Source organism: Argiope bruennichi, chromosome X1 (genome assembly GCF_947563725.1).
Source record: "Argiope bruennichi chromosome X1, qqArgBrue1.1, whole genome shotgun sequence".
Lineage (NCBI taxonomy): Eukaryota > Metazoa > Arthropoda > Arachnida > Araneae > Araneidae > Argiope > Argiope bruennichi.
The window spans coordinates 107,945,676-108,234,033 of record NC_079162.1 but is presented as its reverse complement, the minus strand read 5'-3'; the positions used below and the strand labels follow the sequence as shown (position 1 = coordinate 108,234,033).

At 29.3% G+C, this 288,358-nt stretch overlaps 4 protein-coding genes across 5 annotated transcripts in view; 1 reads left to right on the top strand and 3 right to left on the bottom strand.

Annotated features, from left to right (window-relative positions):
• LOC129958538 (heat shock protein 105 kDa-like) overlaps nt 1–12,843 on the bottom strand; it is a 24,973-nt gene extending 12,130 nt beyond the window's left edge. The window contains exons 1-8 of the mRNA XM_056071081.1: nt 12,530–12,843; nt 10,756–10,954; nt 9,723–9,845; nt 8,024–8,123; nt 7,211–7,338; nt 6,877–7,121; nt 746–822; nt 494–645 (exon numbers count right to left, since the gene is read on the bottom strand). Of these exons, the coding sequence (XP_055927056.1) occupies nt 494–645; nt 746–822; nt 6,877–7,121; nt 7,211–7,338; nt 8,024–8,123; nt 9,723–9,845; nt 10,756–10,954; nt 12,530–12,636 (1,131 nt within the window). The 5' untranslated portion in view covers nt 12,637–12,843. The remainder of the gene's footprint in view (nt 1–493; nt 646–745; nt 823–6,876; nt 7,122–7,210; nt 7,339–8,023; nt 8,124–9,722; nt 9,846–10,755; nt 10,955–12,529) is intronic.
• A 33,971-nt stretch (nt 12,844–46,814) lies between these two features.
• On the bottom strand, nt 46,815–64,341 carry LOC129959057 (neuronal membrane glycoprotein M6-a-like). The gene is made up of 7 exons (XM_056071852.1): nt 64,188–64,341; nt 61,581–61,731; nt 60,668–60,827; nt 59,565–59,721; nt 54,183–54,265; nt 50,988–51,053; nt 46,815–50,781 (listed from the first exon to the last, which is right to left on the bottom strand). Exons 1-7 carry the CDS (start codon nt 64,252–64,254, stop codon nt 50,653–50,655), a joined length of 813 nt encoding a protein of 270 aa, XP_055927827.1. The 5' UTR covers nt 64,255–64,341; the 3' UTR covers nt 46,815–50,652.
• Nucleotides 64,342–78,060: 13,719 nt separating this feature from the next.
• Nucleotides 78,061–231,940, bottom strand: LOC129958759 (monocarboxylate transporter 12-B-like). 2 transcript variants are annotated; one of them, XM_056071429.1, is made up of 5 exons: nt 219,920–220,100; nt 218,416–218,783; nt 110,596–110,739; nt 99,765–101,111; nt 78,062–81,923 (listed from the first exon to the last, which is right to left on the bottom strand). In XM_056071429.1, exons 2-5 carry the CDS (start codon nt 218,768–218,770, stop codon nt 81,751–81,753), a joined length of 2,019 nt encoding a protein of 672 aa, XP_055927404.1. In that variant the 5' UTR covers nt 218,771–218,783; nt 219,920–220,100; the 3' UTR covers nt 78,062–81,750. The 2 variants fall into 2 exon arrangements, with proteins under 2 accessions (XP_055927405.1, XP_055927404.1); XM_056071430.1 differs by lacking the exons at nt 218,416–218,783; nt 219,920–220,100 and adding an exon at nt 231,854–231,940 and having other exon boundaries at nt 78,061–81,923.
• A 19,044-nt stretch (nt 231,941–250,984) lies between these two features.
• On the top strand, nt 250,985–280,462 carry LOC129958688 (methionine adenosyltransferase 2 subunit beta-like). The gene is made up of 6 exons (XM_056071334.1): nt 250,985–251,104; nt 269,730–269,916; nt 274,050–274,164; nt 275,464–275,616; nt 279,262–279,452; nt 280,011–280,462. Exons 2-6 carry the CDS (start codon nt 269,743–269,745, stop codon nt 280,260–280,262), a joined length of 885 nt encoding a protein of 294 aa, XP_055927309.1. The 5' UTR covers nt 250,985–251,104; nt 269,730–269,742; the 3' UTR covers nt 280,263–280,462.
• The last annotated feature ends 7,896 nt before the right edge of the window (nt 280,463–288,358 follow it).

Below are 288,358 nucleotides of genomic sequence, written 5' to 3'. Positions count from 1 at the left end.
ATTTTCATTTTCACAGATAAACATGATTATAGAGATAAGCAGTAACATAACTGAAAGCAAGCAACACAAGCCATTTAAACAATTCATGAATCAACCCTATTGTAAAACGGAAAAATTAAACAGTAATAAAACATTTCTCGTGTTAAAGCAAAGTTGAAAAGTTATTCAGCAATGAGAAAGAAAAAATAATCGTTTGAAGAAAATCAACTGAACAAAACCTGCTTGCCTGGGTAAAAGTGCTGAACATTTACAGTTTTGTGCTACCAATTGTCACTCAAAAGACAATTCAAGAAAAATCTGGTGCATTTACACATTGACAATGAGTACTCCATGCGAACTATTGTGGGATGTATATCTCAAAAATGAGCATAAGTGAAAATAAATTAAACAAAAACTACATATGTATGATTAATCAAGTTATTGTTAACATTTAAAATAATAAAAAGAAAAAAAAAGTACATTTATTAGAGGTGTGTGTGGGGGGGAAACTCACTTGCAATGCACATCCTCTCGCAACAGCTTCATCTTGATTTAACGTAGTACTAGGTTCTTTACCAAATACTTTCTGTATTAAGGATTTAAATGCAGGTATTCTAGAAGACCCACCAACAACTTGAACAGAATCAATATCTTCGGTTTTAAGGCCTGAAAGTTCCGAAAATTTGTACAAAGAATACTTTAACACATCATTACATAAATAACAGAAATACACATGAAAAGATAAATATTAAAAGAGAAACTGTACCTGTATCACGAAGCAGCTTAACTAGAGTATACTCTATTAGTTGCAACAGATTAGCAGATAATTTTTCAAAAGTTTCCCTGCAAATAAATTTTAAATTCATATAAAAAGGATGAAGTGAGAAGGAAAAATAAGCCAGAATAATATGCAGAAGGTTCCATGTTCTGAAAAATTCACACTGAAAAATGCTCACATCAATTAATTCACCATTTGCGGAAGATTAAAATATTTTAGAACTATTTTTTTGAACTTCAACACAATTACATATCAACAATTGAAGTTTATAATTCTACCAAATTAAAATAAGAGGGTAAAAAAAAAAAAAGATACAAAATACTGGAAGTGTAAGGGGAGTGATACTGATCAGCAAGGCTACATGCTAACTCTGAAAGAGCAACAGAAAGTAGAATTGTTTCAAGACAATTTCTAGACATTCCACCTCGAAAATCTATTTTATTAGAAATAAGACTGCAGTTTTACAATTACATTAAATTTTTGATTATTATTTAACAGAATCCAAGATCTGAATTTTAAAAAGAGGACTGTAAGGTTTTATGCATGAAAGACAAATTATTTGCACTTTTACAACCCTTTGCAACACAGTGTTCCACTATATTGAACACCTAACTTTGTTCGCTTCTAAAATCATTAAATTCAACTATAAATAATAATAGTTTCTAATTATAGATCCATTTTTAATAACAGATGATAATTTAAGTTGATCCATAAATTTCAGCTGTAGACCATTTTACAAAAGCTTATTTTTCTCCAGGGAATTTTATTAATTTTTCTAATAAAAAAGATAATTGTTGCAAAAATAATTTCAATAGTATTTTGTTGGCTGCATCCTAAACTATTATTCTATATATTTCTAAATTTTTCATAGAGTAAGCATATATATAATCATTGGATAAAATTAGATATTCCATCAACTGGAACACTGTGCTGAGCATATTACTTAGCAGGACCCTGGAAAGAGAACAACCGTGTCTTGGTTTCCTGTTCTTCCTTTTTCATGGAAGATAAACTCAGTTCAAGGAGTATTATTTGGAGGGGTCAGAATTCTTGGAAATGACCGAGCCCAACTTTGGGTCTGAAATTTTGTGATTTTACTTTGTATTAATAGTTTTGATCATCTTTACTAAAGCTAAATAGAGTTTTCTGCTCTTTGAGTTTTGCTAATGCTCCTTTTATATAATAGTGTAAATATTTTAATTACATATATATTATAGCTTATTTTAAATAAAACTGTAAATTTTTGTACAGCAAATTGTACTGAAAATGATATGTAGTGATCAACTCTTTCCGAAACACTAAAAATGTTTCAATCATGGCCCTCCAATAACAAATCTGAGAAAGGCTCTTTGTGGTGCACGTTAGATTATGCTAAATCTGCTACACAGGAATAAAGTAGTCTTTTTTATTCAAATGCTAGAGATTTTACTCATTTTCGCAATTCACTGCAATGCTTAGTCGCACTAGCAGCACAGTGTTCTAGTTGATTGCACACACCCAAAATCAAAACAATAAATACAATCTTCACGAAATTTAATCTGTGCACTCCCATAAGCCTAAACAGGTTATTTACAAATGTTTTTCGTGTTAGACTTTAAAATTTAAAGGATAACCCAACTTCAACACTTTTCTAGATAGAACATCAATTTGACATTTCTTAATTTCAAAAAAAAAAAAAATTTAAAAATTACTCTAGAGAAAAAAATATTTAATATAGGAAGGAAAAACTATTTTTAATACCTCAAAGCAATAAAATGAATCCTTGTATTCAGTGAATACTTAAGCATCTACTTGCTTTTTCAATTAGAAAAGATTTAAGCAAATAGCAGAGTAATTTTTATTCAATACTAGCCGCCTTTGGCAACCAGCCGGTTTGCCAATCTTAATGTTCGTTAAAATTTTAATAATTAAATATTTTATGCAATTCCTATTTTAATAGCTTCTTCATCAAAATATTTTAAAACTTCAAATTTTGATAATCATATAATTCACTCATAATATTATAAACGCCCTCAGTCATAACGTAATATGTATCTCTAATTTTCTGTTAGCTCCCGTAGAATTTATATTTTAAATTAAAGTGGAAAGGATTAATCTGCAATTAATATAATAATATTTGTTACTGAAACAAAGTATTTTTTTTGTAATATGATTACTGAAAACAGTCACTGAGCGTTTAAACTTTATGGGCACTAAAGAATATCTTTCTTAATTTATGTAATATTTCAAGAATTTGCCAACAAAATTTTCTCAGGTTCATCATGACCAGATCGATTACTTAACAATGTTTAATTTTAAATGCATCAAACACTAAGAAAATAAAACGAATCGTTTAAAATAATCGGTTGAAAACAGGTTAAAAAAAACTACTTAAAAAACGATGGACTTAAAACTATAAGCATATACAAAAAATATATAACTAACATAAATACAATTTAATTACAAAAGCATGCAACTAACCTAAAAATAATTTAAATCATCCGTTGATAATGGTTGTCATGTCAACAATCAGAACACAATGCGCATGCGTGAATTTTCAACGCCAGTTAGGGTAACGCCAATGCGTGAGTTTTTCTACGCCAGTTGGAGTATAACGCTATGCAGATTAGAAATTTTTAATTTCCTTTATTCTGTTTTATTTTAATTCAAAAGTACTTCAGAATGAATCTGAAACATGGATTAATTAACAATGTTTAATTTTAAATGCATCAAACATTAAAAAAATAAACAGAATCGTTTGAAATAATCGGCCGAAAAATCTTAACCCTAGCCTCATTACTGTTGGGGGAAAAAAACTGAAGCCTTACTCATTTGGCGGTGGGAAAAATGAAAAGATTTTTTTGGCGGGAAAGTTAGTTTTTAATTAATAATTAAAATTCTAATTCAAAATTCAAAAAAAGGGACCCCAGGTGCACATTCCTGACCTCCAAGGTATACATGTACCAAATTTGGTAGCTGTAGGTCAAACGGTCTGGCCTGTAGATCGCCAACACACACACACTGAGCTTTGTTTAGAAGTATAGATAAATACAAACTACAATGCTAGATTCAAAAGAATTCTACAAATACCCAAATTAAAACGTATTTCACATTAAAATTGTTAAAGGCAGTATAAAACAATTTGTACGATACTGATATAGTGCAGTTGGTATGAGCTGAAAAATTCCATGACATTTTTTAGTCATATTTTTGGTTAAGATACAGAAAAAGAAATTCCTTCTATTTAAGTAAGTAGAAGATAAGGCCTGTAAAGATTTCTCAGAATTCCCTTTATGAATATTATTTATATTTTCCCTTAATCCAAAACAATCAGAGCAGAGAGGGATTAGTTCAACAAAAGAGAAATTCCAATTTTTTACTGATTTAGATTATCAGCCTGCAAGTTAAATAAATTCAGTCTATAAATTAAAGGAATTCTATATTCTTGTCTTCATAAGTTTTAAATAGTAGTTCATTTTAAATGCTGAAATTAAATGGTTGCAAAATGACATTTTTCAATATTTACATTTTAACTCTTCAACGCTCATATCCATTTTTTAAATATTAGCACTTGCATGGGGTCATTTTGACCCTTAATTGTCAGACACTTTATCTTATCGGTATTTGTAAAAACATAAAATGGTCAGAATACATGAAATTTCTTTTTCCCCATACAAAAATAATGCCCTTTAAAATAAAAATATAATTTTTAATTTAAAAAAAAAAAGATCAAAAGTGGATTTAATCCTTTTTTTCCCTCCAAAACTTCTGTTTCCAATTCTCCCCCCCCCTTCTCTTCATTTAAGATTGCAATATTTTGTATATAGTTTACATTTGAAATTTTTTAGAAAAAAGTTTAAACATGCAACTTTGAAAATTCAGAACATTTTCCCTTCATTTTTATATACATACTCAAAATACACTTATTCCTCATTCCAAATAAAATTAATTTTTAACAAAATTTCCAAGACAATTTAATCATATCATAAGAGAATACATATTATATAAGAATTTGCTATTTTTTCATAAATTGGAAAACACCTTTGATAGGATTTTCTAGATTTCAAAACCAGTGTTTTGTTCCGATTCTGCATCCTGATCACTTTCCAAAATTAAATAAATAAATAATTAAATTCCCAAAATTCCATCAGTATCTGATAAATCTGAGCCATCACCCTTTTCAGTATCGGTAGTGAGAAGATCTCTGAATCTCTATTGCTCACGTTCTAAGCTTTAAAATCCATAACATTAAAAAGAACCTGAAATAACAGTTCATGGGGTTAATTTTACCTCAATCCATCAGTAAAAAATGAGATACATTGTTTCATTGATTTCTGCTCTTCTAATCTTCTGGCTCCCTTACAAAGGTATAGAAAGTAAGAGGTATAAACTCTTGTAAATTCATCTTTCTAAACAAAACAGAAAGGATGGGATCAAAAAGACCCCATGTGCATGCTGATAGGTTAACCTTTCTGCAAATTCTATATATTTTAAAATATGAAAAGAAAATACAGTCAAGCACCTTGCACAACGAGTAATTTGCATAAGTAAAACAAAATGGAAGAAAAAAAAATACTAGCTTAAAGAGCGCTGTTTCTCAAAATGAGTAGCAAGGAGACAACATAATGCCACATGCTAAACTGGCTTGTATCCATCTGAAACTTGCTGGAAGAGAATCCATACATCAAGATGGAAGCAGCTTTGTTCAGATAGTGTTTTTGTACAAGATTTTGAGAGATACGAACAACTGTTCATGGAAACTTAATCTACGAGATTGTTTCATTATGGGGCTAAAAAGTAGATAACATTGATGAGCTGCAGGGAGAGGAGAAGCAAAAAGCTGCAGAGAAGATTTGGCTAGGAAAGGAAGAAATAATAGATTCAACAAAACAACAATCTTCCAGTGATATAAGGAAGATTGTAAAAACATGGGAAATTATTGAAGCATATATTAAGAAGCATTACTCTAATAAGGCAGTAACAATGCATATTATAAATTCATTTAACCCTTTCGGGACGGAAGGTCTCTATCTTAGACGCACGTACAGGATGGAGCATTCGCGAAAGGAATCATCCCACAAGACAGGGTTTTGCATCGCTAAACCTAGCTTTGGAAGAAAAAAAAATCACAAAAAATAAAGTTTTAAGTCCTAATGTTGTCATTTTTGCTACCTTTTTAAATTATTAGTTCAATCATAATATGAGCACATTCTTCCTCTGAAAAATAACATTTTCTGGCCATAATAAATCAAACCCAAAGCTTCCCGTAATAAAAAAAGAAGTGCACTAAATGTATCTGAAAGCTACACAAAATACAACAGAAGTGATGGTAAAACCTAAAAAAACTAATTACAGTTACACAGTAATAACAACAACAACAACAAAAAAAAAGAATTTGGAGGGAGACCAGAAATGCGAATTATTCTATCAATTGGAAAGTTACACAACCCAGCCCATTGCATTACTCTTACCCCCTTCCCCACAACAGCTGATGAGTAAAATATCAAAGTCAGGATAAATATGAGCAAACTGGTCAGGATACTAAAACTATATTAATTTCAAAAATAATGGACACGGTAGCCATCTAGTGGCATTTCAAAATTGTTCCAGTATAAAATGCACACATGCATCACCGTCCCATGAATTCCATTTCCAGCAATCCACTCGTAGCGAAAGGGTCAACAATAATGCTATATCTCATTTTCAACAAATTTCGAAATATAACCAAAGATAAATATCTCTATATAATTTTTTACAAAAGAAAATATGGATTATAAATAATAAATCATATTATTTTTAATTAATTAGTTGTTGTTTTTTGAAATGGCGAAGTATAGTCAGTCCTATTTTACATGGATTCCTATGGAAAAAAATTGTTTAGCCTAACTAATGTCTCTCAATATGAGTCAGATTCAGGAACAGATCATGCTTGTTAACAGTGGTTCCATTGTAGTAACTGTCCTTTTAAACTTTTTTAAGATTTAGAAACTACGAACTTATAATTTGGTTATTATATTTTATTTTAACAATTCCAGTTTCATTCAGCATGCCAAAACAATAGGGAAAACATCGTCTACAAAATGCAAAGAATTAAATATGACAAGAGAAAATAAAATGAAAAAATTTAATATTCAATTTACCTTTTCATTCTTCCACTAACATCTTTGTCTTCCATAAAACATTCAATATTTATAGGAAGTTCCAAAGAATTTGCACTCATTTGTTTCTTCAATTTTTCACATTCTTGTAACAACCGAATTACAGCTCTTCTATTACTTAGAATATCAAGCTTATATCTTTGGTTAAAATCTTCAACAAAATGCCTTACTAGAGTATTATCGAAATCTCTCCCACCTAGATTACGATTCCATGCACTGCCTAAAATCTGAAAGAGTAGGAAAAAAACTTAGAATCTGGTAATCTTTTATGACTACACGGGTTAATTAAAAATTATAAGCTAACAATGCAACATACCTTTAATTTTCCTTTGGTGAAGGCACATGCTGTTGCTTGTATTGAGGAATTCCCTAAATCAACAAATACTACATTCTTAGGTTTGTCCTCAGGCAGGTCCTGTTTATAGAAGCCATATGCCAAAGCCACTGAAAATAAGAACTTTCAATTTATAATGAACTGAAAAATCAAACAAAAAAGGAAACTCAAACAATTTTTATACTCATTTTAAACATTTCAAGCAATAAATTAATTATGACATGCAATTGCCAGTATAATAGAGGAAATGACTTGCTCGGGAATAGTAATATGAATGGAAGTAAATTGAATGAATTAAAGTAGATCAAAAACGGCATCTAAAAAAATTATTTAATAACTTTAATATAATTTTGATGTATCATAGAACAATATCCTTTTTTGCAGTTATAAAATAGTAAATATTTTTTTTTTTCATAATATCAAATTATGTTTTGCCAAAAATACTTGTTATTCCTTATTTAAAAAAGTTATTTCATTGTTCACACAATTACAATTTAAGATCCCTCCTATTCCAATAAATAATCAGTGGAACTCCTAAGGTGAAAGAAATTTAGCATAAAAAATATAAAGCTAAATGCTCATTTGAAGTAAATGCCTTTTGATCTCTAAGTAAAACAAGAATTTAAAATTGGGTTTGTTTATTTCAAAATTATAGTACTTAATTAGGAACATTACATTCGATTATTTTAAGAAAAGTTATTTTACCATGTTATTCAAAATAAAAACAATAGGATGCATAAGAGAACAAAAATACAAATATGTAACCAATTTTTTAAAAACTAAGTAACAAATTACCGGCAGTTGGTTCGTTCATAAGCCTAAGAACATTCAAACCAGCTATTTCAGCAGAATCCAAAATTGCTCGTCTCTCAACATCAGTATAATATACGGGAACCTTGAAAGATCATTTAACTTTTTAGTCAGAAATAATAATAATGAACACACATAATACAATAGTGAACTATTTACAAATGAAAAGGATAATGAATAATTCTTGTTTCTATTTATCCATTTTTCTGTCCAGTGACCATGTAGGGTTCATTTCTCCCCCCTTGATACTGTCTAAGAAAGGATAATTCTTAAGAGCAACATTCTATCAGCCAAAAGATAATAGGTAATGAAATTTAACTTCATTATTTCTTGGTAATATCATTGAAATTTCCACAATATATTAATTTTTATTTCAGACAAAAGGGAGAGTTGCTCAGTAAAATTAATTGCATTTATTTCTTCTATATATTAGTGAAACTTTTCACATTTATTAGATAACTTTATGTCAGGACTGAGCATGTAACTTCTCAAAATTATGGAAATTATGTTAAAACCATTAAATTATTACTTATAGTCTGTATTTTCTGTAGGCGGTTGAAGGTCATATTTTCTACCTCGTAACCAGTAGTCTGTCTCGCAATGCTGAGGCAGATAACAGTGTCACTTTTTTTTCCTTTCTTTTTTTTTTTACACAGCTGTTAAGGTATTCTGAAGAAAAGATATTCCCGAAACATACTGGCACGGAAAAAAAACAAGATTTGTCAAAACCATGGCAACAGAGAAGGAGAAAGAGTGAAGATAGGGAAAATTAGTGTCTTTGAAATGCCTACAGAAATTACACAGACTATAGTAAGCAACACCACTATCACAATTTACCAAGCTCTACAAAAGTAAGGAAGATCTGAATTTTTTCCAACTAATAACAAATATTTCTGATCTTTTTACATAGCTGGTATGAATATCAGATTACATGCCCATGACAGAAATGGGAGGGGGGAGGGGCAGAACTACTCATTATTACTTAGAAAAAATCAATACTTTATTTCTCTTATTAAACTTAGAAACTGAGATATGCAATGTTATTCATAAGCAATAAAATGAAACCATAAAATTTACTAAATCCAAAAATTTAAGGCTGGTTAAAAGATATCCATTTAAAATTAAGAACACATAATGTCAAACAATTTAAATACAAAGATCCATATTTCTTTAGGAGAATACAAGAAAATTCTTTTTCTGCATTTTTACAAGATATAGAATATTCCTTACCAGGAAAATACCAAACCCTTCCATAAAAGAGTGAGATATGGTTTACCATTCCCTCATTTCATAATAGCAACAGAACTTCAATAAAAATCTTTTTGATATTAAAAGAAAATTATTTTTCCTACCACTTCAAGCACAATTTCAATTAAGAAAAGTATTTTGGAAAATCTTTAACACCTATGCATTAAAATTACAAGTACTTCTCAGTTTTCTTACCATACATTTTGATGCTGTTCAAATTAATTGGAAAAATCTGATCAAGCTATAAGTTTTACAAGTATCCTTTAAATGGTCAATAGCAATTACAGGTAAAATTAAAATAATCAAATAAATAAATAAAAGCTTATAAAAAAAGAAGATGAAATAAGAAATATAAATATGAAAATTTCATATATGAATACAAGATTCCAATAAAATATAACTTTTCAACAAGAGAATTGAATGAATAAGAACTTACAGATACAACACAATCTTGAACTTTGATTTTTAAATTGCTCTCAGATATTTCTTTTAGTTTTGTAAACATCATGGCCATTACTTGAGGTACAGTGAATACATGCTGTTCTTGTAAATAATTAACCTGTAAAAAAGTTTACAAATATAAAATTCTTGAAGAGGGAAAAATGCAACATCAGAAAAACTTCACAGGAATATTTACACATCTTGTTCATTTATTATATTTTAAATAAGCTCAACTAAAATTTAAGACAAGGTTAATACAGCAATTTGTAGCAGCAATACTTTATAATAAAGATACTTCCACATAAAAAGCATTAACTTCTAATAATATCACATATTGGATGAATTTTATGACTAAAAAACCTTAATACTTTTATACAAACAAAATGTGCATTCATTAATGTAATTTTTATTTTTTTTTAATCTTAATGATTTAACTTTAAAATAATCCCATTACACAATTTTCTTAATTTCTTTATACATTCTTGAATTTTAAAAAATAAAATATTGACAGCTTTTTTTTTTCCTCCTCCTCAAGAAAAATTAAATTTTGACAACTACTTTAATTATAGTTAATTATTACAAAGGAATAATTTGCAGCAAGCCTTTTAAATAAAAAAATATTTAAGGAAAAGAAACTATGTTCTGGAGCTTACTCCAATTGCTTAATATTGCAAATGTCTTCCTCTCCTGTTCCATACACAAATCTTATGTACTGCTTAGTCAAATAAAATAAAAAAAGAGCACAATTTTTAAAAAATAAAGCATTGAAAAACACTAGTTGCCCTAAAAAACAAATCTGACCATGTGGGTATAAATAAAAAAAATCAGCAACATATAATTCATCAAAATAAAATTACAACATAAAAAAATATTTTATTGCCTTAACAGATACTGAAAAACAATAATTTAATATAATAGCCATAAATTTTATACATTGAAATATGTTAACATTCAAAAATACAGTTGTGTGTTAAAATTAATGGTAGACACAACAATAAATAAAAATTTAAAAAAAAAAATGCAAATACCTGTAATCCAACCTCGCCATTAGGCAATTCACATGTCTGAAATGGTACATATTGCAACTCTTGTTGTATAACTGGATCTTTATACTTGCGTCCAATTAACCGTTTGAAACTAAAGATTGTATTCTTTAAATTTGTAATCTGCTTATTTTTTGCTGTCACTCCTAGATCTCTGGTTTTTTCACCAAATGCAACATATGTCCTGAAAAGGAAATAAAAAGCACAAAAAATACATTAAATAAAAGACTATTTTCTTAATATTAGAAAATTTTTAAAATAATAATTGATGAGCTTAGAAAAAAAAATTTTTCATAAAATTTATTTAATTTTTTTAATTTATCCTTCAAAAATGTTTTGAGCCAAATAATTAACATTTTACATTCTAAACCAGAGTATAGCTCAATGAGCTGTTTTCAGTGAAACAATATTTAATCTGAAGTGACTCTCAGGGTTAAATTTTAACTTTATGAACTATAAAATTTCCTATTGCATATGCTTGCACTTCTTTCAAATATTGAATATATAAGATAGGCTTTTATTAGACAATCACTTATTACAGTATTTTACGATATCTCACTCATGGGTTTTCAAATGACTTTCGCATTTTATCAAATACAGATGTCATTAATTTTTGCTCATGTTTAATTATTTTTTTGTAAGACCTTTTCCTTAATTTTTTTTTCATTATTTATCCTTAAGCAGTAATTCTAAATACCATTAAATGCTTACTATATTATGAATAAAAAGTGAAGTTTATAAGATACATATGCTACAAATATTTAAAAATAAAGAAAAAAAAAATCACGAATAGCCTCAAAAACCCTCAATCCACACAAAGACAGTTAATATAGCTCAGACCAGAAAATGTTCAGTAATCAAAATGGATTTAGGAAAGATTTAAAAATTGCATCAAACAGCATTTGTCAGGTTATGTAATTTCAAAACTAGAGGCATTTTGCGAAATTAAGACATGAAAGATAGTCTGCAATTAGATTCATAAATATGCCATTTAAAACTGGCTCTTCTGACTAAATACTGAAATAAATTACCATCACTGAAAATTTTCAAAACAACTTAAAAAACAGAATATATGTTTAGAATATTTAATATCCAAGACTCAATTCAATTTCTATATGACACATCAATTAATAAAAATATACTGAATAAAATATTGCCAATTAATTTCAAAGTTAATCATAAATAAAACGCTGCTCTGCAAGATAATTCTTAAAATTTGGGGAAAAAAATGTAAAACTAATACATTTTTTTAAAAAAATATTTCATCGAAAATCTCCCTTTACAGCATATAGAGTATGTAAAATCAATATTACCATCACACAAATAAAAAAACCCGAAATCTCAATCAAGCTATCAAAAAATTTTATATAAATTTTAAACTAAAAGAATAGTAAACTTCAATTTTTTACTAAAATTTAATTTTTTCATAACGATTTAAAAAATCAGATGCTATTAAAACACTGCACACGTTTTTTTTTTTTTTTTTTTTTTCAAAATCGCGGAAACAAATTAAAAATTGCAAATCATGGGAAATAAAACACGGTGCATTAAGAATGAAGAAATTTAAATTAAACAATACTGACTTTCTATTAATATAAAAAATAAATGCAGGTCATCACAAAATGCCATTTACAAAGAAGCATAAAAGAAAGCTTTAAATACTAACCGAAACAATATCAGTAATATGTATAATCTAATTAATTATATTTACATAGTTATGATGACAAAAATTATAGAAATAGTCTTTAAAAAAACTTACGGGGTCGATCGCTGACTGTATTCATTAGCGATGGTCTCAATACCTCCAGCTCTAGCAACAGCAATGTAACAGTTTTCATTTCCAATATCAATACCAATTACAGACATCTTGGAGAATCTCGATTCAGGACTGAAACTATAAACACTATCGAACTATCACAGTTCACAAAATTCAAAGGAAAGCAAAGACACTGAAAGAAGTGATGTCACACCTACAACTTTGACCATAAAAAGAAAGTTCAGGAACATTCGCAGTGATTCGCACACTACGGATATGAAAGAGAGCACATTACCGCTTTCCTTAGCCGGTTTTACCGTGAAGAGGACGATATGCCATTTTCAAGTATTAATTTCTGAACAGAAATTTTTAAAAATTTTGAAATTTTTTATAAGAGAAAAAAATTTAATATTTCAAGATATAAGAATTTAAGGAAAGAATAGAAATTTTATGAAGCAAATTTTCATCTTCATTCGGAAAAAAAAACAGAATTGGAATACTCAGGGGATAAGTAGATAAAAATCAAAGTCACATGTCATTTTAAAGATGATTGTAATATCTTTGAATACTTTTTTCGGGTCAAACTTTTTTCGTTTTCAAACTCTCCAACTGATTAGTGGGTTAATAGCTTTGTAAAACATTAAGAGTATTTAAAAATCAAAGTCACATGTCATTTTAAAGATGATTGTAATATCTTTGAATACTTTTTTCGGGTCAAACTTTTTTCGTTTTCAAACTCTCCAACTGATTAGTGGGTTAATAGCTTTGTAAAACATTAAGAGTATTTAAATTAGGCTATAAAAATTATAATTTTTTGTCATTCTGTTTCCAGTTATTTTAAATTTAAATTTTTTTTACTGAACTCTGTGATCTGGAAAGTAAACCTTAATTCAATTTTTTGTTATTTCAGTATTTGTTTCTTAAAAATGCTTATATGAGGATTAAATAAAAAAAAATTATTAAAAGAAATTTTCTGATTTGGAAAGTTGAGGATGTAAAGAGGCCTCCCAAAAACTGCATCGTCTAAGGACCACTACTGAGCATAATCTGTCTCTGTTTGAAGCTACGACACTTTCAATGAAATAATAATTTTTAGAATTCTTTATATTATATTGAAAAACTTTTTTGCTTTTTTGAATCGATAGTAAAGTTAATTATGTGCCTTGAATTCAATGAATTACGTATTCATCTGCCCAGTTGGCAGTTAGAATATTTTGTTGAGTTTTTCCCTATATCTCCTTCACAAAAATCTGACATAAGAGAAGAAAAGAATTTGGTATGGGTTAAATTCCAGATATTTTAAATTCAGTGACACCAGAAAATCGTTTAAAACTGCCTAGTCGATTTGACGATTTAACTTTCGTTTATGATGTCGGGTAGCAAATAAAGTAAGATGGTATTCAGTTGAAGAATGAATCTTTTTCATTACTGATGAAAGGACAGACTATAATAAACAATAAGTTTTTTGGAAAGGATTAAGGAATATAAATCCACTACTATAGTGAAAAAATTTGCGTTGTTCTAGTATTATTATTTAGTGGCTTTCTGAATTTTAAGGGAACTTGGTACATTTGTTGCAACAGAAAAAACTGTTAGATTTATAGTAAAAAAAAAAAAAAAAAAAAAAAAAAAAACATTTGACATCTGAAAAAGCAGTTAAGCTCATATATGTACCATATAATTAGATATTTCTGCACTATGAGGAAACAAAAGAAATAGAATCCAGATTTACCGAACGAAGAAAATACAACACAAGAAAACAAAGAATAAGAAAATCGATAATTATTTACAAGGAGGAAAACAATCCAGAAAATTATAATTTATGCTATTCGTCTGAAGTTAAAACTCTGAGTCTGACTCTGAAATATCTGAATTTGATTCAGATTAATGCTTAAACTATAACCTAAGCTTTCAAAACGAATAGTAAACCAGTGTATCTTTCATGAAAATTGCTGTAATGTAAACCTATGTATCTTTCATTCAAATTAGTTAGAGCAACTTTAACTAATTAAAAAAAATTTAATTAGAGTTTATCTTTTTTTTAAATATCTGCAAATACATTGATAAGGATTTTCTTATTGTAATTAAAGAGGTTAATATTAAAATCAAGATTTCAATGTAAAGAGCACAATGTATCATTTTGAGTTTTTTTAAAAATTTTTTTAGTTTTAATTAAGAACACTTTCCAATTAAAAAAAATTGGTGTTTCGATTTAAAAAATTTGAAATTTTGTCTCTGTAACCGTAATTGTAGGAGCTTAACTGTTGTTTCTCATATGATTCTTGAGCACATATCTCGAAATACCTTGAAACGAAATTTTATTAGCTGTATGTGCTTATAATACTGACCTTCTAAAAATGCTGTGTGATCTTTTATTCGTCTTTCCTATGTACTAGCGACTTTTGGCGACAACTTGTTCTCCCAGGTTATTGACTTTTTGTGCTGTTAAATATTAGCGTGGAATGCATCATTTTTTATTTGATAAGACCGAATAGGTAAGCTTTCAAAAACAGAATCTTTCCGATTATTATTGATTACACATGCATAAAAATGAAATATGTTTGTTAAATTCTTTGATGTAAAATCTACACATTTGTATAGCAATCTAGAAGAAACTGTTTAACCTCCACATGATTATAAAAGATTAATTGAAGAGGAAAATGTTTCGTAAATTGAAAAAGAATATTTATGGCATCCCACAATTGGGTAGAAATTAGTACATAAATATAAAAGATGAATTAGAAAAATTTGGATTAATGTAATTGCTTCTGACAATTTCGTTTTCATTAAGAATGATGTTCAAAATTACCTTTGTTTTATGTATGTATGTACACTGCTTGACAATTGCTAAGAAACAAGTGATTTATGCAAAATTGCGTCTCAGACAACTGACCAATAAAAATAAATTCAAGTTGAGAGGGCATGGTAGACCAGGACTCGTTATCGTTATAAAAGACATACATACAAGCTCATTATTCATACGAAAATTCATGCTGTTTGATGTTTGACCCAAAGTAGTGCAGGATGTTATAAAAGTTTTTTCTCTGAAATTCTGTTTGGTTCTTGTAATAATTAAGAGCAAAATGCCAGAAAGACATCATTTGAGGGTCTACGATCGTGGACGAGCAGTTGGACAACTGGAAGTAGGTCAAAGTGTCACCACTGCAGCTGCTGCAATGGCTGTATCAAAGAGTATCATCTCGCGATTAAAGAAGGCCGTTGAAGGTGGAAATGCTTTGCAAAAGCATGCCGGTGATCGTGGTAGGAACACCACACCTTTAGAGGATCGCTATATAGCCCTCGTGGCAAAAAGGAACAGAAATTTAACTCCTGGCCAGATAGTTGCAAACCTTGCAACCGTTACTGGTACGCATGTTTCTGCAAGAACCATCTCACGACGATTAAATCAAGTTGGTTTGTATGCACGGAAGCTTGTTCGTTGCATCCCGCTTCAACCACACCATCGTCGCGAGAGATTACACTGGTGTAAGGAACGTGTTGGTTGGGATATCCAAAAATGGTCTGGAGTGATGTTTTCAGACGAATCTCGTTTCAGTGTGACAAGTGATTCTGGCCACCAATTACTGTGGAGAGAGCGTGGAACACGTTATGCAATAGTCTGTTAGTGAACGTGATCGGTACGGCCCAGGCGTGATAGTGTGGGCAGGCTTCATGCACAATGGCAGAACACCACTTCACATCTTTGAGCGAGGAAGCATTAAATCGCAACGGTATTGCAGAGAGGTTATTTTGGATCATGTTCGTCTTTTTAGGGGTGCTGTAGGTCCAGACTTTTTATTTATGGAGGATAATGCGCGGCCACACATAAGCGTTGAGGTATTGGACACACTGCAAAGTGAAAATATTGTCCGTATGAAATGGCCTGCTTACTCTCCCGACTTAAATCCAATTGAACATGCCTGGGATACTCTTGGAAGACGTGTTTCACAAAGAACCATCCCTCACCGAACAGTGCAAGAGCTCAAAATCGCCTTGAGAGAGGAGTGGGACAATATCCCCCAAGAACTCCTCGATAGTTTAGTGGAGAGCATGGAGAACAGATGCAAAATGTGCATTAGTGGGCGTGGCCATCACACATCTTACTAAGGTACTCATGTCTGCATCATTTTGACCTGAAGATCAATTTTTGTGGGGATGTTTGGAAATCACCCAAGGAGCATCTTTTCTATTTTCAAGTTTTTAATTCACCGATGTATCGATATCTGCACCATTTTGCACTATAATAAATGCACGTCCTTCTTACTAAATATTTAATTAGTTTCATTTCTTCAATCATTGTTTGTGCTTAATTATTCCGAAAAACGTAACTGTTCCTTAGCAATTGTCAAGCAGTGTAGATGATTTAGGAATTTTCTGTGACAATAACGAAATGTGTCATGAAATTGTAACCAAGATTAAAAATGTATTTGAAATGCCTGAGAATAAAACTGGTAAGTTTTTAGGCATGCAGATTGCAAAAGTGGAAGTGGCATCAGATTGTCACAATCTGAATATATTGCTTTATAAATGGTTAAATATAATCTTGAAAAGTGTAAAAGTATTAAAACTCCTATTTTAAAAGAAGAAGAGAAGAATTTTTCTACTACAAATCAACAGACTGATATTACTATGTACTATGCATTCTTGGCTTTAAACCTTTACCATTAAACTTTCTTTATTTTCCATACATATGATGCGAAACGATCACAAGTGTTTGAAAACTTCTTTGCAGTAGTTTTCTTTAAATATCATGTAAATGCAGTCGCGTCTTTGTTTTATGAAATCTCATCATTCCACATGTGTTATAAAGATAATTCGCTGGATAGAAATTAATAAATTAAATTAAATGGCCAAGAAAAACCAAAATTTGTCAATCCACCATTAATTTTAACACACAACCTAAACTATGCAAAAGTTAATATTTCTTTGTGTAAGTTTATTATAAAGAGAACATTTTACTAACAATTAGCGGATACCAACAGTCAACTATGAAAGTGACCCACCGTGGATAACTAGGTTAGTCTTTATCTTTTCTTGTAAAATTGGCCCATTTCGGAGTGCCTTTCGTTACATGTGAACATTGAATGAATTCAGTCAGGCTTTGAATCAAATTTAATGTTTATTTTTGACTCTGCAAGGTATATAAAATATACTTCAAAGCGACAAAAGCCTATTAAAATCCTCGAACAATGCAGAACGCGTTATAAGACTTTTACAGACAGTTAAGTTCAGCAACAATCTCTCAAAAGCTCTCAACAGACACACCAACAAGGTTAAGATAATAAGGAAAATTAGTTAAAATATTATTTTATGAATAAAAAATAAAATAATATGTATTTCACAGGCTAAACAAGAAAGTCCCCCTAAAAAGACTCTTTCTGTTTAAAAATGTAAAACGATATAGATATCAGCATTTAATTCTGAGATCAAAAAGTAAAAATCAAAAGGCCTATATTTATCCCCCTTGATAGAAACATTCAATTTAATGAAAATTAATGTTTATAATTTGAGAAATTTTTCGGCGTAAAAATTAAAAATTTATTCAATTTGATTGCCACCAAAATTTGATTCATTTCGAGAAGGTATGTCCAAATCAGATATTCACTTAATATGGTTGGCAAAGCTAAATACAACCAGGGAAAATGGTCTCTTCGAAACTTTCTAACACTCTCCCTAATAAAAGTGTTCTTCCCCTTCAACCGCATACAAATTTTGGACCATAAGTAAGTCCGTAAACATCACAAATGTCCAGATTTTTGTGTTCAGAGCCCCACATCTGAGTATTTTGTGCCTTGTGGTGCAATAAAGAAAACCGAGTATGCAATTTTGGCACCTTTTCGTCGACCAATTAAAACGAAAATTTATAATAGAACTATGATTTTAGTAACAAATTCACATAGCAAATTTCAATTAGTTCAGTTAGTTATTCATATAGAAAATTAAAAGGCCTATATTTACCCTCGTAATTCAGCCATCGCGATTACATATAAGCCAATAGATAGTCAACTCCTTGACGAATTTCCTTCAAAATTCGATACAGATCTATAATACCTTACCTTAAATAATAAAACTATGTGCCATTTGTTTTATTTTTTTTTTTATTTAGCTCTTTATTTTTTGTAATTATCGTGTTCACTTGCAATCGGACAGACAGACAGACAAATTTCCTATGAATGGATTTCGTTCAAAATTTGATAGAAATCTGTAAATTTGGTATGAGGATTACAAACTTTTTTTCTTGCTCAAAGCGTTAATGAATTACTGCATTCGTAAACAAACGTAATTCAAAAATGTATTTTTCGGATTAAGGGACTTACGAAAGTCAGAATATCGTCAAAATACTGACTTCGAACTTTTAGATAAGTATGTTTTATCTTTGCTTAATTCGTATACGAGAAATTATAAAGATGATTATGAAGGATCAATTGAGCAAAGAATTCCAAATCATTTGTTACATGACGAATTCTTCATCTATGCTTAATTCGTAGACGAGAAAGTATAAAGATGATTATGCAGGATCATTTGAGCAAACAATTCTACATTATTTGTTATATGAGCAATTCTTCATCCATCAGTATATCACTTACCCCTTCACTGCTTTCAGAAAACTTTTAGTTAAATGCTTTGGAACTCTTCCATGAAGTTTATCTTGGAAATGGGATATTGTAGCTGTTTAAGTCTTATATAATATTAATAAGTAATCATATTTTAAGAGCTTATAATATATTTATTCTGTGTTTTCATTTTCACCTTCCGGAAGTGGTATTTACATCAGAAATATATTAAGTAAATATTTCAAATGTTAAATATAAGAATATCCTCATCAGAATTTAGAAGAATCTATCAACTCTTGTTGTTAAATTATTTCTTTCACGTGTTAACATTTTCCAGAGTTCATTTTGTTTTATTCGACTAGTGTTGCCCTTAACGTAAGTAAAAACAATTTCTTTTTAAATAGTGAGGAATGAAAATAAACTATTACAAATCAAAAATATACAGAGAATATAAAAGATAAATTTATTATCAATGAAATATAAATTTAAACAATGCAGATTTGGATATCTCTTATTATCATTTACAATGCTGTGATTTTTGTCTCGCTACAAAAGGAAAGTGGACCACAACGCGATGTTCTCCAAAATGCTAAGTGTCCATAGTTTCAGAAGTTAATTGGGACAATTCGCGAAAATATCAGATATTATTACTGTTATAATTCCGTAAAGCGCATTCTTCTTCTGTATTTTTTATGCTTGCAACTGTAAATAAAAATACTATTTTAAAAGTAAATATATAGATTCACACTACTTTTGTATGAACAAATTTTCTGCATAATAATCTTCTATAAAAACAAATAATTATTTTATTATATTACATTTTTAAAACAGCATAAAAGGTATAATATAATTTCTCCTAGCCCTATATAGATTTCCAACCTCTTACAGATCGTCCTGAAAATTTGCGATTGTAAAATTTAAAAATTTTTAATCACAAATTTTCAGGACTATCTGTATGGGACAAAAAGAAACTATTTTATACTTTTTAGTCCGTTTTAAAAAAATAGTATATTAATTTTTTTGATTTAAATAATTATTTTCTACTTTTTTGTCGGGTGTGTACGTGAAATTTTGTAATCGATTTTAAACTAACTTCCCCACGAGCTATACCCGATGTCAAAACGTGTATTGAACAGACAAGAAAGCGAGTTAATATTGCATTCTCGTGGAATTATGAGCTATGTTAAGTTTCTAGCTCATCGGGAAGTAGTTTAAAGTCGATTGCAAAATTTGTACCTAACAGACAAACAGACGAATTAATAAAATCGTGTTAGAAAGAAAAACATCCGATCAGCAGATTTAGACGACGGCCATATTTAAGCATCGATCAGGATTTCATGATAAGATTTCAACATAGGTACATTGCGTTTTAGCGTCTAAAATTCACTGATAATTCTCAAAATATCGATATAAGAAATTATTTATCGAAGATAAAATTTAACAAAGAATATAATGTTTCAATAGAATAATATTATAAATTTTAATATTTAAATAGTTAATAATTATATACTTTAAAATGATTTTATCTCAAAACGCCCAATTATTTCGATTTAATAGTTTAAAAGTTCGAAAACTTAGCTTTTTATTGTGAATAAACCAGTTTTTTTCTTTCATTCAATTTCTAAAAGATTATGAATATTTTATATTTAAAATGTTAGGAAAATATATAGTTACAAACAAACTATTATTTAACTATATTAACAAAATTATATTTATCAAATAACTGTTTTTATATGCAAACTTGAATTATATGCTTTTCAGAAATCTTTTAATGGAAAAAGTCGATTTGATCGATTAGATATTAAATATTAAAAATTAATTTTTAATTCTACTTATTTTTAGTAAAAATGGAACAAAGAGTTTCAATAGTAATTTCTCTATCTGTATCTGCTATAAATTTTAATTTTATAATTTAAAATTTATAATGAGTTATTTTTTTAAATTAAATTTATTTATTCTGACTTTGATATATATTGCTATATTTGAGCTTGATAGGAAAACCTGACTTTTGGCTGTTTTGGATTTGACATTTTTTCCATTTCCAATATTTTAATTAAATTCGATTTTTAGAACATTTTTTATGTTAATTTTTTTTTCATTTTGTCAAACAACGTATTTAATAAAATATGTTTTTAATCAGACACAATTCTTAACCGAAGAATAAAAAAAATAAAAAAAACATTCTCCAGTTTGTGCTTCTACATCAATATAAATAGCGAAAAAATCTGCGAGTTTAAACTAATTAATTAAAACTGAACTAAATTACAAATCAATTAGAGTAAATAAATAAAATTTAAGCGAAATCATATAATAATCTTCGATATCGAGCTTTATATAACTTAAATTTGGCGAAAGAAAAACATTGCTCTGAAGTTTTAAAGAAAAAACATCGCAGCGGAATTTATAACTATATAATTTAAACTAAAACACGATAGAAATAAAACGGGAAATAAAAAACTAAATCGAAAAGATAATTAGACTCAATGTATTTGCAAAAGAATCGAAGGGAAAATCACACAGAAAAAAAAAGAAAGAAAAAAAGAAGAATGGAAAATGTGGAAGGAAAAAGAATTTGCTATAGCTACAACCATCAAACAAATGTTAATGTTTGGAAAGAATGGAGTTAGGTTGTTTTCAGAATTGGCTTTCGAATATCGAGGCTTTCAAGAAGCATTGTTAGGAGTATCAAAAAATACATTAGTTAGCCTTCGACCAGTTAGTTCATTGTAATCGATTCATGATTATTTTCGATGACAGTTAAAAAAACAACCCATAATAAAAATGAATTCATTCCGTCTTGATCGAAAATTCGGTTTCATCGAAATAGATACGTTGTAAGCAAATATATCAAGAGCAAATGTTTAAAATATTGAGCACATTAGAAAAGTAGACATTTAAGTGTAGCGTTTTTAATTTTTATTTATTTATCACTGTTTTAACATTTTTTTTTTCTTTTTTCTTTTTATTTCTTTTGTTGGTAATTTTCCTTTTTCCTCTTCCCTCATTTTTTACACAGGTCTTTATTTCCGAATATATCCTCCCCTCAATAAATATAGTAAGACTAGAAGATCTGACCGTCTAGACAGGCTGTTATCTAGTTAACAATATCGATCTGATTATCAGAGACTAACTAACGAAAGTTACAGTAGAGAACCTCCTCATGCGCAATGGCAGAGTACTTAAGGGGAAAAAAAAATATTATTCATAGTACAAAATATTCTTTTTCTCAATCTTCGTAATGTAACTATTATTTAGCTGTACTAGCTAACGAAATTACAACAACCAAAGAAAACAATTTTTATACGCAAACATGAATTATATTTTTTTCAGAACTTGAAAAACGGAAAAAGTCGATTTGGTCGCTTAGAGGTTTAACATTATAAATTAATTTTTAATTCTACTTATTTTTGATAAAAATAGAATAAAGAGTTTCAGTGGTAATTTCTCTATCTGTATAGATTTAAATTACAAATTATAAATTTTAATTTTGTAATTTAAAATTCTTAATGATTTTTCAATAAATTTATTTATTCTGACTTTGGTAAATATTGTTATATTTGAGCTTGATAGAAAAACTGTCTTTTGGCTGACATTTTCGATTTCCAGTATTTTAATTAAATTAGTTTTTAGAACATTTTTAAATTAATTTTTTTCAGTTTGTTATACAATAACACCTTTAATAAAATGCGTTAAAAACGCATGTTAAGTGTTATTAAAAATAACACTTAAGCAAAGGATTAAAAAAAACATTCTCCAGTTTGTACTTTTACATCAGTATAAGTAGCAACAGATTCTGAGATTTAAACTAATTAATTAAAGTGAACTAATTAAGTCACTAAAAATGAATTGAAACAAATAATACAAAATAGTTATCCAGTAACAGAAGAAAATGTCATGCTGAATATAAAATAAAAAAATGTCGAAAGAAAATATTAGCAATAATCTTTAATTGACTTTGAAGCGAGAATATAATGAATAATAGAAATTGCAGACATCAACTTATTGACCTTTGCAACAATCCAGCATAAAAGAATAGAAATAAAATGTGAATTTGACGATCCCTTAGCTGATTTTTTAAAATATATGCTTAGTTTTATTCGCACACCCGTAAATCAGTCGACTTAAATATTAAAAATGGCAACCGTCTGCGTTGCTTGATGCCAAAACAGAAGGTGGAATTTATGCTTCCGATAATGGCGCAGAGTAAAAGGATGGATATATTTTTAATTCCGCCCAGCATTACAGACGGCGGTGGACGATTATATATCATGATTGCTTTAAAAAGGAAAAATCCATCTAAATTTCGTTATGCAATGCTGTATTTTTCGATAAATACATCGTACATGGGATTGATGCTTTTCACATTTCTGAAATTCTGTTTTACAGTCACTTTTTGATTCTTAAAGATATCATTAAAGTTATTTTATTTTCTTTAGCCTTAGCAAGGAATAAAGTAAACTAAGAATACCCAACTTTTCAGTCGTTCATATGAATTTAAAAAAACTATCAGATACTGTATCTAAAATTTTAAAGAAAAGATTATTTTATTTCGAATAAAAAATTGAACAATTCTTTAATTCTTTTAATAAAAATCAACAAACGTGAGAATTCGTGAGAATTCAGCGTCAAATTACATTCATTTTTGCAATCATTATCTACAATTCATGCTGACTTATGATAAATTTATTAAATTTTTAATGACTGTTTCAGCTCTATATTTTTAACATGATAATGTTTTTAGGCTGGTATTCGCTCTGTAAACTGCATGATGTAAAAATCGTACGCACAAAATGTGACGCTCCATACATCAGACCAATGGACCTTGAGTCATCGAATTCGGTCCGTAGTTATTTTTTGGGTAACAGGTGTTCATTAAGAAAAGAATTTTCCAAATTTTAATTAGATTTTTGATTAATTAAAAATTAATCAAAATTTCTCAATTTCTCCCAATAACTTGAGGGCATAAAATCTTTTCACGTCATATTAAAATTAAAAAAATTAGCTTCTGTGTAACAAATTTAAATTTAGAGAAATTAAAAAAATAAATTCTCCTTTCCTAAAATTTTGGTGAAATATATTATAGCCAAATATATAATTCATCGTTCTATAATTCGATAAGTTTTTTTTAATAAATTTTGAAATACAAATGAATTTTTCTTACTGCTGTTGTTATAATCTAATATCTATCTAAGCTATATATATATATATATCATTGCTTTTACTTTTATCTATAAGTATTTATTCATATCTATTGTAATTTAGTCACGGTATTTTATTTATAATATTTATAATTTATTTATAATATATATAATTATTTATAATATATATAATTATTTATAATATATTTCATTCACCTTATTTCTCTCTACCTCTACCTTATTTCTGCACCAAAAATTAACGAATATGTAAAAGAACATATTAGTTAATTTTTATTTATTTTGACAAATGATTTTAATACTAAAAAACCCTCCTATACATAATTTTTTATGAAAATATTAAAATACTGAAAATTTAATAAAGAAAACAAAGCACATAAGCATAAACAATTATCGTAAAAAAAGTTTTTTTTTTAAAAAAACAAATATCTAAAAGGAACAAAAACATTCTGTATATTTCCTCTTCATTCATTAATAATCCTAATGATAAAGAAAAAAAGAGAGGGGGGGGGGAGTGGAATGGTATTTGAATAACTTTTGAAGAAAAATATAATTCAATTTGATATGATAATATTGCATTTCGCTATCGATTGTCTCAGTCATTTCTTATACAGAATCAGGTGGAAGGAGCAGCTGGTATTTCAACAAAGCAAATGAGTCACTTAAAACGGAAAATCGTGCAATTTTTCTGCACGTGATTTCTTTCCCATTTAATAATAATAATAATATTAATAATAAATGAATGAATAAATAAAAGCAAGCTTAAGAGTATTTTTTTGAGATCTCATTCACGGAAAAAAATGCATATATTAAGCATTTATTAGTTATAAATAAAAAACAAACACAATTTTTTCGTGCATTTAATGTAACCATTGTCTTGATTTCATGACTAGTCGGTATATTAATCTTATAGAGTATTTCAATATATGATAACGTTAAAAAATATATTTGAATAAGTAATATAGTGACAAAATTAAAAAAAACACAGCATTAATTTCAAAAAGATTATTTTGTCAAAGTAAATAAATAAAAACGGATTCAATATCCCATTTCTCGTCCGAAGAATAGAAGTCAGTGGGTCACTATTTTTAAATAAACTTTATTTTCTTAATGGAGGCGAATCACGTGATATAACTGTTCAGATGACAAACGCATGCCTTGCAACATCCAAATGAACATCATTTTACCTTGCATTCTTCTCCTCAAGATGTGCAACAAAAGTTAATTAGACAGACGCATTCGATGCGTATCACGTGAGTGCGAATAAACATTAAAAAATATTTATTAATATTGGAAATCTTGATAAGAATTTTGCAATTCACGATTTAAGAAAGCTTGATTTATTGAAAAATCAAAAACATCGTAATTTCGGTGTGACAATGGCTTGAACAAAGCATGCAGCAATTCGAGGTCATTACTTTCTATCCACAATGAAACCACAAAGAAGAGCTAAAAGTATATTTCCTCTCTCTTCATCTTCAATAAAGGAAACAAAATAAAGATAGATATCTCTATTGAGCTCAGTCGGAAAATAGATCTTACTTAGGAAAGATATCTATTGTCTCTGAATCTCCTCGAATGATCTAGCACATTCTGACCGGATTTACTAAATTTAAAAACTGAATAAGTGTTTCGTGTAAAAACGGTAAAAATAAAAATTCTGTTATTTAGAAAAGTTGAATTTCTTTGATAAAAAAATTTTCAGCAAAGATAAATGAAATTTATTTTAATTGATAATATATGTGATTACCCGTTATATTATACTTAATATAACGGGTAATAACGTATATAACTCGTATATATTATTACTTATTTTGGCAAAAAATGATGAATAAAAAGAATTATTTTTAAGGTAAAAATTTGCCAATTTAATATTTTTATTTTCTAATATATAGTATACATGTATAAAAAAAAATTGACGAATCTTTTCCTTTAAGTCCTCCACGAATCCGCATATAAATTTTTGAAATTATGTCTGTTTGTAAACAGGAACTCAATAATCTAGAAAACCGAACAAAAAAGACAACTCAAGTCTGTAATAGGGTACACAAAATTGGTACATCAAAATTATAGATTTTTATCATATTTTGAATGAAATTTGTCAACGGGAAGTATGTCTGTCCGCCCGCCTACATGTGAGTACGATATCTCATATAACAACAGAACTACTTGGATGAAATTTGGCATATGATTTTATAAACAAAATATAATGAAGAGCTGAGTCAAATTTTAGGATAAATATGTCAGCGTGACTGTCAGTCAATTCGTGGGTATGTGAGCGCAATAACTCGATTGAATTTTAATTTGTGATTTTAAAATTAAAATTATAGATATGGATCTAAATTTAAAGAAATTATTTGTCAGTGGGGAGATAGTATGCTCATTTGTATATCCAGGTGTATATGACAGCAATAATTCAAAAAAATTGTAAACTAGATAAATGTTATTTGGAAAATAGTCTTGTCATCAAAATTGTAAATTTGTATTAAATTTTGGTTTTAATCGGCAGATTGGAAGAATTCTAAAATACATATCAATTGGTTTAATTATTAGCTAATGCATAACAATATTTTTAATAATTGGCTAATGCATACCAATTAGTCAATTTTATGAAACTAAACTCAAAACGTGCTAAATAATATTAGTTAAGAAAATGGCGGAGAAACGGAGAACCCGTTCGATTTTTTTAGAAGCGACTGAAAATTTCTTTTTTAGATATCATTTTAAAGCTTTAATGAGTTTTTAAAAACTACTTCAACATTTTTAATAGATTTTTTATTAAATTATTTGCACTGCCTAGGGTTACAAAATAACAATGTTTAAAAAAACCTATTCAGAATTAAAGGAAACGACTGAAACAGAATATACCAGTTTATAAATTAGCAAAAATTGCAATTGTGTTTTCAATATTTTCTTATTTTCATAAGGTAGATTACTGCAAGTAACTAATTTTCTTCAAATTATGCAGAGACTCATTCAAGCGTTAAAATAAATTTTCTAGAAATGTTAAGCATTAGAGTAGGTGATGTATAATTTATCTAAGCAAATTATCTCCAGGACCAGAATATAAAATATGAAAAGTAGACAGTGTCTAAAAGCTATGTAAATTTATGGGTCCTATGATTCCCCCCCCCCTGCTTTATTTTCAGGATAACCACAATTTATGCTTTCATTTTATTTACACGATTCGTGCGTGTGAACTCTTTCATAAAATTAAGCATCGTTTAACTCTTTAAGGCACATGATTGTAAAGAAAGTAAAAACCCTAGTTTCTAGTTTTTTATTATAAAAAATGAAAAAAAAAAGAGCATTCAGTTCGAATATTTATATAAAACATTATTCAAAATAATAAGAAAAAAAATACTTCAATAAATTCTTTTCTACAGGGGAGGGGGGATAAATAATTCCATCATTTCACAGCTTCAAAATTAGTATTTTTTTATTACAAAAAAGTTTTTTTTATAATAAAACAATTTATTCACTCATAATAAAACAACTCACATCGTTGTGAACGACAAAAATTCATTCTATCAGACAATGCATCAACTTTCACCATGGCAGCACACACAACTTACTGATGCATTTTGATTTGTATAAATAATTTTTTCACTTATTCAAGAACGAGTTCAAGCCCACAATTCAAGAACGAGTGTCATTCAGCGTAAGTAATGAAAGTGACACTCTTCTAGAAATAAAAAAAACTCTTTTGTATTCGAATTATTCATTCAGCTGAAATATTATTTAAATGAAAATAATTCAAATATCGCTATTTAGTACAAACTTTCCATTTCCTATATACATACTTATATGCATAAAACCGACTGTTATTTAACTTATCGACAGCTGACAACTGAAGCAAGAATTTATAAATGAAATTTTAAAGATCGGGTTTAAAATTTTTTAAAGTCAAAGTCATATAAAATTTAAATCGCTTCAAAGCGCACTGACGTATTGAGGCACTATAAAAAAACATCATCAAATATAAATATCAGTCTTTGAAATTTATAGAAAAGCCTTCATTTCGACAGCAAACTGATACCGAGAATTTAAAAAAAAAAAAAAAAATCAGTAAAGAACAAATGTTTTGCGAAACTCCGACTGTTTTTCGTGACGTGCTGTCACTTATAAACGAATGACGTAATCGTTTAGCGATTCTGAGCAGAGCCTCCTCGTGCCTTATCGCGGTACGAGTGACGTAACATTTTTTGGAACGGTATACCTCCGGTTGCTTCATGATAACATTCATTAATTTAGTATTTTGATCTATTACTAATCTTGGCGAAGTGTTGGTTGCTATTTCGAAAGACTTCTTATTCCATTTCCTGTGGTGGATTTGTACCGATGTTACTAATGTACTTTTAAAATCGTTAAGATGAAATAATTTATTTTTTCTAAAAATGAATGGTTTTGTTTTCGTTTATTTCGTTCGTGAATCTCGTTTATTAGAAATGTTTATAAATGTATTCTCTCCTGGCAGATGTTTGCAAAAATAACACTTTACGATTTCTCTTTGCGATTTTTAAATATTAAAATTATAAAAAATTGAAATCTAAAGATTTTGCCTAAAATTACCTTGCATGCCTATCCGACTGGAAAAAGTGCTTTTGTAATTTTAAAAACAGTCAGTGATGTTAACTTTTTCTTGAGCTATTCGTTTAGTTTTAGCTATTCGTTTTCGTTCATTTTGTTATTTTATTCTCGTTTATTTCTTTCATTTTTTTCTTTCGTTTATTTATTTATTTCTCGTTTACACAGTAAGAGAAAATATTGTAATCATCAACAATTTGACCTTGATATTTGTCTGAATCTCCATGTTTTAGAACTGCCTAAGTACGAAATTTTTTTTCTTCAATTATGCTTGTCTCTGAATAAGATAATTAACTCATAAACGTTACAAACTAGATTAATTAAAGTTGGCTTATGATATTTTAGCTGGATATGAAATTTGATAAATGGCATATTATGAGCGGAATAATAGACCTGAATCAAAATTTGGACCAACTCCACCATCTAGTTAACTATTTCACGTTCTGTGAATTTTTGTGATCTGAAGGCAATAGTTCAAAATGAAACAAGCAACATAACTACAATTTGGTATTTAGTTTTTACAAAGATTAATAAATTTTGGACCTAATCTGTTAACGGAAAAAACTCCAAACAGCATCTCCGATTCTTTTCATTAAACGACGAAGTTAAATTCAAAGATCGCCATATTGTGGCTTCGCATGCAAAAATTGAAGGAAAAGCACTTACTCTGATTTTTACTACAGCATTTAACATTTTTTTAAATGTAAACCAGTTCATGATATGAATTCTTTTAGTTAATTAGTTTCATAACAGTAAAAGAGTAATTTTGTAATTGATTTTGCACTCATTTCCGAATATGCAAAAAATTTAGAAAATTTATACACATACATTTTTTTGATGAGAATACACTATTTTAATATTTTCTGAATTTATCTACCACTTCATTCTTAAATTTTTATGCCATACCATTGGCCTATTTTGTAATGAGTTTGCAAAATTTTTTATTGCAAGATTAGAAAATGGAAAATAATCAAAATAAAAAATATTTTTTTAGCACACTTATAAACAATGTGTTTTAAATGCTGCTTCCGATCAAAATGTATAAATTTTTGTATTTTTACAAGTATGTAACATTAAAAAAAAAAATGGCATGCATTTCCGAAAACGAAAGACGACTGTATCAGAAAAAAGAAAGTTGATATGTGTTTCATGATTGCTTTTAGTTTTTTTGGTTTAGTTATTTTCCGTCCCGTTTAAAGCAACACTAGGGCTATTTTGAGACGGACCTCGTAATTTTGAACCGCGGCCAGATGACGAGGACGACACCTGAGTTAGTAGCCCTCTCTCCACACCACACCACACCAGCGGGAGGACGTTTGGTCATGACGTATTTAACGTGCAACAGCAGACCCCCTTACACGACGGTTCTTCGGTGGAATCGGGTCGCGAACCTGAAACCCTCCGGTTCCGAAGCCGAGACCTTACCACCAGGCCACCGCGGCCGTTTCATGATTGCGTTGGCTACTGAAATGAAAAGGTTTAGCAAAAGCATTGACAGAAAAAGAAAAGCCTTTGACAATAACCTTTGTTGTTAAGCTCTCTTTGTCTCTCTCTTACGCACTCATGCACACACACACACACCAATTTTTTTATATGGAAGATTTAAAAAAAAATAGATTTAATTAAACTTCGCTATTGATTGTTATGTTTTCACTTTTCGGCTGAGAAATTAGTCATCTAATTAGAAATAAAATTTGTTTTTAATCAAATAAAAATATAAAAGCAAACTCAAAAATTAATACTGATAAAATAACTAACAAGGAATGCATTTTTAAGGAATAGTTTCCTTAAAAATTAAAAACAGAAATTTTTACTTTGTAAAAATTATATATACCGAATAACATGCTAGCAAATATGTAACCTTAATTACATTGCACTTGCTTCATATTGTGCTTTCTTTGCATGACATCAAATGTTTTCTCATATAATATTCTTTTTGACTTACCAGAAATAAAAAAATAACGTATTATAGCACGCATCAGTAATAGGTTTATCGAATACATTTTCGTTCGATAAAATTATATAGAGGCTTTATATATAAATATTAAATAAAAGATCCTTATTTAAAGAATGTAAAAAATTCCTCTCGGTAAGTTGGAAGGCAAACATATATTTCTCATCATCTAAGTTACTGTCTTCAAATTCCTTTCAATCGCAAAAAATAGGAATGGTTTCCCCTGAAACCTTCTCCCCCCCCCTTTCCCAGCAACAAAATTGTAGATCCTGGATAAGGCCGCGAATACCTTAAATATTTTTCATTCAATATTCTATCCTCAATATTAAGGAAATTATAATTAATTGAAAATAAAAAACAAAAACAACCTTTGGCTAGATGACCCATCTACGAACTCTTCCTAGGTTTTTGCATTCTTTACAATATATTCCAAAACGGTTAAAATCAAAATAAAATTACTCTAATTATCTTGTTAGCAAGATAGCATGGGAATATATATATATATATATATATATATATATATATATATATATATATATATATATATATATATATATATATATATATTGTTAAATTTAATTTAAACTTAATTAATTTCTTAATTTTTTAATGCTTAACAAGCTATGTAAAACTGCTTTAATCTGTACTTAAACACGCTCCAAGTGAAGGGATAAAAATCTGTCAAGCTATGCGAATTCTTTTAAAAGATACCTATATTTCCCTTACGTAAATTGACACGTGTAAAGAAATCCCTATCAGAATCTCACAGTATAAATTCATCGGGGAAAAATATTTTTGTCCTTTTTCACTCTTGTATCGCGCTGTGAACAGATGTAGCTTGCCGCTTCTATCTTGTACATAAATTATGCCTCCCGGGATGGAATGAAAACGAAGTTTAAAAATTCAAATTGTCTTCTCTCTCTTTGGCCACGCTCTATTTAAAAACTATGCGTTTACATTAAATATATATAATAAACTTTTGAACTGAGAGTGGTTTTCGGTTTTAGGGTCCATGATTGATGAAGAATTGCAAAATTTCCCAAAGTCTTATCATTAGAATCATAGCAATAGGTAGTCTTATTATAAGGACTCTGTCTAAAAAAGGGTTAACCATAATTAAAGGAAAAAAAAAGTGGTTAAGTTGGGAGAAATAACTTTCCCGCCAAAAAATATTTTCATTTCCCCACCGCCAAATGAGTAAGGCTTCAGTTTTTTTCCCCACTCTAACGAGGATAGGCTTAAATTATTTTCGACAGATTATTTCAAACTATTCTGTTTATTTTCTTAGTGTTTGATGCATTTAAAATAAAACATTTTTAATTAATCGATCTTTCAGATTCATTCTGAAATACTTTTGAATTAAAATAAAACAGAATAAAGGAAATTAAAAATTTGTAATCTGCGTAGCGTTACCTCAACTGGCGTAGAAAATTCACGCATTTGTGTTACCATAATTGGCATTTAAAATTCACGCATGCACATTGTGTTCTAATTGTTGACAACTCTATTTTCAACGGATACGGACTTGGTTTTGAAGGCTTAACATGTTTCCGACCGATTAATTCCAACGACTCTGTTTATTTTCTTAGAGTTTCATGCATTTAAAACTAAACATTGTTAATTAATTGATCTGCTCATGATGAATCTGAGAAAATTTTGTAGAAAACTTCTTGAGATATTACATAAATTAAGAAAGATATTCTTTGCTGACAATAAGGTTTAAATACTCAGCGACTCCGTTCTTAGTACTCATATTAAAAAAAATGCTTCGTTTCAGTAAAAAAAAATGTTCTTATATTAATTGCAATTTAACCATTTCCACTTTAGTTTAAAGCATAAATTCTACGGGAGCTAACAGAAAATTAGTGAGATACATATTACGTTATGGTTGAAGGCCTTTATAATATTATGAATGAATTATATGACTATCAAAATTTGAAGTTTTAAAATATTTTGATGAAGAAGCTATTAAAATAGGAGTTACATAAAATATTTAATTATTAAAATTTTAACGAGCATTAAGATTGACGAACTAGCTGGTCGCCACAGGCGGCTAGTTTTAATATATTTTTTTTTAGTACCCCTAAAAGTGCTTACTAAAAATTCTTGAAAATGCGTAGATTGAAGCTTCAGATTCTCAACAAGATTGATATTTGCGAGAAATATGAAAAGTTCATAAAACATTAGAGGCATACAACGATATACTTACTTTTTTTTTCTTAAAGTTTATCTATCATTAAAATTTGGCATTCGCTTTTAGGTGGTTTTTAAGATAATTCGTGATAAACTCATCCATGTGAAAGGATTTCTGTGTCAATTTTCGAGCTTGCTTTTAACCTGTCATAAATCATGTCTTTTCGATAGCATTGTTTGTTGGTAAACGAATCACAAAGTATTGCTGTAGGCACTTGTTAAAAACCAATTAAACTTGAAAAACTTATTTTTGCGTTTGGCGGAGATTCCTTTCTATTTATCTGAGAATACTATAGACCTGGGGAAAGCATACAATAGAATAAGTTGAAAATAACTGCTTGACTTCGATTTTATAATTTAATAAGAATCAAGACAAAAATTAAGTCTTTAAAATGCAACAAGAGATATCAATAGAAGCACGATGTGACGATTGCGGGCTTCTTAGTGTTTTGAAACATTAATTTTATTAATTGTTATTAATTTAGAAAACCCAATCTCTGAATTTCAACAGGCGAGAATGAATGGAAAATTGCTGGCATATCCAATGGTTGAAAATTTTGTTTGATATTAATGAATTGAAAATGGATTGAATGTTAGCTCAGTTAATAATAAAGATGAAAATTTGTATGTCTGTGTGTATGTTTGCGCTGCACAGGCCAGACCGCTTGCCCTAGATTTACCAACATAGAACATATATTTTTGGACAGTGAGAATATGCACTTCGGAGTGTTTTTTAAAAAAATGAGTTAGAACTTCAATTAATTAAAAATTAAATAAAATTTTATTTTTCTGCAATAGTTCCCAAAAATATTACAGCACAAAAATCATTTTCACATGATCTTAAAATTCGAAAAAATATTTTCAATTTTTGAAGCCTAATTTTTTTCACATCCGGGCTTTTTTTTAAAACCAGTTTTGATGATCAAGATAGGAAGATTCGGCTTATTTTTCCTTGTTAAATAAGTTTCAATATAAAGTATGCTTTAAGAAAAAAAATTTGAAATCTTGTACTTACAATCAAGGCTTAGCTTCAAAATTAGGCGATGGTGAAAATTTTTTAAAATACCCCATTTTTAAACACTTCTGCTTTTTCCTGAAATATAATTGAATATATATGGGCAGAAAAATGCACAGCGAAATGTACAGAATTGTTTAAGGCTTCGAAAATAGTATGAATTATATATCTATAAAATTCAAAAACATATTGTTGAGGAAGCCTTTAAGACCAAATTACACAAAATATTTAATTGAAATTTTTAGCAACCCAACTTGTCCCAAAGGTGGCCAGTTCTTTAATGCGTTTTTCAAAAAGATATCAACACTTAACCGCGATCTTTTCATTTCATTACAGATCCGAATCTTCGTTCGAACTGAGTCTTTCTATGTTAGGCAATGCATTATACAGTTAACTTAACAAATTTTGCCCCGGTCACGTAAAAGTACGCCTTTTCCGAAACAGATGCGGGACAAAACGTGTTAATGCACCCTTTTGATCCACCTACTTGAGTGTAATGGGAAATAATTCGCAATTTTCTTTTTCTTAGACACATAACAACGTAGGATACCAAAATTGGAAGCTACTTTCATGAAATACGATTTAATATTTTAACGGGAACAAGAAAAAGACAAGCGTTCGCTCTATTTTACTCAAGGATGTTACGCCTACTTAAAATCAGTGGGTATAAACTAATAAGAAAAATAAATGTTTAGGATTTATTCAAATAGCACTTTGAAAAGAGTTTGAACTTTGAAACTTTTTAATACTAGATAATTTTACTAAATGCTTTTTTAACGAAACTAAATATTTTTAACTATACTAGACATAATTAATCAATTTTTAAACTGTTTTAAACTTAACTAATTATTTTTAATTTAGCTAAAACTATTTAATCATACTGAATATTTTAAAACCTTTATGGAATGAGACGTACGTCATATTTTATGTATCACCCAGATATGATGAGTAATTGTCTAAAGATATACATATCGTCTACGTACAGATATACATATTTGGTGTATATTTGTACGGTAATGATAAAAAATACAGTTTTGACGCTGCAGTCTAGTTTGGGCCAATATATTCCTTTTCAATTTGCTAATTTCTAAATTCTACAGATATACACCAAATATGTACATCTGTACCAAATATGTACGTAGACGATTACTCTTCATACTGAGTGATACATAAAATAATGACGTACATATCATTCCATAAATGAAGCCGAAAGGTTTAAAAGTACTCAGTATAGTTAAATAGTTTTAGCATAGCTAAAATTAATTCTGATTAAAATTTGAGATTTTTAGAAGCTAATAAAATTGCTTTACAAAGAAAGAAATATTATAGGATACTTTTCGCGAATGCATATTATCACGAAAAGAATATTTTTATCTCCAACCTCGACAAAGAAATAGCGGATTTAACAACACGTTTGCCTACATTTATAAGAGAGAACTTCGCGATTCTTTCCTTTTCATTGCTGTTATAAATTGAAAAATGATCCCTGTTTGCGTTCTTTAAATGTATTTTGTTTCTTGGAAATGTTTAAGCTGTTCATCATCGTTTAAAAAAGATAACTCATCACTGTAGAAGTAGTAAAGGTGCGTTTTTTCTAAGCTGTTTCTTTAATTTATCACATTGGATAGAAACAAATTTAGCTCATAATTAGTATTTGATTTCTTAATTTCTTTTTAAAATCCAATTCGCAATCCAATATAATTTTTCGATTTAAGATAATATGTCATTAAATAGCTATTGCCATAGAACTGTTCTACAATAAAATGCAAAGAAACCGCTTGAAAAATAATGACTTTTCTGAATATTAAGAAAATATTTCATTCTTAAGGGGAATAGGAATGCTATTTACTTATGGGCAAGTGTGTCTTATTCGCACAAAGATATAACACGATATTCTGAATGCTATATTATAGCGTGATGACATCGTAGCTATAATATAGAGCATCTTATGCTATTTGAGTATCCTTTTTTTTTAATTTAGGGAATGATCAAATCTATCATATGTATAATTTTACATAAAATATTAATTTATATTTTCCGTTAAGTTTTTTTTTCTTTTCAAAAGGAGCACATCATATATCATCCCGTGAATAAAAAATATAAAAGCAAAATTTCAAGCCCTTTAAATATGAAACTACCGAAATTAACTATAGCTGTAGAAACGAACAGATATATCACTGGCCATATAATAATTGTTTTTTTCTTCAAATGGCATCGAAAAATTCTTCATTAAAAACAGAATTTAAAACCAGTATTCTTATATTTAGATGTCTAAATAAACCATATTATATATTAAGGGAAAAAATATAAATAATATATTATTGCAAGATATCAAAAAGTTAGTATTTTTGTACAATTCTTTCAAATTATTTACGTTATGGAAAATAAATGGATAAGCATACGTTTATTGAAGTTTCATTGTTAGAAGTTGTTTTCATTGTTAATAACTTTCGATTTCTATTTATAAAGTGAATTTTTTCAAAGCAATTACCTCAATATAATGATCAGTCATATCAACAGCCATTTTTTTAGCTCGAAAATGTTGACCTGTAGACACAAGGTTAAAACAGAGCCTAGAAATGGACATTTATCCTAATGGTAGGAGTAATCGCCCGTTCAGCTTCAATGAGACGCAGTGCTTCCATTTTCCTGAAATTGAGAGACTTAATTAAAGGAAATCACACACACACACACACACACACACACACACACACACACACACACACACACACACACACACACACACACACACACACACACACACACACACACACACACACAACCAACCCTATCACTTCCAGTGAGGCGCTTTGGGAATTTTGCCTTAACCTCCAAATAGGTCGGTTTCAGGCTCCTGCTTCCGTTTTAGAAGTGATGGGTATTAAACACAACATCAGGAATCAAACCAAAATTAGTCATCCCATTTTTAACATGAAGTGAAAACTGATATTCGCTCTTTGTTGAGATGGGAGATGCAAATGGCCATAGTTACTAAACACACAGCAAGAAGCCATTTTCTCCACAGGCATAGCCATCTGATTTTTGAACAATGTCCAAGTATGTTTTTTTTTTTATTTAGATCAGCGTATGGAAAGTATTTCATCAGTATGAAAATGGAAAATTGACAAGGAAATTATTAGAATTTTTCAGTTGTGAGTAAGAGCAAATAAACAAAATCATAAATCATTAAATTAAATTAATCAGACATTAGGAAAAGCTGATATTTTTGCCCCTCTTATTTTACTAACTATTATCGATTAGGAATTTAGTTTTCTATATAAAAAATAATTTTTAAAAAAGTTCACATTAATTTCATTGAAAACTGAAAAATCCAAGTAAACGTCAACATTAAAAAACTATCTAAAAAAATTCTAATTCTATTCTAAATAAAATCATGTTTTTTCTTACGTAAAGCCTCGAATTTTAATGCATCAGAAAAAAATGAATAAAGACTTATTTCAATAAGCATATTACCTTCAAAAATGAAAATCCTTCAGAGCGGACAACCCTTTTAGACAGTTGAAATTGCGTGAAACGAAGAGAGATTGCAGTAAAATTGTTTCACTACACATAAATTATTCCATAAATCATCTAAATTAAAAAAAAAAAAAAAAGAAAAAAAACGTGTACTTTGTTATCATTATTTACAAATTTACAACGCCGTGATGCTCTCCCTTTCTTTTTGTTTAGAGACGTACTATCTCTATATATTGATTAAAATCGATATATACTGTGCATCGACTTCCTGTATTTACTCAGTAGCGGGAGGAATAGTAATAAGTAAATAGACATTCCTTCGGAAAGCGCTATTATAAGTAAAAAGATAACTAATTTAAAAACAGTTTTATTAAAAGATTATCAAAAACATCATTAAATTAAAATACGTTGGTGTTCAGTATGAAAGTAACTTGCACATTTTGCAAAATTACTGGAAAATTTGTGGTTCATTTTAATGAAATTTGGATGGATACATACATTGTTATAAAAAAGAATTATATCATACAACAGTCACAGTACCTATCATCGTCAATAAGGCTCACTGATACAGAAATATTTTAAATATATGATTAAAATAGAACATATAATGACTCTGACATGGAGTATGGTCCCTCTCACAGTCCTAAGTTATATTGGAAATGAATTGATGATTCCTAGAGGCAGTTATTCCCACTCCTATAACAAAGCAGTTTTCAATTTTTGAAAGACGGAGAAATACAATTGCCATCCCTAGAGCATCCAAGACCTGTTCAATAAAATTTAAGTCTGGAGATCTGAACAGCTAATTCATCTGGCGACTATCCTCATTTTCAAGATATTCACAGACAAGGCGAGTCTTTCGCGTTCTTAAGAATGAATCGAATGCCAACTGTGCTCCTGAAAATTCCAATATGTGGCTGGAATACCTCATTCTTATATCTTTGAATAGTTCATAGATGTCGATCGATTTCAAATATTCAAATTCAAAGGTGGAAGGAGAGTGGGGAATGTCATGTATATCTCTTCCTAAAACCAACTTTCTAAAAGACTCGCATATCTTTGATAAACTTTCTGCGCGTTTGAGTTTAAGATGTAGTCGGTTTCAACCTACTATTCTATTGATTTACGGTTTCTTTGTAGTGTGTACTCTTGCATGGAAGTGTTACCACCGAATGACGGACAGTCACGGGTCCGGAAGTTTCGCTCATCATAAGGAAGTGTCCTGTGTCAGGAAGGAGTATCTTTTTTCTTTTTCGTTTTTTAGCTAATAGCATACCATCTAATGAAAAATTAAAATTAATTAAATTTCTACAATTATCATTACGCTATAACAGAATATGAACAATTGCAAAGTATTTACTAAATTCCTTTTTAAGTTAATCATAACTCGTTTGTTTGATTTAAAATAATAGCAATCTTAATTACATAGAAAATTGATTTAATTAACTAAATTATGATTTAACGAAGTTTGACATTTCTTTTTTGCATTGAAAAATAGCCCTCGTGTTGCTCTAAAAAAATGGGACGTTAATATAACTAAACCAAACTAAATTTTTTTACATTGAAAACATGTTTCTTAATATGAATATTTAAATCGTTTACTTTTGCAAGGGCCCCTAGCAGAAAAAAAAAATTCAGTTCTACGCTGTATCTTAGTGCTTCCAAAAAGTCTTTAATTTTACACACATCGACTTTATTCACAGGAAAATCATTTTTATCACCGTCGGAAGGCGCAGTATAGCCAGATATGGCTCTTGTGCCAATAAATCACACAAAAGCTTTTATTTCTTTTCATTTTCATTTGTTGCATTATCAGGCACCATATCGCTAGCACTTACAAGTCCAGCTTTTTAAAAACATTTTTAGGACGCTCTAAGATTCCGCCTTGTTAAGAGCTGACGTAATCCATGAAGCTGCATCCAAAATGGACACAGATTTGGCTAACTTTTCATTAAATTTACAAGAAGAAATTCGTGAAAGAACATGTCTAAGAAGAAGGACTCTATATCTTTCTTTAAAACTGCGGGTAATGTCTTGATCAAGAGACTGCCACTGAGAAGTGGCGCTGCAAAATAGCAAGTTTGAAAATGTTGCAAAAAATTAAACAACGATGTTTTTCAATATAACCCCCATTTGCAGATACAATTTGGCGCAGTTTGTGGCAGAAAATTTCCAAAACATCCGCACAAATTTGTCAGTTTGAATTGTCTCACATGCAGTACAAATGAATTGTTTTATTTCCGAAATCGTTTGTGGAATTTGGCGGTATATCAGGTCTTTAAGGTACCCCAGAGGAAAAAAAAAATCACATGGCATCAAGTCTGGTGAATATGAAGGCCATGTCATGTCACTTGCTATACATATGTTGTTATCTAAGGCAATTGCACAATCATTGAAATATTCTCTGAAGAAATCAAATACTTAGGTCTTTCGATGTGGACGAACACCGTCTTGCTTGAGCCAGGAGTATTTCGGCGGCCGATCCTTCACAGCAGTATGAATCGCGATAAATTCTTCCAGAATCCCAAGGTATCGTGCAGTATTCATAGGTTGCTCTCAAAAAAATGAATCAATTATTTCTTTGGAAGAAACCGCGGCCCAGACCATTATTTAGGGATAATACAGAGATGAAAGTTCAGCAATATGAGGATTTTCGATTTCCCAAATTCGCGAGTTCTACTACTTATTGACACAACCGTCGAGGCTGAAATATGCTTCGTCCGAGAATCATATATTTCTAACATCGAGCTCACTATCATCCACAAGCTGCAGCATAGCATCCGCGAAATTATAACCTGCATTAATGACATTTGGACTCTGGGGTTGGAAATTCTGGATCTTGTATGGGAACATTTGAAGTCTGCGGTGCATGTGACGTTACGTGGTCATTCTTCGAAATTCAGCACGAGATGCACTACATCGAACAAAAATCCAGGACCGCTGTAGGATAATCTGCACCACCGCTTCAGCATTCAACTCTGTAATTGAAACGCGCAGAGGGGCCGATATTTCCAATATGGTCATCAATGACGTTCGAAATTTTGGAATGGAATTTTTATTGCATTGTCTGAGGTCTTTACCTCAGATCAAATTCCCTTTAAAAAATGCGCCTTGTTTGAACAAAACTCTGTCCCAAGCGGTGGAACTCTAAAACAAGAAGTAAACGCTGTTCCAGTGAAAAAAAAAAAAAAAAAATCGCTTTGCCACAGTAAAATTGCAATCTGAACGGCACATGCTATCAGCTTGACGACGAAGTATGGAATGGAAATTTCTAATATTTTATTTTAACAATATCATTTGGAGATAGCCAGGAGGGTCACCTGTCGGAAGCAATGTTAACTAAATTTACAGTTTGGTGGTATAAAATTCCTTGATTCCAAAACGTAATTTCATTCCAAACGCTGTCATTTTTATCGCGTTCTGTAGTTTCTTTTAACTGATTTTTAAAATCCATCAGGGATTTTTTGGTACATCCGGCAAATATCTAACTTTGAAACATATCCATTTATCAATAAACTGTTCGTGTGTATGTAAACTTCATTACCACAACACCCATACAATTAGCACGATAAATGACCGACCGAAGACTGTTCGTTTGTGTGGTGGCTGGCGCACGTATAAATCTGTCATGGTCACAAAGTCCTCCACGTCGAGAGTAATACCACTGGGGGTACTGGATCAAGGGTGATCGTTCTCTGATTCAGGTCTAAATTACGATCTGTGGATGAGTGAATGAAATGCATGAATGAAGTCCGCTCCGTAAAAAGGGTTGTGACGTGTGTGTAGCTAAGTCGCATTCTTGGCCCTAGATGACGCTACTGAAAAAACAAGAGACGCACCCTTGGCTTAAAATCACTGACTTCTAAAATCAGTGGGCTTGTATATGACAAGTGCCATTAGAAACAACAACAACGATAAATGAATTTTGATACGTGGTCTTCACAACGAAACCGTCAATTCTGAAATGCACACTCAGTTCTCTTCATTATACAGGGTGTTCATTAATTATTGTCGCGGTTTCCGTACCTCATAACTTTCGAATAAAAAATATTAAGCAAAAACCGATTACGCATTCGTAAATTACAACTCAAATAATTTTATTAATGATATTAAAGTGTAAAGCTTGCACAATTTGCACTTTGTAGGCATTCAGCTGAAGGCGATTATGTATTCGTAAATTACACCTCAAAGAATTTTATTCATGATATTAAAAAGATTAATGAATTTGCACATGGCTGCCCTTCGTGGCTCGTAACATATCGAGACGAAATTCGATTTCCCTCCAAGTGTTCTCCAGCATTTGTGGGGTAACATTTTGGATCGCAGTAACAATTCTATGCTTCAGTTCATCAAGGGAGGGCACAGGGTTCTTGTACACAATGTTCTTGATAAACCCCCATAGAAAGAAGTCCAGCGGTGTTATATCTGGTGATCTCGGAGGCCATGGGATTGGTCCACCTCTTCGCATTGTTGCCACGTAAAATTTTTTGAGTTGTAATTTACGTATACATAATCGCCTTCAGCTGAATGCCTACAAAGTGCAAATTGTGCAAGCTTTACACTTTAATATTATTAATAAAATTATTTGAGTTGCAATTTACGAGCACGTAATCGGTTTTTGCGTAATATTTTTTATTCGAAAGTTATGAGGTACGGAAACCCCGACAATAATTAATGAACACCCTGTACTATGAAGTTAAACTGAAAATGTATCCCGCAACGAAAGCTTGTCTGTACAGAGCTATTGAAAGAATAAGTTTCGAATAATTATCTTTTATAGCACTCTTAGATTTGTAATTGACAGGCCATCATAGTTTATACTAAAAAAAAAGCCTAAAATATTTGACTTACTTCTCTAGTAAAATACTATTAATACAAGGTTTTTCTTTAAAAAAAAGTTAAGGAAGAATTTGATAAGATTATAACTAACCACTTTCTATTAAGACAAACAATAGCTCAAAAAGCAGAGCCTAAAGAGTGCAAACTTTGTTTGCCATCATATCATTGACGACTTTTCTCAATTTCATCTATCACCTCATATCAACAATGAAGCACTGAAAATGTAATAACAATAAAAGCTCCTTAAATATTGCGCATTTGAAGCATATAAAACAAATAAAAGGAATTAAGAGTTTTGACGAGTATATTACTTTTCAAATCATAATTCACTGTAAATTTATACAGGGCGAGGGAAAAGTAATTTCAAGCTCTTAAAATTCGAAACGACATCTGGTAAGCCAGGGGAGTACCGTGTACCTATAGTAAAGCGACTATGCTGAATTTATTGAGAAAAGTTACAGCACCCTTCTTGTGTACAGCCGACCACCCCGCCACCACTGAACCAAGCAGTATCGACAGGATTACAGCGCCCTTAGCGACGAAATAAGAAAGTTAAAAAATAATTCGAAAAATAAAGTAAATTGGCCCAAAAAAATCCTATTACAAAAATAAACGCTATACCATAATAAAAACACAGGAAAAAGTTTTATGCAGTTATCTATAAAACTGGAGGAGATATTTGCGATTAAAATTATGGACTTCCCACAACTTGAAAATTTATCCTCAGATTCCCAACACCCAATTGAATTTTTCAGATTTAATTTTTTTAAACTTTTTTTTTGTTGTTGTTGTTGCTTAAATTTTATTTCGCTGTAGCTTAATTCGGAAAAAACTATGATAAACCGGAGAATACATTTTTCAAATGTATTCACTTTGTGTTTTTTATTATGGTATAGCGTACATTCAACCTAATCATTTAATTATAGGTACACTTTACTTCCCTGGCTATACGAGACGAAATTTTGAATCTAAAAGACTAATCGATCGCCCTGTACACTTTTTTTTTTTTTTTTTTGAATACGAGAATTGCTGTATAGTTCGAGAAGAGTCCAATAAACTTTTATCAAATATTCCAATTCGATCTTAAGAAAATTTTTTCTGTTAAAATGCATTTAATTTTAATATTGGCAAGACAGAAAGAGGCTGATACAAGCTTTTAAACCGGTTGAAGTTATTGTAAAAAAATTTTTTATCGTCTGATTCTAGTAATTTTAAAACACAAGGGAAAGAAGTACGAAAATTCCAATAGTGAGAACGAGGCGCTTATAAATAAAAATCAATTCAAAGATATTGAGGGCAACCAGAGACAAGATAGCTGCTAATTTCTGCATAAAGAGATTTCATATAGTTTAAAACTCAATAAAAGAATTCTATAATTATAAGACAATTCCTAAAATGTTCAGTAGATAACAACTAGTCATATGGACGTATTTATGTAATTCGGAATCAAACACTAAATGTTTACTCTGAGATATAGTTATTTTCACAAGATATTACATAAAAAAATTCTAATATTACATTTTTTCAAACGAAATCGTACTTTTACGAGGTTTTCAACTGTAAAAAATACATTCATAAATTGGAAATTGGTTTCTAATTACATAACTACTTTCAATCGATTCCTTCAATATATTTTTATACCTTAATATTATTATTATTTATTTTCAAAATTGCAATCTATACACACTCTTTAACATCAAACAGACAATCAACGTTTGAATGGACCAATTTCAATTATAATCATCCTACACATTTAAAATGCACAAAAATAATTCTAGAAATGGATGCTCCATTGTAAAATAAGATTTATCAGCTTTTTAGAAATCGATAAGGAAAGGCACTTTTTGGATAATGTAGAAAGATGCACTACTGGTAGAAGTTTGTTTGAATTTAAGAACTGTGAATTAATTACAATGTATTTGAATTTTTAATTACTTTTAATACAAAGGAAAGTTTTCTAATACAATATGAACTTCAATAAGGCATCAGACACAATACATTTTCTTACATACAGTAAGAATAAATATTACAAAAAAGTAAACCGTAGGATAATGAATATTTATATCAATGATAATTATTTATAACTTATGATAGATATCCATAAAATCATTATATGCTTTAGTGATCAAAAAATAAAGTCATACATAACATTAGCAAGCATAATACACAAATTCAAAAATTGCAACTTTCTAATTAGATATATATCTAGAACTTTAAAAGCATGGACGGAATACAGGTACACCCTATATTTTATAAGAGGAGATAACACTGAGAGTAATAAAAAATGAACAAGCCAGATTTAAAATAAAATATTAATGATGAAAATGTATTTATATTTCTATTATCAAGCTTTTAGTGACATTACTTATAAAATAAAAATTACTTTATATTCAACAACAATAAGAATAATATTTAATGTGATAAACTAAAATTTTTTAAAAGATTTGAAAATCTACTAGAAAATAAGTAATGTCAGGATTCAAGTTGCATGTGAAAACTATGAACAGAGTTCGATTTTTTTTTGTTTTGTTTTGCCTTATAAGAAATTAAATTTTGTGTAAATTGTGCGCCAATCAACTGTATCCATGAAATGGTACACGGTTTTGGCATCACTAGCTAATTTCAATATTAATTTAACAGTATACAAAAATAAAACAACATAGAAAAATAATCATTATTAAAAAGCTGTTTATAAATTAGCCAAGTAAAAATAAAGTCCCACGATTACAAAAGCAAATTTTTAAAACAATTGCATTTACAAAACAATGCAGATATAAAACGGGCCAGCATGCATCAAGATAGGACGGAATTATAGACGAAGTCATTATAGAAATATTAAAAACATTAGTATGAAACACGAGAGATTTTACAGTACATTTAATGGCATTAAATATATAAAAAAATTCCTGAAATTTTGGAAATGTAATGTAAATAAACCATGTAAAGTTTCTATAATGAGTAAGATATAATAAGCTGCAAATTGAATAAAAGCAAAACTGCAATAATTAAGAAAGCAGAATTTATATATAGTGTTACAGAAAATAACAGAAAAAAAAGGCCTTCAATAACCTTAATGGACTTTACTGGGATTTGAAGATAACAGCTGCTTAATTCTACAAAAAATGATGTACAAATAATGGATGTAGAAAGGCTAATATATATATATATATATATATATATATATATATAAAAGGAAAAATGTGTGTATCTCAATACTCGAGTTACTTTCAGACTCAACATAAAATGATGCGTCATACAAATGATTTCATAACTGCACAAACCTGATCACTTTATGGCATCGTGATAATCCTAAATGTATTTTTCACTATAAAATTATTTATAGATTGAAAGCTATAATTCTCTTAGATACTTAGATAATTCTCTTAGATACTATAATTTTTTGAGCAAAAAAAAATTTTATGCAGCCTTGATAAAATAACTTAAATAAATCATATTCATATTTCTGTGAAAAATCGAGAAATTTTGATTTCTTGATGCTATAATGAAGTAACAAATATATATAATACATTAACTTAAAAGGAAATTTTAAGCATTTATATATTTAAAGAAGTCATATTACTTCGTTTGCAATAGTTCCGTTAAATGAAACAAGTGTCTTTCTGAGGAAAACACAAAGTAATTTTTGTTTAATAATTTTATAATCATCTTCAACTACAATAATAAACAAGTAAATAGAATTATTTCAATTTTCTAAAAAATAAAATGTTGTTTCAATGAAATAAATAATCATTAAAATATAATAAAAGTCAAATAAGGATTCAATATAAAATAAAAAACATATAAAGAAAACGAGTTATATAAGAATGCAACTGAAGCAGGAAGATTAGCATTTATCACAAATAAATCAATTTAAAGCACAAGATTAGCATTTATCTCATTTACAATTAATATCAAAGAAACAACAAAAAATTACTCAATTCCATAATTAAAGCCATATAATTACTGTGCATAAATATAATCAACGCTGCCATTTAGTCTATTCCTGTGCAACCTAATATCTTTTGACAAAAGAAAAGGGTAGATAAAAGTTTGGTTAATTATTTTCCAGAGGATGTGATAATGTAGTAAAACTTTATGCACATATATCTAAGACTAGAATTCAGAGGTAAATTTCGAAAAATGTGCATTTCCAAGTTCATTCCTGAAGTAAATGTATAGGTAATATTGTCAGAATACTTTCAATAAGCACTAATTAATTATATACAGATGCTAGTGCATTAATCATGAACAGTATTGCACAGTAATCAAAAACATGTAAAAAAAGCTTTTTGGTAATTTGAAATACATATCATAACTAAAAATTTTGCAGTATAAAATTATTTAAAGAGAAATTCATTAAAAATGAATTTTAAACTAATAATTTTAAAATCTGCTAGTCTCAGCAAAAAAAAAAAAAAAAAAAAAAAAAAAAATGGAATGTAAAAATAGTTATATCGAAATTGCAGAATTATAAAGAGAAGAAACTTTAGAAGATTTTACACTTTCTTTAGTTAATAATTCAACATCTTATAAATTTTTTTTTAAAGTGAGAAGATTAAAATTGACTGTCAATGGTAAAAATAATTTAAAAACAGAATAAAGTGAAGTATATCAGCATAAAAAGGATTCACAATCTTTCAAAGATCAGATCAATTGGAAAATTAAATAAAGTGGATAACATCTAATAACGTTTACAGTCTTTATATCAAAAGTGCTTTAAAACAATATTATAAAAAAAAAGATTTTTCCTTAATTAAGGATTTTGCAGGATTTGCAATTAATACTGATGTCATAACATATATTTATGTTTCTCATGAGCAACTTTGCAATGATATTAAAAGTATATTAATAATAGATTAATCAGGGATACTAATTTTTAAAAAAAATGGTTTCATAAAGCTATATATTAATACAAGATATCCTATCAAGTAGAGCAGAAAATCCTAAAGGCTCTATGATAAAAGTAACATTTTAAGCAATTGTATTAGTTATTAAATATTTAATTTAGCATGAATTTATTAAAACAACAGGTCTTTTGAAGTAATATAATGAACCATCAGGGGGCGATTTCACAAATTTACAAAGTTATTAATGACAAAAACATCTAAAACCTTGTTTCGCTTTCGAAACCCCCACACCCACAGGAGTATGGTTTTTTACACATACCAACATCAAGTTCTTCAGACAACATAATTGATAATAATATAATTCATAACTTTCTGACCATGTAGCTGAGATTCAGTTGATATGAAACAAAGTGGCAATGATAATCCAGTCAACTTCATAGAACAGTTGTTTTTTAATCAATTTAGAAAAAACTTGAAGAATTTTAGATGACTGAATATAATTCATTCTTAGTTTATCTCTAACAGAAAAAAAGTAAAAGAACCTAATGCAATGTAGTGAAACTAATAAAATCTTCATGATAATAGAAAATAAACAATAATTATAGATGGACACTGTGAAATAATAGCATTGTATAGTACTTTTTCTTCTAATATTGCATAACAAAACTTGCTTAATTGGACAATTTTCTTTTTTTTTCTGTTTAACCCTCTATATCACCAAGTTGCATTCCAGCAATAAACACAAAAAATCAATATCTCTTTCAAAGCAAGCTTTGAAAAACGATTTTATTGGCTGTAGCAATATTATAGTAACCATAAACTATCTGTATAGTCATCCACACTCGATTTTTCAAAACAAGAATTCATTCATCGTTTACATAGCTTTGCATGATTAGTTCTGTAAATCTTTGAATTTAATAAGATGGGGGAAAAAAAAACACCCACGGAAATACGAATAAAAATATTTTCCACAAACGTACATTAAAATGTTTGTGCCAAAAAAATCTACAAAATTTTATGTTTAGTTTTATTGGTGTACCAGTTAATCAAAAACATATGCTTCTGAATAAGCTTCAATGATTTCAATGTCAATTTTCAAAACCTTTCTCGATCTAATCGAGATAGAATTTTCAAAATAAGACCTATTCTGGAAAAAATAAATGGCAATATTAAAAAGTTCTGTCTGCTGAATATTTATATGTAGATGAACAAATTTGTTTAAAGAAGTTTCTAAATTTTATGAAGAAATATAATCCGAAAGAGCCATATAATGAATATGAAATTCAACTTTTGAGTGATGAACCAAGATTTACTTATAAAATCTAACCTAAGGATAAATGAAGAAAAAGATCATAGACATTTTCATGAATAATATGCAATAGTTAATGGAGTTAACATATCAATGGCATCATGGAAAGACAAAACTATTAATTTAATATCTTCCTTTTCTGTAATAAATCTGCAAAAACTCATATTGAAAAGCATACTGAACTTTTGTTCTAAGTATAACAGGCAAATGGGTATTATAGGAAGATAGTAGAGAAGTAGAAGATAGTAGATTCGAATCTTTATCATTCTTTAGATTTAATTTTGACTAATACTTCATTATACAAATATAAAGCAAGTTGAAGGGGGGAAAAAGATGCTACACTTTGCTGTTTTCTATCTTGAAGATGCTAAAACCTTAAATAATAAAATGAAAGCCCTGGTCAAGGGTAACAAAAAGACGACAAAGCAATGTAAAAGTGGAATACAAGAAGAATTGCACGAGGTCCTGCTCAGCATATTCCACCAACAGCAATGAATCAAGACGAAACTCAGCAGATAAAAAAATAAATTGCAGACATCCAAAATGCACAGAATTTGTACAAACTGTGAGAAAAGTTCTTGTTACAACAAAAACAATAGTTGATTAAAAATTAACACCTTAATTGAATTCTAACAAATGTTTAATACTCACACTATTTTGTATGATATTCCAGATATCAGCAAACCTTTAAATCAACAAATTTTTATTTCAATGTTCTAAACTTAATAATTTTTATAAACTTAAAATACTGTATACTAACTTCTGAGTCAGGATATATATATATATATTCGAATCGGAGTTGCGATATAAAGGGTTAAATCTCAATGTAAATTTATTATCCCCAATGCATTGTTCTAACTGAATGCATGACATACTATCACAATATTTTTGTGTTTTAGGATTTCCAAGCTGCAATATTATTTCAGAAACATAAATTATGAGAAAATTTTAATACAAATATATAATATCTGTCGTAACTACAATACGAAAAAACACTAAACCAATATTTGATTTAAAGTTTATTTAATTCAGATATAAAAGTAAAATTGGTTGCAAATTTCGTAATACTTAACATTGTTTTAAAAAAAACTGCTTGTCAGTACCTTTGAACACAAAATATATAAATCATGTTTTAAAGATGAATATAAAAATATTACTAATTATTAAGGTATGATATAGTCATTCTTAGAAAGATGGAATGTATAAATACTGTTCTTCTATTAAATATGCATTATTTTTTCGCACTAATGAAGCATTTTATTTCTTTTTTAATTCTGAGAAGCTTCCATATTTTTAAAGACTGAAAAAGTTTCACTGACTACTATTTAGTTTTTGCGTAGACATCTTACAGCAGCATTGTAAAATGCCTTGCAATATTTTTGGAATGTCACTATATTTCTTTTGAAATCATCCACACATTTTTGTGGATCATGGTATTTAGAACAAAATGATAAAACCAACATGATAAAAAAATTTATTAAACTAAAATGCGACGCAAATTTTATGAATAATATGCAAAATGACCATAACACAAAATGAATTGTCTGTCTATAATGTAAATTATGTATTGTCGAAGTAATTATGTTATACTTCGACAAAGCGAAAAATAAGTTATGACTTTTCAATGATTAAATGCTCTTAGAGTGCTTTATAGCTAAATATTCAAATGTCAAATAATAATAATATTACGGCAGAAAAACATACTAGCAAGACTAGTAAAGTATAAATGGTAAAAAATCATGTATTGTCATTCTAATACAAAGCTTGAATTTAAAAATTCATGTGCCAGATAATCAATACAATAAAAATCCTAAGCAAATAAAAATGGAATGCATCGAAATACAAATATTTAGAACACATAAACATTCACTTGAAATCTAAAACACATAGTCAACATTTTATAAATCTGCTGTACACTAAAAATACAGTAAACAGTAATCCCCACCAAAACTAACATTACATACAAACACCAAGAGAAACAATTATCCATGGCTAAAATTCAGATATCAAAACATCTTGTTTATATTAACAATTCATTTTCAAGTAAGCAAAGTTGTTCTGAATTCTGTAGACTCAAATTTGCCATACAAACTTTTAAGTAGTAAAATATCTTAGAGAGCTTAAAACTATTCTCTTTCTTTTAAAGAGAATTTAAATGGCTTCTGCAAATATTAAAAGTTTCAAACATAGCAACATTAAAAACGATCTTTTGACAAGGTACCCATTTCAGTATCTTGTAAATATTGTAATTCCTGTAACTCTTGAAATTTCTCATTGTCTTTTATGCGAGCATAGTTTGCTGACAAGCACATTAAGTAATGAACCTGAAAAAAATGAATTTATCATTAACAATGATTAATTTTCTTTAATTAGAAAACAAACGAAATCAACTAGACTAAATATGAACTGCTAAACATGGAAAGATCTAAATTCAACAAAATAATCAAAAGCAGAGCATTATAATTTTTAAAGATTTCTGCAAGCAACAGAGCTAAATAATCACAACATGAAAGAAAAAAAAATTACTTACCAAACTCAGCACAACTAAGAAACTAGCTACAAGGGCAACAATGAACAAGACTTCAGATGGTTCCACCTGAAATCACAAAAACAATAAAATAATTAACACTGACATGAAAATAACAAAACTTTATGAACAACACAGAAGAGAAAATAAAAAAAGAACAAAAATCCTTTTTTCATTCATATAAATTATTAACCTAGGATAAATAGGCGTAAATTTTAATTAGTACCTGAACATTCGCAAACATTCAACTCAATTAATTTACTTTGATAAAGTTGAGTTGAGTTTGTTTTTTATGGCACAAAAGCCATCTTTGGCTAAGCTGTGCCAGATTCTTGAACAAAATATTTATATCAATTGCTAATAAAATCAAAATATGGAATGCTTACACAATCCAAATGTCTAAAAGCATAAATCTGTGAGTTTTAGCGATATGTGATGCGCGAGGATAGAACCTGGGACCTTGTGGTTCGCAGTCCAGTAACATAACCATGATACCAAAACAATTGCTCTGGTAGCAGGGCTGTTAACTGGCTTATATGCTATTCACCACAGACTCTAACTCCAGTGAGTCGAATGATATGACTGTTAAGTGGTGATGTATTTTTAGCTGTTGTCTAATGGGCCTGTACCCAATTGAGTAGCGCCAAGCGTTATGGCGAGCGTTTGTGGTTGCTGATGCGTCAAGTGAGTCTGACGGCTTTGGGTTGCTGCGGCCTTTTTGTAGTGCTGCGTCACGTGAGTCTGACGACTTTGGTTTGCTGTGGGTAGATGGTGCCACAACAGCTGCACGAAGGTTGAAGGTTCATCGTCCGAGGTCACCAATTTAGCGATATGAGATGCGCGAGGATAGAACCTGGGACCTTGTAGTTCGCAATCCAGTAACATAACCATGATACCAAAACAATTGCTCTGGTAGCAGGGCAGTTAACTAGTTTATATGCTATTCACCACAGAGTCATGAAAAAGTGTAGCAATGATGTATGGGACTGTGCCAAAAAGGGCAGTTAATGTTCAGATGTGATTATAAAAACCAATAATTTTTAAAAATCTAAAAAGGTCAACATGTAGGGTTTTAGAAATCAACTCGCCCAATTCAGGTCGAGATTTCTGAAAACATGCAAGACGCTGGATAGAAAAACATGGAAATTCTACAATATGTAAAATAGACATATGACTATTATATATTGAGCAAAAGGGTGTTGGGTCCCCCATCAACAGATGTCGGTGTGTGAATCCAATTTGTTCAATCCTCAACTTAGTTAAAATTGTGTCTGTGTAAAGTGGGCCAGTGTTTTCTGCTGTGTAAAGTGGGCCAGAAATCTATTGTAGGCTTAATTGTATGATGGAGTTAATGGCGAATCTGTGCATCCCCTTCAGTTTGCCATTTGGAATGCAAAATGTGACATATTCATATATACACATCAGTGTCTCATAATCATAAAGCGGAATCTATGTTGGCAAGAAAGTAGTAGCAAATTTAGCTGCCATATCAGCATTTTCATTTCCTAGAATTCCCACATGTGCAGGGACCCAGCATAAAATAATTTGAAAGCCCTTTTAGATAAGTTTGTCATACAAGTTTAAAATGTTGAAAAGCAAAGGATGGCCGCGAGCATGTAAAGATGATAGAGATTCCAAAGCGCTCAGTAAATCAGTGTATATTATATAGTTATCTGCGGAACAATCGGAAATAACCGATAAAGCTTTTAAAATGGCAGTTACTTCTGCTGTAAAAATGGAACAAAATGAATTAATTCTGTAAGCTATTGTGGAATTTTGAAACAATACAAGCGGAAGAAGTATGATCGGAACCTCTAGAGCCATCTGTAAAAATAGGTTTAAATTGACGATATTTTTGACGATGGTCAGCAAAGATATCTGCAGTGTTTTGTTTATCAAAATGTTGAAAAGGATTCAAGTATTGGATACAATGAAATTTACCAGGATGGTAAGATAAATGATTGTTTAAAAACTATTTGCTCCTTCTCTAGACGCAGTTCTGAAGCCAAACAAGTTATTCTCTCAAATAATGAGGGTATCAATGATGGTCGAGCAGCCTGAAGACATTGTAAAAATTTGTTCTTATTAAAATTACAATAGGGACGACTAGGGTTTGATAAATTTTAAAATAATAATGATGAAACAATATCTGCTTCTGATGGTATTAACAGCGGGCTATCTTCTACTTTGATAGAAGATAGCCCGCTATTAATATTAAATTTATAAAACTACCTTTAAAACCTCCTGAGAAGTCATACTTTCCATCTAATGATCTGGTTCCAGTATGTCTATTTCACATAAGCATCAGTAAACACAAAGCATGAAGGAAATTAACACAGGACAGGATGTTTCATATTCATTTTCATTTAAATCAAAAATCACACCGTGATATGGAATGTCAGAAAAGTTCTTGGCATCTGTAAATTCCTACCCTTTACATTATTGCTAAAAATGAGGATAACACAAAATATTTTGAGGCACAGTAACTAAAGGAAAATTTTAATTATATTATATTATATCAATATTTCATTACATGAAACTCTAATTATTCAAATTAGCACAAAAATATTTATTCAATTTAAATACTGATTTTTTTTAATTTTGTTTGGCTATTAGAATAAATAACTTTCTCAAATCAAATCTATGGTATTCTATATGAGTTGTGCCTAACACAAAAGGTAATAAGAAATATTAAAAGAATTTCCACAATACTGTCAAGCATTCATATTTAGGTTTAGAGTCTAAAGATAAATTTAACAAAGTTGATATTTAGAGCGATAAAATCTTTCTTCTAAACAAATTCACAATTGTTCAATAATAAGCATAAAACCATCTTCAATAACAATGACACCCTCCTATCTCTTAATCTGAAAGTATAGAAGCAAATAGCGTTTTCCCTCAACAATGGAAATTCTGAAGAATAAGGAGCTATCACAAAAGACAATGTTGAGGTGTAAGCATGGCTTTTTATTTATCTTAGTATAGCAGTTGCATTTTTCACATATAAAGAGCAAGCACTAGTAAATTTACTGATGAAAAATTTTCGCATGACTCTACATTTTTAATTAAAATCAAATTTGAATTATTTGACAAGCCCAAGCTTGTGCTTCTGCATATAAAATAACCACACACCTTCCAAATTCTCAAAAGGCATAGTGATTCTTACATTCACTAAAGTAAAGTAAAAAAAATACTTACACAATCTTTACAGAAGTTTTTCTGTTTCCCTTCATCACATATTCTAAGCAGATTTACATCTGTATTATTAGGGAAAAGAAATCCTGCAAAATAATATAATTAAATCGGTAACAGAAAATTTTTTTTTTTGCAAAGATCAATACGGAAGAAGAAAAAGAAGGGGGAAAAAATACAGAATATAAATAATGCTTCTTTCTAAAAGGTCAATTTTCAATTAGATTTGAAGTTTTAAATATAAAATGGGAAGAGGGAGGATAGAGTTTACAGTGATTGAGACTACAATGAATGGTATAAGTACCCACATTTCTAAATAATTTATAAATAAAAAATTCTAACAATTTTTTTAGAAAAAAATTGTTTATAAACTTTTTTGCAATAGTTTTTTTAAAAAATGATAAACTATTAAGCAAGCAAATTAAAAAGAATATAATGAAAGAAAATTAATAAATCTGCAATGCAAGCGATTAACAGAAAAGTTTGATTCTATACAAATCCGACATTTATTAGAGAAATAAATAATTTAAATATAATGATGTATGTATATTCAATGTAATGTAAGGTGATGTACTAATTTAGATAATCTTTAAATCATAAATATAAAACAAAACTTTTCCGAAATTTACCCAGTTTGCATATTCATACAAAAAAAAAAAAAAAAAAATAGATGGAGACTTGAATTGTTTTGTTAAATTACAGAACATAAAACAAGAGGAACATTGCATAATATAGAGAACATTCATAATAAAAATTTCACACAAAAATCATAAATCTTCAAAATAATGATTTCAAATTTTACAAGAATACAAACACGGCAGCCTAAACTCCATACATAGCATTGTATAGTTTACCAAAATATGACATTCAAATTCAACAAGCAGCAAAGTGGTCTCTTTTAGTTTTCCCAATTTTAAAAAAATTTAAATTAAAGGCATTTCAAGAATTACATCCATATAATTTTCGGAAAATTCCAATAGCAAAATGTTTTTTGAAATCCACAATATATTTGTCTGATGCGAGTATTCCAGGAGGCACACAACGGGAGTTGAACCACTGATAAAAAGATGAAAGGAGAGTTAAGCAAATGAAAGTTACTTTTGCTGCTACTAAAAAAATTAGAATTTTTTATTGGTGGTATAAACAGTTTGCTATCTTAAAACGAAACTATATGAAAGGAACTTATATCTTTAAAATTTCCTAAGAAAAGGAGGAGTGAATTTTTTAATTTGTGAAAAGAAAATAGCTTTCTAAAATTATAAGATCCAAAAAGTTATAATAACTTACGACCATTTTTTAAATGTGAATCTGAAATCATTGAGCCAGTATATGTAGAATTATTTTTAAAAATCTGAAAAGGACATAAAAGGATATTCAGGAAAGCTATTATACAATGATTTATTTACAATTCATAACATTTTGCTGAGCTAAGAATTTTCAATTTTTGTTTGATATTTTTAGAAAGAAATTAAAATGCTGAGAAATAAGTTCAACGACTTATATACTTAGCTCAATTTTATGTGAGAAGAAATTTCTTAAAGTATTGTAAATAGAATGCAAGAAAATTACAATTCAAATGTACTTAAATTGCCAAATATTTGTAAAATGTTGAAGCCCTGATTCAAACTTGTAAAACTAAACTCAAACAATGAATTGTTGGTTGGTTTTTGGGGTTTACTGGGGCAAGAGCCAAATGCGGCTATATTGTACCAAATATATGGTTGATATACAGACACATGGTAGCGTATAAAACTGTTAAAATTCTAAAACATTTCAAGTTAATATTTACAACAAAATCTTATGAAAAAACAACAGATCACAGAAAACATAGTTATCCTCTTCAAAATATCATGAAATGTCATTCAAGATAAAAAAAAAAAAAAAAATACATGTTAAGATAGAAAAATTGTTTAAAATGCAAGAAACAAAAAATTGGAACAGAATTAAAATAGAATTAACAGAATTAAAAATTCAATTTGGTATCAAAGAATGGGAAAACCATTGTGGTCTTTTAACTTGATATCTTTTTTAGTATTTGCCATGGACACAGGTACTTAAAATTGAAGGTTGAAATGTTTTAAAATCGAAGCATTGAAATCAGCACTTATAATTTTTGTCTTAGGGCAGGTTTATCAGAGGATGCTTGCTTTGCCGAGGATTGTTCTGTAATAACAGGAGAACTTTCTTCAATAATTTCATCTGAAACACAATCTAAGGTATTTTCACCTACAAACGACATAATTTCTTTATTAGTTTTATTATTGTGGTTACCATATCTATTGAGAAATATTTAGATTATGAATTTACATGTGGCAATTTGTTTTATTATGACTTATTTTATCAGTTGTAATTTTAAATTGTTTTTTAGTAACTGTTTTAAAACCGGCCCATTCTGTGAAACTGAAGAGAAATCACAATTCACTATAAAATCATGGTTTTCAAGCTAAATAGTAAACAGAGTAGGTGAGAATACATCAGAAATTGAGTTCATTTTAGGAACTGGAAGTGTTTTTCTAAAGAAATGGGATCAATTCATACGTTAGGAGAATTTATCTGCTTACTGTGAGAGTGAACTATGAATACATAGCTATATCCTGTAGGGATTTGTGATCTGGTTAAGTTCCAGGGTTTAAGATAAATTATATTTTTAAATTTCATTTATGCACTTATTATTTCTTTTTCTTATAGCCAAAAAGAACTGCAAAAATAGGAAGTGTGTGTGTCTGAAATTCGCACATTTCTCCTTAGAATTACATTGAGTATTATCATGGCTAACTTCTGTAGAGTGGATGCAAGCCTGTGTTCCATGGCAAGAGCATGTAAAATAAATAAAACAGTGGTTTTTAAAGCAATGAAGAGGCTTGAAGCTATAAAACTAAAAGACATATATACTCTACTTTAATGCACTCTAGTAGTTTGAAGAACAGCATTTAAAAATGAAATACTTTGCGTTTAGGAGATGGCTATCCCTTCATACAGACATACATTATACATGGGCTCACTTCCTGATCTAGCAATGTTTTGAGAATTTTTTGTAATGGAACATTTAGTACTTCTAAAGCAGAGAGGAGACTGCCTGTCATCAAGGTACTTACTACTCCTAGGTCCTTCAATTTCCATTAAGGGATGGGAAAAAAAAAAAAAAAAAAAAAAAAAAGCAAAAAGCAGAAGTTCTTTGAAAGAATTCAAAGATGCATGTGAAGATGTAATGACTGGAATGTTTGAAAAGACTTCAGTTTTACTATCTATTGAGAGCGTTTTCGGGACTGGACTTCAACAAGCAATTCATCAGACCAAAGCTTTTAACCTTACCAATATAACCAAAGACGGCTTTCTCAATTAAAAAAATTACAAATACCAAGCCTAAGAGCTTGGTGTTAAGGCTCTTTGTTTCAACAATAGCAGACTAACAACTCAAGTAGCTAACTACCAGTTGAATTAATAAACTGGGGACCAGAGCGCAACGGATGTCTAATGTATTGATATGCACAGCCAACATATACAGGGTTGCCACTGAAAACTGAAAAAAAAAAAAAAAATCCTTGTATCTTCCCTGCTTTTTCCCTATACACATATTCAAGATACGAGGAAATGCACAAATGACACTCATGTGCTAGTTATAATACAATATGATTTTAAGGAGTGGAAAAGACAAGGCAAGGAAGGTAAAATTTAACATTATTCGAAATAATAGCATATCAAAAGAAGGCTTATATTTACATATAAAAAAAATAATTTCTCTTTATTTATTATCTAGAATTTAGCAAGACAAAATTTATATATTAAGGGGGATATATTATCTCTCATGTTTTTTAACTTAAGTCAAACAAAATTAAGGTTATATAAAACACAATTTTTTTTATATCAAGATGCAAATCATTCAATGATTACTTAACAAAAAAAAAAAAAAAAAAAAAAAAAAAAGCATTACAAAGTAAGATTTTTTATTTATCCATTTTTGCCAACTCATGTATTTGGGCATCAATTTCTGCAGATTTTTCAGCCATCAGTTTTATGGAGCTAATCTTTAATGAATAAGTACAACATTTTTGTATGGCCTAACGTACATTTTTCAGCTATTTCACTTTCAGTGAATATATGTGAAAATATTTTCTATATATCACTGAATGCATTAAAAGGCGATTGTAACACAAGTTTCAAAGCTCATAAGATATAAATTTAAAATTTTTGTTTTTTAACTAAAAAGTTCGAAATTGGTTTATTTTCGGACATAAAATTTGACATTTTCGCATTTGACATGTCTTTCTTTCCTGTATTCCTTTTAGATATTAAGTTCAACATCAATGATGACTCTTTTGAAATGGCAGGCAATCTTGTTATGGATTTGGCAGAACTGCTCGAACCCATTTAGCAAAATCAAGTTTGATTTTTTTTAATCCGCCCGATTCATTTTAAATACAGATTTTGAAATAAACGCTCAGTTTCTCAAATAATGAACAAACCAATTCAGATTGAATGTTCCTACCAGAGAAATGTATTCTATTCTTTCAAGAAGTTACAAAAGTCTCGCGCATGCTTGTCAGCTGCAATTCGGAAATATCATGGAGAGAGAGTGAGAGAGAGAGAGAAAAAACAGTTGTTTTGCAAGTCGAAAATGGAATAACCTATAAAGAATTTTTTATAACTGCAATCTTTAGAGATCGGAATATTTTAGATGGAAAAAATAACTAAGGAACTTAAAATTCCCTGTATTTCCTCCCTATTTATTAAAATTTTCAAAATTCCCTCCATTTTCCCGGTTTTTTACTATTGCTTTTTAAATTCCCTGTGTTTTCCCGGTGGCATGGCAAACCTGATATAGGTTTTTCGGCTGTCTATGAGAAGCAAGCAGAGCGGAAACAGCTTCCCTCTAGCTAGCTGCGGACAGATGGGGAAGGACAGCAAATATCAGAATGCTTAGGGGATGGTATCCTTTAAAATGGAGTAAAGGTCCCCAGGTATCTAGGGATTGAGGTTCATGTACTCATAAAAAAGGTGAGCCTTTAAGAGAGTTAGTCCATGGAAAAATAAAATAATTTTATACTAAAGAAATCTAGATTTTTGATTTCATAAAAATAGTCCTTAGATCTCTACAACTTTCTACTCTTATATGAAGAATAAACTCTATGTAAATCTATTTAATTCATATATGAAAAGTACTTGTTAACAATTAAAAATTATGGCTGTAAATGGGTTTAGTATGAAATTTTCTTTATAGAGAATTAAATAATATTCTTTTTTTATACAATCCAATATGCAAATAGCACAAAATCTGCAGTTATTTAATACTTGATAAAAGCATATTACATGCATCAAAACCTTTTTTTCAATATGTAAAGTGTAACTTAAATTTTTAATCAACAATAGAAAAAAAACTTGTTAACTTACCAAGAGGCTTTAGATCAATACATTTATTTTCAGGGTTTGATTCATACTTCAGGTTATTACACATCCCCCACCAAACAGTGAATACAAATGTTATAAGTACAAGAGAGACAAAGACCATTAACCAGACCAGCTCCAAAATATATGTCAATCCCATAAACTAAAAATAAATATAAAGTTTTACACATCATATACGCAAATGAAATATATATATATATATATATATATATAATCCAACAATACATATATAGATAAAATTAAAACAATGATGTTACAAATATAGCCATGACATAGTTAATTATTTTGAGAAATTCAATAAGATGTATGGCTTATGTCAAGTAAAAAAACATTAACAATTCAAAAAAATTATACGAGTAATGTACATACAATCATTTAAAAAAAATTCTTCATTACACATTTCAAACAGAGCACACAGTTTATAAGAAATTTTGTGAACTTGTAAGCATAACATAAAAATTAAACAGTAATACATTGAAAATAATAAAAGCCTAGACACGAAGGGAAATGATCTAAAGAAATCATAACCTGCTTTATAGAATTATTTAAAGAATGCTTTTCATTTTTTATTAATAATTATCCAATTTAAATTAAGAATCACCATGATAGCTGTTCACAAAAATATTTTCCTGATACTTGGAAGGAATATTAATTAAATTATTGAATGAGATCATTTACATATGTTTTTATCTCAAAACATTAAAAATCAGAATTTTATGCTAATTCCAAACTGAATAAAAAAGAATGCATTTATATAGAGATTTTTTTAAAAAAAGTTCTTGAAAAATGGCAGGAACATTTTCCATGATTGTTTATAACATTGGCTTCAAAGAAATACTAAATATTAAAATAAATCCTCTCACTTACTAATACATGAAATTGCACAGTACACATAACACATAGGCAATAAGACAGATATTGTATATCCAATTAAATATTTTTGAAAATCTTTATTCTGTACTTCAGTAGGCATCAATTGCTTAATTTATGATTACCTGATTAAAATTCATACAATCATATTTCAAACCTTAAAATAAAATTGATATATATATATTTTAAAAATAATCATCACTTTTGAAACTACTTACGAAGGCACATGATACTCTTCCACCAATTCTGGATTTGAATCCACGGTAAATTCTTTCTCTAGTTGCACCAGTTGCCAAAAAGCCAACCAATAATAAAATTAAACTGAAGGCACCCATTACGCTACCAATGATTATGAAAACAATATGCAAGTCCATAAGCCTAAAATAAAAGATTAAAAAAAATCCCAACACATCATTAATAAATGAAAAGCTAATCAATACCGATCAATATAACAGCTTTTAATAAAAGAGAATGATTCTTTTTCTTTCAAAGAATATTTTTTCTCAACTCATTTATATTCCAATATTGAAAGTCTTCATATAATTTTGAATGTTGTCAAAATAAAGCCAAAAATAAAATTTAGACTATTAAAATTAAGAAATAAGTAAATACACTTATAACTTTGATTTGATTTTTTTTTTTTTTTTTTTTTTTTTTTTTTTTTGGCAAAGTAAAGTTTAATTTTATGACTGTACTTATATAACAACATATATATACATTTCAAAGTATTATTGGTACTTAACATTCCTAATTTTCATTAAAATGTATGATTAAATTCTATCAACAATTAATGTATATTTCTTCAATTTAATATTTTTTTTTTTTTTTAAACATTTTTGAGAGTACAATATTCATCACATAGTAAACAGAAAAATATCCACAGATTTCTATAGCAATAAACTACAATACAAGAGGTAAAACTTTAGCACTACAAATTAATTATAAGATACTATTTGTATTTTTAAATATATAAATCATTGCATTAAAGAAGGAAAATAATATCATCCTATAAAAAATTAAAGAGAAAATTATCTATTAAAAATTACAATAAATAAATGCTACTTCAACAATAAGTAAACATTTCAAATTCACAAAAATAACAAATGCTAGGAAATGATAAAAATTATTTACCAATCAAATTTAAACAAGAAGACTTCTTCAAAGGTTCTCAGAGTTAGAGAAATGCCACGATAAAATGAGCCAAGGAATATGCCAACCCCAGTACAACATAGTACTGTAGCAATCAGTGTTGCATATGGTATCCTGGTTAAACAGCGACATGCTAAAAATGGGAAGAAACAGTAATCATAAGAAAAATATGAATATATTGTCAACATGCAATTAAAAATGAGCAAGTAAAAAGAAGAGGAAAGAACAGTTCCTGTAGTTTTCTCTTTCAAAATAACTAACACATATCTTGACATGCACAAATTTTTTCTGTCATAGAGATAATGGAAAGCAACAATTAAAAATTAACATCTTTTTCTAATAGCCTTGGTCACTGTCAGTTATATAACGGCAATACAAGATGCTGAATAAAAATATATAAAAATGATTATACCTTTTTTTCAATAAATTTCAGTATTAATATAATAACAATTTTAATACTAAAATGCTTATATTGCACTCACAGACTGAAAGTTACCCCCTCCCCCAAAAAAACTGAAATTTAAAAAGGATTCAAGTATATATTAATCCTGTAATTTGATATATTTGCTGCCGAAATAAAGCTTTTATAATTAAAATCGCAACTCTCTCACAAAAACCCAGAACAATAATCATGCATTTATTAATACTATTATTTTATAGAAGGAACCATAAAAAACTATAAAAAAAACTCAGTATTTTTTTATCGATAAAAGTGCAACTTTCGATCATGTAAAATAATACATGCAATATTTGCATCTGTCTACACTTCAATTACTCAATATGTAATGATGATCTATATTCTTTTACATCAATAAAGCAATGTCTTTTGATAACCAGAAGTCATTAACTAATTTCAGCTATAAAGGTGACATTTACAATTATAAAATTACATTAATGCTAAATTTTACAGACATTAACTTTTAAATAAAATTTTTTACCAAATAATAGATTTTGCCAATTATTATACAAACATTTATAGCTATGAGGATAAAAGTAATTCTAAAATTACAGAATTAACAAAGAAACTCACAAAATGATTCTGTTTTTTCTTCATACATAAAACCATCCACATATTGGAATGGAATAGGATAATGGAAAATTAAAGGCCCAACATAAGTCCCCATTGTCAACGAATGCACAATGTGAAAAGAGAGCAGAGACAGTTGAGAAGCCATGCAAGTAATGTTATTGATTGGTCTTCAAACTAACCACATATCATTACAAGGGCTTCTTTCTCAGCTTTTTAATAGCCCAGCAGAGACGAAAGAAGGGGGAAAGGGGAAGAAATGAAGGGACAGGAGATTTGGGTAAAGAAACTGCAGGAAAGATTTAAAAAACAAATCACACCTTAATAATTAATATATACAAAGCAGATCATAAGACTCAATTTAAAAATACTTTTGGAATTACAGAGAAAAAAAAATGATTTTTTAGTATTAAATTAAAAATAAGTTATTCATTATTATTTTAGCGTTTCTTTGAAATCGAATTTTTAAGATTTTAGACAAAATAAAAATCTTAACTTAATAAGAAAATATTTAGTTAATCTTTTGACTAGCATCACCAATTTAGCAGGGGCATTCCATGTTTAATTGTAGTGGATTCAAAGATTTCAAATGAGCAGAAAAATATATTTATAAATATTATATTATATTTTAGATATTACATAATATATTTTGATAAGTTATAAGTACATCAAAGTAAAAATAAAAGCTTAATATAATTCTGAACTGTAAAAATAATGATGTTAAAAATCAAATACTGTATATCTAAATAATAATTTCAAATCTGAAATTTATTAATAGATATAATTTTCTTTTTCATTTTGTTGCAAAACTTTCTTTCCAGCTCCTAACTTTCAAAATAATACATTTGTAATAAATATTAAGATACTGAATAAAGTTTACAATATAAATAATACAAAAACATCCATAAGTTTATGCATCAATCAACAAAACAAGCAATTCTTAAAAAATTATAGCTTTACAGTCTAATAACTCCATTTATAAAATTTTTCAATTTATGAAGTAAAATTAAAATAAATTTTCTTAAACATTTGCAAATTTTTAATAATTAAGATGTATGACTCTTAGCAAAAATATAACAAATGTTTAAGTAGATCTGATAAAATATTGTTAAAATAACAAAATAAGCATAATATTATGTATATTTTATAACAGAATTTCTAAACAAGCCATTACACTTAGCGAAGTTTGAAAAATCAGAAATATGAATCAAGCGTCATAAGAAAAAGAACACATAAAATTTTTTAATCAATAACTGATCTTCAATATAAATAATTAAAAATTCGAAAAAAAAAATGGTCAATTTTCAGTGAAACATTTAAAAAAAAAAGTAAAATCAAAGCCGAAGAACATTTTATGATATTAAATCTTTCAGTTCCATTCAATATAAATTGTTTCAAATACAAAAATCTTTATCTTAAATGTATAGGAATTAAATAAGTGTAAATGTAAGAAAACAAACAACTGTAACCAACCAAGACAGATCAATAATATTCAGCTTGATTTTGTAAACAGAAATGGGCTTGCTTTTAAATTAAAATATAACTTTAAATTATAGACTTACATCCTCCACAACAGCCACCAGATTGTTGCTCAGAAACACTAGAGTAAGAATAAGACTTGCGAAACATTTTTTAAAAAATGAAAACAAAACAGTGTTGCTTCAAACGATGTGACAAACCTCAGTCAACAACCCGCAGACATTTCCAATTGCAATCAAACTGAACTCCTAACCGAAAGTTAGTTGCTGTTGCCACTCAGAATTTCATTCTAACGCTTGAGACACATCCATGTCCTAGCGAGCCTTAGTTCTTACTGAACATGGATAGTTTTGAAAAGAGAGACAAGTTTAGTTCAAAGAAAATATGAATAAGAAATCTAACCATCATATCCCACAATAAAATTTTCCATTGACTTCAAAGTTCGAATATAATTTGTACGCAATGATATCTGTTGTTGTTTCTTACGGCACCTGTAATGGACGAGTCCACTGTTACGAAGACAGCGATTTAAGTCGGTGGGAGAGTGTCTCTTGCTTTTTTAGTAGCGCCAACTAGGGCCAAGAGTACGACTTTACTATTAAGGCATCACTCATTCGCTTGCACAACTCCTTTTTACAGGAGGGCACATTCACGTATCTCACAGATAGAACAACAACCATGCCAAACCGAGACTCGAACCCAGGACGCCCAGATGACGGGGAAGATGCGCTACCCCTATGCCAGGACGCCGGCTCAATGTTATCTAGATAAAACTGAACAGTGAAAGTGATGCAAGACTTTCTCAAAAGGCTTTCCAATTTCTTCATAGGAAAATTTATAATTACGTTTATAATTTTATAGAAGCGTACACTTATTAATTCACTTCCAAACATAAGCGGAATAGGATTGGATGGAGATCTCCTTTTGTTAGTGATTCAAGTGGTTATATGGTCTGCTGGCCTAGTTTTAACGATCATAAGTTCAAATCAAAAATGAATTAGTAAACACATAATAATAATAAAAAATGAATATACATTGGCATTTGACTAAATTTTTTATGCAGAATGAAACATGCTAAAAATAATAATATTAAAAGATGATTATTTTTCATTTGGTTATACATAAAACGAATTTAAATTATAATTTTATAACTTATTTAACAGAAGTTAATATTATTGTTAATACAAATAAAGATGAACTTGTTTGTGTTGTCGCTCTTTAGAAAATACCTTTAGACAATAGGTTCTCAATAGGGGCGGTAACGTTTCCCATTGAGCGTGGGAGCCTTCGGTGGCGGTAGCAGCGGGTTCAGAGGCAAAAATATTTTAATATTTGGTATAAGTAAGCTTTATAGAAGAGGAAGGCTGGGACATTGAAATGTTTTTGTTTTTTTTCATGTTAAGGGGGTAATGGTCTAGAAAAGGATGGGAACCTCTGCAATGGATCTAGATCTAATAGATTTGATCTACCAGATATACCATTGGAAAGTGAAAATGTCAACCTAGAAATATTTTTAAAAAATGTTAATTAAAAATTAAATGTAATTTGAAATTTATCTCCTAAAACTGCTGAATGTCTTACAAAACAAATAAAGAATTTTATGCCATCTTCAGCTTCAAAAAATTATCGTTTCAATGATACCAATTTTATTGCTATATAGTCCTTTATCTATTCTTAATTAATTTTTAAAAATATTTTAAAATTCATTTTCCAACAATATATTTCCCTGTTGTAAAGAAACTCGAATAGTTTTTATTGTTGCAACAAAAATTCATCCCGGATTTTTCTTTCATTATGGACGATTAAGGTGCCTAAGATAGAGAAAACCTACCAATCCAAAGTAGATATGTGGGTAGTTTACAAGCAATGGGGCGGGAGCCCGTACAGCAGAACAAATCAGACAGATATAGCAAAGGCTTTCAAATTCGCCAAATCTTATAATTTCTAACAATATCGATAAAATATAATATAAAATTTATATATAATGAGAATTTAAATATTAAGAAATCTACAGTTATAACAGAATTATGAAAAGGTAAAGTACCTAAAACTTAAAAATAATAGCAAGGTTTAAATAAAAAAAAAAATGAAAGTAATGAAGTAAGATGCAAACCAGCAAGCATGATATAAGATATAATATAACAATAACAGTATAAGGTAAAAAAAAATAAGCAAATTTAAAATGGATCATACAATGAAAGTATGAAGATTCGTTTTATCTTTTCATGATGGATAGGTTTGTGTTTTGAGTATGTTTTTGAAATTTTCTTATATTAATAATTAAGTTTAATTTTAAAATCAAACAATGTTAGAACATCTTCAAAGTGCGCTCATTTTTAAACAGTTTCTGTAAGAAATTTTTCGAATTAGTCTCAGTTTAATCATTTCGATTTTAAATTAAAGTTAAAATTTCAAGTAAAATAATAGAAAATTAGAGAAATGAATAGCATGATAAACGAAAGCTTTTAAAATAGTGCTGTAACATTCCCCGTTTCCCAGTACTGATAAGACATTGTGTTGTACTAATTCATTGTGTCGTCGCTGTTACTTACTAAACTCCTCGAGATAGCCAGATGATGGATATTTTCACCTGGGTGGTCTCGCATCTGTTCATTAGCGACTACAATGAAAGACCACATATGGAATTCCTCGTCCCAGAGGTATTGACAGTACCTTCAAAGAGAAAGGGGTGTCCGAACAACTGGATGCTAGATGTTTCTCTTTGTGAAAGGACCTTCCCACGATCCACTGGCGCCGCTGAGAGAGCATATGGCTGAACCCCGATTGGCCGAAGGAGAGCTCAAATGACAAACGTAAATTAAGAGGCGGAGATTGTCGCCAAAATAAAGCGCGAAGATTTTTTTTAGAGATAGAAAAGAAATGAATTGCAGGAACTGTTGGACTGAGAAACTACCACCGGAATGGTCGTGTTGACGAGATAAAGAACTGAGTTTCAAGAAAAACCTCCGATTTGACTGTTGTATCTCCTACTACAGGTGTAATTATCTATTTATTTAACCAAGATTATAACAAGTTGTTCTTTGTATATATAGGGCTGTAAAATAAAGAATTATCTGGAAATTCTGCTTCGTTATTTGAGCAGTCTAGATCAGGACATTACAGTACATGTTACATGTCTATCAAAATTTGAAGTTTAAAAATAATTTAGTGAGGAAATCATTAAGAGGGAGCAATATGAAATATTAAATTTAAAATTTTAGCAATCACCAATCCTGGCTAACTGACTAGTCATCAAAGGCTGCTAGTAAAAAGTAATTGGATAACATAATCAACAGAGAACATCATAGAATAAAATCACGGGAAAGATATTGCGAAGTAAGTTTACTTAATTCTTTCCTTTGATCCAAAGACATATATAAAATGTCAAATTAAAATCCCACGCATTTGAAATGGTTGAGGTGAAGATGATGAAAGTGGTGATCCGCAATCTAACATTAAATTCTGAACATTACCATATGCGTGGAGTCATTTTGATCCCAAATATCCAAGCACTTATATCTTATCTTATTGGCTATTTGTACAAAAATAAAACATGGGCAGAGTATTTGAATATTTTTCATGCAAATATGGTTTTATTTAAAGATCTTTTAGTAAGAAAGCACAAAACTGAATTTATCCCCTTTTTTCCATACCTTTTTTGTATTCATTTCGCTTTTCCCCATTCCAGTCATATAAGACTTATTATTTTTAAAGTAAGTAGTTTTTTATTCTGTATAAAAATATTGAAAAAATAAGAAACTCTGTATTTTACATGTAGTTTACATTTGAAATTTTTTGGAGAACGAAGCTTAAAAACATGCATACTTCGAAAATTCATAACTTCTGTCTTTCATTTTTGTATACATATTTAAAAAAGCACTTTTATAATTTCTCATTCAGAATAAAATGAATTTTCAACAAAAATTTCAAGACAGTTTATTCATATCGTAAGAAATGTAATTTATATAAAGATTTGCTACTTTTTTATGAGCAGCAAAAGATTATCGTTCAGATTTTCTAGACTATTCTAAATCTGCGTTTTGTTTACTTTCCAAATTTTCATCTATATCTGATCTATAATCATTTTCACTAATAAGAGGAACACTGGTGAGAATATCTACGAATTTTTACTGCTCATGTTCGTACGCTGTCATAGCCAAAATATTAACTGAATCTGTTGTTGTTGTTTCTTATTGCACTTAGACAAGCCCGCTGTTACTAAGATAGCGATTTAAGCCGATAGGGGGTGCGTCTCTTGCTTTAGAAAACCAACTAGGGCCAAGAGTACGACTTCGCCACTCACGCATCACTCATTCGCTTGCACAACCCCTTTTTATAGGAGGACACAATCACACAAGTCACATATTGAACAGAGAAATAACAATCATGCCCGAACCCAAGAAGCCCGGATCACGGGGAAGACGCTCTACCCCTATGCCAGAACGTCGTCTTAACAGAATCTGAAATGTTACCACACGCTGGATTTAATTTGACTCCAACCCTCCGGTAAAACACGAGATACAGTGTTTCAATCATTTCTGCCGTTCTAATTTTTTCCTTCTAGCTCCCCTAAGAAAGTAAAGTATAAACTTTTTTATAAATTCCTAGAATTTTTAAACAGAAGAGAGAGGATGGAGTCAAAAAATACCCCGTGCGTGCGCTGGTGGATTAAGACAATAGTTTCCAACTTTTCTTTCTTCCATTTTTCTTGATTAGTCTTTTTATTTTTGTGTACTTCTCTGCTGCCATATCTCTCTTCCAACTAACTTCATGATGTTTCTACTGAAGTTTTTTCGAAGCTGACAACTGATGAGAGCAAAAATCTAATATATCTTTTTATTTTTCAACAAATACTTATATAACTGTACATAATAGTACTTGATACACAAAAATCTTCCAATGAGCTTCGTCATTTCCCCTTTTTTAATTTATGAAGAATTTACGGAGTGGTTCTAATATTTCTGGCAACAATGTGAAGGTAGATAGGTGGGGCAGATTTTGTAATTGAATACGTGTGTAGAAATGATGCCTGTCAGCGCTAATACATAAGGGAAATAAGAAAGAAGCGGATATCTTAATATACTACAAAACAAATCTTTTATTAACTACTCGAATTTTTACAATATATGTTCGAAAATTCGCCCATAAGTAGTAATGCAAAATGTACAGAAATTCTGTACATTGGTTTATATTACCAAGTATCTCGGCTCACATTTACAGTAACAACTGAACGTTTGCTTATAATATTTACTTCGGATTAAATGTGCTCCAAGAAGAGGTAACCCATTTATTCAATTGTGGTATTTGTGGTTGTTGAAGAACTAGCTAACACCATGAGATCCATATTAAGGCATATGAAGTAACGAGATAATTTCCGATTTTATTTCTGAAGAGCTGACACTCCATCCAATTTCGCTTTTAATACATTTGCATACAAACTACTTGAATAACACCGAAAAGAGGTTTCAAATATATTCAAAAGAGGTTCAAAATATTGGGCAATATATATATAATATATATGACCATTCAATAGATTGGTTAAAAGGTACAGTCCCACTAATAAGCTTTAATATCTTCTTCTAATATCGATTAACATAACTGTAACATTAATCGGCAATCTTTCATAGTTCTCACATGCTCTAGTTCCATGTGAATTATTATTTGAGGAGACAATTAGGGTTTAAACGCACTTCTACATTTAAACGTAGCCCTATCGGAGACTACTTTTACAACCACAATATTCCATTCCTGCACGAATATGTTGTTATAAATTATTCTTATTTCGGTCTGTTCTCACTTACTTATAATTTTGACAGACGTTTTAAAATCACCCTATTCTTTATCAAAATTTCCATTAAGATATTGCTTTTTAACATAACGACGGAGATGTTCAAAAATATCATTGTCTCCTATCAAAGGAAATCTGTCCAAACTTTTGCTTTAAGCCATTCTTCGTTGTATGCTCTTACTGATTAAATACTAAGGTTTAATTAGGTTTAATTTTCAACCCACGAAACTAATCCTATCTAATAGGTTTTAATGAGGAGTTCCAAACATAAATAAAAAATAAATAAAAACTTTCAAAACCATATCATTCATGCTCGTAGTATTGGAAAAACGTTTGTCCTAAAATATAATTAAGAGAGTTTCTTTTTATTACAAATGTCCCGAAAATACATCCGAAAAGCGGGATACCACAAATGGTTTTTCAAGCCTTTTTTCAAGCTTATATTTCTTGTCATATTTTCTTGGGCGCTTCGTATTAGAAAGATGTGAATTTCTTTATCACCACTTTACACAATTTTACTAAAGAACATGATGATGAAAGAAGCTGAGTTTTCAAGCATCTGAACTATTTTGGAGGGAAAAATATCTTTAGAGGAAATTTTTATGTAGTTCTATCGAGTAAACTGTTATAACAAAGCGACATTAGTAGTATTTATAAATAATGTGAATGTTTGGAGTATTCACCGTTTTACTCTTTTCTATCTTTCCACAATATTTTGGCTTTATTTTGTAGGATTCGTGTATATTTTAGTATGGTGCATCATTCCATTCGCCGATTTTTTCGAAAATTTGTATAATCAACAATTTTGGTGAAAAGATTTCATGTCCGATTTCATTCATCTAAACATTCATGAAAATGACAGCATACAAATTTTCATACAAGTATTTCATTTAGTTTTTGATTTATCCTATTCACGTCTACACAGACGGACGAGCAGACAGAGACAGAACATTATAATTAAAAAAAATATTTTTCGAACAAAGAATGTCTTAAATCTGGAAAATCATCAAAATATCCAGCTAGATTTTTTTGAAGATTACACTTACTATACACTTGTGTATTTATTATATGATAAAATAAAGCATCATCGTGGATAATGCAACATGCTTGCCAGAAAATTCCTGAACAATCTTTTTTCAAAAATTAAAATATTAGAGAAAACAACAAAATAAAAAAATACAATATATAAAAAAATGAATTTAGGTAAACTTTTACGACTTTTCTTTCATTCTAGACTAAAATGCAACTGCCACAAATAATTCAATTAATATGTTTTATATGTTCAATTAATATATTAGCTAATAATCGTATAGAAATACTTTAATGAAGGAAATAAGAGCATATATAAGAGTCTCTTTTCGGTTAAGATTATTGTATTAGCAATCGTTCAATGCTATCAAAAGTTCAGAATAGTGCTTTTTCAAAAAGCGAATAAATCAAATCAAATGAAAAGGAAACTCTGCCTTTCTTAACAAGTTTACATATGTAAATTAAACAATAAAAAGTTCCAACAAACTATTCATCTAGACAATAGAATGATTCGTACGTTTAAACAAAAATACCTCAAACAGATGCAGACGTGCTCGAATCGAAAACTATTACGATCCAAAAACACGCAAAAATAAATAAAAAAAACCTAAACCTATTTTTCAAGAAATGGTTGTTCATGTTTTGAGTTCATATCTTGTTCAAGAAAAGAAGCAAAAAGTAATGGTTCTAACTACTTTGATAAATAAATTTCTTGCAAGGAATGGCGCTTGATGAGACCCGGCTCATATTTATTAACTTTTGAAGAACCGGATTAATTTAGCCCTTTTCGCTGCACAGTCCAGTACCACTGCACATATTTCATTGACATTCTTGTAAGCGTTATTTTTAAATTTCGTTTAAATTACACTCCAGCCTACTACTATTTTATAATCTTGAGTGAATTTTTAAACTTATTTACCAGCTCTGTAATAAAATCAATGTATCGCAAAAGATTCATGTTTCGGAACATTTAGCTCTAAATTTTTAAGTTCTTCAAAAGCATCGTGATAAAGCAAAATTGAGAACAAACTTCTGCTATTTCAGGAAGAAATACAAAAAAAAAAAAAAAAAAAAAAAAGATATATCACAAATCTGTATTTTATTATTATTATTATTGTATTGCTGGAAATCATAGACATACTGTAAGACGGGCAATAGAAATTCCATTGAAAATAAAAAACGCTGAAACATGTGCCGAAGTCGAATCACATTGAAAGGATAAATCAGATCGTTTCTTGAGATATGATTCCTCCTCCATCTCATTTTCTTTTTATCTTATAACCTAGTGGATTTCTTTGTTTCTTTTTTTTAAATAGATATTGTAAATACTTAGCAGTAAGTATTTAGATTATTTTTACTAAACGCAAACGAGTTCCCCTGTTGGAAATAAACAAATGTCTTACAAAACTGAAATTAAGAATGGATTTTTTTTCTAGTGGCTGGCATTGAATTTATTATAAAAAGCGATTGAGCTCTTTATTGAAAAAGAACTAATACCTGAAGGAACTTAGCCTGTTATTTTCCCCCTTGTTTCGCCGTTTCTTTCCGGAAGATAAAACAGCCTTTTTTTTTTTCAATGCTAGAGAGCAAGCATTTCATTCGTTTTTTCTGAGAAACGTTTTCTTCTAGCAGTTTGGGGTGTTTCTTTTCTTTTATCCACAACTGCAAACATTATTCTTAAGATCATTGTCGGGTTGTTAAAAGTTTACCAGGAAATGTGAAGCAAAAATATCTTTTATTCCTAGAAAAGAAATTTATTACAATAGGAATTTACTGTCAGCTATTGTAAGATATCCAGAGAAACAATCTAAACATTCCTTGTGAAGAAATAAAAATTCCTCTCGATTTTTTTCAGTCAGCAAATTTGATGTGAAATTCTTCATATTATATTTCATATCTGTTTTCCTTGCTTTTGTTAATTACCTATTAAATATTTATGAATAATATTTAAAATTATTATTATACTCGAGATAAATGAGGTATTTTTGCATTTCTCTCCATAAAAAAAAGATTTGGCGGAAACATGCATATGTGATATTGCATGTTTGCTCACTATGATAAATGGAAATTTTTGCAATATTTGTGAAAGAAACTCAGTATATTTTTTCTTACGAAACTCTTTCACAGTATTTAATGGCATTTTCAAAGGATAAAATCGATAGATTGACTGATAGTCCGGTTAATAATGATTTTTTTTTGAAAACTCATGTTCTGTATTGATAGCAGTGTTTTTTTTCTACCTCTAATATGTAACAGCTGAATTGTTAAAATAAATGAACTTGCAAGTTATAGATTTCAGGAAACTTTTAAGAATCAGGATTTAAAAAAAAAGAAATAAGTTTTTTTTTTTTTTTTTTTAATAATACAGAGTTTTTTTAAATTAATTTCTTGAGCACTCAGATTATTATTTATTATATGAAAGATCAACTCGAGCTTTTTGTTTATAAATAAATAGTTTAAGTAGTTTCAAGTCTTAATAGTTTTCTCTCAGTCAATTCTACCACAAAATACTTTGAAGATCGGAGTGTCACATACCTAATCTTAAAAAAAAAAAAAAAAAAAAATTCTGTAGAAAGTAAATGATATTTAAAATTTTTATTCAAAAGATTGTTTTTTAAAATTAGAATTCTAATTGTAAATTTTTTAATAAAAATCTTTTAATCTGTATTGTAAATGATATATTAATTTTTATTTTTGTGAAAAAATCGTTATAGGCCACAACAAGGAATCTGAAAAATGCGATACATTCTTATCATTACCTCAATCAACTGCTAATTATGTGATTTTAAAACAATATTACTAGATATATGCATTCACTTAGATAAATTACAATTTTTACCAAACAAAATAATTTGTAGAATTTATCTTTTTTCAGAGATTACCAGTTGAATATTTACCGCATGGAACCATATTATTTTATTTAATATTGTAAGTTACAGATTCGGTTGTTTTATATTTTCATATCGTTTTTGTGCTCTGCGTCACAATACTGCTGCCTAGTGATTCTATCTTTAGATACATTTAGCATGAAATTGCAATATTAAAAAATAATAAAATTTTAAAAAAGAGATCTGATATTTATACACAGATCTTCTAATCAGGGTAGTTTGTCAACGGAGATGTCGTTATGGAAATATCATTGTATGAAAAAGAAACACAGATATTTTATATACTTTTTTATTAACGAGTGCAGTTAGTTATAGATGTTAAGATTCATCTAAAGCAGGTATATCGCACGTATAAAAATTATCACAAAATTATACTATATATACTATATCTGTTTGATGGCATATTTTGTGAATAAGTATTTTTTTAATATAATTTATTGCTATTTATAAAAACATAGTTGAGACAGCTATGATAAAATTAAGATAGATTAGAAATAGAATTAATTTCTTTTCACATCCTAAAGTATAGAGCTATGAAACGATATTCAAACGACTACCAAACTGCTTCATTTGAAAGATAAATTTGTAAAATGGTATCTCGTGTATGATAATCTTGGTATCTTGTGTATGAGCTCTTTTATAAGTGAGCAATACTTAAAATTGCTATTGCAAAAATCCTTTCCAAGCTTTAACTATTCTTTAAATCCGGAGTCACTTTAACTTGGTATCAAAAGTTGGTTGCAGTCTTGTATATTTGCAGGAATCTATTTATTATTTGTGTAATTGAATCATTTTATATCCATAATCATCATTAATTTATATTCTTAGATATTAAAACAAAGAAAATTTTTAATTTTACTGCAGATACAAATGGGGCTTATTACTACTTAAAATGAATGTATAGGAAAGCAAACTGTCTACGATTCGGAAATAATGCAACCATATAAGATAGCAAAATTAATATAGGTATAAATCAGTTTTCCAGATATTTATTTTAATTAGTGAAATTTTAAGCAACGGAATAGTAGCAAGTTTGTATTTCTACATAAACACAGAATAAAAAAAATAAAAAAAAAAAAAATTAAGAATCTTCATTCCAAAACAAGCAAAAATTACAGTTGCTCATTAACGTCTGCTTTTTAATGCTTTATCGAAGTCAATTAATTTAAATGTTTTGTATGGAAAATTAGCCTTTTAAAAAGAAAAATGTCTAACATGCACTATGATCAAGATTTACGAAATGCAAGGTCAAATATATAAAGACTAATAAATATTTTTTAAAGTGTGTTATTGTGATATTTCTTATTCAATTAAAAATTAAAAAAAAAATGCTAAAATCTTACCTTATTCTACAGAAAGTTCATTTGCTAAAGTAAAACAAAGACTCTGCTACTGAAAACGAAAGAGTTAGGATCTCATGGGCATTATTTCCCCTTTTTCTAATCCTATTATTCTATGTAAGACTTCCGTTGGCATCGATCAATTCGTGTTTTCCTCTTTGAATTGCTTAAGTGTATTCAATTGATTTTTTTTTGGACAACATTTGATATGCACTAACTTTCATTTAACTTTTGAATAAAGCGAATACCAATTTGGGAGTAACCGAATGGTTGAATGTGGTTGTTCAAAAGAATCCTTAAATGTTTTATGAGTTTTCCAATATTTCATCATAAATTTTGTTTATTATTAATAAATCAATAAAATTATTTTTTAATGAAAATTTATTTTTGCAAAGTGTTATTTGGAAATATATCTATAGCTTTCAGGTTTCAAAAAAAAGTTCCTCTTTAATACCACTTCTGTTTTATTAAACACTTTTCGACTAAATTGTTTCTTTAACCCTTTCTAAGGCCGTGGGAAGTATGCTTTCCACCAAATTTATCAATCTTTTTATGAAATTATGTAGGTTGACATAAGTTCTGACAAATTTTTTTAGTAAGTCAGAAACTTAGATGCTTCAGTTCTTTATCTCAGACAAAATGATGTGTCTTGATTTGTTACTTAATTATGAATTAAATTAATTAATTAATTAATTAATCAAGTTAAATTTATCTAATAAGCTAAATGAATCCCTTTTCCTATTCTAATTTCAAGCCCAAAAATATTTAAACATAATATGACTAGAAAAAAATGGCCCTTTAAAGGGTTAAGATATTTTCAGATGCCTTGATAGTAGTGCCTGGTACATTCATTAAATATTTTTAAAATTTTTTGAAAGAGCCTTAGTGTATAATGATGGAATACGAAAAGAAAAAGATTCTTTTTAAACATAAGTTCAATTGAAAATTATTTTTTATGCTATAAAAATAAATAATTCTATGTCAAGATCACTTCTCGATTCAAATGCATGCTGAAAGATAATAAACGAAAATAGTTAAAATTTTGGAGAGATGGTATATAAAATACTGCTGAATCTATTCGCAAATTTATTTTGCTCAAAAATTATCGAAAAATTGAGGAACTTATGTCATAATAATTACCATGTCTCCCAATTAATATAACGTATTCGGAGAACGATGAAAAACTTAACTTTAGTAGAAACTATCAGATTTGTAACAGATTTGCAGGAATAATAATAATGACGAGTGATCTATGGCCTACGGGTCAGATGTGGCCCATTTTGAGGTTCTATCTGGCTCCCTTCGAATTTAAAATAGTAGAAAAGAAATTTTATTGGTAATTGAAACACTATATTTATAGCAAAATATAGCTTTTAGAAATGCAATTACACTTTTATTCATCTTATTAGTATTAAAAATTCTTAAAATAATTTTTGTTGATTTTCTGTTGCATTTGACAGTAAATTACATCGTCTCGGCAAAATGCTTTTTTTTTCTTGGTCAATTCCTAAAAAATTGCCCATTCTTGATGCACATTATAGTATGGGATGTTTCAAGTTTCTTTTATGTTATTTCTGAAGGTGAGTTAAAAGTGCAAAAAGACCAAGAACGTGTTCTTTTTTAATACCATACTACATTAATATTCAAGAATTTCAATATGTCCATTTCAATGAATTACGTGACGTGAATGAATTACTTCCATACGTGAAGTAATTTACTTCTCGTATAAAAGTAATTGAAATTTGATAGATAATCGCAGGTGACTTTAACTTCTGTACATAGTGCTGTTGGAATGTTTCATACAGAAATGAATTTATTAAAGATTGTCCAGAAAAAGATTATCATTCTTCAAGTATCTGTCATCATCTTCCAAGTGAATTAATTCATTAACGTCGGCATTATGGTAGCGTTAAACAGAAATAACATATATTTATATATATTTTTTCTTAATTTTGTACTTATTTTTAACACATCCTGTTTATAAATACAAATTTTTCAAAGACCTTCTAGACACCTTTCAATTTCGTATACTAACATTACAGTTTTATTGAACAGAAAATTAAAACGATGTTTAAATTTTCACATTTTTTTTTAACAAAATGTGTTCGAGTAAGTTAAAAAGTATTTCTTTTTCACATTTTTGAAGCTCAAAGAAAAATACAAAGAAAAGATGGTATAAATAACGTATTTAATTAATTTGTTAAATTACAGATTATGCAATACACTGAAGATAAATTATTATTCAGATCATTTCAAGTGAATTAACAGAATTATCTGCGCAAACAATAAAAATCAAGATTTATAATATCTCATTTCATCACAGTGAATACACATTGAGTGAAAAATGGATACATTCAGCAAAAATATGAAAACAAGATATATATACATAACACATTTCAATTAGAAAATGCAAAGCATAATACAATTGGAATTCAGTGTTAAGGTTATAATTCTTGATTAAGTTTACCAAGCTCTTTCATCATCAACTAATATTAGAAAGAAATTGAGGCGCATAAAATTCTCTGAAGTACCTTGCAAGAAAAAAGGCATATGGAATTATTTTACTAAATATTAAATATGATAGAAAGAAATTAAGGAAAAGTAAAAAAGAAAATTGTAATTTTAGAAATTCTTTTTATATCAAATTTTTATTTCATGATACAGTAAATTCTGCTTGTAAATCAAGAAAATCAAGTTTCTTTTCATACCTTAAACATCTAGATAAAAAATTTAGTATTTTATGATTTTAATCATTTTTTAATTTTTGATAGATATGCATTTAGAAATAATGAAAGAAAAAAATCATTCTCCCTTAAATTTTTTTTCTTATTTAAAGAAATTAAGGATTTAAATGCTTTACACATATAATTTTTGAAACGGAACCTTTGACATTTCAATTTGCTTAAAAAACTCATAGTAAGTTTTAGCTTTCTAAAGAAAATCGTATTGATTTTTTATTTATAATTTTGCTAAATGTTTAAAATGTTTTTTAAATAAAAAATATTCAAAAGTATTTACGGATGATTTTTTTACAAGGTGAGTTATACCTCAGTTTACGTACAAATTCAAATTTCATATTTTTATATCTTTTGATATATCTGAAATATTTTAATATAATTTCTTTGCGAAAACTTTTTTTCGACTAAAATATTTAAATATCGGCATCCTAACAATTTCCATTTCATTCAAAATTACACATTATTCATTATAAATATTTCATAATATTGGGCCATTTCAATTGCTCTGTTTTCAGGTAGATTTAATTCCTCATACACTATAACATAAAAGTATCAGCAAATGCATCGCGAATACATTCATTCATACAGATGTAGTATTTAATCGGATTTTAATGCTTCATTGATTATACTTGATATATGTTGGAATCTTTTTTCAATATAGCGGTGAATACATTATGGATAAAATACTCACATATAAAGGAATATTTAATTGTAAATAATATAAATAAAAAATTTTGAAAAAAATTGTTTTAAATTGTGAATTGTTATTTTCGGCATGATTTAATATTTCTCATATTGAAAATAAGTATGTTTATGATTTATTATAAAAATCTCAGTTATAGAATCAAAAATGATTGTAAATGTCGAATTGCATTTTATCTTCAATTGAAATTAAAGTCCCAGTGATGTCAAAGCATCTTGAAAATTTTATTTCTAGGCATATTCTGCAGGCATTAATAATCAAATTTACATTAGTTTTTTTTCCAATAATCATTTGTTCAGAAAGCAAGATAACTATATAGATTGATAAAATTACAATAATTTTATGGCTTTTATAAAAGAAACTCTTATTTACCTCGAGAATTTTATTATGATGCTTAATGACGCGGTTTTCGAAAAAATATAATTTTAATGCTTCTGGTTCCAAGAATTTATTTCACAGAAAGGCAAATGCTTTTTGGTAATATAAAGGAGACACAAAATAACCATAATATTGTATAATTTTTGCATTTTTCGACGTAAGTTTGAAACACAATAAACTCAGCACATAAATATTTGGCATTTGATAGGAAATTGGAAAATACATTATAATGTACTACAAAATAAGGATAAAATAAGTGATACAATATTAATTCAATAAAAATTAAGTCTTGAGGTTTAAAGACAGTAAAATCAAATAAATAATTTGAAAATAAAGTATTCTATTTTATTTCAGAAATTCTTTCTATCAATTTACAATATTAATTTGCCTAAGGTCCAAAATACATATGCTCTTCCTGATCAAGCTAACAAAACCTTATCTTGTATATGTAGCTTTCTTTTAGTAAAATCATGATAATAATTAAATAGCATGACAAATATTAGTTTCATTAATGATGGACATATGATTCATGATTAAATAAATGTCTGAAAGTTGCCAAATCGCAGACTTTTTAATTTGGAATAGTTATATTATTGTTATATAATAATACATGAGACAATGAGATAATATTAAAAAGAAGAAAATTAAATTACATGATGGTTAATGAACTATTTCTATTAACCATTCCATTCAATGGTTATAAGTTCCTTATAATACATTGATCTATGAAGAATAAAGAGGAAAGGACAAAGGATACAAGAGACTCACGCATTATTTTATCAAGATATATATATAAAGTTTCTCTCACAAAGATTAAAGCTTCATTAAAAAAATGTTTCAAAAATACTTATGGAACATTTTGTCTTCCAAAAGTATGAATTTTCCTCTGTTTAAAATCTAAACTAGGAAATGTCTTTTTATTCGGAAGATATTTACCTAATTTTGATTAAAAGAAAATTATTTAAGAAGTGAAATCGGAAGTTTAACTTCGCTTTGCTCCTGCAAAAGATATATTAAGCGTCTTTTTAGTTAAATAAAGGAACATAGTATTCATGAAAAATAATTCTGAAATCTTTCTTTTAGTTAATTGTTCTTTAGAACGATGTAGACATTATCCAAAGAATTTTTTGCTTGAAAATCAAGTACATTCACGAGTATGGTAATGAAATTTTCGTTTGTCTTTATAATTGTAATATTAAAGCCAGTTTGTTGCATTTATTTATATTTTCATTTTCACTTTTTTCATCATTTTAATTTTTGTTAAGTAGATCTTGAAATGCATTCTCTCTGTAATATCTTTTATTTTATTGTTTATGTCTATTTATCATTTAAAAATAAATTAAGTCTCAAAAATTCAGAATTTCTCAACAGAAAACAATAATAAATACAGAAGATATCTATAACACACACAGTTCTTAAAATATCTCACTTATTTTGCCGAATATTTTTATTCAGTGCTGTATTAAACATCTCTAACATAGACTTCTAAAGATATTAATGTTATCTTTTATGCTATTGATAATCTGAGACTCCAAAAAGTTAATTGCTGACAAATTGTTAAGGAGGCAAGAGTTATTATAACATTTTCGTGAATTGTCTACATAAATGCACAATCTTGCATTTATAGAATGATGGATTGATTGAAAGAAGTGATGAGTGCTGACTTTAATTGATCAAGTGCGTGACTAACCACTTACGAACTTTTATCACGCTTAGGGGCGTGGATAGTTTTCATCTTATCAGGCACTGGCACGTTATGGGCACTGAAAATGTTACGCCGAATGTATAAATCCTACAAATTCATAAATGTTTTTCAAAAAATTAGCCATATATTTTATCACGGATAATTTATGAATAAAAATATCAAAAGTCTTTTTTTTTTCATTTCTTTTCAAATCAATTCTGTCTCCAAAGAAAAAACAATATAAACATTTCATGTTTGAAAAAGTATTATTTCTGAAATAGAAAAAATGAAATTGTCCTTTTTCTTTGGACGGAATTTCTTTGCTAATTAAGTAAATGTTAAATATTTCTTTAAGATTCAAATGAGATAAATTTTACCATTTTATATGTTTAAAATTATAGGTTATTCATATTAAAATAAATGAAATTTCTTATAAAATTATTAACTGAGGATTGAGAGAAATTTTTCTGTAATTTAGTATTTAATAGTTCTTAAAGCACTTATTATTGAATTTATATTTTATAAGTAGCTATCTATGAAATTCAACCTTGTAGCTGTAACATATTCTGAAAATGACCTATGGCCTTAAATATACACATAAATTAATTAAAAAAAATACATATTATATTGTTTTGAACAGGCAAATTTAAAGTCACAAAAATCACAAACATAACATTTACAAGAGCAATGAGTGATATATTCAACTTTTCGAAATTAAAATTCAATCGCAATAATTCAGGATCGGTGGGATCAGAGGAAAATAATAAATTTTTAATTCAAGATTTTAGATGAAAGAGATATTTCACTTGGTAAAAGGAATCTACCAAATAAACAACTTCTGATTGAAAGAGTCTCAAGACAATCCAGATCACAATCAGAACTGTTTTCATAAGTACTAGAGAATACAGAAACAGAGAATCATCACATTCTAGATATTTCTAGAAATGTTTTGTCTTTATGAAAGTACTGGCCTAAGAGAGCACAAAAATTCGGCATGTTCTTCTCAAATCCATCAAACAACAATACACCAGCTAAGTAATTAATCTGTTCTGTATATCAATCAATCAATTATGGCAAATATATAGATTCTTCGAAGAACTAGACCAATTGTTGCTCTTCCGGGGATTTTTGGTTCTTTTTGTCTTCTAGTCTTCTTTTTTCATAACGGGTTGCCCAAGGTTCAGCAAGCCAAATAGCAGATCCAGCAAATTGGGCTGATCCCAATATAGACTGGCAGATGACGTAACTTCCAGTAGTTTCTAGTACGTAACCTGTAAGAAAAGACGCAATGTAAATACAATTTTTTTTCTTTTTATATTTATTAATTGAATTTTTCACAAAAACCTGATCTTGTTGCTCTCGTTACTAGTTTAACCCGTAACTGGAGACATGAATTTCCTCACGCGGCCAGAGACATGGAGTCAAAATGACTCCATTTTCTTTTCTTTTCTTTTTTTTCTTTTGTAAACAGCATTGGAATTTATTTTGGAAACACAATACATTCTGGAAATCCCGTAGTTACCAAAAATATTTAAAATATTAATAGTAAAAATGTGAAATGTTATAATATTAAAGGTTGGAAAGATGTTATAAGAAAAACCGAAACAATCTTTTAATGAGTGTTTACTTCGGTTAGATATTACGGAATTACACTATTTTTAATAACTGTTAGAATTTAACAAACATAAATGAAGAATACAATATTTTAAAATAATTTTTTAAAGAATATTTCTTTATTTCTTTTTTGCATTATTCAAATTAAAAGCAGTTTCAGAGACATGGAGTCAATGACTCCATAAATAATAACAAAAACTTTGAAAAAGAATAACTCGGTTATACGCACGTGTTCTCAGGCTTTTACCAACATACTGCTAAAAGAACAACTTGAAGGTACTGAGGGGATGATTGTATTCAAGGATAAAATACCACGTGATAATCAGAACTAATGAACAACGTGGAGTCATTTTGACTCCTGTCTCCAATTACGGGTTAAATTTATCTAGTAATTTCATATATCATATGTTTTCAACTTAAAAACAGTAACAAAAACCAGCAGATTTATAGGAATAATACATTCAAACATTAAATTTTTTTAAAATATATTTGTTGTTGAAAATAGATTAAAAAATTACACAAAAAATAATTATTGGAAAATGTATTTATTAAATATTACATTACAATTACTCTATTCTCACGAAATCAGCACAGTTATACATTATCGGTATTAGCGTGCGTTTTAGGAAAATGGCTTTTAATTATCAAAGTATTATCATTCTACTTTCGTTTAAACTTTTCAGCCTCAAATACAGATTAGTTTTACGGCAAGTGAAATAAAATGTGTCCGCAATGAAGTCTTTTAATAACCAACTTAAATTTAGAATTTCGATACAGCCGTAAAAGGGAGAACTATAGTCTTAGTCATATAGGCATAATAATGCAGCTATGAATTTTTCAGTAGACAATTTACAGCGTCTTTTAGTTAATAATTAGGGTAGCTTTTACTAGATAAGAAAATATAACCAGTTTCAGAGTTGCGCAATAACATCTGTTTAGAACAAAAATGCACCTTGTAATTCTGACCGCAAATAATAGAACATACAAATTAGTTGCTTAATTTTTTGATATTTCTAAAATTGTTTCGGCAAAAAATGAGAAATAACTGTCAATAGTCCCATTTAATATCCGTGCATAATTTGTTAACTGTCAGCTATACTAAGTATCTGAAATTTAGGTTGAATATTCTGTTATTTATTTTGTAGCATGTTAGGTGACATGCTAATACAAACTTCAGTTAAGCGACTGCGAAAACACTGCAACGTTGTCGGAGAAGGTCTCAGATGTCTGCTCTTTGAGGAAGCCTTATAGGAAGTTCATTGATGTAATCTCCAATGGGCATGGAGGTCATTCTGCGTCATCACAGTAACGGATGATTTACTGTTTTCGAATGTCTCAACCAGGTACCATTTTAATCGTACAGTGGAAAAAAAAGTTTTAATTATTGTTATACTTGAGGGGTGGGGAAAAATATTAAGACGTCATTACCTTCTCCCTGCCTTATTTCATGGTATAAAAATTTTGGAAATCGCAGAAAAAACTCCCAAAAAGTATAAAGCTCCGATCTTATAATGCAACTCATCTTACTACACATAGATACCAATTTTATGACTGCAGCTGTCGATGTTCAGATTTTAAGAGGATGAGATAGAACTAATGCGATGTAAATTTACAGTAAATGAAAAAGAAAGACTTTCCTAACATTTTAACATCTGAATATGCTAAAAATGAATGTGTTATATTTTTACCAACCTATTTCGTGATATAAAAACGATGGAAATCACACACATATAAAAACCAGGAAGAAGAATTAGAAAGCAATGTAAAAAATATCATTAAATAATTTAGGCTCTTTAACTATACATAGATATAACTTTTATGACTGTAATTTCTGACGTTTAAAAATGATGAGGATGAGATAAGACTTTATGGGGTAACCTGCATGATGTTTAAGTTTTGTTAAATATTAGATGTGTATGATTACTAACAAAAAATCATAATGATTATAAGCGAAAACGAATTTTATGACAATATTGTAAAGAGAAAGTAATGCTTTTATTATCTTAAGACATATTACAAAATGTTATGGATTGTTTCAACTGCTAATGAAGTCCGCATAATGCTAACTGCTATCATAAATGCATTTCCAAACTAAATTATTATTTCCAAAGTAAAGATATGTTCGAATAAAATTTATAATTTTTAACGATCTTAATTATGTGCTCTAGATTTCTTTACTATGATATTTTAAAGTTAGCTGTCAGTAATATAATTGTTAGTAAAATGTGGAATACTTAACGCAAAAGATTTATAAACTGTAATCAAGTTTATTTTTTATTTTTATCGTTAGTAATGGAATACTATCTGGATTTTTTTTCTTAAATTTATTCTGTGGGATGATTCTGATTAATTAAAAAACGAACTGAAGCAAGTTGCAGTTTGAATACTTTTTCTTTAGTGCACTATAGATGTATCTTGAATTATGAATACCTTTTCTTTAATGAAAATACAAAATTAAGATTACGAGATTCAATTGTTTCTGAAACATATTTTGAATTCGTTTGAATTGGACAATTGTTATGTGTTGTCCTTAAATATGCTAATCTTTTTAACATTATATCCAGTAAAATATATATTGTAGAAAATTATGAAAGTAAACCAATATTCAGAATCGGGGTTTCAAATAATGATATTTATAGAATGATTTATTTTATATAAATGATATAGAAGAACTTGGCATCATAATTTTTTATACAGAAAAAGAAAATGTTTTATATTAAGGAAGAAAAACGTAAAAACACATAGAGATAGATAGACTGATGGCGAAATAGACAAGGATTTTAATGAAATTTATTTTTCTAAAAAGTTAAAAGGGACCAAATTAGCAATAAATTAAAAATGGAAGCGTTAATTATTTATTAGTTTGATGAGATCGAGAAACTGCAAGTTATAGGTGAAAGATTGAATGACAGCTACATAGACGCATTGCTTCTGTATACACTACTTCAGATGAAAAATTTCGAATAAAAAATAAAAGCCTTTGAAAAGATCCATTCTGAAACCAGCTATATGAAAGCCATTAAAATTTAAAAAGGAGGAAATAAATCATCAATCAAAAATATGTTTAATTAAACAAAAAGGGAGTAACACAAGGGGTAACGTATCGCGAAGCCATTTGATAAAACATGTCCGAAAGTATTTTAATCTCCGACAGTAAATAACCTAATAAAAACCGTCTGATATTAGATTTGGGAAACTCAGAACACTTCTGGCTTAGTTTAGATTTCTTCGCAAAGATAGATTTTAACCAGTCTAGACTCCCAGATATAATTACCATTGGCGGTAATTTACTACTTAAAGTACTCAGACAAAGTTACATAAAAGTAACTAGCGGTAAAGAAATAAAATCCAAGATATTTTCTAAGAACCAATGACAGAAAGTAATTTAATATAGATTAGAAAGAAAGTGAAAAAGAGAGCACAGTTTTATTGAGAGAAAATAGAAGAGTAAGTAGGAAAGATGAAAGACATCAAAAGTTTTTTTTTTTTGATTGAAGAAATGGGAAATAGCACAGTCATCAAATAAAGTAACTTTAAATTAAATTGTGGCCAATAAAGACGGCTGAAAATATAGTAAAGGAAAAGTAAAAACTTCTGTGAAATTTGAAACGAGCGTCGAATGTCTTAGTTAGCCTATGGAATGATTTGATTCAAATTTTCATACAAATCTACAATATTAATGTCGAATTTGGTGCATTTATTTTGTTCTTTTTTAAAGCAATAACGTCCCTATGTATGCGGAAATACACAAATAATCTCGCGCAGTTCGCTGATTTGGATCAAAATTTGATATAGATATGATATTATTTATCCAGTTCGTTGTGTTTTTCATTAACTGTGTCAACATACACAGTGACATATACTTCCCTTTGATGGATTTGGATCAAAATTTGATCAATTCTACAAATGTAGTATTATTACTAGATAACAAATTTCATGATGTAGATAATGCAAACATAAAATGAGAGCATTAATGCACACGGTCTACACATAGCTTTCTACGGCAACATCTTGCCACTTCTTTCTACTATAAAGGAATCAGCTATTAAATCTACATATTACCTCTTGAGTTGCAATTACTCATTACTTGTCTTCACATCCGTCCTTCGCTTTGTTGTTTTTACATACACAGTAACAGAGAAACAGATAGTTATCCCTTTGATGGATTTGACCCAAAATTTGATACAATTATACGAATCTGGTATTATGACTACATACTAAATTTCATGATGCAGATAATGCATATATAAAATAAAGTACTAGTGAAAACGACCGTACACATAGCTTTCTACGGCAATATCTCGCCAATTCAAGTGCTTCTTCTTAACGCAAGATAATCTTAATTGAAATCTTTGGCCTTTTGATTCACAATTATTACTGTTTGTTCTGAAATTAGTAGCTTTCATCGATGAATATTTTCAATAGTAAAAACTCGAAAAAAGGTAATTTAATTCTTCTACAAAGTAAGAATTCCTAGAATATTTCTTCTTCTGGATGTTAATGACTGGAAAAAGAGTTTCTAAATAAACCTTACGATGATGTAAAGCTACATAGAGATGAAATGAGCCACATATTATCTATATTCCTTTCAATGCACCATTAGAAAGCACACACACAAACACAAAAAACAAAAACAAGGTCAACGTTAGCAAAAACTCATTATTATGACTGTTATCTTTTGGGCACTTCTTTATCTGAAAATTACTTATGTATGATGAGCAAATAATATTTCTCATCATCCGCCACATGGTTTAAATCTTGAGTGGGTCAGGGAATACACTTGAGAGCCTTTTCTCAAACAGATATTGTTTTGTGACCGAGAGCTGACTCTTAACCTACTGAGTCTCAACAAATGATGCTAATTTTGTGGAGACTCGGCGTTATGCTGTAAGTAATGAGCGTTTTATTATTCTCTTTCTTTGAAAATATTGAGTCAGTGTCTCCAGGGGGTTCTTACGCGATGTTTTCGTACAAGATGTCCTTAATAGATAACGTGACTTGGAGACATGAGAAAGGAGCAGACGAGAAATGAGTATTTCCTGAAAGAACTGATATTGTTTTTCTTTTAATTAGAGATTAATACCATCGAAATATTAAAATATGAATAATTTATTCATTCACAAATATTTGTGAAGAAATTTATTTGAATACGATGAAAGCCCTCCCCCCACATCGAGTTTTTACTTCCCTTTTTTTTTCCATAAAAGTGACAAAAATATTTTTTTTAATGTAAACTTTAAGTAATAATAATTATGCAAAACTTTGGTGAAATTTAATTCCAAAACTTTGGTGAAATTTAAAGAGTAACATAGAAAAATGCCGCCTTTGCATTATTTTATGATTATGTGCACTTTACCTTATCTAAACTTTATATAATTTTATGATAATGTAAAGTGTTTTAACATATTACTTTCAATAGAATAAAAGGATAATTTAAAGGGTGTAATATGTTTTTTACACAATAAAAAATAAATAACAATATGCGAGGTTTTTATTGCATATTTTATTTTTATCCCTTCTAATGCATTCTAAATTTTATAAATGTTTCCAAGTATTCTATGTTCTTGTCTCATTGCAATTAATGAATCGATTAAAAACTTCACTTTTTGCTTTGATGAAATGAAATAAAGAACTTAATGGATAGACGGAAATTATTTAAATATTTTGATAACTGTTTTCAGTTATCAAAATATTTAATGCGAAAAAAAGAATATTTCAAAGAACAAAAGCAAATGGGAAGTCATTTACCTTTTAAGTGGCCTTTTTTTTCGTGTAAACTATATTTTCCCAAATTAATTGAAAGAACAAAGTGGAACTAGAAGTATCGCCAATTGTAACTCTTGTATAGACAAGATCTGAATGCCTGGCATTTTAGTGAGACGGTCACAAGTATTACATGTCTAAGCAAATGAGGTGATTGTCCTATCTACAAGATGCTGTCACTTAATATGTTAAAGAGATCTAGTACTTAAATGATTGCAAATGAAAAAATAAATGAAAATTAAAACTGCGTTATTCTTTTTAATGATTAAATTACACAGTTAATACGCCTTAAGTTAGACATATACTCTTGAGGTTTAAAATAGCGAAAATATGAAAGTTCATCTGAGCGCGAATGTGACTGAATGCATGCAAAGGATAAAAATAGAATTCAATTCGTTTATTTTATCTACATCAATGTCCTGTTTTGAAGTAAAAAGAGGGCTAATCTAAGATGGTGTTTGGTATGAACTTGCCCTTCAAACTTCCACAACAGTGGGATGAATTTGACTCTCAAAGTCAGGTTAAACCAGGTTCACATACAAGGCGAATCTTCGCAGGAAATAGAAATTCGAACATTCTAGTTCCAATACTCTAGGACATCAAGCTCTTACTACTACTTATTGAATGAAGCTTTTACTATTGCCTGATGGTGTAGAATAATTAAATAGGTAAAAAAATTGCTTTTTATCTTTCAAAGACTTTCAAGGGGTTATTAAAGATGCTGAATATATCAGATATTCCATGAATTCCATGAATCTTGTGATAAATAAAGCCATAGATTGCAGCTGATTTTTTTTTTTTTTTGAAAAAACAGAATTAGTTTAAGAGCATAAAGTGCATTTTAATAAACCCCAGTGTTTTAACTATTTATGTTTATTCCTATTTTTCGGAAATTGTGATATTATGAATCCAAAAAATAAAATGATTATTTAATCATTTTTTATTTCCTAAATAAAGTAAAGAAATAAATTAAAAAGAAACCTTGCAGTATTATTTTTCGTGACTCCCTAAGTTCCCTATGTGACTTTTCTCCATCTATATTTTATTATAATAAATAACATCATTACACACAAATTCAAAGCATGTAATGATAGTATTTATTATAATAAAATGCACAGACGTAATATTTCATTTATAAAATAAAAAGCACAAAAAAGATGGAATTTTATACCCGAACGAAATATTATATTTTGGGAAAACACTGAACATTTGTTAAGCATTATTGAATGGCTATTGTACAGAAAATGAGAGTTAGAATTTATTTAACTACTTAAACGTTTTCTGCGAACATATAAATCAATAAAGGTGGATACAAAAGATTGAACCGTATAACAAAAAAGAACGATAAAATTATTACGATACTGAGGTTGTCATGTTGTAGTAGTGACAGTTTGAATTGAAGACCTTGATGAAATAGTCACGCGTAAGTAAAAATCAGTCATAAAATTTTATTGCAAGTTGGATTCAGAGGTTATTTATAACTCGTGTAGTAAACAGATGAGACATCAAAATAGAAAAGGTTACGATCAAGTGCGCAGTTATGACAAAAGTATTACTGCTTTAAACTGAAAGACAACTGATCAATGAATTGTGTACAGCATTTGAAGATACGCATTCAGTCATTTCTTTACGTTTACTTTCTGATTTTAATAAAATTTATGAGACCAGTATCGGTTAAATAGACCTATTTTTACTAGTTAATTTTTCTGTTTGCCAATATATGTATATTTAAACCTTACTAATTTGTTATTTCCTAACGTATTCTAAAAGGTGTCCCAAAATTAATGCAAGATTTGAATTTGCCACCATTCGTATGGTAAAGTGTTGGCGACTCTATTAAAAACTATTTGACAGCTGATAGTTTAGGATTAGTAAAAATGGAGCGTTACGTGATAGAACACCGTATTTTCATTGTTGAACAATATTTCAAAAATAATGAAAATCTGGCGCCACAGTTCAAAAATTTGACAATTGGTTCCTTAGATCGTGCGATTTAACACCACTGGATTTCTTTTAAAAGGTCTATGCCAACAAGCCCACAAGAATGCGTACATTGAAGGAGAAAATTCAACGCTACATCAAAGAAATCCAGCCATATTTATGCAAAATGCTCATGGAAAAGTTCATCAAAAAGAGTTCCTATGTACCAGCAAGCCGTGGAAGCCATTTGCCCTATGTGTTATTCCATACATAACCCTATCCTGTATACTTTATTCAATAAAAATTTAAAGAACAAAAAACTGTGTTTTTTATTTAATTCAAATCTTGCGTCAACACGTTGTTCTATCCTGTAACGCTCCATTTTTACTAACCCTAAACTATCAGTGGTCAAATGGTTTTTTAATAGGGTTGCCAACACTTTACTGCACGAATATTGGGAAATTCAAATCTTGCGTTATTTTTGGGACAACCTTTATTTAGAAAATTTAGTTTTATTTCATATCACATAAGAATTTAAAGGAAATTTGAGATGTTTGGATCTTATTACTACAAATAGCTTTGTTAGCTTCAAAATTGAAGAGTTTATAATCAGATTCGAAACATATCATTGTGCTAAAGACTCTCCATCCAAAGCCAAATATAACAAAGAAAGAAAATCATGCCCTGGAGGCCCTTCACATTTGTTAAGCCATGGATGTCAACTGGGGGCAAAATAATCACATAATATCCCGAACGTCACTTATCTTCGCTCCGCCACTGATCATGTACTGATTTAAGTCCGAGCAGAGTACAGAACCCATGCACTCCAGTCGCGAAACTGGGACTTTATCACTTCAGCCAGTTACCCACAAACACGACACGTCATATAGATGGTGTATTATCGAGTTAAAACCGAGCGTGGATGTGAAAACTAAACACAATTGGCATGGCACGGAGTTCCTCATCGAATTTTCAACAATTCCCATATTCAATAGAGAAGTTCTATTTTGAGTAGACACTGCCTAGTCCATGAATGCGAAATCCAGCTGGGATATATATAAAAGACAGAAGAGGAGCATTCACTTGATATTTTGTTGTTTCTTGTATAAGATTGTCGTCGAATACATCAAATCCAAATCTACTATGCCACGATTTAGGAAGAAATATAATTCAGTATTTTATAAAAATCACTTTTATAACTTATTGTTAAGTATTGTTAAGTTAATTTACAATGATAAAATATTATTATCTATAGAGATATGAAAGTTCGAAAATAATCGGCTGGGACAGCATTCTAGCTCTAAGATCATTGACGAACTATCTCTGTTTTCAACAGAACAGAATGCTTTGATACATGGAGAAGCCAGTTAATTAAGACCTCTTTTTTTTTATTCCAGAAGTGTTACACATCAAATAAAGATTTTGAACTCCCGACTTTTAACTTCTGATATTATTCACAAAAGAACAAATTTGAGTTCACCGATTAAGATAAGTTTAGCTAAAAAAATTAGTTTGAATTGTTTTCTGTCGTTATAACTTTTAAATAAATACAGCGGAAAAGTTTGTTCCATAAAAAATGCTTCACAAAATTTTTACAATAGTTAAAAGTTTTTATCTATTAAAAATTAATTTAAAATGGAGTAAAATTATGTAAGCTGAGAATTACAGTATTTAGTTAATAGCAAAAATATTGGGAAAAAAACTTTTGATAAGGCTTTGTATATTTGTAGACACATAATAAACGGCATGTAAATACTAAGAATTTAATTTTAAAAATCACATTGGATGTTCACATAGTCAAATTAAAATCTGTTTAAAATTAAAATCGTAATTAATCACAACCACATTAAAATCTAAAATATCAATTAAATTACAATTTTTCAAGTAGTAACTCATTGTCAGAAGTCTAACAGTTTTAATATTGTCTAGCGAAAAACATGGAAAAATAATTATAGCGCAAGATAGTAGATGGAAGAGCTGTTAATATCCATAATTAATTTTGTATCTAATGATTGATAAGCTCGTGCGTGTTAAGAAGATAAATGATTTATAGCTTGATGATGGAGATTTCTCACGTTACCTAATTTTTTCGCTTCTTTTCTTTCATTTTCTGTTCCTCCCACTAGATGGCAAACCTGACTAAGGGCGTTTAGCGAATTAAAAAAGAAGCGAAATCAATATAATCTAAGGCACGCGTCTTTCAGAGACAGCATTCACACCTTTACTTTTCAATTTATCAAAATGCATGTCCATTGTTTCTTTTTCTCCCCGTTTTTTTAATTTTATTTATTTTGCTGCTGGTCTCAGTATTGCAATTTGAAACATTTCGCCGTGAAGGAAAAATTAATCTATTTCAAAACAATTTATAGAATCAAAAAAGAAAGCATGCAATAAAATAAGTGAAAAATAATCACCGTTATTCATTCTATATTATTTTAAGAATAACAATTTTGAGATGAAGAATATAAAGGAATGTTGAAATTTTGAATATTATTTTGATAAGAAATTTTTCTGCAATTGTTTTTAAAGGTATTTTTTTTATTTCTCTTATATTTGTGAAAATAAATTATTAGAATATAATCGATAATGAAATAAGTGTAACATTTATTCTCTTTAAGCAAAATATCAGAAATATTCTCCTCAAGATTTCCTCGTATAATTTCATTCATTTGCACATTTGTGTATGCTTCATCTAATATCGAGGAAAAAAAACATACATCATTTGGCTCATTACCTTTTGCATTTGAACAATTTGGTCCAAAAATTCTACACAAATGCACAATTTGGGTGGAAGGACCACAAATCGAAATTTCATCTGTATCGAAGTTCTGTGTTCACATACAGATACAGAGACAAATGCAAAAGGCTTTAAAAGATAACTTTTTGATAAAAACAACAGCACTTATTTGTTATAAAAATTTTAAAAATAATCTGATTAAATCTGTCGTTCATGATACGCGATTTGGTAGACTGTCCACTTCTATTTATGATCAAGGTATTGGTAAATTTTGGAAATTGGTGCTTAATTATTCTTTACAATAGGAGACGCTATTGAACAAATTCTTTTATCTATCGGTTTCTATCAAGTAATTTTAAAAGATCTTTTAGGGTCGTAACGCATCGCGCTGTTCGAGTTGTTCCAAGACCTTTGAATTTGTTCTAAAAACAACAACGTGTTCAAGTGTTCCAAGATGTTTTCTCAAGATCAATACTTCTTTAAACACATTATTACCGCTAATGAAACTTGGATATATGCTTTTGATACAGAAATAGCTCAACAATCAAGTTAATGGCTCTTGAAACTTGAAACAATACCAAAAAGACCAAGTCAAAATCCTCAAAAATCAAGTAAATGCTGACTATTTTCTATGTTTGTTGTGTCGTTGTTGATCATTACGAACTCCTGCCAGCCACTGGGCAGACAGTAAAGATTATTATTTCAGCGTTTTCCGCCATTTGCCTGAACCAATTTATCAGAAATTATCCAAAATATGGCGAGGAAATTATTAGGTTTTAACACCACAATAATGCGCCTTCTCACAATGCGATTATTATTCGTTAGTTTTTAACCATATATTCAAAAAATAAGGCTCAACAAGCTCCGTATTCACCAGGTATGGTGCCATGCGACTTTTTCTGGTTTTGACGGTTGAAAATCCCTCTTCGTGGTCACCACTTTGAGTTACTCATTCTATAAAAGAAAATTCGCTACGAACTCTGAAGGGATTTCGCAAAAATAACTTTAAGGTATGTTTTGATTATTGAAAAAATTGCTGGCAGAAGTGCATTGCAGTCAGAGGAGATTACTTTGAAGAAGATGCAATGAATATTGTCCAATAAATAGGTACATTTTACTTTATGTCACCATTCCGATTGTCTGGTACTTTTTGATCACAGTAGTACTTCCTATTTATATAATTCGTACACCAGAAAGTAAAAAGCAAAGAGGCAAACGATATTAGATGAAAGGTACTCATTTAAAAAAGAAATAGATTACATTAAAAAACATCTCCACTTATTGATTTTAGACCATAATTTTGCAGAGATTATAAACAAATGAAAAAAATCATGTTTCAGGGTGACAATAATTCTTGCTATTTGGTGCTTTCCTCTTAACTTGTCGCCTTTTGAGACTAATTTGTTTACCCAGGATAATGACTTTTTAGGCTGTTAAAAGATTATTATGGAATTCATTGTTATAAGCAATTTTATCTTGTTGTTTGAAACGCTTGAAAAATATGGATATCATAAAATCAATTAACTACGAATTACTGCGCGTTCAAATTAAAAAATAATTAATTAAAGAAATCGAAATAAAAATGGATGTGAAAATCCTACTTCGGAAATGATGATTGGTAAAAGTGCATAATTGTATATTTTAATAGATGAATTTGAATTTCATTACAAAAAAACATTGCTACAGATTGCGTATCAAATTAAATTAAAAAATAAAAATAAAGAAAAAATGCACAGTTATGAAACTAATATCACTAAAAAGATAATTTTTTGAATTTTAAGATATTGTAAAAATTACTTAAGTGCGATAATAGTTTTGGAAGATATCAACATAGATTTCTGTAAGCAAATCATAGTGATTATCCATCCGGCGACAGTTTTTTTTATCAATTAAATTCTGTTTGACATTTCTATTTTCTTGTGCTATTACATTTCCTTTTCTCCTAATGAATGGATTTTAGGAGAAGTAGTGAACCCTCTTTTAAATACTTTTTATAATAAATACTTGAATAAGCGAAGTGTCGAATTAAATACAGTTATAAAAACGTTCAATGAATCAGTCTGAAATTCGTGCGATGACTTATTTACATTTATTCCATCCCGGGATGTACAAAGAATAAGTGGTCAGAAATACATCAGTCTACATCGGAGCACAAAAACAGAAGAACAAAAGATACCAAAATTTACTAGCACTGGTCACTGGTTTTACTATCAGATTTTGATAGGGATTTCTTTGACACGTGTCGATTTAGGATAAGGAAATTTAGGTATCTTTAGAAAAATGTGCTAAGCATTAAGGATTTTTATCCCTTCACTCGGAGGGTGAGAACCTACTGATTACAGCAACTACACAGAGTTCATGTAGAATTAATTAAATAAAAAAGGTGGAATAGGATCAGGAAATAAGAGACCCTTTTAGAATGAAATTATATATATATATATATATATATATATATATATATATATATATATATGAGCAACCAATCTAAAGTAAGAAATATTTTGAAAACGAAACGAAATAGTTTCGGAATCGCAACTAAAAATTATTTCTTATTCAAACTAAAACGAAAAAAAGAACAGGAAAAACATCATAGTATTTAGAGAGCGCAAATGCAGCTACATCTAAAACACAGATGAATTGAGACAAAAGTAATAAAAATCAAGTTAATAGGAAAATCAAATTAAACCATATATATATATATATATATATATATATATATATATATATATATATATATATATATATATATAATTAATACCTTGATCTTACAGAAAACTGGGGTCTTCTGGTTAAATGTAAAGCGATCAAAGATCTCGAATTTTTCTCTACAATCCCGAATTTTGACTGTTTGTCTCGGATAAGTAAATAATTCATTTTAAAAAAGAAGATCTACTAGATTTAAATTTAAAAAGGTTAGGGTCTGAAGAATTCTCCTTTCCAGCTTTTATTATTAGATCGATTAAAGTCATCTTAATATGAACTTAAGGTATGATCACATTATGTATTAAACCGAAGGAAAAATAGTAACAGAAAAAAAAATATTATTTATGTTACTTTATCTCTTCTTGCCTTCTCCTAATTTTTTTTAAAAAAAATAATTAATTATTTTATTGCTTCTGAGTTATTTTCATTTTTGTTTGAGTCTTCGAATTTCTTCTATTTTTCAGACAACATCACCCACTGATGTACAAAAAAATCTGGTCACTTTGAGGGGGGGGGATTCCATGACTGATTTCTGACATAGATTAATACATAATGCGGAAAGTTTTTTGGCGACAAGTAATCGAGAATTTACTGAATTGTTAAATTTCAGCTTCGTTACAGAGGTCTTATTTTCAAAGCAAGTACACGAAAAATGTTCATAAAATGGCGAATGTTCATATGTATAGCTTGAGTACCTTTTTCGTAAACATACACGTTTTTGTGATTAAAAAAAAGAGAGAAAGTTCTAACCAAACAATACTTAAGAAGAAGAGAAAGCATTTGGAGAGCAAGTAATAACGATACATGCTAGAATTTTAACAACGTGCTTTCAATGTTTGGTAAAGAAAGGTCAAAACCAGATCGAAGGTCAAAACCGTACTTCATTTTATTTTTTTAAATGCCATTACCTATACAAGCTGAATATTTGGTTTATAAACAGTGAAGAGAGGAGATGCTTCAAAACATGATCTGTCGGATTAGTTTTTATCTGTTGGATGGAGATCCATGACTTGATGAGTTGATGTGAAATGTCTGCCCTCAAGGCCACTCAGTAGAAAGCTTTAATCTGCTAATCCGATTGATAGATTGCCGAATATTTGTGATAAGTTTGATGGCAATTTACTGCAAAATTGTTGAGCTGTTGTTTGATTATTTGCCTTTTTTGTACGTTGCATGTTAATAAAACAATAAAGATGTGAATGTACGGCTTTTATAAGAAACATAAAAGTCCTTATGCTTAAAATTTTCAAATCTATCACTGCTATAATTCGTATTATTAGTAAAAGTATAGAAGGAATTAATATTAGGAGGATGACTTCTGGTACTGAATAAGTAAACCCCGTTTAGTTATCTGTTTTTATGATTTGCATGTTAATAAAACAATAAATGTATGAATATATGACATTTAAATGGAAGCATAAAAGTCCTTGTACTTAAATTTGTCAAATCAATCACTGTTAGAATCCAGTATTATTAGTAAAAAAATAGAAAGGATTAATATTGGGAAGATGATTTCTGGTACTGGATGAGTAAGCCCCAAGTTTAGTTTTAAAACTAACATTCCGATTCTGACAATAAATGTCGTAAGGGAAATTCTGTGATCCGTGAATAAAAAATGGGTGGATGCTTTGTAAAATATGTATAAAGATGAATATGAAGTGATAAATGTAAGAATGAAACTGTGAAGAAAAATATTATTTTTTTATCAATTTTTTGATTAATTCAAAGGACGGAACATTTTAGCTTATCTTCTGAAGCGTAAAATTTGTTTCCCAGAGATGCGGCAGCTTTGATACGTTTATGAATCTTCTGATATGTTTATGCTTTAATGCTTTGATACGTTCTGATACGTTTATGCTTTATTATGCAGCTTTGATACGTTTATGAACTTTAATGTTGTATGAAAATTCGAGGCTCAGATATCTTCAATCTTATATTAAAATGTCATGCGTTAAATTTGCTAAACCAATTCATTGATTCAATACATTTGCATAGGTTAACTAGACCTGCATTCAAATTTTTGTATATGATATATGATAGCTGTATGTGGTCAGGAAATGTCAAATGTTCCAGTTGTTACATCAATTTATCATATGTTTTGACATATGGCATTTTAATATAACAGTGACGAAATATGGAAGGACGATGCTCTGACACAACTGCTCAAATAGAAAAAAAATCACTTCAATCTTGAGGATCTTTAGAGGCTATACAAGTAAGAGAGCTTCCATTTACACATGATCCTTCACACTTAAGAGGCCCATTTGATCTTACTTGACCTGGTGATTCCATAAATTTCAAATGTTTAGGCTGGTCTAGTAGAAAGGTCTAGGCCTAAAAAGTATGTATAAGGAATATATAGTGGAGATCTTTTATAGAAGGCCATAAAATTACGAGGAGAAGAACGTTCAAAACACGTCCGAAAGCGAGCATGAAGTACATATTTAAAATTATGGTTACACGCATTAGGGCATTCATTTCAATAAAATTCATATTCCTATATAGTTCGGAATTTGCTTCAGAATATAGTTTATCGAAAGAAAAAAGAAAGTTCTATTAATGACTTAAATAAATCCATCATCTTTTTAAAAATTATTTCTAAGAGTATTATACTATTAAAAATGCCCCCCCCCCAAAAAAAAGAGAATTTTTTTTTAAAAAATGAGTGCAAGTTTTTAAAAGAATTTTAACTTTTAGACAAAAAATGTATTTCAAAAAGTGAGGAAAAAGTTTTTACTGAATACTTTAATTCGAAATAAAAAATATAATATCGAACCTAAACTGTGGACTAAAAATTCTTTGGACGAAGTTTTTCTGTAGTAATAATGTTCACATGATTGTTGTTTATTTTAATTTAAAATTTTGTTTTTACTTGAAAAAACATGTAGCGTGACATGAATAAAATATTAATAAAGATACGTTTTCCCCATCTTTCCTTCTTCGCTAATTTTGATTTTATAGACACAACATTAAAGAGCTAACACATATTACACATTTCATTTATACTAAATAATTCTAGGACGGCTGCTTTTTCTATATAAAAACGTTTTTTTACATTAAGTAATGCTTATGCACAATATTCTCTTCGTTGTTTTGAAAAATACGATCATTAGTTTAAAATAAAGCTTATGATATTTTCTATCCTCATTTTATTTATAAATAAATTAATCTATGAAAAATTAAGTCCAGTATTAATAAGTATTTACAAAGAAATTATATTAATTGAAATTCTAAAATTTAAGAGCAATTTTTAGAAACATAATATAGGCATCTTCAGCATAAAATAATCCACAAAGTTGGTAGTTTAACTCTTTCTAAGGCCGTGGGAAGTATGCTTCCCACCAAATTTATCAATCTTTGTATGAAATTACGTAGGTTGGCATAAGTTCTGACAATTTTTTTTAGTAAGTCAGACACTTAGATGCTTCAGTTATTTATCTCAGACAAAATGATGTGTCTTGATTTGTTACTTAATTATTAATTAACCAAATTAATTAACTAATCAAATTAAATTTATCTAATAAGCTAAATGAATCCCTTTTCTTATTCTAATTTCAAGCCTAAAAATATTTTAACATAATATGACTAGAAAAAAATGGCTCTTTAAAGGGTTAACTGAATAATTCCATCTGTCCATCTGCCAGTAGCTATAAATTATACCCATTAATTACATTTACAAAATATGTTGACTTGCCTTTTAAAAAGAATTCAAACCAGATGAATAAAATTATCCCTAGAAGGATTCCTGAAACAACACATCCCAAGAATTAAATTCCATGTGGATGAAAAGGAAAGACTACATATCAGCAACATTAGTTCTGTTCTAGACCATTTAACTGCCATTACAGTGCAACTATGACGACGAATATACATCTGTAAAAAGGCATGATCTACTTTCCAACAGATTGTCTTGAATACCTATTTAGTAACTTTCTTTTTTAATAATTACCATTTTTCTTGTTTAACTACGAAAAATGGGATAACTCTCTAGTTTTGGGTTCATACATTCAGAAGTAAGTTTAGAGTACTGATGAGTAGCATCCACTTGTATGATAGTACAATTTATGCTCAGTATGCAATGTAAATGTTCACAAGGAAAGTTCGAAATTTAATCCATTTGGATTTTATAGTTTTTAATTCTTGATAAAAAAAATTGTGCGCAGTAGAATTGTGTTTAATGGAATTGACAAGAGATTAAAATCATAACACTAAAAGTTATTAATTTGTTTCTCAGTATTAGATGCTCATACTTCTCTCATACAGTTTTAATGTTTGTACTGAAAAGTATATTTTTAACCCAATTTCTCTTAATTGTTAATTTTATATTTCCTTAACAAAATTACAGCACAATTATCTATTATATAAAATTTCTTACCCATCAAAGGAGGCCCTCCAAGTGCCATGAAGCCTCCAAATACTGTAGACAAACTGTAAGCCAGAGCTACCTTCTCAGAACTATAGGCATCAGCAAACAAAACTACAACCAGACCAATATAGGCACCACAGAAAAATCCAAAACCGGCAGTTCCAGCTAAAAGTGCCACATATGATTTGTAAAGAGGTAAGCTGAGGCCAAACACTCCGGACATGAACATCCCTCCTATAAACCAATATTTTCTTGGGCAAAAATTGCAGTCAGATATCCAAGCACAAGATATTCGACCAATTAAATCTGTGAATGCTAGAACAGATAGCAATGAAGCTGCATGAGCTTCTGAGAGACCTAAAGTAGTAGCACGATACGGCAGGAAGATCTGTGTTCCTGGGTACCCTAAAGCGGAGAAAAACAGAGTAACAGTCATTATATAAAACCGACTCTTTTCAAAAATGGACAGATCAATTGGCAAACTTTTTAGAAATGGAAACAATTTCCATTTTCGGTGATTTTTTACTTCACACGTATTTTCCGAAATAACTTTGGAATCACTCGCATCAAGTCCTGTAAAATGCTCCTTCGTCAAAATTGCACCGACAGTAGGCCCGAAACTGTAGGAGCTCAAATAAATAAATGATGAAGCTCTGGAGCTATTTTTTAATAGTCTAGGTGCAAGCTTGAACATATGAGGCAAAGATTCAGTACTCACGGATGATCCATAAGTTCTTTCATTTTTCGGCACATCAGCTAAATGAGGAGATGATCCTCCTCTAATCATTTTATTATTACTATTTGGTGCACAACTTTTGTTAGAATATAGATTTGGACCCGAAGAATACATATTACCATTTCTCCGTTCAGCATAAATCTCTGGTGCACTTGATTTTAAGATAACTGAACTTTCTAGAGATAAATCGAATCCAGACTCAAAATTGAAATTTTCAATAAGCATGCTGTCTTTGTTTGAAACTGTATGATCTTCTTGAATAGAAGTATTTCTTGATTCTTCTTGAGCATACAGAGTCTCTTTTCCAGGTGACGATTCACTCTCCTCTGGAGGATTACTTTCTAAAATAGGAATGCTCTCCACCGGTTTCTTTTTTTGATGCCATTCTACTGGTTGCCACAGCATAGCTCCAACGCATGCATGAAGCAATATACTTCCCATAATGAGGAAGCAACCGCGAACTGTGTATTCAGAAATTAGTTTATTTGCAACAAGGGGCATTACTATCCCTCCTAGGGCATTTCCGGCCATTGTCAATCCATTGGCGAGTCCTCTTCGGCGATAGAAGTATTTGGCTATCATTGTAATGCCAGGTGTGAAAGTACAAGTAAAAGCAACACCTGAAAGAAAAAAAAAATAATTATAACACACATTTTAAAAGTATATGAGAAACATTTAGATAGTTAAATCTATTTTACGATGACGGAATTTTTCAAATATTTCCCCATTTGGAAACTCAGATACTGTCCACTTTTTTTCTGATAAAAGGATTATTCGTTTTAGGAAATCTAAGAAACCATTCTTTTTGAAAAAAAATATTGGAAAGATACGGGCAATGCTTCATTTGCAATTCTAAAACCAATAATAATCCTTTATGGGCAAGAAATTATAATGTAAAAACATTATGCCTTTCGAAAGCATATGCCCAATATTAGTAGTAGATTACAGGAATTTTTCAGGGTCTACATACTTGCATTATTTGCTAACAACAATTTATAGCTCTTTTACAAAGAAATATTTATAAATTATTAGTAACTGACTATACATGCGCACTTTTTACCTTGAAAATACAATAAAAGAAATCTTTGATAAAGTAACCGTAGTAAAGCAACCGAATGAAGATTAATCTTATAAGTTTCTCGCTTATCATATGAAGGCAAGGAGAGTTGCAGTAATGAATGGAAAAAAAATAACAAATGAGAGACTCTTCTTCTGGTTATTCAAAGTGCTGAATACTAGGGTAGTCGATGACGGGACGTAGTGCTCTGAAAAGACTTTTTTAAATAAACACAGGTGGAAGCAATGTGCTGTATTATCCAATGATATAATTAGGCATAAATTAAAAAAGTAAAAAATTACAAAGGACCGAATTTCGGACAACGATTATTAGACTGATATATTCAGCGCAGAGGTCCCGCCAAGCTGCTATTCAAGAACATTCATGTAGAGCCAATAATTTCAGAAATGCATGTAACGTATTGATTATTCTTCTAACGAATACTTTACGCACAGGTTACGTCCCACGGGGAAGGGGCATTCGTAATTGAAGATGAGAAGCTTCCGGCATGGCGGTTGGTTCTTGTTGGTGTACACTTGTGGGTACATGAAAAGGTGGGAGTCTGACTCCTCCCATTGATGACGGGACGTATTTCTTTAGGGAAGGATTGTACCGTGGCCGGTGATGGCCCTTAGGACTCAACCAGTGCTGCTGTTGCGGCGGTCCGGTCATTCAGATTTTTCCGTGTGCCTTCCGGCGGGTCGGAGTAGCCAGTTTAAGGTTGTGGTTATGTATAGGTTATAATAGATTATAGAAGGCTGGCCTGCAAGTAAATTTCTGATGTGTCTACTATAAAGGAAAACATGATGTACTGAATGACAATTATCTGTTGATGAACAGGTGAAGAGCTGACAATTGCATGACAACTTGAGTATTTTTTGTCCTCTTTTTAATCATCTGAGATTGTCATACAACTCAGCAGTAAACAATTTTTTGAGGAGTGAAACGATACCACTTAATTATCCTTAAATAACACGATAAGTACATTATCTGCTTACTGAATTTTTGATAATTTCTCACGGGTCGCATTTCTGACAGTGGAGAATCTCACATACTGCATGTAAGTACTGAAGTACTTGGCCGTGTAGTAGAATCAGTGCTTTGTAAACTTTGCAGGAGATCCATGTGATTTTCAAGACAGTGCTTTAGCCATATGCTTACTTAAAGAACATTTTCTGGCCCGTATTTGGGATCTGAACGTACACTACTTGTTCATTCGAACTTTCAAAAAATCGAAGAAAATACTTTAAACTATATAGTTAGCTGATGTTCATACTTTTAATGATTTTCTATCATGCTGACTTAAGAACATGAATCAGATGAAAAAGAGAGCACTATTTTTGCTAAATATTGCTTATACAAGTGTTGAGATAGGATACCGGATACGCGCATAATAAAAATTAATAGACGGTGATTTCTATATAAAACAGATTTGTTAATACTAAAAACATTCATTCAAAACATAGTTTCATTTCAGAAGAAGTTAATTAGAAAGAGAAAGAAGCCTTCCATTTATTGGCAGTTTTACATGAAACAAAATTTTTCTTTTTTCTTCCTTTCTTTTTTTTTCTTTGGGTTAGTTCCTAAGCTGTGAAAAGGCCATGAGAAAAAGCAAAAAGAATATTTGCGAACATTGTAAGCACAGGAGAGAAAGAGAGAGAGAGAGAGAGAGAGGCCCCCCCCCCACACACACACACATAAACTGTTTTAAGAGAAGTTTGCAAAGAAAACGAAAGAAAAAAATTCTACTTTCAAAATCTAATTTGAAATTTTTAAAGATTAATATAAATAATTTCCTAATATTAGTTAATACTATTTCTTGTAAATATTCAGGAAAAAGAGAATAATATAATTTTTTAGATATAAGATTTCATTTCAAAAGAAGTTCGTTAGAAACAGAAGGAAGCCTTTCATTTATTGACAGTTTTACATGAAACAGAATTTTCTTTCTTTCTTTTTATTTTCAATTTCTTTCTTTCTCTCCCCCCCCCTCCTCGAGTTAGTTTCTAAGCTGTGAAAAGACAGTGAAAAATAGCAAAAAGAAATATGCGAAAATTGTAAGCTCAGCACACACACACACACACACACACACACACACACACACACACACACACACACACACACACACACACACACACACACACACACGCACACACACACACACACACACAAATATTTTAAGGGAAACTTGCAATAAAAACGAAGAAAAAAAAATTCTACTTTTAAAATCTAATTTGAAATTTTTAAATAATTTCCTTAGTTAATAATATTTTTTAAAAATATTTAGGAAAAAGATAATAATATAAATTTATCGATATAAAATTTCTTATAAAACGAAACTTTTTTTGTATTAAGATTCTGTATATTAGTTCTTTATATTACCATTTTCAAGGCACTCTATTATATTCTACTATTAAGGCACTCGCACTTTATAATAGAATATAATACAGTGACTTAATAATGTTTTATTTGTGATTGAGGGGTTATATTAAACGTGACATTAGTTATTTGTCATTGTAAATTATTTATTGTCAGTCAAAATGAATTTATTAAAACTGTAACTGAAAACTGCATTTAATGTGACTAAAAGTGATTTCATTTTTACAGCAGCAGGAGTCAGATTATAGAAAGGGTACAATTTATTACAAAAAAATATCGGGAACACTTCAGTCAATTTATTACAAAAAATCTGGATTGTGTTATTTACATAATTTTTTCTACTAGGTATATTTCGAGAAAGCGAGAATTGCCAGTCAGAAACAAAGTACGTGTCTTAATGAAAAAGAAAAAAAAAACTTTTTGAAGATATAATCCATGTGTTTCAGAAGTTGATTTGCATCTAAATGTCGTTAAAAATTAAGATAAAGGATAAAAAATTTATTTGTTAAAATATGATCAATTAGTTTTTTAAATGTAATTTTTTAGGTATGTTATGTAAATTTTTAATAGTAGTTTTTTTCCCTATTATTTTCAGCTTTTCACTGAAATAATTATCATAAACTATGTTAGATTCTTCTCATTGAATTAAGTTGCGGATATCACAATCGCTGTTAGATTTGAAAACCAAGAACCATTGATAATCCGAAAATAATCAAATTTAAATGTCCGAATTATTAGCGCTCAAACCAGCAACCATTTTGAAATCAATTGCAAAACCAGATTTTTTTTTCTTCTTTTTATCCTGTAAAACGGCGTCTTTTTCGATGGTGTAAAATTCATACTTCTGAAGAAAATTTATGTCCTTGAGTAAAAGATCTTGCTCAAGAAAAAAAAACAAGAGGATACCGAAATGCATGACAACTTGAAAGACAAGGTGGAAAAAAAGACGAATGCGTTTTTTACAAGTTTTTTTCTTGCAATGAGCATGTTGGAAGTTTACTTTTTTTTCCATTTTAAACATGTTTTTTACTAACTCGTTTTCTGGTCTGTTTTATTTGTCTGTTCGGTACAAACTTTGCAATCGATTTTAAACTAGCTTCCTGATGACCTAAACATTAAAATAATCCAGAACTGGATGGCAATGCAATATTAATTGGCTTTCTTGTCTGATCGGAATAAAGTTTTTCATCGGGAAGTTAGCTTGAAGTGGATTGCAAAATTTCACACACAAAAAAACTAAAAGGCAGAAAATAATTATTTAAAAAAATTCAGTATACTTGTTTTCAAAACGAACTAAAAAGTGCAAAATAAGTTCATCGAGCCCCTTACAGATTTATAATGTAATATATGTTCTGAAAACGTTTGATTGTGATTCTGAATTTTAAAAATTCACAACCACTATAAAAAAAATTATAAATTTTTAAAATTTTAAAAACAACCACTATAAAGAATTTTGTGAATTTTTAAAATTCACAATCACAATTTTTCAGAAGAATATGTAATGGGTCATAAATCTGTATGGAGCTTGGAGATATTATTTTATACTTATCAGAATGTTTCGAAAACGTGGTAATTAAAAAAATCCTATTTAATTAATCATTTCATTAGATTGAATTCAACAGGTATCTGGAGCTCAGGATAATAAGTCAAGATATTCAAATATATGATTTCCCTTACTACAGATATATCTGCATGAATTGGAAAATAAAATGTTTTCATAGGTATAGTGTAAATTTATTGGCGGCATAAAATATCATCTATGGGAAAAGGGAAATTTCTTAAATGATGTCTCTAAGCAATATTAAATGATTAACTCTATAATTTTTAACTGTAAGTGAATCAACTTAGTATTAGAAACGTTGTTTTTCATTGAGCCAGAAACTGTAAAGAATCATCTGGTTGCTTTAAAATTAATAAGTAAAATATGAGTGCATTAGATTATAATTTCAAAATATGTCACAGAAATTTCAAGTGCTTTTAGATACTTTTGGTGAATATCCATGTTGATAATCATTTTGAAACTATAACAAAAAATACAAAATTAATGCAACTGATAGATGCCTTTCATTTCTAGTGCATTAAACAAGAAAAAAAAAAGCGTATTACTATTTTCTATAATTGTCTGATAAGTTAATAATGAAACATTTTGTTTCAGTAGAATTCATCCAAAATGGCATGAATATGATAGTTTGAGAAGTGTTTATAGCTACACAAAAAGAGATTTCTCATTTATGATTTTTACTTTTTTCAGACAGCGTCAAAATCCGGGCTTTATTTATGTACGATGATGAATATTCATGCTTTTTTTTTCGGTATTCCTCCAAAGCACTATCTGATACGCATAAATCGCTCCACCTACACAATGCAGATGGAGCTTTTAAATTACTCGAGTTCAACATGCACAGCTTATAAAGAGAATTTGAACGATTTTTTTTTTTTTTTTTTGCGTACTATGGCCTTCAGAAAGGGTCTTTGTTACCTTGTAAGTATCATCGTTGTCACTTATGAGCGTCACAATTTTCGTCAGATCGCTTATAGGCGTAAAAGATTCTGTTTTCAGTGACATAAATTTGAAGGAAATCGGGGAGGGAAGGAATAATTTTTTTGAAGATATATTTGACGTATCACATGATGTTAGTAAGAGGCTTTGCTTCAGGCTTGATATCTATCACTAGTTACAATGAGAACGACACATAGCTAACATCATTTGTATAGTAATTATTAAAACAGATGGTCAAACGAAATGCAAGATAAATGAAAAATATTATTAATTAATAATTCATTAAATAAAATGATTCACATGGAAATGTAGACGTTACTGCATAAAGTGAGACTTTCCCCCTTTTTGTATATCACTTTGCTTAAACGGATAAATCTCCTACGATATTAAGCAGATCGCAGTAGCCTGGTGGGAAGGCCTCAGATTTGGGACCCGATTTTATCGAAGAATCACCGTGTATGCGGATTTCATGGGTCTAATTATATTATGGCTAAATATCCCTCCCGCTGGAATGGCGCGAAAGCGTGGAGAGGAGGCTGCCAGTCCAAGTACCATTCTCGTCATCTGGCCGTGGTTCAAAATTACAAGATTTGTCCTAAAATACCCCCAATGTTGCTTTAAAATGGAATATTAATACAGCTGAACTAAACCATATTAAGGTCAAAACACGACAAGAGAAAAAGTGCAGCATCCAATTGAGCATAGATATTTCCAGTTTTTGTCCAGAATCTGGATTCAGTGATTGAATTACCTCCAATAAAGCACACTAATCCTCAGATTTCAGAAACCCTTCGAGAAACAAAGTGTTCTCAAAAGAAAAATAATAATAATGGTAATTCCCGCGTAATTCTGTTGTACGATTATTAAAAAGGTCGTTCTCAAGCGAATCGAATATTTAGTACACAAAAGAGAATAGAATTCCAAAAATCGCGTAAGTTCAAGAAATAATACTTTTATAATTAAGAGAAATATTTCTAAAAACAATTTTTACGGAAAGTTTGGCTTTTATATCATGAAAGTGTTCTTGATCTTAATACTAAACATCAGTAAGACTAGGTTTTTTTACTTATATATGTGTAATATCTGCAACTGAATTTTCGTTGGCATAATTTTAGTTTCTACGCACTTTGCATATTTTATAAAATATCTAATATTTCAGGTTGATTATATTTAGTTCGGAGATCCTCATGAATTTCGTTATATGATTCCAAATAATTATAAAGTTTCTGTCTGGAATCCCGTGCTTCTTTCAGCGAACAAAGAATTTTTAGTTAGAAAACATAATTATCCAATTATTAAAATAACTATACATACAATTATTAAACTAACATCCAAATATTAAAATAACTATACATACAATTATTAAACTAACATCCAATTATTAAAATAACTATACATACAATTATTAAACTAACATCCAATTATTAAAATAACTATACATCCAATTATTAAACTAACATCCAATTATTAAAATAACTATACATACAATTATTAAACTAACATCCAATTATTAAACTAACATCCAATTATTAAACTAACATGCAATTATTAAAATAATTATACATACAATTATTAAACTAACATCCAATTATTAAAATAACTATACATACAATTATTAAACTAACATCCAATTATTAAAATAACTATACATACAATTATTAAACTAACATCCAATTATTAAAATAACTATACATCCAATTATTAAACTAACATCCAATTATTAAAATAACTATACATACAATTATTAAACTAACATCCAATTATTAAACTAACATCCAATTATTAAACTAACATGCAATTATTAAAATAATTATACATACAATTATTAAACTAACATCCAATTATTAAAATAACTATACATACAATTATTAAACTAACATCCAATTATTAAACTATGTCTATGTTTTTCTTCAAACTTTTTGAAGCACAGTGTTTGAAATTTATTCATACGTGTTTTCGTTCCTTCCTTTAATTATACTACAAATTTCAAACTACCTTAGATATTTAAATTACACTGGCATCATCTACTTCGTTTTTTCTAGATCTTAATAAAGTTCAATGTGTTCAGATTTTCGTAATGTTTCAGAGCGAAACATATAGTATGACGGCTTTCTCTGAATCGTGTGATAGAAATGGCAAGCTGTACAGAGCTTACCGAAATTTTTATTTGACAACTTCATGAGAGAACGTATGATATTTAATTGCTAACAAAATATGAGCTATTTCTTTCAATAAATTTATTTCATTACCAGAATTTTACATAGGTGAATTCATGCTCATAAGTACTATTATTTTTAAACATTTACTGGAATTCTGAGGCATTATATAGCTGGGTAGTTTAATTATATTAACACCTGTTTCAAAAAAACACGAAGATAATTTTGGGACAGACTTCGTAACTTCGAACATAAGTCAAATGATGAGATCGAACTCTGAGGTGGTAACCCCTCTCCAAATTTGAGTCCTTCACTAGTGGAATCATGACTTATCCTTGATTTAATCTATACCATACCATATAAGTGACGTATCTTCGAGCGCCCAGAACCCCGTTGTTCCAAAGCCAAGGCCTAAACTACTAGGCCACGGCGATCTCTCAGCAGAAATTCTCAATCTTTGAATCTTACTTCTGAATATCTCGGTCAGAATTGCAAGTTAGAGAATTCATATTACATTGAATATTGATTTCTTCGATTCACTATGAACATCCAATAATTTTGTGCTGGATTATTCTGCCTTGATAATTTATTGCTTGAGAATTAATTAGATTAAAAATATAAAAAGAAAGGGTGAGATTTAATATCAGTTTTATTTCTTATTTCTGAAAAATATACAGTTGTTAATGAATCGATAAGAAAAAGAAAATATATAACAAAAATTTTCAATTAAAATTTAACTGTGATTTTTAGATTAGGTATCTTTACGCATTAACATACCGAGAAATTAATTAATATATTTCAGAAATATAATTTAAAATTATATTTTACTTTTTCATATTTTGAATAGTTAAAATTTTGATACAAATATCATTTATAATAAAAAAAGAGCATGAAATCTTTGCTATCCTTGTTATAAAAGGCAATATCATGAAAACGTTAACATTTGGAGAAATATCACTGCAGGGACCAAAAACAAAAGTATCAATCAATCAAATTGAAGGCAGAATAGAAGTTTCCAAAAAAAAGTTAGAAACGGGGAAACACTTAATGCAAATGAGAACAATATTGAAAAGGAAATAAAAGTTAGTATCTGTCAGCATACAAATGTACCTTATTGGTTTGATGAGTCAAGAAATCACATAAATCACATTTGATGAGTCAAGAAAACAGATAAATCACATTTTTGGAACTGCTTTTATTGCCTAAACTATCCTTTTCGGTGCGGTAGGTAATACTGAAGAAAACCATATATAGTCCAATCATGCTTCGAAAGGGTAACTTCAAAGACCAAGGTCAAAAATTTATGTATTTATACCTATTCGTATTTTTTCAAACATTTTATTGGTTCCTTGTAAAACTTGAATAATGTCCGTTCTCTCTGCTTGGATTCTAAGTTAAAAACGCTGTAATGATTTATCTATCCCCCCTCCCTACCTGAATAGACTTTTTCAAGAGTTACAATGTTGATCTTATGCTTGATACAAATTATCTCAACTTTGAGTTCGTTACAACTGTTAAAAGTAATCCGTTGTTATTGTCTAATAAATATCAAATGACAGACACTTAATTAAAGACGTAAAGTTAGTTGAGCTGCATCCATTTCTGGTATACATTCAACAATGTATAATGCTGTAGAAATTTAAAGAAAGTATAATTACATAAATTTCTGACAAGAATGCTCAACGATATGTGATGCTGGAACTATTAGGTAATACCGAAAATTCTTTTGATAAAATAGAGCAGCGTACATTTCTGATATGAATGCTCAACAGTGTACAATGCTGTAGCAATTAGAAGATAACGAGAATAAAAAGATTTTTTTCTATTAAAACAGATCTACACGTATTTCTGGTATGACTGTCCAACAATGTACATTGTTGTACATTGTACATTGTTATGTACAATGTACATTGTTGTACAATTGCAACAATGTACATTGTTGTACATTGTCCAACAATGTACAATGTACATTATTATAGTGAGAATTAAAATAAATTTTTTGAATTAAGTACCTTGCACTACTCCATAGAAGACGTAGAGATATTCAAGGCTGGGTGTAAAGGAAGAAGCCGTTAACCCAGCAAATGCTAGAAGTCCTCCACCTAAAGCCACTTTTCGAGGACCAATCAGTTGAGATAAAACACTGGCCAACGGAGCTGCAAAAAATAAATAAAAAAATAAATAAAATAACTAATCAATTTATTGATTCACTAATTTTCAATTATTTGCATTACTTATTCAGTAGTTTACGGAAAAAGATAATAATAAATACTCAAAGGGAAAATTTATTTCAAATACCTGCAAATACTACTTTTCATTATTATTATCATCGATAAGGAATTTTAATACAATTGTGTAAGATATCTGTTATCTAATTGTTCTAAAATAAAGGTCTTAAATTTCTTCTTGATACCTTATTTAAATAATTAGCGTTAAAATCTTTTGTCATGGCTTCAAGAATGCATGCTTTCCTGGAAATAAAGGATATAATCATAATTATTCGCATTAAAGGATAGAATTGTAACTCTCCGCATTAAAGGATAGAATTACAATTATCCAAATTTAATGAGGAATTGTCATCGGTTCGGTTATACAGAAATTCGGATGATGAAAAAAAGATCAGAAATTAAGTTAAATGTCATATAGAAAAAAACTTTAATTCATGGAACTAACAAATATTAAGTACAGAAAACTTAATATTTGGAACACAAATTAAATTATGTGTGAAGGCTCATTACATACATATTCATTAAAGTTACAAATTATGTACAAAATTACAAATTTGGATAGTTGGATATTCGAATAAATGAGCTCCAGATAACTGAAAAAAAAGTGATGTTCTATAAAAATGAAGCATTGATTTATGGGTCATGTAATCAACTTTATCTTATTGCACTTATATGATACATTTGTTTCGGTCAATATGATTAATCGGTTATTATTAATACTAACTGGTGTTATTATAAATAATCGCCAATTTAAAAGTTCGCTTCGTATTAATAATATCCTATTATTATTAAAAATAACCAATTACTCACATTAACCGTAACATATCAAAACATATAAACATTACTCGCATTACCATAACATAATTCGAAATACTCAAAGATCAAATGGTTTGCTCATTTTTGTTGATTGATTTTGAAAAATTGATCTAAGTATATGCTATCAGATTTCCTTCCCCTACATAAGTCACCTTAGGATCCCATTGAGAAGTGGGAGGGACAGTAAGGAAGTCATCAGTGTTTTCCTATATTGACAGTTTAGACAGACATCAGTGTTTTTGGTAATACTCACATCCGCTAGAGACAATCTCAAGGTGACATGATGGCAGTGTCTCGGCAATCTATCTGATCGAAGGAAATGGGCATGAGATTCGATGAAAAGGTGCAGATTTTGATAACTATTCCGTAATAACCCCTGAGTAGTAGCTTCAAAATAGGATGCTCGTATAACTAAATTAAACCCTCTAAAAACAATAATTTATTACTGACAAAAGCTACTGAACTATAGTTATTGGCCATGATGAAATACCGGTGTCTAGCTGTTGGATTAAATCTCATAAAGCATTCGATCTTAAAAATCGGTTAAATGTCAAGAACACTGTGCCATTAATTAATCTTTTTTAATACTACCCACATCTTTCTTCTTATTTAACCTTCCCTTATTCAAAGATTGAATGAAATGTCTATTGAAACTGCGCTGAAGTTCAATAGGCTAATAGATTTTGCATGCTATTTCGATATATGTCAACTTCTTGAGATCTCTGAAGTTGGTAAGTGCCCAATAATTCAAAATGAGAAATCTCCTTTTATGTTTTTTCTTCTTTGTAAAAATCTAAAAATTCCTTTGGAAATCACGTTGAAATTCAATAGCTTGGTACATTTCACATGCTATTTCGATATACATCAAACTCTTGAGGTCTCGAAAGTTGTTAAGTGGCTAATAATTCAAAATGAGACAATTTCCTTTTTTATATTTCCCTCTACTTCTTCCCATCAATCTGAAAATCAAAAAATCTCCAACAGACATTTTAAATTACAGCAACAAAGGCAAATAGAAGCAACCTACAAACCAAAAGATTTCTTGCCTACAAGGCGCCAAAACAACGATTCAGGGGGAAAAAAAGAGGCTGGATTGTAGCTGATTCAATTCCTTCACTACTTTCAAGTGCCAGGAAAAAAGAAAAAGAAAAAGAAATCCTTTAAGATTACTCTTCTCTTTTAAGTGTTCCAGATGGCTGAAACCCCCCCTCCGCACCACGTAAGCTAATAAAGCCCGCCTGAAGTGGGAGAAACCATTGTTTCTTTGTAAAATGCATTCGATTTCCATTGATTCCCGGAGTAATATATGTTGTCACGGATAATTGTCACAGTGCTTAAAATCACAATAAGATCCATTGCCCTTATGTAACAATCATTCTTATTTTCTAAATCGAAATTATTTAATTCTAATAATTCTATGCAAACGAGCTTAAGAAATATAACAAAATTAATGTAATAAATAGATTTTAAAATCATATGCAAATATTTGAAATGCAACTATGTAATAAATGCAACTATGTACAAATATCAAAAATAAACAAAATCGAAACTTATAAATTGAGGTAATTTTTTTTTCAAAAAATTTTTATACTCCATTTCTTTTTATTCTACAGACTATTTTGTAAACAAAGCCGTACTTTTACCAACATCTTTTTTGAAAAAAAAATACATTAGAAAACATATTTAATTTAATATAAAAAATCTTTTTCTCCAAAAATGATATGAATGCTTTTTTACTAATTATTTTATTTCCTAAAAATATTACTATCAGTAATATTCAGCCATCTTCTCAACTTAAGTACTCTAGAAAATGCATACTTCAGATATGGAACTAATCATTTACGGATATGATGCCCTTATTTCCCAGTAACCATTTGTCAATATATTATATGTACGTGTATGTACACGGTAATATGTAAGCAAAAGAGAAAGTACAAGTAAAAGGTACAATAATCAAAGTACAAGATAGAAGCCGAAAATAATCCTGAAAAAAGTGCCCAAAGCATATGAAAAGATAAAACCTGAAAAAATCATTCTTTCCTTTCTTTCTTTCTTTTTCTTTTTCTTTGTTTTTCTTTTTCTTTTTTTGCTAGAATTTAAATAAGTATGTTTTTCTTCTTTATTTTTTTCCAGACATCTTTTATTTAAAAATAATATCTAGCTAGCTACTTTTCATTTAAAATGCTTTGTAACTTCTTTCCATAATACTCTTTTCCATTTCAAATTATAATTTTTTTATCATTGTCTATATTGCGCACTCTCAGAAGTTCTTAGCCCTCACCTCGCAATCCTCACAAACGTGCACCCCGAAGTCTAGTTACATGATACCCTTAAACACACGTTTCGCTCAATCAGATAAAATGTTATGCCCTCGTGATGTTCGTTTTTCTTTGTGATTCGCACTTTTTATCACCAGTACGTTTTTGATTTTAGATTTATCTTGTATATTATGCACTTTTCCTTTATATTTATATCCCAGATTTGCATCGCTTCTTTTATCTCTTCACAATGGTTTACTATAGCATTTAAGGTGAAGATAGTATATTCATTTAATTGTTCAATACTGTTTGCACAATGCTTAATTCCTTTTGTGGTCCACATTAATTTCATCCCCTGAAGAGCGATGAATGCATCGATCCGATGTTTCATACTCCGTTTTACATTTTATTTTTTCTTTTACAACATACAGCTCATATTTATATATTTTTTTTATATATATAGCTCACATTTCGGGCTCATAAATCGTGCATTAAAGAAAAAAATTATGAAATAATTCATTTTTGTATATCGGTAGATATTCTAGTTGTCCCTCAATAATAGAGCATTTTTAGAAAACAGGTCTATTCTCATGTACGCATCTTCCATTCGGAGGTCAGCGGCTAAGATTAATCGCAGCAAGGTACAAGCAATTCTAAATAAAGTTCTTCGTATTATAACAAGCGGATCCTGATACCTCAAGAATTCAGTTATCCACTTTTACTTAAGAGTAGAGAAGGCAAGAGGATACAATACAAAATTTCTCGAAATCTTTTTTCAAGCCTTTTCGATCATCCAAATTCACTCATTCATTCGCAGTTTCTATTTGCGCTTAACAAAGCTGAAGGTAGTTTTTCTTAAAAAAACCACAAATTGGTCACTTCCTCTCAAACCCGACAGTAAAATTCCTTTCTCAATGCCTGGCCGATTTCTTTCAAGGGCCATTGAAATCTTTGTAAAATCAGCATCTTTCCCAATAATTGTATTTTTTATATGGTTATTTTTTTTCTTTTGTCTAAAGTCTTTTTTTTTCTAATCGTCACATTTCCAATCTTGGTGTTTCTGATGTGTATATTTATTGTAATTTCAGATAGCTACCAAGATTGAGAAAATGAGTCTAATACTGGTACACAAACCAATTTTTTTCGTTTTGATAAATCATGTGTTTACGTATTGTAGGCGCAAAAATTCGAATGTGAAACGCAATAGGAAGAGTATTGGAACCGAGAATTTAGCGTTCTCCGAGATGAACACAGTCATAACTAAAAAATTGTTTAAGTCATGGTAAATGAAACTTGCTACCTGCAAGTTTCTCGAATAGTTTTATGGCATTGTTTACCTAGGACCATTTCAAGAATATCCGTTATGGGTTTAACACAATTGTTTGAGACATAGATTTGATTTAAAAATGTTTTTTAAGCTGCACAATGTTCATCAAATGATAAAAAATTTCTGCTGTGTTAAGATTACCTTCAGAACAAAATGAAAATATGTGAAAGGAATATGCTTAAAGTATGAAATTTTCTATTGAAGTTTCCATTAAGGAAAAACAAAAAATAATATCGATTTTCATTTTTCAATAGGTATTTGATCGATGATGATCATAAGATTTAACTCAAGAATCTGTAAAAGAATCTAACTCAAATAAAAAGTTAAATATCTAGAATATTGCCCCTTGAGTAAAAATATTTGAATATCAATAAAAAGGGACAGCAGTCTAAAAAATACTTTTGTGTTAGAAGAGTGGGGGACAAAATGACACTTTGGGCAGACGAAATTCAGTCAGCCAATATATATTGCCCTGCAGCTTCTTTTGCAAATAGAAGTAATATCAATTTGTTGCCAGAATTGCTTCTTTCCACGTACAATAAACCGGCGGTGATCACAAACAAAATTATCAGAATTCCCCACGCACCGCCAAGAAAAAGAACGGCGGATATTTCCTCCTAAAAATATATTAGCAGATGGTATCACGTACAGCAATAACCATTTTCCCCAAAATATTTATTGGGGCCAGGCTTTATACGGCGACAACAATGTAATAGGGATAGATGTTTCTGTTTATCATTTTCTTTTTTCAATCTCTGTACTTGTATTAAAAAGCTCCACTTGGGATGGTCATTCTGTAGCTTTAATTGTTTTTTTTTAACAGAAACCATTTTTCTTCGTATCCAGTGTTCCTTTCAGTACCTCAGAATGTATTGTGATAATAATTTGAAAGCCATTTACATATTTGTTAGAAAAACGAGGCTGGCCGGAAAGTTTAAATATTCTCACGTTCTCGATTATGCTTAATAGTTTCATACCGAAAAAGCAAGTAAATTTAGATTAAAAACTAAATAGCGCATTCAAAATATTCACCAGTGCCGTTTTTCAATGAATCGTATATTTATTCTGAAAACAAAAACAATAAATTCTATTACCCAGTGCGGGAAATTGGTATTCTAGTGTAAACCTGAAAAAGAGTTAAATATGCATACTTTTTGATAAAAGATTCATTTTCTGAGATTTCCGAACAATGCTAGTGCTCACAATCTGACAGATGTTATATTAATGCAACTACAAAAAGGAGATAACCTAGTTCAGAACACGTTTTAGGGAATTGCATGAAAATGTGTTCGAAACTAGACAGAATGAACCAATTATCAACGGTTGCTCATGTAAGTCCTGCAACAACACCTCAAAAATTTCTCACCCTATTAAAAAAGCCAGCTTCGACTTAAAAATAAAATTTAAAAAAACAACGGGATGTAAAAATAACAAAACTAAACTAACTCTCACTATTATCAAAAGAGTTTTTTTTTAATAAGTGAGTCAAAATATTATTAAATGAGAAAGTAATGAAAACTTTAAATATTAATGGAAACAGCAGAAAACATTACCTCTACAAATATACTCTCGAGGAGCTTAATTTAATATTTACTATTTAAAGTGAACTTAGCCATGAGATTTGATTATATTTGTTCTTGTTTTATATGTGAGTTAGTGCCTACATTGTATGGCTTGATAAATGCATATTAATTTATTTCAACTGCGAAGTTCATTTAAAATATTTTGATACTGGATTTTTTGTTTGAAAAATTTCCTTCGCACAGCTTCCAGCAGACTCAATAAAACAACGAATCGAAACCAATCAAGGGGTAAATAGAAATGCGTTTCGCTGAAAGTTAAATTTAATCAATAAATTTTAAATGTCATCTTCTTTTTAAGACAAAAAATTAGACTACCTCGGATACATTTATAGCAAAACGACGTTTTAAAACTTTATTAGCATTTGGATAGATTAAATATATTAATTTCAAATTTAACTTATTTAATAGTTTTAAAAATATTAATTTAATTGGCATTTAAGAGATTTTCGTTTGTTTGAAACTATTATTCTGAAGTTTTTTAGAATTTGTAAATGCCTTCGATAACAACTCAAAAGTAAAATAAAGGACTCTAGACGAAATATCTTTTATTTTTGCAAAACTCTCCAGGGGGTAACCTTTTAATTTAAATTATTGGATCTAACTTAACTTTGGCTCAGTAGCCAAAAGGGAGTCAACACCATGAATTCTACAATTAATCTGATAAAAAAAACAGTCTTTAGTATCATTCACTTGGCTACCTCACCAACATGTCAAACGCAACTAGAACACCAACTAATCAAACGCAAAGATAACAGAATCTACTATTTTAGAGAAGTTGTTTGAATTAGCATTGAGTTGTTTCCAGAATAGTCGGGACGTGAACTAATTATTTATTTAACTAATTCCTTGTACCTGTAAAAATTTGTTTTAAAATTCCGCATTCAACATGTTAACCTTGAAGAATTCTAAGCCACTGGGTAAGGGACGCTATCTAACAATTACCGCATTTTTTTCTAGAAACTTTTTCTGCTTAATTTATGGTGCAGTTTCGTACGTCATTTCTCTCACATGTTTCTAGAAAGTGAAGCTGCTAGTCTAGAAGTAATGAATGAGAAAAAATAATAATAAAGAAAAATAATTCATTTTAATTCAATGTTCTAAGGATTTCGCAGCAGAATCGTAATTGTTTAAAAAAGCATCAAGCTGATTTCGACAATACGAACAGAAAGAAAAGTTGCTTCTTTTGATTGCAATGAATAGAATTCATTCATTTTGCAATTGCTTCAATGATTTCTATTAAGGGTATTTCAACACTTAGATAGCGAAATAACTGAAATTAGGCGTGGTTGTTGCTGCAAAATTATATAGTTGTCACCTTTACTGACGATACAAAATCAAATCGCAGAGGTCTGGCATACGGCCATCCATTGGACACCAGATCACGTATCAACAGAGCAACTTCTTTTACCAATGAAATAGTAGGCGTCTGAGTACAACAGTTCCGCTCGCCTTATCAATGTCACTCGACTTCTCACATTAGCACAACCTCCAGATCTTCTTTGGCACGTGAGAAGCAATTTTGTAAAGGTGATTATACAATTTGCCCCTTAGCACTCATCAGAAGCAGATTCCTTGTCGAATTATACCCCGCACAAACAGAATGTGAAGAGCTCCAAGATGGTTCGTCCACTAGTTTATCCTTTTGGAAATCCATCACTCATCTTGAAGTGTGTGTAGGTCGATGAAGCAGTAACTCATCGGTATTTTGCAGAACTAAATGGCATCACAATGACATTTGCTTTCCGAAAGCAAACGCCCATCTGGAAAACATACCTTGGCGGAACCTGAGATCGGGTGTTACTTTGAGAAGGAAGAATCCTATTCGAGTAGGAGATGTTTACAAATAAATATTAAAATAATTATTTCATATTTAGAAGTAAGATATATTCGCAAAATCATCCTTCTAATCAAAATTCTTCAGAAATTAAGCTTACAATAAAATTTTAATTTGAATAAGGAAATGCACGTCTTATTTAAATTTTATTAACAAGATCAATCGAATAGTGCTCAAAGTACTGATTTCCAACAAAAAAAAATTGAATAATTATATCCTACTTTTAAACACAATAATCGGTTTCATAGATTTTATAAGTATTTCTCCTTCATAAAAACTAGAGAAAGATATTTTGACGATCTTTTCATCATAGTTCATGCACTGGTTTTTCTATAAAGAATTTATATTTCTGTGTCCTTTTGTAATTATTTTTCTAGCATCTTATGCATTATTTAAATAGCTTTATAAATAATTTAATTAATATTATTTCTTATATTTTATATTTTTCAAATAATGTTTACAAAAAAACTAACAAATAAGTCATATATTTTCTTAAAGTGAATTCTTTTTCCATTTTAAATTGATGGTACGAATTTAGTGATGCTTTCGTTCAAACGATTTCTTTAATGTTTTTATCCAATAACACTTAATCTAAAAGAAATATTTTAATTTTTACTGCTAATGAGAAATTAGATTAGAAAAGAGCAAACATTTTTAAAAAGTTTTTTTTTTTAAATTTATGATAGCCGATTGAAATATACTTACAAAGTTTCTCTTTAAGTATAATTAATTCATATATGAATAATCTCATAAAGTTTTATTTCAAAGTATTTTGCTTTTTCAATATTTTATTCGTCAATTCATTTTTTAATAATTAAAAATTCAAAAAAGCACTTATTACTTCAGCTTTGCTTCATAGCTTATGGAACAAAGGGATGTTTATTAAATATTATTGTCAAAGGTCTTATTACGAAATCGAACAAGTGCTGTAATTCAAAGGAATTTTTTCCTCAGAAATATAGCCATAAAAAAGAAATTCGAGCTTCTTCAAGGGCTCTTTGGGAAAAGAAAAAGACCCTTCACACTTCACAGTTAAAGAATATGAATGATCTTTTCATTCACAGTTCTGCATCTGTTCTGATTTTCTAGGAGCCTGTGTTTTGTGTGTTTTGGGGGGTATTTTTTAACACTTCATCAATCCAAAATCCATATTCAATATAATACATATTCAGGCAGGAATGCGTAATAATATGAAATTACAAATTCATAAATAATTTTCAAGTAATGAAGGTTATCAAGAGCATAACAGTTTTCATTAATTATTCTTGAACTAATTTTTCCAGACTATTGCATTCCAACCAATTTCGTTTAAACTGTGTGTATAAATCTTTTGTTTCTCGAGATTTAGCTGGTTGGTCAGAATAATAATGTATATTCTAACAACAACAACAAAAAAAAAAACATTCTTGTACAAAAAATCAAGGAAATGTGCTTTCAGAATCTTCAAAATTTTTTGTACAAAATATTTATTATATAAGCGGACATTTTAAGAGTAAGTCTGCTTTTTCAAAATTATGGATTTTCTGGTCATAGTATTCATTATTTTTGCTTCAGAAAATATACAGATCATCGTCGATATTTAAATGAATGAGTCTTTTTCAAATTTACCAAAATCATATAAATTTATTATAAATTGGTTTTATTTAAGCCTAGTGTATTATTCTTCATACTGTGAAAGAATCGCCTCCTTTTTTGTAACCGTAAATTGAACAGATCATTAACAAATAATGATCTTCATGCTTTAAATTGCATGAATAATGCCAGCGTATTATTCATGATAATGTGAAGGAATTGCCTCATTTTTTGAAACCATAAGTTGAACAGTTCACAAATAAGTAATAATAATCATGCTTTAAATATTTTCAATTATGAACAATTTTGCTGTATTTTACTACTACAAAAATTGAACGTGTTATACATAAGCTAATTTACGGATATCATACGCCATTCACTTTATTCTCCAGCTATTATGTATGTAGATAATTTCAAAATTTTAACAAAATTTAGTGAACTATATCATAATATCGAGCGGCGTAACAAATCCCTCTTCAAAATAAATTTTTCTTGCGTAAAATATGATATATGTTATAAAATATGATATTATATATGAAAATATGATATAAAAATTATGATATTATTGAAAAACTGCCAAAGATAAATTTTCTGCACTAATACATATTGAATATTAAACCATGTATAAATTTATTTTATTTGAAGTAAGTTGCATTGAAGAAAAGTTAACGAACTGCGAACTTTATAGGTAACAGATTTGAGGAGGAGCACCTCACCGAAGTGAAGCGTGTTCAAATCCATCAAATATGACAGGTTAGATATTGTGTGAAAAATCAATGATTGATAAAAAAGGATAGATAAAAAGTTTCTTTAACCTGAAAGAAAGCGCGGTTGATTTACTTGCTCCAATCATCACTTTTGAAAGAAGACATAAGAAAGGCCAGACCTTGTTGAACAATCGGTTCCCATGGGCGTTGGTCTGTATTTCTTCCCTCTTAATCGGCAGGGTGTTGCTGGGTTGAAAAATGATACTGACAACGGAATGTTCAGGTGAATGGATTTAATTTGGTGTAATCGACTTTCTAACGAAAGGCATCGTGGTTCTTTTTAAGGCGTCCTTTGAAATTCTCACTTTCCGATAATTGGAGAAGTCTTGTTTTTGTTTTTTTTATCTGAAGTAAACAAAATCAGGATAATTTTCAGTAAACTAGCTTCATTGGCATTCTAAATTTATTGGCCTACAATCAAAAAGCCCTGCAAAAATTTAACTGAAAGATGAAGAATAATATTTGATTTAAAACAAATGAAATACGATATCGTTATATATTTTATTTTCGCGTTATTATACAAATATTTCTTTCTGTATGTATCGTCTGATGTAATGTTTGTCTTTTTGTATAGTTTATATCACTACATTGCAAGAGATTTATAAATTGTAAAAAGATGATAAAAATTGATGGTTGCTGAGAAAATATTTATCTTTCCCAGATCGAATTGATGTTGAAGAAATTTCGGAATGAAAAGAAGATACATAGCCAGGTACCTTTCAGGTACATAAAATAATATATAAAGTAACCTCATCTGAGTAGGATTCCAGTCGTGGCGCTTATTGTGTAGACCGTTATTGTCTAATAATCCATCATGTTCCAAACGAGTGCGTTGTAAGTTATTTTTACTCGAAAATATTGACTCTGCGATGTGTAAATGCAAGCTGAAAGTAAACCAAGCAAGTGAAATTCACTAACTGACACGCATTTAATAAATATCTGCAATATCTGCATCTTTATATGAGTCAGTTCTATATTTATGTACAAATATTTATTTAATAGACATTAATTTAACCTGATGAATGTTAAACTTCAAGGATATCAGGAAATCTGAGAGGTCATTATGTTAGGGGATTTATAACATTTGAAAACAACAATGCATATCCTTCGATTATGTGCGAAAGCTGAATAAATATGACGCTTTGATAAAACTGCCTGTAAAACTAATGGTGCAGATAAATTTTACAAAATGAATTTAATACAAAAAATTAAAAGAAATATTACAGGTCGATAAAGCAGGCTGAACATTTATAACAAAATGCCAAGGTTATGTGACCTTTTGAAGAACAGAGAATCGATTTTTACATTTTTAATAAATGATGATTAATCATATTAACTTTATTGTCCGAAGGCAAAAAAATGTAAATCAAGAAATTGAGCTATAAAAATATGCGAGATTAGACTTCGAAACACATAATTTAAACTTCCTTTCGCTTATAGAATGTTAAATTTGTATTAGTTTGAAAACGTAAAGTTGATCATTTATTGATAGCATGGATTTTGGATATTTCGTGAGATGATTACAGCAAATCAAGAATGAAGTAAAAAAGAAAAATGTATAAACTAAATAATCTAATTTATTTTAAGCAAAGCTGATGCGATTATGTTTCATGTCTACAAACAACTTCATATTATCACCAGCAATAATGTAAAATTTATTTATAAGATTTATCAATACTGGATAAGACAAACTGACAAAGGATTACAATTAAAGAATTACTTTACATGTCAGTTAAATCAAACTAAGTTCAAGTATCGGAAAGGATAGATTTCGGCAAACGGTTTATAAAATTATATAATAAAAAAAACTAGTTAAATTAAACCACATTATCACACAAAATCTCTGAAATATCTCTTCATAACAAATATTAATTTTGCTAATGATAATCATTAGTAACAAAATTATTTATAGATTTTGTTCTCATTTATTTTCGAAGAGTCACGACTATCAGGAAAGACGTAATATTGGCAATCTCTAAAGACAAGAAAAGGCTATTTTTCTTGTCAGGTAAATCTTAGTTGTGAAGCTCATTGTTCTTTATTAGGTTAGACGAGAGGAAAAACCGTATATTTCGGTGAACGATTTACTGCCCTTTAACGTGAATCCGTAAATCTTACTTTACTTTCCAATATCCTCAGTCTCGTGCCGCTCCTGAAATCGTTTTTCAGAATCGACTTTCTGGAAGAACAGTTTAGGTGATGCAAATCATTCTTTCTTCTTTTGCAAAGACAGGTAAATTAGAAACGATTCCAAAAAGACTCGATTACAGAACGACTTCGAGCCATTACATGCTATAAAATAGTTTCTTGCATGGTGCAAAACAGAAGTTGTTCGTGACCTCCAACGAGATGATGCCCTGCCCTTTTCTTTGACTGTGTAATTGCAAATTGACCGGAAAATTACACTAGAAAAAAAGAAAAAGAAGAGCGTTCTGCTTAAATCAGATACTTGTAGAAAATAACACCCATGCGTGCGTTCTTTTAGTAAGAAATTTAAATGACTTAACTGATTTGGGGAAATTCATTCATCAATCTTTGGTTGACATGAATCATTAAGCTGCAATATACTTTGGAATAAAGATACTTTGTATTTTCGCCATTAAATTGCGGAGCATAATTTCCATGATACTGAACAAGAAGAAAATTGTGACGAATTTCCATATCAAAAAGAGCTTAAATTCCGAATTTCAATAGAAGTTTTATTAAATCAAAAATGAAAAGATCTAACGTTATTACAAAAAAATAATTCTTTCTAGATTAAATATCTGTATGGAAGTCATTAATTTGTAATGACAGAATAGTGTAATGTATTTAGGTTGTCTAATCAACCTATTTGAAAATCTGGTTTGCCTACCAAAATATTAATTATCTAATCAATTCAATTAAACCATCTGTCTTATCTACTCAAGTATTAACATGCACAAAAAAGTTAGAGAAGCAACAGTTTTCGTATATATTTACCGAATTATTTGTGATACCGTAATTTCTTTCGTATTATCCGCGGCGGCATATAATCCGCAGATGCTACTTTTAGTCCTGAAAAAAAGTCAACAGATAATCCGTGGCAGCAAATTATTAGTGACGATTTTCATGTTTTTTTAACAGATAATCCGCGGACTCTACGCCGGAAATTACGATAATTATCTAAACTCTGTAATGAAAGCACACGTTACGTGAAATAAATTTCTAATCAGTTTTCATTAAAGTTTGACATTTTTTTATACAAAAGAACTGGAGGCAAATATTGTGATTGCTCAGTTTATTCCTCTCTTTTTAATAAAAATAACAGTAACTGACATGGTTTTCAACTAACATTATTGAAGATTTCGATTACTTGTGGATTTAAATAAAATGAATCCATGATAGGAGAAAATGTCAAATTTCATTCCATCTCGCTTGCTGAAGTTCTACTTTAAATCAAGAAAAAATGACTGCACTAAAATAATAATTCCATATCATATATTTCCATATTCCATATTATCTATACCATATCCATATTTGTTTTTTTTAAAAACAAATATAATCCATAAATATATAAAGTTTCAATAATAATTTCTTCGTCTCTTTTTCTGGGCGGATTAGTCTTTTTTTTTTAACAAATAAAATAAATATTCAAGTATAATTTATGGGAGGAATATTGAAATTAAAACATAAATGAACTATACAATCAGTTAATTCTTAAAGATTATTAGATTAAATATAAATTAAGCTACTGCAGAAATTTTTTGAAGAGTTTTCTTCTGGTCGATTTTGTCTAGAGTTATATATATATATATATATATATAGTTAACTAGCAATTAACAGAGAGAAGGCTGAATGATTCCAAGTTAGATGCCCTCTTAACTGATATCCACCTGGTCATCAACTTTTAACGAATAAAGTGGATCACGAAGCCATTTTTTCTCTTTAAAATAAAAAAGAAAAAAAAAAAAGAAAAAAGAACACTGAAGATAAAAGAATGATGATACAGATTACGCCTTCCTTAAACTAAAATTGCTGAAACGTAACGCCGCACTTATCTTACATAAAAAGCCACTGAGGCTGAACTATTCGTTTCACATGAGTTCTTCCGAAATCAAGTTTTTTTGTTATAGCTTAATATTTTAAATCGGCCTGATATAAAAGTACATTTACTTTCTTTCACACTAAAGGCTCCCTACAATAGAAAAAGTATTTCTTCTGAAGAGAAAATCTTACATTTAATAGTCAATAATATATTAAAAATTATCCTTCAAAAATGATGCCTGTATGAAATTAATATGATAAATCATAAATCCTCACTTCATCTTAAACTTAGTTATAGCAAGCTACGTAAAAACGTAAAAAATCTGGTATTTGTTTATTGATAAATACAGCGGCAAACCTACCATAAACGGCATTTGAGATACTAAATGACTGCTTTATCAATGTCATTTTATAAACATAAAACGTGTTTTGTCTTTGTCATTTATTAATGTCATTTTATAAACATAAAACATGTTTTGTCTTTATCATTTATCAATGTCATTTTATAAACATAAAACGTGTTTTGTCTTCGTCATTTATTAATGTCATTTTATAAACATAAAACATGTTTTGTCTTTATCATTTATCAATGTCATTTTATAAACATAAGTCGTGTTTTGTCTTCATGATGTTCCCTTGCGCTCGGAACATCAGAACCGTCTTGCTGTTACGACACTGTTTTAATGCTTCCCACTTTACAGCAATTTAATACAATACCACTTAATATAAATAAAAAAAAAATAAAGATTGCAAACAGCGAACTGGCAAATTATGAAGCGAAATGTCCGAATAGAAGAAATGTAGTTCTACTTTCAATGGAGAAATATTTCTCAGGTTGGGGCAACTTTGGGTAAAACTGCTTTAAAATAAACTTGTGCAAACAAAGAAATCATTAATGCCATTTTATAAACATAAGTCGTGTTTTTTCTTCGTAATGTTCCCTAGCGCTCGGAACATCAATACTGTCCTGCTATTGCGACACTGTTTGATTATTTCCCACTTTACTGCAATTTAGTACAATACCATTTAATATCGATAAAAAAAAATTACAATCAGCAATGTGGCAAGTTGTGAAACGAAATTTCCGAATGGAAGAAATTTAGTACTTTTAGTGTGAAACATTTCTCGTGTTTCATCAACTTTGTGTAATATTGATAAAAAAAAACTTGTGCTAACATTGAAATCAATAGAAACAAAATACGAAATAAAATTTTCAATAAGATTTCGAAATTTTTGGCGGAGTTTCACATCGGAACTCAAAAAGCTCCTTAATTACCAATGCCAAAAAATATTGACTTCATTAGAGATTCAACAAAATAAAAAGAATAAAGTGTCAGCAATGAATTCGAGGTATTCTACTCAGCACAGAAAGTTGACGTCATTCAGTTCACAATTCTTAAGCAAGAAGTGGAAACTCGATATTAGTTGTCTCCTTCTTTAATGAAAGATGTCTTACATTGCACAACTGACAGAACAGTCCGAGACAGTGTCTTTTCAATGCTCACATGCTGAAGTCATTCAATCGCTTCACTAATGTTCAGATAAACCTAGAGATAGATTTTTGGTCGTTGATAGGGACCATTGTTTCTAATTGCTCAAACACTTTTTATGCTTTTTGAAAAAAATATAAAATTACATGCTTTGCAAGATCTCTTATTTCATGCAAAACTTTCATTTTAAAAAGAAATTTTATAGGGCAATTAACCCTCCAGATCAGCAACTCGTTTAAATCTAACAAGTCCGCAGTGTTTTTTTTTATTCAATATTTGAAGTTATTGAGAACAAAGTAGTCTTAACTTTTTTCTATTATGATTTCGTTAGAACTTAGCATGTTGAAATTATTACGTATTTGATTGTTAACAAAGAATAAAACAGCTTTTAATTGTTGAAAAATTTCAACTGAAATAATTTGAGAAATTTAATTTGGTATATATATGTATGTATAAGTCTTAAAAAGATGTATCGTAGAAAAAACACGTGAGATTACTGATGGTCATTTGGATGAAATTTATTCATTAATTGAAGTCAGATGTCTGACCCTTTAAAATGAAGTATAAAATTATATTACTACAAATGGTCATTCGCTTTATCATCATTAAAAGAGAATATTCATTTGAATTAATGGAAATATGAACGGTTGTTTAATAATGGAAAATAATTACGAATTCCATTATATATTATATTTGTAATGCTAAAAATATGCATTTTCAGCCGATTTCCCAGTGAAATTCGGTAAATTTTCAATTATGCGAGGTATAAGTCGTATTCTCAATGCCAAAAGAGGCAGGTGCAACAGAGGCTCTATGTTTGACGTACAGAAAGAAAATTTGGGAGCTAAATGCTATTGTTGATTATCAAAATATTGTTAGAAACCTTTCCGAAACGCATTGAAAGTAAGTTTCGGTACTGTTTACAACATCTGCTCTAGTTTGATCGATTTTTTTTTTTTGCAATAATAATTTTTTGTTTAAAATATTGATGTAAATTTTAGCGAAATTTCATTTAATAAACTTTGCCAAAAGTATCAAACAGCTTAATAGTCTATTAAATCAGTATTAGATTACTTCTAGAAGAATTCTCAAAATTGCTGCGTCTGGAATATCAAAAACAGGAATTAAGCAACAAAAATTATCTAAGGAAAATATCAGGAAATCTCAATCACTTCTATGTTAATTTTAGTTATTTTTTTTCTGTAAAATATAGAAATACTTATAATACAGATGCGAGGTCAATTCCAATTATATTTATCTAAATAAAACATCCCCTTTCGAATAAATAAATTTGAATACATACAGAAGAAATCAAAATGCCCTAAATTACATACATTTAATTATATGTTTTTGTCTAAAATTCATGTAACTATCCATTTTAGAAATAACTTGAAATTCAACTTAAAAGAGAAACATGAAGTTCTTGTTTTTATTTGAACTTGCTAGAATTTGTTATTCTATTTTTAACACTTTAAGTAGGTTAAAGAAAAATTTATTATATCTTGCAGTAAAACGTTTTAAATTCACCCAGGCCAAAAAAAAAAAAAAAAAAAAAAAAGAAAGAAAGAAAACAATGCTAATTTCCAGGAATTAGTGATTAATAATAAAACCTTGCTTTGGAAGCACAGTAAGATCTTTTTTCCGCAATAAAAACCAAAAATATATAAAAACTTATATACAACTTTTTTATCTTTTAAAATTAGATCAGTTTATATTTAGAGAATTAAAAAATGAAATTTCTTAAGTATTTTTATCTATCTTCTCAAGGACTTTACCTATCGATGCATGAGTTCTTTGATCATCAAAGATAATTGTCCCTAGTTAACCTCAAACACATGTTCTGTCATCTATGCTTTCTGAATTTCAATGACTGGCGAAAGAACATCTTCAGGTCTTTTGCATACCAAAAGCGGATGTTTTCTGACTGTTATGACCAGCATTCTAACGACACGAGAAGTTAAAATGTCAAAGCCTGTTGAAGTTACACTTTGTAGGTGGTCTAAATATGTGTCAGAATTGGTAACAGATGGAATTTGACAGCTAATACATAGTTGATTCTTTTTATGTGCCTTTTGAAAACGGGAAGTAATTGAACAGTTTAACGACGAATAGAACGATTAAAATTACGTTTAATATAACACCTATAAAACAATTAGCTTTATTTTTTTCCAATATATCCAATATATTAAAATTAACCCTTGCAATTTCAAATCGTTTATCAAAATATAAAAGCATATAATATTGAAAAATAAAAGAACCATTAAATAAGCAAATATAATAAATAAAAAAATGCATAATAAAATGAATAAATAAAATGGAATGTCTTTTAATTTCGCATTCACAATATCTTCTTACATTATCAATATGATAGCCATCTTTTTTTATAGGAATTTCTTTAAAAAAACAATTGAAACAAAATATCCTTTTTCTTTTTCTTTATTTCTTTCAATTGTTTTCTGAAAACATGTACTTTTCAATCAAAATATGAAAAAATATAATGAATATGACTCAACATTTGATTTGTAATTCGAAAATATAAATAATGTCTGAAATCTGCATATTTTCAATTAAAAACATTTAAATAAATTTAACAATAAAATGTTTCTACGTATTTTGAATTTTATTTTAAATATTGTATTTGCAATAAATTTAAAAAGTTGTTTAGGATACAAGTTTTATTCCATTTGAAAATTTTTAAAACCATTCTATTATGGCAGACCATTATATAATGGCATCTAAAACCATTCTAATTACAATGGCAGAACTCACAATAAGTCACGGTTAAACCATTTCCACTAAAAAATATTAAATGTGACAATTATCAATCTTAAATTATCCGCTTTCAATTGCTAGAGTTGATTCGTCAGCGAAATTGTAATTAGGAATTTTAATTGCTTTTGGTATTATTCAAAACTGGTACAGTTTGCTATTCTAAGTAAAAATGAACTTGGCTGCATAATTATAGAATTAAATATATAAATGACAGTTTGAAGTGTATGAGTATACTGTTTGGGACATTTGCGATCCTAAGGAAGAGAGGCGAAAAATCAATGTCTTTTTGAAAATTATCTTTTTAAATATTATAATTATATATTCTGTCAAATGATCACAAAAAATACATCTAGAAATATTAAAAGCTTTTTTTCGAAATGAAGATACGTGCAATATGGTTTTTGAAGATATCATATAAGGCGCGCGATAATCTTCGAAAAATATCTCAAAAATGGATGATCCTCAACAAAATTGAGCAGTGAAGGACGATTTCTTACAGAGTTTATAAAAAATGATGAAACAAACTACATTAATTAAAAACGACACCCAGAGTAAAATTGATGATGGTAATTATCTTCGGCAAGGGAAATTATCTGAAATTAATCTAAAGGCGGCTCTTTATAATTCGTCTGTTATTCATCGTAATGAAGGACAATGATCTAAAAATCTAATTCATCGTATCTAAGTATCTTATTCAAACCAAAACGAACATGCAAGAGGTTAAAATATCTTACGCCTAATTTGCAAATTAGAAACTATTTTATTTATGATGTCTATACTTTCAGAGTATATTGATAAAAGATACTCATACTTCTTTTTTTTTAACAAAAATTAAACTAAATTAATGGGCGAGAATCCAATTGCCAGACTTATTAAGGATTTCTTTATTTCATTCTATGAGTTTAGCAATATAATTATATTTTAAATGTATAATAAAAGTAATGTTATAGTTATATTTTTATTTAGCGCTTGAATATTATTGAAGCAATATATAAATCAAATGAAATTTGCAAAAGCTTCTGGCTAAATTTTAATCTTTTATATTAAAGTTTGGTATATCTGTAATATTTTATTACAGATATACCAAATATATCTGTAATAAACATACATATACATATTTATTTATCTTTAATAGTCTCTACATCTTCTGTTGCTTAGACCTGTTCTGAAGTTGCTCTACGCATTTAAAGATCATGAAAGCATAACAATAAGTTTCAAATCGCTTTCTATATCTTATTGCTTTCGTAAACCATTCGAAATAATAAATAATACATACCAAATCTTTTTTAAAATAAAGTATTTGTTTTAAAATATCAACTGGATTTTTTTTTAAAGCAGTAGCCTACAGCAACTTAAAGTTGGCTTATGTTGATATCCAAAACAGATGATCAGATAGATGTCATATATATAGATTTATATGATTTTTGTGGACTAATCATATTGGAAAAAGGTTCTCTTCATATTCATAGACAGATCCATATTTCTATAACCCTGGTATTCTTTTTTCATTTCAAAGACAGTTCGGAGACTCATTTAGTTTAATTTGGATATTCAGTTATTCATTGCATTTACTATTTAATTCAAGAAGTTTAATTCAATCAATGCAACGCTTAATGAATTTAAATTGTACTTAATTTCCGCTTATTCTAAGAAGGGTATTTTCATTTCTCTGAGCATTACGAAAAAGTCTCCAAAGGTCTGTTGTAAATTTTTAAAAAAAGTTTCAATATATGAAAAACTGTTCTATGAAAAATAAAGAAAGTGTTATCACATTTTTAGATGTATTATATTTCATAGGAAGAATATTTGTAAAGAGCAAATATTGGCTCTTTTTAACTTCTTTATAGCAAATAAAAGAGGCCGTAATTTTCTAAATCAAAACCCATAACCCAAATCACAAGCAAGATCTGACTTTTTTTATCAGCTGTATAATCAAGATTTCGTACATCGAAATACATTCATCGTTTATTCCAGTTAGTTTATTAATTACAGCAATTCTTATTAGAAGAATTTGTTTTTATTTCATTAATAATAATCATTGCATTAGTTTGTAAGTATACTTATATGTTACTTGCCGAAAATCAACATTAGTCCAGGAATAAATAAGATTATCTTGGTTAATATTATATAAACTCATAATAATATCACAATTTATTATTTTAAAATTTAAATAAATGTATATTAAATTAAAACTAAACGTATGCAAACTCTAAATCATCAATATTATATATATTAATTTACTGGTTTATAATGAATGCTCAGAGAAATGCAAATCTGCATTGAGCAATCTAAAATTCATTTCTTTCTATTAAATTAACAGATATCGCAATCAATGTAAATTTTGTCCTTTTACCTCAGCAAATTTAACTATTAGAAGAAAATAACATAATCACTTCATGCCCCTGTAGCTATAACCTTTATGGTTATTTAAACAGTGTTGCAGACATGAAGTGGAAAACACACCCGCAGACTCTGACCGTCTGTCCGATTATCCGTCTGCTGGTCTTCCCTTATAGGAGAGGAAGAAAAGGGAGTGGAGAGTTTTTTTCCATCGATTTTTCAAAAGTAATGTTTAACAAGCCGGATCACTTTAAAAATTAACATAGACTAACTAGATATTGGAATTAAGGTGAGCAAACATCACTTTGGTTTGAAACAGCGCATGAAAAAGCAAACTACAAAGAAAAAAAAATAAAATTAAAAAAAAGGCGGAAAATGAAACTATTTACATAACCATAACGATTACTGATCGCTCAACCTATTTGACAACATAATACTCTTTGTAGTGGCTGTGTATTGTTGACCCAGCTGACTTTTATATGTTTCGTCTAGATTTAGGGAATTTATTTAACTTGTATATAAAATTAGCAATGAGATGATTAATGTATACGGCTTTGTTTTACAAACAGTAAAAAGGTTTATTTCGGCATTGAAATCATCATATATTCTTTTTCGTTATTTATATATGGCAAAAGTAATTTGTCAGAAAATTTATGCTTTCCAAAGTAAACGTTTAAGTTTACTAATAAATGAAAATGATTAAAATTCTAAGAATGTTCTTAAGATCAATATCAGATTTGATCATGAGAGTAGTTACTAAGAATCAAAATACAACAAATTAATTACAAACTACAGTTATGCATAAAGATACCCTTGTCATTATGCGCTATGTAAACCAAATTCATTATCACATTCATTTATGCCAAACTCAAATGTTTAGAATGGAAGTCCGCAAAATTAAACCTCAAATCTGCAGACACGAAAACAAAAACACTCAGTACTCTAAGCTTGTTCATAAAGTATATTTTCTTTGTTGGTCATTTGAATAGCTAACGGGAACTAAAATAATGTAAAAGAAGAAAAAAATATTAATAAATATTTTTTTTAAAAAAAACCTTGTTCGCAAATGTATGAAAACTAAACTCTACAATCTTTACAAGGCGAACTCTTAAATAACTTCGATAATCTAACAAGTCATTGTATATATTATCCCATTCATTCTTACAAACTTAAATCATCTAAAATTATTCAAATGATTCAACACGAAGGAAAGCATCGAATCATCATTACCTTAGATCACCATCATCATTAAGTTAAATAGAATACTCCCTTTTTTTATTTCTAGGACAAGATAATTGGCAGGGAAATGCTTCAGAAAACTCTTCAAACATTATCTCCAGAAAGTTAATGAGCCTCTTTGCTCTTCAAGAGGGCCACATTTACCATGTATGTCCTTTTTATCATGTAAACCTTTGTCGTTTTAGAAAGTGACGATCAATCCGTGACGTCTCGATTCTTAAAATGAATTTTATATTTCGCCAGTCAAGTGAAAAGAGTACGTTTGATTCATAAAAGAAGAATACTCTGATTCACAAAAGACACGTAAAAGCAGGTTTTATATCGTTCCATTTATATTTAATGTCTTAGGAATGAATGTATCACGTAATTCACTATTCAGAAATCAAAGCTGAATCAACTAACTGTAAGCATATTGTTCACTGAAATATTATTGATAATAATAGATCTTGAAAACAAAGAGATTTTAAGACCAATGTACTTTGTATCAGCTTTACGAAAAAATAAATGCTTGACAGGATGAAAAATGAAATTTCAATTTTTTCATTAATAAATAAAATAAATTTAGTACAGTACTTATCGCATATGTTTAAACCTAGAAAACAGCACGGATTTAAACCAAATGGAAAATTTTCTCCTCAGTTTGTTAAGTTGAGAGCCGTTACATTGAGCCGCGTCCATGAAAGGGGACCAAGACCATTTATTTAAGATTTGAAGAGATTAAAAGGATTTGTATTTGAAGTAAAAAAAAAAAATGTTGACAAATCAAACTAAAATTCATATAATGCTTTTAATACTATAAATTAGTTAAAAATTTTATGTCGTAATGTTTAATTGAAATATATAAGGAAATAACAGTTTTTTTTAATTACAAATGTAATAATATCTCTTTTTTTAAAGAAATATCGAAACAATGTTTATTTTTAACTTGAACTTCAACTATTGTTTTGAAAAGTATTTTTTGAATAAAAAAAGTTTTATAAATATCAATATTAAATTTAAAAAATAAAAGCATATTTGTAAACAAATAACTGAATTAGATAGGAAATATTTTAGCCATATTTAAAAAAAAATTATTAATAAAAACAACGAAAAATAAATTACTTTCTCAAGATTACTAAGTAAAACAAATATAAGAACACTGAACAATGCAATATGTTTATTGGCAGTTAATATGATCAAAAAGTTGTTTCAGTTGATTATTATGGATGAAATCAAATCATTTCAATATTTTTAATAGAATATTTCAGTTAAACTACTTTTCATAAATTTATGACAATGCACTCCATTGGCTATGCAATTATCAATTTTGAGAACAGGAATTATGATTCAGTAAAACTGCTATTAACTGCTATTTTGGGAAAAAAAGAATGCACAATAGACGGAAAAGGGCTCTTATACAGGAACAATTTCTGGAATCACACAGCCTTTACAAGAGTACATGTTCTTGTTTTAAAGTCTTAATGAGAGAACCAAAAGTTGGTTCCAAATCGTGTTTGACAAAAATTAATAGTTGTAATGGCATTTAGCCAGGAAAAGGGTAATGCTGAAGACTCATTAGTAAAGAAATTCTTGTATCATTTAACACTCAGTAGAGAAGAATTCGTTACACATAATCAACTGAATGGTATTGTTCATATCTTGTTCTACAATATTATTCGGAAATTGCTTTTTTTTAAAACAAAAAATAGAGGCATAATGACCTTCAATTTTTAACAGAAAGAATTAGATTCATCGTCCAAGTCTTTTTGTTCAATTTTCTATTTATAACATAAATGGCATTTTCTAACAGTGGGGCATTAGTAGTTGAAATAAAGCAAAGAAAATGCGAAGTCAATTTGACTTTACTTTTGTTTAGATGATTTTTAACGTGTATTGTAGTGAATATAATATAAACATCAAAGCTATGAGTGTAGAAAAATAAATAGTTTTATGTTACGTCCGACAAACATCGTAAAACTTTGCCAAAAGTAATAATGCCACATAATTACTTTATTATAAACACATTTCTATAATTCGCAAATAAGTGTTAAAGTTAGAGTGATTTGCAAATAAGCGTTAAAATGTATACGAATAACATTTACACACAGAATGAGTTTTACAGTTTGTTTGATGCCACTTATAAAACGTTTTCTACATAATCAGACTTATTTATTTTTATGATGATAATTACATGCATTTTTAAATATTTTATTAATATTGACCGAATAAATTTTTCGAACTAAAGAAAATCTATATAAATGAAGATCATGCACATAGACAAATGGAGGTTAAGTATAGTATACATTATATAAAAGAATTATACTGAACATTATAGAACTAAAGAAAATCTATATAAATGAAGATCATGCACATAGACAAATGGAGGTTAAGTATAGTATACATTATACAAAAGAATTATACTGAACATTATACAGTATAGAACAACATTCAATATTGTGTTGTCATTTTAATTCATCCTATAATTGTTTACCATACTGCCTTGTTTAAGTACTTAAACTTTTAATAAATTAAGAGCAATTTGAACACTATATTTTGATAGCTAACTAATTAGTTTAATGCTGAAAGACACTCTAAGCAAAACTGCTCCTAATGCTGTCCACTAAATTACTTGTAATGGGCCATCAATTATGCTGCCGAAAGGATATTACAATTTCTTACTGAGATATTTTCTTTCTGTGTGTGAGGTTGCTGATCTAAGAAGATAAAAATATCATCTAAACTTCCTTCATTAATTCATCACGAGTTCCTAGGAATTCTTAACCTCATAAATGATAAACAGTCCGTAAAATTTTAACAAGCTACTATGATTTTTGATTCGTTAATCCGGGGTGCATCTGAGATTATGGAGTTTTCATGTCCCCTCGAAACGTTAATCAATTAATAAAAATTGATAACAATATTTCATAGCTAATTGATAAATACCTGTTTAAAACAATTGTTTATTTCACTCAGAACGTTTTTAAAATATTTTCCAATAGTAGAGTTATTTTACGGAAGTTACTTGGCCGTTGCGAAAATAAATTTAATACTAATAGATTGATTACGAAATTACTTTCTAATATAAGCGTAAGGAATTAAAATCCCTCTGTTTAATAATGAGTATAATAATACCAATAATTTAAGAAAATATTTTTGATTGAATATATAGATATATATTCCAAATTTAATTAAAGTTTTGAGAACAAGAAGTAACCAAACTGAACAGAAATAAACAAGAAAATTTCTCAGTAATTTGAAATTTACTCTGTGAGAATATAACCATCCGGAGTAATTAATCAAGAATTCATGGGTCTGGAATTCATATTGTTGCTACTCTATCAAAATATTATATGACAAAAAACAACAACAACAATTCGAATTATGACGTAACAATTGGGACCATTAACGACATATGGCATCTTGAGATAACATACAGCTATAACATATTGCATGAAACAATTTGAAGCATATGCAAGTAGCTTAAACAAATGTTTTTGCATAAATCAATAAAATTGTTTGGCAAATTTGATATACAAAGCTATTATATAATAGGGACATTATTTGCTTCTTATAATTGTAATTTGAAGAAATACGGTATGTTTTATAATGTATTATTATATAATAGGAAAAATATTTGCTTCTTATAATTGCAGTTCAAAGATATAAATAATATTTTTGGAATAAAGTATTTCAGTTTCCGTTTGAATTAAAAGTCTTTTGTATATCTGAAAGAGTATTTCTCAAATTTCCACTCAAAAAAACGCAATGAGTTTTATTTTATTACTTCCCTAAGGAAAAGCTAAATTAGCTGTATCAATAATCCCATATTCCATGAAGTTTTGAAAATTAATAAACTTTCAATTTCTTTAGCCCATTTTATATTGAAATTATTTTTAAAACAACAAATTTGATAATATTTACTAACTTTATTAATCCTACAATGCATGATTTTTTTTCTCAAATAAATATAAAAATTTGCATATAATTCAAGAAAAATATTTTTTAAATGTTTAAGTATTTTTTTGTGAAATTAAAAAAATTAAAATGCACTATTATCAATTAAACAATATCCCAGTAACATAAATCACATTATAGCAATTTTGCAATAAAAATAAAAGTCCCTTTTTACCAATATATTTTTTACGAGGCAAAAAAAAGTATTTTGATTGTATTTTTAATTGTAGAAATATTCATACAATAGCCGTCCTGGTATTTTCCCAAGTTTCCAATTTAAATCTAATTCTAGTATCGCTATTATAATCTATCAGTCTTTTTTACAAATTTTATCAAAAAAGCATTTAAAAAGGGATTTTCAAACATTCATTTTTACCATTTAAAACAGTCATGTGAAATTTATAAATGGAAATAAAAACATATAACCAAATGGCTACACGATGCACTGAAAGGTTAAACAATAAATGGGAACCAAATGGGAATTTCCTTTCAAAAATACCTTCTCAACGTGGAAATGATATTTCAATTCGCTAACTTTCAATGAGAGTCCAAGTTATCTTGTAAATCATTTATTATTATTTTTTTTGCATAAAGTTTGAAAATTTGGCAAATAACATATGATTCGATATATTTTTATCTAATAGGCTAACCTAATTTTAAGCAGATTACTTTTTCATACCAGTATTTGAAGAAGGTAGCAAATATATATATATATATATATATATATATATTATTATACTCATTTAGGTGGGAATATTTTTGAATTACGCACATTTTTAGGCTATCATAATAATCCTCAATCATCATGTATAATTTTATTTAAATAAAAATAACAGGCACGAACTAAAAAAAGTTAACCAGCGCGTAATAGGGAAGAATTGAATAACTGCTCTTCACAGCAATTCGTAAATAACTGCGCTTCATAGCAATTCGTAAATAACTGCGCTTCATAGCAATTTTTATTAATAATGCAAACGCGAAGGCAACAATGAATCTGTCGGCATTAATAATAATTTTGCAAGCAACACTAATGTGATGTCATCGTCGGATGTTAATAATCAATAGTAACTGCAAAATGTCCTTAAAAATGATAGAAAACCTTGAGATAATTTGTTGATTATAGCAATTTAGTCTAATATGAAAGTTACTTCTAGAGGCTAATTATTTTAGAAATAATGAAAAGACTGGAGCTCTTATTTAATATCCGCTACCCAAAATGAAAAGGTTTTTATCACGGCTTCCTTGAAATAGTTAAATTGCATTTGTGTTGAATTTAATAAAAATGACAACTGGAATTGGACCTAGCGTTATAAACAAAATACGTTTCTACATCAAAAAATATTTTTATTATGTACTTTCAAAAACATGATAGTTAATATTTTTCAAAATTATTTTTTAGTTTCACTCAATAAAATTAGATTTGAAGCGTATTTTTCTACATTTGATTTTTAAACTTGAAAACGAGCACTCCTGTTAGATTTCAGTGCAGGTCTTCATCTAATACTAAATAAGGGCATTTTCTAATTATTCAGTTTTTTATGATGGTTGTCCTTTAAAAATTCGTTATTTAAAAATGATATTTTTCATTAAAGAGCACTTTGATATCAATCAGAGTCATTTAAGTAACTAATGTTCAGTTTTCTGAGGTAACAATAATTTACAAGGGAATAAATTTAAGTAAGCGTAAAGGATTTCATAGAAAACCTTCGATAATAATAGTTTATATAAAGAATAAGTCTTACGTAAATATTTTTTGGTCATTCTGTATTGACTAGATATACTATATTCATATACATAGAGACAATTCTGAGTTCAAGGGAGGGGGGAGGGAATAAAAGAACTTTGAAAGTCGACATTTAAAGAAAAGAAATTATATTTAACACAAAATTTACGACTTTATCTTTTTCATTTTACCGAAGAGAGTATTTGAATTCCGCATCAGATTGAAGCTTTATTAACAAACAGTTATACCCTAATTTAAATAAGCCATTTATTACGAAACAAATTTATTGAAAACATTTCTTATTTTAAACTTTTATTTAAAATATATCTTACTCAGGCATTTTTTGTTGCATTTATCTTAAATGTTCTTAGATTTTAAAGCAATATTCTTGCAACATTCAATTATATCACCGAAACAATAAATTTTGTATTGAAGTAGTTAAATAAATTGACAAGATTCTATCTAAAAACATACGCATCAATTGTTTTTAGGATTTTTGTAATAAATTTTTTATGCAAGATATGAACTTCATGTGTTCATAGCAACTAAGTATAAATTCATTTAATGAATTAACTGGATTAGGTGCCGTAAAAAATTGGTTATCGTATTCAAAAATGCATAATTAAAGAGTGCGAGGGAGCGATTTCATTTTTCACTATACAAACCACCTTATGTTTAAAAATAATAATTTTTAAACTTATTTATAAATTTAATAATATATAAATAAATACTTATTTATAAATTTAGTAATATATAAATATATAAATAAATACTTATTTATAAATTTAGTAATATAAAAATATATAAATTAATACTTATTTATATATTTATTCTATATTTAGTAATAAAATATTGAATGCATTGAATGGAATCTGTGGGTCAGTAATGAGTAATAGGAAATAATATTATTTATTAAGCTTTTTTTACACGTTAAAAAACTATAAGACTATAAGCTTACAAAAATTAACGTGAAATGATTGAGCTTATAATTTTTGATACCATGACAGACAATTAAAAAAGTGCATAATTATTATTCTGTAGCCATTTCAAAGCCACCTTGATGTGGTGGAAAGAAATATGATGCACCTGTTTTCATTTCTCTGAGGAAATCAATCATATTTGTAAACAACAGCCCTCCAGATAGAGCAGCTATTGTCCTCATTATAACAAGAATTAGCGAGCTAGAAGGTAGTGTTGCAACTTCTTTCATCGACTTGACACATTCAAACGTAAGAAAAACTTCTTATCTCTCAACGCAAAACATTATGGAGCAGGCTTGGTAGCTGATGGATGATCGGTCATTTGAAGTTTGATTGGACCACCCGATTTTAACTTCTGCTCACTTGTAAAAAAAACAAAAAAAACTAGAATTAAGAAGGATTGTTGCAACTTTTTTTTATGCCCTTGCAAGTGTCAAATGGCAGGAAAGAATGTTAACTAAGCTTATTTCATGGGTTTTTAAAAGCCCTTCGGTTCAGTCTTTTTGCACCAGCCTTACTACTTTTTGCAACAATTTGCCGCTCGTAAATTTACATTTCTTTTGAGACGATATTGTAATGATTTATTATTGAAAAAAGATGTTATTGTCCGAAGAATTTTTTTTTCAGGTACTTCCTCTTTCGAACTATCTTATCCAGAGCTATAAAATTACAGTTTTTGTACTTTACACGTGAAATACCTCAGGACGTGACGAGCAACTTAAATTTATTAAGAGGATTAAAAAGGGTGACACTAGTTGGGATTAATTTAAAGTTCTTTTGTGATATACTGTTTTATGACTATGTGAAGGGAAAAAAAAAAGATTCGCAGTTTTAACTAATATATTTCCTCATATGCAATACATGCGGAACGCATCTGAAATTCTGATGCAGGATGGCCTTAAAATAAAGCAAGGTATTTGGAGCTTGTAAAGAATATGCTTGGCCAAATGATTATGGAATAACAATTTATGTAAAAATGTCTTTAAAAAGAGACAGTTTATTTTGCTTACATTCAGAATTGTGACTCATATATACTAACGGTCTAACTTCTCATGTCAAATGAAGCACCTTCTTGTACTGGATTATATGCTCAGTAAGTTCTATGTCAATATTTTTTAGACGGACGGATAATTAATCATACATTTTTTTGCAGATGGCTACCACGTTTCCTGAAGTTCGCTCGTCTTGGATAACGTGCTCTTTTAATTCCCCGACATTTTGTTGACGGATGGATAATTAGCCATGCATTTCCTTGCAAGTGAGTACCGCGTTTCTTGGAGGTCACTCCTAGTCATTTTTAGTTGGGGAGCCATCTGAAAAGTATAGTTATAAAAGGAATGTTGATAATCTAACTAGTTCAAAGGATCTCATAAAGTTGCAAGTCCAACAAACCAACAATTCATTGAAGCAAATAAATTAAATAAAGCAAAAATAAATTTGTAATGAGGATTGTGATTTCTGAAATTCCTTTGCCTGATTGACTCGCTCAAATGCGTAACCAGCACCGTATTGCATTTAGAGAAGGGGCAAAAATTGAAACTTTTTTTAACGCCCCATTTGGTTATACTTGGCTGAAATCCTCCCGGGAAACACCTCAGATATGGGGATGAAGGGTGAGCCTGTTTGGCACTCCCTGGTGGATACAGATATGGGGATGAAGGGTGAGCCTGTTTGGCACTCCCTGGTGGATACAGATATGGGGATGAAGGGTGAGCCTGTTTGGCACTCCCTGGTGGATACAGATATGGGGATGAAGGGTGAGCCTGTTTGGCACTCCCTGGTGGATACAGATATGGGGATGAAGGGTGAGCCTGTTTGGCACTCCCTGGTGGATACAGATATGGGGATGAAGGGTGAGCCTGTTTGGCACTCCCTGGTGGATACAGAAATGGTGAGGGTCTGTTACTCTCTATCGATGACAGGCCATACCTCCAACGAAAAGGACTGTACCGTAGCCAGTGATTCTCCTTAGGATTCACCAATAGTCGTGGAGTTTCGATCATTTAAATTATCCGTGTGCCTTCGGGCAGATCGGAGTAACTGCTTTGAGTTATACTTGATCGAACAGGGTTTTTTTTTTACAATGAAACTCCAAAAGTTCTCAATCTATTTTATGGTCACCTTATATACAAGCTACCTATATATTGCAGAGAGTGTACCGTTCTTGATTATACGTAAACTATAAAAATTAAATATAATTATAGAAATGGAGTATTAAAAATATTTGGACTTGATGCCAAAATAAGCTCTGATAAAGGTTATGGTTGTCACTTTACATTCTTTATCCAACCACCTTTTAATCCCTTATTTATTTAACGATTAAAAATCCCACTTAGTGCTCTCTTCAATTCTTATTATTTCTGTATTTATGATGTCATAGATTAAGAATCGAATTTATTATAATTTTGATAATCTATATCAGTAGATCGGGTTTTACTGTCAATAAAACTGTTACATTCGTAAAATTGCATCTTCAGAAAATTTTAAATGTGTTTCTATAAGTTATGGATACAAACTGCAGAAAATGACTCTCCCCTTTGACATAATATAAATATATGTCATATATAAACCAACTATACTTTTGCTTTCATTCTCAGTATCGAAAGAAAGATATTGTAAACTTTTTATGAATAAAAAATAGTGTAATCCAATGTATGGCTACAGAATTAAATATTCTTGTCATAATTGAATACGATGTGACAAACTTGACGCAGGTATCTATTTGGCATTAATTGACTGACAGTTGAGATGGCCTTGGAATCAATCAATAAAATGCACGCTTAAAAAATTCTTCAATGCAAAGTGAACGAAACAAACAATTTGGAACCATTTTGATCGAAAGGCTTGTAGTGAAAAGTAGCGCATTTAGGGTGAGAGATTTATTCTGATACCGTTGTCTAGGAAGGACGGAAAAAATTAATGTCTCTTAAGATAGATTCCATTTACAAAATAATACAATATTTATTTAATCCTTTCAAAAACCGATATTTTTAGGGGCTGCATTAGGCAAAACGAAAAAACAAATTTGGTAACCGGATAAATATTTTACTCTAAATTAAAATATTCGTTTTATTTCTAAAAATAGGAAGTAAAATAATTAATTAAAATGAAATCTGAACGAGAAATTATATATTTTATCTTCAAATTTCCTTAATAAATTTCAAAAGAAAGGGATTTTCCGTTTTATTCCATCAACAATAATTGTTTTTGTTTTGTTTTGTTTTTTCTTTAGGCAGCATGAACATCTGACTTCAATAAGAGTTTAAAGAATTGTCAAACTATAAATGATTTATTAGAATAAAAACATATTTAGTAGAATTCTGATGCTAGAATAAAAATTTAAAACATTTCTTTAAAACGCTAAGTAAATAACCTCTAGAGAGACTCATCACACACAGGAGTCATTTGTAAAGTTCAGTAGTTGAAAACAGCGAGCACCAGATTAAAAGTGAACTTATTCAGTCTTCCTGCATTTATTCAGACTGTTAATGGAATTTTAACAGAAACATGACATACCGGGTCAATAACTTTAACTATTCGTACGACGTGTTACTTTGGAAAGAATGGAATTCAAGTTAATTTACTGCAAATTACCTGTTCTCTAACCCAAACCTATCCGATATATCCCTTTGACATTTAGGTCAGAAAAAGAAATCGACTCGTTCGACATTTTTCTATTAGCAGAGTTGCTTTATAGATGTTCGTGTGACCTCTAGAATGTATTATCAGAAAGGAGATCAAGGACTTGACATTTTTGGCTTGAGCATGCATTTTTTAAATTCCTTTTACCTTATTATCTCACATTTTACAACAGTTATGTCTATTTTAAAAGGAATGAGTTTAGATTATTATTGAAAATGAAACACTGAAAGCAGAACTACAGACTAATTTATGCTGAGGTTTTTCTAATTTTTCAGCTACACATTTTCTTCCGAAAATAAAGCCTCTTTAACACACGCAATCAATTTACATAAACAAAGATAAAAATAAAATACTTAATCGTATTCCATATTAATTTTTGTATTCACGTGTTACTCTTATTTCTGCTGCTATTATGACATTTTGCAAGAGAAAGAAAACAACCTGGACCGAGTTCAAAGAAATATGAAAGAGCGATAAGATAAACATATGGGAATCATGCCATCATTTCTAAGAAATTATGTCTAAGTAAGATTCTAAGAATGGTAAATATAAAATACATATAATGAAAAGGAAATGGGCAATCAGACCCTTTTAAGAACATTTTATTTAACATATAAGCAGCATTTTTTATTATTTAAAATGCACTATACATAAAAGTATTCGGTTATTACTTATTCATTTTTCATATACTAAATGTTAAGCCAAGGAAAAAAAAAAGTTCTGATTTCCTGTAAAATAATTGGAAAAAGAAAACGCTTTTTGATAATCTTGCTTTCACTTAGAGAAAGTTCAATCGATATTAACTTCTCGAAATGCGCTTTTTTAAACCTCTTCGTCGTCTGTAACGCGTCTAGCGCGTTCAAGTGAAACTTCTGTAGGGCGGCCGTAACGTACTTCACGCGTTCTTTTACATTTTAAAACTTTTAAACGTTTAAAACGTTTTGTAAATGTTTACTTGTTTGAATTTTTATTTTTGTTTGTTCTAATGCGGCGAAAAACAGAAATTTTCTCGGACAGGAGAGGACGGCCAAAGTGTTAATAATGTATGCAATTAAACTTCTTGTATCTGAGGCTGCTATCACTATTTTTGAATGATTCTCTAATAATAGAATGTAAAGAATAGCACGCTTAAAGGTAATCTTTATTTTCTACTTTCCATTAATTTAGAATTGAACAATTTCGTTCTGAAACAAGTTTTATTAAATAAACGATGGTAAAAAGATATGAAGCAATGAGAATTAGGCATTTGGAACAAGCAGATCTATTGAACAATTATTTTGTTTTACATTCCAATGCGCTAGGAAGAAATTTATTTCAAAATATTAGATTCAATTTATATCGTTTCTTTGAACTTTCTACAGGATACATAAATCTTGGTATTAATTTAAGTGACACTTTTCTTTCTAGCTTCAACTCCCACGACTGGTGACCAATTCAAAAATGTTTACTGCCATCGTTCTTTTCTCCAAGCCGCTTTATTGAGTCATAACTCACTAAGTGTAATATCCCTATGGGTGATTTCATTGGTTGCATGCTTCAAGCGGAAGGTTTTGATGCTCCACAGAAAGGTTAGGATGACAACATTAATCAAAATCGGCGGTCATAACAAGGCAATAAGAGGTTACATCTCTAGATAAAATATTTTATGTACATATATTAATATCTGTTCCAAGTGAATAATAGGATCTTTTACTTAAATTCAGAATTACCAATGATTAATTGACCTGGTGCAAATAATTATATAAAAAAGTTTAACATCAGAACAATTTTCATAGTATTTTTATTTGTTAAATTATTTATTGGTCGTAAAATATCAAATTGATGTAAGATTTCTGGAATAATATATACTGAGAAACTAAACATATTCGATGTTTAATAATATGTTAATATATATATAGCTTCGCAATATATATATTAACAGATATGTATATGCTTTGTTAACGATATTCTTTGGAATTCAAACGACAGTATTATTTAATAAAATGTGATTGTTTGACTTCGTAGTTATCTGTTAGAATAAAGTGAATAGATGTGTTTAGAAATGAAAGTAACTTGAATGTAATAATACTTTTTTCATTTATTCCTCTTCTTGTCCATTGATTCAGTGTAATGTTGATCAGTAATAATAATATAAACTTTTCCATGAATTTTGTACTTTTAATTATTTTTTTGATAAAAATCATTTGAGCGGAAATATCCATCATTTTTCATTCTTAATGTAATGCTCTATGTAAAATGAAAATAGAAATTCTCAATTTGATTGCAAAATACTCAAAAATGTTAATATTGAAATTGAAAGCTTAGAATGTTTGAAAAATGATTATTGAAATAATTTTGAATTACATTGACCTGAAATACAAAAACTGCATCAAGGCTTTCCATAGTTTTACAACAGTTCTTTAAAAATATACTTTCCAATTAACATATACTTAGTATATGTTAATTGGAAATAAGAGAAATATTCAAATAAGGAATGATTTTAGAATCGAATAAAAAAGTTGGATTCAAAATGTGGTAGAGTTGCTTTTGAAAAGAATGCAGCGTCGAAGAAGGTTGTTCAAATTTACTTTTTTAAAGTAACACGTACAACTTAACAAACTTTGCTGGAGGAAGCATTTGTTGAAATCAAGGTAATACAATATAAATACACAATTTTCTCACCAAAAATTACTCTGTTTGACGGATCCAAGGACAAATTACTCATAATTCTCCAAAAATTACTCGTTCTTAAAATTTTTCACTTGACACGATAGAATGCCGTAAATCACAACAGCAATAATATATAGATATCAGTCAGCTGGAAACTGACTTCATAGAATCATTCAACATTAAACCGAAATTGCTGGAAAAATACAACATTTCTATAATACAGATAACATCTAATAGTTGAACAACTGGAGAAGTTCGGTTTATGATTCATAAAGAATCCCACTTTTTGTACAGAATGGGATTCACTGGGCGTGTCCAACAACTGTTAAACACTTTTTGTCGTTATAAAAACAGCACAAATGGTGTCTCGTGACAACCGAATTACTTTCACCCACGAAAAACAATAAAAATGAGTTTTAGTTCTGAGTGTCGTGTAAAAAAGATGCAAACACGTCTGTAAAAAAGTGTTACGTTTATTGCTTGAGCCTAGAAACGGCTATTCATAGAATGCGAGTCACTTCAGGTTGTTAAAGCGTAAAAGAACAAATTAGTTTATTCTGTTTTACCTCAATTTAGAATATGAGAAATGAATTTTAAGAATGATTAATTTTTGTAATTCTTTTTGTCTAGTAATTTTAGAGTAATTATTTACTGGTGTATCCTTTTCGGCATAAAATTTCCGAGTTAAATGTTTGAAACATTTTAAAAACAATCCTAGATAAAAAAAAAATCTAATTCATTTTAGCCAAACTATTAGAAATATTTGATAAATCAGATAATCAGACAAAGAAAATAAAAAAGAAGACAAAGGAAATAAATTATTTTGTATTGGCAGTTCGATATTGTTTCATGCAATTTCAATTTAGTAGTATTGATCATTATATGGATGTAAAGGTGTTATATATATATATATATATATATATATATATATATATATATATATATATATATATATATATATATATATATATATATATATATATATATATATATATATATATATATATATATATATGAAATTGAAAAATATTGTTAAATAGAGTATTGCTGAATCAGAATGATTTCTATTTTTTATTTAGAGACTCTGAGAATGATCAATTATTCAAGATAATTAGTTATTTGATAAAAAGCTGATAAGCCAACACATTTTGTGGCTAGTGTTTGTTGTTTAAAGTGTTAATCTATCATTTTTTCAACATGAGCCAAGTTTTTAGTATCGCATTCATAATTGCCATTGCCCGATGAGGCTTAAACGGAAAATGCCCAGATGACCACGTGATACTTAGCATACTAAACAACATATTAAATGAAGATATATAGATATAGATCTATTTTTATGTCTAGTCATCAGAACTTACATATAAATTGATAATTTTCATCCAATTGACCAATCACTGGAAAAAAATGTATATAATGATCAGCAAATCATTGAAATTCCATTAGCTCAAAATAACTAAATAATCTTTATCCATTTAATGAAAACAGTTTACCTGACAAATAACTGTGATTAAAAAAATATCCTAAGTATTTTGCTTCATCTTTGTTCTATAAAATCTCTAATGATAATTGCATTCATGAATATTGCATCAACACTTTTTCTACTAAATGTATCATAATTTGTTATTTGTTAAATCAATGGATCAATTAAGTTATTAAAAAAATGTATTTCGCGAATTTTCGTTGTGGGATAAGTTTATCGATGAAATTACTTTCGAAAATTATTGAATGATAATGATAGATGACCTCATAAACATCATCAGAATTCTATGTAAAAAGATGACGTCTCATTAGCTTCGACCATGCCCCTGAACGACTATTCAACATGTCATATAATCATCAATTATCAAGAATCCTGTAGATGTCGCCATAGAAATCTTAGCGTAATCAATTTCACATTAGTTGCATAACATGCCAGTGCTAGCATCCGTTATCAAGTAGATCTTTGACACATTGTCATAGTCGGAACTTGATTAAGTGAACATGTTAATGAACGCGTTTTTAATAGCAACAACACAGAATATGACGCATTTGATTTGTTCATATTAACTACAAGGTAAGCGTTTTGTGATAAATAATTTTTGCTACTTTTCATCTGAAATTGAGACAACAAGACATTTTGAATCTGAAAAAAAAAAAAAAAAAAAAAAAAAAAAAACGTTAATTGTGACGGCAATCAGGACAGCACATTTATTTATCTGCATATATCCGCAAAGTGACATCCTTTGGGGGAAAAAAAGGAGGAAAGAGTCGCTAGACAGATGCGGTCAATAAAGGGTGGTCCCACTTTTCTAAATTAATGCAGGAAAAATAAAAATTGCTCATATTTTATTCTTATCATCATGAACACTAATATCTCGTTGATTAGGAATTCATCAGAAAAAAACTGAACAAATCAAATACAAGATAATATATGAGGCGACAAGGTTGAAATATTAATTCTCGCAATTTGATTGGTAATACATATTTTTTGTATTAAGTAGGCCAAGAAGATAGAAAATTCATATCTCAGCTTTACTTGTTAAGCATTCATGTACACTAATTTATGAGGAAAAAAATGATTCATGCTTTCTGAAATGATCAAATTCTGAATATGCTTATAAATTTTTTGTTAAAAATATGCAATTTCCATATGAGGCAATATTTATAAAATCCAAGGGAAAATGAACTGAATTTCGATAAAATAATCACGCTTTACGATTAAAACAGATATTTTCTTTCATCTTCTTTTTCTTTACTTTATTTAATTGCCAATTTTATATTGTCCCTCATTTCTATGGTAAGCGATACGCATAAACATGTACAGCAAAAAAAAAATGAAAGTTTTTTTTTCTCAATTTATCGCGTATTAAAGGCATCAGAAGTCACTTTAAATGTTTCGCAACAAAGAAAAACAATTTGTGTCACACCATTCTTGCTGCATTTGTATATAAAAAGCTATATCCTCCTACTTTAATGCATTCTTTCTTCTTCTAAAAAGGAATGCTGTAATAGTAAAGGTAGCTTTAATCTTGAAAAGGCTTCTTGAGGTTAGCAAAACAATAAGATGATTCATAAATATAGGCGTGATAAAATAAACGATAGAATAGTCAGTAGCTAGGAACAACTTCAAGTAACCTATTAGTGTGCTTACAAACATATATATTTAGAATGTGCTTTTAGGAAGCAGTTACGATTCTAGAATTTTAGATTCATCAGAATTTTTGAGTAAAAAGTTATAGCATTCTATATATAATAAAAACATCCATTAAATCATACATAGGCATGCATTTCAAATGCGACATAAAACTGAAAATTAAAAATATATGTTTTTACCAAATCATAATTACGCAGTTATATATATTGCTATCATTTTTAGTGATATATAATATATTTACAAATAATTTTTATATACAACTATATTAATTTCTTTACGCACTGTACTGCTTACATGAAACTATTACATAAACATATGCATGCATAATAATACAAAAATCTATCTATTTATTAACATCTGTTGCTTTTGAATTAATTATTAATCAGTCACCTTTTGCTACAAATAAAAACAAGTACAATTGTCTATTCCTTGCTATATTTCAAAACGAATTTTAAATGTTCTCTTTTTATTTTTATTGGTCAACAGAACTATATAATTCGCTAGTGAAGTATTAGTCACCTTTTGCTACAGTTAAAAACAGGTACAATTCTCAGGTGCTATAAACAGGTGCTATATTTCAAAACAGGTGCTTTATTTCAAAAAGAATTTCCAATGTTCTCTTTCTCTATTTATATTGGTCTACTGAACTATATTATTCGCTCATGAAGCAGTTAACCCAGTGAGCAGGTGTATGTGAGAGACACGCTAAAAAAAGAATTTCGCTTTATATATGTTTACCACAGGGGGCCACTTGCAGTTCTTTTTGACGAACTTCTTATCAACGCAGGAACACGAGGCTTAATAAAACTCTGCAAGTTTGCTTTTTGTATTTTAGAGATGATCGCGACCATTATGTAAATTTCTGCCTTATTTTCTTTTCTTTTCTTTTTTGTTTTAAATTTTTTTTCCGTAAAATAATGCAGTTGCAATCAACAGCTACATTATTCATTCCAAAAAAAAAAAAAAAAGACACTTAAAAAGCAGTATCTCCGAAAGTTTGCAAACGCTCTTATGAAAGAATAGAGAGAACAGCGCATTGCTTTTTTACAAAGTGAATTAAAGCTAAACGTAAGTTAAAAAAAAGAAAAGTAAAACTACATTTAAAAAAAAAGTGAATGAAGTGAATCCTATTAGAAAACCCAAGTGCATCAGTTTTACCCAATTATAATCTAATTTTAATTGCTGGTCTCTCAAAAAATTATATTTTATAATAGCGCATTTAAGAAGTGCGCGCGAACTCTCATGTTAATATCGAAGACATACCGCTGAATGATAAAGAATAATGCATCATTAATCAGTAATCATTTGTACGGTATAAAATCAGTTTCATTATATACCTTAAATATGTGTTGTTTTCATAAAATATCAACTTTTTTCGGAGTAATCGGTTTTTAATAATAAATAGATGTCATCACTTGTTTTCTTATTACACTTTCATGTTCCTAGATGACAACATGAACTGAATATAAATGAATGATGAACAAAATGTATCGTCATGAGCATATATTATTCAATTAATTATCAATTAATAAATTGATATGTAATTAATTCCTTATAATCAATTATTTTAATAAATTATTAATTTATCTTTTAACAACAAATAATTATTTAGGCTTGAGAGCATTAGACATGACATATCACCCGTGCGCAATTAACTATGTATGCAGAATGTGTATGATGTTTCGATCCAAATACAGAACTATATTTTGAATATATTCCTCATTTTCTTTTTCTCGAAATTTTCTTATAAGTAAGTTTTTAACAGTTAATGGCTTTTTTCTCATTTAAATATGTTTTTCAATAAAGCCTAGCAAAAGAATATAGAAAAAGGAAAAGTTCATAAATAAGTATAGAAAACAATGGCTAAATGGATTGCTTCCCATGGCGAGCGAAGCGAAATAAGAATAAAGGGCAAAAAGAGAAAAAAACATTTTTATAAGCTTAAATCATTTAATCAGAAAACTCGTATGCGTATAAATCTTCAAAGTAAATCAATTATTGCGCCAGTGTGGATATTTAGATAAAATTTATTTTTATATGAGCAAAATTTATACGAGCACAGAAACAAAAATCTAAATGAAAAATAAGATTAAAACAATATAGCTCCTTTTGTACAATCATGGAAACTATCAATTTGCTGAATTAAATGAAAGCAAATAGTGAATTGGAATGAGAATAAAGAATAAATAGAGAAAAAATATATATATAAGGTTAAACCATTTGATCAGAAAACTCGTATGCGTATAAATCCATCGAATTAAGTTGATTATTGCGCATGTGTAGATATTTAGAAAAAATTTATTTTTACGCGAGCAAACTTTATACGAATAACGAAACAAATATCTAAATGAAAAATAAGATTACAAAATTATAGCTATAATAAGATTAAAATATTATATTTCTGATGACTGTCAATTTGCGGAGTTAAATAAAAGCAAATAATGAAGTGGAATAAGAATAGAGAGTAAACAGAGAAAAAAAAATTACAAGTTTAAATTATTTGATCAGAAAACTCATATCATGCGTATAAATCCTTCAAAGTAAATCAATTATTGCATCGGTGTAGATATTTAAATACAATTTACTTTTATACGAGCAAAATTTATACGAACATAGAAACAAAACTTTTAATGAAAAATAAGATTTAAAAAATTATGGCTCCTTTTAAAGAATTATGGAAATGGTTCATTTGTTGAGTGAAATAACGGACAAATAGCAAGCGAAAATTTAATTTAATAACAAGGAAATTGACTTTTTGAAATCAAAGTTTTTTTAAAAGTTTATTCAACGTGATTTTCTCATGATTGCCGTGGTACTCTTTTTGCAATCCCAAGAAAAATGTATATATATATTGGCGTTTATTCTGCGAAGACATTAGAAAAAAAAAATTACTTTTCGATAGGGCAATATCGGATGCAGCCGTCAAGCAGGCTAATGCGTTTCATTTCAAGTATCATCTCGTCGGAACTCACATAAATAAAAGTGAAAACTAGAGTTGTTTCCACTGCTTGCATATTGATGATAAGTCTTTTGTATTTAAACTTCTCTTTACTTATAGAACTTCTCTCTAATATACCAAAAAAAAAAAGATGGAAAAAAATTATTGAGAGGCATTAATAAAAATAAACTTTTCTAAAGAAAACTTAAGGAATGATTCAACTCATCGTGATTTTAAATAGCTCACTTTTCCTTTTTTGTCCCCTCTCTGTATTTAAAAAGTATCTAGCGTCCATCAAGGTGAATGCCCTCGAATTGCCCTTCTTTGATAGTATATTGATCGCAAACAAATACTGAGAGGTAGAAGAAAAAAAAGAAAAGAGGGGGAAAGAATGAGAGGTGAAAAAAAAGAAAGAAAGAAAAGGCCAATGCGGTGTCGTTCGATACAAATATCACAGAGATCATACATCTGTCCCTAGATTTTCTGAGATACGTATACGAATCGAAAGAGAAGCGGAAATAGCTTAGGATGGAAATCCCTGCACTACAAAAAAAATCTTTTCTAAGCACTTGTATTTTGAATGTATCTATTTGGAGGCAAAATGACGAATATAAGTGCTCACATTTAAAACTGTTTTTAAATAACGAAAAGTCAGATTTAAAATATAAAGAATGATATTTGTAATAGAAAAAAAATCAGGAGTGCTATCCTCTAGATTTTCTGGTGCATTTTCACATTCAAAAAACTCCTTTTTAGCATGTAGCCAAAATCAATAGCGTCTCTTTCAGCTGATGTGTTTGGTGCAAATTTTGTCACATATTAACGATTCAAATGTAAGGACATATGTCAAATTGCGTTCCTCTGGCTCGGTGTGTTGTGTTTTTTAAATACCATATTCGCATACACACAATCCGATAGGCACAAAGTCATTTCTTTGAGCGATTCGGCTCAAAATTTGATACAAGTCTATAATTTTGATGCAAGAACCACAAATCAGATTTGCTTCATCAAGCTTTCTTGGGCAATTGCATGTTACTGTGTTCACATACCAAGGAATAAACAAACCGACTAAAGATGGATTTTGTTCAAAATTTCATATGGATGTACAATTCTTATGTAAAGACCACATATTAAATTTCATCAATCTAGTTTATTACGGTTTTTAGTTATCGTGTTCGCAACAACCCAGGCAGAGTGGTACAATGACAAAAATTGTATTTTCGAGATAATACATGTCTAAAACGAGTAAATTCATTAAAATCTCTAAGATGAATTTTTCGACGATTACAATAATTATTTTTCTCGTATAAGAAAATAACAAAAAAATCAATATAATATATATGTATTTCAAAGCAATGTCAATTAAATAATTAAGACATATCTTGGATGCAGTAATAAACTATTAAGGTGTCAAAAAAAGTTTAAAATATAAAAAAAAATTCTACTATCTGTTTTCTTCTAACTGATTATGCGACATACGTTGTAATACATTCACTATTTCCTGTTTACTGCCATTAAAAATGAAAACATTTTGGTTATTTAAATAAAGCAGACTTTCTGTTTAGGATTTGAATTAGATCCTAAACAGATAATATTCAACAAACAATCTAAGAGATAACGGTCTTTTCGTCGTTGCTTCTTTTGTTCTAAAACGTTTCTAGCTGAAATTTTCATAATAAAAACCATTCGGCAATGAATTATGGAACAGTTTAAATGATGCAAGAAGCTAAAATTATATCAGATCTAATCCAATAATGCGTATCTCTGAGTAAAAACGACATTATTTAACTGGAACAGCTGAAAGATGTCGGTAGGACGATTCTTTGGTTTAGAAATAGGTTTTTGATTTGATTTTTTTATATAAATATTTATGATAGATCTATTTATTCTTTATAGTTGATATTCCGTTTGTGTCAGCTCAATTGGACTTGCGTGTGTAAAGAATTGTCGTGGTATAATTCAAGTTGGTTTTTTTCTTTTATAGATCTATTCAGGGATCTGGCATCACAGACTCGGAACGAAGTTTTATCTATTATCTCCGCAAACTATCGAAAGAGCACAAAATCACTATTCAAATATATATGCCAATCACGTTCGTTCAAACTTTGTTAAAAGTCAATTTCAGTTGAAGTATGAAAGATTAGACTCATTTCTAAATTCATCAGGGAAATAAAACTAATTCTAACAGAAAAAAAATGTGAAAGAAAATAACTACTTTATGTTGCTTTAAGTAATAAAGTTAGTTATCAAAAATGTTAAAAATCATCTTTATTAAAAAGATATCGAGAATATTACGCTTCAGACATATCGCAAAATATTCTTTAACTATGATACAACTAAAAAATTGATTCACACAATGATTTGCAAAGATCATTAATTTAAAACAATACACATAGAGAGATTTGTTAGATAATGTTGAAAACCTACAAGTTGAAAAAAAACATTTTCAGTGTTAAACAACAATGATAAAATCGCTTAAGTTCTTTTTGACATGATGCCAACACGTCAAAATATTAACCTCTAAAAAATACTTCCCAACAAATCCCATTAAGTCAAATAGATTAATGTGTCAGCATAAAATAAATATTTTTGTTTAAAGCGAGCTAAACATTTTTTTTAACTTTGTTTTATTTACTACTTTAATGCTCCTTCAAATGCTGTTGATTTTATTTTTTTATAATTGTGCGAACCAGTAAAAATGATAGAAAATACCTTGGAATCCCCATTATTCCTTTTAAAAAATTCGGTGCCTCAAATGTTGCAGAAAAACCAGGAAAAGACATTATTGGTAAGTGAAAGAGAAATAATGGGTCTGAGAATGTCATGATATTAGCGAGGTATAGCAGCGCTTTTAACTGTTAAAGCTATCATTTCAATTATTTTAAAATGTTCCAAGAAAATAGATGTTTCTTGCTTCGTTCGGTTAGTTTTCTTTTCTTATCAGCAAACCTGACCGACTTTAAGATAATAATTTCAAACAAGTGAAGAATTCGAAATCATCTTGCTATTTTAAAAACAAAGTTTAATCCGTGACCAAAACTAGATTTTTCTGTAAAGGCGAAAAGGGTTAATGCTAACTTTTTGTCAAATGATAGATACGAAAGAAATGCTTTCAATTTTATCCTTTGAATGAAATAGAAAGAAATGAACTTGTGTTTTTTAACTGAAAATTTATAGAATTTCCAAGGAAACAAAAGTATTGCCTTTAGAATAAATGAATATTGTAAAAATGGTATGTAATGTTTTAGAATATAAATTACCATTTTTTTCGTGCAATTTAATTTTGAAATTATGATTTGGGTTGATCTATATGATGATAATTATTGAATGTAGTTGGCTTTTACGTTAAAATTTAAACACTGAATGGAAAAATATCAATTTAATAACCAAAAAGTAATCAAAATTAATGGCGCTAAAGTAAGTGAACTTAAAAAATGCAAGTAAGTTTTAATATTAGGAGAAAACGGAGGAAAATTTGCGTCATTTTCAAATTAAATTTTTCAGTACGAAAAGTTGACGTTTATTTTAATTTTTTTAAAAAAAATCGCGTTACATTTTGGGGAAAAAAAAACTAATATTTAAAAAATTTTCTTCGTTATTTATTAAATATTTTTAACATAATGAGCTATATAGTTCTGCAGTTAAATCCTACTTAAATATTTAAAAAATTGCACTTTCTTTCAGTCGGAGGGTTTATAAAATTTTTTTAAAGATATTTGGTATTTTTATGATTTAAAAACATTTGCACGCACAGTTTCATGGTTATATTATAATTTACATGCTGCCAAAATAAAATTGTTCTATAAAGTAAAAGTTTCACAACAGAAAACTTTTTTCAATAACACAATTTATCGGATTATTGTCCAAAAGTATTTTAAAAGCACGCTTGGTTTCACCTCATTAAGGATACGAGATATATATGGGGGAAAACACTTTTCTGATGCATAATTATTAACAGAGATAAAATTATTGACATTTTTGCTTTCAAGCGTATATAAGTTAGATCGAATAGATTAGATATTACAAATTCTAAGTTAGCACATTGACTGCTGACGACGCGCCTGTGCAATACAGATAAAATATAATTGTACCAAACCATCTATCTTATTAGATGATTCTCTACAATAGTTAAGAGATAGCAAGGAAGGGGGCATCTAAGTATATAGATGGCCCGAATATCAGATGTAAGCCGTGGCAGCGAACGTTTTAAAATAAGAAAAATTCTAAGATCCCAATTCATCTGAAATATAAAAAGCAGTGCGCATTTGTAAAAGTATTTCAGTTTATTTTATAGCGCATTTAGCTAATAAACTAAACAAGAAAAAGAACATGTCTTTTCAGATACAAAACGCAATATTTTCAAAACATTAATTTTATATGATACATAAGGTAATAAAAAGATACTACAATAAAGTTAAAAATAACTGTCATGAGTAAAAATATTTACGATGGCATCACATGTAACATGATAAAATTCCATTTGTTTTCATTCATTCATGAAAACCACGAAGTTTTGTTTATACACATCACTTGATTCATTTGAATTTAAAGCGAATTTATTTAATGTTTTCCGTTAATATTATCTGATTCTTTTACTAAAAAGCATTTGTTTATTAGATGTTTTTCTCACCAACATTTAAAAAAAAATAATCAAAAAGTTTAAATTTATTGTTCTAAAATAACAAGACTAATTTTTAGGGCATGCACTGACTTTGAACTGCAGGCGTATACTTTTCAATTGAAAAGCTTGTAAATTATGGCAAATTCAAATATAAAATCTATGAATTATAATGCATTTTGTCAGATAAAGAAGGCAGTTAAGTAGTTTTTTAAGTGCTCGGTTCATCTCATTAACAATCGCTCCTTCATTTTTTACGCTTAGATGATCTCGAGTTACTTAATGATATCATCTCTTCGATTAGTTATGCATTATCTGTCCAGTGGCATACGCATAGAGTACTCAGTTCCGAATGAAACAGCAGGGTCTATTGTTGTAGCTAATCCAGTCCCCTGCCGTCAGAAATAACGAGTGACAACAGAGGAGTTACCGCAGAAAATAACCGTGTTCGAAAGTCACGTAACGTATTTGAAAGTTCGGGCGCTATGACTAACTACGAACGCCATCCAAAAATCTGTCTCAAGGTCAGGGAAGGTCACACTTCACCTGCGACAAAAGAGATAAGAGGTGAGAGGAGAGAGAGAAAGTGGACGATTCAATTCTAACGGAAGCTTCAACCCTTCACTACAGAGGGATTGTTTGGAAGGATACGAAAATAAAGTAAGGAAACAGACGTCAATCCGTCTGGAAAGGATGACTTTTAAAAAGTGGCCAGACTTTTGGCACTGCATTCAATTTTGTTTTGTTCTTTTAACTCAGTGAAAGTGTTTTGAAAAATCGTTGCACCTGAAAAAAAAATGACAGGAAAAAGGACAATGGCAATTAAAAGGGGGATTTTACTTATGTAATTCGTTTATTTAATATTATTTTGGGAAGAAATTTACTGTTTTAAAATGCATTTTAATACAAAAAAAAAACATACATGTAATAAGCCTGAACGGAACAAATAAAAGCAACAAAAATGACATTGAATAAATTCGAACTCTATTTTATTGATGAATAATACAGTTCAGAAATATTTCGGTTTGAATAGTTAGAAAACCTGCGATACAGATTCTTTCTGATTAATACCGATCTAATAATTCTGAATTGATACAGATATCTTTTCTGTCTATTAATCGGTCAAATCATCAGTTATTATATTACTTTAATCATTTTAAAAAGTAATTATAGATAAAAAAAATCATTATTCATGTAATGATTTGTTTTGATTGAATAATGAAATGTTTTCTAATTTTGGGTGAACTCTGAATGATTGATTGCGCGTTTATAATAAAAATCAAAATCAGCCATGATAATGGTTACGCAGTATGGCGAAATCGAATAATAAACAAAATTCATCAATAACAATAATAAAATGGTATACTGCTAATACCAATATATCCATCTGCATCAGCGGGTAGTACATGTTTCAATTCGTATTAATTGGCTTAATAAAGGTAAGTAATTAAGTGGTGTGGTATATTTACTTTCCTCTTTTCCTTACATCGTCACTGTTATACCAAATGTCGAAAGTTAAATTTGTTAGACTACTTTATTGATTCAAAACTCTCGTATCGATTAGTTAGATATGTTCTCAAATTCTTGTATATAAGTGATTGTTGAAGATTTTCATGTTGTAAGTAGTTTCAGCTGTTACAACAAAATTTTCTGTCTTTTACAGTATGTGGTTTTTGATTTACGGCATTTTCATACAGCAAAATTAATATTTAACTTTATGAACTGAAATAAATAAGCTAATATATCGATTCCGTGAAAGCCCTTAATACTGGAACCGAGGTAATGTTATTTGCCAGTCAAACAGTACTACATCCATTTAGTAGTACAAATAAGGGCTTATTGAAAAATAATGATAATTATTTTTTTTAAATATGAGATATAAAGCCTTAATAGTTACGGAAATTGTTTTGTTTGTGTTGAATTTAAATCTAAAACCTCAATATACTAATTCTAGTCCGGTAATTAAATTAAGAACTGCCATCGTAACCTTGTAGCAGCGTTTCCGCTTCGGGAATGGAAGGTCGTAGATTCTAGACCCGATTCCGGCGAAAACCTGATGAGTATACGAGGTTAGGGAATGTTAAATGCATCGTCAAACGTCCTTCGAAAATTGCGATGAAAATGTTTGAATAAAGAGGTGCCATCTCAGGTTTCGTTCTTGGTATCTGATGATGATGCCGTGTCCTTGTTACAACGGAAAGGGGGTGCAATAGCTTTTGAGGGTAAAGATCTCTGAGCACCCGAGCTTGAGGGCAGAAGTCTAGCTCATATGAAGATGACACACACACACTCGCTTGCGCAACCCCTTTTTACAGGGGGGCTCTTTCACACACTTCACAGATAGAACACAGGTGGAAGAACAACCATGTCCGAACCATGACTCGAACCTGGGATGCCCAGATCACGGGGTTGGTATCTGATCAAGGTTCAAAATTATTATTTCCACCAAATAGCCTGGTGAAATTTCAAAACTAAGATAAAATTAAACTAAATTTAACACGTATATTAAAAGGGAAGAAAAGCTATTAGCTTATAAATTTAAGAATGATTTATAATAATATATTGCTTATATTATTAAGGATATAATGATTTGTTTACAGTTTATGAGAAATAACAGTTTATTTATTAACCTTTTGTGAAAAAAAGAAAAATATATATCCGTAATTTTTTTTCGTTATTACTTATCCGTTATTTTATTGCGACATACAAGCATGACTGCTCATAAACACTACCGCTGGTGATTTTACGAATACGCGGGATCGGCAACTGCCTAGGCTCACTGGCTGAAGGTGGCCGCATGTAAACCGCATAAAAGAATGTTCATAAATTAGTTGTCAAATAAATAAATTTGCAAAAAATACAATTTTATAAAATAGCAGGATTACATTGCTTGTCCTCATTTAATTAATAAAATCGTTATTAATAAATTAAATTATTATAAATATATTAAATTATTATAAATATATTAAATTATAACATACTGAAAATTTATTATTCATTTTCCTGTTTATGTTATATTCCACTTCACAAGTTCTGTAAAATAATAAATTTTATTGCTGTATTTGCTTAACTAGCAAATTGTTGTATTATTTAATTATAATCTATCATAGTTAAATGTTTTATTTGCAAGTAAGGAAATCATTAAGAAATAATCATGATTAAAATTTCAAGGATTTTATTATTTTAGTGATTTTTTTCCATATTGTACACTTTGGAATAATCAATAAATAAGACATGTATTTTTTTCACAATGTTACTTAAATTAAAATAAATCATTAAAATATTGAATAAGTTAAATATGTGTTGAAATGGAAAGCTATATTGCCTATTTATTAAAGGAAGGGCCTCATAACGAGCACTGCCAAGGCTAAAAAAAGCTTACATCCAGAAGTGAATATAAAATTGTAAAATTTAATCGTGATGAAACATAAACAAAATCTATATGGCAAAGAATCTGTATTGTAAACAATCTATATGTTAAATTATAAACGATTTATTTAAAATGATTTTAGTAGAATAAAAGCTATAAACATTAACGACAAAATAAAAGACAATATTTGAAGCAATATAAAATGTATTAGCAGATATAGCGATTGATATATATACATATATACTTTTTTATCAATGGTCTAAAAGTTAATTTCTAAACTATAAGAGATGAACATATAGTTCAAATTGGAAAAACGCTTTAAGTGATTGATAGAATTATATTATATGTTGTTAAATTTATTTTTTAAAAAAGCTACGAGCATTTTATACGTCCCCTCGGTTATGTAGTTCATATTCAGGAAAAAATTGCTGAAACTCAAGAACATTCGATTAAAAAAAAAATCATGACTAACGTTGATCGATTTATAACTGTCTAACTTAAATGGAAATCGCATACAAATTTATTTTAAAGAACGATTTGAAAAAGTAACACAACAATGCATAAATATAATTAGCAAACGATCCCTTAAGATCTCTCTCTCGATCACAAATTTAACTGCAAAATTCGTCTAAAACACTGAGTTTTAATGTTTCATAAATCGGTTAGTTTTAGTTGCAGAAAAATTTATCATTTTTTCTGTTGTTGTTGTTGCTGTCTAAAGTGAAACAGTGTGAAGAATATTTTACTAAATATGATTGATAAGACCGGGAGAATGCATAAGAATTTAGATTCCGTAATTCTTCGAGAGGGATATTTATTGCTACAAACAACATAAAATATTATTCTTGCCTTGATTTAAAGTTATTTTTCCAACTAGAATTATACATTTGTTTCTAAATGTTTAGAAATTAGCTATTGGACCACTATAAGAGCAGACACAGAATATACCAGGTGTCCCATAAATTTGTAAATACTTTAAAAATTCATAAAAATTGAAGGAATGAGTATATTTTAATGCGGTTTGCGAAACTTATTCTCATGAAGGGGGATTTTTTTTCAAACAAAAAAAAGAAATAGTTCAAAAATTTGTCGATAGATGGCGCTAAACACAAGCAAAACATACAATTCTACGGGAAAAATACTTTTATTTGAATGCAAGCAATTGTTTACATGCGTATCACACCAGTACTACAGTACTTGTTCTATGTGTCGGCCATCACCACAAATAACAGTTTGGAAGCGGGAGACAACACTGGTAACTGCATCATACAGCATATCTGGATGAATGCATGAGATTTCGTGGCGAATGGCTTCCTTTAGCTGCACTAACGAAGTTGGCCTATGACGGTACACCCGAGACTTAAGGTAACCCCATAGCCAAAAATCAAGGGGTGTTAAATCTGGTGAGCGTATGGGCCATTCATGTGTAAAGTGACGGCTGATTATCCGTTCTTCAGTAAAAGTTCTTCTCAAAAATGCCTTCAGTTCGGTAACGATGTGAGGAGGTGCCCCGTCTTGCATGAATGTCACTGTGTCAAGGACATCGTGTTCGAATAAGGACGGTATCACTTCCTTCTGTAACATTTCCAAGTAACTTGTTCCATTAACTGAACACGTCTTCCATCCTGCTTTTTTACAGGGCTTTTCAAAGAAAAAAGGGCCTACAATAATGGATGCAGTGAAACCACACCAAACAGTAACCCGTAGTGAATGCAGGGGCTTCTCAGTGTAAGCATGTGGATTCTCATGTGCCCATATTCTACAGTTATGGGTATTAACTGCTCCATGCAAAGCAAAATGAGCCTCATCTGTCCACAATATTTTCAGCAGCCATCGCGGATCATCTTCAATTTTCGCCAAAGCCCAATTTGAGAATTCCAATCTCTTAGCTGTATCATTTGTAAGAGCTGATGTAGCGATTGCAATTTGTATGGGTACAATTGCAATACACCATGAAGGATACGGTACACCGAAGTCTTTGGTATACCAGTTATTCGTGCCACTTCTCGTGCGCTACTGACTGCACTTGTAGACTGTTCCCTTAGCGTGTCCATTTGCGAAGAGACATCGGGGGTACGGACTGTTGTTAAACGAGGTGCACAACTGCGTGGCCGATGACACAAACTTCCAGTTTCTTCGAAACGGCGTACTAGGGAAACAAGTCCAACAGGAGTGATCGGACCTGAACCTTTCTTCAATCTTTTCTGGATCCTAAACTTTCGTAAGGCTTCAGCCGCCGATTCGTTGCTGACATAAAACAACTTTACCAATAGTGCTTTATCCACCAGTGCCAACATCTTAATACAAACCTTATGTAAACCTTTAGAAATGATGTGTCAATCGCTCACTCTGCCTTTCATAAGACTTTAATTTGCATATTTCCACTGATTTGCTTGTGTGCAGCGCCCTCTATTGAAAAATTTTTGATTTTTTTTTCTGTATCAAAAAAAAATTCCCTTTCATCAGAATAATAGTTTCGCAAACCGCATTCAAATATACCCAGTCCTTCAATTTTTATTAATTTTTAAAGTATTTACAAATTTATGGGACACTCGGTATAATACTAAATATACAAGCATTGTACTGTAATGGAAAATATATACCAGAAATTTTCTTTTTTTTAAGAGCAAATTTTTCTGTCTTTTTTTCTGCTAATTTAAAGAAAGGCTTTTTAGAACCTCCTTTCATTGCATTCATCTCCAACATATTCATAAGACATCGTGCATCATTCATACGGAATTATTTTACTGTCAAGAGATAAGCGCTTCTAAAAAAGCATGGATTACTTCAACGAGGAAAGCATTTGCATCTTTCAAAATGATGAATTGTGAGTAATTACGGATGAATTTAACTTGCTGAAATCAGACTTTCAAGCTCGTAAACCACGACCATCACGAATCTTTGCCAGTAATTACTTTTGTTACATTAGAGTAATCTCACGCATGCAAGTGTAATTTTGGAATTTGGAAATGAGATTATTTATCTATATCATGTTTTAGAAATAAGTAACTGAAAATATCTCCAACTGACAACCTTTAAACGTTTTTCTTTTTCCTTTCTTTTTGTTTAAGTCAGTGATTCTCAGCTTCGGAGATGAGTAAACTGCAGAGGAAATTGGAGGAAATAAGTCATGAATAAGTAAGAGGAAATAAACTCCTAGAGAGGAAATAAAGCCTTCGAGAGGAAATAAAGTCATGAATTAAAAAAAAGAAAAAGAAATCGAAAATATTAATTACAGGAGACAAATGCGTTCTATTCATACAAAAGTAAATCACTATTGCAAAAACTCTGCATATGAATTTAAGTATCAAACAGTGTTTTGATTTTAGTTATCTAAAACTTGCTGACTTTGGCGATCAACTGGTTCACTGGGAATATTAGTTATATTTAATTTCAACTAAATTGCTTTGACGTAATTTCATGTCCATGATTCTGTCAAATTGTCAGACAATGAAATAAGGTTATTTTAATAGTCTTGCATATATTTTGTTTATTTTACACATAACCTTTCCTTATGAAGACCAACCCCATGTGTTATTAAACCACCAGTACTATTAATACCGCAATTGATCGATTCATTTCTCTTCTAACGTTCTGGTATTTGAAATTCGCTTTTTCTAACATTGTAAATTACACAGATATTAAACAGAATCCTTCTTCTTTAGCTTTCAGCGATGGCAGAAAATCAAGCGGTTAAATATTTAATGAAACAATGAAAACACTTTAAATTTCAGGTCCACATTGTTGTCCTATTTCAGGTCCTATTTTTAGAAATCAAGTGAAAAAAGTAAGCATTCTTTTTCTAGATATTTTATCTTTAATTTCCCACAAAAATAGAGAATATTATATAAAATAAACGAAGACAAGGAATTCCAGGTTACTATGCTCTACAATTTTTTTATTTTGCTTGCAAAAATATTAGTTTAGAAATTTTAATTCAAATTTTTTTAGAAATATGTCCGGATCGTATGATCCATTCCGTTTACATGGTAGCTGGAAGCTAAAGAGGGAGAATTAACGCTTACAAGAAAAGGTAGTGCCAATGGTCACTGTGAAGAGAATCGTACATGTTGGATTTATATTTAAACAAAAAGGATTGAAAATACTGGGTATGAATACATTAAAAATAAAAAAATTAAATAACTGAATTTATTGTTGAAAGTTTCATAATTATGTATGCCTGTGGTTCCCAAACCTTTTCGATTCATGAAGTTCTTGCACACGCCATATTTTTCCGAAGCACCCTCCAACAAGTACTTTTTGCAAAATAGTCAGTAACTTTTTAATCGGTTAAATAAAATAATTTTAATGTCACTTATTAATATAATAATTAGTGGGATGAATGAACCACCTGATGAAGGAAAAATGTTTCGTTTAAATTGAAATTTTTACGATTGGATAATGAAAAAATATTCTTCCCTACTTAATTGCTTACAGTGCAGAAGAATCACAATGGGATAGAAACTATTCTCAGGCTCCTGCGAATTGAAGACTAACTTTCAAACTCAGACGAGTGCATTGGATGACAGGGGGAAGAGTACGAAATTGAGAGCAAGTGGCGAAGTAATAAAAGGGTTTGAATAAATATGGCGAGAATGACGTCTCCTGATTTATCAAAATGGACTCGCCTGATATTACATGAAGCTTGGTACCCGCCTTCTAGTCAGAGTCAAGGAATATTCCAAGCAATTAATATTTGCTTCTCTGATCCCATAGACTGACAGTAAAATTTTTGTGGGCCGAGGAACATTGGAAATCTGAAATTTGATCCCATAGACTGACAGTAAAATTTTTGTGGGCTGAGGAACCTTGGAAATCTGAAATTTGATCCCATAGACTGGCAGTAAAATTTTTGTGGTCTGAGGAACATTGGAAATCTGAAATTTGAATAAGCCGCTTTCAGTGTAACCGACTGTTTTTCTCAGTTACGGATACAAAATATACGACAAATGAAATGAATTTAAAAAATATATAAAATCATGAAAATTGTAAGGAAGACTTGTTTCTCTAGGGCATGGAAGCGTATGCCAAAAAAGCCATCGGCTTACATTTATTTAAAATATGCTACATTTACATTTAAAATCTATTTATTACATTTATTTAAAATATATTTATTTGACTATTTACTAGATAAATACATATAGAAATACAGTTAGTATGGGCTTTAAAATGTGTTTCATGGTTTCCATAATATAATGAAAGCACCTTAAACAATAAAATAATTTTATTTCGTAATGATAAAATATAGTTTCGTGACTGGGCTAGCATTTTCCGTCTGCCTAAAAGTTTTAAGTAGAATTTATTTGTCTGTTTATACGACTTGGCTCCACGCTATTTTAGAAGTTATTTTTACGCATCGTAGAACATTTGTTGAAATTATTTACATTAGTGAACATGGAATGTTAATGGCTTAATACAACCTGTTGCACAACAATATACGTAAATCACCCGATTCTTGCATGACTAAATTTTACCATTAAGCGAAAATTAAAATAGCACATTTCAAAAATATTATTCCTGCATTGAATTATTACGTATTTTATTTGAACACATTATTTCTATAAAGGGAATTTGCTTACGATTTCATCATTTACATCAGAATAAATATGAATTTCTAAAGAATATTTTAATAAATGGATCGTAATGTGCAAGCACTTGCGCAATTCACTAATGGAAGAAAATTGGATTCATTTTCTTCTAGCATAATTTCACTTTTAGACGACTATAATTTAAGTTCGTACATAATTCAAAATCATTATAATATTTTGTTTAGGACATTCAGCAATTTTCTTACTTATAGAAATGAATTAGTAATATTTATCATGAAGGAAACTTCAAATTAACGTAATAAAAATAATGTCACATAACAGATTAATAAGCAACAAAACAGTCCTATTTAAGATATTGTCCCTTACAGTATAAGATAAGTGTGCTAAAAGCATGTACAAAATTTTGATCGGCGATATAAATAATGCAAGGTTTTTTTTCCCATTATACCCAGAAAAATTCTTTTCCCGGAATTTTCTAAACTGATGTGCACACGACTTCTTTTTCAAAACATATAATTATAATTTTCCCAGTATGTCAGGAATTGATTCCAAAATTTCACTGAATTCCATCGTGTAATTTTTTTCGCATTTTAGGGAATCGTGATTGGATAATGGAAATATTGTCCTATTTTCATGCTTTGGTAATAAATAAGTAGAATCACCTTAAAGAGACCTCTAATGAATGATTTCAGGGTATAAAAATCTATATCCTTTCATCTGTTAGTGATGACCACGTTCTTTTGTAAACGTGCTGCCAAAAATTTTTTCAAGGCTGGACCTGGCCAAGGTCTGTCCGGATACCACAATGGTCTGGGTGGGCTGAACTTTTTTAGCATCAAGAAAGCTGAAAGTGATGTAGTTTGTTTAAATCATTTTGAGTATTTTGCTTTCTGTACAACATAGTTTTCATGCACTATGAGTGTTCGGCATATTTTATGTTATTAAAGTCATAGCTATGAAGTTAATAAAAAGTTGAGCAGTTAGAAAAATAAGTTGTATAGCAATTTTTTAAACCCTGACTGCTGATTTTCTTTTGACAAGATTATTTGCTTATAATTTTTTTCTATTCTTAATCCTTTTATAGACATGAAAAGTTTTCGTTTTTTCCTGATCATTGGAAAACAGAAAAGAAATCTCAGTATAAATTAATTTGAATTAAATAAATTTGATGAATAAATTTAAATTTAATATAACACTTTTATCTAACCACTTTCAAATCGTTTGAATAAAGCTGATTTTTTAATTGAAATTTAAATACATTTTTTACTTAAAAATTTCGTAGAGTTTAATTGAAGAAGAAAGTATGAAAGTCAATTCTTTTCCAAACTTGCAATATACATCTTCCTAACTATTTAGAAAATTCTTCGCTTAAAATTCTGAAGGTTTATTAGAGAAATATATTCCAGCTTCACGAAGAGTTTTTCATCTTGCTTTCTATACAAATGAATAATATATTTTTCATTCATTTTATTCTCCTTCGTTAATGAAATAATTACATTTACAGCAAAACTTTAAATCTACAGATTTTGCAATTCAGTTAATTTTAAATACATGTAATTTTCATTTACTTACAAGAGCATCTACATGCTCTTAAAATGGAACATTTTTTTTTTCTACACTTAATTTGAGCTGTATAACCTTTAGTGGAAATGTCAATTTCCTATGAAGAAAAAAAATCAGACAGATAGCAAATTATTAAGTTCCAGATCTACGGACTGATTTTTTTTTTCAATTGTGAAGCCTAGTTCTGTTAACGATAATTCAGAAATTCACACATAAAAATCAGAATTCAATGATTTATCAGTCACAATCTGATGACAAATTATCTAGGCATGCGGCCTAATATCAGTTGAAGTTTATAGCTTGTGTTTGAATATTTTGAATAAAAGATTGCGCTTTGTTATCAAAAAGTAAAATAATAATAATAATAATAATAAATAAAAAATAATGCGTTTTCAGGTGTTGTTGAGTTTCTCAAGAGTTATTAAAAGTAAGGTATTGAATGTATGGGAATCAAATTTTCTAAGCGCGCACATGCACATAATTTCAAATTGGCTATGTTTTAAATATAATTTCCTAATCGCTCGGACTCCGTCGTCACTGTAACTTTAACACATTCACGGACAGTTTTAAGATGTGAGTAGAATTCGCAATATCCTATTTTTATGTTTTGGGTTCAAGTGACTGTTCTTTCGAAATATTTATATAATTTCCTAATCACTCGGACTCCGTCGTCACTGTAATTTTAACACATTCACGGACAGTTTTAAGATGTGAATAGAATTAGCAATATCATATTTTTTATATTTTGAGTTCAAGTGACTGTTCTTTCGAAATATTTATAGCGCAATACCCTGGTGGGTGTGGCAACTAAAAAAAAACACCACGTTTTTGAAATTTTCTTTATTAGCGTACATGACCGTCAGTTGCATTTATAAGGCAGTTCACATATATTCAAATGACTGTTATAACCGTTCTGCCAGTATGTGTTTTAACTTCAGAGATGCTTGGGCTTTTAATTTTCACATGGAATCAAAATGTTGAGATTTGAAAATTCCTTCTAAAACTATATAAGGTTGAAGTTCTTTCTCACGTGTCTTTCATTCTTTCTGTTTACCTACTCAGTTCGTCGTTTTTCTCTCGCTATGGCTTTGACAAAGAAATCTAGACAAAATCTAACGATTGGACTTTATCCATGAAATTAAAAACGTTAAAAAACTAAACAACTGTTTCTTCAATCTGAGTTTTACACATTTTTATATAAAAAAATCGACATTGTCATGATTATCTCTTTCAGAAAATAATGAATAAATATGTAATTTAGGTGTTCTTTATTACTGAATTTTGTCCATACTGATTAAATCATTTTTTCCCAATAAGTCATTGTTTTGCTCTTTCCGAAATAATTACTTTCAAATTTAACTTCGGATGAGTTCTGATAAAGAATTGTATTTATTTTTGATTAAGAGTGGATTCAAAACAACTTTATTAAAATTGAATAAAGTACTGAAATATATAAAATAAGAGAACTTCTGCGCCAAAAAAATTGAAAATGATACTGAAATATAAAAAATAATATATTCAAGAGAAAAATTCCTTGTCAGTTAAATATTTCCTCATTTTTGGATTTGATTATAAGGGAATTTTCATATTATAAACAGTCTTTTAAATAAATATAAACTAGAGAATAAAATATAAACGAAAAATGGATCTAGTTCCTTACCTTTCATCAAACAGCCTAACTAATGATATTTTAAATCTCTGAGCCACTCTTCATTGAATTGATGAAATACGTAGTAAGCTACTGAGTTAGGAATTTTATTGATATAACCCAGTCGTTTCTTTTGTTTAGTCATAAATGACCTCTAATCAGACTGCCCTAATGGGGACCACTATAAAAAATTTTCATCCCTAAAATGGTCTTTCATCTTTACCAATCATTTATTGTTTTTTGTTTGTATAATCGTACACAAGACCATCACGATTTTCCAGGAATACGAGCTGCTGTTAAAACTCTACCATCGAATTCCGCGACATCATATTGAAAATAACAAATTCGAAGAACTAGTTCTTCTGACAACAAGCTATTAATAATCCATTCCATATCACAAAGGAGCTACACAATTCACAAATAAGTCGTGATAAATTTCATTTAGCAGCTAATTTATTCAAATCTCACAGTAAAGTATGTGCACACTAATTATTAAATGAAACTTTTGGATAAAGCATCGATTAGTCTTTTCAGAGATATAATTTATGGAGAGAGATATAACAGCGTAATTACAAGTTTGAGATGTCTGCTCTCCACGTTCAATAAGAACATATATTATACCGTTGATCGAGTTGCAGGTTTGAATACAGGAATTGCCACCGGCAGACCAATTTGTGCCTGATAAGCGTGATTAAGGAGTAGGGTTATAAAGGAGATAATTCCCTTTACTCAGAGCAATTAAATAAACATTATTTATAAAGAAATAAAGAAGAAATAGATTAATTAAACTTCACATCTTGTTTAGAAAAACATTCGTTTGTTGCCCATATAATGATCATTTTTTGGATTAAATTATGTGAATCTCTAGATATCTATTTGTATCACGAAACAGTTGAAGTCGGAATAATATTAGCTTCACTGATGCTGAGAAAAAATGACTGACCCTCGAGAACGAATGATATAAAATGGATATTTGATATTCGAACCCGTGAAATATCTATATAACATCATTCGAGATTTGGAGCAAACGTAACGAACGAGGACCCATTTTCTTGTCTTTCGTTCCGTACAAGAAATTAACAGATGTTTTAATGTTTGTTCTTGTAGCTCGAAGAGTAAGAGCACCCATCCACAATTGAGAAAGACAGGTTTTTGAATCCTGAACTGTTAAAAGATTTCCGACAACTTGTTTTCCATAATGAACAGCGTTTTTTTTTTTTTTTTTTTTTTTTGTCAATCCCATAATTACCTGCAATATTTGTAGATATATGTCTGTACCTCGGAGGTATAGGATACTATACCCATTTTTTCCGAAAGAGGATAATTACATATCAATATGTTATTGTTTCCCCTTACCCAGAGGTATAGAATGTAATGCTCTACATCAATAGTTTGGGAAGTTACATGTTTTGAAAAGAACACCAAATCCGTTTTCCAAATGCAAATGAAACATGATACGACTCTTGTAAAATTTGGGTAAAAGTGGCAGACATTGTGTCCTATACCTCCGAGGCAGACATATGCTCTAGTTTTTAACTATTAATACACGTGATATGGAGCAAGGCTAAATACATTAGATAGTCAAAATGCTTAACTCATTCATTGCTGTGGCTCATAAACTCAATGATTAAAAATATTTGTTAAGTTATAACAAAGATTTACTCTATTTATAAAATTGCATTCGGACTTTCATACATCGAAAATTTTAGTCAACTGAGTTTGTTTCAGGATTCCTGCATTTTCAAGAGAAAAGCATTTTCGGCATATCGAGTAAAATTTCTGTATATAGAGCAGATTCAGATAAAAAATCACATGAAACCTGTTACAAACGAAAAGCAACCGTTCCTTTCATTAGATGGAATTTGAGTTAAATAAGAAGGAAAATAAACTGTTTCGACGATTCTTTCAGCAGTGGAAGTTCCCGGGAATATTAGACAACGTTTACGAAAGTGCAAAAATCAATTGGCAGTAAATCATATATTAAGTTTCTTTTCTAGGTTTCCTAACTTAGAGAGAAATTTTTAAGTTAAATTTGGTTTATTTTTGATTTAACTGTATGTTTCTTATAATGAGATTGGTTGCTAAACGGAAATCTATGAGCGTTGAAGTGAAAGCCAGTTTAATAAAAGACCTAGAAAACAAGGTGAAAAATAAAAACACGGCAAGCGGTATGAAATTATGATATGAGCGTTGCCAACAACTTTTAAAAGTTACTGTTATTTGTACATTTTTTAAAAACAAATTTCTTAAATTATTAAATTTTTAAAATTTTCTTTAAGGCTGTAAATGAATTGTGAATAACTGTTGTTTGTACGTAAATGATATAAAATTAGCAATATTTATTTTTGTAAATTTTTATATATCGAATTTTTTACCCCAAAAATCTACAAATTCAGCATATAAAGGTTCTACTGTTTTCATATTTATTTCATCCTTTGTTTATTCTTTTCCAAATAGCGAAGTACACAATACATATGTAATAATACATAATGTGCATATTAATAGCATAGAGGCTAGTTATCAATTCAGGTATAGCTTTGACGAATGTATTAAGCAGGTGATAAAAAGAATGCGGGGGAATTAAATAAAAGTGTGAAAATAAAATAAATCTATGGAACAAGAATCAAAGAACAAAACAAAGATATAGAAAAACACTAGACTTGCTTGAAAAACAATTTGACATCCTTTAATAATACATTTAACTTCCATATAATACTGCACTCTTGTTATTTGGTACGCTCAAACATAGTTTGAGAACATCAAAAAACACTCTCACAAACGACATTTTTATGGCACGATTGCACTCTAATATAGATTAAGGAGATGTTGAAAAATCCCCAAGAAACATGAAGCTCAAAGAGGAAATTTTAAAAACAAAAGATAGCTGATTCGAAATTAGAAAGAAATCGGAATGCCAAGTATTAAACGGGCTTAATGGATACGGTGAATGTGATATGTAAATGTTCCTCTCAATCTCTCAGCTAAAAGTAAGCAGTTTAAAAAAATAAGATTGCTTTTTTAAATCACAGAATAGAAGAAAATATAATGGCAAAAAAAGTATAACGGGTCAAGATATTCTTTCAAAAAAAAAAAAAAAAATACTTCGGCTAATGTAGCATAGAAGAGATACAGAATAAAATGCTTAGTAGAATTTATAATTGTTTTTGCCAAAATTTCTCTAATAAAAATATTCTCATTAAATATAAAATTATGGCAATATATGTTTTTAAATAATTCTTAAAACCTAAATCCAGCTTTTCTTTCTTCTAGTTCATTGCTTAGGATGATTCGACATTTTTTTAAAAAACCTAACAACCATACTGTACAAGAGTTAGCTGTAATAAATACTTATATAATTTACAAAGACTTGTGAAAATAATAAACTTAAGCACTTAAAGAAAATCCTTTTATTTAAAAAAAAACTAAATTCAAACTTAAATTTTAAGCTGTTATAAATGCAATCTTTTATAATTGCAATTATAATGCAAAATTTTGCTAATCGAATAATGTTTAAGAACAATCGATACGTTTCTGTATGAGCAGATGCAAGCTTCAGTTACTTTCATTTCATTCTCCATTAGCAATAAATTATTTAAGGGCTGAAATTCAGTAATGAAGTGTTCGTCCATTCATATTATGCAGAAAGAAGAAATTGTGTTCGGATAAAAGAAGATTTTTTTCAGCGTTAAGTGATGCCTAGTCAATAAAGAATGAACGTTAATTTTTTTCATTTCCTTCTCAACTGGGATAAACCCTTCGAATGGGTCTAACGGATGAAATGCTTCTCTACAGCTGAGTATAACAGAAAAAAGATAGACAAGAGTGTCATTCTTTTTCTTTTTTTTCTTTTTTTTTTTACTTCTTACAACAGCTTAGTCACGGTTTGCTATGCGTAGGTTCTTTCTGAAAAGAAAAAGTTGAAGGAGTTCGCAACTCATAAGTAAGTCTATAAAAAAAATTAAGAATTCGCATTCATCATATGTCAATAAATTAGCATAGTCTAACGAGATTCCAATTTTATTATTCTGTTACAGCTTCTAGCTAAAAATTTATTCAAAACTACTGCAAAAGAAAAAGCGTAATATATCTTTGAAAAAAAAAAAAACAGCACGTATTGTATTTTAGCGAATTTTTCTATAGCGAATTTTTCTAAAGAATGATGAAATCAGTACTGATCTTTATAGTTACTGATATTATTCATATAATTTTCGGAGAGCATAAATAAACGTGTGATTGTTGATTTTTAAAATTTACAATCATAAATCATCAGGACAATTCGAAAGAGGTTAGGTAAAATTCAAAATCACAAATTTTCAGGACAATCTGTATGGGTTTATAAATTTGTATGGTGCTACGAAAAATTATTTATTATCTTTAGACCGTTTTAGAAACGTGATATATTAAAAATTTCTTATTCAAATAATTATTTTTTTTTGCTTTTTAGTCTTGTAAGTTAATCGATTGCAAAATTTACAATGAACAGACAAAGAAACAGACGCACAAGAAAGAGAGTTAATATTGCAATGTCAACCATTTCAGTGCAACGTTTAAAGTTTCAAGTCTCTCGCTTACCAGGAAGTTAATTGAAATTCGATTGCAAAATTTGCACCGAACAGACAAACAAAGAAAAAAGAGAGTTAATAAAAACGGGTTAAAATCTTTGCAATTTATTTCAATTAACCAACTGATTGTTACTCCATTTGTCGATGATTCTTTCGTCTGTTTATTGGCCTACTAATATTCATTTTAATCAGTTTTCAAAATTTCTCATTAACTGTAATTATTGTACAATTAATCTCTGTTTAATACGAATACTTGTTACACGACTCAAAGAACTAGAACAAAAATACAGGTTTTCTGGCAAAAATTAATATATATACATTTATATATACTATTAAAATTCTGAAAATCAAAACGAATGTATTTATTTTACTAATAAATAATTTTCACCAAATAGATAAGCATTAAGAAATGTGTCCTTCCTTGGATTATTTGAATGTATTAATGATTATAATTTGCATTAATGGTGAAACTGAAGAGTAAATTAAAATAAACTATTTCTACTTCAAAATGCAATTTTCATGATAAAAAATGACGGTTGGATAAATCTAAAAAAATAGTGAAAATTAAATGTAGTTCACTGAAGGAATGAAGAATGGTAAATTATTAATGATGATGTAAATTTATGCGTCTCCTGCTATTCATTAAATTACCAATAAAACACGCATTTTAAAAATGAAACGATTTGGAATGCAGAAATCCATAACCATTTTATAGATATATTTAAAAATCAACAATTGTCAAATTGGATTTTAAACCTTTGCAAAAGGAAAAAAACTTTAGAATAATGTCTGTTTAAATTAAAAATGAGTAGGAACATCTGTATAATAAAAGCTTTAGAACAATTATTCACAATTTAATCTAATCTGATTAGTGTCTCCAAAGCACAAATTGATGTCAACTAATGCAATGCTTTATGCAATTAATAATAGTCAAGTGTTAAAAGTAAGAACAGTGGGCGGCATTTTTGCTGTTAAAATGAGGCTAGCCGTATTGACGCAGACTTCGCCTTTTGATTTTTTAATGAAGTTGTGGAAAGGTAGGATATAACCGAATGCGTGGTACAAAGGATTATGCCCTCGCTCTGAATTTAAATAGAGATATTCTTTATTTATGACACAGAATAGGAGCTATTTAATGTTTTTTTTCCATAATGATACACAGTCTTGTACATTTTTTATATTTTTATTCACATAAGTGGCTAAAAATAAGATTAAAAAAAAGATTGACTTTTTAAATATAAAGTATCAGAACTCTTGTAGTGTTGAAAGAATTCTTCACTAATTTAAATATGGAACTAGAAATCGATATATATTTATATTTATATAAATATTCCCTTTCTCTCTATTCTCTTCATCTTTTAATTTTCAACTGAAAAATATTCTTCTTCCAGTTGGTAATGTTCTTTATTCTTGTTGTAATCACACAAGAATAAAGAACATTACAAATTATTACAAATTTGGACAAACGGACAAGTTAATAGGAAATTTTGGATGTGATCTATTGCGTGGAACTAAAGTTTATCCTTCGCTCTGAATTTAAATAGAGATTCTTATCTTTTTTTTTATATTGCACAGAATGTTGTAAGAACTGCTTTAAAAGTTTTTGCTTCGATCAGGTTTTCAGTATCGAGAAGCAAGAATAATTCAGAAAAAGTTACACTGATTTTAAACATTTCTTTAACATTTTCAAAATGTATTGAACTAAACTCTTTCTATGTTTAAGTAATGCAGTATTAACCATTTTTTTACAGATGTTTGAATAAAGGCAGTACTAATAGAATGTTATTGCGACCTCATAAATAGGCGAAGAAATTCTTCTTCTATCAGGATGTAATACAGTTATGCAGATGCGATCATTTTACCAATGCTAATAAAAACCCCAGAATAGGAGCCAAATATTCATGCCAAAATTTGAATGTTAATTCAGGATCATTCTCGCATAAAAACGATCGTGAGCCGATCTGGATGTTCAAGTACAGGGATTGTGCACTTATAATTAAACTTTTACAATAAAAATTAATGTAAACTATTTTCCATTTATAAAATTTAAAGAATATGGGTAGTAAATTCGTATATCCAATCAATGTAACTGATAATTGAAAAAAAAAACTGTTTTATTCCCTTTTCATAATCCCACTTTCGTATGGATATTTTCATTTTTTTTTGTCTGTATTTGGTCGGAAGATTGCAAACTATAGTACAAAAGGTCTCCGTTGTATGGCACATATAAAAACAGAATACAGATTTTTATTATAACAACTATCCAATTCGTATCCTATTTCATCAGAATCATTTTATTTATTTTAAATTAAATTTCCTGGAGAATGAAAATCATTTTTCAAGCTTCTAGAACACAATGAACCAATATTTGCACAACTTTAAATTTTTAGTAGACCTTCAAGGAACGCCATACCTATTCATTCATTCATCCGTAATTAATGATAAGAATTCCATCCAAACATTTCAGTCTTGCATGAATACAAAAGATCGAAGAAAAAGTTGGAGAAAGAAGCCACAATTTTCATTAATAGTGTTCATACACGAAAGTAGAAACCCGTCTCATTATCTATTGTTTAATATCACCTGCAGATTTAACTGGTAAAAAGTATTGCACAACGTTCGTATTTGCTTCATCCAACGAATACTTCATTTATTATCTGCGTTCTGAATAACAATCAATGAATGATTTTATTATTTAAACTCCATTTTGAAAGAACAAACATTAATTTATTTTTTAAAAAAATTCAGACAAACCTTCGAAACTTAAAGAATTGTTTTCCTGATTAGACTGCTATGATGAAATTACCTAAATATAATGAATTAATAAAAAAGTATTTATTTAGACGAAATATTTTAAAATAATAATATATTTACCCTTTTATAATATTAATTTTATGCAAATGGAATTCTTTATAATGATTAAAAATAATTATATTTTAACTTACATTTTAATCAAAAGGAATGCTACTCATTTTGTCTATATTTCTGGAGGGGAATAATTAAATTTTATTCATAGGTAAACAGTAGAATATTTACTTCAAATGAATATTGATTAGAAATAAATTAACTAAGAATTATCAATTCCAATGGTGAAATTACTTATAACAAAAGTCTATTACAATAAATCTAAACATATTAGACGAAATATTTACCCATACTTGTCGAAATGATTAGGTAATTTATTTTCATTTTGATGTTACAATAAATGAAATCAACGGCTTTTTATAAACCTTTTTTTTAAGTTTTACGAATGTTTCAGCTTTAATGCATTTTTTCTGAGAAAGCAGATAATTGTACTTAGTAAAGTGTTTGGATGGAAATGAATTAAATCCGAATTTTAAAAAACATAAATGTATGAAAAGTGTTAAGTATCATATCAAATGCATATCTTATCATTTGAAATGCTTCATTGAATTTCTGTGACTTTACAATCGTATGAAAAACACAACAGAACATTTCCTATAACAGCACATTGTCTTATGCTGTGTTGTAACGTCATGGCCTTTTCTTTCCAAATAGATTCCAAAATAAAACTAACATGGCGCATTTGATTTGTAATGCATGACCATTATATTCAGATTTCGTTAATATCTTTAAAAGACGATGAAATCCTTATTATTTCCAAAAAGTTATATTAATAAAGAATTTCAAAGTATTTCAAATTCTTTTTATTCTTGAAGAATAAGAATTTATTCTTGCTAAAAAATAATATCTCGAATCAAAACGGTTCTTTTATATTTAAAGTAAAATAGAAGACTAAAGAAAACTATTTGGTAAATTTCCTAAATATTTACTCATAAAATTAGATAGTCATTGAAAAATTATATCTCAAACAGTCTGTATCATGTGATCGCAGATATTGACTAAATTAAGATCAAGTAATTAAAGGAGAGTGCTGAGTCTTAGGTCACTTAAGATAACTGGGTTAATGGTGTCGTACCGACAGGAATTTGCATAATTATGGAGAAAAAGGTTATGCTCATAAATGGATGGGGAGCGACACAAAAGCTTTGAGAGAACATAAAACAAAAAGTAAGAAATTTCATTTGAAATCTATCTGCGTTTTATTAGCAAAAGACAGACAATCTTAAGTGACTCTGAAATCACATCGAGACTTCATTGCATCGCAAGAAAAATCTTCACATTTTGAAATTCCGGTGCGATTCAGAAAGCTTTTCATTTTTAATTGTTGTCTTCAAGGTTTCAGCTTTTCTTTAAAACACTTAAATTGTCATTAAAATTTCTTTCAGATGAGAAGTCGCACATTTTATCAAAAAGTATTTCATCACTAATTTTAATGCTCAGTTGGTATTTCCACTACATTTGAAGAGCAGGGTCGGTTTTAAACTTTAGATTGTCAAATAAAGATTAAAACATGGAAAAGAACTTTCGTAAGAGCAATATTTAAAACGATTAATAATTTTAAAGATAATGTATAATCACAATATAAAATTATTGATTGAACAGCATGCCTATTAATTATTTCTAAAATAGGAAAACGATGTTTGTGCTTCAAAATATTTTCAGACAAAATGTGTGTTACAATTACTTTTGTTTACCAAAAGCTACATTTGCGTTTCCTAAATACAAATTTTTAATTTAATTCTTATATAAAAACAAAGACTTTTAAGAAGTAAAAAACGTAGGATTTTTGTCCTATCACTGATGAATTTGGTACAATTTTATTGAGCAATTTAAAGTGTTACAAAAATACCGTAACTTTACAATTTTTTATACATTTGGCTTCCTTTTATTGCAAATTTAATTACTGCATGTTCCATGCTTGATCAAGCTAATAGATAGTTATCTGCATTGAATTACAAATACAACTGAATATGCAAAGAAAATATCTTAACAGTAAGTATTATTATTAATAGAATACAGATAAAAACATTATGAAATTTATTATCGGAATAATGTCCAGGGCTGACACAAATAAGATTTTCCACTCTCTAGGCTTTTTTTAATAACCTAAAACTAAGTTACTTTATTCACGTTTTTGATCCTAGCAACCTAAACAGGAATTTCTACTTAGATAAACATCAAAGAATGAAGGAAATCTTTTTACATTGTGTAACCTAAGTACTCCAATTTTTTAGACACAAAATTCAGTAGAAAGTTACTCTTTTTTCTGTTATTTAGTTTAATCTTTGAAACCGCCACCACAGTTTAACTTAATGCCATTTATTTATTTTAATTAGTAGAGGTGAGAAATTTATGTGAAAATTATAACCACCTTAACATTTTGCTTAACCTAGCTTTAATTATATTGAAATCATTGTTTTGAAACAGCACTAAGGGTATTAAAGTAAGGTAGTAATATATATATAGAGAGAATGATACTGATATGCATGATTTTTAACAGGAATTTTGCAGAGTTTATTTTGAAGCACTTCCTAAATTATTAATGTCGTAAATTACGCAGCTTCAATTAATACGTGCATCAAATGATCACATTTTTAAATAAATAATTAAATCAGCCATAGATGTTATAATTCATCAGAAAAATTACTTTTAATTTCTAAGAATATCAAGCGGTTTATGGACTCTTAAATGAAACAATATAATGTATTTTCAAAATAAAAGATATAATTGAATTAAATAACAGAAAGAAAAAACGCCAATTAAACAATTAAAAACGGTGCACTGTATTCATTCAACAAAATTCGCTAACGTTTGTTTTGATTATAGTACAGATACTATTTTTCAAATTTTAAACCAATGTGCTATAAATATATTTATTTTTTAATTATTTGCTTTCTCATAAATGTGATTTATTAATTTGGCAATAAACTGACATTGCTTGTCTTGCATCAATAAACAGACAAATAATAATCAGGTTTGTGAGAATCAATATTAACTTCCGTATTTTCACGGTTTGGATCGATTCAAACTTATTCAATCATGAAAGTTTTCTAAAACCATGAAATTATGATTGATTGAAACAACAGGCAGATCGCTGACTGTACGATTCTAGTTGTTTCAGCTGCAAGATGCTCGAAAAGGACAACTCTCGTTTCTGCATCAGACTGCGATGGAAGTTTGCGATTCTCTAAAAATAAACAATGGCATGTTTTCTGTAAATACAAAGCCGAAACGGCAACAACAGGCCTCTTCCTTCACCGCTCATGTGCTGTCAAAATAACGCGTCAAACATGCCTGGCAATCCCCATTTCAAGTACTTAGAATGTATTTGAACGTCACTCAAAAGTAAATGAGCGTTTAACTCTTGGTGGAAACAATTTGCGTTTATTTGCTGTAGCCTGCTTCTGAGTTGTCTGAGTCTTGCTTCCGAAAACTGTCTCCACGTCCCATTTACTCGCTGTTAACACTGCTGTAATTAAAAAGAAGCAAATAGGCGAAGGAACGTCCTTGCGGGAGCAATCCGATTCCCAACACATTTCGAGTTCAAAAGACCTTTCTGCTCTTCAATGGTTTGTCTCTTAGCTGTTAATTGAAAGAAAAACGAAAGAAACATTCGCTAATGCAGTAAGAAGACAGACTTGGTATAGGGTTTCCTTGCCAAAGCAAATAGGGCGTTAGTTTTTCTTCGGGTACAGTTTTCAGTTTCCGGCTTTTAATGTGAAGAGAGGAGAAAGTACCTCATGAGATAAAAAGGTTTTTTTTTTTTTTTTTTTTTTTTTTTTTGGAGGTCGAGTAATTACTGCCTGTAAAATTGTTGAACATTTTAGAAATAACCGTGGCAGCTTTCATTAGTTTTTACTGCGATTAAATAATGTAAAGGTCAAACTGCAAAGGTCAGTGACTGTGCTAAAGTAACTATGCGATTAAAATAGGGGGAAAAACAGGTGGTTTTAGAAGTTTTTATACTACGTTATTATAACAGTTACATTGTCAGGTTATTTAATAGCTGACAATTATTTTATTAGCATTTAAAAGTAATCCGTGCTTTGGAAAAAAATCGAGTGGGAAAAAATTAATCGTATAAAACGTTTTTTGTTTCACAATGAACAGAATATTTTTTCAATACTTTTTTCTGCTCTTGCACTTGATTTCCGTTCTTGATGTTTTCTCACAAAGGGTAGGCATACATTTCAGTAAGTTCCTAAGCTTTTTTTTTAATATTATTTAGAAATTTTATTTGCATCTTATAAGGTTGAGGTTATAAAGGTTTATATTGATTAAGATAAACAGGAAAAATGGAATTCTCATCCAAATGAAGTACTGGCTTTTATTCAGTTTTCGGGATCAAACTATTGTTACATATATATTTCAAATTTAAAAAAAATCGAAGATCATTCTACAATTGCTATTAAAAAGAGTTCGCATTTTATACTTACATTAGACTTGACAAGTTTAATTTTTATAAAGATGGATTCCATTGTAATCAATTTTTCATTCATTTTCTAACCTGCTAGTTTTTTTGAATTTTGTACACTTACGTTTTCTCGATGACACTACACAGTTTTAAAAATTTCAGAACTTAATAATGAGTGAATCTATCAATTTAATTAAATTTTGGTTCCATGACAATGATGCCACTAGGTTGAGAATTTGAGAAAAAAAATTAATTTCAAAATTCCGCTTTATTTATAATAACAGATTATAAATTACAAACTAAAAAGTAAAAAATTAACCAGAAAAGTTTTTATTTTTAATATACTAATAAAACTGGTTTTTATTTAATTTATGTAACTTTAATACATAGTGAGCACATTAAAAAAAACTATATTGAAATAATTTCTGTTCGCATACATTTTAATGCAGAGACATTCATATAATTATTTATACCACAGAAATGTATTAAAGCGCATTGTAAAAGCTTAAGTACCTAATTATTAGTAATTATTCCATCAGAATAAGATTTATCAAATAAATTACGTTTATTTTTTGTTAAGAGTGCAATTTTTGGATAAGAAAATAAACTTCATGTAACCATTTTTAATCTAATTTCAATTATGCGGGTACATGCATCATCCATAACAAGCATATTTCTATACGGATACATTATTCAATAAAAATCTGCAAAGCTTGATTTGGCTACACTGTAATTCAAAAAAAAGACGGTTGATTTAGAATCCCTTTCTTTGCCAATATATCAAAATGTCTCTAAGTGTTTATGAATGCCAGATTATCCTTACAAATTAATTAATCAACCAGCATATGCAAATATATATCCACTTAAAGTACTTCAAAGAAATGTCAGCACATCTAATATTTCAAAAGAGGAAAAAGAGGGGATTTTAATCTTAGTTGGTTGAAAATCGCTCTTCTTGATATATCGTTTTGATAAATGAGCAAAAGTTCAAGTATCACCGAGTCAAATGTTTTTTTTTTTTTTTTTTTTTTTTTTTAATATTTCATTTATACATTCTTTAATTTTGAATGGTTCCTTATTCTTAAAAAAGGAGAAGAAAATATTTAAGAGAATGTTTAACTTTTTTTTTTTTTTTTGCATCAAAGTATCAGGAAGAGAAACTAGTTCTTATCATCAATTCAAAGCAGGAAAAATAGTGTTTCCTCAAATTTAGGTTACAAAGTAACAATAAATAATGCTTTTTTTAAGTGCTGTTAAGAGTAATTTTATGTATCAGGTGACAATAATTAAAACATATAATCAAATCAATTTTCTAAATCCTATAAAACTCTAAGCAACAAACATTTAATATTTAAAACATGACTATATATATATATATATATATATATATATATATATATATATATATATATATATATATATATATTCATTTCAATACTAGAAAAATATTAATCCTTTAACCAACAACTACGGACATAGACCGTAGTACGATGATCGGACCAAACATAAATAAAATTTGCCGAACCGTGAAATGGCTCGAAGTCAGCACAACCTTGTTTACGTTTTCGGCTAAAACTTTTGGAATGTAAATCGTAGGTTAAGGGGTTAATTAATTTTTTTTTATTGTGACTTAACCATTTTTAGTTCTATACTGACAAAACACATGCAATAATAATGACATAATTTCTTTTCAGATTAATTATATAAAATCATTTCACAGATTTCCAAGAAGTTATAGAATGACTGAAAGAAAAAACTTGCTACTGGATGAATTCCGGTTAAAAACTTTTTACTCGCGACGATCGGATATCACTTGTTTTAAAGCATGGCCAAAATTTGTATGTGAGATTCAATGACTCAGAGGACTTTCGTATAAATTGAACAAAACTGTCCCACAGATTTAAAGATGTGATAGAATGAATGAATGAAAAGACTCGCTTTTCGATTCCAGTAAATACTTTTTACGTAACGATTTTATTTCTCATGTTGTTGCTTGTTCGGTTACGCAAGATCAAATTCCAGAAGCCAGCTGTTTTTGACGCAGTACGCTACTTTTTAATACACTGTTCTTGTTCATCTAAGAAGATCTGAAGATTCTTTTGTATGACAGCTGTCATGCTTACGATTCCAGCACAATGTGTCCGTTGAACATGCAAAATGTCTTCTGTGAAACTTCTCGATTGGCGTGACATACTGACACATTTAAAATGATATTAACTTTCTTACACACACAGGTGATAAACACGGATTCACTATCTCTAATGAAATGTTGGTATTTCATTAATATGTATTGAAAAAAATAAATTGTTAATTGTAGGTTGGATTGCTTGGTTATGGGCTTTGGTCTATATGTAAATTTCTTTATATTCCATGCAATTTTAATTAAATGAAATTATACATGAAAAATAAAATTCGCATTTCAATATTGATATATTTTATTCATTTAAATAAAAAAACGTTATCGTAAATTATATAGTAATTTCTAATACAATAAAAAATGAAGATAAAAATATCGTAATGACAATAAAAGGAGTAGCAAATATAAGTCAATTAAATGAAGGGATTTCGAAAGTGTTCTAAAAATAGCAGGGAGCGTGAACATACCATTATGACTTAATAAACAGTATATTTTTGTACGCACAAGTTTGTAAGTTTATTTTTCTACAAAAAGAAAAAAAAATCTGTTGCGCACGTGTGCGTTAAAAATCCATTAAAAAGTATTGAAGTTTTTTCAGCAAAATTTTGGGACTAACAATCGCAAGAAATCAAGAATTTACTGCACCAATATTTCTAAATGCAGTAGAATAAAAAAAAAAGTCAACTCACTTTTTTCCGAACTTGAAATTGAAATCAAGGTTACCAAAGTGTGAAACCTAAATCTTATTTATGAAATAAAATGGTAAAAGAAAATATTTTCAGCAAACAGATGCATCATTATATATGATAGTTGTGTAGATAATGCAATGAAAAAATAGGCGCAACAGAATTTTCCATTTTCATAATACATATAACGTAGTTCCTAAAAAAAATTCTACATTTAAATGCAAATAGTTGTAATGATTTCTTTTTGTTTCTTCTTTAAATTTGTTACTGCAAACTACTCTGATAGTTACATTTTGAGATACGATTATCAACGTCTCTATTGTTCTATGGGAAATTTGGGAGAGCTGATACTTCAGTTAGCCTGAATTATTGATGTTTGCTATGTCTGGCAATTAGTATAGCTTTTTAATAACGCAATAACTAACTAGACACTGTTTGAAGCTATGTCAGCAGAAGGGCGCGGCTTTGGGTGGGAGTTTTAGGGAGAGGATATTGCGAAGAAACAATTTTTTATTTATTTTTCTTTTTGAAACCACAAATGTGACAACTGGAGAACGGAAAAAATTGTAATTCCCAAATACTATTTAGGTACAATTCCCAAGTCTATCCTCCCAACATCACTGATTTTTGGGTGAATCTAGATTTTTTCTCAGTTTAAAATATTTTATCTTTGCAGTTTTTCAGAAACTCATTTGAACAACGCTTTTTTTCCCCGCGATTTCTTAAAATGTTGAAATTATTTCGATCAGTTGCTTATTAGAATTGGATTAGATAAACAAATAAATATTTTGCAGCAATTTGTTCATGGTGCTTCAGCAGACGATGCAAAAGTTGAATGCAGTGTCATTAAGAAACTCGTGATCAAGGTCTTCAGGTCTTTCGACCTTAATTATTACTTTTGATTGGGAGAGATTCATTTCTTGAAAAAAATGACTCAGACTATATTACATCATTCCTTTTAACGCTTCCTGACATAATTCGTAGCAACTGATTACGTAATACATAATTATGATCAACAAGTTTCTAAAAAAGGTTTCATATTTAACAAAGACAGCAATAAAAAGTTTTCTTCAAAAAAATTCGGGTGTTGAAGAAGTCATAAGATTACTTTAATGGGATAAAAGTAAATTTTTTAAGTAGCCTACTGCATTCTAAAGTTTGTTGAAAACGTGAGATTGAATTTCAACTGAAGTTTATTGCGAAATGTTACAAAGCTGAATATTATGTATATAAACTTTTTCAACTTACGTTCGTAAAAGCAAAATTATATTGAAAGTTCATCACATGTCTCCAATCTTTACAGGCAGCTAAAAGAGTAAAGTCCAAAATGAAATATGGTCTCGGAAGTCCCATTTCACAGTCTGCTATAATTACTGTCTCAACAGGATAAGAGAACTCGGTTTCCTAATCGAACTCACATTCGATACCGGATTATATCAATATATATACAATGTTCTCTATAATCGTGTCCCAATAGCTAAATTATACATCATAAGAGATAAGCATATACACCTAAGAGGAAAATAGTCTAAATGATGTAAACAATAATATTGTATTTCGATGATTTTAAAACATTTCAATTGCCACCACGAGAAAGATCTGCCAATCAGCAAATAGCATTTCCTCAAGACGAATGTTGATTAGCTTAAAATATTGGAATCCAAAGCTTCATAACTCTGTGAGTTTTTGTTTAAAATGCTATCGTCTCAAAAATATTTATTAAATATGATTTACAGAACGGGGGCAGAATAAAAATTTGAACTTAATAGTTTCTTCTGCAATACGTTTAATGGATCAAATAATATTAAATACGCCATTTAGAACATTTATCCAACTAGAAATATATGCCTATATTAGCAATTAAGTCATGATTGAAAAGAACGCCTGTACATTATATAAATCTATATCACTGATTCTTAAGTAATAATTCTGCTACATCTGTTGATTATCAACATTCGGTATTGCTAATCAACAGATAAATAATATTGAATAATCAATATTTAATGGCCTTTAATTTCTTTTCTAAAAATAATTTTTCATAAAAAATACAGATATTCTTTTAAAGAAAGTTTTTAAGAAACTTTCAACGAATTACGTCACATTGTTTTCCAAAACTTACATAATAAGTTTATCGCAGAAGTAAATGAATTAAAGTTCCGTGAGAAATACTTCTTCATGGCGCAATTTTTTTGCCATTAATTAAATTTCTGAATTTAATAGAGAAGCCTAGATTTATTGTGGATTCAAAATAATTATTTCAGAGAATGCAAACTTCGAGTTAACAATATGTAACATATTGCGTTGTGATATTATAAGTAAATTTAATTCAGCTAGAATCATGTTAAACAGACAGAATTGTAGATAGTGAAAGTAAAAACCCTTTTTTAAAACTTTGTCATATTACAAAGATTTAAAAAATATCAATATCTTGTATTTAATACGCATGAGTTAATATAAAAAAAGGTTCTTCGGAAAAATGAAGAATAACTCATTTTATTTATTCATTCTCTGAAAGATTTCATTGCGTGATTATCTATTAGATGGATACCAGATGGCGTACTTCAAGTATCATCCGATGTAATATATATGATTGATAATTCGTTAATCAATCATACTTCTTCGGATTTTTTTCTACCTTAATTAAAGAAACATTGTAGCTAAACGTAAATTTGCTTGATGTTATGCTCATCAATAACATTAATATTTCTTATCCTTATTTGCCCTAAGAGAGCTAATTATGAAGTCACACAAAGGAATTTTCTCTTAACCCTTTTCTTGATTGGCAGAGCGAAATTCTACCAAATCAATCATTTTAAATCTAGCGTTGATTTATTTGAATGCGTTCTCAAATTAGGCTCAATCAAGGATCTAAGAGAGAGTATTTATTATTTTAATTCAACACATGTTTTCATATTTCAATCACGATCTCAGAGGAATCCGATTTATTCCCTACCATTAACATATGCCGTATCTTCCTGGAAGTTCTTTTAATATGAAGCAATCCATCAAAGTAATCTAATATTTATAGGAAACTGCCTGTAAAAAAATTCCTGCCACAACGACTACATTTTAAAACTCATCCAGATTTTATTTCAGCATTAATATATTAGCCAATAAGAATAAATGGTGAAACAGAAGAATAAAAAAAAGTTTAATGAAGTTGAATATAAGATTTTGATGTCTCATCGAATACCATTTATTGAAAACTTCAGTTGAATTCCAAGATACATTATCTTCTAAAACGATTTTAATGTTAAAAGATTCATGGTTTCGAAAAAAAATATGAAGAAAATAACGAAACAAATTTTGCGTGTGAAAATTAACATTTTAAATGATTTATCTCTAGCATGAAACTCGTCTTACTTTCTAAAAGAATTTCCTGTTTTTATTCTAGTTATTTCCGTTTTTATTCTCTGAGGTTTCTACTCTTTTTTTTTTCTTTTAAAAGGATGACGTAATTTTGAATAGGTTTAAAGACAGCCTCTTAGATATTTAAAAAATGAAGAAAAAAAGACTGACGTAAGATATATTTTTTGTTAATAGATCATGGTTAGAACATCAGTATTTGAGGAGTTCTTATCACAGAAGAGTAAGGATATGTAAGAGTTTCTTTCAGTTCAACATTCTCAGACTATTAGCAAATTAAACCGTTCGTAAAATGTATAGCGTTACATCGTTAAAATAGCATGTTCGTAACATGTATAGCATTTGTAAAATATGTAGGCTTTCTTTTCAGTTCAAAATTCTCTGGCCATTGGCCTCTCAAACCTTTCCTACAAGCTTACAAAGTATAAGAAAAAAGATAATTCATTATAGTTAATCCTTTGATTGCTATGGGGCATATATGCGTCCAGCAAAAACCAGCGGTGTGACCTATGGGTGCATATATATGTGTCCAGCACAAAAATGATTAATTCAGTCCCCAGCGATCGCTACTGACAGCCGTTCAACTCAGCGTTTGAACTTAGAGCAGTAAGAAATCAAAGGGTTAATTAAGTATTAATATATAAAAACGTTTAGCAGAAATTATAAAATTCTTAATAATTCAAGGATTCAACGGGATAAAAAGATTCACTCTGCAGCGATTTCGAACAGTGCAATAAGCAGATCTGGTAATCTGCTGTGATTTAAATCATTGAGCTTCAAGACTGCAACGTAACTTAGTTTAATATCCCAAATTAAATTCTTATGTGCATTTATTTATTTTCTTATTTTACATAAAGAAAAAAAGTCAATTTCCACTCTTATTTCTTTTGGAAGCAAATACAATGTAATAGTAAATGACATTTATTCACTTTTTACATTTATTTTTACAATATTTTTGTATTTTATTTCATTTACTAGCTTATAAAAATATTTTTTTGTATTTTATACATTTTCATTTCAGTATTGCATTGGTTCCTTTGATATGTTTTTTTAAAGACTGCATTGCTTTCGTTTTCCCTTTCTATACGTTTTTGAGTTGCATTTTATGATATTTAAGGCTTTCCTAAAACCGCAAACACTGAATAACATTGAAAGAAGATGTAATAAAATGTCAAAGCTTCAAATCTCAAATTAATTTATACAAATGTAGTATTTCGCTACTTATTTGAAGTGTCTAATTATTGATCCAGGCGCTGTTTATAAACTGACAGATACAAACTAACTGAAGCCAATTGGAAGTTTAGTACCTTATCTTTTAATAGAAGCTTTCATCTTATGCATCTGGTCTGAGATATAGGCATTGTTTTATGCATTCCCACAAAAATAAATCCATCGAGGTGAGATCTGGGAAATATGGGAGGAATTCAATGCTACCTCTTCTTCCAAACTATTTGTCCACCAGAATTTCGTTAAGATACGCCCTTAAGTCACGATAGTAATGTGAAGATGTTCATATTCCATGTCATTCTTTATTCTGAGACATCTCTTAAATGAACGAGATAACAAATTTCTTTTGTGAATTTAAATACAGATAACTAATAATGGTTTTCTGGCTTGTAGGATATCCAATTGATCCTGGACAGTTTACTTTAGACAAATTGATGAATATTTAGTTGTCGAAGATTATCAATCCTCAAGTATCTGTAATCATAACGACATATTGAGGAATTATTTACGAAAAAAATATGGTTTATCGGTTAAAAAAATAATTCAGAGTAAGCATGAAATTAATAAATTCAGAGTAAGCATGAAACTTCCGATTACTTAAAAGATTCTAAATTAGCATATACTTTATGAAACTTTGATGTAGGTAATTATTTTTTTATGTTTTAATTATTAAGCCTGTGCATATACATTTAGTTCACCCTATATAAACAACATATGCTGTATAGGATTCATACAAAGGAGGCAAATATTTACCAAAGTTTCATCAATAATTTAATATTACTGACATTCTATCTCTGTAGGAAATATAATCAAATAAAGGCAAAATATGAATTTTTGAGGCTAAAAATCAAAATTTAAATATTTTTATAACATTCTTATTATATATCCTGAATTATATTAGTTTTACGAATTAGTAAGGAGCTTCCTTACTGTTTAGTTGGACGCTTCTTGAAAGGAAAGTATATACAGAATAATTTATGTATGTTAGTTCATGTAAACGAGATCTATCAGAAGTTAATTTAAATGTGTGAAATCCTGTTTAAAATTAATGTATTCTTTATATAAAAATAAATTTTCTGTTGTCCATCAGAAAGGGCAATAGCTTTATTTTATTGTTTCTTTGCATTCTTATTCAGTCTAGAAATCTAATCTAGCCTGTTTCAATAAGTAAAGGAATAGTGTGGGTTGCAAAATCCTTTTTTTCTTCGTGATGGATTACCTTTGTTAAATTGAGTAATATGACGGTCTGTCTTACGGAAATGAATATTAAGATTAATGAGGACACCGCTCAATCTAAATTTTTATACCATCAGATTAAATGTTACTCAGGTAGGTGTGGTTTCCTTTCGATAAGTAAACTCTGTTTAATGTATTGTTATTTATGTATCAGAATGCATTTGTTTAACTCGTTTATTTGGATGTCGTTTTTAAAGACATGATATCTCATTTTTTTTCTTCTTCTTTTTCAGTCTTATTCGAGGCCAGAAGTTTTGCTCAGGTTTTGTAGCGTTAATATCTGTTAACAAGATTTCGTTGGAGAGATAATATAACTATGGTAGAATTACGACTCGGCAAACAGATTCAATATTCTATTTCAGTAAATGTTTTATTTGGTTTGTTAAATTAATTTCCATTTTAAGCAAAACGAATGAGAGGGCAATGGGGATGAACATTTTAATTCTGAATCATTTTCAGTCAAGAGCAGTACAAACAGTCAGTAAAAACAAATTCAAGCTTCTATTTCAATAAATGTTATATTTGGTTTTTTAAATTAGTTTTTCCATTTTAGTCAAAATGAGTGAGCTGTCAATGGGGATGAGCATTTTAATTCTGAACCATTTTCAGTCATGAGCTGAATCAGTACAAACAGTCAGTAAAAACAAATTCAAGCTTCTATTTCAATAAATGTTTTGTTTGGTTTCTAATATTAATTTTCCATTTTAGTCAGGACGAGTGAGAGTGCAATGGGGATGAATATCTTAATTCTGATTCAGTATATTCAGTACTGAGTCAGTTCTGTACAAACTCCTATACCACAGCACCAATAGCAGTGCCAAGACGCTTAAAGAAACACAGTTGTAACAAGAACAAATTCCACATGCATAAATTATCTTAGTGAGCATCCAATTTAAAAAGAGCGATCATTCGAAAATAAATTAGCCATCATGTTAATACAGCTTTCCACTACTTGTCCAGAATACATCTATTGTTGAGATGACTGAAGCATTTTTATATTATTAAATTTTAATTTATAAATGTTAAAAGTTACAGAAGAGTAGTTTAGTTTAGAAAAGTGCTAGTGCATACATCTTTCTGACTGCAAAGCTTTGATCTCAAACAAAGATAGCACTATAATTCCTTGAAAAGTTGGCGAAAATTCTGCATTTCGTCTCTTTTGACAAAAACAACATCTCTTAAAAGCTTTAGATTTTTAAGAATTTGAAACCAGAAAGAACGTTATTGAAACATCATTTACATTTTCTTTTTCCCAATATGATCAAATTAATATGACAGGAGGAGTAACGGGAAACCACGAAACAACATTTCAAATTATTTTCGAATTTTATATTTTTACAGTAGCTTTTTGGAACCGCAGGCATGTATAATGAATCTCATTCGATGACGGTTTTCATATTTCGTAGTTAAATTTCATTTAAATGAAAGAAACGGGCGAAAATATTTTTATTTTGCTTATTTAAAAGCGATATTTTTTTAAATAAATTCTGCTTGTTTAAAACGAGTTAAAAACGATATATTACATGCATTGCTATGCAATTGATTAGTTTGGGTATGTCCGCCTTATATTTCGGGTATATCCAAAACTAATTAGTATAGTCAATTAGATTGAATAAAATAATTCATTAAAAATAAAACCTTTAATAAACATAAAACTAAAATTTGATACCATTTATACAAGTGATTTCTGCAGAAATAACTCGAATATCTTTCTAAACTTTAACAACAAAATTACAAGGGAATAATTTTTCTCCATTTCTGTTTGCTTTCAAACGTCTTGTTTTTTAATTTATATTTTTTAAATATATTCATAATAAGACTAGATCATATCAAGAAAGACATGCTTTAAAAAAAAGCAGTTATTATAAGCAGTCTCTAGAAGATAACTTTCGAAGAAAAGATTGTTAATATTAAATCTAAGTGTAATAAATATATTGTATTAGAGCTACTACTTACAGCTGGCAGAATTTAATTATTTATTAAAATGTAAGTAAGCTGTTTATTATTTATTTTATGGCTTGTTTGATATCAATATAAGCATATCATAGAAACAAAATCAAATCAAATTGCAACAATTTGCAAATTTCGGAAATTCCTTGACAACTCACTTTCCCGACTTCACTATTAAGTAAAGCTATATTCCAGAACAACAAAGAATGAATCTAAAAATATGTTATTCCAAATGCATCCTGATTCAATACTATACACAGCAGAAAGGATATCAACATGAAATTCTAGAGCAAAAACTAGGATTCTAATTCTGTTTCACGGATTTTCTATGTTTACTATTTTTTCCCTGTCTGATAAAAAGTGCATATTCAGCTGTCTGTAATAAATATCACTTGTCAATACAGAAAACCTTGACGTTCACTCAGGTGAAATCAGAGGGGAGAAATGCCAATGGTTTTTATAGTAGATCATAAAACATCCAGCTTTCGGTGTTGACGCGGAACACCTTGACAGTTAAACCAACAGCCATTTATGTAGGAGGTGATGACGATCATAGAAGTAAGTGACGAACGATTTAAATAAGAATGAAACCTAGCTATAAATTCCGAAAAAAGAAACAGGTGACTTAATGTTATAGAATTAACTTATTATTTACTCTTCAAACGTTTAACCTAATTCAAAATAGTAAAATATTTACTTAATTCCAACAGTCATCGGCTATACAGGAGGTGCTGACGACCAAAGAAGTGAGTGATGAATTATTTAAATAAGAATGAAATAGAGCAACAAAATCGGCAATAGAGAGAAATCAGTTAAAATTATTTAGATAAATCATTACTCATTTTTGCAACATAAAAATTACAAATATAAGAATTTCCTAGAAAGATAGAAAAATAATTGCTTTCTTCTCATAATAGCTCAAGCAGATGGTAAGAATGACGAATCTTTTAAATAAGGAAGAAAATTTTAATGACGGACTTAGAAAATCAGAGAGATTATTTAATATCAGAGCAATAAAATTTATTTTTGTAGCACAAAAATCACGAACGAAAGTGTTCAAATACGAACTATCTTGACATTAAGTGGCTAAAGAAATACGAAATATCTTGACATTAAATGGCTGAAATATTTTGTGTACTGTTCGTTTCATTATTCTGAGACGACCACTTTTCGATGATTCTATCTTATTAAGGGAAGAGACGAGGAAGGATGAGCGCATTTCCGGAATTCCCCGTCATTCTTTGACCTTGATTTTCGCCCTGTTAAATACATTTTTTGTTCAATTTTTTTTCCACGTGTATGCGAGTCTCATGTCGTTTCTGACAGTATTATTTTAATTCAGTCCGCGAGTAATCCGAGTTTATTTTATTGTTAAATGTAAATATCTCCTCCTTTCATCTTTCATCTCACCCCTATTTTGACGAATTAAACCCATTCTAACGCATGTGCGAAAGCGCGTAGGGTTTTAGAATACATTGTCAAACAATATTTTACTTTATTCTGGTGTAAACGAAAAAGTGACATTACTCGTTAGCATAAACATTTAACAAACTGTGAACACCGAAAACTATGATTTTTCTTTTATTTCAATATATTTTCATTAGTCAAATTTTCGGAACAAAATGTCCTTCGTCATTAGTTTATATATTCCCGGTCTGGTTTAAAATGGATACAAGAAGAGAATTGATATTAATAATTGATATCAAATCAAATTTGATTATTCAAATTTTGTTATAAATTAGTGACCAGAACCAAGTTGAAGAAAGGGTGAAATCGATCAATTATAGATATATATAAGCAAATTTTATATATTGTCTGTGATTAAAAGATTGAACCGATTTACACAATTTAATAATATTTATCAATATTTTTTTAACACAAGGCTTTTATTAGTAGCAAAAATTAGTTGACTATCGGAGATATTCAAAAATTTAGGAATGCAGCAAAACCGAAGGAAACAAAAGTGAAAAAGTAGTATTCAAGTTTCCAAACGATTGTTTCATTAAAAGGATTTAGAAATTTCGCAAAACTAAAGGAGACAAAAGTGATAAAACGGTTATTTTATTAAAAGATTTGTTACATCAAGTTCATGTAATTATAGGAATTACAGGTAACTTTTCTCAATATTAAAGTCTGAATAATTAAAATTATGTATTGTAATTGGTAAAAAATTTCAATTTTTTTGAGTAATTATTAAAATTTCTATATAAGGTTATGGATCTTTTACTTCAAGGTATCTGTATATATATATATATAAGCATTATTTTATTTTAAGCAGAATGCAGGTGCGACCAGCAGTGAAGAGACTTTTTAATTTTTAAAATTCGATTTATTCTCTCCGGGAGGCAAGCATGATTATTTACAAGAAGGCGTGGACAAGGCAACGTCCGCCACAGCGCGTTGCAAAAACAGAAGTCGGGAAAAGAAGAGAGAAATAAATTATCCCTCGTCTTATATAACATGATATATGGATAGGAAAAATATTATTTTACAGTGCTAATATATTATTAAGATTCTGATAGGGATTTCTGACTCATGTCAATCACATGTAAAGGAAACACAGGGATCTTTTAAAAAGAATGTGCTTACTGGACATTTTTTACCCCTTCACGCCGAGCGTGTGAAAGTGTCGGCGTTTAGCCGATTCAGCAATTTTATAAAGCTTCTCTTGAATTAATTAAGTAGAGAAAGTGGAATTTTATCACGAAATAAGAGAATATTTTAGAATTAAGTTACTATGGGCTAAATTATGATAAAATCTTGGAAATTAATTAAATTGAAATTAAGAGTTTAAAATATCATTACATATATATATATATATCAAACTCCAAGGAGAAAAATTCCAAAGACCGCTTTGTTATTAGATTGCAAACTGTCCATATTTTAGATTTTAATTTCATACAGAAGAATGTTCACTTTTGTAAAGAATACTTATTATTTATTTTACAAGATAAATTATCAGTTATAGCGCTTTTTCCTTTCATTGCTCTTTAAACTTGAAATTATTAGATTTTAACTCGGTAGAAATATTTAGATGTTTAAGTTGTTCATAAAATTTTCGTCTGAAACTTTTAGAGACGCAAACACATATACTAAGAGCATATTAATGTGCAAAGTCATTTTAAATGAACCCCTTATTTTCTTATTCATGATACGAAAGAAACCCAGAACACCTGCAGCGTGTCAAAAAAGATCTTTCAGGGTTAGCATAGTTCGTTATTTCTTTACTGGTGATTTCAGTAAATTAATGCGCATCAAATTTATCATGATATAATAGTTACTTTAAGAAAGTTCTTCTTCCTATTGAAAGCGCTTCTTTCACGGGGTTAAAAAACAAAACATAGTAAGAAATTTCAGGAATGATAATGTAAACACCCTTAATAGTCAAACCGCAGTAAAAAGCAACATAGAAGTTCAGACAAGGGTTTCTCTATGGCAATCTGGCATCAGCCTGAAAAGCATGAATTAAGTCTTCTGTTTGATTATGTAATTCAGTGAAATCAACATATACTTCAAATTGAACTTAATTAGTTTGTACTTGCTTACTTTTGCGAATGTTAATGAACAAATCACTGTATATAAAAAAAAACAGGATTCCAAATTTTCGCAGGTGCAAAGTAGCAGAATCCGTCCAGCTGCTTTTATATGAACTCCATTGAAAAACAAACATACATATTTAAAGTAAAAATATTTTTTCATTACATTCAAATATTTTGTAATTACATACTTACTGTCGAGAATTATTTTATAAATTATGAAATTTTTTTCGCTTTAGTATTTTAGTATCGTCTGTTCATTTTTTCTGCTGTGGCGTCGAGAGCATACTGCAGTAAAATGCAACTTTAAACTCATACATAACATCCACCGATTTTTTTCTTACGTGTATTCTGTGAAATATTCGTAATTCGAATTTAAATCTTTTACGAAAGTGAAGCTGTCGATTTATTTCGATTTAGTCCGAGTTCTTCATTATCCGCTCACCAAATGCAATCACTCAATAATTGAAATACCGCAGTCAATTATTTTAATATTACTTTTCGAACCATTTTTCATAAATTTTGATGAAATCTTATAAAACATTTGAATAATAATACTATCTTTCGTTTTATTTTAATAAAAATGCTACTTGTTTGCCTCAGGTCATAGGCAATGTAATTTTTCTTACTACAAAAACTGAAAAAATATGTTCAGTTAATTAAATGTCTGTAGTTATGTATTATGGTAGAAACATACATAATTGAAGGAAATAAAATTGAATCTTTGCATTATAAGTTGAGTTAATGTTGTTGTTTCTTTATCTGAATGGTCATATGGATATCAAGATCTTTGTTTTTTAAGAAAAGATTCATTTTTAATAGAAACATACTGAAATGAAATTAAATCAACGATTAGATTGCAGAAAATATTTACTTATTTTTCTCTTTATCTGTATATTTCCTTAGAACTAAAAGGACAGTGAAGTAGTGTTTTTCATTTGATCATCAAGATCAGTTATGTCTGCTAATAAAGGATAAAAATAAACATACGTCCGAAAAAAATTTGAAAAAACCTATTACTCATGACTTAATAAATATAATAAATTTTATAAAAATTAAGCTTTAAACTCTTTAGAAAAATAATACATAGTAAACTGATATGTGCATAGCAGTCTTTTTTAAAATGGGGAAGATGTAAATTACTTAATTTCATTTGATCAAACTAAAATATAATAAAGTCATTATATTGTTCAATTTTCTTATGGCTACATACGTGTGATTATTAACATATGTTTTGAAAAAAATAATATGTTGAATGTTCTTGACATTTTCACACAGTAAAGATACAGTATAAAAAAAGATAATAGGAAAAATGAATTTCTTGGATATTCATACTATTAAAGAAAATACTATTGTAATAAAAAAAATGCACTTTCGAATTTATCGGTTACTTTCAAGTCATTCATTGTAATAAAAAAAGAAGTTGTGGAAAAGTACTCATTCCAAATTTGTTCGAAACATTGTTCATTGGCGAAAATAACAAAGGTATCTCTTCAGCTGCCCCTCAATTGAGGACCCTGTAAAATCCTAAGTATCTTCAAAGCTCTTCTGTTCATGACCGAAATATGCTAAAATTAGGGTAGGATATAGGGATTTAGAAGGAATGCTTTGGTCCTCCCTCTCTTAAACGGGAATAGAAGGCAGTTCTTAGAAAAAAAGTACTTGAATCAGCGATTAGATAGGCTATTGCTTCCAGTCTTCTATAAAAGATGCGCATCTTAAGGGAAATATAATATTTTGTCTACCAAAATTTAAAAATTCCATTAAGATATGTAAGATTACTGTGGCTATAGATTCATTTTCCCCCTACACAAATTTTTTAGGCATTTAAGTAATACTTTCCTTTGTAAATGAATTATAAAATAGATTCTTGCAGTAAAAAAAGAACTAAGGATGATTTGTACGCCATAGAAGGCGTTGGTAGAAAAAAGCATTGTACGTAAAACATGTATGGTAAAGTTATTTTTACTAAACCTATATAAATACAAATCTTTTCATGGAACTTCAAAGCTTTCTTTCTCTCTTACATTTCATATCAAATGTAAGTGGCGTAGCGTACGCATTCAACCAGTTTATCGCACACCTTGTAAAACAGTGACACAGCAACAAAAAATGTGATACTTTTGCAGTTACATCCATTAATAAATTAATCCAAAATGATATATCCACTGTGAACTGATATTAATAAAAATTTGTTCTCGATACCTGAAGTTAGAGTGGATGAAATTTTATTTTTTGTATTTGTTTTCGTTTACTTAAATTCACTCGTTCTGTTAAAAATAGATTTTATTCTTTTAAAGATTTGGGCTATGTTATTTGTTCTGCAAATATATTCTAAATAAAAGATGCATAAATATAAAGGGAGTTAAATAATAGAAAATATAATAGAATGCGGAATCATGAGGGGGGGATAGCAAAAATTATTGAAAACAAAATATGACTAGATAGATTATTTCAATATAAAGATAAAATGTCAACTTTAAAAATAGGCAGATATATATTAATAGCATAAAATGTATTTTTATATTAATTATCTAACATTTCAAAATATAGAAAAAGACAGTGCAGGTAAAATTAACTGTAAAAGAAATAGACTTAAAGGTTAAGAAGTTGAAAACAGTTTTAACAGATAATTTATATCACACAAAATGGATCAAAGCGTTATTATATTGTCATTTCACCAGCATGAGTAGAATTTAACAAAAATAAAATACAATTGATTCTATCAATAATTCACTCAGTGCCATTCTTTTAACCTTATTTCGAGAAAAAGTAATTTCACCCACCATATTAATATATTTAAAAATAAAAGATACAAGATTTCAATGTATTTTTTTTTATTCCTGTTGAGTAATTCGAGCTAATATAGATGTCAGAGGCGAGACTTTAAGGTTAGATTGGTCGTGTGAAAAGAATAATAAAGTAAAAATTCATGGTAATCAACCTTCTTTGAACACGCTCTTCCTGATATGCAGATTCACCTTTAGCAGCTGTTCGCAACCATTCATCATGGAATCATTGACTGGCAGTCTACTTTAGAAGCAACGAGTATCGGTGTCTTGTCAATTCACAAAAAGCACTTGACCTTGAAAATGCCAGACAAATCGGCAACTTCCATTGCTTTGTCTCGAATAAAACCAAAAGAAGGAAGGTTAACAAGCAAAACGTTTCAAATTACGAAATTTGCATTCAGTAAAAAAAAAAAAAAAAAAATGGTGCATGTTTCAGAACAGCGCTTAACGTTACGATGGCTGTAATGATTTCCTAACAGTTCTATTTCACACTCGATTGAATTTAAGACCATAAAGTGTTTGTTCTTCATGCAAAAATGTTCCTACGTTTTTATTTATATTTTATTATATGCATAATTAGATATGATATAACTATATCATATCTAATGATATGATATAACTATATCATATCTAATGTATATATTATTGATATATATGACATAATTGCTTTCTTAATTTTCGATCACAATAGAAATTAAATTAAGGGACTGTATTACCACTTTTAAGATAAAAAGAAGACTTTCTTTTGAAGTTAAGCAATGACAAATTTAACAATTTAAGGCTACATGCATGCAATTTTCTTGTAGTCCTTCCTCGTAGCCAATGTTGTAATTTTACCATTGGCCTAGTAAGTCTATATACTAGATTTTCAGACACCTAGCCTCGAAAAGCGAATTACTCTAGTACCTCACTGATGTTTAAGCATTAAATAAGTAAATAAATGTTATCATTTACTTACTCACTGATCACTGATGTTTAAGCATTAAATAAATAAATAAAAGTTATCATTTATTTACTCACTTATCACTGATGTTTAAGCATTAAGTAAGTAAATAAATGTTATCATTTATTTACTCACTTATCACTGATGTTTAAGCATTAAGTAAGTAAATAAATGTTATCATTTACCGAATTGTCTGCACGAATATGATCCATACATAAATTTTGCATAAAATGCGTTTCTTATTGAAGGCTTCAATAGATATACTCAAAATTTAGGAAAAGGACATTCTTTGTCGAAGAAACATATTTGCCACACAAAAAGCTATGCAGTTAAATGGTACAATTGCTCATATGATATTCGAAAAAGGAAGGAGTAACATATGAACGATTTCAGAATATAGTTATGTAGGCCAACAGTTTCATTTCTACCATTTTAAGGTACGACAATACCAAAAATGAAGAGGCGAGATGAAGATGGCAATTGAAATTAATTGATGTATTTGAAATGTAAATACAAACATATGCTTATAATAAAGTTTTCATACAAAAAATCCCACAAAATCCACAGTTAAATAAAGAAAAAAAAACTAAAAGAAGCTTTGTCAATATATTTTAAAGTACTTTTTGATATTAATTTTAGCTTTTTTCCCCTTGATAATAAAAAATTTTTGACGCTCAAGGGCGAAATAGAGTATTATGACTCAATTACAGCAGCAAACATAGACACACTCTTGAAAACTGCCACACATAGATAGCTAGTAAAAGTTTATATAGAATAATTCGCATGTTTAATTAATAAAAAGCAAATAGTCATAATATTTTTCATTTTATTAGCTTGCTATCTTCGTTACATCTGCCGGTAATACTTAAGTTCAATAAACTCTAACATGACCTGTCTCCTTAACTATACATGCTTATTTCTGAACTAAGAACATCACTGACTTACCAATAACAGGATGTAATTTTCTGTTGATTATTTTAGTTTATTTTAGGTATTTATCCACAGACAAATATTTAAGTAGCCTAATCCCTACATTAAAAAACTTTTGGTTCGAAATGTAAATACCAATGCCAAAATTCTAACACAGATATCATCTGGTCAAGCTTGCAAAATAACTATAGTTGAAGGACATTTCTGATGATGAATTGAGGATTATTAAAATGATCGATGAGGGATGATTTTTAGATTGTTTTCATATCTTCAATCAAACGAGCTGGTAGATGAAAATGTTAAGTTGGAATACAATTCGCAACGATCCGTTATCTTTTATGTCAGTGTTTTTTATATTCGAATCGTAACAATGCCTTTTACGAATAAATCTTTCTATATGCAGTTTTTATTCTTAAAGCTTGATTTTACCCTTTTTACTAATAAATGAGGAACATGACCTCATACGTATTGATTACTTAGTTTTAACGGAGCACAAAAGTTTCCGTCCTTCATTTTTATGTTTCTGCGTAAAGAAAGCTATTTTTAATGTTTCCATAAAACGTCTTTTCTGAATTTATAAAACATCGCTTTGTTGCAACTCAAAACAAGTTCTGTTATAGAAGTTGAAGAGATTTAAACTTAGGATCTATTTAATGATTCATGGAATTCTAAATAATCTGCACAGTTTTGAAAGAAAAAACAAAACTACTTGAACCAGTCGTGGTTTATTTTTATCAAAAATCAAAAATTTTAAATGATAATCACTTTAAAATGTTAGACCTTTTATTCTCAATTTAAATCCCAAAATAAAATTCTTAAGTTTCTGAGTTTATAACTAACCATACATTGTATATCGAATTTATTTTTCTTTATAACTAATCATAAATGATATATCGAATTTATTTAACTTTCTCTAAAAGAATCACTTAATTGCCCTCGTTTGATGGCTTTATAGTTTCAAGCTTTCCGTTTGGCACCCTCGCCTACTATTTTAATATAAAATATATTTTTGATTCATTTATTTTCAAATAGTCCGAATCACCTTTGATAATTTGGCTTATTTCCAAATTTTGAAGGGAAAAAAATATTCAATCCATCCTTAGTTCTCAAAATTCTAATTTCTTTTCTTTATATATTTTATTAAATATGTTAATTTATATGTATATTGACTGTCTGCGTGATATGTGTGTTTGTGTTAATTGTTCTGAAATGCGTGTGTGTAAGTCATATCACTGACTCTCCGACCCTCCAGAAGGCACGCAGATAAAGAAAACTGAATTACCGGACAGCCGCAACAGCAACACTGGCAGGAACTGTGGCTGAGTCCTAAGGGCCATCACCGGCCACGGTACAACCCTTCCCGAAGGAATTATGTCCCGTCATCGATGAGAGGAGATAGATTCTCCACCTCTTTGTGTACCCTTCAGGGTAGCGAAATCCAATCACCATACCGGAAGCTTCTCATCCTCTTTTCGAGGGGTCCTCTCTGGGGGTTAATGTGTATGTGTAAATTGTTCTGCAAAGTGCATGTGTAAATTGTTCTCTGTGTTATATGTGTAAATTGTTCTGAAATGTTTATGCGTAATTGCTCTGTGTGTTATATGTGTAAATTGTTCTGTGTGTTATATGGGTAAATTGTTCTGTGTGTTATATGGGTAAATTGTTCTGTGTGTTATATGGGTAAATTGTTCTGATATGTTTATGTGTAAATTATTCTGTGTGTTATATGTGTAAATTGTTCTTACAAACATTCAAAATGAGCAAATTACAGTTTTTCTAGCATCTTCTAAAAACTCTCAAAATGCAATATTCTAAATATTTAATCTTTTTTTGTGCAAACAAGCACCTTTTACTTAAATGAAGCTGGAAGAATGTTTTACCACTCTTACAGAAAATGTATAAGTTATGATCAAAACGTATTATGGGTTAGTTTATAAAAACTGTTATATATATTTAAAATTCCTTCTCAGAATTTCTTATCTTTTAAAACGTCTTAAAATTTTGGCTTGTTTTATGTTCTGAAAAAAGCATTAAAATAATATATTCTTAAAGATAGTATCTTTTTAAGGATCTTTAAAAATTGAACTAATCGCATAGCGTGTTTAATTTCTGTGTTGAAAGCAAAAAACAACCTTCTCTTATTCTCTAGGAATTTGAATAATGACTTAACAATTTCAAAATCAGACTTCCTTTCCCCCCATAGTATTTGAATGAAATGAGCTTTATTTTAGTGTTTGGATCATCATTTTCTAATATTCAGTAAGCAAATACCATGTAGTGTATGTGTTGACTTTCGATAAGCTTTTAGTTTATTATAGTTTTTAGTTTATTTTAATTTAGTTTTTATCTATGTATAAGTCTTTAATTTATTATAGGATTGTCAAAAGTATTTATGCAAGGAATTTATGTAAATTTAAAAAAGGCACTTTTCGCCAATGGAATATACCTTAAAAATCAATATTTCACATGCAACAAAACGTAAATTTTATCTATATTGCATAATTAATATATATGCAGCAATGCTTTTGGGAAGTAACATCTTTTAATTCCCTTATTGAGCATATATTATTATTATTTTCGAATTCTGTAAAAAGTTTTAGAATTTACAGATTGCTTTGGCTTTGTATACTAGAAATAAATCAACAATTTATCGTCTAAATTGATACATAGAAAATTCAATATCCATGTAAAATGGGTTTTTGAATTCTTATTCGAATAAATACTATAAGATACTGATTAAGCTATTTAGAATTAAACACGATTAAGACCTTTTTTTCCAATAAACTGCAAACCCTTTATCAAGATGTTATTTCATCCCTTAAGCAACCAGATGTTGTCCAAATAGATTTAGAATTTGTATATAATCAATCCAATCTTTCATTGATATTTTTTAAAGACATGAGGATTGAGGATATCGTTTTATCCTATCGGCTTGATGAATTAGAAGTTCGATATTCAATATGGCATCACATGTTCAAATGAACTTAGTGATGAAAAGTGAGAACAATGGGAAAAAATTAATTTTACATCCACATCGAAGTTTTCACGGTATCATTTTCAACGGGGAAAAAAAGAAAAAGAAGGAGACGGGAATCTTAGGATAGGAATAAAAAAAAAGAACTCGTGAAAATAGAACGAACCTGATTCTTCACAGTATTGAATTTGTTACACAAAGGATAAGCTAATTTTGCTTTTCCGATTACTAAAATAAAAAAGGAAGGAGAGGAAAACGAATTCGAGTTTCAAATAGGATGGTAATTTGCCCTACAAATTGGAGGAGAAGGAGATGATAAGATGCAGCTCGGTTTCGGATAGCCTAAGACCTGTCTGAAAAATTGTAAACCGCTTGTTTTCTTCCCCTACTTTTGTTTCCGAACAACTCATGCAATTTATAGCCCATTATAGCTCATTTTACGATCAATAGCTCGGGCTATAAATAGGATCCCCATACTTCTTATCTATGATTTATACTGTAAATCGTATTAATAAGAATAAACCATCTGGTTAAAGAAATGTTTGAATGATAATATATACAGAGATTACCGTGTACGTAAATGTAAATCATCTCAAAAACCTTACATTTTTCCATTTACGTGAGTCTAAATCTAGAAAAATGTTTCCAAAATATTACAAGGACAAAACAATTGATCATATTCAATTGATATTCATTGGCAGCACAAAAGTATATATAAAAGGAAGGGGAAATGTATTTATAAACAGCGTATACAGATAAGTCACAAGGTTTCAAAACCCAAAGTATTGGTTGAATCTGAAACTCTTATCAGAAATGAGCTTTATACAAAAAAATTGGGGGCGCAAAAATCTAAATAAATTTTATATAATAATTAAAAAAATTCACTTAATTTAACACAGTAAATTGCATTATACTCTTAGGGACATCATTAACATCATATATTCTTCGAAAATAATTCACACATCCTTCAAAAATAATCTACAAAAGCATGATTTGATCTTAATGCTTGGTAGGAGCACCAGAATTCATTTTCTAAACAAAATATAAATTCATAAACTGTTTTTTTTTAAAGATTGCATAAAATAAATATTTATATAAACTCTATCTTTTGATATAAAATCTTTTTCATACACGCCAGACTGCAAATTGAAAGCACTTCGAATTATTAAAGTGCTTAAAATTTAGAAAGAAACCCAAATTAAAATAAAAAGAAGTGCCTAATTAGCTAGAATGTGAAATAAATCTTTGAAATATATTCAGTGAATTCTGAGATTTGTACAATCGATTTATCCCCGGGGAAAAAAATCGATTTTCAGGGGAAGATATAAGCTGAAAAGAATACCAGATTTCCTGACCAATCTGAACATCTTTCTATCAAATATCTTTTTATAGATTACACGACATGAGCATGAGAAATTATTAAATCACATTTAAAAAGAAATGGAATTATTAACAAAACCTAAATTATTTCAAAGGTGGAAAAACCGTGAGAAAAAGCGTGACGACTAAATGAATTTACAGAAAGGGGATTAAGCGATATTGAAAGAAACGAGAACTCAAGCAAATGATATGTGGTGCATTTGATAAGTGTTTTTAAAAGTTATAAAAAAGACGAATTTTTTTAGCGTTACTTTAATAAAAGAAAGAAAGATTCTCTCAAAATGAGTGAGTAATTAGCTGATATAAGCCTTTTCTGAATTAGCAAATCGAGTTCAAAAGGTAATAATTATAAGGTTACAAGTAATAATTATATAAGCTTCATTTTTTGCATATTAATTTAAAAGTCTCTGCAGATTTTTTAATTAAAAAAGAAATTCCAGAAAAAGCAATTTTTATTAAACAGGTTAATAATTGAACTTACAAAAATATTTTTAAAAAATGGTTTCTAAAAAGCAGAAAATCTTGGCTTAGCTAGTACTATTTTTGAACAGAAGCTTGAATGAATTATGAAACTAGACAGTTATAAACCTATCTTATAAATCCTTGTATGTAAAATTCTTACAATTATCCTTAACTTTTGAACAGTTAACACGATTTATTAGCAAAAGAACATAAATAACTCTTGAAAGAAACAACATACATCTAGTAGTAACTTTAAAATTCATACATCATCGAATGAAGCATTAATCATATTAGTTGCGCATTTTTTTTGTTAAATATTTGTACACATGACTTTCAAAGTGAGTCAAAATGAAAAATCTTTTTATTGTCATTACATTCTATCCCGCTATCATATAATTGACCTTCCAAATCTGTCTACTTCAACTGAACTATTTGTCAAAACCATAAGCCGAGTACTTTTTGGAAAGAGCGCTAGTAAAGGGTATTCATTATTTGAAATTACAGTTTCAGTAATCATATCCCCAAATAGAAGTATCCAATATATCACTTCATGATGTTAATTTTTCTATACACATAAAAGGCATCGTGTGCGCATATAAGTGTGAGACTTTCTTTTTATGCTGCAAGAACGTTCTTCTTTTGCCATTTCTGAACGAGAAAATAATGCTTCACTCCTTTCAGCACAGTTGCAGAACAGCATCTATTAATTAGCCTTTCCACCTTTGCACATGGAAACAAAAGCTACAATATGAGAAGATTATACTGCACTCTTTTCTGAGCAGTTATAGATCTCCGCCGCTCAATTAACCGCCCTATCATTTAGCATGGGGAAAGAAATGGCAACATCAAAAGCAACGGAATATCAAAAGTAGAAATGCATAAAAAAAGAATGGAAATTAATTTTAAAAAATTGATTCTTTATATTCAAGAAAGTTTAAAAAATAATTTCACTCTAGTTAATCAAATATGAAATACTTCATAAAAAATCTTAGTAAAAAACAATGTTGTAATGATAAAAAAGCCACCTACACTTTCAATGAAATGATCAAAATTTCTTTCAAAAAAAGCATCAGCTGCGTACAAATAAAGTCAATTGTAAAAAAAGTCATTATCAACGTTTTAAAACGATATAATTGTAGTAAAATTAATCTTTAACAAAAACTATGAAAATTAAATGAAAATGGGGGCTAAATATATTTAAAAAATCCATTCGTTATTTTTTCTGATAAAATATTTTCATGAAGGCATACGGTAAGGAAACTTATAAAAGATTTCACACTGTACAGTATAGTGTGATACAATTTGTGTACAATCTCACACTGTGCAGTACAGTGTGATATAATTTATGCACAATCTCACACTATACATTACAGTATGATACAATTTGTGTACAATCTCACTCTATACAATACAGTGTGATACAATTTGTGTACAATCTCACACTGTACAGTACAGTGTGATATAATTTATGCACAATCTCACACTATACATTACAGTATGATACAATTTGTGTACAATCTCACTCTATACAATACAGTGTGATACAATTTGTGTACAATCTGACACTGTACAGTACAGTGTGATATAATTTATGCACAATCTCACACTATACATTACAGTATGATACAATTTGTGCACAATCTCACTCTATACAATACAGTGTGATACAATTTGTGTACAATCTCACACTATACAGTACAGTGTGGTGCAATTTGTATACAATCTCATAATATACACTGTGACTTCTTTTAGAAAAGAATAGCAAACTGTATTTATATTTTCTTTGTTAGCGATGCAAACACGGAGGAAATTTTCTTTTTTCTCTTTCTTCGGAATTTCAAGACTAGAAATAATCTTTGACAGTAGGATTTCCCATAAGCAAAATAGTGAGCTCATTTGAAATGGTTTTACACCTTTTTTATTATCATTTGATTATAGAATTTAGCTTTAAAAAACTAAAAAACCAGCTTTAAATAAAAGCATCTGGGGCCAGTTGATTAATAGATGATTTTTATCAATGATTCTTTAAGTTAGTCTTTTCAAATTTAACAAAAAAATTTTGGGAGGAGTTGTAAGAGATTTCTTTTCCGTAGTGTTTAACATACGGAAATCCCATTTGGTAATAATTGTTGGGAAATCTTATAAAACTGCATTTGGCAAATATGCAAATAATATTATTTTTAATAACACTACTCGCATATTTATTTTTTTATATAATTGATTACAATACTGATTACTATTGTAAAGTTACAATACAGTATGCTTTGCTGGAAATTTTTGCTCAAACAATGGAGCAAACTTTGCATTACCAGGTGTTTTTAAAGGAATGTTCCGTTAATAAAAGAACTCCCACGCAGAGGAATTTTTTTAATGACTAGATTCATTTATATGCTAAAATTTCTTCTTACAGCAAGAAATTTCGTTTTATTCTGGGATCTGTGTAGGACAAATAATTAAAAACCTGGGTGGTGCTCGTATCATAATGCAACTTTTCAGGGAAAGGTGTGATATGCTTTGAAATAGTGAAAAAGATTGTGTGAAAGATAGTGCGAGTCACTCTAATACAATACACCTATGTGCCTGAACATTTATGCACAATTCTATCAACAAAAAAGTTGTTTGACGATATTGATCTATAAAAGTAATTTCCATAATAAATACAAAAATGAATTTTACTTGAAGTTTGAAATGACAGGAAATGTGATTTTAAACTGTTGTGATTTCAGTAACTGCTGTAACAGTCATGAATATATACTAACCCTGCCTCTATTCATACATATGCAAGGCCATTTATTATTATTATTGAAAACTGAAGAAGGAAATAGTCTAATAGTTCACAGGCAAAAATAATCTAATATTTCCTCATATACCTTAATTAAAGAAATTAGAAAAATTCCACTTCAATGCAAGGATTGTTTTGAATTAACTTTTTATCAATAGTTGATGATTATTTACATATTTGTCTTACGAAAATAAAAATAATAGCTTTAAAAATCATAAATTCTAGAGCGTAGGAATTTAAATATCCTTAAACTAAAAACTGCACTCTTTGTAACTCTATGTTAATTTTTGAAAAAAGAAAAAAGATTCATTAAAATGAAAGGACGCATTTTACTCATTTTATTATCATATGTGCTATTATATTGTAGGCAATTATCACTGCCGGATAAAGCACTCTAGGGCCGATTAGGCTATGCATATTCGAAGACCCCCTTTCACAATCTCTAAATTTCAAAACCAGAGAGTTTTTATTAATTAATTGTGCAGGCAGTTTTATGTAGCAAATTCTGATTATCTGCCAAAATATTTCATTATGGGGTCCTTTCATGAGAGATCGATTCAGTCATTTCTCAAATAAAAAAAATTCAAGATAAAACAATTTTAAATAATATGGTAAAAAAATTAGCACAATTTAAACACCACTATAGTATCGGTAACCACTATAGTTATAGTATCTGACATTTTTGCAAAAAATATAAAGCAATATATTTTTTCGGTTTTTAAACAACATAGTCAAAATTTGAAATTATATTTAATTAACAATATTAGGATAATGTTTTAGCATTTAATCGATACTTGATTTGAATTTGAATCAGTTTGAATGCATAGTCCATGTAAATCAAATGAATGCGTAAAATTAATATAATCAGAAAATATCGCAAAATAATATTCGAAATTTCGGGGCCTCTTAATGTTGCGAGATCTCTGGACAGTTGCTTATTTTGCTTGTTTGATATCTGATTCAGGTTATTGTAGAAATATGGACTGCTAACGGGAAAGGTAATTTCTTCTAGAATATTCTATAATGACTATTGTCAAACTGAAATGCTTTTAATTATTTTTTAATGATCTATCTTATTAATAATAATAACTGTTGAATGTTGCAGATTTGATTTACAATTAAAAGATTTTATGAATTAATGCTTTTTTTTTCATAAACTTATAGCTTATATTTGGATTTTTATTTATACATATAGTTTTCTTTAATTGAAGGAACTAGTATATATAACAAAAAACTATTTATGAATTCATATTCAGAAACCTAGAGTTTAAATTTATGTCTGATTTTTTTTTTATGTTATTAGGTATTTCTTTTTAAATTAACAGAGCTATAGAATCGCACATTTGCGTAATAATGTAAAACATTTTCTAATCATAATTATTGGCAACCAGGAGACAAGCTCTAAGTTTACCAAAGCTCTACGTTTTCTAGCTCTAAGTTTACCAAAATAAGATAATTTTTTCGTGAATAAAAAAGGTAGGTCATGAATGATGTATTTTCTATGCATGTGAAACAATGTTTTTCCTTAACGTTTATTAGTATGTTTTTACTCGGCCGTAAAGTTTCAATAAGCAATGTTTTTTGCTTTCAAAAAAAATTTGGCTATCAATATATCCTAATCATGAACAATTCAATAAAATTTTCGCCTGTACATGTAGGAGGTTATGAGTGGATATTTGGAAATAAACGAACAAATAAAGTATAACTGTTTTAAAGGCTTTCAAAGGGGCTTCATCCCGCCCATGAAGTCTTGAGTTTTACGTGAATTGGCGAAAATATATTATTTGCTCTTTCAAGTACTGAATGAATGGAAGGAGGAAGAAGAGAAATTCCTCACAAGACAGTAAAATACCACTCAAGCAATTTTGAGTGATATAGTGAAAAATAATAGCACCTAAATAAAAGAAATTGCAGATCTGACACACATATAAAATATTATTATTACACATATAAAAAATATTATTTTGCACCTTGAACTTAGCGCTTTTGGAAAAGTACTTTCAAAGGTCAACTTTACTTTTCTCTGTGACAGCGTCACTTTATCATTCAGAAACAAAAAAAAGACAATAAAAAAAATAAAGTTTCCACTTCTTTGAGCAGAAAAATCATGGCTCTCAGCCTGGCAAACACAACAACTAAAAGTCCAGAAACTAAAAAAGAAAAAAGAGAAGAAAAAAATGCTCAGCTTTTTGACAGGCCCATATTCTACGATTGGCAATCACGGACCGAAAAATTTGCACTTAAATTGATATCGTGCTCAACGTTAAAATCTGTTTTAAGATGGTTGTCACGATTATTCTGTTCCACATCAACGACCATTGTATACGGCCTATCTGTGGACTATGGTGAAGTGTCGGACAAATACAACTGACAACAGGATGAACTGCTGAAAGTAAAAAGTTTGTACTCCCTTATTCTTATTTCTTAACATTGAAAGATTTCAAACAAATTCAGCTGAACAAATAAATGATTCATTCGTGAATTCAGCGTATGGTGATTTATTTTTTGTTAAAGAAAATATTTATATTATTATTTGAATATCGACATTCAATTTTCTTTTCTTCTTTATCTTTTGAAGATAGTAAAACACCTGCAATTGTTTAAATAAATGTACGATATCAGAAAATCTGCCATTTTCTTCATTGTGCAATAAACAAGAAAAATGCGATTTGAATGTCAATATACATATTACTCAAAAAAGTGGAATATAGGTCTTTCTTATCTCCACAGCAATTTCTCAATTATTCGGTGAAATATCTACATTTTTTAGAAGATCAGTTGGCCGCAAATATAAGCTAAGATCTTGTTGTTTTGTTTTGTTTCTACACCTGTTTTGTTAAGCTTATCGACGCTTAATATTTACTTATTCGGACCATAAGCGTTCAAATGGCCAGTTTTAAGAAAATATTTTATTTCTGACTTAATATTAAAAATATTGATTTCAATTTAGAAATATTACACTAAATGAATTTAAAGTAGAAAATCAATGAAAATTTATTTGACTCATTTCAATTTAAAAAGAAATAGCGTCCATTATCAATAGATACAGTTAAAAAATATTTAAATTCATTGTCCCATCACAATTTCTACAGCCACAAGCTATCTCGAATGTCTGTTTTTCGCAGACATATTTCCCACATTGTGATGGGAAATTGATCAAATTATTTTATAATTCACATAAAGGTTTCATAACACGGTGGTGAATCAACGATGAAAATGCAGTCTTCTATTCTTCATTATATTACGCTTTAGATATACCGTTGAGCCTGCTTTTTCTTAAAAATGTTTTGAAGTGTTGCTTTTTCAGACGATCTGCACATTGTTGGGAAAACCTCAGATATGACGATGAGAAGTTTCTGATATGGTATTCTTGCTGTCCTGTTGGATATGTAAATAGTTGAAGTTCTCTCTAAGCATATCGTCTATGACAGGTCGTGCCTCTGTATGAGGGGTTGGCGCATGTGCTACACGTAATGGGTGCAATTATGTGTCCATTACAGAGCCCAACGTTACTTGTCACGGCGGCTTGGTCATTCAGTTTACTTTGGAAGCTAAAGCAAGGTGGCTGTTTCCTCTTTATAATTTTTTAGATGATCATTACATAAAAATTCCACCTCCACCCTATCTAAGCATCTGGGATAAATTGAATGATTGGAAACTTAAGGTGGCGTCCTAATAGCCATCACCAGTCACGGCCCAATTCTTCTAGCGGGAAGTACGGTTAAAGTGAAGGTACCTCAATTCCATAGTATTGCTATACCCAGAAGGGAAGGGAAAACCTCTTTACTTATATTCACATATTCGCGATATCCCCACCCTTTTTTCCCCTAACATGTTTATCCGTCGAAATGCATTGATCAATTTTATTTCATTTTATTTATTTATTTGTTTTTTTATTCTCGCTTGCAGGAAATATAGAAACTCATCCTTTTTCGTTCTCGTCATAGAATTCCCCCATGAATCTTTGGTATTTATAGACTCACTCAACATCTAACAGACCATAATCGATACTTTTTCACCTTCAAAAATTTCCTACAACTGAGTAATTTATTTTCTCTAAGAACGTGATGAATCTTGACTGTTTCGATACATTTGGGGATAAAATCCGTTGAGAGCGAAGGGGATAACATCCCTGGGGAGACGCTCAGTTGCAGGTCTGTCGATCCAGGATAAGGAAGGCAAGGAGGGGAATTTGGGTGTATAGGAAGCATCTATATCATAATTTAGCCCCAGGGTCCTGAGTCTCTAAGGCTTTGTTGCAGGTAATAAGAAGTATTTGCGTAATGATAATGGACATAGTTTTTTTTTTTTTTTTTAATATAAACTTTTCATGCTCTAAAATGTTATTTGCAACTTGAAACTTTAGACACTCTTTGAAATTTTAGTTTTTAATTATTTTTTGCGTACATTCATTAACCAACAGCCCTTGTAGAAGTGGGAAGCAAATTTAAACATACAACTGAATGCGCATGTGTAAAATGTTTTCTAGCGTGATTGCTTCATACGGCAAATTAATATTCAACCGATCAAATGAGCGTTCGCGGTAAATAATGGCAACAATATGCATTATTAGAGTAAGTAAAAAAATAAAAAGCAGAAAAAGAAATATATGACACATACATCGAGTTATCGAATATTTAATACTGAAAACTGCAATTCCATCATTTGAAAAAAAAAGTGATTTAATAGAGAAAAATTGTTTGATACCATTGAAATACTTTAGGCACTCTTTAGATTTTCACATGGAAAACGAAATTAAATCATATTTCCACGGCAGGTTCATCTAATTCATATATTAAGAGATAACGGAAGCAAAATACGTCAAAATTATAATTTAAAATCTAATATCTTTAAAAGGAACACGCAACTATTCATTTTCAAGTGATTTAATATAGAAAAATTGTTTGATACCATTGAAATACTTTAGGTATTCTTTAGATTTTCACATGTAAAACGAAATTAAATCATATTTCCACGGCAGATTCATCTAATTCATATATTAAGAGATAACGGAAGCAAAATACGTCAAAATTATAATTTAAAATCTAATATCTTTAAAAGGAACACGCAACTATTCATTTTCAAGTGATTTAATATAGAAAAATTGTTTGATACCATTGAAATACTTTAGGTATTCTTTAGATTTTCACATGTAAAACGAAATTAAATCATATTTCCACGGCAGATTCATCTAATTCATATATTAAGAGATAACGGAAGCAAAATACGTCAAAATTATAATTTAAAATCTAATATCTTTAAAAGGAACACGCAACTATTCATTTTCAAGTGATTTAATATAGAAAAATTGTTTGATACCATTGAAATACTTTAGGTATTCTTTAGATTTTCACATGTAAAACGAAATTAAATCATATTTCCAAGGCAGATTCATCTAATTCATATATTAAGAGATAACGAAAGCAAAATACGTCAAAAATATAATTTAAAATCTAATATCTTTATAAGGAACACGCAACTATTCACTTTCGCATGCGGATACTTTGAAAAATGTATTTAAGTTTTGCGGTTTATCAAGTTGAAATAAATTTTAACGGTAACCCTTCTATATTAGAATATGAGTAGGTGACCTTCATGATAAATAATTTATTGGAAAAAATCCGAGCATATAAGAATTCAAGATTATTCGGGTAACATCATGTTGTAGAACATTATTATTTTCACACAAGCACAGCATTGTTAGTATAAAGACAACAAAAATAGATCGTTAATATTAATGGATGATGATAATCAATTTAAAGTATATTTTTTACCTGAGCAATGAATCAATGATATAAATAATTTAAGTTTATGTCTATATTGCATTTCTCCAGGAGGGCACTTCATATCTGGGAATGAGAACCTTCCGGTATGGTGGTTGACTCTCGCTGCCCTAGTTGGTACAAAAATGCGGAGTCGGCTACTCCCTAACGATGATGAGATGTACCTCCTATTGGAAGGGTTGTATCAAAGCCGGTGATGGTCCTTAGACTGAACTATAGTTCTCGGCTATGCTATTGTGGTGTTCCAATCATTCAAATTTTCCTTGTACCTTTGGGCGTGTCGGAGTAACCACTTTTGGTAGTTATACCTATATTGGTAGTAATATTATAAGAAAAATCGAACGCCCGACTCTCGATTACTATTATAAAAGAAATCGATTCTGCGACTCAGTCCAACTTATTTTTAAACTAAACTGATCCACAGTTTTCATACGATACAGCAAAGCTCAAACATTTCTGATGATAATGATCTCTGTATATTAGCCTGTATCTCTGCAAACTGAGAGTTCACTGTTTTATTTAATCAGTTGCTTTTTAAACGATACCACCTGTGGGATCAGCTTCTTCGTTACGTTTCTTCCGTGGGAAAATATTTTTTACTCCTTAAATAGCTAAGTAAACATTCCAGGTCGTTTCGATTTTTTTTTTCTGTCGCTGTTATTCAGCCATAGATTATTCATGAAGTTTTCAGATTTCAACTACATTATAAATGCCTTTAAAATTTATACGGAATTCCGGGTTAATTAATATTAACAAAATTTATTTAATTGTTAGTTTCCGAGTACTCAGCGCTATCTATTTCTTCGATAACTAATATGTTCAACTCAATGCTCAGACTAATAAGCGATTACTACTATCATTAACATAAGTATTTCACTTCTGTCGGGCCGTTCCCTATTCGTGTATCATTCTCTATAGAATTCTGACTTAAATTACATCCAAGTTAATCTTGCCTTTCTATTTTTTTAAGGGACATTCCTGAAAAAATGAAGGATTTATAAGCTTTCAGAAGCTAATACTCGTCATTTAACTAAGGTGACTAGAATTTCTAAATTCCGATCCAGGGATGTGCGAAAGATTAAGAAAAAAGAAACCTAATTATTTTTTAAAAAATCCCCAAAAAATGCAGGAAAAGAGTTATATTAAAGTGACCGCTTTCTATATATTACAAAAAAAGACAAAAAGAAAGATGAATTCTACCTAACTTTCTTTTTTAACATTTAATTTTCTATTTTCTCTGCAAAGGCGACTTCTTTGTTTAGTTATGAACTGTTTAATCATAAACGAAAATCAAGACAGCCCGGAACATATTGTTCAAATTCGAGACAAATCCAGAAAGTTTTTCAGTTTGCGACAGAGAGTCAAAGTTCCCGACAGCCCTGGTTATTTGGGCAGAAGATACTCAACAATATTGTAACATTAAAATCACAATATTGTGAATATAGGAAAACTCGTAAAAATATTTTACAATAATTGTGTTCCTAACGAAATGAGATATCCAAAATAAATTTAGATAACATCCATTAATCACTAACATTTTCTGGATATTCTGTTACATAACATCGTTGGGATTAATAAAAACACAAAACATCCAATCAATTAACAAATCTCTAAGACATAAAAAAATCAATATTAGAAATCCAGTCTTGGAAAGCAAAATAGAATAATAAAAAAATTTATAAAATAGCCTATAGTTAAACTGAAGCTTTTGCTATAAATATAATACAGTTCTTAAAAGTTTATATAAATGCTATATGTCATTTCTGATCATGGCACAAAACGTAGTTTATATTGTGTGTGTGTGTGCGTGCTTGCGTGCGTGAGTGAGTGAGTGAGTGAATGAGTGTGTGTGTGTGTGTGTAATACCCAAATTAAGTATCTCTTCAGTGAGTACCAAAGTATTTCATCAGAAAATTAATTATAGTATTATATTTTGAAATGAAACAAATAGACACAAAAAATATGGACATATTATGGACAAATGTGATGGTAATAATATTTAATTCGAGCTGAAGCTTTTAGAATTAAGGGAAAAACAGAAACTAAAATTTTAAGATTTAAGTGAAAATCACAGATATGTCTTGCGGGTTCTTGTAATAATTTGTACACCCTTAGTTATTCCATGATTACTCACGTTTCACTGCAACTTACATGTTTTATAAAGACTTAGCTTAGGATAATAAAAATGCTGAAAATATAATAATTTAATGAAAATAGAAATATAAGAACATTTCTTTAAAAATAAATCTGGAAAATAACAGTATTTTTTCTCGATTACAATTCACTTGAAATAACTAATTTAAAAGATGATGATATCATATGCGAGTCAAACAATTTAGTATTTTTCATGGAAACCAGAGAGAGCCTATATGTGTAATGCACCTGCACTAGCCATTCATTGGAACGACTATAGGCAGCAACACACCGTCGTCGGAGATTGTTTTGTGAGCATAAACCAGTTCTAACCTCTTTTGCTTACTCCCAGTTGTTAATAGATACATTGGAAGCAACTATATAGGAAATGAGACGAATAAAACAAACACACACACAAAAAAAATACAAAAAACCCCCATCTAATAGAAAATACAATTACTATAGAAAACGTTGATTTTTACTGAATTTTTATGGCGCTAAAAGAAAATCTCATCTGAAATGACTAGTATATCATTCAATATTTCATTTGCTTGAGATACAAATATTTTCACATTATTTATCAACAGAAATCCTAAATCAATGCAGACAATTAGCAGGGAAACTCACTTTTAATTTGCATATTACAGTGTCTTTACTATACCAGCAGACTACTTCAGTAAAATTATTCCTATTTCTCGCTACAATTTTTTCTATTTATACATGTTATTTAAAAAACTTGCCAAAAAATTATATATATATATATATACGAAAGGGTAGAAAAAGAGATTCCACAATGATGTGACCTAATATTCATTATTCATTCTTCAAAACAAACTTTTAACTTTAAGATCTGACTTTTATGTGTTCAATAGCTCTAACGTTAAAAGTCATATGAAAGCGAAGTTTCACAGAATTACGACATAACAGCAAATAATATAAACGAAAAAAGTCAGACAAATAAAACGTTTCTTTTGTCACTAAACCTCCGAATATCTTCTTTTTAACAGCAAATAGCCAAGCGAGCACATCTGGAGGTGAACGGTATGACAGAAGGACAAATAATGAAATCATTGAAACCTCATAAAACTGTTTCTATACTCATCGTTATAAAATGTCGTTTTCTACACATGCGAAAGATTCCACATATAATGGAAATCTTCCTTGAATCGTGTTTAGTTAAAACGCAAACGGATATAAAAATAACAGATCTTCCTACTGAATCCTAGTGTTCGTTTTTTCCCCGGATTTCTTTCTTTATTGTAAAGACTAGAAGTGCAACTTTTTTTTTTTTTTCCTCATAGTGCATAACCATTAGCATGGTCGAATATTTGAAACGAACCAGGATACCAGGAACGAAAGGGTAAAAAAAGAGATTCCACAATGATGTGACCTAAAATTACTAGATTTTGGTGAAAAAAATTCCTTGAATCACAATTTTTTAAGTATTAAAATGCAGTATTTTGCATTTAAGTGCGTATGATAGAATGATTAATAAAAAAGTTTAAAGCTTTTTATTATCTTTAAACTTCTTGACTCAAAATTTTAAATCCTTTTATTAGCAAAATTCTATTGAAACAACTAAATAAATAATTGCATCTGATTTTCCAATTCCATCTAATGCGAGTAAAGTGCTCGATATTTACTCTAAACGGGCTTTCGCATTCTCAGAATATTCGATCACAAAGATCGTTCATTTATTATTCAAATCCTTCGATCAAAAGCAACGGGCAATTACGCGAATTGGAGTCGCAATTTATATTGACTCACCCAAATTGGTTCAGAAACTTATTTTATAATAGCTTTCTTCCTAGAACTGAATAAACAAGATGGTAGATCTATCGTATGATAAATAACTTAAAAATCTCTATGCAATGCAGATATACCAACTGGTATCATCTAAGTTTAGTAAGAAAATGATGAATAAATAACCTCTCTCCATTTTCTTAAGGAACTTTTAATTCGCTATCCAAATATTGTAGGAATGTATTTGATTTATTCTCACCAGCGAATTCGCGTAAATGCATTTATAAAGATGAGTGGAAGTAAAATTACCATCAAAATTATCTTTCCAAACCAATTATATTTGAATTTTTATATTTCATCTTTTGAAATGATGTTACAAATATCCTATGCTAAATTCCGAAACTGGAATACTGTTTTTTATAAATGGGCTATTTTAAAGCAGTCATCAATATTAAAATTTATCTTCTCATCGTGCATTGGAAATAATCATTTCTCAGAACTTAAAAAAAAAATCCTTTTTCACCTAAAATCATTATATGATTCAGATTTTTTAAATTATAGAACTAATTTTTATTTCAATAAAGTTAAGCATAACCGTTTGAAGAAAAGTTACCGTTTTTAAATGATATAATGTTCCAATTGCATCTGTAACCAATATGATTTAACAATTTAACCACGAGATAAATAAAATAATTATAATAATCATTTATTTTTGTAAAACTTTATTTACTTTGATTCAGTTTGCCGATGCAATAACTTGCGAAAGTAATGAAGAAGATAATTTTTTTATTTTCCAACATTAATGAACAAAGAAAGGAAATCCTCAAAAACCAAGCAAGTTTCAGAAATTGTTCAACTATGCTCACTGACAGAAAAAGAAACGTAATGGTTGCTTTAAATGACTTCCAACAAAAATTAACGAAACATAACAATAACCATTTTTCATATCTTACATCCAAAACATATGTTTAAAAAGGAACTCATTTTTAAATTTTATACTTTAAAAAATTTATCAACAACTTTGATGGAGTTTGATTTTCATAGATAATTTTTAAAAGATCAAGACAACTGAAATTTTAACACACTTAAAATTTGGAGGTTTTCAAAATAATAAAATTTCTTTAACTTCATCAGTTAAATCAAAATATGTTTTTAATACCTGGTTATGTTTCAATCAAGTTATATGAATTTGTTAAGCATGATTCTACAATATGCCGATAAATATTGATTATTGTAAGCTATTTTTACTTAAGTAATCAATCATGCAACCTTCACTCATTGTAGTTAAGGTAACTAAACACAATAAAAACTGAAATTAGAGGAATAATATGCAAAATCTTAAATTGATGATTATTTATATCAAATTAAATTTCACTGATAAGAGTTTTTAAGAATTTTTATACACACATTTTTTTCGGAAAACAACTTCGCTCCTTTTATTTAATAAAATTTTAAAAAATAAGATAAGATAACTATTTACATATTTTCATACATAAGATTCATTTCTTTTAAGCACAAGACCAAATTTCAAGAAACATGCATGTTATTCCTATCAGTTATTGAAGTAACATATTGTCATCATCATGTAATTAAATTTCTGATAATTACTATTGTTCATTATTCTGAAAGGATTGAAATTTTTATTTTTCTGTAGATGAATTTTTCTCCAAAAAATACTTTTAAAGCAGTTACATATTCCTTAAGGGTAAAATTATTTATTAGATTATATGAGAAATCTGAAACTTCTATTTTCTATTGTCTTCACTTGCCAAAACATAAACTACAAAAATATTCAAAATAAATAATCTTATCAAAGAAAGCAAAACATATGAGACTGGCATTAACAAAGTATGAGTGAAACTTATTGCATGATATAAATTCTTTAAAAATCAAATTCAAAACTGTATCATTATCAAATTTCAAGTATAAAAGATAATTTTCAAACAATACTTACAAAGGAAACAAAACACTGAAATTTGTAGAGATTGAAGCCATGCTACTCGGGAAGGTGATGCATCGAATTCTTCCATCAATTTCTTAAAGTACACTCCGAAACTTTTTCCATGTCCTATAATTACAAAGTTGACGGTCATGGTCCCGAGTAGCACCATCCAACCCCAGCCACCGTCGGGGGGTACCGCAACTTTTGGTACCTGGGCAGTTGGATTGACCTTCGAAGGTGCTTTCTCTGGAGTTTCTGAAAATTCATCTCTTCTCGTTTCTGGCATATCCGATAAGGAACTAAGGCTGTTTTTGAGAGCAGTACCTCCGGTTAGTTCGCTTCTTTCCGCTTCCGGTCTAGGTGCCATTGAAAAGATTCAACTGCAATTGCATTTATTTATTGTTGTTAACAGCTAATTATTTTCTTTTAAATTCTAGGAAAATTCGAAATGCGGCTCAAACACATTAAACGATTTGCCACAAGTGTTGCTTAATTCCCATGACTGTTTATCTCTTTTTAAATATCAGATCTATAGTTTTTTTTTTGAGCTACTGAAGTATATGATAAATATAATTTAAATCATATATAGTTAAGCTATCAATTAGGTTTTAACTTCAGGCTAAAAGAAAACGATGAAAAAAATCAAATTTCTCTAATATATCAAGTTATAACATATGTTCTTGAAGATTGTAGATCTAAGAGATATAATCTTTAATTGCTACTAGATCTTAGTAGCACCGGAGTTCATGAAAATGTAGCTTTACTTGATTCAGCAAAAGCGTCAGAAAAAAATTGATTTTCTAGTAAAATCAGAAGGAAATATATGTCCTCTTTTACAGCATAATATCACTTCATCGAATCAAAAATTGCATTTTTTTTTCATTTAATTAAAAAATCGAGATAAATCCTGCAAATATTAAATATATTATGGCACCTTTTTAGATGAACGGGTGGTACTGCATTTATTTCAAAATAATTCAACTTATTAAATTATATTTATTATAGCAAAAATTTGCACTATATCAGCAACGAAACTTATAGATATTCTATGAAACAAATTTATTGAGGAAATATTTGTTTCAGTTTCCTTTTATATATTTTTTTAATATGCAACATATACATAAAATTGAATTCTGGTGGGAATTAGTTTTAAAAGTTGTTGCTGTTCCTGAGGACTGTTTATATAAATCCAGATTCAATTTTATAAAATCAGTTCTCAATTACTCAAAACTGATTAACTTTTAAGCAATTTAAAGCACAGAAAATGTTTTTTTTTTCTTTTAAATTACAGTTTGAAATTTTATATCAAAGAGTTACTTTTTTTATCGTTTCATATAAAGCAAAGATATGACTTCTTATAAATACAAGAAAGTTCTGTATCTCAACCAGGAATGATAACTGTTCAATGTTATTTTATCAAAACAATAGTAGACCGGTGCCTAAGATCAATCGGAAAGACAGTCTATTCCGGCGAAACTTTTCCCTTGTATCGAAAAATCGATGAATTGATACTCACGTGAAAGTGTTTGTTTGCAGAAATTACTATTAAATTCACCTTCAGTCGCTAAAAACCACCTGATACTAAGTTTCTCCTCTGTACAATAAACCATATCTAAGTCCGCAAACCTCACTCTCTCTCTCTCATCCGTTTCTACCCAGTGGAGGACTCCGGAGTAAGATGAATCTGTGCTGCTGCATCTGAGCTACAGCATCAATGAGGTCTGCCATTTACCGGCTTCGAAAGTACCGCCAAGCCCTCGCCAACTTTGAATGCCAAAAGACGCTCCTTTCGCCAATGTTATTTCAGCGTCGAGTGATTTTCGGTTAATTAGACTCCGGTAAAGTCACAAAGTTTTGAATCATTTATTGCTGTTCCGTCGGGATAAATTTATTGCTCGGAGGCGGATTATCTTAAGCTACACATGGACAAGAGAATGTGGGGAACAATTCGAATATTTGAATATTAATTGTGCATTTCCGCAGATCAACATTAATTAGCGAAACGTTAACAACCAGGCAGAACGAAGTTTAAAGCATTTATAATTGATGTTCAAACAAATACATCTGAAAATATTTGAATTAGAACCAAAATTGTTTAAAATCAAGCAACTTTACAGAGAGATAAAAAAGATGTACGAAGGTTTGACGTACGTATATCTTTTGATAGCTCTATAAAAATAGTTTCATCATTAATTTTCAGACTCAATCGGAAAGATCATGTTCTGAAGGTTCTCGTATCAAAAGATCGATGGTTATTCGTATAAAAGCGAGTCTTATTTAAATCAATTCAACCGATTGTATTATATAACAAAAAGGTCGCAAAGTTGATATTTTCTGAAATTTTTCTTGGGTATCAGAAATCAATAAAAATTTTTCCAAAAACGTAGTATTCTACTGCATTATTTTCATAAGCTAAATAATTTCTTCATGTGAAAAAAAATATTACTGGAAATTATTTTGTGTATTTTTAAAATGTTTTTATTAACTGAGAAAAAAACGAAAGAAGCCATTGTAAGAAATTTACGCCTAGAATACATAGGTATAATTTATAAGGGGGGTGGATCATAAAATAATCTCAAAATAATTAATACCAAAACTTGGAAAACATCATTGCAAGAAAGTATTTTTAGAAACAATACAAACAATCCGTCAGTACGCAGGGTATCAGATTTAGATACCTCGGTGTGCTCAAAAATAGTTTGCAAAAATTAATCTTATTCTAAAAAGGAAGTAACGAATATGAATATACTTGTCCACTCTAAATCTAAATACTAAAAAATTTTATTATATTTCATTAAAGCTTTTTTTTGTTTAAATTGCCTAACTATATACAATTATATAACTTCTAATGAAAACTAATCACGTAAAACTTCTAATGAGTAATAATTGTTTTAATCTTATTTTTCTGAGAGAAATACTTAAAGAATCATTACAAGTAACTCCATCTAAATACTTTTGTTCATCACTATATAAGTATAATTGAAACAGCTTTCATTCTTTGTCAATTATAATTAATTTTCAAATTTTTTTATATCGAATTTGAAAAGGGTGAATTACGACTACTAAGAAAATTCTCAGGGAAAAAAGCAGCTTTCATTCAAATTGTTTACCTCTGTGAGAAAAATTATAATCAACGAAATTTTATAATTTAAAATGTGAAAAATAAACATAACATGAATTTCATTGCTGTTTGAAAAAGCTTTATTACCCCGACGATATATTAATTATGGAGTTGAAGTAAATTTTATAATAATATAAAATAATATGAAGTAGAATATTAAGTAATGTAAAGAACTAAAAATATTAAAGCAATACGTTCGCCTACCATGGCTAATAAATACTTGGAAGAGAGTTAAATTGCTGTAAGTATTAAAAAGATTTCTTTGCGATAATTTGTCAAACTAATTCATTTTTAACTTTTCAAAATTAAAAAATGATAATTAAAAAATATTAATTTAAAATGTTAATATAAAAGCAGTGAAGTTTACTTCTATTCAAATTGAATAAGGAGCATCTGTGATTTAAAATCGACACTTTTTTTAGTGAACTACGTATTGCTATTTTCACCTATTTTTAGCTCTTCAGTCATTTAGTCTAATACAGACTGGAAACTCCATCAATCTTTAATGACATTTTAAATCTTCCTACCAAAATTCTTAATATTGTTTGTAAAAAGAGAATGTCCTTACTTTATGATAACCGTTTTAGAGAAACTGGCCGTCTTCGTACTACGCACAAAATAAACCAGAAAGCATTGCAAGCTGACAAGTCATCAAAGTAGTTCTTTGCTAGTGCTCAAAATTAAGAATACTCATACATTTTGTCGAATCTATGAAATCGAATGAACGCATTTTAATGAAAATCGATTTATATCAACAGTTAAATAAAGCAAAAAGTTTACAGACTGGATAGTCATAATAAATGCTCATGATCATCAGTAAAGCTCATAAGAGCAAAAATATCCTACGAGAAAATGACAGAATCGAACATAAAAAGATTCTAATGTGAGGAATAGTTCCCTCTCATACTCTCACAGCTCTCACCATGTCACATCATACTGCGAAGGAGACAATCGATGAGGATTCTTCGGCTGTCGACCCACTCCACTCCTGCAGCAAAATAGTTTTCAAGTCTTGGAAGATCTTGAAAGAGGATTAGCAAATAACAAATCGCCTCTAAAAGCTTCCCAGACATATTCAATGGGGTTTAGGTCTGGAGATTCAGCAAATATCGTTTCTTTTAAAATCGTAGAGCAAGTAATCCATAAATGAATGAACTTTGCTATTCATAGCGAAGAACCAAAACAGTTATGCCGCTGAATTGTCGAGTGCATAATATCTCTTTCCTAGAGTTTGATGATATATCATTTCTATAAATCTGTGTTGTCGGGGCATCTATCACTCACATGAAGAAGTACACAGTCATTCAACAAATAAGCATTTAAAGATCCAGTGATCCTTTCTCAATTTAGTTTAATTATATTAACGTCCCGCTTTAAAGCAACACTAGGGCTATTTTGGGACGGAAATCGTAATTTTGAAGCGCGGTCAGACGATAAGGACGACACCTGAATTGGGGAGCCAAAAAGAAAGAAATCATTGCAAGAAATTTACATCTAGAATACGTACGTATGAAAGATTGTCTTTTTTTTTTTTTTTTTTGAAAATCATAAAATAATCTTAAAATAATTAATATAAGAACTTGTGAAAACCTCACTGAGAGAAAGTATTTTCAGAAACATTTTAAAATGCAGAGAGTCATATTTTCTATTACATTAAGTTGGATGCCATACGACACTTTACTTGATGTCATAACATTTTAACCGTCTTACATGCTCAAATTTCATGCCAGATCCATTTTTCAAAAAATCAATTAACACACAACAAACAGAACGAAATAGGTATTAAAACATTTAATTTTAAAAAGTTAATTCTTTTTCGGGAGGTACAAAAGCTATCAGCAAATTGCAATGTTTATTTTTAATTCCAGATTATTTTCTTGATTATTTTTGATTGCAAAAACTGAATAATCTATAAAAGTATCATTAATTTTTGAACATACCCTCTACGACTCAGCGAATCAGAATTTTAAAAACCCTGGAGACTCAGAATTTAAAAAACCCTGTCTTGAACGAGATTTTGTTTATTTCATATCCAATTTTGTTTTAAATTGAAATTGTTCAATGTAGTGTTTGAAATGATAAAAGGGAGAATTTAGCTACACTGAATTGCTGTTGTATCAACATTAGATACAATTTAACGAACTAGAAACTTGAATACAGGAAGCTGAAAATTAATCTCTTTATTTTTAGTTTGGCACTTTATCAAATCTCAAATCTGGGATATTTTTCTTATAATCCTGTGCTTTAATGACGTCAGATGAAATCATTTCATCATCCAAAATCAAAAGAAATGATATTTGAAGCTTGTTTTAAACCCCGATGCACAATGCAATTTCTTTCAAAAGCTTTCTCATCTTTTTTTTAATCGGAAAACACTGGTTTTTAGCCACACCTGTATAAAGTTGGGTATATAAATTAGTATAAAAGAATCTGAAAGCACGATTAATCATCGAGTTTTCATCGATGCTTTCTTAGTTCTAGTATCCTCGGGGTGTTATTTTTTAACTTGCGATAGAATGCCTTGTTGCAATATCTTTATAAGCAAAAACTCTACATTTTTCATTGTCAAATCGAAATGCTCTTTGAATCTGAACTCGTAGTGCAGGATGAAATACATTACTTGTTTCCCAAGATCGTTATTTGATTTTCTTGAAAGCTAGTTTCACTTCATTTTCGATTAGATACTGTTCATACATATTTATTTATTTGATAAATAACCAAAATTATATTTTGTTATTCATTTTCCATCAAGATTATAGCAAATGTGCGCGTGTGGTGCTATCTATCTCGTCGCATTCATTTAAAATATTCCATTTACAAAATAATAGTTATAAATATAAAGTTATTTTTATTTATTAGTCATTCGTTCTTCATTTTTTTCTTTTATTTTCCTATTTTTCTAAAACAAAATTCTTTACAAAACACAAACAATCCGCATTTGTTTTTGTGTCTATATTTCTTCTGAGGTAATCGTATTTTAACTGACAAAATTTTTGAAGGAAAAAAGGCTAATGCTTTTTAATGCATGCAAGAAAATTATTTTGAATTAATTTGCTTCACTTTGTTGCAATAATAATTCTATTATTATATAACAAATATATCTTAATCAAAGGCTAATACAGTTAAGCTAAACAAGGTTTAACTTTATGGAATCCGCGGAAAAATAATCCACATTAATAAAAATTAAGCGCATGAATAGTTTGCACTCTACAGAAATCCGAACTACAGTATGGATTTTTTTTCCAAATTTTGTCTGCAAATATTATAAAGAATAAGAAAAGTATTAAGTAAGGTTTCGTGACAATGAAATAGTTTTCAGTAATTCAAAATGGTAACTAGTATAATTATTCATGACATCACAAAACTAGCGAAAGACATGATTTTTTTTTAATCTGAGAATCGCGGTATATCAAATTGTACATAAAGAAACGCAGAATTATTTAAAATCTGTACAGTTGTGTAAACAAATACAATGTTAAGATTAATGGTACCAGGTATTTTCATTTTTTCGTACATCTAGCAAATTGTAACTATTATTATCAAATTGAAAAAAAAAAAATCCGGCACGAGTTTAAACTTAACCCCCGGAATCGAAATCCGGGTTCAAGCTTCGAATCATCTGAAGACCTGATTTGATTTAGTTATATTAACGTCTCGTTTTAAAGCAACACTATTTTGGAATGGACCTCGTAATTTTGAACCGCAGTTCGATGACGAGGACGGCACCTGAGTTGACACCCCTCTCTCCAAACATCCGCACTATACCAGTGAGAGAAAGTTTGGCCCCGACGGATTTAACGTGCACCAGAACAGCTTACACGATTATTCTTCGGTAGAATCGGTCTCGAACAGCTCTCTGAAGACCTGATATATGCATCTGGAAGATTTTGACTTGTTCAGAATTCTCATAATCCTTGAATTAATAGAAATCAATATATATCAATAAAAATGTTTCAAAAATAATACTTTCTTCTTATTAAAATTCTACAGTGTTTGTAATTGCATAATAATGTATGTTAAGTGCATTTCTGAAATGGCAAATAAGCTTTCCGAATGTAAAATTTGTAACAATGTAACTCAAATAAAAAAAAAATTACCCCATATTCATGCGAGTACTCCATAATTGCTCAACAATTCGAATGCATTTACAGTTGTAGTGTTGTTTTTTTTATATTTTTATTTATTTCTTCGATTTTAAAAGGTTTTTAATAAAATTTTCCGTCTGCTTTTTTAGTTTATTAAAATAGAGACTACTGAATTAAACATCTCACTTCAAGGATTTCTTCAGGTTTCCCTTAATGTTTCGAATAGCGGAAATAATCGGAAAAGAGTATCCATTAGTATTTTTATAATATAAAATAAATGAAAACGATAATAAGAATAAGCTATATTTATCACAAAATATTTGGGAGTGATTTCAAAATCATATTTTAACTAGTTACAAGTTTAATTAACTAATTAAATTAATTAATCTTTTAACCTACGTTTAAACTTTCTTTCGGACTCGTATATTTACAAGTGAGCAATGTGATCGCTTTGCGTTTCACAAGTAACTGAAATTCATGCTATAGCAAAGTGAAAAATGACATTTTCTCATATATTCAGAGAAATCACAGCAGTTTAAAGCTGTACGAATCAAATTTTTAGTAAATAAATCTTTTATTACTTAGAGCTAATAAACACAAAATAAAGGCTTCAAATTCAATTTACCAATAAAATTACCCATCAGTTTATTGGTAATGATTGATTAAAGATTGATAATATTAACCATAAGTATAAACCTTTCATTGTGTGTTTTACTTTTTAAAATTAGTTCAGTTAGAGCAACTTCCCTAACCTTCCTTTTTCAAGTTACACAACTAATGTGCTGAGACTGACTTTGTACCTTTGAATCGTGGTGAGATAACGAGGACAACACCCGAGTTTCTAATTCCCCTTTACAGCCACTCTTGCAGAAGAATGATTGTCACCAACAGATTTAATATTCAACAGCCAGGAATTGGAACTTTTTTCGAACGTGTTTTTTTTTTTTTTTTTTTTCCGCGGGAGTTGAACTTTTTTCGGTTTCGAAGTTGGGGCTCTTCCACCAATTACTATTGCCTGGTGTAGAATTCAAATTGAAAAGAAAGAAAAAAAAGATTTCTATTCTCAAAGGTTTGATATAGTAGCGAGCAGATGGTATCTAGTTACAGGGAGAAACTAATCCCCTAACATCCTTAGCTGAAGATAAAGGGAGGAAAATTCCGCGAAAGCAACTCCATCTGGGATCCGAAGAGTTACGGAAGTTTATAGCTCTGAAAAGAAGCATTTTAGATTACTCAATAATGTATCTCATTTTACATCCCCTCGACTTTCATTCACAGTTCCATTCATACAAACAATCATTCCAGTCATAATAAAGTTTCAGTTATAAATAAAACTGAGGAAAAAAAGCAAACTGTCTGGTAAAATGTACTGGTATCAATACTTTATCCCGTGTCTTGTTTTTGGTACATGTGCTTGTTTTGGTCTTTGTTGGAATGTGTGTGTGCCTTCGTTGCCCGAATCTAGAGAGGGACTATTGAAGCCAATATACACTGATATTGCTGTTTCATTTCTCTCCATAATACCATGCTTTCTAATTAAAGTGTAAGGCTTAGAATTAAATTACAAAGAAGGTAGTTGGCCAAATGCAACGCCATTTTGTAAACATTTTGTATAAATCATGGGAAATCAGTTTATACAGGGAAAAAAAGTACTTCACATGTTTGATACAAAGGGGAAGAACTGGGGCTGCAAGCTGAATTTGGGTCGAAAAATAGGTACAAAAATATAAAAAGGCGGGGGGGGGGGGAGATTTAACCTCATTGATCGCAATCTAATGGATATTTTAGCACAAAAAAAAAAACCTTTAGCTATTAACTTTATTCTTTCATTATTTACAATTTATCTTTTGTAATAAAATTTTGTGAATTTGGGTTAAGCGAATTTTTCCAAACTCCAACAAGCGTTAGTTGTGGAGTATTTATAAAGGCTTTAAAATGCTCTGAGAATATAGATAATCAATCGATTTAAAAGACTGTATAACGTTGCATGTCAGACGGATTGGTAGAGACATATTGCATTCAATAGTGATAGCGTTAATTTTGAATAACTATGGCATATGCATGGAAATATTCTGAATGTAATTTGTAAACTAAATTATGGAATGAAAGAAGAAAAGCCATAAAAAATAAGTTCTTAATTATTAAATCAGCAGGTGAATCGCAAATAAGTAAAAAGTCAATTACTGGTTCAAAGCGAGATATAACTGTTCAAAATATGTTTCTGTGTTAAAATGCTCATTAAATGTTAGTAAATGACATTAAACGCCCCTTTATTAAATCCATACACCTATTTTTTTTCCCATAGCATGGTCTGTAGGGTCATTTATGCGTATGTTAAAAAAAAATGTAAATTATTTCCCAGTCTTTATAAGTTGAATCCCCATGGTCTAAATCAAATTCAGGGTGACCTGTAAAGTCATTTTAAGCCCATTAAATTCAAAACGGAATCTCGTACAACTAGGGAAGTAACATGCGCCTATAGTAAAGGGGCCAATCTTAATTTATTGAGGAAAGTTACAGCGCCACTAGCGGCGAAGTAAGAGAGTCACAAAGAATAAAGGAGATCAGCCAAAAAGTTCGATTAGAAAAATGTACATTATATCATAATAAAAATGCAGGAAAAATTTTATAGAGTTATCTCTAAAATTGGCGGAGATATTTGAGACTAAAAATTATGAACTTTCCGTGACTTGAAAAGGGGTTCATCCTAAATTGAAAAATGTGTTATCCGGTATCATCATACAGTTTTTCCGAGCTAAGTAAAAGCAAAGTGAAACTTAAGCAAAGAAGAAAGTAAACAACAATAATAAAAAAGTATCAGAAAATCGCACTCGAGGAGGGGGGGGGGAGAGAATGGAGATACGGCTCATTTTTCCATGGTAAGTACATTTCTTTTTAAAGTCTGCCTTTAATAAATTTGTTGTACTTACAACTAAAGTTTCACTTTATTAATAAACTATGACGAAGACTATTTTGAGTGCGTCCAATTTTATATAGTTTTAACAAGAAAATTTTTTATTCGTTAGATTTAATCACTTCTATTCTAAATCATTAAAATTTTAGAAGAGATGATAGAAAATTTGGGAGTTACATAGCACACTGAACAGTATGGTGTAAGACTTTTAAAATAATATATTACATGCGTACCAAAAATTGAAGTTTAAAATACTTTGTAGAAGAAGCTATTAAGAGCAAGCCACATAAAATATTTAATTAAAATTTTAGTAACCATCATTCCGAGCATACGAGCTGGTCACCATAGACGACTAGTTCTCATACTTCTACATAAAAATGTATAATACTTATGTATATTTGCAGAATTTTATACTCTCTTTTTTTTTTTTTTTTTCTTTTTTTTCGGAACATTTTTAAGAACGAATGTGTCATTTTCGAGTAACCTTGAGAAAGCTAAAAAAGTATTCGTTTACTTCACTTTCTTCCAATGAGCAGTTAAAGCATATCTCACCGACGATAAAGACTTGAGATGTGCATAGCATATAAATTCTAAATGGAACAACAATCTAACTATACTAAAACGTAGAATAATCATACTGGGCCTTACGAGAAGTGGTTAAAGCATTCAAATCAGGGGCATAAATCTTTTCTAATTTAAACTCCCTTGTTCACTAGCCCATGTCTAGATTATTAAGATACAGTTTTCTTTTCCTTTAAAATATGAGAAATTTACAACAGAAGTTCAGGGAATTTCGAGGTATCATATATAATAACATAAATAAGGTCTATGTGGGGGGTAGAGGAGTAACCTCAACTGAAACGTATTATGAAGTTTCAGTATTGCTTAAATTATTGTCTGCCTAGAACAGAGAAACGTCTTTCCCCTTTCCTTAGTTATGTTGAAATGTGTCTATGTTTATGTTTATGTTTCTGCAAAGGTCAAGATATATGGACGAGCAGCGACAGAAACAGTTTGTGTGTAAACTGGTGTACTTTTCTGAGTGCAGTTTTGTTTTCTGTCTGAATTCTTATTCGAACAATTGTTGGTCACACAAAAACAAAATGCTTAAAATGAATGATAGCTGTAACCACATTTTAGATATTCGCACCTCAACAACTACACGGGAAATATTTTATTGTTAAAACTAATTATCGGGTAAAACATTTTTCACATTGTTGTAAAAAAATAATGTTTAGAATATTCTTATGTCAATGCAATACAAGCTGTGCACATTTTAAGAACAATCGGTTAATCTTGATACCCTAACAATCTAAAATGAGCAAAATGAACACTTATAACAAGTAATATATACAAACTCTTTATTTTCTATCATGTAACCTACATAATATAACAACATAAATTTGAGACATTCGAAAACTTCATGTCTTGTTTTGTGAAATAAATACTCTAATACTAATAAATGCACACACAATGAACTTACCAATAAAACAAAGAAGGCTAAAATAGTAAAAGGGAACATTTTCCTAGCTATGCAACAAAATAACCTGCAATATTTGATTGATGCAGCTGATGTAAAGGTCTGGTGCACACATCAGATTTTTAAATGTACAAAGTTGCTGCGGCACCGCTTCAATGCCACATCAAAAAACAGCACACATTTCTGGAAAATGACGCATTCGAATACCAATGAAGATTGACTATCATAAAAAAATGCTGTGTTAGCTTAACTAATCTACAAAAAAAGATTTTTAAAATAATTGTGGTGTAACTATTTTTCCATTTAAGACTTACTAGAATTTGATCTTATATGTTACAGAGGGATTTACAGGAAATTTAAGATAACACTTCCTATTTTTTTCGAATGAGTGTCCAATCGGTGAAGAGGCTTGGGAAAGAATTAGATATTGTCATAATATGTATGGATTAATATGCCATAACTCCATTCTAACTATTTGCCGTAGCTATGAATTAAATTGATTATGTGAATGTATTTACTTTTATTCTTTTTCTTACATTTTCTTCGGTTTGTTTCAACCAAATCAATGGTTCTGCCATAGTTCTCTCTGATAGATTTACCGACATAATTGATATTTTCTAAGGAATACTTACTTTCTAATATCTTTTAAACAGTATAGTTTCCACATCATTGAATTAAATTAATTATGTTAGTTTATTTACTTTCATTCTTTTTCTTATATTTTCTTCGGTTTGTTTCAATCAAATGAATGGTTCTGCCATAGTTCTCTCTGATATATTAACTGATCTAATTGATATTTTCTAAGGAATGCTTTCTTATACCTTATAAACAATATAGCTTCCACATCATTAAAAAAAACTTTTTTTCCAGTTTGTAGGCTATAATGATTTTGTATTTTCTCTCCTGTTCCCTCATATTTGAAATATTTATTATTTGGAATCTGTATTATTAAGGTAGCCAATCATCTTCCTTTTATAAGTTATGCCCTTCCTCAAAAAATATTCTTGTACATTTCTTCTAATAGGACGATTTAATATATGTAATTCAAAAGAAAATATTGGTAATTTTAAAACTAAAAACACTACTGTTTTCGTAATACATTTACGGTGAAGTACTTAAAAATAAAAAGGAATTTAAATTCATGCTGTCAGTTTTTTATACAAAAAACCTTTTTTTTTAATATTATTTTACTCATTTATTTATTTACTTATTTATTTACTTTATATAAAAGTTTTAAAAACAAAAAAAATGTAAATTAAAATTAGAAACCAAAGTTATGGGTAACGAGCAATTTGGATAGAGAAAACGGTCATTAAAGCTAATATCTATTAACAAGTAATATTTGTATACCTATTGATGGCAAAAGGATATTTTTTATATGTATCAGTTATAAAATTATCTGATAAAAATGTAGGGTACATTCGTGTATACGCATCAGTCTGCTCAATTCAATTGCAATCTCGACGCAAGTACGAGAACCAATACCCACAGAGAACTCGATTTCATACCAAAGAGAAAAGAACTGGCTACCAGCTGTTTGAAGTACAAAAGTATCAGGTGAATCGAATATCAGAAGCAACCTATACCTATTGCATCGAAGCCAGGCATCAACCTAGCCCTGATTCCACCTTTCTAGATAACCTTTGATTTTTCGCATTAGCAGCTGTTTATCGATCTGTTCGAAATTACCAGCCATGATATTAAATAGCTTTGTGATTTCTCTGAAGATCATAGTTAAAATTTAACGGAAAGAATGAAAATTATATAATAATAGATAAACCAAAGAAAATTAATAAATAAAAATGTTAAATAAAACAAGAATTTTTTTTTTAAAAAAAAGAAGGAGTTACCGCATTTTCTGGAATGATCGAATGTTTGCACTTCTAAGTGATATTGCATGTACGCAGAGTCTAATTGTGGGCTCGGTGCAGTTCCGATTTTTCTCCGATACTTTGCAAAATGGGCTCAAATTTAACATCTGTTGCCAGCGGCATATCTGCATTATACCAATGCAATTGATGTGACTGGTGCACACATGCTATTTACAAATCATTTGTTAGAAATTTCGACAAAGCGATTGGCAGCTTGAAGTATACGCAGAACAGTTGAGAGTGTATTTATTTATACTGAATAGAGATCCAAAATCTTTACTTTTTTAATTTCTAATTTTATTTTAGCTTTACTGCAGTCGCAATACAAATATTTTTGCCTTCATTGCATTTTCTCAAAAGCTCATTTTTAGATATATTATGATATTTTGGATCGATTTATTTCAATGTAATAAAATTTAAAAAAAAGACTCCCTTTATTGTAACATTTCTTAAATTTTCTTTTTTCTTGAAAGAAGTTTGCAAAAAAAAAAAAAAGCTCGATTTTTAATTTTGTTCTGAAAAATTGTTAATTTTGTCGACATCACCGTTTTATTTTGGATATAAAATAAAACATCGTAAATTGAATTTATATTTTTAATGCTTTTCTTCAGTACATTGATGATGCACAAATAATTTTTTTAAAAATTGTCGATGTTTTTATGGCATCTTGAATAGACGGCAGAATGATTTTTTCATCAATCCCATTGTCTTCATTTTTAGCACATAAAGTACGCTCATTCAAATATTCAAACACGCACAGTTAGGATGAACTTAAAATCTCTTCACAATTCATTTAGCAGTCAAACATAATATTTTCTCACTAAAATAGAATGCATCATAATTTTGTTAAAACTTTAAAAATTCATTATAAAGGGAAAATATTCTTAAACAACTGTAATTTTTACTAATGGATTCAATAATTACTCTGACTTGTATAGCTAAAAACGCTGTATTTCAGAACTCATGTAAAAGAGGGCGCTAGAAAACAATAGCAGTACAATTTTCTATTACATACATTTATTTAAGCAATAATTGCTGAACATGACATCCACTGCACGATATAATACAAGAAATTCATGCCCCAATACCTGTGACAACTGAAGGGCATCCCTGAGTTTGGCCATTATGGCAATGTTGCATTAAATAACTCCAAAGAGGAAAATCTAATGTTGATCATGGTAGTTTTCAATTTTATGGCCTTCACTTATTACTCGATATTCACCAAAAGTATCCTGAAGAAAAAATTTCATTGAACTTGCAATGTTGGGGAGATCAACATGAAGGTTATTGCAGACAGTATATCTCTTTCCTGCTATGTAGACAAAACATATCGACATAAAAGAATGATATATCGTTCATCAATTATTGTGCACGTTTTCTTGTAAGATATTGGGCGACGTTCACACTTGTGATGAGGTGCCAAAAAATATGTAGATATATACTATGTCCCGAGCACTATTTACCATTTCTGAAACGCTGATGACGGCGGACTATGAAAGAAATATATTATGCACAGGACATAAGTTACCTTTAATACACCACTGTAGTAACAATTAGGGATTGCAATACCGGTATACCGGGATACCGAATACCGGTATTTTGAGCCATTTTACAATTTCGGAATACCGGTATTCACAAGTTTAAATACCGGTTTTTCGGTATTTAATAGAAATTTTTTAAATTGTCTCCACTATATGTTCAGGAATCGCCAACATAGCAAAATAGTATACATTTTTGTTTTTATGTCTCCCTAACGGGCGAAATTAATTAGCTAATTAATGGCTTAATTAATTGCTTAAATCTAAATTAGCGAAACATGGATTATCCTTGAAAGAATATATTGTATCCATAACGTCTAATGGAGCAACAGTTATGAAAAAAGTTGGAAAGTTGATTGGTGCAAATCAGCAATTGTGCTATGCTCATAGAATTCAATTAGGAGTAATAGATGCATTATACCAAAAAAATAAAGAACAAAAGAATCCAAATATTATGGATATAGAAACTTCGGATTCCGACATTGAAGAGAGCAAAAGTGAGAGTGATATTGACAATGAAGATAATGACAATGTAATTGTGGAAGTTGATATTGCTAATGAGGATGAAATATTAACCCATCAGGAATTGCTTCCTATAATTTATAAAGTTCGAGAAATTGTTAAGATATTTAAACTTTCCCCTACAAAAAATGCCATATTACAAAAATATATACTAACTGAAAATAAAACAGAATATATGTTAATAATAGATTCTAAGACACGTTGGAACAGTTTACTCCTAATGATGGAACGATTTTTGAAATTTAGAAATCCAATCCAAAAAGCAATAATCGACTTAGACCTGCAAATTAATTTTTCAGACAGTGAATTCGACTTAATATCTAGAACTATATCAGCTCTACTTCGAATAAAACTGGCTGTTGAGGCATTATGTCTGAGAGATTCTAATTTATTAACAGCTAATGCAACAATAAATTTCATGCTGCAGTCACTGAAAGAACAGCACACATCACTATCTGAAGAATTATATATTACATTGAAAAATCGCACAGAAGAAAGGCATACCGAAATAGAAAATGTCTTATGGTATTTACATAATTATAATGATTTTAAAAATGAAAATGAAAAAGAAGAAAAGAAAATAATCAATTCAAATCTGATTAAGTTTATAGTAAATTTTCTTACAATTTTTTACCCACAAACCTATCCACATTCAAAAGAATTCGATTCAGTTATCGAAGATTATGATGACACTAATGTCGATAGTGAAAAGGAATTGTCTCTTGAACAAAAATTAGAATTAGCGATAAAAAAAAAATCAACGAACCAAAATACAATACAGAAATCAGCTATATCCAAAACCATCCGACGAGAAATTGATTTATTTGAAGATGAGGGATTTAGAGGTAAATACTTGGTAAAAGTACATCGCGTATTGCTAACAGTATCACCAACTAGCGTAGATGCCGAAAGAGCGTTTTCGACAGCTGGTAATTTTTACGCAAAATTACTTTTCAGCTTTAATGACAGTACAATTGATGCATCATGTTTTTTTAAGATCACATTTCAAAAATTTGTAATAGTACCACAGACTAAATAGTAATATTTACACTTTTTTTGTGATTTAAATAAATAAGTTGTTCTTTTACTTTTTGTGATTCTTTATATACTGTTATTTATAAGTTCCATATCATTTTTTGTGATATTTACACTCTCTTATAAAACTGGCAAATAAAACAAAGAAACACCTTGTTTTCTTTCTTTTTCTAAAATTTCTAATACCGGTATTAAAACCGGTATCCCGGTATTAAAATCTAAAAAATACCGAATACCGGTATTGAAATTTTGGTCCGGTATTGCAATCCCTAGTAACAATGAATTGAGAACAAATCAAATCAAAGTACTAAAGGGTTCCAATGTATTTTTTAAATATTGTTAAAGTATTTTAAATTTCGTCTCTTTTCGAAAATTATGATGTGGTACTTGATAGTAAAACTCATATTTACTCCTGAATTCATATTTAGATAAAGGATAAATGAAATTTAAATATCACTGAAAAAATTACCATGCAAACAAGAATCTTTGAAGACAGAACACTATTTCAAAACATTAAAAACTTAATAAAAAAATCAATGATATTATAAACGCGTTAATAACTTCTCATTACAGTGGGAAATATGTTGACAATTTTATTTTATTTAAATTAAAGGCTTTGGCGTCATTTATTTTTTAACATTCCATTAGTCATGTGTTCTTCCCTCATAGAAATGTGGTCGCGCTGTATTCGTCAAATACACCAGTATATATTGTTAACAGTAGTAAATAGTATAGCTTAGTAATACCGGGTGATTCAAAAGTCCGTTAACATTCAAAATTCACTACTTTGCTGAACAATGTAGGTAGAGAGGTAAAAATTGATACATATGCTTGAAATGCCATGGGGCTTTATTCAAACCAAAAACAGTGCAAAAAGCGGCCAATAGATGACTCTTCATATGATAAAAAAAGCAATAATTAGCATAATAATTGATTTTTACCAAAGACTATGCTCTTTATATCAAATGCTCAACATGTCGACCGTCATTTGCTAACAATACCTGTAGTCCAGGAACAATGCTTTATGCAGCACCATACAGCATATCTATAGTTGTGGTGAGAAAATATCGTCGGATGTTGTCTTTTAGCATCCCTTATGAGATCGGACGATCGCGGTAGACTTACGACTTCAGGTAACCTCAGAACCAACGTCATGCATTCGGGTTTCCGCGACAATTCTGGGATTTTCGGTAGTCCAAATTCTGCAGTTGTGAGAGTTGACAGACTTTCGGAGTGTGAAATGGGCTTCGTCGGTCCACAATACATTAGACAAACAATCGTCATCCCCCCCCCCATTTTCTTGCACTCTTTTTTTTTTTTTTTTTTGCTTCAATAAAACCGTATTTCTTTTAAAGCATGTGAGTCAGTTTTTATCACTCTACCTACATTATTCCGTGAATCATTGAGTTTTCAAATGTTAACGGACTTTTGAATCACCCGGTAGAATAATATAGATATTTAAACAGAATTTAAAGTAGATACAAACTAAAACACAATAAATTTTTCTAAAACAAACTAGGGAATATAGCAGAAAAGAATTTTTTCTCAGACATAGCATCATCTAGTTATTGAAAAAAGAAGTAATCGTGTATCTGTCAGATAACGCATGACTAACTGAATGTTAAAACATCACACAGTTTGAGATAGAAACTGAAAAATTATACATATTAATATAGATCAAAGGATTAACTTGGGAATTTTTTTTTAAAAAAGTAATTGATAAGAAATATAAAATTTGCAATTTTATTGCAAATTTTTTTAAAGTGTCAAAGTGTTTAATGAATTTTCATATTTTATACCTTATCAAGTCTTCCAAAACATCATTTTAGGAGTTGTGTTTTTCTCTCGTTAAGAGTTAAGAGAAAGAATTTTGGAATGTTGTGTTAACACTAAGAACGCAAAAATTATTTATAAATTATCAAATTTCTGTTATACTATTTGTTAAACTGTATCATGGTATTAAACATATATGTAATTTCGTATTATTATTTGAATTTTAAAGTGGTGCTGAAGAGTTTTGTGCAATAATATGCTCCTAAGTTAATAAGTAAAATCTTAAAATTGCAGTTAGCTTTTATTCCATTGAAGAAACAATTAAATTCTGAAAAATCCTTTCTTAGCACCGATTACGCAAGAAGTAAATACGTGTTAATTAAAAAAATCTAGTCAAATGATCTGTGTTGCAAAGTTTTCTTAATCATTTTTTAATCGTGGAATTTATAGATACTATATGTCTGTATATAACTATTATCATGTTAAAAAATTTTATAAAAAAAATTACATTTGGCCATATATGAAAATAGTATATAACTTTAGAATGGCAAGGTTGTCAAAACTCTCGAAACCTCGATATTAGGGGACCCGACCAAATAAGTTATAATTACATAGCCAAACAGACATTGCTATTGTCCTAGCCTCCAAGACTGGAAAATAAATAAATGTTTTCAGAAAATCAGTGCCGAACCATATAGCACAAAATTAAGTGATAGATCTCTACTACTAAATTCAAGATTAATTGTGTTAAATAAAAATGCAGAAAAGTAATGAATTTTTTCTCGGCTCTTTTAAAATTACTTTAGTTATAGGATCTTTTGAAGCAAATTAACAGTATTACGAACCGATATTTCATTATCTCAAAAAAATGAAGTACTCATGCGATGAGTAATACATGATGAGAGTTAAAACTTTTATCACAGGTTCCACTTTAAAAATTTACAGAAATTATAAAGTAACGTCACTGTTGAAAAAGTATTTATTTACATGAGGTATGTTTTTTTTTTTTTTTTTTTTTTTTTTTTTAATCTTCTGACTTTAAAAAAGATTGAAAATTCTCTCCGCATTTTAAATCAATAGAATATCCGAAAAGAGATCAAAATAACAAATCCAGTTCTTCCTTTTCTTTTATTTAAAAACCTAAAGACAAAATGGGGTGATGGGGAGAATTGGTCAGAGTCATATCCTCGATGTTTGTGTATAACATAATACCCCCCCCCCCATTTCATTCAGAATTTCCAAGAACGATGATAAAATAGTAGCAAACTTAAACGATGTTTCCGTTCGAAAACGAAAGAGCCCTAATAGTTCGTTAGCAAATGATTTGAAACGAAAGAGAATTGGTGAACGAACGACTTGGAATCAGACCTTTCGACGGAATTGAATTTCTCATTATATGTGTGAAACTCATCACAATCCAAGCGCTCGTCGTGCCATCTATCGCATATCTGCAGCATTTAAAATATCACACTAGAATATTGGAAACTGTGTGGAGATGAGTTGTCGTATCGCCTCGATAATCTTCGGGTTTCTGGAAAGAATCACACTTAAGCTGTGTTTAATTTAAACTTTCAACGGTTATTTTTGATTTCCGATGAACAGCAAAATTGTACTTTGGTTGGTTTTCTTTTAAAAGCCCTGCATATTTGGGGTATGTACATTCTAGACAAGGAATTTATTTGAATAAGTCCAGGTTTCATCAACCCTGTATCTATAGTAGAAGTGTGCAATCAACTAGGTTGTTTTCAAAGTTGAACTGAAATTTATTAAGATTCATTTCTAAGTAAATAAATAATAAAAAGTTGCTCTGAGAATAATTATGGGTAAGTCTGAGGAAAACAAATTTCAGGAAAGAATTGGAAACCTAAAGTACTGGTATTAGTTGTGAAAGTGATTTGTTAAATTGAAGTTGAGCATCAATAAAGACAAATACAAGAACATGTTGAAATATATTTTTGTAAATATCCAGTACTTTTCAACCGTACAGACTTCCTTATTTGCTTGATTAAAATAATGATTTCACAGTAAAACTCAAACTTCTAGTCTTCTTTGATAATCTTTATGAATGGTATAATACTCTCAAAAAAAGTCCTGTTAACATTAGATTCTGTGACAGTTGAGAAATAAAACTCTTAATAAATTCTATTTAAAAGGACTCTAAATCTAGTTCATGTTCCTTTGAAGAATTTGCTGAGATTCTTCTTTCTTCTCCTTAAACTTTTGCTCTAGTAGCTCATTCAGCTGCTCAATTTCCTCTTTATCATTATGGTTTGAGTGTGATTTAACAGCTCCAGCAGTTTGTAGAAATATGTTATTTCTATGACAGCGCCAACAGTTTGAAAATGATAACTTTATCATTAATTTATCGTCTTCTACAATCGGCAGCCAATCCAGATTTTATTTTTAATTTCTGATTTTTTTTCATCCTTAATACTTGGATATTTTTTAATTTCTTTGTAATCTAACAATAAATAAATATCATAAATATTTTGTAAGTAGTTAAGTATATTAGTATTAAGTATTTTCGGCAAAAATGTAAATTAGAAACATTATACTTATTTAATCAGTAAAATAAATCAGATTTTAATCAACAAATAATTTTTCATATAAGCATGGATGTTTTTTTTCTTTTTGCTATAAATACTTGGGTAATAGCTGTATTAAGTCTGAATTACATCCAACATACAAAACTGGGCATACGACTATCGAAAAAGTGTTGAAAAGAGCTTAAAGATTAGCTATTTGTAAATGTTATGAACTGAACCTTCTGGAGATTGAAAAAATAAAAAGAAAATGCTGAAGCTAACAGTTTTACAGTACCAAAAATGTAAAAAGTTTTATAATAGAAATGCAATTGCTTGAAATCATATGAGAATCAGAAAATCAAGGAAAAGGAGAACTCTCTTTAACAGTTAAAGGAATAATTTCTCGGTTTTGTTGGTAGCTGTAGCAGTTACAAATTAAAAATGTTTTCGGATGACGTTCAGTCCATCATTTTGCTATATTTGAATGAAAAATAATTACTATATTTTAAAGAATTTTTTTATAAGATCCTTGAAAACAGTAACTTAAATATTTCCAGAGGTTAGCCTCCTCCAGCCCCAATAGGTACATCCACATAGTCTACACACTTATTGGCAAAGAGGCATTTCCTCTTTTTTCACATGTAATGAGACCCTTCAGCAATAAAGTATTGGCAGAAAAGAAATTTAAATTGCTACATGCTAGGAGAAAAGTCAAAAGTACATCTGGATTATTTTTTGATAATTAGGAAATTTTTCACAAAGCTATTTATATAAGTTTAGATTTATCCAAATTGATGATGACGATATGTTGTCTTTCCATAATTTTAAAAGAGATGTAGATGGATTCAGTATTCAAGATAAATAAAGTATATAAAGTTTTAATGTTATTGAAGAGGAACCAACAATAAATTCAAGGAAGAAATAAGGTGGTAGATTTTGTTTCTCATGCTTCACAATGTGATTTAGCAAATAAATCATAATTAATGAATTTTCTACCAGGAATTTAACATAATATTCTGTTTCTTATATATTTTTAGATTGAAAACATTGGAATAATCCAAAAGAAAAATAAATTGGGAAATATTGTGCTTTCATATTTCATTTTTTATGCCCTTCTTCTTTTGATATTTTCTTTCAATCCTTCATTAAAAACGTAATCAACATTGGCCAGATCTTCTCCTTTCTTTTAGCTATTTCATCTAGGATATTCTATAATGTAGTTGACTTTTTACTTTCCTAATAAGCAACTCAATGTCATTGTCGTCATATTTATTCTCCTTGATATTCTGAAAATCAATGTCAATTTTTTTAAGTATAGGTCTATATAAATAAAAGTGAGACTCGCATAAATGTAGTTTGTATATTAAATACAACTAAGCAACTTCATATTTTTTTTTCAAATTTTTCCTGGGTCCAGAATTTATAACCTCTTGACAGTGGCGTAACGAGGGTAACATGCTCCCGAGGAATGGCATTATCTTTTTGCTTCATTTTTATTTAAAAATGATTTAAATGCACTAATGATTTGTTCTGATGGCGGCCCATAATACTATCCCTGGAGTGTATATATTCATCTTGACTTTCAGTCGCTAAACCACTACCTAGTGATGAGGTCATGGTTTTGCGGTTGGAGGAATCCGGGTTTGAAATTAATTCCACTAAAATATTACCTTGTATGCAAGCCTGGTGCATGATAAACCTGGCATTTCCGGTCACCAATTAGTATGGTGAGGGAATTAGGAAAAGGAGTACCAATTCTGTTGTTTCCCTTATCATCTGACCGCGGTTAAAAATCCCGAGCTCTATCTGAATATAGCTCTTGTATTGCGTCCAAATGGGACATTAATATAATTAAACTAAACACAAATTTCTTTTCGTAATTACCATGAAACACATGAAAGGACTTAGTGCAGGTTTCAAGATAATTAACAAAATTGATATTTTTTATTAATTAAAATCGATATTTGCATATAGATAAAAAATAATTTTATCTTTAATGTTTCCATTCCTGTTGATTGCAAATATTACAAATATTTTAAATAATTTTATTTATTTGCCTCCAAATTGTCTCTTGCTTTTTTAAATTATATAATAAAACCTGTATATAGCAGTACTGTCTATAATGATATTTTTTTTGGTGTCGGTGAAATTCCCATCAACTGGATGTATTTTGAACCTGTGTGTAGTAATAATCGCTTTTAATTGCGTCTGTCTACACTGATAATTTTTCCTCTTTAGAAAGTTGATAGTACATATAACTAGATTTTTTTTTCTTGGAAAACAACAGTCCTGTCATCCGGAATGTGAGACAACAAAAGCCTCCGTGTTCATGTGTTGATTTTTTTGCAATAGAAGAACCAGGGAAAGCGAAGGAGATAATAATTGGAATGTGCATAGGTATTTGTTAATTATGGAATGTCCAAGATAAAAACTAGAGACTACAAGTCTAAGATATCACTCTTTTTGGTGTTTTCTCTTCTGTTATCGGTTCATTTGCTTTTACGGCCCAGTCAAATAATTTAATTAGGTATGGACGTGAAATTTGTCTCTGAGTTTTTTCAGGGCATCCTAATTTATGGGAATTGCCATTGTAAGAGACCAAGTAGCACGCTACATTGTATAATATTGTAAGTTTTGGAAAAAACAATATTGTTTAATAAAGTTTTACAATACTGAAACGGTGTAAAATATAATTTAATCAATATTTAAGCTCAGTATTATATAATACAATACTAGCCGCATTCGGCTGCCAGCTTCTTCGCCCTGGTTATTTTTTTATGCTGTTAAACAATTAGTATGGAATGCATTTATTTTTAAAATATTTCACCTTGTTACGACAGAAAAACATGAATTTGATTGAATCAATATGTTACAAATTACTGTAGGAGCAAATTAAAAATGTAAATACCACTAAATAAAAGGGGAAGTGAAAATCCTGTTTCGGGTAAGTTAATGCCAAAAAAAAGCATTTTTTTAATATTTTTTTTTTAATTTTAGCATTGGCAAAAGCACGTGTTAAATGTTTTGGGGATGAGTTTGAATTTAATCATAATGTTATAAGTCTTTTTAGATTGTGTATTACTTTAAATTTTAAAAATGTATTAAAAATAAAAGAAGAAACTGTACAGAAATGAAATTGATAATTATTAAAAGGGTAATTTTAGGTGGGGGTTAAAGTAATACTAACATCATTTTTCTGAGATTTTAGTTCTGGAAGATATGGTCGTTACTTTACATAGATAAGTCATTGCGATTCCTCTTCTGACTGCCGTTAAATCTGCTTTCGAGCAGGATTAAACTTTTTGTTTGACACCTAATTCTTGATTTCTTTTACATCTTGTTCCCTTTGACTGAAAGGAGTTTTGGGGACGCGGCGAGTCCTCTTCAGAGTTTTTCTTATAACAGTTTGCTGGTCCATTGTTTTGTGAAACGTTGAATAAATGCAGCTATGAAAACATTCACTGAAGCAATCTGCAACTTTTGTATATTATTTGTTTATATTTCACAGTTGCCATTCGGCAATAAGTAATAAGAGCGATTTTTTTATATGTGCGTTAGCATTTTATATAAAATGATAATTCCCAATATTGCATAATATAGTTTCCTTGGTATTCAACAAATTAGTTCCCAATTCTATAAATATTCTCAAAATTAATTCTAATTAACTATCAGACCATGAAAAAATAATTAAATTTTTAGCACATCTCTTAATTAATTTTTAACTTCAATTTTCCATACTTTTGTTTTTCACTTATCTGAAGATTCAAAGCAGCGGCTTATCCATTAAACCTTTGAAACTGCGAAATGCAAGATTAAATTATGGTAATTGCAGTAGGAATACTTTTAATTCGATAGGAATACATTTAATTTGAAAGATCATTTTCATTTAATAACTTTTTTATAATTTAGAGTAAAGAACGCAATTTGAATTCAAAGGGGAACCGATTTCATTCGCAACTAATATTTGTTATAAGAACAAATTATGCAAATTAGATTCAAAAGTAACAGCTTTTAAATATATGGAACAGAAAAAAATTCTTATTATTCCGAAACTACTTGGCGGATGTAGATTATAAAAATTAAAATTTCACATTAAAGAAAATGCAAAATAAAGTTTTCAGTTAAAAAATGCGTTGCTCATCAAAGTCCTTAATAGCTTTATTAAACATATTAATTTTGGTATTGTTTATAGTTAATTTGGAAGAGAGATTTTTCAAAGACAAAATTTTAAAAATTCAGATATATTTATTTTTTTTAAAATGCGAATATATTTAATTTTTTTTTCCTTTTCTAACATTAATTTGTTTCATTTTATATGAATAAAAGGAGAGGTGGGATATTTTATTAAAAATCGGATGTTTTCTGAAAAAATATTAAGCATCCAATAATTTTTAATTCGTAATTAATTACTTTTATTTTACTTCTTTTGATTTCCTTTATTTAGTTTCCTTTCATTTTCTAGCAATAATTTATTTTACTTTAAATGAATAAACCAATCGAAAACAAGGTATCAAAAAATGTATGCTGTCTCATCACTTTAGGTAAAACACAAAAAATGAAAAATTAGTTGTTATGCCGTACTGTTAAATACATAATTTACTGTAGTGTCATCACAGTATTAATCAAAGTAAGATTTACAATTTAATTTTCACAATATTGTTCAAAGTAGAATTTTCAATATTTTTTTCACAACTTTATACCCTATTCATCTTTCAATGAAACATTTCTGGTATAAAGTCTCAAATTAAATGAATCATTATCAGTATTTTTAAAAATTTTGGAGTATTTTGAATGTTGTTACATATTGTATAGTATCCAAAACAGCACATAATATTGTACAACATCGTAACATTTACAAAAGAAGTATTATAAAATATTTGCTTCAGTACTGAAACAACGTAAAATGTAAACATTTTCTAACAACTTTCATGATAAAGAGCACAGTTATACTATGCTGTATAATATTATAAAGCATTGAATAAAGTCACTTCTCTTAACACATAATAAGAGGAAAGAAAATGACTCAAAAATTATAACTTCAAATGTAAACAAAAAAAAATCCGCTTCATACTCGGCGGAGAACGTTAATGGCAGACTAATCGACGAAAGCGGTGCGGATGAAACTTAAATGCCATGCGCGAATAGGTCATGACATGTGACTTTTACGTCACATGAATTGACCCCATTAGATAGTCGGTTGATGCAAATAAAGCGAAATATGATTCTCTTGTTGATGTGTCGTTTTCCGGAAGAATTTTGGATAGTTGAATTTCTTCATTCCCACAATCTATCCCTGGATAAGTAGCTTGGAAAAAGTCCCCTCCAAGTATCATTTAATGGCTGCACTTCGGAAACACAAGAAATTCAAAGGGCTTCACAGTTCCATTCAAGTTCACTCTTAATACACATCGTCCTGAGGCGGATACAGGTTTTCCATATGCGGTTTTCAATATGGGTCCATTCTTACTAAACTTAGGAGCATTCAGTTGTCGGTGAAGTTATTTAGATATGACAGAATAATTGGCATCTGAAGTGGTGAGGGCTTTTACATATTGTCCATTTGATCTGATATGGATGGTGTTTCTTTTTAATTTATTCGTTATGTACGTCGGAGAATTTTTCTTTAATTTCGACCTCATCTCTTGTACAGTCGCCCCGAATTAGTTTTTTTCATTGGATAGACGTAGAGAGCTGCTGGATCTTCGTAAAGTTGATTGGGATTGTCGGTGTAGATTGAGCGTCGAGAGTAAGGTGAATTGCTCTGAAACTGGAGGAAGTCGGCTGAGCGTAAATATCGCCAAAGCTTTGTAGAGATTCTGTATCAATATCTCGTCGGTGATTGAATGTTCGGGCGGCTCTTGAGTCAGCTAATATTTGCCTTTTCCTGAAGTACCTCAAAACGCGTCCTGGTCGTCCGCAGTGGTAGCAGACGGGCACATTGATGTCAGTTCTTCACAGGTCCGTTTTAAGCACCTGAAAGCCGCTGTTCCTTGCTTCACGTCTTGGTGGCGATCTAATTGGAACTTCGAGAAGCGGTGTTGCATAGAGGAATAGTGTTACGTCGTCCTGGAGCAGCGAGTTGTGTCAGGGCCTTTTGTCTCACTACCGATGCAATGTCAGGTGGGGATTCACGTTCATCACTTGGATAGTGTTGTATTTCATGCAAGAACTTCCGAAGTTCTTCCCTTACGATTTCGCGAATTATGGATCTTATGTCGCCAAAGTCTGTTTCTGCTAAGATTGTATAAACATTCGTCAGTCTCTGAAATCGTGTTGGAGAAATACGTCTTCGCCGAAGACTTTCGATTTCACAGCATCTTTTTACGAACTAGTCGACAGTCCTAAAATTTTGAACTAAAAGAATCTGATACAAGTCCTCCACTTTACCCTTCATGAGATGGGCCATCTTTTCTTCTTCCGTCATTCCTGGAGCCATAACGAGAGCACATCTTGGTTGTAGCATTCAGATATCTCTCCAATTTGCTGAGAACGAGTATTTAAAAGGCTCTCAGTTTGGCGTTTTATGTCATCTGTTCTGCAATAAGTGTTGTTAAAGGAATTCTTGAACGTAGTTCAATCAGTGAAAGAAGCAGTTCCTGCCAGATAGAAAATAACATTTGCAAGGCACATTTGATCATCCCAACGGTTAAGGATGGTGATTCTTTCAGACACATTTTGCATATGTGTCTGGGCATCTCCGAAGAATATGCAGAGATTTCTTGGTAGCTAGTACGTCAGAAAAGGTATTGTGGAAGTAGGAGCTGAACTGGTACTAATAAATAGGGTTGTTTCCGTTTCTGTTACCGGACATTTTCCCTCGAACTTCTGGTTGGATCAGGCAATGGGGTCAATTCATGTGACGTAAAAGTCACATGTCATGAGCTATCCGCGCATGGCATTTAAGTTTCATCCGCACCGCTTTATTCGATTAGTCTGCCATTAACGTTCTCCGCCGAGTATGAAGCGGATTTTTTTGTTTACATTTGAAGTTATAATTTTTGAGTCATTTTCTTTCCTCTTATTATGTGTTAAAAGAGGAAATACTGATGTGCTGATGGATACTTTAATGCGAAACACAAGAGTGACTGCCATGATAAAATGTTTTCTTATTTTCCTTTCAACAATCCTCCTAGGGTTGATAGCTTTGGTATAGATTTTTTCAAGCCTTCGAAGTCGGCGCTATGCTTCGATGATTTTGAAGAATTCATTCAGTGTGTGTTCATTTATTAAATCGTAAATGGAATTCCAGTAGTCACAAATGTTTCAGTAATTTTTTAGAAAAATTCTTCGAAAAAAAGAAATTGGTAAGCGATTTCCCAACAAAAGCAATCAAACAAAATCATGAGAGCATTTCTAATTCACTTTATTCACATTTGATGAAAATTCTGATAATTTTGAATATGCTTAGAAGGTTTTAAAATGTTTACATGAATATTACATTGCATTTTCTAAAAAATCTTATCTAAATGTAATTAATGTAAGTAAACAAACTCCAGCTGCAAAAATAACAACTGCTATAATGCTAAACTTAGGTGGAAATAAATAAATTTCTTAGATTTATTTAATAAGTGAAATCTTTACTAACTACTGAAAATTGAATTTTCTTATTGACTGTTATAATATATATATAATTGATGTATTTTCTTAAGCGTGCTCTTAATTTGATAAATTGAATGCTTATATATATATATATATATATATATATATATATATATATATATATATATATATATATATATATATATATATATATATATTGGATTTTCCTAGAAATTACTGTAATGTCAATTTTTTAATTAAACAAGGTATGGTTTGGGATTAATCCTTTGGCTTAAATAAAAATAGAACTTTACTTGCATATTGGATCACTCAATAGATGGCGCTGGGTGCCTACCTCTGTTTACATAATTTACCGTTAACTTTTTTTAAAAACAGGAAATCACAATCGATTGTTTAAAGCTTCCTTGACTGTTGGATGGTATGTGCTGGCTTTTTCGTTTTTAATTTTAATTTTAATTTTAATGCTGTTTTTGTTTTTTTGTTATTGTTTTTATTGTATTTTTACTTTGTTGTGGTTCTTTTTTTCTAATTTGTTATTTTGTATTTCCTTTCTGTTAAAATGGTATATCTCTTGAGCATAATTTCAGGGGATTTTCGGGTCACGAGGAATCATTATTAGACAAAGTCTGTATGTCCTCACAGAAAAAATCCCTTTATTTGAATCCCTGCCTGAGGGTGACCCTTGAAAAAGTCTTCAGGCCGGATTCCTTTTTTTAATATTTTTTTAATAATTTTTTTGGTTTAATTTTTATTTGATTTTTGTTTTTCCTATTAACTTGATTCTAATACTTTTGTATATATATATATATATATATATATATATATAATATAAAAGTTTTGAAAACACATGTCATTTAATTAAGTATATAAATTTGTTAAGTATAAAAACCATTAATTAACGTCAAATAATTTTTGCATTTGATTTTTAGTTTTTGGCATAATAATAAAAGGCATTATGAGGTTTTACTTTTTTATTATGAACCTTAAAGTTTTCTTTTTCTTTTAGTAATTCATGTTATTCTGTTATTGCTGGGTAATCATGTCTAATAACAAAAGAGCAAAATGGATGGCTCCAGAAAGCATTATTACTAGTTTTCTAATTACATTTGCAGATTTGTGATGGATTCAAAGTGAATTTATATCAAACAACTTTTCTATTGTTAAAAATGAAATGTCAATAGTTTATTGTACTATTTAAACTGAAATTGACTTTTATCATAATATCATGTTATACCATTGTGCACCTCAGTGATTTCTGTTTTAATAAATACAGGTCTTTTCATTGAAAATCGATTTCCATAGCAGCATTTATTATATAATTTTTATTCCCAACTTCATTGCTACATGCATGTTTCACTTTTTTCTTTCTATTTTTTTAACATATCAATTTTGAATTATAAAATTCTGTAAAAGCATAAAAGTGTTTCTTCTAACTGATCTTTATATCCTATTTAACTTCTCTCTCTCTCTCTCTCTCTCTCTCTCTCTATATATATATATATATATATATATATATATATATATCATGACCTTATTATTGTTTATTAAATTTATTGTATTGTATGTTTTATTTTATGATATCCATTCAATGTAATTTTTATAAATGTCACTTTAACATTAAAAAAAAATTTCATAAACGTTCTGCTTTAAAAGTATATTGTTCAACATAATTTTTTTATTCTTGATAAAAAAACCTGTTGTTTAGTATTTAGAATGTTTCTGTTCTGTTGAATAAAATTGATTTTATCATTTACATTGACATTCTTGTCATACTGTGTTTATATTTTTTCTAAGTGTCTAGAAAAATAAATGTTGACAAATAGTTTTGAAGTTTTTTGAATTAGTGTGTACATTGAAACATCCATTTGATCACATTTTTTCAAATAATTATCATATATATTTTAGCTATCTATCTATCTATCTATCTATCTATCTATATATATATATATATATATATATATATATATATCTTGTAATGTGTAAATAAAAATTATGAAAGCGTGATTTTGTTTGTTTTTCTTTAATGATTTCTACAAATTAAAATGAAATAACTGATTCATAAGTTGCATAGATTTAAAAAAAAAAAGGTATCTATACCTTTTATATTTCATAATTTAAAATTGTAAACATAATTTATTCAATATATACTAATTTGAATTTCATGTTCTTTCCTCTGAGCAAACTGAAAACATCAAAGTCTCAATATTAATAAAAATCATTACATAAGAAAAAAAATGTAATAATTTTATTAGTAAGCTTTAAAATATTAACTTATCTAAGAGTAATAATTTATTTTTAAAAAGAACTGTATTTATAAGATTCAACATTCAATAATATTTAAATAATATGTAAAAAAAAGAACATATGTAATTTTTCAAAACACTGCCATAGTCATTTGTCAAAATGTATCCTTTGGATATAAAAAGGGAGGTGGGGAAGGATATGGGAAAGGAAAGAATAAAGCAGCACGAAACGAATTAAAAAGCGACGTTAATTAATCATGCAAAAACAATAATTCCATTGAAAATACTAATTAAAATTTTAATATAAGAAATAAAATTATATAACTACGAAAATTTGGAGAAAATAATTCAAAATAATATCTTTAAAAAAAATCAGAAGTTTTTAATAACTGATCGGCTAGCGTAACATTTACTAAACAATGGTTTCATCAACGTTATCGGCAGACATCCCGGCATGCGCAGAAAGGTTGAAAATTGAACAGAAACGGTTTGTTTGGTACCTGACACGTGACCGCGAATTGACCCCATAGACCAAACTCGGGAGGTTCTCCTTCTATTAGTCGACTACTGCGTAGCTTGTCCGTCTTTTTGTTATCGTACCCGGCTCCTCCACCAAACTGACGCATAGATGAAGTTTGAGTAGATAAACCATGTGGCAGCTAAAATCACTTACTAAACTCAACTCGAAACCAAATCTTACATCTGCTTTAATCCACAAGACGAAACGACTCGAATCTTCCAGATTTATAAAGATACAGAAATTATAAGAACATTCTAGAACAAACGAGAAATGACAGAAAGTAAATCAATAACAAAAAAAAATTTTAGGCAACTTGCCTGTAATCAGATACGAACTTGCAAACTGTCGCTCTCAGATCATAGCGTTCTGCCACTAAGCCATTCAGTCCGCCCCAAGTTTGAAGAAGTTTCCTTAAAATATATTTATGTTCAAACTGTCTATAACGATAATTTGTTTATAACAGTTTTTTTCTAGGTCCCTACAGTAACATTATAGACAGATTTCACTGTATTTTATATCATTAGCTTCAAACCATAAATAACTTATGAAGAAATTTTTTTTTTTTTTTTTTTTTTTTTTTTTTTGCTGTTTAAAAAAATAGTTTAGTTTTAGATGACAGACAATATTACGATTTGGCAGAGAATATCGAAAACAATGTAATTTTCCATAATATATAGTTTTACTTCATTTTCGAGCATAAAACATATTTTAATAATCTATGCTTCATTATTCCTGTAACAATAATTCTTAAATTAGACTTGAATGGCTTAGTTTTAAAAAAGAAGTAACGTATAGCTTATTTTGAGAGATGTATCTTACTGAATTCAATTTTTTCATATGCTGATAAATTGGCCCAAAACTAATTAATAATTTTGTAATATATAAATATTTTGAATAATGCATGGACGTTTCATCTTCATTTATATTACTCATATAATGACGTTTCTTCCAATTTATTTTAAAAGATGTTGGGAGTGTTTTTGTTATTGTGACTTTGGGAAAAAAAAGAGTAGAGAATTTCGGGTAATAATACAGATAAAATTCTTTGTTCACAATTTAGATTCTCATTCAATTTATTACAAACGTTCTTTTCTCTATCAAATTTATTTTTAAAAAATCGTCATTTCTCAATATTCTGCTTAGGTTTCAGTTTACAAAAACTTTTAGCCAATAAGAAATTAGAAAGCTGATGCTCAAGCAATGATTAATATTTGAAAAAAAAAAAAAAAAAACTTTCTCTAATTTTTAAATCAATAAAAAACAAAAAAAATGAAGATTAATTTCAAAAATGCTACATTTTTTATTTTAATTTTTATTATTAAGTAAGCAATATGAGGAGTGGGAGTTAAAGAACGATTCTGGATAAACTCATCATGATATAACTGTTTATCATTATCTGGTTGGCAACAAATCTCGAAACCGCTCTACTCAACTTTTCTGTTTTCGTTTCTTCCCATTTTTGCCGGTTTTGATTTTAATTTCATTGCATTGAATTGGATAGAAAACAATTAAAGGTAAGAAGCATCTTTTAATCTATCTTATTTCTTTTGTTGGTTTAAGTTTTTATTTCAATTTGTGATATATCATCATTACCATGTTAGAAGATTTGTTCATAAGTTGCTGAATTTCATTGCGAGTACCGTTATCGTTTTATCAATAATATATTTTAGAAAATTTTGAAACCTCATAATATTATGCATAAATTTTTGTGTGTGTAGCGTAAATTTTGTGATTTAAATATCGTTATTTTAAAAAACTTTTTCTGAAACTTGAGTATGTATAAGTAAACAAATACCTTCTAAATTTTATTACTAATGAATTCTTGAATTTATCACGTATTTGAACTCTAACCTTTTACAATAGTAAGTCTTAAAAATAATGAATTCTAATATCTTGTGGAGACTCCGTTGGTTGATTCACACTAAATATCTTACAATGAGATCCATTTGGCATTTTTGTGAAATGCATTTCAATACTTCATCAAAACGTATTGCAATTGTTTTATTGTTTAAAGATTTCTTAAGAAATTGTTACAAAATTAGAGCTAATCAATAGCAAATAATGTACATTTTTGTATAATCAAATGTATATTTTTTGGCTGTTCCACTGTCAATGAAAATATTTCCAAAGTATCATTCAATCTATTAAAGGATGAATGAGCTGCAACACATTTTAATGCCCATAAAAGTTCAGCTTTAAATTATTGTTCTTGAATTGAAAAGTTTGAAATTGGCTTATTTTCAGACACCAGATTTGAGGTTTTGGTCTTGATTTGCCATCTCCTTCTGTATTCCCTTTAGATACAAAATCTGATATCAATGATGACTTTTTTGAACCAGTGTGCAATTTTACGTTTTCCTCTTTTAGCATGATTAATAAGTGTTTGTTTTCCCATATTGCATTAGCTTATTAACTTTTTACAAAGCAATATGTAGCAAATATTGTGGAACTTCTGAAACTCATTCAGTAATCTCAGAATTGATGTTTTAACCCATCCAATCTTTATTAATTACAGATATATTCTAAATAAGTTCACAATTTCTCAAATAATAAATAAACCTTTTAATAAACTCGCATTTAAGTTATTAAATACTATAGAAATGCTTTTGCAGATTAAATGTTACTCTTCACACCGGAGAAATTTCTTCTATTCTTTCATGCAGTCATAGCTATCTGATGCATGCTCATTAGCTACAATCTGGGAATCTCATGAAAAAACTCTCTCAAAGGGGAGTAAAAACTCAAAAAAAAAAAAAAGAGAGAGAGAGCGAGTAGAAAAGGGGGTAAATTTCCGTTATTGTCTAGTCACTAGTAGTGTTGTTTTTGGAGCTTTGTCTATGTTCATTTATTCTTGCAATGTCCCTGTTTTTATGGGAATATTCAAATTTCCCTGCATTTCTCCTGTTTTTTAGATGATTTTTAAATTTTCTGTATTTTCCAAATTTTTCTAATGCTGTAGTAATCATGAAACGGAAATATTCTGGAAAGGATTTAAAACATCTGAATATGAAGAAAGGAAATCAAATCTTTCACAGAAAGAACATGTTGCAACATTTCATATTTAAAAAAAAAAAAAAAAAATTAAGCTAATCTCCACTTTCATGTTAAACTTTTCTTTTTCGTGGTCTTATTTTTTTAAAAAATCAATTAATTTATTTTTGTTTTGCTTTTAAAACTTGTATCAACATCCTGCTAGTTCTTCACTATGCATGAGTAAATCATTGAAACCTTTATCAGATCTAAATTCTTTTAGTAAACAATTTAATTTATTTGAACTTTCAAAAGTCTAAATTGCATTAAAAATGTTTACTTGAAGAATAAATACTTCTAATAACATTCACTTTGCTTAACATTCTGTAAAAAAAACTGCTATTCATATAAAATTAAATTTTAGAATTTTTTTTCTCAAAGATACAGGCTGATTTTTTTTTTAGATAATTGCAACTTTGCTTTCTGCTATTTCATAGAAAGCTTCATAGAAATCTCAATTCAAATTTAAACATAGTTATGATATCTGTTCAACTCGGCCACTTCATACTGACAAAGAATTGGATACTGAATTTGAAGCATAACATTTTAAAAACAAATCGTCAATTAAATTAAGGGTGGGTGTAGAGAATTATGAAGCTTTTGAACTGTTGAATTTTATTATTTATTTATATTTTGTATAAACTGTTGTTTGCAGTGTTATTTGCAACAAATTTCCATGATTAAAATAGGGCAGAAAAAATCCTCTGATATCCAAAATTCATTCTTGCATCATTACGCTTGCCTCATTTATTACTCTCCTGGTTTTATTTGAAATATTTTCTTTTGTATTGTCTCCTAATAACCAAACTGTTTTGTATTGAATATTATCTCCAAGGTAATGAGGCATACATTTTTTAGTTCTATTAATATGCACGTATACCATATGCTACTATGATAAGATCAAATCTCAAATCTTTTCTATATATTTCCAGTATTTACCATAATTTCTTTTGAATAATTTATTACTCAAGCCACAAAAGGTTAAGTTTTGTCTAGCTAAAAACGTAATAATAATAATTCTTTTAATAACTTTGTGCTAATGCTTCGTTTTTCTTTCCAATAAATTTTGGAATCCTGGATCAACAGTTTTATCATTTTGTAATAATTCTAAGGAATCATATCAATGATAAATAATTTGTTGATCACATCTAACCCTCATAAAAGCATTGACATTGCATGTTTTCATGTATAGAAATGTTCAAACAATGCAAGGCTTTTAATTTTCAGGTAGGCAGAAAGAAAGGCTGCTTATTTTATTAAACATTAACATTTCACCATCATCACAGATATAATGAAAAGTTAAATTTCATTATATTTCAAAAGTTAAATTCAATCATAAATTTCATTATTATCATAATTTAATACTATTTGTAGTGATCCAAAATGCACATCTTCCTGTGATAAACTGGTTCAAAATCGCTTTCATCACTTGAAGATATTAGATTTGATTTATAGTCGGAATATATTTATTTTATTTTGAAATTAGTTAATGTGATATGTACATACATGGTGGTATATCATACACATTGTATTAGTGTAAATATGTACACAGAAAACATTACAATGGTGTTATATTGTCAACACCAATTCGGTTCATGTATTGTTAGCTGAATTGCTAATCGAAATTGTACAATATGCTTATATGTAATCATTTTCTATTTCAAATATCATCGCAGATTGATTTATAATTCTTTCTTTCAGCATAAACTCGTACATTGATCTGAATAATTGTTGAGGATTTAATCTTTCAATAATAGAATTGTAATTTCGTATACAATCTTAAAGTTTTGATCCTTTCTGTCAGTATAAATACATTCGATTCTAAAAGTAAATTATTCTTGTAATAAGAATTCTGAATAACATCCAACTTTGTGAGTAAATGTGTGGAAATATTTTGACCCTACCAGTATAGTTATCTTTATTTGTTTATATTTTGATTACAAGTGAAGATTGTCACAAGTCACTTGGATCGTAAGTGAAAGAGAATGTGTATTTAACTTATAGATTTTTGTAAATATAGTCATTAGGGTGGAACAAAAAAAATTAGCTTTTGATTTTTAATTTGTAATAGCACAGAAAAGTTGCCTTTTAATGTACACAAAATAAATCATAAAATATGAAAAATATTGGAGTATGTCTTGAGGTACCGCAAGGATGTTAAAATTTCATAAAAACATATTTTTTGGAACTTTTTCAAAGATTTAATTGCATTGGCATGGCACTGAGTTATTGCCGGAGTGGATGTTATTGAGGGGAGGCGGAGATTTGTTTGCATCCTGTGACAAGGACAGAGCTGGTGTCAGGTCAATTACTTTGCTGAATTCAGTTGAGTTGGCTTTTCCTCTCCATCTATTGTATAACCAATTTGTTAGTTTGTGTGCTTTGTTATGAGTAAAAATGGCTCAGTTTAAATTAGTGAAGAAAGGACAAATGTTGGAATATCCTATTTTTGGGAAATTTATTGATTTGCTTGAAGTTGAACTGCCTACTTATGAATCTGTTAAGAAGTGCTACTGCTATATTATACATAACCTGAAAATTGCTTCAGTGAAGGATCCTTCTGTTAGTGAAATATGTGATACTTTAGTCCCCATAATAGAACAAATGTGATCAAGAGCTTTTATTCCCGTTGTTTCTAGCAAAAGAATTTACAAATGATGTTTTTTTATGCTTAAAGTCTGAAAGCAGAAAAAGTTCAGTCAGAAGTTTGATTCCAACCTCACAAAATTTAGAGAAACTAAACTTTTATTTGATATTGCTGCCTGTAAGTATGTAAACTTTAATACTTATACTTGTATAAAAGAAAACATGTCAATTTTGGAATAAGAGTTTTTAAACAATCAACATTCCAGCAGGAAAATGGTTATAGGTAATATCAATATAGCTACCACAAGTACTTTGAGGAAGAAAGAATCAAGAAAAAATAAAGAACAAAGAATAGTAAATTTAATCAAGAATGGACAAAAAATACTAGTGTATCAGAAATGGTTACTGTTGATAATGACTACGCTGAAGAACAACAGTGTTTTTTACAAGAAGAGGCAAACTAACCAGAACCTTCATATATACAAAAAGAGAAAAACCAACCAGATTCTTCAAATATACAAGAAGAGATAAAGCTACCAGGTGCCTGTGTGGTTTAATATTGTTAAAACCTTCATGTACTTATGATTCCAAACATCTGTTTAACCTTGTCTCATATTCAAGATATCTCTCTGGCGATCTCAAGAATGTTATAGACTCGATTATTCAAAGAAATGGATACTTTGCTGCTTCAGAAAATATATTTTCGTCCACTCTAAGTGATGAACATAAAATTTAAAGAGAACTTCGTTTGTGACATGTTTTAAAAGCAAGAACAGAAATTAGAGACAGTCAGGAAATTTAAAGTTCCAAAGATAAACTTCAATGCAAAGGATTACATCAACATGATCTTGGGGCTTGAAAATGACATAACTGAGTCTCCGTCCTATTTTTTTTTTTTTAAACATGTTTCCAATGACTCTTTGAAAGACCTTATATAGAAGGTATCTGAAGCCTGAACCAAATAGTATAGTGAACTTGGTTATCAACTTTCCCTGCTTTCTTGTCGCATGCAAGCAGAGGAAAGGGCTGTGAAACTGATGGCCGAATTGGCTCAGAATGTCTGCAGTTCAATCGCAAGAGAAGGATTCATAACAGCAAAAACTGACTTGCATGTGAATTCATCAAAATTTAATGGAAAAAACAGGTTATTGTGGCAATGAATTTGTAATCATTAAGAGTACAGAACTAAGAAAAACAAAATTTGACATTTTAAATTTTTTTTTATTATTACTATATTTTGTAATTATTTTTTCCAATTGTAATGCTTATATATGTATTTAAAACCATCTTTTGTAACATATGTACGAAAAATTCGTAAAGATGTTTTATCAAAGATTATAATTTTTCAATTTTTTTTTAAAACAAAATTTTAGTTTTTTGCAGCATCTTGAGATATTGTAGTATTGCAACCAAATTTTAAAAAATTATTTTTTAATCTAAAAGGCAACTTTTCCTCGCCATTACAAAAAAAAAAAAAAAAAAAAAAAAAAAAATGAACTTAAATTTCTAAAAATTTCTCTAAGGCTATTTTTGTTCCACTTTAAGTCATATTGATTTATTGTTTTGATTTTTATTAAACGTTTAATCAAACCAATTATATATTATCAAAATCCTTACATCTTGAACCAAAGTATTCAAGTATGTTAAAAAATATCCATTTACTTTATTCATTACATTGTTTAATGTTATCAGATATAATGTAGAAAACTGATTAATCCTGCATGTTCAATCAGTATTCCCAGTTGACATTCATGAAATTTCTTGCTCAGCTAATAAGAAAATATCTAGCAATCATTTTCCTCATGCGATGGGGTTCATATTCTTTTATGTAGAGAGTTGGGATTGGTTTAAAAGACCAGCTGTGCTGAATTGCAATTATAAATAAATTTAATTACTAAAACAAAATAGATTTTTTAATAATGATTTGAGCGTTAAAGGCAGAATTGAAATTGATAGATCTGAAAGTTTACCTAAAATGAGTCAACACAACTCTGCAGTGCAGTTGAAAATATCATGGTATCTTTTGATATAATTTGAAGAACTATAGGCTTTTTGTGAGCAAGACCAAGTAATAAATGTTAATGATTTTGATGGGGATAAATATGTTAAAGAAAATTCCTCAATGAATGTCAAAATGAGTAAATAAGTATGAATTATATCTACATGAACTGTTAAGAAATAATTTTTGACAAACAAGTTAATGATATTTTAATTGTTATATTTGAAATAAATTATAAATACCTCTAAGGTAAGTGTTATTATTCTTTTCTCTTGATTTGATAAAAATAAGGTCGATTTTTCCCTATTCAGTATTTATCAATTGATTAATTTTATCATAATTCTTAAATTATGAAGGGATCATTTTCAATGGCAGTTATTGTAGTTTGAAATTCATTTAAAATAATTACACTCTGGAATTTGTATTGTCACTTTTGTTATATTGGCCTAGTTAAAAATAAATAATTGCATCATATGAGTTTGATATGCATATCAGCTGTGATCAATTTACCATAACCCATTATGACATTTTAAAACATCTTTCTATTTTAACAATTTCTTCATGGAAATTCATCCATGAAACTTTCTGCTATAAGTCATGCAATGTCTAACTTCATTATATCTTTTTCAAATGATATAAAATTATTTTCTGGTGTATATTTAGTTTCTTTAATGAAACTATGTCATGATCTTAGATTTATTTTAGTGAACATTTCATTTATTTTTTTCTAGTTAATAGTCAAATGAAAAGATGTATACTTTTTTCTGTTTAATTTCCAGATTTAAAAAAATTTGAGTTACTGTTATTAAAACTTCTTCGTGTCAATAAATTTAGTTTAGTTTTTTTTTTTTTATTATTATTATTTTTTTTTTACAGCCTGTGTCACATTGACTTTTTATTGTTCATGAATAGAATTTTAATATGTTCTGAATTTCTTTCTTACTTTTAAGATATTTCAACTTTTCATGAAATAAACAAATTCAGTATCTTTTCTTTATATTTGTAACTTTAAAATATAATGAGCTTTTTTATAACAAACAACTTTCTTAAGATCATTCAGTTCTCATTGAACAAAATGTAAGGAAACTTTTTTTATCCTAACCCAGGGCTGTATTATGAAATAATCAAATTAGGTAATTTTGGTGAAGGAAGTCAGAAACCTTCTATTATTTTAGTAGTTCTTTCGGCATAATCTAATTTTGTACTTCACTTTATAAGAACCATTCACTCAAATTTATTGAAATTATCATTTAAACTTTAAAACAGTATTCTATTAACATTCTTAAATGGCAGCTTTTTTTTTCTAAGTTTTATAGTATTTTGTTTAATAGTTCTAGAAAACATGTGTTGTATAAAAATTTAATCTTGTCTTCTAATTCAGCCAAGGCAACCTTACAAAAGTCTTCAAAATGGCTAAAATGCCATATTTTTATTTCCTTTCCCTTTTTAAAGAGGATCATAAAATAGTGCAGAGCAATCTTATCTTTTTTGACAATGTTTCTTTCCCTTCCTACTGTCACTGTTAATTGATGTCTCCAGCAAGTTTCCGAAGGCAGCAGAACCTCAATTTGTGTTAAGCTTTCTGTTTGCTAATCGCAAAACAGTTTTGCTGAAACTAACTGCAAGGATATCCAAAAGTTTTAACTCAAAAAGAAATTAATAAGATATTGTTTGAAGACACTGATAAATATCATTTAATTTAAACAATGATGATAATGAATTGGACTTTTTGAATTCTTTCACCTATTTTTTTTACATTTATTAAAGTATAATGCACAATCTAACATACATTCTTAAAATTTTTAAGTATGTGGATGCATGATCTGCTTCTGCTCTATTTCAAAGAATTTGATAGTTTCAGATAAATATAAATACTTATTCGTACCCAGTAACCGGTCCGTTCACTTTTCAATCCGTTCACAGATTTCTCCTTTTCTGTTATGTTCGAGAGCTTCCATTGGACAGATCGTATCGATTGTTACTTTCCAGTGAAGTCACGCTCCGGTAAATTTCAGTGATATCGTATCGATTGTTAGTTTCTATCGTGATCCAAAACCTGTAATCGAAATATCACCAGTAATATCGTATCAAGGATTTGAATCACACCCCTCTTTGAAAAGTATTGATCACTTGTATTTGTGACCTTTTGATATTGGTTACGTAATAACCGCTCGTAAAATATTCGTCATCCCTAATCCAAAGTTGAAAAAAGCTTCCCCTTTAGGAGTATATAGTATGTATGCATGCATGCATGCATACATTTTATTGACTTAACTTTTTTTCCCCATCTTCTTTTGCTTACATTGGTAAGGCGAAAAAGTTTTGGCGGGAAATACGGAAATTTGGTTTAGCAATGACTTAATCTCATCGTTGCACTTTCGTTCGTGGTTATTTCTTTGCAGAATATTTATTATATTTAAATATTTTTACTGCATGTAATTTTGTGTAGAAATTTTAATATACGCCGTGAAAGCTTCCAAATATAAGCGCAATGTTCATGTCGCTTTAAAGAATTTGGCATTTCTAATATTAGAGAAGCATATGAAAGGTTAGGTTTTATCTCTTTTTCTTTGTCAAAATTTAAATTAGAAAACTTTACTTTTTCTTATGGACTCTGCTCAAAAAATTGAACTTTTCTTTGGATTCATAATGTATTTTTTATAAATATATAACGCTATTTTGCTTTCAAAAATATAAATTTAGCGCAATATTTTTGAATCAATGCTATTCCGGGAAGATGGGTGTCGGGCCTCTAAGGCCCAAGAGATTCAAATATCCATATAATAACCATATATAACTATATTCAAATATCCATATAATATATATATATAACCCGGGTTTTCCGTGAAAAAATTTTAATTTCACAGTAGCTGCATCCAAGGTGACTTAGAAGCTAATCACAGATATTTCAGAAATTTCTCCCTTTTTCTCATCTAAGGGAAAGATATCCGACCCTTTGAAGCGCGTTCACCTTTCAATGACTGATTAGAAGGTCGCATTTAAGTTTTATTTCGTATTTCAGTTTAAATAAATTTATATTTCTGAAATAAATGTCACCATTTAAATTTGTGAGAAGACCATATAAATTTGGGGATAAACATATTCATGCAAATTTTGTAGGCAGAAGCACAAAACTTTGTATGGTATAGATGCATTTAAAAATTATTTTAATTATTTGTCTTTTTTTCTCCCCTTTATAAAAAATTTTTTGTTACTTATTATTAACATCTACAGAAACCAAAGTATTTTTTAAAAAAATATTTGCATACCTTATTTAATAAAACTTAGCAGTTGGAAGTGCATTATTAAGTCCTTAAAAACTGTTACTGCTATACTTAAACACCACTTTTTTGATCCTTAATATATGCACAAATAGACTAATGCAATATTTAAGGAAATAAATGCTTGCACCCTTTTTGAGATATCCTGGGTGCATATTAAGATCTGGGCAAGCAAATCGAAAGGAATATAATATATACAATGGTGGCCAAAATTGTGGACACTTTTGAAAATCATTATGTTTTCTAACTTTGTATGCTTATAGAAAATGTTACATTTCACAAAATGCAAACTCTTGCATATCATTTTAAAAAGAATTTAAGGCCGATTTCAATACCAAAAGCAAAATTCAAATATTTGCAATACAAGAAGAAAAAAGTTATCCTTTCTTTAATCTGAATAACACACACAGTGATGAAGTGGATTGTAATTTCTAATTTTCCTGATAAATCACTGTTCTTCTTCTGGGAACCAATCAAATGTTGCTAACTACTAGCAGAAGCTGACATCATGTTTAAAGTTGGAACGTCATTACTGTGCTTTTCTCTGTAGAAGGAAGACTGTTTTTTATGTCATTAAATTGCAAGTTAGAAGTTTCGTTAAACTTTTTAATATATAGTTGGAATTTTTGTAATTATTTCTAATATTTAGTCAAAAAGCAATGACATCAAATAAAAGAATGGATTGGACACCTAGAAAGAGCATTATGATCATTGTGTTAAATGAATGTAGTCTTACCTATGCTGAAATTACTAGACATGGGGGTGGTTCAGTGACTACATCTGGAATCCGAACGTTTTGTTTATGATATCAGGAGATAAATTGAATAAGAAACAAAGCAAAAAATGGCTAAAACAGGTGCACCGCATCTGTTGATAATAGAAGAATAAAAAGACTATGTCTCCAAGATAGAAGAATGTCAAAAGCGACCATTAGAAGTCAATTGAATGATGCTGGCATTTATGTCAATTCATGAACAATCAGGAGAAGATTATTAGATGTCGGGCTAAGAGGTAGAATTCAACAAAAAAATTCTTATCTCAATTTATAGTGGCGTATAAAAAGATTACAGTGGGCAAAGGAAAACATTAATTGGACAAATGATCAGTGGTCACAAGTTATACGGGGTGATGAAACAAAGATATTATTATTCGGTAGTGATTGACGAAATTATGTAAGAATGGGAAGGGCGAAGAGCTACATCCTGACTGCATTCACGCAACTATGAAGAATTCAGTTAGTGTTATGATTTGGTCCTGCATGTCAACAGACGGTATTGGTCTCCTTCATGTTATCGATGAGACATTAAATGTTAGAAAATACATTGACACTATTCTAGAGCCAAAACTTACACCTTCCATCAGTGTGATCTCTTTCCCAAGAACGCATCATTTATTTTCCAGCAATATTCAGCTCCTTGTGACACAGCAAAAATATCCAAAGAGTGGTTTAGTACAAAGAGCATTGAATTGTTATCATGGCCAGGAAAAAATACTAACCTCAAAATTATTGAGAACTTATGACGCCGTTTGAAAACTCTTGTACATATGAAGCGTTCATCAACTAAAAGAGAATTAATTGAGGCTATAATTGATTCCTGGCATCAAGCAGTAACGAAAGAAGATCTTAAAACTCTCGTCAGCTCAATGAAACATCAGAGTGAAGCTGTAATAAAAAATAAAGGCTACCCTACTAAGTTAACTCACTGCAGTCATCAGCATCGAATGTATCTCGGTAATTATTGTCGCTCAGCTTTTTTTGTATTGCAAATATTTGAATTTTTCTTTTTTGTATTGAAATCAGCATTAAATTCTCTTTAAAATGATATGTAAGAGTTTGCATTTTGTGAAATGTTGTATTTTTTATAAGCATACAAAGTTAGAAAACATAAAATGCATTTTGTGAAACGTTGCATTTTCTATAAGCATACAAAGTTAGAAAACATAAAAATTTTCAAAAGTGTCCACAATTTTGGCCACCAGTGTATACAAATATATATTCCACTCTTCTCTCAACAAATTTAAAAATAAATTAAAAGTTATTTGAAAACAAATAGAAGTAAGATTGTTCTGCTAATTTATAAATATATTTTTATAAAAGAAATTTGTGAATTTTTTATAATTATGTCTTTTAAGTTATTTACTAGTTTGTATTTTTTCCTCGTAGAATTTAAACATAGCTCTTCCAAGAAAGCACAGAATGTTGCTTCTGCTGGAATTGAAGAAAAAAAAATTTCCAAGCCAATGATTTTTTAAAACCGTATATACAAATTCTTCAAATTTACCTTTTTTTTCCTAATACCATGATTATAGCACCATAATATTGGCACAGCATATCTATATTTATGACTCCATAGCTTGTGATATATTTTCATCATTTTAAGTAGTAATTAGAAAGTTAGATCTAAAGAAATTGTTTTAAGTCAGCATGGATAGCCCAGCAATAAATTTAAAATTTTATGAACTTTTTCATCAGAACTTAAAGAAAGAATATTGTTTCGAGTGTGTTAATATTGGGAATAATTAATTGTGTGGGTTGCACACAGTGAATGCATTTCAAAAAGGTGAATGTTGTACTGAATGGAAACTATCATCATTTTTGCCGTGTGTAAAGTCCTGATCTAGACTGATCAAATAACGAAGCAGAATTTCCAGACAATTCTTTATTTTACAGCCCTATATATTGTTGTTGCTAATCTCCATGGTCTGACTACGTCAGACCAAATCCAAAAATCCGTTGACAAAAAGAAAGTCAAAAACGAGGAAGGGAGAAGAATAAATTTCTCCCCAATGAAATCCTAAACAGTCCAGAATATGTTCAGCAGAGGCCTGATGCTGGCAGCATTTCGGGCAAAGAGGGTAAAATTTTTCACCCTGAGAAAAGAAAAGACATTTAAGGTGGCCACTGGCAAGGCGCGACAGGCAAGTGTTGGTTTTTCTATCACAAGGAAGATTTAAGGACTGCCCCGGCTTATTGGCTCTATACCAATCATGAGTAGGGGGAACCATCCAATTCTTCTTATTTAGGAATTTTGCTTGAGAGAACAGTTCTAAGTGTGTGAGCTCAGCAGAAGATGAAGTCGCTAGGCTGCTTCCTTTCTTTGCAAGCCTGTCTGCTATTTCGTTACCAAGTAGATCCACATGAGATGGGATCCACTGGAAATGAATATCATGTTGAAGTGAAATCAGCTTCAACTTCTGAAGAATAGACAAACTTGCTTTATCTCCAACATAGGTCCAATTGTTAAGGTGTTCCATTGAACTGCGGCTATCAGTAAGAATCCAAAGGTTCTTATAATTATTTTCGTGTAAAATTTTCTTAAGTCCCTCATCGATTGCTAAAAGTTCGCTTCTAAAAACGGAACAGAAGTCTGGATTTCGCTGACATAGAGAAAAACTAGACTGAGGAGTTACAATATAGAAACCACTACCTGCAGAATTGTCGATTTTGCTGCCGTCAGTATACAATTTAATGTCACATTTAGGGATTTCATTAATGACTTCCAAGGCCAATTGTCTAAGGTATTCTGACGCATTTTCCTTTTTATTAATGGGATCAGGGAGGTTGAAATGAAAGTGAACTCTGGTAAGTTCTTCAGTAGGATTCATACAGGAGTGAAGAGAATGTGGCTCTACATTTTTAGGAATTATATTCTGAGACAAGACTTGACTAAAGGGACTATTTTTCTTGAGTCTCTGGAGGTTAGTCCAATTTCTTAGGTATTTTGAGGTGTTGTTTTGAATGCCATAACTGGAAAGTTTGTTGTAATATTTGATAAGGTTAGCATGCCTTCTAACATGGAGAGGTTTAAGGTCGGCTTCATAAAGGACAATATCTAAGGGGCAACTTCGTTTCAGACCAGTTATTATACGAGCTGCACTCAGCTGAACCTGTTCAAGTTTCTTCAAGTTCGAAACGGAGGCACAGCAATAAATTGGGAATCCATATTCAAGTAAAGGTCTGATGATAGCTAGATAGGTAGTTCTAAGGGTAGTCGCGTCAGCTCCCCAGTCTCTACCTGCAATATATTTAAAGATGTTTAATCGTTTTCTTGCTTTTGAGGCTATGTAATCAATATGCTTATTACTTGTAAGTTCAGAATCCAAAACAAATCCTAAATACTTTGGGTGTTTTTCATATGCAAGTTCTTGATTTTCAAGAATCAATTTTGGTTTGTAGTTGTATAAGTATTTATTGGTTGTAAAAAAGGTGGTAATTGATTTGGCATGATTAAATTTGAGTTTAAGTTCTGCAGCAAACTCGGACAAGGCCTTCAAAGACTCATTGAGTTTGATCTCTAGAAGGTTTATATCGAATCCAGAGCTCCAAAGCGCAATGTCATCAGCAAACATACCAATGCGTGTTCCAAAAGAGATAACTTTTTCTGCACCTGCTAAAAACAAAGAGAATAGTGTTGGACTAAGCACTGTACCCTGTGGGACACCTTGGCTAAGATGAAAATTGTTTGAAAGTGTCTTATTGAACCTAACCCTGATAGATCTCTGTTATAGATAATCTGAGATCCATGCCAAAGTATTGCCACGGATGTTAAAGCTATTATACAGCTTAATAATTAATTTGTGTTTCCAAACTCTATTGAAGGCTTTTGTAAGATCTAAAAAAGCAGCCACGGCATGATGCGTTGGCTTGTGGTTATGAGCATCTCTGATAGTTTGGGCAAAGTAAAGAACTTGGTCAATGGTACTGTGGCCCCTTCGAAAGCCATACTGCTCACAAGGCATAAGATTATTTTGGTTTAGGGCCCTATATATACAAAGAACAACTTGTTCTAATCTTGGTTAAATAAATAGTTATTTACAGTAGGAGTAGGAGATACAACAGTCAAATTCGAAGGTTTTTCTTGGAACTCAGTTCTCCATCATGTCAACACACAACTCCAGGGGTAGTTTCTCAGACTCCGAACTCGTGGACTTTGTCCAACCGCCCTCTGCAATTCGTTTCTTCTCTGCTCTCTAAAAAAAATCTCCGCGCTTTATTTCGGCGACAATCTCCGCCTCTTAATTTACATTGATCATTTGAGCTTTCCTTCGGCAATCGGAGTTCAGCCATATGCTCTCTCAGCGGCGCCAGTGGGTCATGGGAAGGTCCTTTCACAAAGAGAAACATCTAGCATCCAGATGTTTGGACATCCCTTTCTCTTTGAAGGTACTATCAATACCTCTGGGACGAGGAATTCCATATGTGGTCTTCCACTGTAGTCGCTAATGAACAGATGCGAGACTACCCAGGTGAAAAGAGCCACCATCTGGCTTTCCCGAGGAGTTTAGTAAGTAACAGCGACGACACAATGAATCAGTACAACAAAATGTCTTATCAATACTGGGAAAAACGGGGAATGTTACACGCGACTGTTTTATACGTTTGAAGATTCTCCTGCTCAAAGACAAGAATCTTCTAAGCTTAAAACATTGCTTCTAAAATTCTGTTATCAAAGATGATTAGAAAATACACTAGTAAGCTAGTGTGCATTTGAAATCTAGCCAGATGTTATAATGTGTAAAATTAATTGAAAGTAGTAAACTTCCCCAAGTTACCTGTAGATCATTTTTTACTCTTTACCAAGCTACCAGAGATAAAATAATACCAGTGAATTCTTTTTTTTTTTTTTTCACTTGTGTTGCAGAGCATATTAATCTGTTTCTTCAAATGTATCAGGGTGATGACCGACTGTTGCCTTCTTATGCATCCGATATTTATAAGTTAGTAAAATAATGTTTGCATTTTTTAAAAAGTTTTGTAAGAAAATTTCTTAGCTGAAATTTCATCTGTAAATATATTATGTAAGTTTAATTTTCCTGATAATGAATTCTATTCTGCAATTGGCAAAGTGAGTGCAGCTGTAAGAGGTGATCAAGTCTCTAATAAGCTATGTTTTAGTAAGAAATGTTATATATATTACTCCGGTATACATGGCAGAGAAAACTAGTAAGTGTGAAAATGAAATGAGTTCTTTTGCACTTGCATCAGAAAAGACGAATAAATGAAGATGACCGTGATGTTGTTCTAATGGAGTATATAGATTTCTAGGGAAATGTAGTCAAATCATCTTTCAAGAATTTTTATGTCAGAAAAATGCGATTGGATAAGGATTCTGTATTAATAAAAATATTGAGGTGGAAAATTTGAATGATATGATATATCTCACTGCATTTAGTCTATGACCATGTAAAATGATCTAGTGGAATCCACCGATTAAATATTACTAAAGATATGAAAATATCAGCATTAGCAGCCCATTTAAAATATCACCTATTTTTGGAGGAACGAAGAGCTAAAGACATTGCTGCCAGTGACATAAAGAAAATTAGAAATCTCTCTTAGAAAAGGAAAGTGATGAAATTGAATTTAATTTTAACACACTTATGAACAAGCTGAGTAAACCAGAGACTTTTCACTACTGAAATGATCTAATGAGTTGTGGAAAATTAACAAGAAAACTGAGAAGCTGCAAGAATGAGATTGAGAAATTACTTTAAAGAAACAGAAGGCTTTGTTTGCATAGTTAATAAAATTTTACATTTTTTTTTAATGAAGTGGCAATGTAATATCCCACCCCCTAATTTAATACAGCTAACTGTAGTATAATAAAGTATTTCCAATGTAGAATGAAAGTACTTTATTTACATTTTCAGGATACTTGCAGAAAAACATTTTAATAACTTAGCTTTAATGTTTCTGAAAAATATACAGTTAGTTAACGTGATATTCTATGTTCATATATGTATATATATATGCGTGTGTGTATGTTTAATTGAATAATTTCTAATTTTAATTAGTTTATAATTTTAATTGAATAGTTTCTTGCTTATCTTAGTGAATTTCGTCGTAATTTAGTTCCATAAACAGTTAATGTTAATATTGGTAAACTACTATGTTAATATTGGTTCTTAACTTTTTCTATAAAAGTATTAAAAAAAGGCTTATAAAATACTTATTTTTTAAAGATAAAATTTTTCTATTTACCCTGTTTACCTTTTTCTATACCACTACTAGTATGGAATCAAAACTTAAAGCATTTGATACTTTTAAATGACTAGTCTCTTAAAAATTTATAATTATCTAGCTTTCTAAAAGATCTGATTTTAATAAATTTTTATCTGAAAAAATTTCCTAAAGGAATTCCGCAGTATATATATAATTTTAATGTTTGGCATAAGTAATGTTTATCATAATGTTTTAAATGGATAAAGTTACTAATAGGGAAGTATAAGGCATAATCTAAAAAAAAAACATTCTTAAAATTCATAAGTATGTGGATGTATGACAATATTTAAATTCCATTTTGCTTAATAAAGATAACTCATTTAAAAATCGCAGAGAAACTGTGGATCTGCTCCAGCTGTATTTTAAAGAATCTGCCAGCTTCAGATAAATATAAATACTTATCTATACCTAGTAACATATTAGACATAGGTATGTGGAAGAATCTTTCCACATACCTAGACAAAGGTATGTAGAAAGTTAAAGCTTTCAGAATGATCTGTAAATGATATGTGCATTTTAATGCATTATTGATGTATAGAAAGAGCCCTGTGAAATTAAGAAATATTAATTTTAATTAGTTACATTGGGTAAAATATCAATTTCTGATATTTAAAACTAAATTCTATTTGTAAACAATAAATTTTTTAATGTATTTAAATTATAACAGGGACTTTGAATTGGAAGTAGTATTGCATTACATAGTTGTACCATTACAGTTACAGTTCCTGCTAACTGTTATTTCAAGTATGTCGCCCCCCCCCCCTTTTTTTTTTTTTTTTTTTTGAATTCTTTCTGAGACATTAATCATTTACTGTTTATATCTTTTTTTTAAAAAAAAAATTAGAGTGAATGAAAATATGTATTTAGCAAGTTTCTGTTATATAACTAATATTTTTAAGTGTCTCTTTATCTACGCTTCCATCTTTCTTTAAATTTTGGTGGTATTTTGGAATATAATGATGTCCTAAATAACATCAAACAAAGTTTAATTCTTTGTTCAATTAAATCTCAAGAATCAAGCAGGCTTGAATCAGAAGACTACCTGGCTTGCTTTCAAGTGTGCTAACACTGAGCCATATCCCCCCACCAAAACTACTAAGTAGTTGTCTGCCATTTATTGTCTAACGAGGTGAGGAACCCAATTTTCTTAAAAGCTTGCCGTATCAAGAGAACCAAGTTTCAATACCTCTCCTTTCCCAAGCAAGATTTTAACACCAATTTTTTTTTTTCCAAGACAAAGTCATCGTAACAAAATATATATTTTTGAGTTCCTAAATATTTCAAAGTATTAATTTTTATAACTAAAGTTTAATATAAATGAGTGTTTTGCTGTCTTTGATAGTAACTTATTTAAATAAAACTTGGATCTGATTGGCTAATTAAAGTTGTGTGATTTGTTTTTAATTATACAAGGTCTATAATGCTAGTTTCATCTTTATGAATGGAGGATTGCGAGTTCAAAACCTTATTCTAACAAAGATCTGCCGTGTATGTGGGTTGGGCTTGTTGCACATTTGGTAAAGCGTCACGAGTGAGAAGTCCTTACATTGGTGTGGTGTGGAAGTTTGCAAAATGGAGTGTTAATCTAAATGTTAATGGAGTTAATCTAATCTAAATCATCATCTGACCATAAATATGAATATATATTAGATGCATCCTCCATAACACCTCGTGTTGTTAAGCGGGATAACAATATATCAAATTAAAATTATTCAGTTTTTACATGGTTTTTAAGCATAAAATTTATATAATATGCTTTAAATTTTTTAGACCAGTTAATTTCAATATTTGATTTTGGACTAACATCTCATAGTTTGACATCTGAATTGCTACTTGTTTAAATTTTAAAAAATTGTGCTCTCTGGAAAATTTTGCCTGAAGCTAATTAACTTAAATGAGTGCAAAGACAGAGTGCTCTACATTTTGCAGCGCATTCAAATAATTTCTGAGATAAAGTTTCTCATTTCAGTGATAAAGAGATACATAGCCCTGTAATAATCGAAATAATTAGATTTTATCAAGCTTCATTAATATTAAATTGTGTATTTGATGTTTTGTATCAAATTTGAGAAATGTTTCTATAAAAATGAAAATTATATACAATATTTCAAATGATCATTTTGTTATTAAAAGATGAGTTTTGAAGTTAAAGAAACTGTCAATTTAAAATCAATAAAATATTTTTTGTCATTCTTAAGTAAATATACTTAATTTATAAGTGTAATGTATTCTTTCCATAGGTGACCAATAGCGATGAATGTCATTGTAACTGGTGCATCAGGTCTTCTAGGACGTGCTGTTGTTACTGAATTTAAAAGAAATTCATGGAAAGTCTTGGGACTTGCTCGAACTAGAGTGAGAGATGATTTAGTACAAATCGATCTTACTGATATTGATGCCGTTTCTGGCATTGTTAGAGAATTCAAGGTAAATTTTAGCACTTTATCAATATTGCTCTTTAGTAAAATGAATATTTTTTATTTTTTATTTTTACTCATTTTCATTAATTTTTAAGCCTATGTTATATATATTTGTCAAAATTAAACTTGTTCCTTCTGCTGAAGCTTTTGTAGTTATTCCTTTTTAATTGAATTTAGTATTTTAATAGTAATTTCTATACTCTATATTGTTTCTTGACTGGATAAAAATAAATTTCTTTTATTTTATAGGCGTTTCTTTTAAAATACAGTTTGATAAATAAGTCATTGTTTGCTGCTTTATCAGAGATAAAGTAGTATTTAAATTCATTGTTGATGAGATATTTAGAAATTTTTTCTGTGATTATCAAGAGTCCATAAAAATTTTAATGGGTTTGTCTAATTCTTTGGTCCAACAGTTGATGTTATAAGTAGTATTGAACTCGCAAAATTCTACCCTTAAAGAATTTTCTCATATTCTGCTGTCCAGTGGAACATAATTGATGGAATATGTCGAAGAACAGCATTTTTATTTTCAAAAGTGGCATCGACTTTTTTAATGCAGTATTGGGACTACTGAAGTCTGCAATCTAATTTTCTGTTAGTATTTTGAAATTTTTCTTGTTGGGACTTTCATTGACCAAATCTTCAGGATTGGATACTGTTTCGTCCATTATACAAAAATTATCAGCACTAACTAACACTACAGTTTTGTTGTTGTTGAGTAAAAATTCATCTGGTGCTTTCTGTATTATCAGTATTCATTTCATTATAAGTAATGACATTATCATATTTCGATGATGAATGTTATTTGCAAATGTTACAAGAAATATATTTTTGATATTTTATTACAAATTCCTTGTTTTGTGTTTGTTTGTTCTGTTAGTGGGTTTTTAAAGTAGCAGCAAGTCTTCTAAATAACTTTTGTAAATTAGTTTCAATAATCTTTTCATTCAATCGTTTAATATCATTGTCTAAGAGTAAAATGTCAATTTTTGTGCTGCAATTCTGAATTTTTGTTTATATTTTATCCGACATAGCAATTATTGAACGTACATTTCTTTGGTTTATTTCATTAAAAGCGGTTAAGTTGGAAATTAGATTTTAATTTTTATATTTTGATTTATTTTTTAAAGATAAAAGAATATAATTTCAATCATTAAGTACAATCACTCTGCAATCCATCTACAAACATATGGTCTGCTGTTCTGATAATGTGTGGGCCACTTTGTTGGGCAATCACATGACTGTCTAATAAGGACACAGGAATGCCTCGCAGGACATTCATACGTGGTATTGATTGATTTCTTGAATGACATACCCTTAACGTTAGATAAAGGCTTTTGGTTCTAGCATAATGGAACTTAGGTGCATTTCAACTCCCCTGTATATAATTGGCAGAATATGAAAATACCCAGGTGACTGGAATAGATGTGAGAGCCCTGTTTTATGGCCGCGATCGCCAGATCTTTACGTTGGGCCATCTGATGGAATTGATGTTTCGAGACCTAGTTACTATAAAAAGCAATTTATTTCACGCCACGCGAATGGATATTTCAATATGTGCAGTCACATTTTGAACATCTTCCTATGTAAACATACACGATTACCGATTTTCATGTTTCCAATATATGTTTTTTTTTTCTGTTCCCCTAACTTCTGTTCCCCTTCATGAGACTCCCTATGTATTATAATACTTACCAGTGCTTCCTTACTGCCATGAAATCTTAGAGTATTAATGATAGAATCTCTCTTCTTTTACTATAATATGGTTTTTATCTAATGGGTTAAATTTTCCTTAATTTTTATTTCTGAACAATGTTTAACCAAAGCTATTTTGCTGGAATTCATTTATGACAATATCAGAGTTAAACACAATCATGCAGCAATTCATAACTTCGAAAATGTCAAGCACCAAAAAGAAATAAAATATTAGAATCAAATGACTTTAGTGAAATATTGGTTAAATCTGAAAGATTTCTTTCTGCTTCGGTTTTTCAGTTTCAGCATAGAAAATTGATTATTCAGCTATAATATTGATTATTCTACAATTTAAGACTGTGTATAGCATGTATGAGCTGATGTTAGAAAAACTATCGTCAACATAACATAATGATAGTTAAGACAATGAAACTAAATGGAGAATGAGAGGCCCTAAATATAAGGAAAAGTGTTACAGCAATTAATAATTAAATACTTATTAATTCAATTCTTTACTATTCATTTCTTTGAAAGTAACTGTATCATCCTAGTTTTTAGGCATACTTTTCTCAGCTTTACATAACTCTAATTTCGTTATGTAGGGTCTCATAAAGAGCTAGTTTGTTTGTACTAAACCTTTAATATGTGAATAAATGTCGATAAAAATGTTTGAAAAATTTAGTAGAATCCCTCTTCAGATGCTACATTGAACAATATTTCAATGGGTGATTACTACAACCAGGCTAATTGAATATTTTTTTAATCTGTGTTTGCCTTGAAAGAAATAAAAATGCATGCATCCCCCCTTTCATGGTTTTTAGAGAATGTGTGAGAAAACACGGTTTTAAAAATCATTAATTTGAAGCTGTATGTCATTAGAAATCCTATTTCTAGATTAATCTGCTGCAATATCGAAAAAGAATTTAAAGCATGTGGAATTCCAGTTACCTTGCTTTAAATCAAAGTTTCTGAATTTGAATATGCTGTAAATAGATGCCAGATGTTAAAAGTTGATATGATACAGCTTTATATTCATCTTGGGACTTCAGATTTCTAAATAAATTTTTATTCTTGTTTTATTGAACATATCTTCCAAAGTATTCTTTGCATTTTACAATTTCAAGTGGCTTAGCCCATCGTGAAAATTGTAACCAGAAGAAAAAAATTTTGGAAACAATAAAGGTATCAGAAATAACAAATTTCTCTGAAGGTGGGCAAACGAATCAGAGTTTCATATCTAGGTATTACCAGTGACATTCAAGCTCTTCAGCAGCATTTTTATTGTAAGAATATCATAATAAAATGCTTTGTACAAATTCTAGACTCAATGTATTTCAGGGTAGTAACAGTAACTTGCCTAATTTTTACGCCATTTCGCTTGATCCTGGAGCTCTGAATAATTGAAAACGTTGCCTACTTATTGAAGTGAATTTTCCTTTCACAGCCTTTTGAAAATTATAAGTAATATCGTTAGCACATTGTGAACTAGCCCAATGGCAACTTTTTTACTTTCACATATTTCACTGATTATTTAGTGAACTTGTTTATACCATGATTTGAACGTTTACGAAATTCTTTTAGGAAATATCTGCTTGTAAAAGTGTTTTCAGGAAATGAATTATTAAAGAAGAAACAATCAGTTTGTTTTGTTTAACAAGCATAATATTGCTTGTAATAAATTTGTTTTTCCATTAATCTTTGTTTTCATAGGAATGTATTAATATTTTTCTGTGAATTATTTTATTTATGGCATGAATCCACTACCCCCTCCAGTATTGCATGTTCAAAAAGGTCTTTTTTAGTCATATTTAAGTGAAGTTGTATGTTTTTCATATCTTTCCTTGTAGAGTATTTATCAACCTTTCTTTAAAAATTTTCGAAAAATTACCATTACTTTTCTTGAATGAATTGATGAATTAAAATGATCCACTTACCTGATTCTTTTGTCTTTATATGTCAGTAAAAATACCTTGACTTGGTTTGTTTCCATTTAATTTGTTCTATGCCATCTGTTTTAAAACCTTTTTTGTTCATGAAAAATCTTGGACGTTTAAAATATATTTAAATGTTAGTTTGTACAGATTATATTTTAACAAGATTTGAAAAACACATAAAAAATAATAGAATGAATGCTCTTTCAATATCTTCTAAAAATGCTACTAAATGCTGCTAAGTATGTAAAACTCTTTATGTAGAAGTTAATAGCTTTTCACTTATGATATATTTCACCGTATATATACAAATATTAGAAAAATCTGGGATTTCCTTACTTCAACAATCCATAATTTAGGTAATGGTATTTATAAGATTCTTTTTGAAAGTTTTGATTTGTTTAACAATTAATAGCTTAAAATTGTTTGTAGAAGTGTATAATTCAAATATTGAGATATCTGTTAATATTTACGACATTTTCCGTATATTCATTGTGACTTTCCTTCTTAGCCACATGCTATAATCCATTGTGCTGCTGAGAAATCGCCTGACAAAATTCAAATGGATCCAGATTCCTATTATCCATTAAATGTTACAGTTCCAGGAGAGCTTGCTAAGCTGGCCGGTAATCTGCCTTCTTTTATTTATTTTAAATTATATTTGAATCTGTAAAATCAAATACAAACTATTTTCAGTTTATAGAAACTTATGTGCATCCTTTTTAATTCTTCCAAAATGAAAACCATAATCCAGTTCTTGAACTACCATAAGCCCATGCCGAACATATGAGTCATATTATTTATAAATTGAGTGCATGGCATAAAGTCATTCCATTGAATTATCTTTCTATGAGAAAACATGCTGTGATGAGGATATTTGAAAAAGAATTCTAACTCAGAAGTTGTCTTCATTATTTAATCGTAGTTCAAAATTACTAGAACCATCTCAAAATGCCGCTTCAAAAATGGAGTTGTAATATTACAAAACTATTAGCATTAATTTTTTCAAATGTAGTGTCTACATGAAAATATTTATCATCTAAATTGAAAGTAGTATATTTGCTTTCTCATAGTATTGTATGTTAAAAGTATAATTCCAATAATTTTTTTAAAGGAAAAAATTGTATCTAACAATTCTTAGGATGATGCTTAAACATTAATTAATTTTAGTTTCAAATATTTGTCAAATTTCATTATCTATAATATTACTATTGCATTGTTCAATGTTGCTTTTATCGTTTTCTTTATTTTCTAGTTAATTAACGAATCCACTTAAAATCTGTGTCGCCATATTGAATCATTTTAATTTTTTCAAAATCTGATACTCTAAAAAAGATATGAACTTTGTATAGGTAAAAAATAATTTGAAGTTTTGCAATGTTTTGCTGAATTAACAAACTTTTTCACAATGATGAAAATTTATGGGGGGAAAGCAATAGCAGTGCATTTATAATTATTGCAAATGCAATGCATAGAATTTCCTATAGTGTGATAGTATTATTTGTCTGTAACAACATGACTACTGTATTTGAATATTGCTTTTATCAGGATTTTTCTTTAAATTATTTTATTTGGCAGTTTGTGATATAGTTAAACTAAAAAATCGTGATTATGATAAGCAAATGAATAATAATTAAAGAAAAATGTCAATTTGAAATATTAAAATTTATCTTCACTCTCTTGTCATCTGTTCTCTCTGAAAAATAAATGAGTACAATTTCCATTAATGTTTAGCATTTTGCAACCATTTACCAATCATTTGATTCCTGTTGTCTAATTTTTTAACTATTTGACCCATCTGTATGCATTTGAAAAAAGAATTGTTTAAATTAAAAATTTGAATTGTTGTATAAATTTATTAACTATATCGCCATTTTTAACCATTGAATCATACTGAATATTCTGTGTTCTAATTTCTTATTTAGCTGAAGTGAAGGCTGTTTATGTGTTTATAAGTACTGATTATGTATTTGGTGGTGACAACCCCCCATATGCTGAAGATCGGAGTCCTGATCCTTTGAATATATATGGAATTTTTAAGGTTGAAGCTGAACGAATTATTACTGAGATCAATCCAGGTAAAAAAAAGTATATATTTTTACTGTTAGTAAACATTAGTTTTAATTTATGCAACTAATTTTACACAATAGTTTACACAGTTAATTTAATTTTTTTAATCAAATAACAAAATTATACAAATGTGTGTTGTTCTGGAAACAGTATAAGGAAATTAAATCACAAAGAATATCATAAAGCAATTTGTAAACATTAATTAAAAACAAAATGTGTACCATTATAATTGGGTTAAAATACCTGTGTATTTAGAGCATTTCTATCAATGCATCGCACTTTTAAGATTTTCATTTATCCTCCAATTTTTTTTTAATATAAAAGCTTTATTTTCTTTTAGTGTTCGAATTTCTTTTCAAGATTTTATTATTGATTAATAAATTTTTCTAAGGCATTCTCTGTATATTTTGTTATTATCTGTATATTTGTTATTGAATGAATGTCAAAAGAATATTACTATAAATAAAATTGTTTGCATACTTATTTAGGAAATTTTAATATTTATTGTCTTAATTTTTATTTATTTAATTATTTTTCAACAATCATTTAAATTTTGATTGAAAGTAATTAAGGACTGCAGTACCAAAAATATTAAATCTTTGGAAAAAATTGATACTTCAATTTTAGCAGTATTAAGATATATTTTTTGTTCAGAACATTTGTATTTATCTTAAGATAATATAGACAATTTACACAAGATATAATGATTTGTATTCACATTTTATTCAAAATGGAACTTTATTTAATTGCAGAACATTATTTCTATTCTGCAGAAATTAATTTTTGTGTTTTATAACTTGATGCTGCTAAATAGTTGAATTTGTTTTGCATTAGCAGAATTCATCTTACATTAGAAAAGTATTAAGAATTTATGATAGAAAATTGTTATTTTTTTACAGGGAGTGTGAGCAATTTATCACATCTGAATACATAAGAATAATGGAAATAAAATTTAAACCAAAATAAAATTCAATTAATTCAAAAACTTCGCTTTGGCTTTCCTATTGCTTTTGTTCAGTCGAATTACAGTTTCAGATATCGCCCCACAGTCAAAATGTGAATTATTTAGTTTGAATTGAGTAGGAAAAGTAATCACTGTATAATAAATTTTCAAATTTTAATTTGGGTGTGCAAGGTGTACTGTATCAGTCGTTATGACAGCGTAAACGAAATGCAGTAATGTTGCATCTGCGAAGCATAGCAATGGACGGTTAAAAATCTTAGTGAGAGGGATAAAAAAGTTTTGACTCGCATAGTGGCTTGAAAGCACAAGCAATCTTTATCCCAATTAACATCCAAAATAAATAGTCATTTCCAGAACCCCATTTCAGCTAAAACTGCCCAAAGGGAACTTCATACTTCGAATGTTTGTAGAAGATTTGCAATTCGTAAACCATTGGTAAAATCCGTCATGTTTTTCAACGATGCTATTGGTATAAAACGCGCAGAAACTGGAGTCCACAACAGTGGCAACAATTCATCTAGTCTGATGAATCAACCTTCACCATATTTCATCAATAGCACACGTTTATGTGCAGAGAACGCTCACAGAAACATTTCTTCCTAATTGCCCCTTGCCGACTCTGAAACATGGAAGTGATACTTTTATTATATTGGGTATGATATCTGGGCATGGTCTTCTGTCCCTTTGTGTTCTGCATGGAAAGATTACAGCTGCTCACTATGTTGATATTCTGGGAGGACCAAGTACATCTTTTTCTCCACACTTTACTTCCCGGAGAATTTGCACTTTATAAATATGGATAGGGCCACTTTTTCAAGTGCTCCTATCCATATTGCTAAAATCTTTCATACATGATTTAAAAAGCATAATGAGGAAGCAGATAATCTTGCTTGGCCGAATCTGTCTCCTGACTTGAACATTATTCAACATTTAGGAGGATATTGGGAGTCAAAACTGTGCTCGATTGACTCCACCATCTACGCTTTCGGAATTAGAGACAGCTTTCTAAGGACTTCTGAGGAAGAATCACTTCATATTCTATTAATTGTTGTTCATGACCTCTATGCATCCATCCCATGTCGCATACAATCCGTAATGAAATTAAAAAATGCTCCAGCCTTCTAATAATAAAGCTTTTATTTCATCTTATTTGGTCACCCATTTGTATTTCATCAGTGCATTGGCTTTGCTCGTACCTGGAATTCTTGTTGGATGTAATTATTGAACCTGTGACAATCTGTCAATGATTCCTTAGGAACTGAATTTGTGCATCACCTAACTGTCTTTTCATTTATGTAATATGAAGAAGGGAATGCCAACCCAAGCTCTTATACTGTTATCTGATGGCGATTCCACTTCGCTTGGTTGTTGCTTCTGGACGATTCCTACAAGATACATTTGCAATGTCACTCATAGCGTATTAGCACATATCTGGTGTGGCATTAATCCAAATCAAACTATTAATGTAAATAAAGCCAAGCCACCTATATAGCTGATCTGTATGTAAAAACGTATTTGCATGCAACAAAGATTCAATTAAATAAATCCGTTCTGAGTCTACAAATAGGCATTAAATTACTTTTAAAAAATACTTTAATAAATGTCTCGTATTCTAAAGAAATCCTTAAATCCTAGTTTATGTATGTTTTTAATTTGATATTAAGAGCTTTCCCAAGTCATTGAAAGGAAAATTCGAAGGTAAATAAAATTCCAGTTTCTGTATCATCATTAAAACTTATACTACAGAAAACTAAACTAGGACCATCAAAACTGCTTGTTTTTTATTGGTCCTTGTATAAGGGCCTTAAAATTTCTTATTTTTCTTTCTAAAGAAACTGAATTTTCCCCATGCTAGATCAACCAGGTTATATGAATACATTTTTACTGGGTTGTCTCATCAATAATCTTCCTAGTGGAAAGTGCTACAGGAGGTCAGTGTAAAAAGTTTTCATTCTGTTTAGGGAAATACTGAGTATGTGTGTGGGGGGGGATGGGTATATATTTTCTTTCATGTCCTTTTGCATGTTCAGGTAGGGAAAAAATCGTTTCTCTTCGGGAATAATTTTATGCCTTCTTGAAAATGACTGAGGGTTTCTTTTCCCCCAAGTGTTCGCTGTTGCTCTTGCGCCCGTCGTCACAACTTTATATTTCATTTGTTATATTTCAACATCGTTATTAGTGAATTATTTAAGTATTTTTCCTGCAAATAATTTTCATGCAAAAGGTATAGAATTTTTTAGAATATGCAGGGAAAATATGTATTTAATACTCTATGGACTTTAAAAAGTAAATTCATTGAAGGATTAAAGGTTTGCAAAAATGAAAGTAAAGCAGTAAATAATACTAAGGAATTGAGAATATCAGCAACCGGTTCAAATTGAATAGTTTGAAATTTACATTGTGGCAGAGTGGATCTTGCTGCCTTATCTTTTTCTGTATTTAAATTTCGCGAAAATGTTATTAAAGTTTGTGCACTCATGGTATCATGAAAAAATCAGGAGAATTGTAATAAGAGATAACACAAGATAAGAAAATCTTTTTTTGAATTTTTGTCAATTTTTAGCATAAATTTCACTGCATTTGAGAAGATTAATGTATTCATCAAGAAAAAAAAATTTCCCCTTTTTGTTAATGGCTTTTCCCCTGTCTTACCGCTATTACATTATATAGACTTTCTTCTCGCTTTTAGGTAGTTGTATTTTACGTATCCCTGTGATATATGGAGGTGAAGAGAATGTTGAAGAAAGTGCTATATCCTCTCTTATAAATGCTATAAGATCAAATGGTGTGAAGGAAGTATCTAATTATGAAATAAGATTTCCGTCGCATACTACTGACATCGCATCTATCATCTATCAGTTAGTGCAGAGAAAGCTTCATGTAAGTTATTCACTTTTGAATAATTGAAAATTCTATGTTCTATTCAAAATGTTTTTGGTGCAGTTTTTATATTTTAATGTTTGTTAAAATCTTGTTATTATTTAAAATACAAAATAATGCTACTTAAAGGAATTTTGAGATCCTTTCTCTGAAAGATTTTTCCAAATTCAAAACTTTACTCATTAAATAAATAAAATGTAATACGATGAGTTTTAGAATGCTAATACTGTTAATTTCAAGTTTTAATTTCTAGATCTTTTGTTATTGTTAAGCTAGATCTACACGAAATACATTTCTGCAAACTCAGTTGGGAAGATGAATAGGAAACTAAAGCATATTTAAAGATTATATTCTAAAAGGAAATTTATTTAAAACAGATATTTTTGTTTTAATATTTTTATTTATAAATGTTGAAGAATCTGAAAGGAAGTACTTCGTTTTAGGATTCCATATTTTTCTGCTTTATTTAACATGTAGTCGGGACCAGTAGTTTAAAAAGCGCTGTCTGAATAATATTATAGATTGCACTTTTAATATGATACAAATTGTTTTCTCCAGGGTCCATTATTAGAACACATAATTTATCATTGGTGCGGCGCTGAAGCATTAACGAAATATCAAATGGCAAAGATGATTGCCGAAAATTTTGGTCAGCGTCATGATAATATTATTCCTTTTAATTTCGCAAGTCCTGGTGTTCCAAGACCAAAGAACGCCCATCTAAGTTGTGAAAGACTGGAAAACCTTGGTATCCGGCGCCATACAAGATTTGAAGAAGGCATTCAAGAATTTAGAAAGTTTTTTCAATAAAACGTCAGCACTACTTACGTTTTTCTATGTGACTAAATTAAAAGTTTGAGCTGTATTCATTTTATAAATGATTGTGCTATCTGCTCAGTTTGATATTCTTGTCATTAACAATTTTTTATATTCAATGTTGTGAACATCATTCCAGTATTTTATATATGATATTGACTGTAAATAAATAAAATTTTACTGTTTGTTTTTTAGAGTTTTCCTCCTATTTGTAATATTTAAAATTATAAGTATTTCTATAACATAACTTTCGTGAAAAGTGTTTCCCTGATTTGCTACATCCCAAATCCAAGCATACTATTTAAATATACAAATCTTACATTCAATCGAGTTTCAATATACAAATCTTACATTCAATCGAGTTTCGAACACGCAGCATTATGGTGTTGAAGACGAGATTCTGTCACTGGACGACCATACCTTAGGTGAACTAAGAACAACGTAACTTAAAAGTATGATGCACTGCTTTCATCTAGTAGTAGTGTTATTGACTCTTAACTTCTCAGGGGTTGGCAGACAAAAAATAAATAATTAAAACTTTTAATACAAAAGTTTAATATGATGTGGCCTGGTGTGAATAATCCCTTAAGTAGTTATGAAATGAAATTTCAATCACCTCATTTCCTCCCCGTTTGTGCTGCATGACCCATTTACCCACGTGTCTTCCCTACAACATATTCCATACCGGTTGAAAGCTTTTCAAAGTTATTCTGGGTTTTGTGTTCACGAGATTATATGAGCAAAGCACCAGGAACATTTATAAACTTTTTAAATAAGGGATAGGTTTTGATTCTAGGCAGCAAAATATGAGAAGATATGCAAAAATATTTTAGAAACCGCATAATGAAGACCATTTCACAAAAGGAATCTACTTAAAAATGAATTTTTTTGTCCAATACAGGGGTGTTTGTGCTCCGGGGAAACCCCGGAATTCCGGGGATTTTGAACTTTGATACCCGGAAATTCCGGGGATCGTCGTTCAAAAGGAAGTAGGAATAATAATGAATTATTTATTTTGATCTGGGTAATTTTGTTTGCTTTGAAAGCAGAAAACGCAAGGTCAGTGTGTGTGGTGAAAACTTTTCCTTTCTTTCTCCAAAGGCAGTGATAATGCGTGAAAAGGGGGAAAAAACTTCTTTTTTGTTCTTTCCTTATTGCGAGTTATGACTCATTCCCCCGGTTCTCGGACATTCTCTTCTGGATTCTTTTCGGCACGTAGGCGCGGCAGAAAAAAAAAGGGAGAGACTTCGTTCGACCAGATGTGCGATCACGTGACCTGGGTTCAAAGGTCTTAATTTTGCAAAAAAAAGTAATTCATTGAACTTTTATAATTAGGTCATTCAATACTTCATAATCGTAATTTTTCATCCCCCCCCCTTCTCGAAACTCCAAAATGTCGGTAGTAAGTCCGTAAAAGTTTCAGGGGATTTTTTGGGGTCCCACAAACACCCCTGCCAATAACAAAGATTATAGTGAAGTTTTAGGTCTTTAATCTTGAAAACATCTTCTAGACTGAATCTTTAAGTTCATGCAATCCGAATTTCTCCTTACTTTTCGATCTGATTTATTGATTTTGATTCCAGTTCTACAGTGCATATAAAAAAGCTACTGTTTCTGCATGTACTTTAATGCATGCGTGTTAAACTTTAATTAATCTGAATTTGAAAACTAACATGTTTCTTTTTTTCTTTCTTTTTTTCCTTATCAAAGTCATAAAAGTGAGATGTCACTCATTTGGATAACCTAGAAAAATCAGAGAACTGTGCATTTTTCTATTGTAAACCTGGCAAATTTTCATTGAAAATATTTGTTCTTTTTATTCTTTTAAAAAATTGCTGTGAATTTTTTTTTTATTTGCAACAACCTAAAATTGCATATTTCTTTCCTTAATACGTTCTACCGTGTCACTCATATTTGGGTGACAGCAAAAGTTCTCATCGGACCGCATTCCCATATTCGGACACTTATTTGAATACTTACGAAGTATCTTCGTTGGTATTTGGAAAGATATTGCACAAGAATTAATGAAACTGTTGAATTGTTATAAAAACAATTAAAAAATGTTTCATTAAATTATTTAAAATATAAAGCTTTATAAAGCTTTCTACACAAAGCTCAGGTTGGTTATGACAATTTTGACAAAAAAATTTGTTGTTTCCTATAAATTCCCACTTTGATCCGTCCATTTGATGTCTTTCTTCTGTCTGAATAATATAGTTTACATGCGTGTCTAATTATTCCAAAATCATTTTTCCGAACTGCAATGTTATGCTGACTCTGTTGAAGTCAGGCTTTTATAGTATTTTCAAACAACCCTAATAATTTTGTAGCTAATAATTCTCTGTATCTTCTATATTTACATTTTTCTTTGTTGCAGTTTTGTAAATTATCAAAGCTTTTACATTTGAAATTCCTTGCAGAAGTTAAATACCAAGTTTTTTTTTTTTTTTTTTTTTTGTGGCAATAAATTTTATCTGAATAATTTATACCACTTTTTTCCTTATTATATTCATGAACAGTTATTAGTTTCAGCTTTTGCATATTTGTTAGCTTGTAGAAAAAACACGAATGTTTGCCATGTACAAGAAAACACATTATTTACTTTGTACCATGATGAGAGCGAGTTTTGTGGATAAAATTCTCACTTCCCGCGCCTTTCTCCTTTTGAGTACGATAATCCCGTTATTATCTGTGGATGCCATCTCTGCTTTTCTTAGTTTGCAATGAAGAAAAACTTTTGATTTTTATTTATTTAAGTATTTTTAAGTGTTCCAACTATATAAGTCTTGCTGTTTAGGTATGATATAGCTAATTCATTACTTGTAAAAAAAATTATCTATGGACCTTGGTGGAAAAGCTCCTCGGCAAGCTGTAGACATATATTGTGTGCCAATCCAGTTTTTCTAATACCGTCAGCTGACTTACCAAATTAAAATATCCTTCGTTTCGGCATGATTTAAATAATTTGATCCCATATTTGTGTGCTTTATTTCATATATATTGTTTGAAGATGTATCTTTCGCTCTTTTTAATCAACTTTTCATCAATGACAATGTGTTCATCAGACTTGAATATTTTTTCTTTTTACATTTTCTTTGCAGTTTGTCGGAAAGCAGAAGCATTTTTCTAAGCCAGTCATCACGGGCTACGGATATATTATTGGCAAAATGAAAATAATAATTCAAATCTTTCATGAAATAATGGTACGAGGTAACTGAAAATTCTATACTGAGCTTTTCGACCAATAATTTGTTATAGAGTTCGCTTTTTCAAATTCCATCCTATATATGTTGTAAATATATACAACATATGTCTCAAGATTTTTTTTATTATTATTTCAAGATTAATCAATGTCCACTTATGCATTTGTGAACATGGAATTAGCTTAGGTTTGTTCAACTTTTGTTGTCCAGATCTATTTGTTTTTAATTCTAGCAAGTTTATAATTTCATCAACGATTAAAGTAAATACATCATACGGATTTATAACATGAGGTAATTACTCAATGAGGCAACATGTCTTGGGAAAAGAAAATGTCTCACCGACCTATAGATTAATTCCATCCACTAAATTAAATTGCACTTTCTTCGGTATCATCTGCTTTTCTTTCTTTCTCAGAGGCCAATTTTTGTAAAATCCCGCCATTAGAATCTTCATTACATTCACTATATTTGCGATTACACATCAATAACGGAATCCAGTGTCTCTTTCTAGGAAATCTCATATCTACTATCGGAGGTTATTAAACCTCGTAACATGGTTGTGTTTTTTCCCCCTTCAGTGCTATATGGGTCATGAAGAAATAGTTCTTCCATTTTTCTTTTTGGCATTGGAACGAATTAGAATAAAGATTTTAACAGTTATGCCACTCATTACTGGGCAAAAATTCTAATTGTTCCGTAGAATGGCGCGTTGACAAATGAGAACCTCATTAATGTAACGATGGAATCAAATGGACATGAAAGAAACGATGCGGGATATTATTGCGACTACCAACGACTCATATTATAAAATATGAAAATACCTAGCAGAGTATGTTTAGTACAGCGTTGCTCGTGACCTGAAGGAGATTTAATTGGAAATACGCGCCGCTGTCAATGTGCTAAACCAGTTGCCCTCACCACGTTTCATTTAATACAGTATCCAGTCTACCCAGAACCTAAAAAAACTCAGAATCCACATTTCTCCCTGGGGCAACAACAATGATAGCTGGGGGAAGTTGCTTCTTAAACTGACAATAAGAAATTATCTCATTCTTAATTACCTACTAGAAGATTTCTTTCTGTCTTAAGACAGGCCTTCAGCTTGTTAACAGTATCTCAGATCTTATTGTCTGAGATTCTTTAACGAAAGTTGTAGCAAAAAATCATGCAAATTGTCAGAATGCTTAAAAAATAAAAAGAAAGAACTGTCGAAATAATTGATACTAACTTGTCGAGTGGCAAAAGAATTCTAATAGAGTTCTGCATAGATGAATTTAATGAAAAAAAGAAAAAAAAAAAAAAAAAAAAAAAAATAGAAATTATACTAAAATTATTTTTGATATCAACGGAGAAAAAAGAAACGGCTGGTGATTTAAAAAATTTTTTAATCATCTTACATTTTTTTTAATAAATAAAACTTTCCAAATAGCAATATCCCAACACAAAGAGAGGGGAAAAAGCAAACAAAAAATGTCTAAAGATTATATAAGAAGAATAAATTCTTATTTTTTATATTAAATCATTAAAGCATCCTTGGATCATCATAAAATAAAAAGAAACGGCTTAACTCATCAAAAATAATAATAACTTATGTACATGCTAATTTGTAAATAGGCACAATCTGGTCTGAATGTCTGGCGCATAACCAAGACCTGCATGATTATGATGCGAATTACAGATGAACTACTTCTTAGAAAGGCCAAACTAGTTTTCAGAGTGTATTGTTTATTTCTAGTGTTGCTAGCAAGAGGTATTCTGTAAATATTGTTAAAGTGGTTGCTAGTTTGTTTCTACATTTCTGTGGAAGTCTGTTTGTAGACTAAATTTTAACATTTTAAATTCCTTGATTTAATCAGCTTCAGTTAAAATACAGTAAAATATTCTATTTCTATGCTGCAAAATGTCAAAGAAAAGTTTTGGATCAATGTTGATATGACTAAGAACTAAACCCTTAATGGTCAACATGGTTGGAATCTGATGAAAAAAAATCCGCATTTTGCAGCATGTTCAGCATGAAAGAAAAGTTTCTCTTAGAAATGTGGGGCGTCAAGCAAACATTAGCCATGGAAAAGAGCCTAAATATTAGAAGAAAAAAATATTAAATTTAAAAATTATTCAGGCATACTTATTGGGTGAAGTGTGTGTGTGGGGGGTGATGAATAAATCTGAATCTAGTGCTTCCATACCTGTAGGTAAAAAATCAGTTTTTGTAACTAATACTTATGGATAGAGAGTAAGCTGAGAGTATTATTCCAACACTGGAATTTTTAGATGAAGGAAATTCTTCTAAATGAACTATTAGTAGATATAAAAAAGCAATCATCAAATATTTCCTTAATGATCAAATAACTAAATTTGAAATTGTGTTATGTCTTTCTACAGAAAAGACACATAACTCTTTTCATTCAAATTCGGACTTGCCTGATATTTGTAAAAACATGTTTCCTGACAGAGAGATGGCTGAACAAATTCAAAATGAAGAAAAAAGATAAGACATTGTATACAATTTGTTTTGAATTGGCTGTTCTTTCCTCTTTAAAATTATGTGTTTTGCAGAATTCTTAAACAAAACTGTTCTGAAAGGTCAAAATGGACATACATATCAAATTTTGGAAGAAAAAAAAAGTAAATGCTGTTACAATGTTATATTTAACATCAGAAAAATCAAAAATATAAACATTATGAAATTTAAATTAAAATTTACAAGATACAATTGTATTTAGAGAGAGCTAATGCTGCTACTACTAAAACACAGATGACCTTAACCAAATTAGTAAAAATATAAAGTTAATATAAGCAAAAGGAATAAAAAAGAAAAAATATGGATCCGGCCTGAAGACTTTCTCAAGGGTCACCCCCAGACAGGGATTCAAACAAGGGATGTTTTTCTGTGAGGGGTCTGACTTTCGTCCAACAATATTGATCTCTCGTGACCCAAAAATCCCCTGAAATTGAGGCCTTAGAGATAAAGCAGTTTTCACAGAAATAAAAGCAAAATTACAATAACATGACACAAAATTATAAAAGATCACTCGCAAACCAAAATTCATTACAACAAAAAGGAAAGCACATACCAGTAGCTGGTAAAACTTCTACATAAAAGGCATCATGCCAAGCTATATTGAAGCTTCCCGCGTCCATAGCTGCACCTGCGTAAAGTGCTTAGTCATTCTAAGTAATAAATAATTTGAGGGCCTTAGCGCCATCTATTGGGTTAGTTAACATGTACCAGAAAGCCTATTTTTAGTTGTGCAAAAAGGTTAGAAAGAAGACAATCCCTTTCTTATTAAAATTTCTGTATTGTAAAACTTTCTGAGAAATTAATTACAAGTTAAGTTTTTAATAAATTTAGAAATAAGATATAATATAAGAAATTTAGTTATTACAAACCCTTTTAATCCTGTTAAATTGTGAGAAAATTAATTTTTTGAAAATTTTAGAGTTTAGATTAGAATGATAATTACTAAGTTTAATTATTTTAAATTTGAATTCGTCCCTTTTATCGTAGATACCTACTAATGTTTTACCATTAGAAATTTCGATTTTTAAATCTAGATAGGTAACTTTAAGTTGATTTTCGCTTGTTTCAATTAGAACTAAATCTTTTGGATAACAATTAGTAACAATATTAGTATTATCTAAATTTTACAAAAGTAAGTCATCAATATATCTTTAACCGTTTATTAAATTGTGTTTAATTATATTTTCTCATAATAATGTAGGAAAATATTGGCTAAAGCACTTGAGAAAGCTGTTCCCATTGGAATGCCCTTTACTTGTTTATAAAAATTAATTCCATTAAAAACGTAATTTTCGGTAATATTAAGTTTATATAATTCTAGCCAGTTATTTTTTGTAATAATATCTTCATTTAAATATTCGTCATATATAAAAGTACAGACATCTGTTAATTTTTCCTGAGGTGGATTAGTGTATAAATTGTCAAAATCGTAAGTATTAAGTTTATTTATGTCGTTATCTTTTAGAAAATCCAAAATTTCTTTGTTACTATTAATTATAAAATTATCTTCATCTTTAATTTTATTCAGGATAATTTTCAAGTATTTAAAGAAATGTTTTTCCGTGTAGTAATTATAACTGCAGGTGCTACAAGTCGCGAATCGAAATTTTAATGGTTTTTTATGAAATTTTGCTGTTGGGATCAAATAAGGATAGTTTAAAGAACAAGTCTTAATTTAAATTTTTTTCGCGAAAACTGGCATTTTTTTTTTTTATCTAATTCCTTTTTCCGATATTCTTTAAAATATAAGTTGCATTAGAGTTATATTCATTAATTAATAGTTCTCTATAATAATGTTTACAAATTAAACAGAAATTATTTTCTGATTTATCTATTACTGTAATAAAAGATTTCTTTTTTAAATTTTTTATTTCTTTTTTCAATGTTTTGTTAAAATAAATCCCTCGTTCTTTAGATCTGTCTATATCTGCATTTATTTTTGTCTTAATTTCCTCTAAAATTCTCACTTTCCATTCTCCGAAACCTTCCGCAGGCCAATGGTATTTTCTAGATAATTTAGAAATAAAATATCCAAATCTTGTCCAATAGAAATTAAGATTTTTTTATTGTTTATTTTTTCTCTCAATTTAAATTTGTTTCCAGCTGGTAAAGAACAAATTAACAATGAAATATCAAACTTGCTGATATTTTGTAAAATCAAAAATCTTATTTATCTGTTAAATTGTAAAGAATGTGAACTATATGTGAATTATATAGGTCAAACTAGCACTGAACTTAATATAAGAATTAATAACCATATATCAGCTATTAAAAACTTTTTAAAAAATGATGCTTTTGACTATGAACTATTACACTTTCAATGTCACAATTTTAATAATATTAATATCTACATTCTGGAAGATAAT

Bases quoted from the DNA above. Each gene is read 5' to 3' on its own strand.
- LOC129959057 (XM_056071852.1), bottom strand. From the start codon at position 64,254: ATGTTTCGCAAGTCTTATTCTTACTCTAGTGTTTCTGAGCAACAATCT. The intron at 61,732-64,187 runs GTAAGTCTATAA...TCCCATTTTTAG, and splicing joins TGGTGGCTGTTGTGGAGGAT to CATGTCGCTGTTTAACCAGG. The intron at 50,782-50,987 runs GTAAGTAATTTT...CATTTTTTTCAG, and splicing joins TCTTAGTTGTGCTGAGTTTG to GTTCATTACTTAATGTGCTT.
- LOC129958759 (XM_056071429.1), bottom strand. From the start codon at position 218,770: ATGGCACCTAGACCGGAAGCGGAAAGAAGCGAACTAACCGGAGGTACT. The intron at 110,740-218,415 runs GTAAGTATTGTT...TATTTTTTGCAG, and splicing joins TTCAGTGTTTTGTTTCCTTT to CTCCGTTGGCCAGTGTTTTA. The intron at 101,112-110,595 runs GTACTTAATTCA...TTTTTCTTTCAG, and splicing joins CTTCTATGGAGTAGTGCAAG to GTGTTGCTTTTACTTGTACT.
- LOC129958688 (XM_056071334.1), top strand. From the start codon at position 269,743: ATGAATGTCATTGTAACTGGTGCATCAGGTCTTCTAGGACGTGCTGTT. The intron at 274,165-275,463 runs GTAATCTGCCTT...TTTCTTATTTAG, and splicing joins AGAGCTTGCTAAGCTGGCCG to CTGAAGTGAAGGCTGTTTAT. The intron at 275,617-279,261 runs GTAAAAAAAAGT...TCTCGCTTTTAG, and splicing joins TATTACTGAGATCAATCCAG to GTAGTTGTATTTTACGTATC.